This window comes from Strix aluco, chromosome 3, assembly GCF_031877795.1.
Source record: "Strix aluco isolate bStrAlu1 chromosome 3, bStrAlu1.hap1, whole genome shotgun sequence".
Taxonomy (NCBI): domain Eukaryota; kingdom Metazoa; phylum Chordata; class Aves; order Strigiformes; family Strigidae; genus Strix; species Strix aluco.
In genome coordinates, this window is record NC_133933.1 from 28,904,421 (window position 1) to 29,192,778 (window position 288,358).

Sequence of the window (288,358 nt, forward strand, 5' to 3'; positions counted from 1 at the left end):
CGGGGCGCTTGATGTGTGTAATTGCTGAATTTAGAGCCTTTCCTCGCTTCCCTTTGCCGTGGCTCCTCCTTTCAAAAAGGAAACCTTTGGAAGAAAATGCCTTTAACCTGGAGAGTGAATGCAACCTAGGTGGTTCAGCAGAGTGCAATTTAATTCAAGAAACCGGTATTGATGGAAATAGAATTGTTAAAAAATAATTAAAAAAAACCCCAACAAAAAACCCCAACAAAAAACCTCACAACCTCCAGAGAGGAGAAAGTGAACTAAACTAATCCTATTAAACGTGGTAGCATGTTTCTGTGCAGCTCGCTGAGAGATTAAGCACAGGAAAAGGGATAAGTGCTGCTTCAGTTTCACTAAACTAATGTGACAACTTGTCATTGGAAATCTTTACAGCTTGTTAGCAGATGACTAGCTGATTCAGATATGTTTTCTACCATTTCCTTTGTGTCTGGGGGTGGTGTTTTTTCTTTCCTGTTCCTTTCTTATCCATACTGCTTTATTTTGCTTTTTAATCCTTCATGTCTCCTTCAAGTCAAAACATTTAACTTGCTTTAATCAATATTTTGTTTTGAAGATGTCCCTTGACCTTTTGTTTGTGCAAATTAACCTTCAAGGGCACCTCATTCATTCATTAACCTCAGTGGGATGCCGTATCCCCTGTACATGGTATTTTAGGATGCATAAAACATTTATGAATGTGTAGACATATTGCAGTGAATGACTGTGATACTGCTGCGGTTACTGCTACTATAATATATTCATTTTCCTTCCGTCTCTCTCTTTCCCTCTCTCTCTTTTATCTTTTCTTTCTTTCTTTCTTTCTTTCTTTCTTTCTTTCTTTCTTTCTTTCTTTCTTTCTTTCTTTCTTTCTTTCTTTCTTTCTTTCTTTCTTTCTTTCTTTCTTTCTCCCTTTCTTCCTTTCTTCCTTTCTTCCTTCCTTTCTCCCTTCCCCCCTTTATTTTCTTTGATTTCTTTCTTCCTTGTTTTTCTTACTTCTCTTTCTTTCTTTTCTCTCTCTCTCTTTTTATCTACTTCACATGTTGTTTGTATGCAGAAGGCAAGCAAAATAGCCAAGCTGGGAGAACTTCTAGCATTAGTAATTTCATTTCAAAAGCAGGTGTCTCAATGCTTTAGAAACATATGCTGAGTCTTAATCTCCTCTCCTCTCCTCTCCTCTCCTCTCCTCTCCTCTCCTCTCCTCTCCTCTCCTCTCCTCTCCTCTCCTCTCCTCTCCTCTCCTCTCCTCTCCTCTCCTCTCCTCTCCTCTCCTCTCCTCTCCTCTCCTCTCCTCTCCTCTCCTCTCCTCTCCTCTCCTCTCCTCTCCTCTCCTCTCCTCTCCTCTCCTCTCCTCTCCTCTCCTCTCCTCTCCTCTCCTCTCCTCTCCTCTCTCCTTCTCCTCTCCTCTCCTCTCTCCTTCTCCTCTCCTCTCTCCTTCTCCTCTCTCCTTCTCCTCTCTCCTTCTCCTCTCTCCTTCTCCTCTCCCTCTCCCTCTCCCTCTCCCTCTCCCTCTCCCTCTCCTCTCTCTTTCCCTTGGCCCTCCCCCACCAGCAAAGGCATGATCGTTGAGTAAATGGAAAAAAACATTTTACAACATTAAAGGAAGACTGTTTAGAAAAGGAAGGCCCTGCTGAGGTGTAGAGGAAGCCTGTTTATTAACACTGGACACCTCTTATCTCAGGCAGCTCCAGATGGATGTCCCCTTGGTAATTCCCACTCTGTGCCAAGTGGGGTTAAGCAGGGTAACCACCTTGACGTGGGCTGGTGATCACCAGGGGATCATCGGCTCCTTCAGAGAGAAATTTTAGCAGAAACTTGGGGTGGGGGAGGGAGAGCCATCAGGCTTCAGCATAAAAAGCTTGCACGTGGCCAGATTTACCTTTGTGGCTGTAAATTGCTTGCTGCCTGGGACAGAGCCAGGTTTTGATTGAGAGATAAAGTAGTTCAAATCTGTCAATAATTAACTGTCACTCAATTAAGGCTTTCTTAACAAATTAGCACTTGGTAGCACCTAGGGTGCAGGTTTTTCATGGGAAAAGGCTGATAGAGTGACGTTGGCTATTAAGTTTGCCCACTGAGTATCAGCTAATGTCCTGCTCAGTTTAAACACCACTGTGTAAATCTGGTGAATTGGTTCCCAAACCCTATTTCTGCCAGATTGCTTTTAAGATTAACCATTTGTGCCTTCCCAAGCTAAACAATGCAGGACAGGGTTTGCTAAATAAGAGAGCTATCCCTTATTGATTAGGGTTTCCTGGCTGTCAGCTTTGAAGGAGCACCCTGATGTAAATGAGGCTGTAGCTCCGAATTTACAGAAATCGGGTGGAGCCCCCCTAAAACCCCACAGGTCCATGGGAACGGGTGGAGCAGTTACGTATGTGTGTGTCTCCAGCGTAAGCTGCTGTGATGTGTTTCTGCCTCACACAGGGCCTCACTCTTCTCCAGCCTGCCCCTTCCACTGGGTTGGTGGGAAGGTTAAAAGGGAAAACATTTCCACCCGCTTTATCCCACGAGGAAATTTTCAGGTAAGTAGCTGCCACCAGCCTGTGACCTCTTGTCACTTCCAACCTTACATGGCCCTGAGTACCTGGCTTCACCAGGGCTCCTCAGGTCAAATGCATTTCCAGAAACATTGCAAAGCTCCATGCTTATGCCTCTTTCCCAGATTCCTGGAAGAATCCTTCTGTGGCGATGGAGGTAGCGTTGGTGTTCTGGTAGCAGACATTTTGCCAGTTCCCTTTCACCCCTCTTCAAACTAGCAATGCCATGGGTATGTTGTCCCACTCTTCCTCTTAATTCTCCATTCAGAAATTGTAAGTGAGTGTCGACTGTCAGCCAGATCCAGCAGAGCCATCCCAGTTTACATCCATTGGTGTCCTGGGCCCGTATTTGTGCATGCTGCTGGATCAACGCTGCTGGGATGGGAATTCCCTTGGTACATTAATTCACAGCAAACCACCGACTCTGGAAGCGGTGATCATTTGTCATATCAACCCTGCTGAGGAGGAATCCGTCTCTCGCGCATCAGAAAACCCTTTGCTCTCTGTTGGCATCGAATTCCCCCAGTGTCACATGCAGTTGCACCTCCAGGAGGTGTAATCGCCAAGTCTGTTTAGAAGTCAAATGTGAAACTCTGGCAAATGCAGGTTCTGATTCACACTGTATTACAGGAAAGGCTGCGAGGTGGAAGCTGATTTTACCTTCAGCTATGATCCATTCCTCTGATACAGGTTTATGCTCAGTATGGGTTTGGTTAAATCAGTCACTGCTTACCTCGCTGAATAGTTTTCCATCTCTTTTGACCAAAGCATGCCTTACCTGCAGTGTGGGCCAAAGCGATGCTGGACAAGAGTTTAAAAACAAAATTTGGGAAGCTTTCCAGGTTGTTCTTTTTGAATGAAGACCTTGGGGATGCACTCTGTTGTCTTGTACAAAAACTAATCCCGATGGAGCTTTCTTTCTATTAATCATATCGGAAGAGCTGCCAGAGAGGGACAGCTCTTAGCCAACACCACCCTACCGTGGTTCAAAGATCTGAACTGTTTCAGCAACCTGCATGTGGAGGGGTTAAAAGCACAATAAGAAATACTTTGTGTTGCCCTGTCCTAGTACTTGCATTAAAAGTTTTAAGAAGTTTAAAATCATAAAGCAGGAGAAAAGGAAGTGCATTTGATAGTGTAAAACTGCACCCTACCCTGCTGAATAATCAAAGCTGGTATTGAACAGGAAATGTTTAACGTTACAGACTTATGTTCTTTTGGTTGGTTGGTGTTTTTAAGAAAGAGGAAGATATTTCTGTAGAGGGATTATAACCTGGGGAAAACAATTTTGATTGGGTTTCTTTGTGCACTGAATTAATTTATTTTTACATCATATAGCAACAGTTTTAAGAGCCCATCTTTTCTAATGAAAAGTCATTCCCATTATCTGAAGAATGCATGTGATCTGTCACCTTTAAGGACTTAAGGCATCTAATAGCATTTCAAAACACTTGCAAGTGCTATACTATTAATTTTAACAGGACACAGGTGCCCGGAAGATTTTGTAAGGTCCTGAATAAGCCAATGGATTTAGGAGCCTAAAGCAGAGCACAGTTTGACTTTAGGTGTCTATATACAAAACTGCCATCATGATCATCCATCTCAGGAGACATGCTCCTGAGGTACTACAGTGCTGTTTCTGTGCTTGCCAGAAGCACAGGCGTATGTAGGAATCATTCAGGAGCCAGCACAGAGGCTTTGCCCAAGCCTAGGGGCTCCAGCAAAACTGCACCCAGCGCTGCTTTCTTTGCAAGATGTCCTCACGGTGGTGTCAGTTCCCGTCTTTCATAGGATAGCCTACAAGTTAGGGTGTCTCTCCTAGAGATGGGAAATCTGCATTTCAGGCTTTCCTCATCCCAAAGCCATGCAAATTCGTGGCTCTCTTCTCTCTAAAAAGTGTGCTGGCCACCAGGCTGTGGGATGGGATCATTCTTACCTCTCCTTTGGGGGTTTTGTCCTGTTGCAAAGGGACCCAAACTACCACAGTGTCAAAAGGAGAAGAAAAGGAGTGAGCTTGACTTTGTGAAAGGTGCTTAAAACAAGAAACTGGGAGGGGGCAGTGCTCTGCTTCCAGGACTGTATACTTTACCTATCTATAATGGCTCTGTAATGCAAAATACATCACTTGCCTGGGGAGGAGGGCCAGGGACTCCCTTAGCCCAGGTGATGGTGCATGCCTCTGGGGCGTGCTCTGCGTGCTGACCCTCTTCCCGGCCTCGGCAATCTGTAAGCCTTGCTGGAGTGGATGGAAGATGTCGCAGCAATTAACATGAAGGCACTAACATCTCTTATGGATTTTAGCCTTGAGTAGCTGAATCATTAGGTATCTACATAATGTAAAAAATTCATCCCGGAGTGCCCTAAACTCCCACTGAAGTTACTGGGCTCACACTCAGCAGCACGAGGGCCAAAATAATATAGGTGCCTTTTTCTGGAAAGGAAACACATCCCTGACATGAAGGTCAAATGGCATTTATAACAGCATCAATAATTTCAGAGCATCGTGCTATTGAATTCTAGGAATGATTAGACCTGTTTGGCAATACTGTTTAGTTGCTTTTACAATAGAAATATGCTTTCTACCTCCTGAGAGATTCATAAGGAAAAAAATCCAATCTATATCAATGAGTAAGATATTTTCCTTACCAGAGATATTGATTTAAATATTGACTTCACTGTTGGAGGGTTATTTCACTCCATGCTGCAGATACTCATTGACAAGTGACATGTGTTTTATGTACTAATAAAAATGTGATTTCTGGACCAGTAATCTTATTTGGATGATTCTGACTTTTTGCATTTGGTTTGGTCTGAAGCAGTTGTCCTTTCTAAAATTGAGCATTTTCTTCTGAGTGTCAATGCACTTTGCTCCATGTGAATTACTTGAAACTAAGATCAAAACAAACAAATGTTAAAAAACCCCCGCACGCAGCCCCTTTGTCCTATTAGTTCGTTCTCCTTTCAATCTTTCAGCAATGGGTTTAGGCTCTGTAAGACAGAAGTTCTTTATTTAGCAACAGAAAAGGTGCCGCCGCAGAACCTGTTACAGCTTGTCAGAAAACCAGCCTGAGTGTGTTCTGGGACAAGGACTGTCTTTTTATTGCTGGGTTATACAACAGCTCTCACGTTGGCTTGCTGACCCCGATCAGGCCTGGCGATAGTAATAACGACAACAATAGCTTATGCCACTGAGCAGCAACCCAATGCTCAGGAGGGCTGCGATAGCTCCCATCACAGGCCAGACATGCCAGCTCCCCCTTGTACAAAGTGCCAGCCCAGGAGAAAAAAAAAAAAAAGAGTAAAAATCCCAACTCCTTGTAGCCCCCAACTTATAGACATGACGATTTATTTCACTGGAGCATTGTATCCATGAAGCAGGGGATATTGCTGAACAGTTTCACTGATGCCAAAATTCTCATTACTGGGTAGCCAGTGCTCCCTGTGGAGCCTGGATGCACACGTGTGTGTAGAATTGCACGCTCCGAATGAAACGGCTGCGGAGGGCAGCCAGGTGTGCTGCTGCCACACAGCTCAGTGGCACTGAGGTCCTGTGGGACTGGAAGCACGAGGTGGCGGATCACGACCTGAATGCTTCTGGTCCTCCCCCCTTTCTCTTACACACCATCGAGATGAGATGAAAACGTGAGGCAATGGTGACATTCACACATCAGCTCTTTGGCCTCTTCAGGAATCACCCCAGCTCCCTGCAAGTGGGATAACAATAAAATAGAGTCGTTTTCAGAGGAGAATTGCATGCGAAAGATTGCTTCTGGTTTGAAATTCCTGAGGTCAGCTGAGCCCATAACTTCTAGGCACTAGCACTATCCCTTTCGCAGCAGAGGACGGCTGGTGCCTGCATGCAGGAAGACAGGCTTTGCCTGGGAAAAGTCTCCCTGCAAATCTTTCCCTTGGGAACACTGAATTTCAGACCATGCCTATGGATCCAACGCCTTTGCTCAGCTCTTGACTCGTCAGGACAGAAAGAGGTTCAGAGACATATCCTCCTGGAGGTTATCCGCAGCCAAGAAGGGACGAAGCTGGCAGAAAGGCAAATCTCAGACCCTGTTAGTAGAGCGCATCTCTGCCCAACCTCTGCTAACGGGGTTCTGTGATGCTGTGACTAGAAGCTGTTTATTTTGGAAGAAACGGGGACAAAGAGGGCTTTGGGTCACTTGCAGATTTGTTTTTTCCTGCAGTAAATTTACAACAAACTGGAACTAAGGCACAAATTCACCTTATATTTTACTAGAGGTTACTTAGCTTAGTTATATCCCTTTCCGTCTACTTGCACACAGGGAATTTGCCTTTTTCTTTGACCACAATGTTTTAACCGAAATTTTGGGGTAAACAAACGTGCCAAGTCTTTATTAACCCCAGCAGTGTAATTTCTCATTACAAGACTGTGATTCAGAGGAAACAGCGCTGCTAAAACAGCTACTGAGTCCCAGCAAAAATGACAGTTTTCCTCAATCAGTTCCTTTTGTGACCTTGATCTGAACCTTAATCTGTTTTAGCAAAATTCTTTTTATTAGCCATTCATACTTAATCATACTGCTAATTTTCCTGTTTTTAAACTATCAATTTAAGGCTGCTTTTTCATGTAACTAATCAAGGCTGATGTATGTTATTTTGGCTATGATTTCTAATAATTATTCTTAAGAGTTTTTTAAGTCCACATTTTCCGTAGATAACTGTCAAAATTGTAGATAGGGCAGAATGGCTTGTTTCTGTGATATTGCGCATACAAGTCTGCTTTCTTATCTTTACTGAAAATAACCATTACGAGCATTGTATAGGGAATCTGAGCCTCATCTTCTTTTCTTTCCTTACATCAGCAGTTGCTTTTCATTAGTATTATTATTGCAGACAAGCATCATTGGAGGGAAGAAGGGTTTTCAGGATCAGGCTCCATTTGAGATATGTAGAATCAAAAAATAAACATATACTTGCAGCTGTCTCACAAAGATTGTAAACTGTTCTAGCTAGTGACTAACGATTTTTCTTTGCCTATGATATTAAAGAGCAGATTGTGTTACTATACTTATCTCTACCTTTACAAACAAATACACCAGGAAAATATGTTGAGCAGAAGAAACCACGCTTGTCAAATGCTTAGCTACACTGACTACAGGTTTTTGTACCTTTTGGCAAAAGCTTCAAAACATACTGTGGCTTGGTTTAGCTCTGAATTCTTTACGGTGTAAAGGGAGCCTTTCTGTGTCTGTAGTATGCACTCGGCTCTCCACCGACGGCAGCAGTTCGCTGCTGTTATTTGTCATTCATACCGCTGCTGCACAGAGATCGCAACCCCTTGTCCTGGGCTTTGTACCCACCAGAGACGCTTCTTCCCCCACCAAACTGATTAACATCACTGCAGGGCTATGATCTTAAAAGCCTGGCACTTCTGATTAGGTTTTTGTTGAAGTTTCTGGAGTTGACTAAGTACCGGGGGCTTTGTGCGTGTGCAGCGGAGTAGTTGCAGGGGGTAGGGAGCATCCCCCCAGTTAGAGGTGCCATTGGAGCAGCGCTTGCACACAAGCATTTTGCAGCCTAAACCTCTCGTTCTGTGCTCAATGTGACTTTGTCAAGTGACACCCTAACATTTTGTTAGGGAGCAAAGCAGATTTCTTAATTGCAGTTGAACTAAATCTGACAGATATGATTTTCTGCCCTGAAGAGGGACGAAAGTCAGAAACTTGGGTATTTTGTGGTTTGGTCTTTTTTTGTGGAAGATGCTCAGATGTCTTGGTAATGGGTTCCTGTGCCAGATGGAAGGCAATGGCTGGAAGAGTAGATGAACAAAGACTCTTCACAATCTTTTTCCCTAATTAAATCCTTTTTTCTGTAGAAGTGCAATGTTTTCCCCACCAGATTGAAAGGATTGCCATGTGTGATTGTTCAAAAAGCTACAGGTTAATTGTGTTATATGTATCTGTAGAAAAATTAATACTATATGCAAAAATGGATGAAAGTGCTCAAATAGCCTGTTAATTAACTCATCCCTATAGTTAGCAGGATTGACATTAGAGGAAAGAATAATGCCTTTTCAATCTGAAACCTTCCCTCCCTCCCCATCTATTTTATCTCTTCTTGTCACTTCCTATTAGCTGATCATGACATCCTATCTTATTCCTGAAGGGTGGGCCAGAAGATTACTTTGGAGCTCATGTAAGTGACACTCCAAGGATTGGCCGGCAGCAGGTTCAGTGGCCCCGGCCCCCCGGAGCTGCGGGATGTCATCCCCATGACATGCCTGGAAACCCCAGCTCATCCCTCAACTGTCTGGTTACAGCAGCATCTCCGTCATGTTGCACTTCAAGTCTGTCACTGGCATGGGTTCAAGCTCCTCACCCGGGAACCCTTCTCTTTTTTGCTGAGGACCATAGTTTTATTTTTAACGCAGAGTCCTTCACATCAGTGGCGGTGAGGGTTTCTTTTGCAAGATGGGATTCTGCCACGGGAGGGAATGGCTGGGGATCATACACCAAATGTACATGCATGTGCAAAGAGAGGAGCTGTGCATGAAAGTCATCTAAACAGCATTTGAAGTGTATTTATTTTTCAGTGATTTTGAAAGTTCTTGGACCGGTAGCTCTGAACACCAGCTCTGGTCTCTGCACTGTCTCTTTGGCATCACTCTGTGGGAAGCAGTTTTTGGGAGAGCTTGGCCTGCCTGGAGACATGGGGCTGTCCCGGCAGCTTTGCCCCACACCAGCCACCCGGTCCCCGGAGTCCAGGATGCTCCCAGTGGGGGAACACAGCCAGAGTGCTCCCATCAGCTGTAGCCAGACATTATGGCTCGTGCTGGAGGGACTTGCTGCCGGCACCGTAATAGCAGGCTAGCTAGATTTTTGCTGTGGTATTACAAATTCCCCTAGGGAAGCCCACAACTATGACCATTTACATGGTAACATTGTCAGGCATGAGTCATTTTCTTCCCTCTCTGTGTCTCTGTCTCTGTTTCTCCTCTCACACACACGCACTCACAAATGCAAGCACAAATCAACAGACTGGTAAATAAAACTTAAATGATGCTTTAGTGCATTTTCAGCCCTCTTTTTCTGGCTGAGTGTATAGTTTGATGTACTTTTTTTTTTTTTTTTTTGCTATAAAATGTAGCACGAAATGTATGGGCCATGTGAATGTTAATCCTGGAATGATGACTTTTACATCTTCTGCTTCGTGTTGTGTTTTTTTACTGGGTTTCCTTTAAGAGTGCTTTAATGAAAAAATTAATCAAAAAACGTAATTCTTAAAACCAAATCTTTTGTCAATATAATAAAACAGGAAACTTGCAAAGTGAGTGACAGAGTCACTGTTTAAGAAGTTTTTTCACCTGACACTCCTTCATTAATACGCCAGCTCTGCTAAGCTTATTGCTGCCCTTTTCCTACACATCTGAATAAATGCAATGTGTATAGTCTCACTGTATTGTACTGGCTACATTATCATAATTCACATAAATAAGTACTTGCAGGTTTGGTGTCCTTGGCTCTGAATTCCTCCATGAACCAACTTAAGGGTGTACTCTGAAATGTTCACTTTGGTGCTTTAAAAAAAAAAAAAAAAGAGCATCTGCTAAAACAAAGTTAGGAAAATCACTGCAAAGTTGTGGAGTGCCTGTATTAAGGTTGCTTTTGCAAGACAAATGTGACAGATTTGTGAATGCATCCTGATCATCCTGAGCAACATTGAACAGGAGATCGCTGCTGAACCACACACTGTCTTAAGCGGATTTGATTTCCCCCCTCTCCTCCGCTTTTGTCCCTCTTTCTCCAGCACAATGCTTGAGACAGGGTTTGTAAAACCAGTGCTGTGCTGTCACTGAACAGGCAGGGTGAAAGGGCAGTACTGTAAAACATAGGGGGGCTCAGCTCAGGTGGTCCTGGGCAGTGTCAAAATGGAGGATGCAGGTAGAGAAAAAAGCAAGTAAATTTGTATATCACAGTAGGTGTTTGGATGAAAATTTTGGATGCAGTGACCAGATCTGTGTGGCCAAATATGTGCCGAAGACACCGCCGGGGATATGTGACTGTGAGTTTGGCAGCAAGGCCTCGGTTTTGCATTTTGTTAGGTGTACATTTGTGGAGTGAGCAGAGGTTGAATAATTTATGGTGGTGACCACTTAGATACCATATGTCATGGGTTTTTTAGAGCAGTATGGTTTTTTAATACACAAAAGGGAACAGACACTGGAGCTGAACTTTCTTAATTTTATTCAAGAAAAGAATGCTTAAAAATGCTTGGAGTAAAGGGAGCCCTTTCTATACACTTTGAATCTGCACTAAACTTGACTAGTCAGCATCACTCTGTTTTTGCAATGAAAAATAAATCCAGAGTGGTTACACAGCATCACACACAAGAAGAAACGACAGGATTTTTACACTGGTCTCAATATGAGAACACACTTTAGTGGAGTTGTAAAGTTTAGTGAAAACGTATTTCAGTCCATTGTTTAAAAATGCATATTTAAATAAATAAATAACCACTCAATTCCCATCCAACAGTGTATAAATGGTAGTCTTGATGTCACAGGCAAATTTTTGTAGGTGGTTAGCACCGCTGTTTCTGGGACATTACATTGGGAATATTCTATTGTGCATTTTATTTTGCCATGAGAAAAATGAAATACTCGTGTACTAGGAGTTCACATGTCCCTTTAAGTCTTAAAATATGTTAATTTTACATGCCAAAGTCTTAAGAAGTGTTTGACTGCCCATGGCTTTTGTGTGCATCTCCAGATGGCAGATGCCATTTTGTGTTTCACATTAATTGAGTAAATTTCCTTGCTCTTTGTACATATTGCAGAGGAAGCCATTCTCTGCTTTCAATAGGACAGAGCAGCTCTTTGGCATCAAACCCTTCTGGTCTGGTGGTGCTAAAACTGTTTTAAGGTGGAATTCTGAGAACAAGCTGTTGGCAGTACAGATTTCCTCTATTGTAGATGAAAGTCAGACGTTTAAACAGTTATCTTAGAAATATCTTGAGGGTTTTTCCTGGTGAATTGTGAAACAAACCAGCTAGGATAACCTCAGGGACTGAAGATATAATAAGATATATGTTTTTTCAATATTCATTTAGCTAAAGGGAAAAAAAATATCTTTCCTCTTGGAAGGCACAGTTTTTCATTCTTTTTTTGCCAGTTCTGTTTTTTCCCTTCTCACTTTCTAGATAATTTTTTAAAAAAAAGTCTAAAGGCCTTTAAAATACTTCATTTTGTCCAAACATTAGTGTAGTTGCAGAATTTTTTTGAGCACAACCAGTGAAAGAGGGTGTGATGGGGCCACCGCAAGAAACACCTGAGGTGCCATACGTTACTGGCCGGTGCTGGAAAGCGGTGATGGTCGCCCCACTGCTGGCACCAGGCATCTTCGCATGTCTCCTCCAGCACAAAGCCCCTGGGGTCCCTGCCATGCCGATCCCAGTTGAGCACCACTCGCCTGAGCCACCCACTGGCTTACCCCAAGGTACCTCATACTAGGCCACTTTAAGTTTGAAAGCTGTGGTGCTCAGAATAAAAAGGCATAACAGTTGTATAGCTAAGCATGCCCTAAGTCCAGATGAATGTCTATATGGAGGTTATAGTATTTATAAAAGTTAGGTGTTTGTGAGAAGGAGAATTTGTGCCCAGCAGTGCTTTAGAAGTGGCTTAACATGTTTTTACACCAAGATAAAATGAGTTCAGCAATGAGATTTTAAATCATCCTTTTACATTTTTTCTGTATATTTACTCTTCCAAACTCCTTGTAGAAGGGAGGCAAAACAAATATCCTGTCTGTTTGAAAAAGAATATAGAAGACAGAAGTTAATGCTCATCAAAGAAACCAAGATTATATGTCATGTCATTAATCAGATTTTTATTATGGTGAGTGGTGTCCAGATATAGTTGAAGTGGGCAGTGTACATAATAACATAATTATGGGTGTTACAGTGACGTAACAGCAGCAGGAGCTCGGCTCCTGACTCCTTTGTTTTCCATTCACACCCACCATGATCTACTGCTATATTTAGTTGTTTTTCACAGTGCTACCTAATACTGTCATCCCAAGTGGTTTTTTTTAAGTTAAAAAATAAAGATAAGACCGTATTGATTTTCCATGGAAGCCCGACACTGGAATCTTTTCTTACAGATGATAATTCAAACTGAGGGGAGGGTGGGGTCTTTTTGTTTTGTTTTTTGTAGATTATTGTCATCTTTTGTGTGTGAAATGCAATTGCAGTCAGCGGCAGCTGGTGGGAACGGTCCCAGTTCCACTGCCTTCTGCAGGCTGGGACTATCTGTATCGGCTGAGGAGCTGCTCCAGACAATTTAAGGCAAACTCGTGGAGCGTGAAAGAACTGAGATTATTATATAACTAAGTGGTGTTTGGGGATTTAAATAAAGGAAGTTTTGACTGCTGAATTGCTGTACTTTAGCAGTTCTCAGTCTATCATTTTTGGCACAGCATGTCTGCATGAGCTTGCAGTTCCAGAGACACCTGAAAAACACCCTTATGCTTCTCAGGTAGCGCTGGCATGGTGTAGGGCAGCAAAACTCAGACCCTGGGAGGCATTTGCAGCAGGCACCGTTGCATTCTGCTTACACCCCTTCGTAACCTAACTTCCCATGCCCACAAGTTAGGCATTGTGATTCTCCCAAAAGAAAAGATCTCATTTTCAAAATACAGCTTTTGAGGTGAGATGTACCTGCTGTGGTGAACTAATTATTGGTATGTGGGGCTGTGTGACACCTGTGGGCATTTTGATTTGTCCCACAACAAGAAAAAAAGAGTTTTAATGCCTCATGGAGCACTGGTTTTTCCATCTATGTCCTTGTTATCACACAACTGGCTCCTGAATTAAAGCAAAGGCTTTGTCAAACACCACCAAATCAAGTACGCCGCGAGTGAAGCTTGCCATGCAAACATCAGAAATGTCTTCTGTGTTTAGCAGTATAGGAAAGTGTGATGCTGTTATAAAGAAAAAAATGCTCTCAGGAGTCCCAGACTAGATGAAGCCACAAGTCCAAGAGCCCTGGAAGGATGTTGCTTGCCAGCTTTACAATAGGTTTATTCAGCAGGAGTCAGCAGGGTTGCCTATCTGTGTTCCTATAGTCAAAGCTCATTCATTCTGTGCAACATAGGTCAGCTCTGGTGCAACTATTGATATCTGTAGAGCACTTGCCCTACTGCTGTGATTTTAAAAAAAAATCGGCGCTGTACTTACAAAGCATTACTGGACTCCTCTATGTTGTATTTATTGCAACATCACAGCTCCCTCTTTCTTTAGTTGAGTACACATACTATGTCTTACCCAAAGCGGCGTGAACATGTGAGCAAAAGTGGAGAGGGGTCTGTATAGAAGAGCTTTCAAAAATTTTACCCTCTTCTCAAGATCTTTTAAACAGTATTTTAGCACCAGACAAACAGACCTCCTCTTTTCTCTCTCAGCCTCATTCTTTGCATAAATTCACTGGCACTGCACTGAGGATCCAGGTCATTCAGTATATATTTTGATTTTAAGTGACTCCAAAATAAATAAAACACTGTCTGTCCTTGTCTGCTCCTGGGCCTCTTTGATCACCTCAGCTTTATGTAGGAAAGTGGTTGCAGTATATCACCAAGTCACTGTGTACTTGGGTCTGTTTTGGAACTGCCCACAACAGTCCATTGCAGTTTTTGAGAAAGAGATGAATGATACCATGGGGAGCTGCTGGGACTGAGGCTGCCAAGGTGAAAGACAAGAGGATCACCTGTAGCCAGTCACATAGGAGACAACTAATACATCGAATAACAGTAGCACAGACAACTGATCTTTGTCTACTGCCAAGATGAGCACTTCTGCTAATGAGATCAAGGCAGTCTTCCACATCTAATAAGGCTTATGTTCAGCTTGATGAAGGTGAAGACAGAAATTCCTAAAAAGCCTGATTCTAATAGCCATGTTCAAGCAGAACTCTCTTTTGCCTCAATGGGCAGTGCAAAAGGCTTAGAGCATAAGACAGGAGTTTAGGATCTTGGACAGAAGAATTCTCTTCATCACTTTGCATGGCATACAACAGACCACTGCCTCAGTTCCCCTGACTTCATAGTGTTGCTTTCTTTCCCCAAAAAGAGTTGACTGACTGAATTCAGAGACATGAATGAGGTTCTCATATGCCACAATGCTTAAAACCAGAGCAATGCCTATAAATATGTAAATGAGAGTTTTGCTTTATTCTGGGGAGGGCTGGAACTTTCCTCAGGAGACTTTCTCTGACTTCAAGACTGGTTTCAGTAAGTATCCTTGGCAATGGGTAGTGCATGAATAAATGAATTGGAAGATGTACATGCAGCTCCTGCCACTCCCCAAACACCTTTCCCATCACTGAATGCAACACAGATTTTAATCATGGAGCAACAGATGATTGATGGATGATTAATAGCTAATTTGAGAGATTCATTTAACTTCATTTTACTTTTACACCGTATGTAGAATTAGTTAAGGCTTGTACAGGAAAGGAAGTGATGAGCCATTGTTCCCATTAAATTATAATGACAGCCTTCCTCATCACTGTATATTTATTATGTAAGAAAAGGAAATGTCTAGTAAAAATCTGTATAGGTTAATAACACCTTCATAATATAGTCCCTCTTTTCTATTGACTTGAATAGCCCTCCTACTGACTTTTACTCGATTATTAGAGTTAATTACATCAATTGCAATATAATTGATTCTTAAATACTATGTAGGAACCTCATACAATTATGGAAAAACAAAAGTCATCTAGACATCTCCGATCAGAAAAGATTTGGAATTCCTGCACATTTAATTCCTGATAATCACCAGTCAGTTTGGACATTAAGATTGCAGGGTTTCTTGTTTTCTTTCTGTTAGGTTTTGACAGAATTGATAGTTTTACAACATTTAACTCAGTGTGCATGGAAATATAAGATTAAAGAGACGAATGTAATTTGCTAAAATTGTTACTTCATCTCCTGAAAGTGAAATGTATTACCTGCCTGTCTGTATTAAAATACAACTTGTGCTCACACATGCATGCTCAAGAGGGAAAAAAACCCCACCAGAAATATGTATTTATCATTCAAGGTTGAAGTCCTTTATCCACAGGTGCGAGCGTTCCTACAGATCTTGCTTGCTAAAGTCACCAAGGGCCTTCAATGTAATGACATGAAGCAGAGCTGAACACTGATCTCCAGAGGGTAGAAGATCTATGCATTATTTCACTGAGTAACTTTGACATAAAAACGCTTTCTAAAGGATGGTCCTGTATTCCAGATAAAGATTACAGACCATTCAAAAGAAGGTGCTTTAAGATAAACCCTCTGAGGCATGATACAACATTATTAAGCAGCAGTTCAACTTTAAAGCCAGTCAGACGTAGCATTTTTTGTGAGTCTGTTCTTGGTCAGAGTCCCCTGTGGTACCATGTAGGAGATGTTAGTCTTTTTTTTTTTTTTTTTTAACCAGCTTTGTTATGGTTCTCCAGTGGCCTTCTAGGAGCCATGTGGCGTTTTGTGAGAGTGAGTTTGCTTTGTGTTTGTGGCTAGATTGTGCAGCTAAAGTCTTCACAAGGTAAATTCAACACTCTTTATGTTGCACCATTAAATGTCCTCAAGTCAATTCAGTTGGTGTGGGGATATCACTTCAGAGTTCCAGCTGAGCAATATGTGCAAGTTATTATTATGTGAAATAATAACTTCTGTTACAGTTATTATTTTTAGCATTATTATTAATATTTTTGCTTTACAGCTTAATGCACACACTTAACCACACTGCAGCAGCTGGCTATCAAAGGCTTCCCTGAGGAAAAATTAAGCACTTAGAGCAATAAATTATGAAAAGACTACTTCTAAGGGCACCATCCACCTTGTTCTCACACCCGCTTTAAGTGTTAAATAAATCATAACATCCTGTTCATCGTGCCGTCAGTAGGGGTTAAATAAGTCACTGTAAATGAGCTCCAAATCATAGGACGTAGCTGGCTTCCAAGTTTTTTGTTTGCAAGGAGAAACAGCTCTGGGCCTTTTGATAGTTCGGGTCTTTAAGGAAAGCCTTTTTTCCATTCCAACTACTTCCTGTTAATGTGGAAATGAGAGGAAATGAACATTAAGCAGAAGGATGGGCCCATCCTTTTCCAGTCGTGTGCCTAATTTGTCAGGTGCAATATTGGCACCTGGAGGCTTGTTTTGGCTCCTATTACATCCTTGTTGGGGAAATATCAGAATACTTGTAACTAACGGCATATGACTTCAAAGCGCTTTTGTTATAGGGAGAAAGAAAAAAGGCTGCCTTCATCAGAAAATGCAGAATCGAATGGCCCAATTTTTTTGCTAGGTGTAAGGGTTATAAACAGCAATATGTTCAAAAAAGAAGAGAAAAGGTATGTGACATTTCATTCTAAACCTAACTGTGACCATTAAGCATGTAAGGAGGTACACCCCCTAAAATTGCCTCTTGGAAATATACATGCCTTGAATGTGTTCTTCATACTTCTGAATCTTCATGTAAAATACTGCAGTGCATGTATGTGCATTTCGGTAGGAGGCATAAGTGTTTTGTGGTAAAACTATTTATGGCCTTTGAGTTACAGAGATGGCAAAGCTGTTGTAAGGGGCTCTGGATCTTAGATCAAAATCTGCAAACTGAAGGTGCCAGAGCCTGCCTGGTGTCTTTACTTCATGCTAAACACCGCAGTTCTACCTTCTCCTGTGGGACCTTTCTTGGATTAAGGAACTCTCCAAGATGAGTAAGAGTGCCCATGCTTGGCCAGTATATTAGTGATACATCTCTCTGGCTGAATCTGTAGAAAAAAAAACTATTTAAGGCTCTGGTAATGGAAAGAATGAGACTGAAGTAGAACTTATTCTCCAGTAGTGTTCTGAACTGTGAAGTGACTAGGGTTGATTTGGATTTTTAGAACTGATTAACGTTTTGGACCAAAGTAACCATTCATGTGCCACTTTTTTTTCAGTCATGAATTACAATTAATTAGCATTTGGGGGTGGGAGGAGGGGAGTCAGTGTAGGTAATTATTATTTCACTCAGGTAAACAATGGTGAATCAAGTCATGAGTGATATATACAGATCTGTAACTGTTCTGAGAGCAAATCCATTCAGATCAGTGAAATGAGATAATAGACTTGGGAAATCCAGCTGCTGTGCAGATGTTGGGTGGAATTTTCCAGGGAAAAGCAGTTATCCCATTTTTTGTGCCTGATTCTGCATCCCTTGCTCAGGAGGAGGTCTGTCTTGCTGGAGGGCAAGTTACCACAGAGAAAGCAAACCCCATGCTGAGGAAACATCAGTGGGTTTGGGATTCACCGACCCCTTTCTCCCAGGTTGGTTCAATCTGTACCTGGGTTGGATGGAATTCTTGAGGTCAAGCACCCACAGTCACCTCTTCTTTGTGAGCAGGCAATATACCATACCTTGTTTCAGCCATCCTGGACTTGAAAGTGGTCTCAGTTTGACTGCAGATGTCTCTGTGTTTTGGAATGACTCTTTCTTCACCTGAGCATTGGTAGGTGATCAGTCTTTACTTGAAGGGCACTGTCTTTTGCAGCCATCAAAGACTTCTTTTTTACAGCCCTCTGACTTATACGGGACATTAGACCAGTAGAGGAGACTGATGGCAGTTCTATCTTGGTGCTCATGGCACTTCAGCACCATTTTTTGTCTGAGCCAGTGATTGTTGACCTTCATCTTCTTGAGAGTGTGCTGACTGATCTGTCCAAATCCCACCAAGATGAGGTTTCTTTGTCATAGAATTATAGAATAATTTGGGTTGGAAGGGACCTTTAAAGGTCATCTAGTCCAACCCCCCCTGCAAGGAGCAGGGCCATCTTCAACTAGATCAGGTTGCTCAAAGTCCTGTACAACTTGACCTTGACTGTTTCCAGGGATGGGGCATCTACAACCTCTCTGGGCAATCTACTCCAGTGCTTCACCACCCTCATTGTAAAAAATTTCTTCCTTATATCTAGCCTGAATCTACCCTCTTTTAGTTTAAAACCATTACCCCTTGTCCTATCACTGTAGGCCCTACTAAAATGTCTGTCCCCATCTTTCTTATAAGCCCCCCTTAAGTACTGAAAGGCTCCAACAAGATCTTCCTGGAGCCTTCTCTTCTGCAGGCTGAACAACCCCAACTCTCTCAGCCTGTCCTCATAGGAGAGGTGTTCCACCCCTCTGATCATTTTGTCTGGGAAAAGAAATCTTCTGTGGATATGAATACAACAGCAGTAGCACATGTAGAGTGACAGCTTCAATGCAAGGGCTCTACAGCAAAGACAGTTTGGTTTAAACTGTTCAGCAGCCATTTAAACTCAGCCAAAGGATTTTTCACTGAAGTGGCTGAGGATTGTTCATGTGATGTGCCCTGCTGACTCAGAGGTGAGGGTGGGGGATCTTGAGCTACAGGAGAGGTACAAAAGTGGTTGGAGGCAAGAAAGCAGAGGAGCTTAATAATCCTTTACTCCTACCCTAAGAGACATTTCTGCTGAATGTAGCCTAATTTATGGTAAACTACAAAACTACAAAAAGCCAGAAAAGCTCTGAAATAAGTGCAATGATTGTCCTATATATGTTTATTTATATATATGCAACTACTTGAAAGGAAGTTGTAGTGGTCTCTTTTCCCAAGTAGTAAGTGATAGTACAAGGGGAAATGGCCTCAAGTTGCACCAGGGGAGGTTTAGATTGCATATTAGGAAAAATTTCTTCACTGAAAGGGTTCTCAAGCATTGGAACAGGCTGGACAGGGAAGTGGTTGGGTCACCATTCCTGGAGGTATTTAAAAGATGTGTAGACATGGTGCTTAGGGACATGATTTAGTGGTGGACTTGGCAGTGCTAGGTCAATGGTTGGACTCAATGATCTTAAAATCTTCTATGATTTTCCTCTAGTAATGTCCCCTATTCTCTATTATCCCAGAGACACCAGGAAGAATGAATGCTGCAAGGGACCTGAGTGACCCCTCTGCCTCCACAGATGACCATTATACTCATACTTCCCAAACCAGTTTGAGATATGTACGTTGCCAGCAGACCGTGGCGCTGCATGATTTAAGTAATTGACTTTTTTGCTTTGTAATTTTTGAGCTTAATTATGTCACTCTCTGAAAACGCAGATGCCATGGATTTTGATGAATAGGTAACTCATACTCCTTGTGGATGGGTGAAAGTGTCTTGCAGGGAGAATACAGACTTGCTCTGGTGACATGTTCCACTTTGCACTTATCTCTGAAAGAGACACAACTTCTCCCTTTGATATGTCTCCTGGGATATCCTTTCCCGTTGGGTCAATTATCACATTTCTCTGCAGCTCCAAGGAATACAAATAAATAAATCAAATAAACAGGCTTTGGGGCCAATCCTTGACAGCTACAGCAATTGTCAACTACTTAGATTTCTCATGTCCGTGAGTTCAGCTGGGATCAGTGTGCTCCTGACATGCCATTTGCACAGCCCAGGAACAGTAGCATTCAGCACTTCCTTTTCCTTTGTTTTAGAGAATTACAGAACAGGTCATGTGCTGGTGCAAATATAGCCCATTGCTCTCCACACTGGTATCTTTTGTACCGTATGTATAGCTTTGATAAGCAGCACATGTGCCTGCTTCCCGGCTATACGGTGTTTCCACTCTGATCTCAGGAGTGTAGCTAAATCAATATATCCTTTGTGATGTGCAGATGGAAATAATCTCCAGAAAGATGCATTTCTGAGCTTTGCCCAGTATGTATTTATTTGAGAGGTACAGCTGGTTTGTGGAAAGGTACAATCCAAGACCATATGGGAGCACATTGCTAACCCTGCTCAAGCAGCTTTACGCTGCTCTCGTGCCCCCCCTTCATGACCATCAGTAGGACCTCTGGGAGGCTTCTTTGATGTGAAGGGAATTGCCAGGCAGGGTGTTGCTTGGCCCCTGTGGGGCAGAAAGAGGAGCAGCCTGCCTTTATAGCCCCATGTGCTCTGCCACTGGCTGCCAAACCCTCCACTACACCTCAGGACCTTGCTAGCTGCCCCAGTATCACATTGACACAAGGTGCTCTTCAGTCCTGCTCCCTGAACTGGGCTAGGTGCAGACAGGCCACTTCCATCCTAGAATAGCCTAGGTAAGATTTGCTGACGTACTTCTGTCTACTACTGCTAGTTAATGGACCTAAATCCAGATTTCAGATCTGTAACCAGGTGCAAGACTAAATGTTCTTATATTCCATAAGTGCTTGGGGTGACACTTGGGTTCAGGTTCAGTATCCAAAGGTCTCTGACAGACTCTAAGCTTCCCACCCTATGATGGAAGAGAATTACATTTCTGATAGTTTTGCCCAGTTCAAACCCCTCTGGATGCTAAATGGGTAACATACATCTAGTAAATTCACATCGGCAATGTAAACCCAGTTTTGTTTCCTAAAGGCTTGCACTATAAAAAATGACATGATGATTTGAATCAGAATACGTGAGGATCTGGCAAATCAGTCACACCTGTAAAAACACAGGTTCAATATCAATACCTGCATCGTTAATGACATGCTACTAATAAAATATTGTACAGGTGAGATTCAACTAACAAACGAAGAGAGACAGGCATTTTTTGGTAGGATTCATGTCAGCTGTTAGGAGGTGAATGGTGCCCCATTTTCTCTCCATGACGCATCACACAGCAAAACCAGAGCAGGGAGTGTTGTACTTGGAGTACGTTATGGCAGCTGTAGGGGAGAAGTTGTGTGGTTACAGGTGCCTTGACCTGTCAGCTCCCTCCACAGGGAGGAGAGTGCTGGACTGACAAATTGCACAGTGATGTGGACACCATGGCCGTTTGCTGAGAAAACTCATGTCTGTTTGCACAAGTTTATTAATAGATGTTTTAAAATGTAGTTCCCTGGTGCAAGTCAGGCTGTGAACACCTGAGTTTTGGTTCCTCCCAGAGCAATTTCACAAGGAACTTGTGCTTTCTTTCCTGGAGTGGACATTTTGCATAGGGAACACCCATTTAATTTTGCAACCCAAACCCCTCATTCCTATACATACTCAGATGTTTAAGTGGATAGTTCTCTGTGAATAAAAACTGGTGATTTTAGCTCACAAGTTGAGCTTCCAGTTACATACTGGAAGAAACCCTGGAAAGCTCACTTCTACCTGCTGAATTCAGCAAATACTCCTGGAATAGTCTTTCTCTGTCTCGTGCTGCTCTGATCACCATCTTCATGTTATTAAGGGCTAATTTTAAAGCAAATCACATATACTTTCTAAGTACAAGAGCCCATTGCCATGTGCTGGAGTCAGCTGGGAGCTGCTCCTCCTCCTCCTTGACGGTGAGGTGAGGTGAGATGAGGTAGCGAAACCCAACGCCATCATTGCCTTCCCCAGGGAGGGCAGCACAGACAGCCAGGAGCCTTGGGGAACCATTTTGTTTCACGATGGGGGCCTTTGAGGCCATGCTGTCTCCCCTCCAACGTGCTTGGATTGTTGTGTGTGTATCTACAACAACTTTCACTGTAGGATCCCTCAGATATTCCCTGCAGACCTTATGAGGAGTGTCTTCTGCTGTGTAAGGAGTCCCTCGGCCCCCTGAGAGGAGGAGCACACATGGCAGCAAGGTCCCTGCCCCTCTTGCAACGCCACGTGCCCCCGGGCAGGACGGTTCCCGCTGCACAGGCAGGCACGCTGTGGTGTGGCACTGTTATGTGGGCTTTCCTAAGGTCAGGCATCAGTCAGCAGCAGGGCTCTGGCATCCCTTCACAGCTCTGCTGTTTGTAATATTTATTATCAGTGCTGCGATAATGCTCAAAAATGGCTGCTTCTTTCTGAATAAAAGGAAAGTCACTGCTCGTATCTCAAGGATAAAAGCCTGTCTGGCTGGAAATCAGTGCAGGGTGCTGAAATGGGCAGAGCAGCTGAGCCAAGCACGGCACTCTGTGTCCCTAGAGAGCAGCACTTTGATTCCCTGGAGCAGAGGCTGCTGCTTTGGCACTGAGTGAGATGGACCTCCCCTTCCCCTTGCCATTGCAAGCAGTGGCAGAAAACCTGACCTGCTCTCCAGCATGGGACTGCCTAGGCTAGCCAATGCTGTAGAGCCTGGTCCTGGCTGACCATGATGATAAGCAGCCATATGGCTTGTTTTCACGCCCTTACTATTGATTTGTTAGCTCCGCCTCCTCTACCAGTCCAGCACCCCAACTCGTCTTCCTTCACCTGCATTTATTTGGTCTTCCTGAAACTTGTGATCCCATTCTCTGCATATTACCCGTGATACAGCAGCAGGAGGTTTCAGGAGGTTTTCAGGAGGTTTTAGGATGAGAACAGTAGAGTGATGTTGTTGCAGGACAGTCTGGGAGGAAAGGTCCTGAGAGAACTCGGGTTTCTGACCCAAGAGGAGAGGGAAACACAGCAAATCCTATCTGTTTTCATGGTCATATTTTGTTCTGTTGCCAACGTGTGAATTTTGCAAAATGTGGGGCCTGCCCTCTGAAAGGTTCAGTGTCCTTCAAGATACCATTTCAGTGAGCTCACTCCCCCAGACCTTGTCCTCACTGGAACTGTGTGTCTGTGCATGCACACTCCCCCAGCACAAATCAGAAATCCTTCCTTTTAACAAATTCACAGAGCCTCACAAAAACCTATGGGAATATCTGGTTTTGCATGCAAATATTTACCAAGTTAAAATGGATACTTTTCCACAGCTTCTAGTCCTAGGCTTCTTCTGCGGAGAAACTGCCAACTGTACATGCATGCTGGTTTGGCACCGGGACAGCACATTCCCTAGAGAGTAGAACGGAACCACAAACTCCTTTCGCTTGTGAACCCCTTTCCACGGAGCAGGTGAAAGCACACTGAACTTACCCTTGCCTCCTAGCTTGGCTGTTTTCTAAATGTCATTTGAAAGTCTCGCCCCCTCCTCCCTCCTCCCCCTGTCCCCAGTTTTATCCCTCTTTCAGGAGGCAGCCATCAGCAACAAAACCACAATGCGGGGCTTGGCTGGCTGCGTGCATTCAGCAGCTGCTCTGTTCCAAGTTCTGGGCAAGCCACAGCTATCCAGATTCCCACTTGTCCTATGTCTTCTGCCTCAGTTGCAGTACAGCATCTTGAGCTAGAAGGACCACTAATTGACCAGCTTGGACGGGTTGCCAGCACTGCAGTACAGTCAGCCTGCTGTCCCCAGTTGTCTGTGCCTTTCCCCCCTTCGCTACACTTCCAGCCCTTCCTGATCCAAAGCTTGTGACATCTTCCAAGTCCTCCTTGCATTCAAGACTCTAATTCGGCATGTGGTGTGCTGTGCTTTTCCAGCAGGCTGCTTTTTGTCATTATCTCTCCAACCAAGTGAATGTTCAGGATGGGTATGTTCTTTCTTCAATTATTGCAGAGAACTAAAATGTAAGCAATAAATGCTAAAGCCAGATTTTTCTAATACAAAACATCAAGCAAAATCTTCGTGTTCTCATATAATTATTCCGAAAGAGTTACAAGCCTGGAAATAAAAATACAATTCTCTGTCTTAAAACATGAAGCAGTGTTTTCTTACAGGATAAGATAAGAATGTGATTTAAGTTTGCTTTAGCCCATTTCTTCACTCTGTTGTGCTGACATGATTGTTCAAAGAAATTGTGCTTTTGGAAGGAAAAGGTTAAAGTTTGCTACTGATATTCATCAGGAGATGGATATTTAATCTTTAATCTCTTGTTCTAGGCCCCTACTTCGGATCAACTCATTATCCCGAATAAACGATGTGTCATTCCCATTATTTATGTTTCACTGCAGCCAAAGTATCTGGACCTCGTTTTGGTAAGCACCATTCATTTCGACCCATTCAGTATTAATCTCCCTTCTAACATCTTTCCTGTCCTATGTGCTGTCCCCTATTTGCTTTTATGTTTTCCGCAGAGTGTTTATAAAAGGATAATCTTTTACAAAGCAGACAGAATTTTTGTGTATAAACTGCTCTGTTTGAATGCCTCATTGATATACCATCTAAACTGAAGTGTTCAGCAAGATTAGTGCATCCACTGAGCCACTGAACTGGGTAAAAATATGGGAACTGCTCCTTTCTTTATAGCGAGAGAGGGTAGCTAATGATGCCATCTTCTTTTAAATAGGATACTTTTAGCAGATGGACTCTGAGAATATGAATACATTCCACAAATAAAAAATAATCAACAAAGGAGGTGGCTTATTGTGTCAAATAAAAGGAGAAAAAGGCACAAAATGTATAGATTATGTAAAGACCCCGAGCCAGCTTCCATTTTAGTGAAACCGGTGTAAATGTAGAATAATTCAGTCAAAATGATGTGGATTAGTGGTTTTTTACATCATTGTCGCTCACATCAGGATCTGGTCTCTTTGTATTGTAATTGCCGATGACTTCAGCTAGGATAGGGACTTGCAATGCCTTGAAATGCAAATTATACATTTTTCTCTTTCTCATGCTGATATAAATTTCCAGTGAGAATGTTTTGAGCATGATCCCCTCCTTTTTGTGCAAAATAAATAAATAAAGACTGCCTGGCACACATAACATAACCTTATTTCGGCTGTCTCCTTTGCAATGTGTATCTGGTGACATCGGGTGCCACTGACACACCCTCTGAGATGCTGACACTTTATGTTAGAAGAACACAGTATGCAAGTGAATCTGTGCCCATATTCCCACATTTAGATGGGAAAAATCCCAAACAGACATGTGGTAGTATCATTTGAATGGCATAGATTCTTAAATACATTTGTCACTTTGTACACTTGCCAGCTCTTCTTTGAAGATATAAACCACCAAAACACTCCAAATTTTATCCATTATGACTCCGTCAACATGTAGCACTGTTTAGTATGTTATTTTAGTTAAATTGCACTATTGTTGTCCATCTATTATGACATAAACTAGGATTGGTGCCCTTGCATTAAATGAAATGAAAACTGTAAGAAAGAGTTGGGAAAAAGAAAACATTGAGAAAGTCGTGCCATTCATTTAGCAGTGAAGGAATGTGAGGAGGAATATTAGAGAGACAGGAAGCACAGAAGGTGTCAGGCACCTCTAGTTCCAGCTTTGAAAGGAATCACTCAGGTGTTTACGAGGGGCTGCATACTGGTCATAGTTCAATACCACCTTTGGGGACTGTTCACAGAGAGGAATGAGACCCCTCTGGATGGCTTCCCTTGTCGTTTTTAATTCACCTCCCCCATTGATATGACCCAGACCTGACTTCTAGGAAGCAAACACTGGACATGGCTATTTCTGGAGTCTGTCAACACTATTGTAAGGTTAGTGAGAGCAGTCGGTGGGTCAGGGACAGATGTAACCCAGTTTACACGCAGCTTACTGGGTTTTCATTGCTCTTTGGAGATAGTCCATGTAATTTAGCACACAGAAGCAGTCTCAAGGAAATAATTGCCTGTTCAGTCCTAAGAAGACATAATAAGAAAATGAGTCTGTCACTTTCTGGTTGCCATTAGCTGAGGTTAAAATCTTTCTATTATAGCTACTATGCATTACCCTGTGCATAGTGGGTGAGTGGTCTTAACACAGGAGAAAAAAAATCACCACCATATTTGGCACAAATTGGCCTACTTACCAGAGGGGATCAACATTGCAATGGTCTGGAGAGAGCTACTCTTTCAGTGTTAGGACTGGTGTTCTCCATCTGACCATCTGTCTTTAGCTGTCAGATCTTTTGCAGAAATGAGTGTGGTTCCCACTGTATTGCTGGGGGCCAGGTATCCAACGGTGTAAAACAAAAGAGATTTACTGACAGACCCCTGACAATTGCTGGTGTTTTTCACCTGTGAAGATATGATTTATATAGTAAATAAATAGAGTGTTTTTTCTTCCAAAGTTGATCAGACATGACCTTCCTGGCCTAAAAGTTTTAGTGAAAGAGCAGTGCTTGTAAATGTAATTTATTGCCTAGTGGTTTTGTGTGATGAACCACCAGGTTCCTGGAAATCCCACAGGAAAGAACATTTCTGTAGGCATCAAAACCATTGCACAAGTGATACAGAGGTGACTTGTGCCAAGGCAGGGTGTCCATGCTTCTGGAATGTGTCAGACTTGCTGTACATGTGCAAGACAACTGCACGGTGCGTTGCATTAGCTCAGATCCAGGATGTGGCAGCCCTGTCACTTCTGGAGTCATCATGTTGGCAGGTCTCATTCAGACAGATTTTTCCCAAGCACCAAACTCAAGTCAGTGAAAAACCTAATGGAACAATCTTTGGAAAATATTCGTAAACAATTCTAGGTGAAGCAGCGTGGGGACAGATTTCTGGATGATTTATTTGCACCTAACTAACCTACTCTTCTCACTTACTCCCTGCAGGGGAATTTCTCTCTGTCTGACTACATGGTGGGACTGGGATGAGCCCACCAGGTGTTTGGCAGACAAATTGGTGGTGCTAGGTCTGTAGACAAGAGAGACAAAGGGAGGATGAGTGAGAGAGAATGAGAAACGGACTGAGGGAGGTTCAGCTGGATCCCAATAGACCTACTTTCATAACGGCAGGTAAAGCAAAGAGTCAAGGAAGTCATAATAAAAACCCTAGGCTGTCATGCACAAAGTGTCCATGCGGATTAACATACATAGGAAAATCAGAATGGGCTGGTAATAAGTGTGCAAGTATAAAACCAAATAAAGATACACCGAAGAGAAAGATGATATGATATGATATGATATGATATGGTACAATATGATATGATACGATACGATACAATGTGCCTTTTTTGTTGCAGACATTGTACACGCCTCCAAGGCATGGAGGTGATCCTTGTTGGAATAGTCTTTGCCATAGGGAAAGGATCACATCCAGCAAAAAGATTCTCAGGTGGTGTACCTGTATCCTCCCTGTATCTCTCTCACTGCTTTTAAACATCTCCATGCAGTAAGGCAGGAGAGTGAACAACCAATGTGGATAGGCTAAGCCCATTCTTTCCACAGAGTCCCTGTCATGACTACATAAGGAGGTTGGATGTCCATGTGGAGGCTGCATGCCACCTTCCTTTTCTGTAATGTATGATTGTGGATAGCAGGAGACAGACCTTGCTGTCACTAATGGAGATTACTGAAAGTGCTCATTGCTCCTAATCTGGGAATACACTCACATAAACGCTAAGCAGTGCCTTGTGCCTTGATTTGATCCTGACCTGGTCTGGCATTCCTGGTGCTACTGCTGTGTGTTGCATTAACGCTTGGGATGAGGCAGTTCCCACATCACTCTTTCACTCACCTAGTCCTAAACATGCAAAGGTGTAGGCAATACATAGGGGAACGGAAAGGAAGAGAGCATGCTGGAGTGACAGTGGGTCATTAAGGAACTAGGCTACCCCATCTCCTCTGAGGCATGAAATCTGTCAGAAGATAGTGTATTTTTAGGAACTGACTGTAGACACTGAAGCAGTATATTTTGTTGGCATAAGGGCATGGAGATCTAGGCACTAACACGATTAATACCATGTCTCAACAAAAGGGATTTCCCACATTTATATTGCTCAGAAATAGCTTTCCATAAATTTAATGTGAGCACTTGGCAAACGAAGCAGCCATCAAATACCAATAAAAATATGTTTGTGATACCTGTAATATACACCTAAAGAACCAGAGAACATTAATATTCCAGAAGGACTCTTCAGTTACCCATAAAAATCAGATGTTACAGAGACTCTGTCAAGGTTGAGAGGTTCAAACCTTAACCCAACATAAAACTTGCATTGTAAAATGTCTTTCTTATTGTGAAAAATCAGGATTTCACACTAGCAGCATGGTTGAAGTGAGTGCTGACTGACCAAGTGGCTTGAGCATGCCTGAGATACATTTGCTCTGTTGAGCACATGTGGGAATCCTTTCCCTGTGGATTGGTCTGGGTTTTTGGCAGTGAGGGGCCAAGTCCCTCTGGCTCCCAGCACCAGGGGCAGCCTGAGAGGCAGAGGATGTCCTGAGGGGAGAGGGCTGCAGCCTTTCTTTGTATGCATAAGGCTGTGCAAGGTATTGTCATGCACCCAGGGAAATCTCTTTAAATAGTGTTCCTCAATGGACACCATTTATAGCTCCCTGGACAGGGTGGCTCCATTTGAGGGTCCAGGGGCTAACGAGTGCAACTCCTTTTAAGGATTGCCAGAGTGGAGAGGCTGCACTAGCTTCTACATCAGGATTGCACTTTTCTCTTATCCCCTTTTCTATTCTCCCCCCCAACTCCATCCTTTATAACTGAAAAAAAATGAAGCTCTTCCAGGGGTCCCACCTGGGATAACCAGCCCTGACCACTTTACTTTAAGAGAATAATTGGAAATGTTTCCTATAGATGCTGTCTGAGCACACAGAAATGCCAGAGTGATAGACACAGCTTAAATCCCTAGACTGCCAGACAGATAAAGACGGTCTGTCCCAAAATCTGCCTATCCCTTGTATCGCCGTGTCAAAATGAAGCAGAAACCTTTCACACATCATCACTTCTGTTAGCTTAAGTCCAGATCCTTGCACCCTTACTCATGGTTAGTAATGCCTTACTGCACAAGGAGTGCTACTGACTTCTCCAGGGCAGCTCCTATTTAAACCTGCAACTGGAATCTAAGTATCAAATCTGCAACAATTCCTTAGCTGTGTTTAAGGCAGCTCTACATTGTATTTTTAATTAATTCTGGAACCAAATTCAGTAAAAGAAAATTGTACTTTTTACCTAGCTATCTCTTCCTATGGCTATTAGTACTTTAAGGGCTCAGATAAATAAATATGAATGTGCTAATAGCTCTTTTTATTGCTCTCGCCAAAGAATCCTGTTAGGGCTGGAAGGCAGGTTTTAAATCCAGAACAGACAGTTGTAATTGTGCTGCCTTATGTACATAGCCCAGGCCACTCATTTTGCACCCACCATTTCACTTCATGGTATCATTTTACTTATGGGGACATTTCTGCACATTTGAATACATCCCTACACAAAGTGTTTTGCCAAGTGAGGTTTTTTGGACCTCATTTGGAAAGCCCCCAAAGATCTGGCTTTCGGGTGTCTTCTGAGTTCAGAAAAAATTTCTGATGAAAGCTAAATCAGTTAACACCAAATTGGGTTGATAGGGGGATCCTTGTCTTCTCAGCTAACAGTATGAAACCAGATAAAGGGGTTGATTTGACAGCTGAATAGATTTCCAAAGAGGGGTCATTTTCTCCCATGACCAAATAATATGATAGAGATATGCAAGGGTATGTGTGTGCCTTTCAACAGCAGGCAGAGTCCAAGAGCTTACTTATCTCTAAACAGCTTCTCTGGTGTCTAAAATAAAGAATGCAGAGTTTCTGAACAATCAGGGAGCAGATACTTTCTCTGTTTTGCTTTGAGTGACCAACCACACCAGGAGAACTTGGGGTCTTGTTCTTGGTAGTGCTGTGTGTTTTCATTAGGAAGTGAAACACTGCAGCTTTCAGAAAATCTTCAGCACCATGAAAGATTGAGCCTTTACAGTTTAACAGTGTAATCTTCATAGTGCCTTCACACAGTATTCCACTGATCACCTCACATTGTTTTTATTCCACAGTTCTTGAAATATCTTGATGCACTGTTGCTCTTCTGGAGTTGCCATTGTCTTTACAGAAGTCTATGGGGGAAAGAATTTGGACAGTAAATCTCTTAGGGACAAATTTTGGCTTCTTTGCACCAGCTGATGTGGAGAAAAGTCTCTGGTTCTTCAAGACTATTAATTTGTTTTCAAAGGACCTGATGACTGTACTATTTATTTACTATTTCAGTTTTCATTGCAATGCCGTCAATCTCTCACTCTTTTTTTTTTCTTTGTCAGCCGTAAACATGGAAGAAGAATTTTTGAACTGTATTTCTGCCATGGTGTTCTCCTTTTTCTTCTGTTTTTGCTTCCCCTCCTTCCCCATGTCCTTTTTTAGAAGTTTTAGCATGTTGCACATTACCTAACCAAGAATGATGGCTTGAGGTCTGGATGTGGAGGCTGTTTACCTACCAAGGCTGAATTTCTTGGATACCTCAATCTTTTTTAAGGAATTAAGTACACTGTCATTTACCAAGGGAGAGGGAGGTGGAAGGCAGTTGATTAGTAATGGGATACAGTCATTTAGCTCTAAATTGGAAGTGGTAACAACTGATAGCTATTTGTATCTGAAGGTTGTTGCTGAGTTGTGTGAAACAGGCTTGTGGTTTCCATCCAGTTTCTTGTGAAAAGCACCACTGCATTCAGTATCACTTCTTTCATTTCCCTCACACAATTTCAATAAAAAGACAGATGGGCATTTCTCTGATCCAGCTTTTGGGAGTTAGTGAGAGTTCTGCTATCAATTTCAGTGACTTTGGATCATGCCCGAGTAGACAAGGAGCCTGCACTTCCCAAGAGCCAGGGAGGAACCTCTAGAGTCAGGGATAATGTGTGCCACAAAACATTGCACTGCTTCTATCTGTATTCTGGGTGACAATCTCAGTGGCTTTTAATTTGGCTCTGGTGTTCATTTTTAAAAATGTTAATAGTTGCTGAAAATTCATTTCCTAGTGGGTTACTCACAGTTAACAAAGTTCTGAATAGCTGGAGAGCCAAACATAACAAAATAGTCCTTTCTTACAGAGGCACATTTTGCTACCAATTGACAGCAAAACCATTACAGAATTCCATGGACTTAAAACAGGAAAGTAGAATAAGAAACACAACCTTCTGATTTGTGAGTGCAACTGTATCTACTTTAAAATGACGTCACTTCTGATGCTTTACTTTTAAACTGAAGGCAGTGTTTTAACACAGCTTGCATAATCTTTCCATGTGTTTTTATGCTGTGCAGTTACAGGACTCTGCTGTGATGGCTAGCTCTAGCCGAAATTGTTGACCTACAGACTTTTTAAAGTACATCATTTCTTCTACTAGCATGAATCAGGAGCTTTTCTGCACACTATAAAGTTTTCTACATCCCTATGCCTTTTGCAGAAATTAACTACTTAACACAGATTACCACCACTGACAGTGTGCAAGTTATTAAAGTAAACAACTAATACAAGTCTGACATAATTGGCATTATTGTGCTCAACATATTACCAAATAAAATACAAAAGAGCTGAAACAATCTGGAATGACTGAAGTAGGTATATGACACCCAGAATGAAGTAGGTGACAAGTGGGAGCAGGTTCTCTCTCTCTCAGTGGGTGGCTACGTAATTTCCAACAAGCTTGTACCATGCTTATATTGCTGTTTTCTGTGGTGCAGATGAGACTGGTGTGACATTGTCCAGCACCTAGGAGAGGAATTGGGGCCTTATCCCTGCAGGAGGAGCCCTGTTCCACAATGAATTTTACTTTCATTGTGACATTTTGAAGGTACTACATGGTAATGACACATTGCTCCAGTAATTTTTGTACAATGTCTCTATGAGCTCTCCCCATCTGTCATGACAGCATTAGTCTTGGCATCTCTGATGAAAGAATCCAAATTAAAAGGGAGAACAAAAAGTCAATTTCTAATGGGTTCCAAATACCCATATCTTACAAGCGTGAATTAAATATTGCTCTCATCTTGCAGCCTTCCAGCCATATTACACGGATAAAAACCTCAAAACTATTTAAAATTAAAAATCCTGTTAAAAGCTGAAATATATATAAAGTAAAATAATATTCAGCTGTTTAAACTAACCTGTTGATAGGCTGTCAGCTGTCATTTGATTTGCACTTCATTTGAATTAATAACAAGTAAACCATAAGCATCATGATTTACAGTAATATAAAAGCTATTACAAAGGACCTTCATCATAAGCTTCTTTGCCATAAAGCTATTGTATCTTACTTTCAATCACTAAACACTGTTAAAAACATTTTCTAATACAATACCGCCTGATGCAATACACAAATTCCTTTGCTTCAAAGACTAGCTATAGGGACATGACTTTGAGTCTTTAGAGATGAATTGGAAGTTTCTTCTTGCATGAAAACCACACTTTGCTGGGTAAAAAACTGGCTGGCTGGCTGGGCCCAAAGAGTTGTGGTGAACGGAGTTAAATCCAGTTGGCGGCCGGTCACGAGTGGTGTCCCCCAGGGCTCGGTTTTGGGGCCACTCCTGTTTAACATCTTTATTGATGATCTAGACGAGGGGATCGAGTGCACCCTCAGTAAGTTTGCAGATGACACCAAGTTGGATGGGAGTGTTGATCTGCTCGAGGGTAGGGAGGCTCTGCAGAGAGACCTGGACAGGCTGGAGTGATGGGCTAAGGCCAACTGTATGAGCTTCAATAAGGCCAAATGCTGAGTGCTGCACTTGGGCCACAACAACCCCCAGCAGCGCTACAGGCTTGGGGAGGAGTGGCTGGAGAGCTGCCAGTCAGAGAGGGACCTGGGGGTGTTGATTGACAGCTGGCTGAACATGAGCTAGCAGTGTGCCCAGGTGGCCAAGAAGGCCAATGGTGTCCTGGCTTGTATCAGAAATAGCGTGGCCAGCAGGGACAGGGAAGTGATCTTACCCCTGGTCTCGGCACTGGTGAGGCCGCACCTCCATTACTGTGTTCAGTTTTGGGCTCCTCACTACAAAAAGGACATTGAATTACTCGAGCGTGTCCAGAGAAGGGCAACGAAGCTGGTGCAGGGTCTGGAGCACATGTCGTACGAGGAACGGCTGAGGGAACTGGGGCTGTTTAGTCTGGAGAAGAGGAGGCTGAGAGGAGACCTCATCGCCCTCTACAGCTACCTGAAAGGAGGTTGCAGAGAGCTGGGGATGAGTCTCTTTAACCAAGTAACAAGCGATAGGACAAGAGGGAATGGCCTCAAGTTGTGCCAGGGAAGGTTTAGACTGATTATTAGGAAACATTTTTTTTACAGAACAGGTTGTTAGGCATTGGAATGGGCTGCCCAGGGAGGTGGTGGATTCCCCATCCCTGGAGGTGTTTAAGAGTAGGGTCAACTTAGCGCTGAGGGATATGGTGTAGTTGGGAACTGTTAATGTTGGGTTGATGGTTGGACTGGATGATCTTCAAGGTCTTTTCCAATCTAGACAATTCTGTGATTCTTGATTCTGTGAATAGTGTAAAAAGAAAAGTATTTTCATACTGGTGTTCTTCATCTTTTCTTGAGACTACACACACAGACACACACAGAGCTCAGCTTTACCCACAGTTGTTAAACACATTTATGCCTCCTCCTTTATTTTAAATAACCCTTGGACAAACAACATCTAGTTACTCAAATACACCAATTTGTTCCTATTAAAAGTGTCATGGGCTTTATATTGACCTTAGTCTCATATCACCTCTTAAAGATTGTTCCTCCTTCTCTCAGATGTGCTGCTTTTTGGAGTTAATAATGCCATGAAGAACAAGCTGGAGTTGCTAGATACCTAAAGTTACTTCCTTTTGATTTCCTCACCCATGGTACATGAACAGTCTCTCTGTCTGTTGTCTATCCTGTCTGGTTGTGGCAGTGTCATGGTTGCTTATAGACATGTGATCCGCCTGTCTGGCCCTTGCAGCACTCCTCAGGTGCCCACAGACAGGGGTGCAAGGAGACAACTGGGGAGTGCCCAGGCACCACAAGATCCCCAAGGCACACCTAAAGCACTGGGTACTCCTGTGTGCCCACACCAGGGCTGCTAAAATGTGTCCCAGTTGTCCACCTAGCACTGTCTGCAGTGCCACACCCTCACATCGCAGCTCAGCACTTCTGTGCCCTCTCCCCACAGCATCCCCAGAGTGCAGGTAACCACCCAAGCCACCACCTCTTCTGCTCCCGGTGAGGATGAGGTCTGTCCTTCCCCAGCAATTTTCTCCTTGAACTGATCTGGGACAGAACAGGTCCTCTAATGTCACCTGAGAACCAGAAGTAGGGTGCTGTGTGGTCCTTTTCACAGGTTGGCTAATCCCTGGCAATCAAGGGCAGTAAAAGTTCCCAAGAGGGCAATGGGACATACCTCAGAGATAATAACTACAGGCAGAGAAGGCAAGGGCAGGACTGGGTGCATTCCTGGGCTTAGACATAACTCTGAACTCCCAGAGGGATGTTTGTCTCTGGAGCATGACACAACTTTCAGCTTGCTGTTCACATGTGACAGTGGGACCCTGCATACAAACAATGCCTGCCACAAGTCTGCTCCACAGGTTAGAAGACAGTACACCTCATCATCTTGCTCAGGAAGGAATGACAGTCTTATCCCATGCTTCCTCCATGGCATCTGTAAAGACTGAAGACAGTGATGAAAGGGGGTAGAAGGGCAAGCAAATGGAGTGGTATGCCACCACTGTCCTGACTGCAGTGTGTCTCCCATCAGGAGGCAGAGAACCAGCGATGCCAGAGCTCCCATCAAGGGAGGCAAGAAGCAAGGGCAGCCAGCAGCCAGCAGAGGAAGCACTCTGAGCACCCAGCCCATAATGCCCTGGGAGAAGACACCCCCATTTCTAAGCCCTGAGAGATCGCCCCACAGGCTGCCCAGCTGAGGAGCTACCTGGGGCCTGGTATGTACAGACTATATGCACAGGCATGGGCCCATGGAGACAACTTACACAGCCTAAACATTGGCTGTCAGCAGCCATAGCCAGAGGTACAGGCTGGATCTGAGGCTGGAGTGGTTAAGGATGGAGGGCAGAGGTGCCTGGCAGAGGAGGACATCTGCATGACTTAAGATCATGGGATTACTTTTTCCCTTATGTTCTTTTGAAAACTGGGTAATGTACACTTTTAACAAAAGCGGATGTTCCAGAACCTGGGAATGAGGCTAAGAAAATCACTAGCCCTCACTTTTGTTTACTGTATTTCTACAGACGTTCCTCCAAGGACACTCTTTGCTTTTCAGCTGCCTTCAAGGCCAGGCTGCAACCTGGCCTGTGTTCTTTGTTTTTAATCTTTCTTTTGGGTTTTCTAGGTCATGGCTCACACAGGGCCTTTGGGTGTCTTTAAGTTAAATGGACTCAGCTTGACTTCAGACAGCAATGGAAAAGAGGGATGTCTTCTCCCCACTCTGTAACAAAGCTGTGTTCAATGTGTGCTGGTCCCACTAAGAAGGCCTGGCCACATATAAATAAATTCTCTTGTTTTTCACCTCCCAATGGGGCAAGAAATGCCTGGTGAGTTGCTTACTGTTAGCAAGGTGAGATCAATGACATTTGTTTATACCTGGGACCACATGATTCACATTTGAGAACAGTTAAGTATGAGCTTAACTAGTTTGGACTAGATGTCCTCCTGAGGTCTCTCCCAACTTGAATCATCCTATGATCCTATCTATGTTCAATGGTATCATGGATCAATACAAGTTTGGCACAATCAAACTGAAGAAAACAGTTAAATCCTTTGGGATGCAGTGAAAGTGTGGCTGCTCCAGGACTAGCACAATATCCTGCTTCAGGGTCATGTTGGTGGTCTTTTGCCCTCCAAAATTAGCAGTGATTAGTTGATCAGTCACTACTGGAGGGCAATGTGATTTCTCTGAGAGGAATTTGTGCCCACAGCCACTGAGACATAAAGGACCTAGTTTTGGCCTCTAGGAATTTAGCTGTTTGCTTAGTGTACCAGGTAGTGACTGAACTGCTGTATCATAGCATACTTCAGAATTATTTTTTGTAGAACTAAGTGGAATTATGGTGTGACAGTACCTAAAAATAGAGTGTTGGGCTGACACTGAGGACGACCTCACTGTCTTGACTGTGAAGCCTTGGTTTGGCTCTCCCCAAAGCCTTCTGCTTCTTTTCTTGTCCGTCCTCACAAGTCAGAGCATGTCACGTCACAAAACTGATATAGCTGGGTATGCTACTTCAGGGTTTCAGCAGATCCTGTATTTGGAGTAGTTTGAAAAGTGTCTAGTAGCTTTGTCACATGATTTCTCTGTAGTGCGAGATCAGCCGGCAAAGAGCCGTGAGCTCACATGTTTAGATGGCTTAGTTTGTGCACACAGATAACGTGAATATCTGCTTGGCAGTGTTTTACAGCAACTGAACATTCCTGACGCTGCCTCTTTTCATCCTTCTGCTCCCCCTTCCTTAACAGCAGAATCAGCAGCTGTAACAACACATGGAGGACACTTGGCAGCTGCAAGACACAGATGCTGAGCTCCGTAATAAACTTCTCCTGTAGAAGAATCTGAGTGCTTTTGCTGGCTGCTTAAAAGTCCTTAATGCTGTCTGACTCACTTGCTCAACAAGCAGTTACAGTGTGCTGATGGCTGTTGGTAATCACTCTTGGGGTTATAAGGACCAATCTAATTGACCTGCTTAGTCCTTTAGGATGCTGCCATAGCCTAGTGTTAATAATTTGTAAGTGAATTGCATGCTTTCATGGTAGATATTTAAGAATAAGGTATTGTGCAATGTTTTAGTGGGCCATTGTTTTTATATCTAGAGATAGGCAATGGGCCTGGTTTTGATCACAAGTCACAACAGTACAAACCAGAAATAACTTCACTGTTGTTAAAGGGGTATAAGCTGTTATAAAACAAATGTGAGTGAGGTCAGGGGTGAAGGAAAGCTTTAAACGAAGTCTGCATTGCCTGGTAAGGAAATGGCATATCTTTAATATCTCAGAAACTGGTGTTTGTTGGAATTGGCCTGTGATAAGGATGTGAATAAGGACTCATAGCAGCAGGCTAGTGTTAGGATGGTAGGAACTCATTTCAGAAAAGCCTTGCAGAAGTGTGTTTTAAGGAGGCATTTGAATTTGCAGAGAACGGCCAACTTGGAAGGTTGTCCTGGAGTCTAAAGAGCACTGGGAAAGAAACCAGAAACAGACGCTTGTGGAGATAAAGGCAGGAACTGGGCAGCAAGTCTGGTACATGGCCAAGACAGAAAGGAGGGATGCTAGAAAGAGATGGTTGGAGATGCAAGCAAGAGGACAGCTTTAAACATAAGGACCCATAGCTTAATCTTGATGTATAACATGAGGGGGAGTGCTGAAGGAAAATGCGTGAAGAGTGGCATGGTCAGTGATGGGGGAATGATGTTTTTGAGCAAAAGTTCCTTCCATCTCTAAGGAAAACTGACATCATAATAGCAAAGATATAGCACCAGTGGGAGTGGGAAGTGAAGCACAGGTGCAAGGAAGGGTGTAGGTGACGTGGACAGAATAGACCTCGTATTCAGTGAAAGAGGACTAAAGGGGGCCAACCTCAAGCATGTGGACACAGGAAGTGCTGCAAGGACAGAATGGTGGGGCAAGGTCTCACACTTTTTCTGGGAAAACAGTGTGACTGGGGGGCTCTCCGAAGTACCTGTACACTGAGATGTGCAGCACAGCAAGCAAACAGGAGGAACTGAAGGTGTGTGTGCAGTTACAGGACTGCAGCCTCATTGGGGTGCCAGAGACGTGTCAGGATAGCTCATATGACTGGATTACTGCCTTGGAAGGATACAGGCCCTGTAGGAAGGACAGACTGTCATGGCAAGGAAGGGGAATTGCCCTTCATGTGAGAGAGCAGTGGGGGTGCATTGAGCTCTACCTGGGTTATGAACCAACTGAGAGCTTCTGGGACAGGATTAGCAGGCAATCCGATATGGGCAACATTGTGATGGGTGTCTGCTACAGACTGCATAATCAAGAAGTAGATGAGGCCTCCTTCAGACAACTGTAAGAAACTTGACATTTGCAGGCTCTGGTCCTCATGGGAGACTTAACCGCCCTGATATCTGATGGAGGGGCAACACAACAGGGTACAAACAATCCAGGAGGTTTCTGAAGTGCATTGATGACAACTTCCTGACACAGGTGATTGAGGAGCTGGTGAGAGGAGGCACTCTACTGGACCTCAGACTTAAAAACAAGGAAGAATTGGTCAGGTAGGTGAAGGTCTGAGCAGCCTTGGCTAGATGTTAGAATTCAGGATCCTGAGGGAAGGGACCAACAGCAAAAAGCAGGGTTAAAACCCTGGGCTTCAGAAAAGCGTAATCTGGCCTGTTCAGGGACCTGCTTTGAAAAATCCTGTGGGATACAGTTCTGGAGAGAAGAGGGGTCCAGGAGAGTTAATTGATATTCAAGGCTCACCTGTTCAAAAATGGTCTATCCTGACATGCAGAAAATCAAATGGTGGTGCAATGTCTGCAAGGATGAACTCCTGGCAAAACTCAGATGTGAGAAGAAAGCATAAAAGAGGTGGAAGCAGGGAGTGGTGACCTATGAGGAATATAGAGATGCTGTCCAAGAATGGAGGATTGGGGTTAGGAAAGCCAAAGCCCATCCAGAGTTGCATTTGGTGAGGGATGTGAAGAGTAAAAAGAAAGGCCCCAGTTCTGGGGTCTCCAGTACGGGGGAGATATAAACATATTAGAACAAGTCCAATGAACAGCCAAGAAGATGATTAAGGGACTGGAGTATCTATCATATAGAGGACACACCGAGAGAGCTGGGACTGTTTAGCCCAGAGAGGGCTGGAGGCGATCGTATCAATGTGTATAAATACCTCATGGAGGGGAATAGAGAAGGTGGAGACAGATGCTTCTCAGTGGTGCCCAGTGACAGAAGAAGCAGCAATGGGCACACAATGAAATGCAAGAAATTCCATTCAAACATAAGAAAAAAACTTGTTTGCTGTGAGGGTTGTGAAACACTGGCACAGGTTGAACAGCAAGGTTTCAGAGTGTCTGTGGACAGTTCTGTGGCCATATTCAAAATCCAACTGGACATGGTTCTGGGCCACCTACCCTAGCTGACCACGCTTTGAGCAGGAAGTTGGACCAGGTCATCTCAAGAGGTCCCTTCCCATCGCAATTCTGCGATGCTGTGAATGTGCTGTATACTAAAATGCAGCTCAGGCTAGTGGTAGCTGATGGGAAATAGTTCCCAAAGGGCATATCTCCATAGTACATGAGGTGCAGTTCCCTGGCAGGGGAGAGGTCTAAGAGTGGACAAGGGCACCAGCACAGAATAAGCAGATGCTTCATCTCAGCCAGTGCTAGTGTCACCTTGGCAAGAAGCTACCACCTAATCTATGCCTGAGGAGAAGACTCGTGTTTCCACTTCAGTTAGTCCTGTCTCCTTCATAAGACTGACATTCACATAAACATTTTTTAACTGGAAAAGGACAGTCCTATTTCTAGTTTGCACAGGAGATCTTTTCCTGTGACCTTTTTGCTGTGACCTTTTTGCGTCCTTGCATTCTAGCATTTAAAGACAAACAGCTGTCCGAAGCTTCAGTTGGAGGAGGAAAAGGAAGACACCATCAAGCATGAATGTTAGTAAGTCACTTTTCCTCTCATTGTCCGGTATATCTAGGATGATTTTTAGCCTTAGAAACAATTGTCTCTCTGATCCCTTTACACTTGATCTTATTAACTAACATTGGACATCAGCATTTACAAATTTCTTCTTAAAGTATGAGTCTTGTTTCTCTTGATACACATGAGAAACTGATCTGCTTCTTTGGTGGCTGCTGGGTAAGCATTTTGGAAAATAGATATCAACACTGAATTTTATTTATGTAACAATTGTTATCCTGTAATTTTATGACATTCAAGTATTCTAGATCTAAATATACTACATCTAAAATTAAGATATTACAAAAAAGTCTAGTATTCCTCCAAATAAACCACAGATTAGAAACAAGAAAAGACTAACCTTCAAATAATGGGACTTAAATACCTGTTTCAGCAGTGCTTTCATGTGGCTTTGCTTGCTTGAAAACATGTGAAGTATTTATTTTTAATTCATATTATCTCATTATTGCAGGTTTCCTTTACAACATGGCTCATTTCAAGCATTAAAAAAAGCCTAGTGATTTTTATCTGAGTTTTAGATTTTCCAGCAGTGATCGGTCACACGTATAGTGCCAGTTAGAACTGATGTAGCAAACTGTTTTTGTTTTTTCTTTCATCACATTGGTAGCCCAGCAGGCAAAAGGTATTGTGACAATTGTCTCCGAGATGCAAAGATAAATGTGAAAAGGAGCCAAGGACTATTGTAACTGAATTATTGTGTTAGGAATCTGAAGGTGACCACTGGGAACTTCTTACTCCCACTTACATAAGGAGTGACAGCTTCCCAACACAAGGACTCCCAATATTTTACTAAGTAGGCTCTGATTTGGCAAATACAGTCTGAAACACATTTTTCTCCGTGTGAGTAGCACCACTGAGGTATCAATGCTATCCAACAGCATTAAGATGCTCCCAGGAACAGAATCAAAGGCTACAGGGGAGGGAATTTTGGAAGTCCAGAGGATTTGTTTATCAAAATCAGGTGCTGTGTATATCCTACCTTTAATTGTTACTGTAATGCATGTTTAGAGCACTTCTCTGATATCCCTGCTCAAGGCCAGTCCTGTGGACCATGCCTAAGCTGATGGGCCCAGGCCATGGCAGGATGCAGGGTCACAGTCCCTCCTTGTTCAGTCCTGCTGGGCACTCAGACTCCCTCTCCTTTTCTGCAGAGACCTGGGTGCAGCCTGGGAGGGTACTGAGACCTGAAGGAATATTCTGGGTCCTTCAGCTTAGATGCAGTCTTAGGATCTCCTCTATGAGTTAAGTGTCTAGTTTGCATTGCATGAATAAAAGTGGTGAGTTGTCCATGTGCAGGGAAAATTAACCCTCTGTGGACGGAAGGTATAATGACCTTTAGGGTCTCATCTTTATTGCCTGTGATCACACAGAGAAGTAAATAAATTAAAATGAAGGGTTAGCAACTTTTCAGCCAGGAGGATAATAACAGGAGGATGATAGAAATTGAACATGAGGCAGCACTAGTAAAGGAAAACTACAAAGGAAGTCATGAGAGAAGCCAGTGGTATATGCAAAGAGACAGGACTGATGAAGGGGTGTTAGTGGATGAGATACAATAATGAAGGGAAGCTGCGTGATCCCTTGTAGCTCCTGGGTCACTAGCAGCTGCACCTGCAGCACCCCTAGGCTGTCTGTGCGCTGGCCAAGGCAGCAGCTGATAGTGTCTGCTGCTGTGCAAATGTGGGCTGCCCTTCTCCTGTTTATCACTGCATGAATCAAACATCTGGACTCCAGAGACACCTTATTAGTGCTAAACAACCTTGCTTCAATCATACTACAAGATGCACACAAGATGACATCTTCTGCACAGTCCTGCCCTGTGAAGAGTTTATAGGAAGTATAGCACTGGGGAAGGGGACAGAGAGCACAGAAACTCAATTATTCTCTTATTTCCACAGTTGGTCCATAATAGCACATAAAGGGGGTGGAGGTTGATATAGCTTAATGCCAGGGATAATTTGAATGATTCTGCATTTTGAAGGTTCTCAGTCCCATTTACTCCACAAACACTATGTCTACATAGACAAAAATAAATCAGGGCATGATTTTCAGTCCTAGAGTTTGGAAATCAACACTTGGCTACATGGCCAGAGCTACTTGGTTGTGCGTTTGCAGCTTCTGCTGGTTTAAAACTCCCTTTTTTTCCCTGACATTAGAAAACGGATCAGCAAAAACACCAGCAGTAAGGCTTTTGCAAAGAGCAGGGGTGCGAAGTGCACTGGCTGGGCCAAATTCCACACCAGATAATTCCATTGAGGCGATGGTTTCAATTGGGCATTGTTATCTTCACTTCCTGTCTCAAACTGCAGTGCTGTGCTACTGAGCAGCTGCTGATTTCCTCCTCCCCAGGCCTGGCTGCATGTCATGGTGGGGCCGCAGTGTCTCTTCCCTGCTCTTTGCTTCACTCACAGAAGTTGTATGGAGAGGAAGCAAGTGATGGAAAGTGCTTTGAATTCCTCTGTCGAAATTTACGTCTTCTAGTGTGATTATTTTTTGCTATTATGGAGCAAAGTCATATTTTTAAAACTTTCCTGTTGTTTCTGCAGATCTGTCATCCATTTCCATGGATACATGAGCGGTAATAAGGCAGCCAGAAGCTGTCAATTCCAACCACTCACTGGCTGCCCAGTGAGCAGTGAAAAGCTGCTGAAGTCATTAGTATTTTACACTTGAAAATAACACAATAGTTTGAACTTTTCTGGTACTCTTCATTCAGGAATCCCCAGGTCTGGTAAATGAGCCACTACCATAAAATAATTAATTAGGCCTCTTAAGAGCTTTGTGAGTGTGTTAGGACATGGAGGCTGGAAGAGCTGAAGTGACCTGTTGAAGACCACCCCATGAGCTAGTGGTATGGGCAGGAAGGCATTTAATTCACCCATTCTGACTCCCTGAGCTCATCCCTGAATGTATTAGGGGTAGACCACCTGCAAATCAGGTGATGGAAGTATACCCATCCTCATCTGCTTAATGACAAAGCATCTCTCTCTTTTATTTTCCTCGGATAATCCAAGACATCTTTGATTTGGTGAGTTTTTGCTGCAGCAAGATCCATCAGATAATAGAAAAGGGCTGCATTCCTGCAGGATATGGCATATGCTGGCTGTTCATTGAATGGGTTTCCCTGTCCATCATGTGGAATTCCTCAGTCAGGTTCTTCCTAGTTCTTCTCTAAGAATAAGGCTTCTGCCACTATGACAGGGGGATTATTCCACAAAGATGAGAGATCGTGTGTCATTATTATCTCTGAACATTGAGTTATTTTTCTGGACACTTCCAACATAAAATATCTCTTAGTTGTGTTTCAGAGAACAAAGCTAAAGAGAACAATAGAGGAAGGGCTTTTTTTTTTTTTATATAATGTCATTACATCATGCTCCAGTTTTTCACATTCTATTTTTCAGTATTGTCACACTATTTTTCAGCTTTTAACTTCTGCTCTATGAGGTGACACACATTAAGTGATGATTCTTTCATTCTTGTACCCTTACATAATCTACCAAAATAAACAGATCTTTGCATGTCAAACAACTGTTCAGAGTAATTAAGGTAGGTGGAACTGGGCCCATCATGATTTACCTTCCGTGAATCCTTATTTTCTTTTCCTAAAAGACCCCCCAGGTGAATGCCTGTATATATGGAAAAATTTAAAGAGTTTTGATAATATGCACTGCTCAAGTAATCCTTAACTCAGCTAACTTGCCATCATACTTCTCAATTTACCAGCAATACATCTGGAGTTCTTCACGCTGTCTCATAATTGTTATTAACCAAAAGTCAATCTCTGCACACACTGCAGGGATTATGCAACTAATTTTTACACACAGCCCACCTAGGTTCAGTGGTTTTGTTTGTGTGAATAAAGATTACAGAGCCGGGCCTAGAAAAATATGATGGCATCACCCAAGTATCCCAAATCCCTCTACATTGTCTCCTTTGAGTCATTCACATGCAGAGTAAATAAAATTGGTCCCAACACAGATGATAATGATACCCTACAGTTAACCTCTCTCTGTTCTCAGAGGAAGGTCTTTATTACGACCCTTCGTTTTCTGTCACTTAACCCATTTCTAATCCTTAACAAAGACTTCATCCCTAGCCCTGTGATTATTTATTTCCCTTAATAGTCTTTTATGAGGGACCATCTCAAAAGCATTCTCAAAATTCAAATAAATTAATATCTTGCAGACCACCTTTATCTACTCGTTTATTAACTTGTTCCAAAAACAAAATATTGTGCTTTTCAACATTATTAAATGGCTTGGAGAAGACACAAGAAAAAAAAAATCAGATGTATTTTGACAACTGCTATAGTGGTTTAGCAGAGCTGTGCTTGGATTAACACTCTTCTCCTGTCTGTACTTAAGAACTCTATTTCATTTCCTGGCATCTCTCTCTTCAGGTCAACCACTAGTTCAAGGTAGAAGTGATAAGTCTGCAGCATCTCAAGTGTGTTGGTGCTAGCTCTTGGGGAGTCGAGAGGAAGGAAATAACAGTCCATAAAGTTGCGATTGCTTGGAAAAGAAGAGATGTTTGTTGAAAGTATGAGCAAGGCCAGCTGCAAAAAGTTCAGGAGTGAGCAGAAGTAGTCCTGCATTGGATGCTCATTCACTTTAGCTATTAGTTGACAGCATTTCATATTAGAGATTGAGTAGAGGAAAGCTATTTTTCTCAGGCCTGTTAGGGGCTATCTCACATCATCTACTTTTTAGTTTGTGGAGGGTTCACTTTAAAGATGGAAAGAACAGTATGATCCAGGATGGTGTGGCGGAGAAGATTTTGGCAAAAGTAGTGGCACTGAAGAAGTAAAATAAATGTGCCATGCTCTATTCCTCCCCCAATTTTAAAATATCAGCATTTTGCAAGCAATGGGCCATATGCTCCCAGGGCTTGCAAGCCAAAAAGTATAGCAACTTACTACAAAACCTCTCTCCAAATTCTACACACAAGCCAAAACCTCCTACTTGGTATGCTGCCGTCATGCCAACTTGCAGAACAGAGATTGGGCCTGAGCAAGGAGATCTGCAAAAGAATGGCAGGTTACGCACATGCACACATAAAGGGAGATACAGGCTGTGGCTGGAGTCAAGACATTTGTCCTGAAAACCCAGTTTGAGGAGAGTAAGCAACATAAATTGCCACTGATAGCAAGCACAAGTTTCCAGGCCAGAATGCCCCTTCCCCACAGAGGGAAGGCAGCAAAGTCTCCTTGGGTTGTTCCTGCAGGGCTTTCTATTCAGAGAAGTGGGAGTCTGGACCTGCAACACTGGCCCCATCCAGTCCACACTCGGGGAGAAGTATGGCTCTTCAACATGGACACCACGGCAGGGTGGCTGCAGTGGCTCTAGTCCTGTCCTGTTGGATGGGAACCACCCTGCACACTTATGGTGTTCAGAAATAATTAACTAATTCTGAAACCAGGTTTCTGAAGAATACCAATGCTGCCCAGAGATATATAGGTGCTCTTCACCTGTACCTTACAGGATTGTCTGTCTGTCTGAAGCAGTGAAGGAGAGGTCTTTGTTCAAGAATTTTCTGAGTGATAAAGCAAAGCAAGAGTTAGTCCCATTAGCGTCAATTTGTTTTCCACAGAAATGTACATTTTACTGTGGCAAGACTAATAATCAGGTCATGTGCAAGTACTGGGGAATACCACCCACAGATGATGGACTTGTGGGTGTTGTCTGAGACCTCACAGGGCTGTCCATTTCCATGTTCCCTGACCTCTTGGTGCAAGGCTCTCCTGTATTTTCCATATTCTTCTATTTCTCCATGACAGAGCATCTGGAGAGTACTTTAGATTTCTCCAGAGATAATATCTGCAATATTTTAGCCATTGGCTAGCTCAGAGCTCTTCCCTTCTCTGGCTGGTACACTACATGCTCTCTGGCAGAGGTCTAAAGCAGTACAGATGCTCAACCTCTCTGAACATTTTTGTGGGCTCAATATGATAAAAAAGAGGTAAAGAATGCCTATTTGAGGACCTGTACTCGCCACTATAGGCAGAGTGAATTGGGGTAATAAAATCACATGATAGGATGTATGGAGTAGAGCATATGCTCTATCACCACCAGGAGCAAGCCAACTGCTGCTGGGAGGATGGGGCTGCGAATGGCCTCCGGACCAAACACTTACTCGATTTGCACGCCTGCACGGCTGCTGGTGGATACAGCTGCTCCTTCCCCCGGTTGCCTCACACAGCCATGGGGATGCTCATGCCCAGGCACAGAGGGGAAGAGCAGCTCCTTGGGGACCTGAGAGCGGGTAAGAGAAAAGGACCTGGTCTGGGAAAAACATGTTGTCTGGCCCCACAGCTGCACTAAAACACTGTAGGTAAAGCTGAGATACAGCAGACTGGTGCTTGAATGAGAAGTTTCTGAGAAATAGCTTATGCCAGGTACTTCAGGGTGCAGTTTTCTGCTTTCTGTAGGTGGAATTTTCTACCTCTGGTATTGTCAATTTGAGGTTGGTGGAAGAATTCCCAAAGGCAGTTGTTGGGACAAGTGATAAAGTCCATTTCCTTTAGTAGGAGTTACGTTTAAGCTTCTACTGAATACTGTATTGCACCCTGAACGTGTCATTTTCAACAGGGCAGTCACTTCTTCCCCCCCAAGGGAGCAACCACTGCTGAGCTGTCCTGGGAAGACAGCAAATGTCAGTTACTGTGATTTTATGGGGTTGAGATATAATTATGCTCTTGTTATCAAATCTTAGAGTGAAAGACAAGATGTACTATTTTAAGCATGCAATTTTGGCAATAATAATAATAATTTTCTCCAGAATGCCTTTTTTTTTTAATGTTGATATGAAAAAAACTTTTAAGAGCAATGAGAATATGTATGGAATTTTCTCATCCTAAAATTTATGTTCATCTATTTTCTGCAACAAGTAATCAAAAGTCTTGTCCAAGAGTACATGAAACAGGATTGCTCTTTTTTATTTCTTGGGAGATGGCCATCATTACATTGGGCCAGAGGTATGAGTCAGGGCTGCTGTTTCCTATCCTGAAGTGAGGAATCTCTCTCAGGAAGTCCTGTGTTGTGCTGGAGATCAGAGCAGGTGATAATGGTCTCATCTGGCTTTGAAATTTATGAGAGGGAGATAGGACATGTAATGGGGTCATTATTTTGTTTTAGTCCGGCCTTCACATTGCAGCATTTGGAGATGTAAAAGCCGTGTGGTAACCAGATGGAAGGAGCAGGGAACAGGGAATAGGGAAGAGCAGTAGAATGGCTTCCCCATTACTAGTAAGAAGATCCTATTCAGGATTCAGGTTCTCAGCAAAAAATGCTGAGAAAATATGTAAGTGATTTTATTCATATAGATGACTTTAGAAAGAAGTATAGGTTATGAGAATGTAGGCCCTAGACTGAAGGGTCAGAGAATATGGGCTAAAAATATGAGAAAACATGAGTGACTGCATGCCCTAAAACTTGAATCAACTCTATCTGAGGTATAAACATCAGCAGAGGGCTCTGAATTCTCAAATGAAAATGGAAAACCACTCAAGGAACATGAACTTAAAAATAAGATAATTAGGGTTGAGAAGAAGGAAATAGATGCCATTTATGTGAGATTTAGAAATGCTCCAAATTGTAAGAGTTAAAAAAAATTCCTCCTCCAATTTTCCTGTAATCTTCCACATGTTTCATTCAGAACTCCAGGACTCAAAATTGCCAGTTCATTCAGGTTCAATTTTTTTACTTATTAGCCAAGGTTTTCTTTTCTTGTTCTCTTTAATTCCATACCTAAAGATCTGTTTGGTAACTCTTGGTTTCTAGTGGTTTCTATTTGGAGCTGGGGAAAATAATTTCTTCCATCACTTCTTAAACTTCTAATCTACCTTCTTTTGTGGCCATAAGAGGAAAACATATTTTTAATTTATTAGAAAACTGTATTTGCTTCAAAATAATATGTTTATTTAATTGTGGTCCTAAAATTAATTTTAAGACAACATTAAATAGTTGAAACATTTCAAGGTAATCTGTACTAAACTTTGTTTTATTTTATGAGGAAATACTGAACACTCTTGAATTGCTTAATCTAGTAAAACTAAAATGGAAAGGGGATATGACGAGTTTTCATAAAGACATTTAGGAGGTAAACTTCAAAGACAAAAAGAATTAGTTAAAGAATAATACTGGCATGAGATCAAGTGGATTCAAGCTGATTATTAATACATTCAGACTGGAAATTTAGAGAGAGATTTCCATCCATCCATCCAAGAAGTGATATTCTAGTAATGGGAACAGAGAAATTCTCTGTTCTAGGCTGCAGTTGGGTACACTAATGAAAACGATTGTATCACAGAATTCTTAGGGACAGAAAATGAGGCTTGTGATGTGGATCAGTTGGTATCTGATGTTTAGGTGTCAGCAACTGAGTTTGAAAAGAGACTTGGTTGTTTATTTGCACCATTGCTTTATTCTATTAATCACATGCTTCAGGACTTTTGTTTGCAGTCTGCGGAGGTCAGTAAGGGTCATTTTAACTTTTCGTTTATGCATTGTTAGACTTCTAGGTTGATCTATTTTTCACCTTTGAACCATGGAAGAGCAGGAGGTAGGCTGGGGCCCCAAATCTCACTCATAAACTCAAGTTTAAAGTGATCACCATATCTGGGGTAAGGAAGGAATTACCCTGTTGATCAGAATGTCAGGAACTACTGCAGAAGACAGGATTGTCTTCATCTGTCTTAATTTCTTAGGATTTGCAGGAGATTTCACCTAACGGTTTCCTTCTATTACAAGGATTTGGGCTATTGACAATACATTGGGTCTTGCCTTTTTGCTTCCTGGGGCTCATTAAGTTTGCAGCTGCTTTATGATGAAGTGTAAAGTTTGTTACAGACTGCTGGGGAGCATCCTGGGGCCAGTGGTATGTGGGGACATGTCAGGCAGGATGTCTGTGGACTCTCCAGTCTAATCATCTGTGAAACTCTGTGCTTGCTGGCCTAGCTGACCCTTTCTGGCCTTATTTTCTACATCCCTTATTCTTTTTTTTTCAAATAAAAAGTGTTTCCAGTTTTAACTCAATCTGAAATGATTTGTCTTTCATGATGCGTCAAACTAGTCAATGACTAAAACATCATTGAAAAACCAACTTAGTCACACAGGACCTTGTCCCTCATGCCCTTGTTTCCCTCATGGCCTCAAGTTAGATGTAGGAGCCTGTGGGCACTCTCTCTGGAGTCAGAAGCCAGAAAACAGGCTGGAAAACAGGCTGAAGTCCTACCTCTGTTCTGCCTCACATTACCCTGGGCAGCTCAGTAGACCAGGTATCTTTTGTCTGCTATAGATCAGAAACAAACTGGACCAGGGAGGAAGGGAAGCAGCTGTATTTCAGGGGAGCACTTCTGAGGGTGATGTAGGGTAAGGCATTGCTGGCTTGGGGCTGAGGTGGAAATCATTCTCCGTCCTAAAGCAATGCTCAGGGGAGACCTCTGCCCACCTAAGGAACGGGGACAGTGCTTTGGGAAGGGGACAAAGTGGGGATTTAGGAAATGGGCAGGCAGGAGGGGGCCCAGCTTTTCTTCTTCTGACATGTCTCTCACTTGTGGAGCCACTTGCCGCACCAGGTGGCTCTGACACAAGAAAGCATGACAGAGCTGCTGGAAAAGTCTTGCTGATGAATTATTTTGAAGCTACCATTGTGCAGCAGCTTAGCAATTAATCAAGGAGAAAGATGAATCGAAACTACAATGGTCTGTGAGATCCCACTACTCTGCTTTGTAACTTGCACATGCTAAAGACATAAACCAGTTATGATGGCTTCTTCCTTCCTTTCCAGCCTAAAGATAGTAAAAAAATTCCCCCCTTGCCTGAAACAGACAAGTAAGCTGCAGTGATTCCTGTGGTGCACTGTTTTAATACGTGCTGTTTAATTATACTTTTATGACTGGGAACAGGTAACAGTGTTCATGCTAAAAATATTTAGACATATGGATTCCCCTTGTTTTCATCTACCAGACTCATAAAGTAGTGAAGCTACATGATAATGCCATATGTATAATAAAAGCACATTTTTCGAAGACTACATAAATGCACACTACTAAAATACAGATATTTTGCTAAGGAAATTAAAAATGAAAGATAGGTTTAAAACATTGTTAAAGACTATAATGGGAATGGCAAGTGGCATAATGGGAATAATGCCATGGGATTATCCTTGGGCAATAGGGAATAACCAGAATGAGATAGTATTAAGGACAATAAGTCCAATCCTGCAGAGCACGAGCAATCCTGAGAAGTGCTGAGCCTGCTCAGCTCATGGTGAAGTCAGTGGGAGCTGAGGGCATTGAACACCTCTGCAGGATGAAGCCCGAGTCAGAGACTTCCAACTTAAGGCTGTCATTTTTAGCCTGGATTTTTATGAGATGCCAATTTGATTTTTATGAGATGCCAATTTGGATGTCTTAGTGGGACCCTGGCACATTGCGAACCACTCAGAACAGCAGCCAAATTTTTCCAAGTGGGCCTGATCCACCTGCCACTTATATTGAAGGACAGATCCCCATTGCCCTCTGTGGGGTTTGTTTCTGGCCCTATTATCAGGAGGTGCCCTAAGTGTATTGAAAATTGGCTGAGGGAGGTATGGAAGCAGCGCATCTCAAAAATCCTGTGCTGCTGGCACTCTGGTTAGGTGGAGCCAGCTTAACTACATTTTCAATTGTGAGATGGCCAAGTTGTGCAAGTGCTTCTGCCCATTTCATTCCTTAGCACAATAAACCCCTATTTTACATGCCTCAGATAGCCAAGGTTACAGAGCTGTAAGGACAGTGAGAGTCACGTATCTTGATTTCAAGCAGTTTCCTTGGATGGAAAAATAACATTTTTGATTCCCTGAGTGGAAAAAAACTGGAAAAGCTATCTCCCCCTTTCCCAGAGTTCAAGCAGGATTGTTTTAATAACCTTATTAGCAAGGTTTATGTGAAATACTAGTGACTATGGCCTCGATCTGGCAGTTTTAACATGACCATGGAGTGAAGGGCTGTGTGAAGTGTTTGCAGGACTAGGCGCTATGACCCTAGTCTTGCTGAAATCAGCAGGAGAGTTACCAAGCGGTGTTGAGTTTGGGGTTGCAGGATCAACCCCACTGCCAAACCCAGTGTGATCTTCCACAGGGCAGGGCTGAAACAAGCCTAAAGTTTTTGCCTGGTGGAAGTGAATTCAGGTGTCTGATGTGCTCCTCCCCTCTGGCAGTGCCGTGAAAGCTGCTTTCAGAGTAGGGGGCTTCATTCTGGCCTCTGCAGACAGTCTCAGGTTGCCTCCTGGGGCTATTTGTTTCCTTCCTCACCACGCAGGGATGCAATGAGTCCGTTGAACCAGCAGGGCTCTTACCTTCTTAATTTTCTTAGGTGGGAAGTTGAGAAATTCAGCCCCTTTGGTGGCCTGGCCCAAAAAACCTCATTGTATTTATCTGTGTTTCCATGACTGCTTGGAGCTCTATTTTAGCTGCTACAGCAAAATCATGTGTGCAGTCATTTGATTTAGTTCAGATTGGGCCAAAAATCTCCAAGTGCATGGGAGCAGCTCCTGCAACACATCATCTATGCCTACACTGGGTGAGAAAATAGTCATCTCCTCCTGCTGCCACCCTTCTCTGGCCCCAGAGCAGGCAAGGAGGTCAAACCCATGGGTGTTCCTTGGGAAAGCTGGAGGTGGAGATGTCCCCACAGTGGGTGGCCATGTGACTTGAGGAGGCCCCAGCCGCCTGGCCAGCTTGACTTGCAGCACAGCTTAGCTTGTCTGTGCTACATCTCCAACCCAAATCATGTCATACCTGCCTGGACATTGGCCTCGGAGCTCTCCATCACTGTGGGATTGAGGCCAACCTCAGGAGAGGACTTTCAGGAGAAAGTCACCCATGATGATGTGTTTGTTTCACTGAGGCTGGGCTAGACCTCAGGATGCGCTTCCCTGGCTGTGAGGTGGGGAGAGCAGCAGCTCTTCCAGGAGGAGCTTCTTCTATATTCAGGTACACCTTCAATATGGACAGTTCCCACAGCTGCTCCTAAAATGCTGCTGCCTTGTCCCTTTAGAAAGCACCTGAAGGTACCTCTCAATTCTTCAGTGCCCTTTCAGCACTCTGAAACCACTCATAAATACCCTTGTTAAAACATGCACTTCAGCATAATCACAATGAGCCTAACTGCTAAGTCCAGCCTTACAGGGAGGATGGCACTTACCTCCTTAAATGTATAATATAGAACATCCACATTCATATTTTTAGTAGCATATAGCAGTGGTCCAGCCTTTAGTGTACTGTATGTACTTTTAATAATCTCCATAAAAGCCTGATTTTCAATCCCTAGGCTCAAGCTGACAGTGTAAATAAAATCACCCAAATCCACAGGGTAAGAGAAATGAAAATGACAAGGATTAAAATTTTGTCAAACCTCTTTCTTTTTAAAATTCTGCTTCCCTTCCAATTGGATCACGACCCTCTGTGTGCACAGCTTAAGACCAGACGGTATGCTTTCACTTTTATTCCGCTCTGCAGCAGGCTTACAGTATTTAGTGAAAGTCTGTAAAGAATGTGTGCTGTGTAGAGAGTTAATACCATAATCCCCTATCGTTAGGGTCAAATGCTGAATAGAGCAGAAGAATTAGAAAATATGTTACATACAATGGCAGAAAAAATGCATCAGCATGCTGTTCTGTTAACACACGCATTCATTACCAACAAGTAAATGACAATGAGGTAATAGAGTATATTAAGAGATGTGTACTTCAAGTCTAGTGCGCGTGTTGTTATGAGAACCTAAGACTGAGTGAGAATCTAACTCTGTGGATGCACACACATTGCAGGGTTCTTCATTGCATATAATTGCATCTTTCTAGGAAGTACTTTGATGCAAAAATCAGCTTTTAAAATTATTTGGCGGAGATGAACTTTGAATACTCCTTTTTTAATTTCCTGCGGAGTGCGATAACTATACTTCGCTATCCAAGCATGACAATACATCTGTCCCTAGAGGATTCCCGAGCATGAATAGTGGTAATTTTAGCTAAGGAAGTATTCAGAAAACAATGCTAGTGCTTGCCTTTTCAAGAGATCCTTAGGGGGCTAGCTACTTACATCATATAGAATTGGCATGGGTGTTTCATTCCCTTGGGTTTTCAGGAAAAAGCAAGCCCGTATGTGCTGGAGGAGTGACAATTTGCTAGAAAGAGGAGAGAGAAAATGCATCTTGTATGTAGTGTTGCCTGACACCAACTGCAGAATATAAGAATCACACGATCCAAAATTCTTATCATTATGAGTTAACATTTGTGCCTTCCTGTGAGGAAAACATTGAGCTTCACAGGAAGGGGGGTGACCCTATGGAATAGGAAGAGATATAGAAGTTATTTGGCTGCCTGTACCGACACTAAGTAGTGTCTGATTCCCTAATTATTCCTGCTGATTTAGCCTGGTTATTAAGGGAGAGAGACAGTGCTGAGCTGGAGACAGGATGAAGGTACTTAAAAAACATCTTGCAATAGCTGGTTAATGACAAACTGTGGAAAGCACGGCAGCAACATGTAACCTCAAGACCTTGTCCAGTGCAAGCATGTTATCTTATCTCATGACTGATCAGTTGTAAATAGTTCCAGGCGGCACTTTACCAAACTGGCCATGTATGGTCTTATGTAGACACATGTGCTGGCTGTGCACTGTTCACCTGCACAAAGTTTACAATTTTCCTACAGTAGGAGTTGGGAGTGGTCAGGAAATTACTTTTCTCTGAAGAAAAAAAAAACCCCAAACCTTTAATTTCTCAAAAGTTTTGTTCATTTTTTAAATAAATTCAGAATATTCTTGGTTAAAAATCCACATTTCCCACAAAAGCTCTGTTTTTGTTAAAAAAAGAGTCTTCCTCAAAAGTTGCTTGACTGGTAATTGAAGTTAAAGAGATTTCAATTTTTAAATCTTTTAGGTTCCTGAAGGGAGAAAAAAATTAGTTATGGGCCTGTTGTTTCTCATAACTTGTGCTTCAAAATAAATTTCTTTTCATTTTGAAAGTTTTCTAAAATTCTCTTTGATAATTTTTGAGTTTTGTGAATGAGGCTTTAAGCAGCTGAGCACCTCTGACAGACAGCAAGTGGCAGGCAACATTAGCAGGGTCAAGACCAAAGGCGTTAATGTCCTGCACCTGAGTTGTCCTGTGCTGTAGTGGTTTCATCATAAGAGGTGAATTGCTGAAGTCTTCCTTTCCTTTAAATCCTCATGAAAATTTATTTTACCTACTTTGCAACATTCTGACAGTTCTTCCTTCAAAGCCACATTACTGCAAAAACAAATTTAGAAAAAATAATTAAAAAATAGTCTCACTGCTGAAATATAAAAATTCTCCCCCATCTAGGTGCATGGTTTTCATATGCATCCATTAGTGTCAAAGACATTTTTTATCTGGGCAAAATTCAGCTTTGTGGTTTAGTCTTCATAATCTCAGGCATACTTTTCTTTCTACCCTTAGGCAGTAAATGTAGAGTGATATAGGTAAATTCTGGGTATTCAGTTTATTTAACAACACTTCCTACAGTATGGCGGACAGCTAAAGCCAGGCAGTGCCAGACTGCTGCCCAAGTAAATCCTGGTGAGGAGATTCATAAAGGCTGAGCTACATCTATCTGGCTGCAACTCACGGTAGTAGGAGTGCTGCATATTTTCTAAGGGAAGAACATCTCACCTGGAAACTGCAGACTTCATGAGTGGATATTATTTAAATCAACAGATTATACATATTGGTCTTGACTCAGTTTAATATCTAACTGAGTTAGTAGGCTGAAATAATTAGAAATTGTGACTAGAAAGGGAAATGGAGTGTGACAGATTAAATCAAAGAAACAGAAACTGTTGTTTCTTTGGTGACAGGAGAATACGCAGCAGTAGAAGATAAAGTGTTTGATGTGGAACTCCTTTTCTAAGACAAAATAAAAAATACGCAAGGTAATTCAGGTGAGTGAAGGATTATTCAGGCGAGTCTTTGTCATTCAACAGGTGGTTCAACTCAAGAAATAAGCCAACAGACCCAGAGCAAGAATCTGATAATAATCACTGCCATGGCTGATTTTAGAGCTAAAAAACCCCAAATGAAGACCTTCGCGAAGTGGCTGATGGCACTGCCAGCCTGGGGCATGAGGAGAGAAGGGCAGGCAGGGCCAACACAGCAGCAAGCAGGAGCCATGGCCCCATCCCTAGTCCCCAGTCTTTGCTTTCCGTACAGCTCTCTTGGTCAGGGTCAGACAACTAAACGCTGTACTGGTGCGTTGCTCGCATTTTGCGCAAGGACAATTAACACCCATTCACCAGAAATGCCTGGATTGAAGTTGATTGTCTTAGAGATGGTTATTTTCTAAGATCTAATTTTGGGTTCAGCTGAGTGGAATCGAGCCGGAGGTCTGACTGCCGAGTGCTCAAGTCTGCACACAGCAGATGCAGACATTTTTCAGACAAATTAGGAAAGAGACCTCTGTGACGCACACAAACTGCTCTGTAATGATTATGGATATTGTTTGAATGTTTCAGTGCTCGTGATATGACTATACAGGGTTAAATCAACAGTACTGTTGGGAAAACAAGCAGAAAAGGAAAAAAGAATCATATAATTTCCTTAAATGAGCAACTTGTGTACACTCTCCTCACCATCAGTTTGCATGTTCTTATGTGGCTCCACACAACTCCTTCCTGTGGTTCAAAGGGCATTCACTGAAGTGAATCACCCAGGAGATGTTCTCCTCTTGCAGAGACATCCAGTTTCCTTTGCACTCTGTGACACACAAGTACCCAGGAACAAAGTATTTCCCCACAGCTTCCTCACATAATCAGTGCATGCCCTGCATCCCTCTTTGGGATGAAAATTATTTGAGAAGAAGGGAAATGAAACCTTTCTGCCAATACCCACACCCTGTCCAGGTCAATGGCAGCTGCCTGTCTTTGGGTGCTTTTGGAAAGGATCTAAGGTTGTCTGGTACAGTTTGAAAGAAGTGATGCCTACCTTATTTCTTAATATTGGTCTCTAAGCATAGAAAACCAAAAGTGGGTGGTTCTGGGTTAACCTTGAAGGAATTTGCTCTTCTGAAAAAGTGAGGTGACAGTATGTTTTGCAGAAGTTTTTATGAAGTGACTTCTCACAGTATTTACATAGCCTGTACCAGCACAACATCTGACTATCTTCCAAATACCTAAATATGCCAGTGTCTTTCATTTTTCTTTCTTTTTTTTTTAGCTTGTAGGGAAAGTAGCTTGATTAGCATGTTTTTGTTTGCTTGTGTTTGTGCTTAGATGTGGTTGTACCTGGCAACTGTGTGTGAAGAAATTAATGAGGCAAAGTTAAGTCAGAGAGATGAGGTTTGCAATTAACACTGAATGTGGTGAGATCTATAGTTATTCTTATCTCTTGTGAAAATGAATTAACTTGCCATAGGAGAGTTGTGTCTCCTGCCTTCATGGGTTTTTCTACATTAGTTGGCATTTCTTGGTTTTGATAGCACATACCAGCTGCAGGATGTAATGTGATGCAAAATCCATCCATGAACAGAGAGTCAGGAAGACTGGATGATCGGCTACACATGCCACTGCTCCTTTTTCAAAAAAATGCTGCAGATGCGCCATTAGCAGAGAGGAAAAGCTTCATTTATTTGAACAGAAGGATTCTGACTGATCTAGAAAATGCCCAGCAAAAGGTAAAACACAGCATGCCATACTCCATCCTCCTTTGCTCATTCACAAGTAGCGACCGTTCACAAATCAAGCCCTAAAATTATATTTCAGAGAAAATAAAAACTTATGCCTACCTTTGAAAAGTAACTTAAAGCTTGTTTTCATCACATGTGCAGTCGCAGGCAGAACTCATCATTGTCACCACATAGCTCTTGTGAACATAGTACACACATGTTTTCATTTCCATGGTTTTCATTGTAGCGTCCCTGATGAATGCTAGTTTATTGACTTGGAAGCCACGGTCTGAGTGCTTTGTTAAACCTGTCTTCTTCTAAGCTTTTTCTCTGTCTTCTTTTTTTGATTTGGTGTTCGAAAATGCTGTGTAAAGCTATCCTTCATGCTCAAAGGAAACCACCATAGTGCAAGACAAAGTATTTTTTAGAAAGTGCTGAATTCACAAAAAAATTGTTCCCAGAACTGAAGGAACTCACAGCAGCTCTTGATGATATTCAGTGAATAGTCAATTAAAACATGTATTTGCTGGAATTTAGGAGAAGTCAAGAACACTTTCAACTTTCCAATAAATTTCTGGCCTCTCTTTTCAAAGCAAAAGTGTTATTAAAGAATGTAAAACAAAACACCAATATCAGAAAGCAGAAGTCTGATGCAGAGAAACACTTTATGCCAAAATAAGTATTTTAAAAGTTTTTTTTCTTACCCGTTTGTGTATCAGACCAAGAAAGTGCATTAAAAATGCGTCTTTTTAACAATGCTACAGAATCTCTGCAGTTTTGGGACCACAGAATTGCCAGGCTATCATTAATGGAGTACTGGTTCTCGTGCCAATCTCAAGGTAATTTTCAGAATGAGTTGTTTCACAGTTTTTGGCTGATTCAAGTTTCTCCACAGTGCCCTTAGGTTCATACAGATCCCTGATTTTTGTCTGTAGAAATAGAAATACAGGTCACAGACACTCACAGACAATAGAAGAAAGAACACATAAATAACTGGAGCCCTGATCCTGCATAGCATTTAACTGTCTTGATGCTCTAGGTACTTCTTTCGCAATGAAGATTATGGGGTATAAATGCAGTTCTATAATTTAACCCATCTGTATGGAAATGAATTCTGACTCTGCATTTTGGGGCAGAAGTCCCATTGGGACACCTGAGAGTAAAGTTTGCTGCAAAGATGTTTGCGCATTTTGTGTACAAAGTTTTGCTTCTTGCGTTAGATCCAGTGTGGGTCAAAGTTGCTTTACATCACCTTGACTGGTTCCAAAGGAAACCTTCAAATAAACCAGGATCATTGCAACATTATCTGTTGAAATACATCCAGGTAAGTCAGCATGGCTTAACTTGGGCAAATGAAATCAAGTAAACTTACATCCATCTTGCACAATTCAGCTTGGGTTTGCTTCCTACCTGCTGCACAGGATGCTCACAAAGCACCAGAATATTCTTCAGGTAATACATGCAGCATAGATAGGGACTGTCATTATATCTTAACAGTTTAGGAGATGAAGGGGAGAAATGTTAATGCTTTGCATTTATTTACTTTTACAGCATGCCATAAAGATTAAAAATACATTGTACACAAGTGCAGTATTTAATGTAGCACTTTAATTACATTCAAGTGTGTTACTAAATAGTCTTGAGAAAACCTTAATGACCAGCTGTTCTACCCTCTTCCCATATGTCAGAAATGGTTTCAGAAATCACATTCTGGGACAGTAAGGTTGTATAATTAGACAGTGTATAGTTAACACTTCTAGATTTTCCTCTTAAACTGCGGGCCCTTTTCACTAACATATTGTGGTTTTGTGCCAGTTTGGCACAACACAATTATACAATGTGCCAAACTGCAACTGAGATGTACAAACTCTCAGAGACATGTTATGATTGCACCATTATCTTTTTATATCTTTTTCATCATTAGGAATGGATGCTTTTTATGTTATGTAAGATTCAGCTTTTTATGGCCAACAAATAAACTTAGTAAATAGGACTATAAATTTTTAATACTTCTTCCATAATGCCATTTGTCTAATCAGAATTAGATGGTTACTGTAACCCCACATCAGTTTTCACCAAAAAAGGCATCATTCCAAGAACAGCAGCTATGGACAAAAATTTCAAAGGAGGTACCTTTTGGCCCAGTTCAGGAATGCACTTAAGCACATGCTTAGCGTTAAGCACATGAGTGCTTATATAGAGGCATGTGCTGAAGCTGGATCAGAAAATTATTTATGCCAAACAAATAAAATAAACACTTTCTGGAAGTAAGCAAGTATACAGGCAGCTCAGTCTTTTGAACAATTATCATCCCTCTTCCCGTTAACATCTGAAAATGACAGTGTTTTTCTGGGACGTTTATTATTTTGCAAGACAAAACACATCCACAGTTTGCAAGGTGTGTGGGGGGGGGGAGTTTGTGCGAACACATTAAGCGCAAGCCGCCAGCCGAGCCATCAGCACAGGGCGCACAGACGATCCATCCTGGCCGAGCAGAGGGGGGGCTGCGGGAGGCAGCAGCTTCACCATCCTGACAAGAGAGGTTTACGGCAGGTTTTTTTATTTTTTTTTTCCTGAGCTTCAATTTCCAACGACTTATTTAGATGTAAGCAATGACAGCTGTAATCATGTTTTAAATCTTGCTTTGTATCCTTAGTTATAATGTTGTTCAATTAATATTCAGAATAATGGAAGTGATGTGCCCCTTTGAAAAAGACTTGAATGCAGGCCAAAGCTTTGGGAAACTGATTCTCAAGAGGATTAATCAGCATTTAAAACTTGCATTAATAAAAATCTGATCTTCTACTGTGTGGCATGCATAATACTTTTCATTTTTAAGCATTTTATTTTAATAGTGTGGTATCCTTTGTCCTGATTTTTAAAGGGATTTTAAAATCTAACTCCTTCAAATCAATCCTGCTTTGACCTCTGTGCATTCTTTTACTGAATATAAAAACATTAAAGAAATCCTTAGTTCACAAATACCTCTATTACTAAGGATGAGCAAAGTACACTGCACAAGCATGCTTGTAATAGAAATGATATATAACTTCCACAGGAATTTATCTTAGGCAAGGGCTCACCTTTGCATGTAAATTATTGATGCAATAAAACCACAAATTTACACATAATTATTTAAAAGTTTGAAGGTAAATTACACCCTGAGAACACACAAAGAGCCCTGGTAGGCTTCATAAAAAGTGCTCTCCGTTTTTGACATGACTTTTTTTCTCTGTTATAAGGAATATTATTGTACCCTATGCCAACAAGATTGAATCTATATCTGAAAGACAGACTTAATCTATGTTTTGTGTGTTCTGCTGATCTTATTAGTGGGTTAGAGAAACAAGAGGATTTTGTATAAAGTTTCGCATATAAATTCAATTCTAGTAAACCAGCTAATTTACATGCTAAACAGCCAGCAGTTGGTAAGATAGTTTTGTTTCATGTCAACTGCAGAGTCTAAATGTATTCTATAAATGCTAGAAAACATTATTTCTTATGAAGAGGCATTATAATAGCAAATAGCTCACTCAGATCTTCTGCAAAACAGAGAAATCTAGTTGAGAAATTCTTGAATCCTTACTCATGTTATTGAAAGGCAACAGTTTGCGCTCTGAGTACGGACCATCTGCTTTTACTTTGTTTCATACCTAACGTGATGCTTCAGTTCATCATAAAGCAATCAGTTTTCTAAATGGTGCCAGAGGTTCTTAAAAGTTATATTTATAAACTTGCTGTCTTCAAGAAATAGAAGGTAAAAGTGTTTTGTTTAAAAAGGGTAACTATAAAGTGTATTGTATCCAATGGAACGTCAAAATTTGTAGTCTCTTAGGCACTGGACAGGACTTTGAAACACTGCAAAGAAAATTGAATCCTAAAAAAATATGCCTTCTTTACCTACAGTGGACAGTGCACCAGCATGAGAAGCAAAGTGTGAGAGGGAAAGGGCGTTACACAGATGTGCATGTGTTTGAACTAGGTGCTGATTTAGTTTTTTTGGAGTAAAAAGAGGAAGGCTCCAATTTAAGATGCTCTCTGCCTGAGTTCCCAAGATCTAGGTCTGGCCCAGTGATACACAATGATCATGCATAGAGATAATAGGAGCAAGTCCCCACTGTTCCTGTACTGTAAAAGAGGGACAAGCAGGAGTTACTTTGGTACCACCTTGTTATCCCATCAAGCTCTACCTGTCTGTTTCTGGTTTCCGAGGATAACTCTGACGCTACTGCTCACAGACCAAAGTATTTCCCCATGACTGAAATCCTGGCCATAAAAAGTCTGTGACAAAACACACGGTCAAGGTTTCCAACTGTGCTAGGACATTCTCTTGAGTTGATGGACAGCTAGATTCAAATCCAAAAGGCGATGGATAAAATTTATATGAGCCTTCTACCTATTGGATAAATACCCAGACACTGGGTGTCATCTCTAGACCCCCCCTCCCTCACCATACCCAAAGAACATTGCTCCTGCCTGTCTTTGGTCATCTCTGAAGAAGGGTAGAGAAGTCCCTTCAAAATTCGGTCTGCAGTGTTCAGATTTACAAACATAGGCCCATAGCTAGCATATAAGGCTGTGTCTAATTTGGAAATAAGCCCATCCTCTCACACAGAAGTGACATATCACGACTTGGGTCCACACCTAATTTTGTATACCTAAATTGTGTGTAGCCTGCCTCCAGGAACAGTGCCTGGGAGTGAAGCTCTTTCCCTCTTCTCTGCCTGAGCAACACTTGAAAGTGAGCTAGTGGCATGTCCTAACTGTGAGACACTGCCAGTCCCTGGCCAGGCCAACAACTGAGGGATGAGGGACAGCTTTTGGGTCTCTTGACAACTGCCTTGTACAGGGATGAGAAGGGAACATCCAAAATGATGGTGAGCAACTATTACAGCTCAGCCTGAGATTTTGAAGTGCAAAGAGGGCAGAACACCAGTCACCCCATGTATGGTTTTATTGCAGAAATTTTTACATGTACTAAACTCATCTAACCTCTACTACAGAAAAGCAGAGCTATGGTTAAACGAGAGTGAGTATGTCTGATGCATCACTGCAGGGAGCCTGGGTCCTGTTGTTCTGTGTTGCTTTTGGTATCTTCTACACTTTTTTTGTTCTCTCTTTCTAGGCTCTTAATTGCCATGAGGAACCAACCTCCTTCATGTACTCAAGGCTGTTGTCACTCCCACCATGGCTCCAGTCCTTCCTCCTTGCTCCTTGGGCTCCAGATGCCCCTCACCCTGATCTTCTCCCCGTTTCCCTTGCTGTTTCCATGCTGCCTTGCTCTGGGTTGTGCCAGTACTGGATTAGACTGAATACAAGTCCCACATTCTTTATTACAGAGTCAGCATTTCTTCCTCGTTCCTTGCCTGGCTGCCGCCCAGCAGGTTATTTTTGGACCTACACTAGCTGGCCCAGAGCACAGCCATGCCAGGGAGGGTACTAACAGCTAAACACTGCCGAGGATTGTTTGCCAGTGCCTGAGCTCGAAATGAAGTGCTGTTTTATTTGGGACATAGACACAGGATAAACGTCCCTGAGGAGAAGGGCAGTAGAGGGTAAGGTTTGTAAGTGTTCAGCATGGAAGGGTTAGCTGGGGGAAGGAGAGGCATGGCTGGGCAGCAGCCCCTTGTAGTGCCTTCCCTGTAACCAGCAGCACTGGAAACCCATAGGCTCGGGGTGGGAGACACAGTGCTGTGAGAGGGATTAAGCTGTCTGCATGTTCTCCTCCCTTCCCTCCTAGACATAGACTGGCCCTCACCACTGTTTTCCCAAGCCAGGATGGGAACTCTGCTCCTGGGACATGTGGTTGCCACACCTCCCCCTGGATCAAGGCAAGAAGCAGCAAAACTGCAGCAGCGCTTCAGGATTGTCCTGTGGGCCTTGGTGGGCTGGGACTGGGAGACATTGGTCTAGCAGGTAGGTCATGAATCAGGCATTTCTCCTCACCCCATGCCTCCCCCTCCCAAGACAACGAGCGTTGCAAGCCCATGGTGTAGAGTTCAAGCTGTAGGTCAGGCAGAGTGTGTATGGGGACAGGTGTTGGGTGGTAAGAGGGTGTAAAAGAAGGGGGCAGGAGGAGGGGAAGGAGAAGGGATGGCAGAAGCAGGACTGGAAATAACATCTATGAAATAGTTGGGAAAGACAGATTTGGTTGAACTTTCTGGATAAGAGTTAATCCTCCATGTGTTCTATGAGTTGGTGCATAATACTGATGTATAGGTGTAAAGTGGGACTCCATGAGGAGGTACAGACCCTGCAGCATCTTAGTTAGGTGTCCTTCCTATGATATATTCATTTTATTTAGAACCAGAAGCAATTTTACCTTCTCTGGTGCACCTGCTCTCATTGTAAAATGTTGTGTCGTACTTCAGTGGTCCTTATGCCTTTAGAGTCAGATGACCACCAATGATGCGTACCTACTTTTCTGGGAGCCAGCTTGGAATAGCTTATAGAGGTCTGAATTTCTGCTCTGGAGAACATCCCTTTGAAAATATCTTGTGCTGGGCAACTTTCAACACATGCCATGAGGAGCACATGATACCATTGCACCTTCCCAGTCCCACTGTAGTGGCTGCAGGTCTTGGAGGAAGCCTGAGTGCCCTTAGAGCAGTCAGTGAGCAGATGCAGTGGGGTTGTTGTGGTACCTGAGCTGCCTTATTTGAAGCCAGGGTAAATCTGCAGGGGCCAGCTTCCCTCACAACTTGCAGCTGGGTGTGACCTGAGGACATAGCAGCAGCTACAGGGCCAATATCCTGCCTCTAGCAGATGGCAACCATGGATGCCTGGAGAACAGTGTTAAATCCTGTGGCAGAGTCATGACATGTTGCTAGCTTATTTCTTAACCTTTCACTTTCTATTGCAGTGTTTTTGTGAAAAAAATGTTATTGTTATACTTGAATTTATCATGCTGTTGGAGAGCACTGGGTGTGAGTCAGCCTTGAGGCAGTAAGATGGACAAGATGAGCTCTTGAAGTACCTTTCCAGACCTATTTCTACAAGTCTATGAGCAGAACAAAATGAACTCAAGATGTTTTCCCAGAAGAGAGCAAATAAAGGAACCATTTCTTTGAATTCTACACAGATTGAATATGAATAAAATGAATCCCACATCTGGTCCATTCTTCTTTTTCATTTCTTTAAAGAACAGATACAATAATGCCATACACACACACAAAAACCAAGCAGGGAAGATCACATCAAGGGTACCTCAGGTTTTACTTTCTGTCTCTTTTTGAAATGGCAAAAAATTAAAACAAAAAAATCTGCATGCCCCACATGCTTAAATAAAAACAACAGCTCTAGCTAAACCATGGCAGTCCCTGTGCTGAGTGTTACAAAATCAAAATCCGAGAGGGGAAAGGAGTTGGCAGTGGCTAGAAAGGGCTGTCCTCACAGGGAGGAGGGCTCAGAAAGCTTTTTGGCTCACAAGAATTTGTGATATGAAGGTAAGCAGCTGGACTCCCTCCACAATGTGTGAAGGAAGTTTGACGCCTGGTGACTCCAAAAAGCCAGAGTGCTGAGCAGAGACCTGCTTGTCCAAGCCAGTGACAACCACTGGAGAGACACATTTGCCCATCACCCCATCTCTGAAAGCTGCTCAGATGCCCAGCTCAGGCCAGGGAGCAGATACAGTGTATGGCAGCCCCTCCAAGTTGTGAACAATGAACACTGTCATGTGCCAGATATTTAGGATGAGCCCTATCGTGCAGTTTGTTTGCTCAACTGAGTTGTATGCCTTTTTTGAATCTTGCAAGGCTCCAGACAAACCATATACATTGGTCTTATAAATATTTATTAATTTCCCCTTTGTTAGCTAATTGTTTTGCAACACAGATGACTTTCTTCATTAAACAGGTTGCTAAAATGCTGTTCCACAATACATTTATTGTTAATTCTCTACTTAGTTAAGAATGTATGTTTTTTGGACAGTGAAACAACTATGCATAGTGCCTGACAGGTTAGCTTTTAAAATTAACTTTGTGTTTGGGTTTGAATGGTCAGCAGCAAGGAAGATACTCCTTAAATGCATTCTTAAAAAAATCAGTAAATAAGTATAGCTCAAAATTCATGTAGAATCAGAATTATGCAATTTTCTTGCACATTACCTTCTGCCTACTGTATCTGCTAATAACATTTCTGAATCAGATTTGTTGTACTAAGTTTATCTCTCCCCCAGACAGCAAATTTTTGATATGCTGTAGCTAATTTTTAAGATGCATTTTGACATAAGCTGTGTAAAAATCGTGTCTCTTATTTTGTGCATAAATTTATTTTGTTCATTTTTTTCCTTTTGGTAGCCTCCTTTTGCCATTTGCAATTCTTGCTACTATGTACGTGCTTTAGAAAGAACGCATCCACATTTGAGTGGCTAATCAAGAGGAACTAACCAAAATCATCACTTTCTAGTACTTGAAAATATTCTAATTTTTTAATGGAGAATATGCATTCTTAAATTAAATATACATAATAAGTAATAAGTAGTAATAAGAATAAAGTGGGCTCTGTAAGAATGAATGTTATGTTTTAAGCAAAATACATTTGATTTGCTGGGTTCAAAGCTGCTTTGAATCAGTAAGAATCAGTGCAAAAAAATGGGGTGAGTAGGATAGAAAGCCTCATAATGCTCAAAAATTGTCCATAATTGTATGAATTTTAAATATAAAAGTTGGCAGTGGCAAAAGCTAAAAGCCATTAGGAGAGAACCTATTGTGCAACATCAGTAATCGTAACTCATAATCTTAGGGGGAAAAAACCTAACTAGAGTTTTCTAAAATTTTCATAACTGTACTTGAGTCTTGTCTTGATGTTTACTACAATGATGGCATTGTTTGAAATGACATAGCCTAATGCATATATGAATCCTGTTTGAAAAGAGCTACTAATTAACATGAATAGTCTTCTTCTCTGAAGGTCATTTATTACAAAGTTCATTTTTCAGCCGAGCATTGCTAAAGTAGTCACCCCCGCTAACAGCCATTAGATTAAGAGACTTAGGTCTGTTCTCTTCCTGACACTGGGTCAGGATTTTCAAAGAAAGAGGCTCTTCGATGCCAAGAAGCCCTTAAAAATAATATTTGAACAGAAAAAGAATGGATGTAATTACATTGTAAATATTTCTGTGGTTATTGAATTAATGAAGATAATTCTATTCATTTTATCTTAAAAAAAACCTCACACCAAGTTTTCCTTATCTGATGTTCCAGTGCAGCTCTTCCCCATGGGACCTTTGATTTCTTGTCATAACGATTCATTAAAACTGAGAGACACTGAATATTTAACATCTGATGTGTGAGCATGTTCACCTATTGCCAAATATTAGGCACATGAAGCCCCAGGTGCCTCTGCCTCCCCTTTGGAAGCCCCAGAAAGGCTTTCTGTGTCTGCATGCATGCCAGCCACTGCTGCTTCTCCAGAGATAAGAGATCTCCTAATCCAAAGGGCACTGATTTACCACTGCCAGACTTACAAATTTGCAAACTGCCACTTCACCAAGACTTCAGTGATGCCACCTGAGCCATGAATATCTAATTCTGAAATAATGTGTGTCCAGGACCCTCATTAATACCATTGCCATGATGTTCACTTGGATATAGATTTAGAAACTGCAATGAAAGAAAGTTACTGCTTGGGCTAAGGGACATCCCCTCTGGTGAGTTTCCTGGTCATGTCTGTGGACATGTGGTGATAAAGGAGTTAAGGATCCTTGCTGTGGTTGCAAAAACTTGTTCACCCATGTCAGCTAGTTACAAACAAGTATGGGGTCTTTTGGACTGGGGTAAGATGTTAAATACATTGCTCTCCTGAATCTTGGTGCCGTGCCCATGCTAGCTTGGTGCACCACTGAGGTTTTGGCAAGCCTTTGCTCTATTTTCTTATGATGCTTACCTCCCATTTGAGCAGGCCAAGAGTGGGATCTTTGGTAGTCAATTGGAACCAAAGTCATTGCCATACTGATCCCTGGTTTAGGGCTATGCTTGTCAGTAAAGAGGAGGTTCTGCAACCCAGTGGGGTTGTGGGGATGGGGAAGGAACGGGAGCTCTTAAGAAGAGCCAAGAAACACATGGAACTTCTTTGAGATAACAATTTTGGGTGACAAAGCTCCTCACCGACAGCTGGCTTGCAGGAAAGCCAGCTGAGGTCATAAGAGCAGCAGGAAAATCCCACAGACCAAAAGGCACTCATAAAAATCTTATGCTTGGCCCACAGGATTTGTGTCCCCTTCTCCTCTGGCCATGCCACTCCCTCTGGAGCCAGGCTTCCTTGGGCTCCCAGTGGCTACGGTGGGGCTGTGGATATCAAAGCTGCAAACATGAGAAAACCCTTCCAAGTCAGAAGGACAACAGTGCTGGGAGAGCAGCAAGGTACCCCTCTGCCCCTTCCACTCCTCCTTGTCCCCACCACCCCCGGAGCAGAAAGGTTGTAGATATGATGGAGGGGAGTGGGACACTTGTGATGTGGCTCGACCGCTTCTCTCTGCCAGCTTCCACAGGGTTTTTGCTCCTCTCCACTTGTGTTAGCAGAGGGGAGCATATGGGCCTTGGAGATTTAATGTTTCATGGCTTACTTGGCTGTCAAAATGTTTTACGTTATTATTTGTTGCAACATTCACGGTGATCATCTTTAAGGAAAAAAAAAACCTGTGCGGCAGGTCCCTAGATGCCCTTGCTGGGAGCAGATGTCGGAGCAAGAGCATTGTTAAGCCTCTCTTGGATTTTTCATTTCCCACCCTTTGTACAGCCAACAAGGTGAGACATGGCGCACACACACAGCCTCTGTCACTGCCCAGCAGAACCCACTGGGTTAGTTTAGGAAGGTTGAAACAGGGAAACTTGCAGATTTATAGGGTGCTGAGACAGATTTGTAATCTGTATTGATGGCATCATCCCTGACCATGTGACAACCAAAGCAGATAAGCCTATGACTGAACTGAAAAGATTTCTTAAAGCTGGTAATCGATATTGAGCATCTCAGTCTGTTGAGCTATCAGGTTTTGAGATCTCCACATGTGCAGATTGGGGGTGGAGGAGATCTCTGGGTTTGTAAAGCAGGGAGGTGCTGAGCTACTGCTAAGCCACAGCCTGGTATGGTCCTGTAGGTTACTGGTACCTGCTGCTGCAGGAGAGATTTCAGCTGAGGAGGGGCTCTAGAAAAGCCATGGAAATACTTTGTTTATTAGGGAGAAAAATCCAGAAGCAAAGGGCTAATGAGTAAGGAATTACTTACAAGTACTTGTGTTTCAAAAGCAGTCTCAAACTTGATGGACTTCCTAAAAGAGATATCCCCCTTCCAGGGGTTTCTTCCAGAGCTCTTGTTGGAGGGAACCTGTTTTAAAATTAATAAAATGGTCTAACTCTTTGTAAAGACATAATGACTTTCCAGGAAGCAACTGGTCAAGCCACCATTGTCCATAGTGCATGATTAAAAAAAAGTCTATCCTCAGTTAGATGGCCTGGGACAGAGCTCCCCCCAAAAGTCACTGCCTGCCTTTGCTGCTGCCTTTCAGACAGGGAAGGGAGCTGGTGCTGGTTGAGAGAAGTTGTGTATGGGTAGTACCTTCTCAGAAATAACATTCCCATGAAAGGAAAAGAAGTTGTCTCCAGATAATCAAGCCTTGTGCTTTGTTTCCATGAGATGACTGGATATTATGAAGCCTGGACTGGTTAGACTGGCACATAAAGATGAAGGGAGAAGCTGAGCCTTTCTATTTCTCTGTATTTATGGGGCAAGACAGCTGGGGTTCAAACACACTCCGTATTATGAAGCACCTATTAATATCATCTCCTGATGGAGAACAGGGTATTTTTTTCTTCTTAAATGTTTAATTAGCAGGCATTGTGTTATGTCTTTACTTCAATAAATTCTAGTTGTGAAAGATTTTGGGTGCACATGTGAATGAACGCTTGTCTTGAAAGACAGAGCAAAAAGAAATTCATAATCATGTTTCCCTTGTTGTATTTACTGTTTTGCTTCTAAAGGGAATATTACTCCACTAAGAGATTCATAATTAGGAGGATGCCAGATGGGTTATCAATGTGGTTTTAAATTTTTATACGTAGAGTGCTTGTTTTTGCAATGGATGCTTTGGTTCCATGTACAATAGTTAAATATAAATGTCTTCTATGAGGGGACTGCTAACTGTTCCATGATTCTGAATTTGCTGTTTATTTAATCCTTCTTTCCCTACCCTTTTATTTTTTTTCAGATGCTCTGGTGGAGTAGATTAACTGAATGGACCTACCAGGTGGAATAAAGCCTGAAAACAGAACTGAGACCTGTATCTCCACCTGAAAAAGCCAACAGCTTTAGTCAGTAAAAAGAAGTGAAGAAAAGTCAGGACTTCAGACACCTTTCCAAAATGCCAGGGAAAGGTCTTGCTGTTGGGCCGGTGTGTGCTTTGTGCCATCACCACAGAGAGGTGCAGCAGCATGGTACCAGTGGGAAGGACAAGACCTGAGGCTGGTGCATCTCAGGTGGGGGGAGTGATGTGCTCACAAGGTAATTTCTGAAGGGAGGAGGACAAGTTAAAGGTGACCAGAAACTTATGGTGTGACAAGGTCATGCACCAAACCCAACAAAAAAGGGACATGTCACCTTAACTCTCTTTTCTTCTGAGTCCCCTCTCTATCATGAGCTTTAGAGCTGCAATAAAGGGAGCCATACACAGTATAATGATAACCCAGATGACAGTGTCAAATCTGCATTCATTCCATGTGTAAGTGTTACTGAAGTAGAAGACACTGTTATTAAACACCAGGGAAGGGTGATCAGAGCGGACAAAAAAAATGGGCAACAGCAATGGAAACAGAATGAGGCTTAACCAAAGTCTATTAACGTTAACAAACCAGTTTATGAAAAAATCTTGATCAGGTTAGGGCAAACCCAAGCCACAACCTTAGATTTATCTTAAAAAACATGTAGGGTTCAGCTAATCATATCTGATGCGATTTTCAATTAAAAACCTCACTGCCACAGCATGTCTTGGTCTAAGGAGTCACAGCCCTGCAAACTCCAAAGCTGGAGCATGGACCTGTTCTCTGGGGCAGAGGCCAGACTGAAGGCAGATTGATGAGAACAGATACAAAAAACTTTACGAAGGACTTTAAATTCAACAGCAGCTCATAAAAGGGAAAAGAAAGAACTCTCTCATGTATTTAAAAACACGTTGGTTTTACATGTTGCAATCATGTTGTACTGGTGTAAATGCAAATATAAATGCAGGAAAATATTGGGTTATCAACAGAAAATCCCAGTGCTTAATGATAGGGACAATTAGGGGAGTGTCACGTGAGATTGTTAGGTCATCCTCATTAGAGAAGTTTAAGATTACTTTTGATGAAATGCAAGACAGAGTTATGTGGAGGAAGCTTTTGCATGGTATAGAGATTGAACCAAGAGGGGCATCCATGGTTTTGTGCAGACAAAGACAAAACTTCATGAGAGAGATTAATTGGGGCTTTATTTAACTGAAATTCAAGACCTGCAGATGCTGGCTCTGTGACTTGCCACCAAGAGTCTGGCCTCATGTTTTCAAGTTTGCTCTAATGCTCTCTGTCTCCTCTTGGGAGAGATCTTATTGATGTGATAGAAATTTCCTTCTTTTCTTCACAGAGAGCATCTCCACTTTTGAAGAAGTTTGTAGTACTGGAGCTCTTCAGCTCTGTACATCTGCAGATTACAAAGCACACATCTTACAGTTTAACCTGGTATGTGAGTGACAAAATTTCACTCTATAGTGTTAATTCATCCATCCCTCTGCTTCTCTTTGGCTTTCCTCCCACAGAGCCTCGGGGGGGGTGGGGGTGGGGGTGTCCCTCCTTCCTAGCGACAGGGAGAACAAGGGCAGGAGATGCTCAGGGAGAAGGCTGATATGACCTCAATTTCTGCAGCAGCAGAGCCAGAAGGGTTTCTGCGGTGGGGTTTAGGTACCCTTGGTTTGCACAGCAGTGATAAATTTCACTAAATGCAAGGGGGAACATGATGGTAATTAGGAGAAATGAAAAGATGTACCAATTCAAATTGAAAAAGGTAACTGGCCAGTGAAGGAATGGCTGTGTGTCTGGTTGGAAGGTCATGTATGTCAGGCATGCTCTGCGGTTTATGAGCTGCACTGGTCTGTAGTCTTTTCAGTAAAGTCACACTCTCCCACTGGGTCTGGCAGGAGCAGCAGGGGTAGGAGTTTTTCAAACTTTCACTAAGGAAATTTTATGGGACGTTGCGGTGAATGTTCTCCTGCCTTGTCAGACCATAACAGCAGGTGTGCAACTTCGCTGGGCTTAGGGGCCATTTTCCAAAAAATACTATGTTGAACCTCTCACATCTTCTGGATGTGGATAAGAGGGAGAAACTGGGGAGATTTAAACCCCCAAAACTACTTGATTCTACAGCTACAGCTCCCTGTGCTTCTGTTTCTAACTGTAATGGTGTCAGTAACCTTCTACTGACATGGGTGGATGTAAAAGTTTTTCTGAGATTCCAGAACTGTAAGACTCTTACCTGTATCTTTGTTTTCCTCCTTGTGCTAATAACAGCAGCTATATTCCTAATAAAAATATTCAGAGTACCATGTTACGTCTGTTTCTTAAATTGTGATCATTATGTGACTAATCATAATAATAATATGATATTAGGGGGAAAAATGTTGGAAGATATTCCCTAGAGGGAAATGAATTTCTTTTTATCATCTACAGTAGTTTATTTCACATATTCATGACCCTCCTGGTATTCTTTTTTTTTTTATGATGAGCCATAAAAATGACAAAATACATTAGCAAAGTTCTCCGTTTATGCTAAAATGACCATATTCAAAAATAATAACAGAGACTTGTATCAGCAATGCAAAAGATGCATGAAGTAATTGGTGCTTAATTTGTACACAAACTGTCAAGGCAGTTTTCCTCACGGCCTGCATCTTCTGAATTCATTAGTCTCTAATTAAGGCCAGTTGGGACCAGCAGTTAGAAGGTTAAAGAGGTTCTGACAGCCCTAATCATTGCTCAGGAAGCTGAAAATGTATGCAAAGTCTCGGCAGATGGGGTGAGATCTGCTTCTGCCAAGTGATAACTGTTATTCCTTTGCACCTCCAAAGCTGTCATCCTAATAGGCACATTTTAAATTTATTAATGCTCTAGTTACAATGCATGCACAGTCTCTAATGGTATGTCATTCAGAGTATATAAACTGAGCAATTAACACATATTACCTGGTAATGGTAAAATTATTTGTTGCCTGTTTGATTTTTTTTTTTTTTCAGTTTCCTAATCCAGCAAGAATAGTCATAAGAAAAGATTTTCCTTTGTTAAAGAAGGGGAATTCTGAACTGCTTGTTTGTTGGCCATTAATTCTTTGTTTCTACAGACAAAAAGCTCACAAGCCATAACTAACTTTTCTTTGATTTCCTGTGCCTCAAAGATTTGGGTAACAGGGATTATATGTTTTTCAAACTTGAAATTTAAAAATGTGTGCTTTGAATACTTCAAATACAATTTTAAAAGGAGATGTATTTCTTCTAAATTTATTTTTTTCAGTTCTTTTTAAAAATAATGTGTGAATTGCTCAGCAAATTTTTGTCCTACTGCCCTTCCCCATTGCTTTAGTGAGATGCCCATATTTTGTTCCCCTCCATGGTGGTATCTCTCTCCTTAATCCTATTTGGCTTAAAGCTGCCTAATCAAGAGAAAGCCATGTTTTTAGGTCTCTCTGTCCATCTGAAGGCTTCAGCCACAGGAGGCCTTTAATTGCATGTAGCACTGGTGCAATGGCAGGTTGCAAGAGGGGATCTTAAAGCAGAGCCTCCCATGCAGGGAGCGGAGCAGCCACCCGAGCCCAGGAATTGCAAACAGTGCTAATAATGTGCTAAGATGTTAATGTAAGCAACAGAACAATTATGTACCCGGTGACTTGTAGACAGACCAGGAACCTATTCCTCTGTTAGAATTAATTGATTTCGCTCTGTGTAATGAGCACAGCACAAATAGCGAGAGAGAAGGTAGTGGAATTGAATTGTGGGCCTGGCTGTACCCTCACCAGCCTGAGTCATGAGTGACTCCGAAAATATCAAAGGATTTCAAATGGTACGATATTGACATGAGACACAGTCACAGACCAACTTTTTGCTGCCGAGATTTCTCCAGGCGGCATTTCAAACCTTAGTGCCTGATGGCAAGTCATTGGAGATGAGACCCAGAGCGCTCCTGCCAGCCAGCAACACCAATCTTGTGTTTTCTTGACACATCAGCAGTTCTGCTGAAGTCAGAGGACAGTTTTCCCAAGTGAGAGCTGTGTGGCCAGGCCCTGTGTTAGCCAACAGGACTACCCTGATGGCTACAAAGAGTGCCAGTGCTGTTTGCATGGGGAGCTGCTGCCAAGGTGGTCCCTGCTGTACCTGGGGTAAAATGGCACTGCTATACTTCCTTGCTCTACAAAAGTACTTTCTTCAGTAGGTCTCACTGCAGATAAGGATCATTAGTACCGTTTTACATCAGGGGAAGCTCAGGAACAGAATGGAAAATTACTTGTGCCAGGAGTGAAAAAAACCTGGAAAACCTAGAAACCCCCACCTATAGAACATATAAGAGGGGAAGGGAATCAAAGCTGATAAAGTATATAGAACAACTTTGACCTAAATGGTTTTCAGAGAATGGGTAGAAACCTTGATCACCTTGACCTGCATCACTGTTGTATAGGAGAGTGTTACTCTAATGATCTTCACTTTCTGATGTGGATGTACAGCAGAGCTCTAATCCTGACACCTTTCAAGTTTGAGCAGCACATAACCAGCGTGGAGTATGCTTAAGCCCAAACTATAGATAGCCCCCTGAGTTACGGTAGCTTTATGCTAGGACAGTTCATTTCCACTGAGATCTGTCTTACCTGAATGATCTACTTTGCTCTTAGACCATTGATAAGTGGTGCAGTACCTCCTAGGTTGAGTTTCAGGTTATACAATGAACCCTCTCCAGGGCTCTAGGCAGAGAAAGACATTTTTCTTCAAAACAAAACACACATTGAGGCAGAACCAGCTCTCAGGATACTCTCCTCTGCACCCACACTTTGATGCGTATTCCTGCAATGGGGCTCCCCTGTCTCCCCACAAATCCCCATGAGGGAGGGAGGATTGTCCAGAACCAGGACATGATGCTGGAGGGTCCTTAGTTGCACCCAGACACTGCTCACTAGGTTGTCGAAGACACTTTTAATTTTGGAGGCAAGAGCTGAATTTTCTACACTGCTTCTAACCCCATAAATGAGGGCATTAAATTACAGTGGTATAATGTGGTGGGGCTCTGGTTTAAGACCGTTTGAGCAGCCAGAAGGCACACCATGTCAATGTGGAGCTAGAAAGCCACTCAGCTGTAGAGACACAGCTTCCCATTCCTTCAAGTACCTCTCTCCCAACCAGTCTGGAGCAGAGAAACCAGCGAATATCATGTGCTGCAGATGGATCAGCAATGTATCGCATACAGCTAGCTGAGTCTGGCATGGTCTGATTCCTCTTGTGTTTGCTGGCTACTTACCCAGCCAACAGCCAGACATTTGTGGGGTAAATCATTTCCAGTTGTTTCACAGAAGAAAACTGTCCAGCAGTATAAATAATAATTCCTCTCCGACAAGGGTTTCAGTGTTTGACTGTGGCTCTGGTGCTCTGCTGCTTCCTTTCAGCCCCGCACCCAGCACATCTTCTCCTGGAGAAGGATGTGAAGTCCCTGCTACAGACCAGTTGTGAACAGAAGAAAGAGGTGCCAACTATTTGCTCTTAATTTTTGTGTCTATCCATACACAGGGCACAAGTGGACAATGTTACAAAAGACAATAGAAATTCTCAGGCAAAAATAATGGAGGCAAAATTGCTTGTGAAATTGCGAGTGACAAAGTTGTTTAGTTTGTACCATTTATGATTTGTAAAACCTGAGGGACTGGACACAGACCGGTGCTTTGTCAGGAGAGAATTTAGCCCACATGAAAATTGCTAGATGTTGCTGTGGCTTTTGCTGGCTGTTTTATGCTAAGGGGGCTCTGGGGATAGGGAAAGCTTAGCAGCGAGAAGCTTGCTTTTGCTTAAATTCTGCAATTCATTGCTTTTCCCTTTACCTTCTCCTCCAGGCTGTCCAAGGTGATGCCCCCTTCTCACTGCCTGCCCGGAGTCACACAATGGCCACCTCCTGCCAGCCAGCACAGGGATTTCTCTGCTACTTTCCAGTCTCCCAGTGCTGGTGTAGGAGGGCGGCAGAAGGAAAAGGGCCATGCATACAATGACCCCATACTGCGCTGAGCCCCGGGTGCCATCTCTGGCCCATTGGCATCTGGTGTAGCATCAAGAAGTCAGGGTAAGCAGAATGACATATGGGGAGCGGTTGCGTAGCTTGGTGGTGTCACTGCTTTGCCCTGAGTCGCGGCATACTGTCCTGGGTGTACCTGCCTGCAGACCTCCCGGGCAGAGGGAGGGTCCGTTGTTTGTTGAGGAGCAGCCAACACTCAAGACACAACGGGAAATGGTCTCTGCAGTTGGAAAGAGGTGCTGGCTTCCCCCATAGCCCACGTTTGGAGCGGGAAGTCTTCATCCAGACAAACTGGTGGCACTGTAGTGTCCTGCTTGTCTTCTTGTTCAGCAAAGTGTCTGGTATACAAGGGGCCTTGCCAAATATTTATTCTGTATCACGTCTTGCTCAGAGCCAAAATTTGGGACCTGTCATGCCTATTCAGTTCATATCACTGGGCTGCTGTGTTTGGGAGGCATTCCCTTCATGGGTGTGTTACCCGTCAAACATCACCTGGGCCCAAATGAGTCCTGTTGGGCCAGACTGTGCTAAATGATGGCATGCTGAGGACAAAGGCAATGGCAATGGCAAATTGATCGTTGTGCTTGTGTGTGGTGTTTGTTGCAAGGTGTAAGGTGAAACACATCTGTGTCAAATGGGCTTGAAGATACCACAAAATGGAGGGCTGGAGCTAAGCTCCTTTTCAGTAGGAATTTACTCAGAGCAAGCTAGGAGTACAAGCATGAACCATCATGGATTGCTTTCTGAGTAGCTGCCTCTCTATCGAATCTCCTGACATCTGGTACTTTCCTCCAGGATGGGTAACTTCTCCATCTCAAGGCCAGCCAGATTTTTCTGCAAACTTGTGCTAACTGTCTACAGAAGGAAGAGCTGGAGGAACTGATGACATTATAAATATTGTTGTGCAGGGCTGGAGTCTCTTCTGGTCCAGCAAGAAGCTGATGGTCCCCGTGGTGTGCCAAGCCTTGCGGTTACTCATTGACGGCAGCCACAGCTCGGGATGTTCAGTAGGACACAAGAACAATCTGCAGGCTGAAAACACAAGCCGTGCAATATTTCTGTTCAACAGATGATCACAGCCTATGCAGTTAGGCTTAAGAAATATTGTAGTTGGGTTTAAGAAATGTAGCTGTGTTTAAGAATTCTAAACTCATTGCCATTTTGTAGCTATTCTGTGTGTATCAGAAAAAACACAACAGATTAAAAAACATTTGAGAGGATGTTTGTCCTCCTACTGTGGTTTTCTCTGTCAAAACCTTAGAAAGTGTCTACCTTAATAAGTATGATGCCACATAGTTTATATTTCCTTACCTGTGTAACTGTTTTCTTGCATTAAATAGTCTCTCTTAGTGCTTGCCCAGTGATTTTCTTGCAGTGGCGGAAAAGCTTTCTAATGCTGGATTATCACTCTTATTTCTCTATTTCTACTGAGAAAATGGAGGTTCAGAGCAGCTAAGTGAATAACCCAAAGGACTAGCAGCAGCAGAACAGCCAGCACCAACAGCCCTGGCTTCACACCATGGTGAACCTCATATGGCCTTGGGTGCAGCTCTTCCAGGGTCACACCAGAGTAAGTGGGATCCAGCCAAAACCCTCCCTGCCATCCCCTACCCCAAAAGAAACTTCTGCAAAGGTTTTATGGGCAGATTCATGCCCTTGGGTATATCACTGGCATAGGGCTCAGCATACAGCCAGGGGGAAGTATTACATTTAATATTTTATGATTGGGAGGCCATTTGTGCCACAAACATGCCAGAAATCACCCTGCAAAATGTTGCTGTACAGCTGGTGGGACAAGACGTGACAGTCCTTACAACAGGACCAACTAATATATATAACAATCATCTCTTTCTGAATCATTTGGTGATGTTGGAAAGCTTGTTTTGGAATGCAGGTTAGCACCACTGAGCTCCAGAGAATGCACCATGTAGCTCTGGGGCAAGTGAGACTGGGTAAGATGTATCAGGTGGTGTAAGGCTCACTTTCTGAACTGTCTTGGTGTGCTCTTACAGGCTCCCACACTGCCCACTTCCCTGCAGTACTGGTATCTCAGGACTTACTCTTGTGGCAAAATGCTCCATTGCCCATGGGACTGCTGATGTGGATCAGTTTTAAGGAACCTTTTATGGAGTCTGTGCTCAAATCCTGAAGATTTGTGTTGAGACCCTGGGATAAACAGTGGATGAATGCCCTAGCAGTGGTAGCTGTCTGTATCGCTTTCTGTGAGCTGTAAAATGCATTTCTGCTTATGCAGTAAAACCATCAAATACAGACACCTTCCCTTTAGTACATAAAAAAAGACTCTGTACTGCATTGGTCCTTGTAATAGCTGATCTGCCAAGATCTCAAAGCTCAAGCCCAACCTTAAACCAGTATTTTTTAAAAGTCAAAGCTACAGCCTGCTCATATCACCAGGATTTGGTCAATGCATTGGGTATTTCCTGCTTGCAAAAAGGCTGGTTTGTAGATGATCTCGTGAGCTGGGGTTTCACAGTGCTACAGTGCTATTACCATGGCTGGGGATATCCCTGCACCGATGCTCCCTGTGCTGCCCTGTACCGTGTCTTCTGTCCTACTCTGACAAAGCAGGCAGCCAAAGCTTGCCTCCAGATTTTGAAGCCCACTGTGACGGCTTCTCTATCAACCACTCTCACGCCTCAGCATGAAAAAACAAAAGCCCTCAGCATCTCCAGTTTCCAGGGACTGCTGGAGGTCTTCCATCTCATTCACGCCAGGCTCTAGATCTGCTGCTAGCCAGCCTGGGTAAAAGGAAGCCAAACTCTTTTTTTCTAGTGCCACTTTTTTTTCCAGTCAGCCCAGCTTGATGAAACCAGCAGAGATCTGGCCCCATAAGCTTAAAAAGTGCTTTCAAAGTTTTGGTGTAAAAGAAACCTCTTGTGATAAATAATGTAAATAATAAAGTAAAAAATGGATGCATTTATAAAAGCACAGACAGTAGTGAGTAGTTCTGCTGGAGCTCTCCTGGACACTAAACGTTTCTCCTTGGATAAATGTACAGTGATTTTAAGCAGATTGTATCTACAGTGCTACAGCCTCTGACATATAGTTATTATAGTTGATGCTGCATGCAGTCAAAGCAAGATGTGACTTGTCTACTATACCATGCAAAGGTGAACAGCTCCATAAGAAAAGAATCAAGCAGCATAATCCATTAGAGTCCATTTACAAACTAACAGATATTTTACAGACATTCAACAGACGTTCAATCAAATCATAATCTCAGAAACCTGCCAACAATAAAACCCATAAATTAAAATCAAGTTATATAAGCATGACTTGATGAACCTGATGTAATCTGATGGCATGAGATGCATATCCTACATTAAGTAACAAATTCCCCTTCTTTTCTCTTATCCGTTAATAGTGGGGCAGAAAATGAGTAGCAAATGTTTTGTAGCCAGCAAACCTGAACCTGAACACAGTGACATTATTTTATAGGGGATTATTTGTCATTAATTTCTCCTTAGCATATCACCTTTTTATTAACAAATTGATGGCTGGATAGACTTCCCATTAAAGACAAGACAACTGTTCCTTTTAAAGGGCAATATACGATGCGTGGTGTGTGCTTAGACCCAAACGAAATTACCTTTGCTTCTGGATGCATCTCCATAGTAGAGGGCTGTGTCCTGTAGCCATTCTCACAATTCAGATTTTTCTTCTCTGCTGGAACTCCAAACTCCGGCTGGGATTTCCCAAGGGAGAACTGACACGCTGCAAAGAGCATCATGGATTACCTCATGTCTGCCTGCAAGAAAGAGAGTATCTTTGCAGGAATCAGGTGTCTTGCCTTCATGATCAGGAATTATGCTTTAATAGCATTGTCGGTGATGACACAAAAGGTGAAGTACACTGGAGATAACACAGAGGAGGTATTTCTTAACATGTTTAGGAGAGAAATTCCCATCTTTGAGGAACACGGAGGTACACAGGAGCCTGGGGGCAACTGTCAGTGAACAAGCTGCCTAGAACAGTATGTAAAGGGCAATTTTGGAAGTGCATGCTTATTACCTTGATTATATGGCTCATACATTTGCAGTGCCCCGTGCAGAAGAGGTCTGAAGGCTGCTATCCCAGCTCTTTGCATGAAATACCAAATGTCCCCTGATCCTGGAACAAATGCTCCATTTCACACCCTCTGCTGTCCCATCCACTCCATGCTTCAGCCTGGAATTTGTGGAAATAGCTTTTCAAATGCAACCAGGTAGCTGAGTAGACCTAATGGAGCTTAATTGCCACATGTTTATTACATTTGCAGAGTGGAGAGCACTGCAGTCTGAATGTTTAAATTAATCCTGCATTACTAGGCCAGCTACCATGACATTTCTGTGTTCCAGTATAATGCAAACATAACAATTAATTTGATTTCTTCATATCAGAAGAGAGAATCAGAGTATGGAGGTCCTAGTCCTGACCTGGACCTCTTCAAACAGAGACGAGGTTTTCTCTAAACTGTGGCACCTGAAAGCATTCGAAAGTTGCAGGGCTCAGGCAGGCACTTGGTCCCAGCCCCTGCATGGGGACAGCTGGGCAGGACCTCGGCAAATGCAGCCTGCAACTTCCTCTGACCTTCCCCTACCTAAGCTCTGGCTAACAACGCTTTATAGCTTGAGGCCTACAGCTTTTGCAGGAGGCTGAAAAAGTGGGTGCTGAAATCCCATTGAAAGTAGATGCTGCATCCCTTTAGGTCTTAAATCCATCTGAAATGTCTGTTGTTGTGATGATGAAGCTGTTGAAACATGTCCTGCGCTAGGGTGACATGGTTCTTCCTGACTCTTAAAGATTACTCCTAAAAATATAACTCTTAAGGATATTTTTAGAGTAACTCTCTGCTACGAAAAAGACAAGCTCGCAAGAAGACTAAGAAGAAACAGTTTGAAAAGTAGATGACAAGCACAATACAATTTTATCTTTTTTTAAAATTAAGATGCCTAGTTTTAACTAAGGGCAAGAGAGTTTCCTTCCTTCATGTGCAATTTTATTTGTCTTAAATGGAAAAAGATTTGTGACCTACATGGGCTCTGTTCTGTTCGAGTGATGAAAGGGCAGCCTTATTTATAGACTTATAAAATTATCTAAGTAAAGAAGTCCTGGGCAGCCCAGGAGGTTTTTTCATTGTCAGCATGGTTATTTTCATTGGCCTAGTTTTAACTCAGCATATAGGAAAGGTGATGGGTACCGGGCAGACAGAGTCCTTGCCCAGCACTGTGGGAGCACCGTGGGAGAAGTGGGGAGCTCCTGTGGCTGGGGCTGGGCTGGGGACCCCACAGCAGGACAGAGCATCCCTGCTTTACAGAGATAAATGAGCTAAAAGCTTTCCAAGTGTTGTCTAAGTGTGAAAAGAAAGAACAACTTTCTCTAGACATGTTGTGCTGAGGTGCTGCTTCTCTTCTGAATGAGCAGACTCTTCAAAGGGATTGGCTTTTTCATCTCAATGCCGTAGCAAAACAATAGTCAATTCTTGGTACTGAATATCTTCAATTACCACAATACCTTGCAGGATATGACACTAGAAAGGTTATGCATAGAGAGGATAATTTTGGTTCATAGCCTCTAAATGTTCCCAGCCGCAATAGTGTGGTGAAAGAAGATGTCTTCCAAGAAGTTCACGTTACTGGCTCTAGTAAAATAAAATAGCTATATTGTTTCAGCCAGCAATTTCTTCCCATTGTCTTCGTTTTAAAAACCATGCATACTCAAAGGCAAAGGGATGTGTTTCACTACAATTTGAGAACTGCACTGTAACCAAATATTATCTTCATTTTGCTCCTTGTTTCATGTTACTTTTTGGTCCTTGAGTTCTCCAAAGTTCATCACTGTCTGTGACATTACTGTGACTTGCTAACTTTCTCATTATTTCCCCAATCAATAGGAGAACAATATATGGTGTTATTCTGTATTTCAGTTACCTGTCACTCAGTGTTTTATCTCCATTGATACTCCAGGTACTGCTCACAGAAACCAAAGTAGGCTGTCTTGTCTTCCGCTAATCTTGAATGCCTTTTGTTCAAGAGGTGTTTTGTATTCATCAGTCAACTAAGGACTCATCCTGAAGAAGCCCTCAGTCAGCACATAGATCTCAGTGAAAAGGGGATATGCAGCTCGTGAAATATTCATAGCAAAAGGTACCTCAATCATTTTCACCTTTTGACCCTTTGAGGCTGAAAGGATTATCAGCGGTAAGTGGCAAATCTTATGGATGCGAAATTTTCATAGATGAAATACCTTGCCATTCCTCTTATCCACTTTTGGTATTAAGCCTATTCAGAAGATACATTTATCTACCCACTCTATCTGCCACTACAGTTGTGTCAAACTCAAAACAGTTTTAATAAAAGTCCAAAGTTGAAATGATAGTGATCAAAACCTGGGAATAGCCAAGACTTTTTTAAGAAAAGGAAAAATGCCATGGATGTTCACTGCTTCCTGCACTTCACTGGGAGCAACGAGTAGCCCTTTTAGAATAGCTGTAATAAATACAGTGTAGTACTATTCATAACCAAAACTGTAATTTGGGGAATCAAGTGACAAGACAACTCCATTTGTGAAGTTAAAATCTAGCACAATAGGTGAGATTTTTCTGATAGTCTGCTGAAGAAGAAAGACTAATGCTGATGGTAGGCAATTAGCTCATTCAGGGATCTCCACACCTAAGAGCAGGCTGCAAAATCTGCAACAATAGCTTGAGGAATGATTGCAAGCAGAAACAGTCTTCTAAAATTGGATATCGTTTCTCCAAAGTTAAAAAATTAAATTTTACTTACCTAAATAAAAACACCTCTGCTTTGGCACTGATCCAGTCAGTCTTACCCACAGGCTGGATCCTGTAAGTAACAGGATTCATCCTTTCGAAACAGTAGATTAGCAGCATCACAGATGTGGCACAAGGCACATGAGCATCAAAAATGGTGTGCACCTGGGCAGAAACAGGAGTGGGTTGGGGCAATCCTGAATTCATACCCCGATGTGCATGGGTGAAAGGTGTCCTGGAGTGGCAATCCTGTGAGAAGCATCAGATAAGTGCCCTTGTCAGCAGGGCTGCCAGGGTGCACAGCATGTCCCATGCAACCCAAAGTGTTGGGTGATTGATGTCATTACCAAAAAGGCTGTCACCAGGCTACATGCCAGCGGTGCTGGTGATGCCCTCCACCAGCAACGTATTAGCAAGTGGCTTTATAATCAACTCATGGTAGAAGCAGCTCTTCCAGTGATATTTAGCCCATGAAGGCTTTAGTCAGATGAACATCCATTGCTTAACAAGTCAACGTCCAAGTGAATACAAACAGCCTGAAACATGAAATGCATTTATGATCCTCAAGAATAAGACAGTATTGCGTCCTCGGGCCAGGGAAAGGACAGGCAAAGTTATAAATGAGTGCAGTGATGACCTGTAGCATAGTCACCTAGCCACTCTGTGCTCAGTTTCCTGAACTGTAAATCTGAGTCAACATCGACACCTTTTAAAAAATACTAATCAACCCCCTTTACTGTAGGGGAATTTGGCTTTCTGCGTTCTGCAGCTCTATTTTGCTTCCTGCTAATGAATCCACATATGAAGTATATATCACCAGTTAACAAAGGTTCCTATTACATCAAGTTTTACACAGAAAAGCCCTTTGATTTCAATAATGCATCTATAGGTTCTTGCTGTAACTTGGAAATAAAATGACTTTGGAGTTGCCTGTAGTGTTCCCTTTGCTCTTGAATGTCCTCTGCCTTCTCTCCTTTCCTCCTAGAAGATTTTTTGGTTATTCATTCCTGTGAGAAGAAATTATTGAAACAATAGGGGAAAGCAAAGAAAATCAGTATACATAACAGGCCAAAATCCTTGTGCCCTCTCTCCTAAATATTTTATGTACTTCAGGAAACCAGTAGTAGGATTTGGTCCAATGTGCTGCTCAGGGTGCATGAAGAAGCATGTTTGGTGAAAATAGATGGTAAAATGTTTTTCTCTTTGATTTCTGTTATCTGTGTTCCTCTTTTAATAGGCATATTGGATAGCAGATTGACAGAAGAATACTCTTGATTGGAGGTATCCTGGATGACAAAAGTATGCTCCTGCTCAGTGATAAATCATATGGTTGTAGAAACTCTAAAGATTTCTACTTCTCCTGGAGTCATCTCTTGTGATTGGTAAAGTTATTCTCTCTCCCTATGGAAAAGGTTTTTAAAATGAATTAGCAGGTTTCCAGAGGTATTTCAGCACTGTTGCTATAGGGGAGAAATAAATGTGTTTCTCAAAAAACTTCCTAGCAGGTTCGATGTTTAACTTGCATTGAGATCTCAGTGTTACCAGAAATCTGTCAGTGGCTGAAGTTGGGATCCTAAATCCTTACCTGGGTACCTGAGGGAGGAACCAGGGTCTGGGAGGTGCTAAAAGTCGGGCAACATTCCTAGACCCTACTGGGACTGGCTGAGTGACTTACACTGGAAATCAGAGCATGTGTTTGGGAATTAAACGATTTTGGGCATGTTTAGCTGGACACTGCTAACTCTCTGAGATCTGGATCATGCAGTAGAGTACATCACTCCAGGACATCCATCTCAGATGTGCTGTCTCTATGAGGTCTCTGGTGTACTATAAGGGACTGGCACACAGACAGGGTGAGAGCGTAGGCTGCACTGCTGAAGCAAAGAGCTGCGGTGTGCTCATATCCAGGAACTGTAGAAGTCTCATTTTCTGTGCCTGCTGAATTCTTTGCAGGTAGTGTCAGAAAACATGGGATAATTGATTACAACCTGTGAGGGCTGTTTCCATAACATCATGCAGAAGCCCGATACTCCCAAAGGATATTTCCCCAAAATGTGTCCAAGGTCTAGGATCCATGTAAAATGTCAAACACTTTCTGGAAAACAAGATTTTGCAATAGCAAATCCACCTGCATTTCCTTCTCTGACCCCTCAAAATATTCAATGAGTAATTATGAAGTCTATAAAAATGTGGACAGGGAGCCATATCCTGCCATTAACTTCAAAAGAAAATTAACAAACGAGTGTGCTCAGAGGGGAACCCCAGGGCTCAGGGAGGGGCAGGGCAATACAGAGCCTTTCACCTCAAGGTCACAGGTCTAAATCCAGTTGAGTTGGTAGAAGGTGGCAGTCTATCTCGTGGCCAACACCACATGAGTCGTTAACCTCAGCCCAACTTCAGATGATCCCTTGGCTGGAAAACAACTGGCACTATTTTCTATCTCTGCAGGTAGTGTCAAAGAGGCAGCCGAAGACGCAATTTCTGATGAGGCTTTTTAGCACTAGTGTGCTCTGCAACCGCTGTGACCCAGATACAGATTATGCCTATACCCAGAGGTTAACTCAGGACTGGAGACTGATGTCTTCAGCGAGGGAAGTCTTGAGCATGCAGAAGAGGATGGACCATCTCATGCCTGGGGGTCCTAAACTGCCTCAGCACTGAGCAGCACTGAGTAAATCATCTGTACTTCAGCCTGGACCCACTCCCCTTCATGTGGATGTCTGCCTCTTCTCTTCCAAACACTAAGTAATGACCACTGCTTTCTTCCAAGCCAGTGGCCAGAATCTGCTCCTGCCTGCTTTGGTGATGGGACAGTCAGTGCTAGAACTCACCTGTGCCGCAGTCAGGTTTGTCAGTTGCCAAATTTGCAAGAGATGGTGCTATCCCCCGAGTTGTACCCTTTGACATCACCCCTATGTCTGCAAGGTGATCCATCGGGATGGTATATTGGGAGTAAGGGTTATGGCCCACACTGTATCTGCTTTGTGAATAAGTAAGTGTACAGACCTACATCCTACTAACACTTGGAAATATGAGCAGCATTGAGGTGTATGTCTGATCCTGTTGTTTTAACTGACTGAAGTTACACATTTGTTATGTGTCTGTAATTCTGGCTCTTTATTATATACAGCTGGGATCTTGTCTGATGAAGCTCACGCAAAATAATCATAATTTAAACATTGAAAACAGAAGTAGGAATCAACACAAACAGAGAAAACCAGTGATTAGAGCTGCTCATAGTAGGCACAGAGGGAAGGTGTGAGGGATGGTACCTGCAGATCACTTTTGCCCCCTGAATCAAGGAGCATCCTTAGAAACACAGCACAAACTTCACCATTTTCAGCCTTAAGCTGAACAGATACCAGCGTGTGCAAAGAGATTTTCTTTATAACTTTAATTAACCTACCGAACATGAAAAGAAAAACAAAAGCAACACCTTCCTGTCACACATCCCTCACTATTAAAGAGCAGCATTAACTAGTAATGAATCACTGATACGCCGAGTACCCCTCTGCAAATGGGTTGAGTGTGTTCATTTTGCATGCTGAACCAATTGAGTCATGAGGAAGCAGCAGCAAGATTTTAATTCCATATAGTACATCCCCACCTCTGAATTTATTTACCAAGAATAACATTTATTTAATGTAATTTAGTTCTAAATATTTAAAAGCTCACTTTGTTTAATATGTTTTCAAGTACAAGATGTTAAGTAATTATGTATGATGTGGTGGTCTTTTATTAGGTAGTTAATGACCATCTGGGAATTCAAGCCCCAAGGCAATGCCAAGGGCTTCTGAGTATTAGCTGGCCATTAACATAGTGGTAATGGACTAGCACACTCTACATGATTACGACTATTAACTAAGCATAAAAAATAACATTCAAATTAAAATAGGAAATTCAGGTTTAAGGCTTCTCTAGCATCCTTAATTTAATCAGATCATAGTGACCCATATGGCTGAGTCTTGTGTTGAACTGGATCAAACGGTGAAGAGATTCAAGCTAGCATCTCTGGCCATAACAGAGTTGCGTAGCCAGGTCCCCACTGCTCCCAGGTGCCAACATTCCCTTCTCACAGCCCAGGAGCCTGCTTATGTGAGGAATCCTGCTGCCATCCCTGTCCCCTTGCATCACCTGGATGTCAGTGAAACAGGAGCATGGCAGAATGCTGCCCTTCCCCAGCATCATGAACTGAGCCAAGAGGGATACCCTGACCTCCTACATGCCCCTGGGCCTTGGGGACTCTTTGCTGGACCAGGTGGCAACTCAAAGACTGGTATTATCCCAAAGCATTGACAAAACAGGCTCAAGGTTAGGACTGTATTTCCCTCCTACTGCATACTTTGCAGTCATTGAATTTTTCTGGTGTTTTCTCTTTTAATTAGGTGATGAAAGACAAAGATATTTATTGTAAACAAATCTAAGATAAAAAGGCCTAGTGCATTTTAATACGCTCAGGCAGTGTTGCAGCTCGTAAACAATACTTTGGAGAGGAGGTAAGAACAGATACTGATTTTGTTTCACTGCTGCCTCGATATTGTAGTGCTGTTCTCATAGGCAGGTATCAACATTGCTTTCACAGAAGTTAGAGATAGAAAAGATCTATTAGATTATACTATTCTCTTGACATGATAATGTGCTCTGTATAGACTTGTATTGAGTTTGTTTTGCCATCGTTTGTCATAAAGTCTCCACAGGCTTGAATTGCCATCAGAATGACATCTTAATATGGTCTCTGCTCCACAGAGTTGCCATGACATTATCATGAGATCATTACACTATGCTAAGTCTCATGCAAGAGAGAAAAACATGATGTTATAGAAAACTGCTGTTGGGATTTGAAAATTTCATTTCTATTTCTTTCATTGCACTACAGGTCTTTGGTCAGGAAAAATAGGTGTTTGAACACTGGCTTCAGTGGAAACCTAATGGATGTCTAGACACAGCCTATGACAATCTCTGCAAACTGTGTTTATTGTTATCACTCCTTTTTTTAAAAAAAGTGCATTTTGCTCTGGTACAGGGATCTGACTAAAGTTGGGTGTAAACAGGCTGAAGTAAAACATTAAAAAGAAAAAAAGAATCAGTGTCAAACAAATGTTCTTCATAGAGAAGAAACAGCAGTACATAAAGGTTTAGCTAAAGACTTTCCATCTTTTTTTTTTTTAAGAAAAATATTTAGAAATTTATTACCCATTTATTTGCATAGCACAGTTCATTCCCAAAGGACCCAGAGGAATCTGAGCTCTTAACAAGCCATATACTTTTGAGGGAACAGTTTCTCCACTGCTGAATGCAACCGTCTCTGGGCTGAAATTCAACTGTTTAATAGGACATAGCAATGCTACATGAGACCAAGAGGCAAAGAAAAAAAAATATGCCCAAGGTGTGTGCAGTTAATGCAAAATATTTGTGCTGCTGTTCCACTGGAATATGCATGATTTCAAGTCCAGGAAAAAATAAAAGGTTAAAAAAGTTACAACCAAAGAAACAACAGGACAGTGCCAAGGGAAAGGTCAGCAGACAAATGAAAAACACATCAAATGGCTCACCCACTGATGTGCTCTAATAGCAAAATGACCCCCATCAAAATGTTCGTGATGAGTGCAGTATCAGAAACCCTCCAAAGAATGCATGAAAATGTTGGCTTCCTAAATTAATCAAGTTTTATAGTTTGCTTGGAAATTTTGGTCAGGACTTCTAAATACTAATATACCACTTCAGCTAATATAATTTCCCCTTGAAAGCACACCTTCTTTTCCAGTAATAGGAAGTGTGTTTATTGCTACCACCACCCCAATTTTATGGCACCCTACATGCTCACATGTATTGCCCAATACTAGGAATGGTCTTGGCTTAAATTTTATGTCCATTTTCCTTAATCATTTCACTCCACTGTGCAAAGGGGAAAAAAGAAAATAAGGGTTTAATGTGAAATCTGAAGGCAAAGGGACCATGCTTTCAAACAGTGTGTACTATGCTCATCCAGAGCAATTATTATTGCTCATTACATTTCCATGCAGAAATCATTGCATTTTATATCACAATATGCATTTTTTTATAAGTAAGCTTTAAGCAAATTAGAATACTTAATATGTTTTTTGAACTTTTGCCAGGTGTGCGCTCCCAAGCCGGTTCCTTCTATTTACATTGTAGCATTTATCCATTTCCAAATATGAGAAGATTTATCTCTCAGATTCTGTGCAAATTCAGTACACAGATAATTTGTAAAAAGCTTTCTTTTTCAAAATGTTCTGTGGTTTTTCTAATCTCATCTCTTTTCTAATTTCCTAATCACATAACCTTGAAGTCTAAAGACAGCCTGTGATAATCTGTGTAAACTCTCTTTATTGTTATCACAGACATTTATAAAAAAAAAAAAAACAACACACACACACGCGCACACATTCAAAGCTGCCTTTTAAGTAATACTTTAGTCACAGTTCAATCAGATCCACATTACTGCTACTCATCAGATAGAAAGTGTTCACGAGCAGGAGGGGGATATTGACTTTAAAAATTCACTGGCGAGGCGTACAGAGCCTGCAGGAATGTCAAAACTCCAACCTGCATTTTGATGTTTTTGCCTCAGGTTAGTCTTGACTGACATGCTTGGAGCACTCTTGTTTGTGCTCCGGCATCCATTAACTGTCCTTGACTCAATGTTATACAGGCCTTTACGGTCAGCTCGGTGCCTAATGGTTACAGCAGATTAGATGCCACGAGGTGTAAGAAAAGCATACGCCTCACTTTAAGGGATCACATTGGTCGGTCCCTGCTTCATTAGGGGGTATTGTTTGATCCTAAATTAATGAGAGCCTGTTAATTATTATTCTGATAACTCTGCTTCACGTGGGAGCATGCCAGGCAAGTGGTGGTGTAAAGAAACGGAGTTTTGCAAAAGAAAACAAAATGTCAAGGTTGAGATGTCTTTGAGTGGGCTTGGTTTACATGTAAGGCGTTTTGCTCAAGTGTGGATGTGGCTAGATGTGGAGAAAAGAAAGTCTTAGCTGTGCTTTTGTTCAGTGTTAAATGACTGCCTTGCAAAAACAGCTCAGAGAAGGCTTATCAGTCCAGCATATAGATGGATGTATACATCTGTAATCCCATGCGATGTACATTGCTGACTTTCCTTCTCGTTTCCACAAAGTTTTGGAAAATTGATCCAATACCCACTTGCACTTGGGTTCAAGGAAAGTGTCCCTTTCAAAATAGGGTAAAATGGGTGCTAAAGCAGTGTTAACATTAACAATCATTTTAATCATTCTGATGTCACTCACATTAATATATATATAGAGAGAACTCTACAGTAAGTGCTGACAGGTACAAATGTGCCCATAGAAATGTTTTCCTTTAACATCAAGCTCAGATAAGCTTCTGAGGTGCCTATATTCATTTAATGGGAAGTACTGAGATTAGACAGATGTCTCAATTTAAAAAGGGAGAAAAAAATCTCATGTAGATGTGACACTTGTTCACCTGTGTTTTTCTGCCAGTCTATATAATGCTATCAGAACATAACCAGAGTTTTGATTTATACACCTCATTTGACGTTGACTGGCAGCTTTACAGAGAACACATGCAAAGGGATGGTAATTTAGAAATATGGAGAGCTTATTAGGCCAAATGGAAAGAAAAAAAAGATCATTTCGTTTTACTTCTTTTGAAATTAAGTGGGGGCCAAACCACCAAAACCGAACATCACTGTGCTGAGGCACTGGGAGCATGAACCTGGACGGGGCCCAGGATGTGCAGATGGCCCCCGTCTCTGCAAAAGGCCAGGCGAGGAATACGAAATGCCCTAAATTCTAGCATTGGAGGGGCTTGACATTTTAATCTGACTTAATAGTTGAGGACAATCTAGGTTATTAAATTGATCTCTTCTACTTATCTGAGATATTTCACCAGAGAGAGAGACGTGATCCTCGCTGTTCTGTGGCTTGGTGCTTCTTAGCTATAGTTCACAGGAGGCAATATAGAAAGTGGCCCTTCAGCTCTCCAGGTTGCCCACAACCATGAAGTTGGCTGCATCTTTCATTTTGAAAACCTTTGCCTGGGCTCAGCAAACTCTTCAAAGTTGAAAAGCTCTAGGAAAAAAGGGTTCTAGATAGGAGCAGCATTTTTTCTGGTAGCATCAAAGTTGAGTCAAGCTAGATAGTGTTACTGGCCAACAGCTTGTGGCTTTTGAAATGGCGAAATGTTTGGAATTAGAGTATGACACATATACTAAAACCCAAGATGAATTAAGGAAAAGAAAGAACTATATGTCCCCACATAACTTGTAAGGATTTTAGTCATGAAATGTCAGGAGGTCACATAACTGACTCTTTTTTTCACTAGACCATAAATTTAATTATCGTGAAATAATGTTTTTCTTTCAGCAAAAAAAGTTAAGAAGAAATCGGAATCCTGTAAGCAGAAAGGTGGTGGAAAATATCTGTATTTTTCTCACTTTTTTGTGTCTTGCACTGCTGAAGCTACTTGAAATGTCTTCTGTCTTCTGTTTATTTTCCTTTGGAGTAAATTTTACTGTTAGTGAATAGTTCTCAGCTGACAGATCTTGAGATCAGAAGTCTTCTTCCCAGCTGCAGAATGAAGCCACAACAAGAAGTGACTTCATCTGCAACCTCCCCACAATGTTAAGCCTCTCCGCCTCAACCCTGATCTGTGTGGGGTTTCCAGGCTTTGGCATCAGTTGCCAAGATGTCTGACTGTCAGTTAACAAGGTAGCATCCTGGTTGGTGTTAATTTGCCTTGAAATTTAAAACCCTGCATCTATGAGCATGCTGGGTTGTGTGGGTCACTCAGTTGTGTGTTCAGTGCCAGATGGAAAGCATCTGGTATCTCCAAACTTGTGCCATTTTTCATAAAACTCCCAAGTGAACCTAGAGTGGTATGGACCTTAGATGGCTGGTCGTTTTCTACCTTATCTGCTCCAAGTCTTGTGCTGGGGTTCAAAGTAAAAACAGTTAAAATGGACAAAGCAGTCACTTCTTAGCTTGATAATGAGCTCAACATGTTTAGGACATTGTTGAAAAAGATAATTCAGTAGCACCAAAGTCAGGCAGCTCCCTGGTCACACCATCTCACGAGGTAGTATGGGGCATGCACTACACCTTCTGCCAGGCACATGTATCGCAGTAGGAGCTGCAGGAGGAGAAGCAAGTTCTGCTTTGGCCACTTTTCTACAAATCTCTTCTTGCTTCTACTTTCAGGCACCACCACAAGAGCACTGGTACAGCAGAAGCTGCATTAGGGTGCATCAGATCTGCTGGGCCACACCAAGAGTTTCCTTTCACAAGCTTTGGGACTAGAGGAAAGTGAGCATGACTATGAGCCATTACCATCTGTCTGTGCTTCTCAGAGCAAGTCCTTCAGCCTCAGTGCTACAGGTGGGCTGGCGCTTGTGTGTGTGTGATTTCAATTGCATGTGAATGTGAAAAAAAGAAGGTTAGTCCTGGTCTATCCTGAACACAAATCAAAATGTGCTTTACAAGCCGTGCCTACTTGAAAAATGGTCTCAGTGACTTCTAGAGGAGCTCCATTTTCTGGTGACGTATCGTCTTCTTAAGGCTACAACAGAAGGCAAAATTTGAGGCTTCTGGAAACTTCCTTTGGGTGCAGTTTTTTCTAAACGCATAAAATGATCTACGTGGAGGAGAGCAAGAGGTGTGTCATAAGGTCAGTCTTGCTTCGTGTGCCTTGCCGATTCAGTGTGTGTTTGCTGGGAGCGAGAGCAGTAAGCTTTTGGCCCTCAGTCATTACACAGAAGCAAGCACTTGTTGCAATTGCAAGGAGACTTTGAGCCTCTCATCTCTGCTAGAGGGTGACACACAATAAGTGAACACAGAACCGCCAAACCTTGATGTATGTATGTATAAATTTCTGAATTACATGTGCTTTACCTCATTACAGCAGAGAGAGCCAAATCCTGCACTCTGTTGTCTCATGGCAATCTCTACAGAAATCATGTGCCTGCTGGAAGTGTCTGTGTCCTGGGGATTGCCTCCGTGGAATATACATGCTGTAAATGGAATTTTTTAGTTCTGCGTCTGGCCTCCCGGGAGCAGCTTTCATTGTTGTGATGGAGGGAAGACCGGGGCAACGTGTGCAGCTCCCACCTGGCCGAGGGGAAGGCGTGCAGGCTGGGCGCTGTTTTGTACTCGCTGGTTCTTGACATTTGATACGCTGCGGTCGGGTGACAGGAATCAGGATCTCCAGAGCTTTATGCATGTTTGTCACAGTCCTATTTGTTTTGCTATGAAGTTTCCTGCAGTTTTCAGCTCCATCGGAGCTGCTGCGATTGCCAGATAAGTGTGTTTGGCTGTGGGTGCGGCTGAGCCAGAGGAGGGTGCCATTTCGGAGGTTTTGCTTTGGGATATTTTTAGCTGGAGGAATAAGCACGTGCATGAGGGAGTTTTCCTGATGAAACACAGGATTTCAGCACACCATGGAGTTCACCTCAGTGTGAGATTAGCCGTGCATAGCGGATATGAATAAAAACAAATGATACCTTTAAGTTGGCCAGCATTAACGCTGACTGGGAGCCCAAAGCAGCTCCCACTAATGAGGCACCCACCCACTAGTCTCCAATGTTGTTACTCATGTGCAGTGCCCAGAAATGACAAAGTTCTGTTTGACTGTTATTTAACTCTGTCCTTTAACATGCATCTCATACAGCTTGTTATACATGGTGCGATGCAGTTCAAATACCCCAAAGTGCAGTGCTAGGGAAGAAACCAGGGGGCTGATCCAAAACAAAGACTACATGGACCTAAACCAGTACTATGGCAAGATTTTAGACATGCAGAGGCACCTTGCATCAAGAACCTCTGCACTCAGCAACCATGTAGCCTCAGAAGCACCTGAAGATACCAGCCTTCCTGCTGCTTCACCTGGGGGTTGCCCTAGGGGTGCCAACCCACCCTTGTGTGTACAGACCTGCCCTGATCTCGACAGTGAGGCACCCAACACACATCCAGCAGCTACGGGCATCCAGAAAGGAGGAAGAAATGCCACCTTGCTTCCCCAGGGTCACCTCAGGGGGAGGTGAACATATACTGGGCAGGCTTACCCACCTTTTCTGTAGTAAGCTACAGTTCCCTCTCTGGTCTGCTGGTATTTACCCATCGGATCTATCTGTTGAAAGAGTGCCCTCTCACCATAATGAAGGAGTAACCAACACTCTGCGTGGTTTCAAGCTGGGGTCACCATGCTTGAAATAGTGCATGGTGTCACCCACAGAGCCAGAAAAAAGAGCAGAGATAACAAGTATGACATGTTGGATGAGGGTTTGTGTGTGTGTGTGTGCAGGGCTAGTCTTTTGGATTTTTCCTATTGTCTTAACTCATGAATCTAAAGGCATAAACAGTGTTAGAAAATCCAGAAGAGCTCTCTTCTTCTCTGCAGTCTTGGTCATTTGGAAGGAGAGCCATGTAGTCCTATACCTGCTCGTCACTAGTCGCATGAATCTTGTTTTCCACTCTTCATGTTGGCACACTTTCCATAGTGGGGATGCTGGCAAGTCATGATTATACTATAACCTGGTTCCCATGACCTTTTCCTAGAATGAGGAGGTGAACTGACTTTGGCAAAGCCCTGAATCTTACATTTCTTGGTCAGATGTTTGTCATAAAACTGTGAAGGTACCTACTTCTAGGGTGGGACCCAAGGGCTTGAAATGAGGAGGGGTATTAAACTGCAGAGATGGCACTAGAGTTCAGGCAAACATGTGCTTCATATTTTTATTAACAGTGAGCATTTTCCTGGAGCACTGACCTCTCAATGCACTGCCGTGAGCTTGGGTTTTGAAATTTCTGACTTGTTGGTGTCTAAACCCTTCATTTGGTCTGGTCCAGTCATATCTGCAGCAGCCTGGAAACTGAGTGAGGGAGCAATCAGTGTAGGTGCTTCACTAAGATGGTGATATATGCAGAAGGAAAAGTATCCACAACATAACTGTCCATGAGCAGTTGTAAAAAGTAGCACATCAGCATTTTTACTGCTATTATAACACGTAGCTGTTTATAACTTAACCCTGCAAACCCTTACTGGTGTCAGAAGAACTTTAAAAGGTGCTACTTATGTCCTCCATCTACTGAAAATTGAACAGTCTTAAATCACCCATGCAGCCCAATTAAAGCTAGATATAACTCCATTTTTCAAAGGATGGCTTAAGTTAATCCTCATACATACAGATGAAAGCTGAACTTCCGTAAGCAAATTTTGACAAAGGGAAAGGGCAATTGCTGCGTGAAATATAGACACAGGAAAGATCACAGATGATAAAAGTAGTGCAGTTTAGCATATTAACACACATAAATTTTTACAGCTATATTTACACAAGATAAATTAACTGTCCAAAGATAACTGTTTAAAAAAAAAGGTCTTAACTTTAGGGATATTCCTGTGTAGTTACTTTTTGAAGCCATTTGTACTCTGGGCTTCTACAACATCACTTGGGAATAAGTTGTAAAATTTAATAGAGCAATGCATGTAAAAGTAATTCCTTTTGATTCTGCTGCCTCCTCATTTCATCAGGTTATCTTAGTTCTTATGTTCTGGGAAATAATAAATAACCATAATTATCCCCTAGTCACTTTCTCCACACTTTTAAGGATTTTTCTAAACCTACCCATTTTCCAAGACAAAGAGTATTCATTATTTTCTCTCTTCTCGGGTTGTCTTTTCTCACACTTTTCTGTTCCTACACTTGTGCAATTGAATATTTTTTATTTTGAAGGAGGAGGAGGAGTGAGCAGAGCTTCTCTCAGCTCAGGATGTGTCCCATTGTTGTTGCTGGTGTTCATCTCACTTGTTTTCTCAATGATTACTTACATTCTTCTTTTTTCCTGTGCCTATCCCTGCAGACTGAATTGAGGTTTTCAGAGAATTACTCTACAGAATCTATAATGACACCAAGATCTTCATGGATGGCAAGAGTGTATTTAGTTATTTTTTCCCTCTCTTCTTTACAAATATCAACACTGAATTTCACCTGCTGTTCTGTCACCCCATCATTTAGTTTGTGAGTTTCTTTGGCAGTTTTCAGAGTCAGCTTTTGCTGTAGCTCTCCAGTATAATTTTCTGCCAGAAAGCATTGCTGTTTCAGAGTTCACACCTTTTCTCGATGATTAATGGATGTACAGAACAGCAGAGTCCTCTTAAAACCATATTGGTAACCTCGACTCCATCATTAAAATTATGATTGCTACTTATTTCTAACCTTTGTTTCAGATCTATTAGTCATGTATTAAACCAAAACAGGAGTTTCTTAGGTTTCTCTAAGAGTTTATGGTGAGACATGTTATGAACAGGGTTTTGAAAACCCACTACGTAATAATGATCAAGTCATCCAAATCCTTGTTTGTGATCTCCTTTAAAAACTCTGACAGGTTTGTGTGCATGACTTCCTTCTAAAGAATTTATAACTCTTTCTGTATATATATTTGAACCTAGTTATTAATCTCATTCCTTATTATATTTACTACCAATATGATCAGGATTATAGGATATTCACTCTAGTAATTTCTTTCAAAAATACCTTATATGATACATCAGTTTGAAACAGATCGACAGCCTCATTCTCTCTGAAGAAACAAGCTTCTTCACTGCTCATCCTAAAAACAAGTACAGAGCAGACCATGTAAAAAGCTGATTCATAGAGATCTCTCTCTGTTACTTTTTTCTCATTCTATTTGCCTGGGAGTGGTTGCATGTTGACTAAAGTACTTGCAAATTTGCATAAGAGTTGCTGGACATGACTGAATCCTTGCAATGCTTGTTTGTTGGTTTGGATATTTCTTGGTTTTTAATCTAGAAATAAAGGTAGGCTATTGGGACATTTACATCCCCTTTCACTTACATGTCTCTTTTCACATGCAGAGGTGCTCCTTCTGAAGGTATTCCTCCAACATCAGTAGTTTTCATCTTGAATCACAGATTTGATCTAATTCTCCATTTCCCTATTTTGGCTTGTTCTGCCAGCACTGGAGAACTCCTGGTAGAAACTATGTGACTGTTTTAATGCTGCACATCTTTCTCATTCTGGGAATTTATACTAGGCAATTTGTAGAGACTATGAAGGTATACATCAGATGTGGGGATTACATCTTCAAGTAAATCAGATGCTCTGACTTCACTGCACACTGAGTTTTCTTAGCCTGCTAGATATTTATCCTGGATTCTGTTGTCCATGATTCTAAGAAAATACTGATCTCAGTTTTTTCATTTCCAAAATCTGTCAAGGAAACGATAAAGCCAAAATTCATATATATATATATATATATATGCTGCTATAATTATATTTATTATTATTAATATATGCTGCTATAATTATATTTATGATTATACATACATGCTGCTATACATAAAAATTATATATGCTGCTGTATATACATGCTGCTATAATTATAAATATATTGAAAATAAATATGAGTAAATATACTGACCGTATAGTGGCTAAATTACACAAATTATAGAAATACATAATTTTTATATAATATAATATTTGTATCATATAAATATTTGTATATGTATGTACATATATAATATGGCCATCAGCTCTTCTGCATTCATCCTAAACCTTGCAGGGACATTGATCCAATTGCACCAACGCTTTCCCATGTATGTTCTTTCTCTCAGAATTTCTTGTTTTTCATGGGTAAAATAAAAACCACCTCTAAGCTGTTCTCCACCCTGCACAGGCACATTGCTTCTGTTCCTGTGTGGCATAGGCACTTTTAATAGGCTCAAGCTCAGATTTCCAGTTGACTCAATATGGTAAACATATTCTGGGTTTCCTCATCAAAAGAATATACCGGGGAAAGATCCTTACTTTTTCTTGTGATATCTTTCATTTGTAATTGGGTAACACATTCATTCATACGACAGTAAACTGGAATAGAGCCTATATTCTAATATGTTCCAAGTCTGGAACAAATAAATATACAACATCTCCCACACACACACTTCTGCTAGTTAGCATGTGGTAATTAACACTTGTTAAAATGACTAAAAATTTCAAACATGGAGATGCTCTGCAAGAAAACCTCGATGTGATTATACAGTGAGCTTTTCCATCAGAAGATAATAGGTATTTTTAGCAACCTCTGCCTCACTTTTGTATTAATTTTGTCACATCCCAATGAAAAAAAAGTCAACTTTGGATTCTGGCAGTCCTGGTTTTCCATCAGACAGAACATCAACATTTTCACATTACAGAGGATTCTTCCTTAGTTGCTTTCATCTCCATTTTAGCAAGAGATGCTGAAACTAAATCACCTCAGATTGCTGTGATGAAAAGGGTCTGGAAAGGGGTCGATGGGCAGCAGCAGGGAGACCGGCTGCTGAGATGCTGAGGGAAAACATTTTGGAGTAACCATTTCCCTGTTGCCTTGCATTGCACATAGCTAGTGAGAGGGAAAACACTTCACTGGGGACAGAAGAGAGGATCCCTTTGGTGATTTTCACTCTTTTTGCACATGTGGAAATAACTACCAAAAGGCACAGAAGCAGAAGTGCAGGTTCAAATCTATGTACAATAAAAGTCACTGCTGGTAATGGGGTGTCCATCAAATAATTTATGAGTTTAGAAGACACTGGGAGAAATTTCTCCTTCCCGGTAAGTTCATCGTGTATACCATTATAAAACAACCAACAAAAGGAGTAAGGACGATATTCTTATAGAGGATGGTGAGGTGGAAAGTGAGAAAGTGCAGTAGGTCTATGGCCAGAAACTTGTTTGTATTTTTTTGATTGCATTTAAATGAATGTGGAAAACTGCGATAGGCAAACTGGCCTGATGAGGCACAGAGGCATTTCAGGTTCTGTACTGGCAGCCAAAGGGCAGCACAGCACTACTGGGAAAGACATCAGGGAAACACAGAAATGTGCTGTAACAGTGAGAGTTAAACAGGTTTTTGACCAGTGAGTCTGTCCTAGTAAGGCAGCTTTCAGGGCTCTGTCTCGGCCTGAATGAGAGCTGCTGTGCTGGGACAGCAGTGAAGTAAGACTGGTAATTATCACTGGCACTTTTACAAGTGAGGAGCTTACAGTGCTCATGTGATACCAAGTGCTGGTTGTGCACTGAGCAGTTTTTCTGGAAACCTTGGCTTTGTTTTCCCTTAGTCCCGAGAACAAAAAAGAAATGTTGCAAGGAAAGTGCAGAATGAATCCAAAAAGAACAATGGAATTGTGCTTGATTTGTTTAATTCTGAAATCAAGGTCACTTAGAAGTACTACAGCTTTTATTTGTTTTATTGGGGGTTTTTTTAAGGATTTTTTTCTTTTTGGCAACATCTTTCTTTTCATTTGATGGTCCTGTCATCCCAGAACTGTATATGTTACTGATCCTGCCTGTATTCAAAGCTGTTATTAAGTGGAGTCTTTTAGATTTTAGAGAAATGATAATGGTTCCAAAGATGACAGAAAGTGGCAGCTGGTGACAAAAAACCCCCTTGATAAGACGACAACAGTAAATCAAACTACTGCCACTTTTTCGTTTCATGTTTGTTAATACCACCTCGCCTTTTGAAGTTTAAAGCAAGGTTCAAAAGAGCCAGGTGCTGAATCATAATATTAAAGCAAGTAAGGAGCTCCATGAAAGAGAGGAGATCTGAGAGGGGAAAGCAACAAACACGGCTTTCAACTGCCTTTTGTCGGCCTTTCTGCAGATGTCACCAGTTGTTATCCCCAGCAGAGGCTTCAAGCTTGTAGCAGTGCCTCTGGCTGATTCCAACTCAACGTTTCAAGTGTCAATCAAAAAGGAAGGACGCAGCTTAGGTCCTGGTCATTGTCCTGTGAAAAGAGCCAAGCATTTAACATTGATTTAGCTCCCTCAATATACAAAGATAGAGCCAGCTTTGTGCAGCAAAAGGGCCTTTGGCAAGGTTGCTTGTAGAGCAATTCCATCGCATCCGATGCTCCTTGGTTTAGCTGTCACACTGCAGTGTCTGGAGTCCTATGAAAAGTTATTCAGGAATGAGTGAGCAAATTAAAAAGAAATAACATGCTCTCCTAAATAGCAATGCAAGCTATAGAAAGTGCTCTTAACATCATTTAGCCCTGAAAAGCATTTTTAATAAAAGTATTTTGTGCTTTTAAATGCCTTTTAACAAGGAGAATAAGATGTTTCAGGACAAGAGGGGGCCCTTGTGAAACCCATCTCTATTGGACTGGATAAGCAATTGTACCCACAAAGTGTCTTTGGTCAAGTGCTTGCTTATTTTGTTTTCAAGCCACTTACATTCACCGCCATCCAGATACTGCATTATCCTTCCATACGGGTATAAAAAATGCCCCCAAACCCAACAACAATGAAAAGGCCCTACCTAAATGCCACAGATGCCCCCCACTCCGGCTCTCCCATTCTTTCTCATGTCAAAATCCCTCCTGCCTCTCTCATCATTTTCTTAAAAACACCTTGGCAATTATTTCCTTCTCAGCCATTGCACTCCCCAGCAACTCTCACAGGCACTGCTGATGAGCCACACCAGTCACTTGGCATGATATGACAAGTCGGTCAGTGGCCACACTTGGACTGTTTTGGCAGGGCTCTGGTGGGCAGCACTTTCTCAAGAATGTGGTAGAAACCACATCTTTGTCCTTAAAAAGCAAAGTGAAACTGGGTGAAACACAAAGAAAGTGTGCCTATTGTTTTAAACAAAGTCAACACAAGGTAGATTTATCCTTTGTACCTGGAAATAATGTTAAATTCATGAGAGAATACAAAAAAACAAACAAACAAAAAAAGCATGGTTCTTCGTTATGGGGTTTCCAGCATCTTTTCATTCAAGTTTAGTGCACCAGTGGACTGACTGAGCTACAGACTGAGCTGGTATCACAGAGACAATAGTTTTGGACCAACAAAATTCATGTGCATGCATCCAACTTCAATCAGATGAGGAAAGCAGTTTAAAGATGGGGGAAATATTCCCCTTTTGCAGGATCAGATTGCTACCGTTTTCTGTTTCGCACAATATTTTTTTCCAATATTTTCATCCTCCTCTGTGCAGAAATACAGGTTAAAAAATCATGGAAAATGTCACAAGAAATAGAACATTTCCATGACAGCAATTGTTCTTCAGAAGCTTGTTTCCCTTCTTAAAGGCTTGTCTTCTGGTAATACCTTCCTAAGCCAAAACCACACTGACTGATGGTACTTGTCAGCTCCAGGGAAACAGCGCAGCCCCTAAAACTACCTGTGCGCAATGGTGGTTTTTCTGAATGTGGGATGGGGTTACTCCTGATGAGCCGTGAAGAAGCCACATTCCTGCAGGCTGCTCAGGCACTCGCGTGGCTCATGTTATCTGCAATTCAGTAATATTCAAGTAGAGGATCTTGCAGGAGTTGGGTGTATTTTTAAATACATGTATCATTACAGACACACTTATTTCTGCATTCCTCTAAAGGCATTTCTAACGGTCTCTGTAGCTGGCACTTCAGTAGGAAGTTTAAGAAAACATGAGTTAAGGGACTGATGCACTTCTCTATACTTTCATTGGGATTTCATTTGATCTAGCCCATGTCCTTTTCTTTTTTTCACTCACTTTCTGTCACTTGCTCACAGAAAATGTGTGCTAGCTTTACACCAGTTTAACAGTGAGGGCAATGCACATTTGTAACAGGCACTTGTTCCTACAAGCTGCTCCTTTCCCACAGCCAGAAAATGGGTCCCTCCCTCTCTGTGCTTCCTCAAAGGAGCAAGGGAATGGGAGATGTTTGCTTTTCCCCACTTCCTGCATGCCAGCGTGCCATGCTTCTCCCAGTGCAGAGAGTATGCAGAATGCTGTATGCAGAGCTGCTGCATCCCCTACTCTTGCGCTGATGGAGCTTCTGCTTTGCCCCCCAGCCATGCCCACCTGCCCGGCAGCGTGTGCTGCCCCACGTGTCTGCCTGGCACAATTTGTCCTTCTGAGCGTCAGGGAAAGCAGGAGACAGACAGTGACTTCTTGTGTGGCTATGCCAGTGGTCCCAGCATATTCCACAGGCAGCACAACACATGCTTTGGATTAGGGATCAATAAGATATCAGTGAACACAAATCAGCAATAAATGAGAAAGCTCAAATTTTGGTTGCATTTTTTAAAAATGCAACAACATGTTGAATTTTTCTGTGCTGCTAATTAACAGTGACATCAATAGGAATAATTTCAAAACAGCATTTCATTTGGGGTCTTCAGAACTCGTTTGGAAAAAAGTTCCAGGAGAAGGAAATTACATTGAAGTAGAAATTGAAGCATGCGCACATGCATGTGTGTATGTGTGTGTATGAGGGAGAGCAAAACAAAGGTGAAAAGCTGGGGATGCTTTATCCCAAATCAAGCATTATCAAGAAAAGTTAGGAAACAGAGGGCTTCAGCGACCCTAAAAGAAAAGACTTAAGGTCAAATTTGTTTTCTGGCTTACTGATATAAGAAATGCACACAATTAAGGTATGGAGACATTTTACCGTTTCATCACAGTAAGATAATGAGGAGAAAAAGAAAAAAAAAAAAAGTAAATGTCACCTTGATCTAAATTTTGGTCATGGTCGCCAAAATGTGTGGTGGCGCAGCTCAGGAAACAGGGCGCAGTTACCATTTATGATCTTGGTGGCCTAATCCATCCAGCATATTTTTCATCCTGGCAGTCCCTGGCTTCCAGTGTGTGCTTCTCGCTGTGCTCTTTCAGTAGCACAACTCTCCTCCTTGTTTTGCTGGGCCAAATTCAGGCTTAGTTTAAGCAAATGTACCTTCCTTGAGGGTGCCAGAGAGGCCAGGCTTGCACAAGGACAAGATTTGATGAACCATCGCTGGTGAATGGCTAATGAAGGCCTGGTGATACACTTTTTAACACACCTTTGTTTAACCATTCTTGTTCCTTGGGCAACTGAAAAAAATCTCTCTAACAGCTTTACTGCCTTGTTTGCTATTCCCCCATGTGATGAAGCTTTTATTTGACTCCCCACCCACAACAGCTCATTTGTCTTAAGCTTCCTCAACCTGTTCACTCCCAGCCCTCCTGCTCTTGATATAGGCATGTTTTTAAAGCTCACATATGGGAGCCACTCATTCTCCTTGGAGGTCAAAACAAAACAAGTGACAGGATTAATTTTCTATGAGCAAGTAGACATAAGTACATTGCAAACCAGTTTCAAAACTTTTTGAACAGCAGTGCCACATAACATATCCTAGGAGGTCGTGAGATAATGCATTTGCATCCTTCAGTATTATGAGAGTAATGTTTGTTGTTGCCATTGTGTCCGTTGGAAATAATGGCTTCTGGTCACCACAGGTTAGTAGATGCAAACTGCAAACTATATCGCAGCAACTTCACTAATGCAGAAACCATTGTACATCCAGACATCCCTGCCTTATCCATAAAGAGTAATTGCCTAAGTGTTTCATTGGAAAAAAAATGGCACAGTCCTGGAAGTGTCAGGGATGTAGCATTTACGAATCGATTCATAATTTCATTTATATAAGGATGTCATCTTTTTGCTATAATCACAAAATATCATCTTGCTTAAGTGTTAAGGTCTATAGCACAGAGAAATCAAGTTTAGTTTGTTTTTATTTTAGATAGTGAAACTCTGTATTTGCACTGTTTCTTCATTAACAAAACCTCAGTGTACGTAGTCCATAGCAAGCATTTTCATTCACCTTTCTCACACAAATACCCTCTTTGATCTAGTTATTTTCATACAACTTAAATGATGGCAGACTGTAAAATCTAAATTACAGGCATTGTCCTCTTCTTCATTTGCTAGGCAAGTGTTTTGCAATGATGTCTCCAGTCAACGTTTTCCAGAGCTGGTGTGACCACAGGAAATATCAGTACATTATTTTACAACTATTTTCAGTACCTCTAATGACAATTATGGCTCAATTTTGGATGTTACTTTCAGAGCTACCAGGAGTCCTCAATCCCAGCTTGAACCATCTTTGTAATTAAAAATATAAATGTTCCAAAATGAATAGCCAAATCTGGAGAGACCCTCTCCTGCTGGACTCTTCTGACAGCTATACCCACTTAATTTGACTCAGTGGCAGGGCCATTTCTCAAAGCAAGGAGCCTCCAGCTTCAGATACCTGCTCTAATTCAGTACCAGGACTGTCTGGTCTCAGTGCTTGTTGTCCATTTACCATGCCAAAAAAACCCAAGACAATCTTTCCAGGACCCTCCCTGTTTAACTGTTACACAATAAAAGCAAAGGAAATAACAAAGCAGAGGCATATGTTCACTAGGGGGGGTAGATGCCAGCCACTGAAGGGTGGGTGCCTGTCTAACACCCACCTAACTGGGGATGAGATATCATGAGAAAGGCACAGAAAAGCTGGTTGGAGGGGACCTCAGGAAGTCACTAATCCAGCCCAGGCACTGCGAGTGGGACCATGCCCAGTACTGTATCTGGTCTAGAGATCTCTTACAGTGTTCAAGCAGGTTATTTTGCATTGAGTAATTAACTATACACTGGACCAGAGAAAGGTGGGAAATCCCAGGATAAACCAGGCTGGTCTGAAGGGTACACATGTTCCATCTCTTCACAAGTGCAAAGAGGATTAACGCAGTTACTACAGTCCTGATGCTCTAATGATATGTATGAGGCAAGATTTTGCAGAGAGGGAAGTAATGTATTAAGCCAACAGACCTACCAGCAAGCTATCAGGCTCGCAAACTCCTGTTCAGGTTCAACACCAGCCCTGAAGAAGGGATCATATCTGTCTTTCTCCAGCGTGTTTTCTTTTTCCCAAGTGAAACTATTCAGTGAATGAGATTGCCTTTGCAGATAGTTCTGGCTGCTCTGAAACAGCATTTTCATTTGATTCTTTATACTGATCACCTCTATCAGACATATCCCATATGGCCATCATCAGCAAGCCACTGGTTCCATGGTAGGCATCAGACATTTAAGTTTTTCATATGCTTGTCCCACAGTCCCACTAGCTTTTGTAATCTTTAAAATGGTGTCCATTGTCATCATCCTTCTGTCTACCAACATGCTGCCACCTGTACGTTACCCCTCCATTCGTCCCTGATTCCTTGTTTTTATTTCATTACTCATGCAAGTATTACTTAGTGTAAGTGCAATAAACTTGTTTAGGCAAACTCCTCAGAGGGCTAATACGGTTCTGTTCAATCTTTCTGTATGACAGCATTAAACCTCAGTCATCCTTCTCCCTGGGCATTCGCTGGGTTTGTAGTGTGCTGTCTTACATTCCCACTGTCTAGAACCACCAACGCTGAACTGGTGCTCTCCTGCCGCTAGTTGTCAGGTTGTAATTTCAATACTTTAGGGATTCTTCGCATTTGCCTTCTGGACTTCGTACCTTTAAGGTTCAGGGTTGGATTTTTTTAAATTTCTCTAGAATCACAAGTATAAAAAACCTTGTTTTAGTTGTTTTCTAAATAAATGAGTGAATAAAAGTTGCACTTTCAGGGTAGTCATAGAAATGTAAAGGGAAAGCTTTAGGAAAAGCACTATAGAAAGATGCCCACTAAAATTTAAAGTGTGCCTAAGGCTGAAACTGAGATAACATACCTCTCTCATAGAAAAGTACATGCATATATAATTTTAGTACTACATATATGAAGAAAGCCATGTACACATGTGATCGCAAATCATATGTTAACACTGCTTTTTAAAAATATTGATCAAGAAAAATGAAGCTGGTAATTAATGTGTCATTAAAATGTGTCAAAATATTTTCTTTTTAATGTAACACTAATAATTAAACTAGCATTAAATGTATCATAAATATAATTATTGTATGCTTTAATCAGTTTGATTTTAGCTTCTTTTTTTTTTCATTTTACTTCCTGATAGTCAAAGTTTTCTCTGCACATGAAAGATGCTGCAAGATGGCACAGGCTAAAGTATGCCAAGATGTGTGTGACTGTGTGATATTCACATCTGCAGGAACAGCAAACTAGCTCAATCGCTGGCATTATCAGTTCAGTTCAGCTGAGGATCTGGCCCCTACTGTGTTTATTATTAGATGGAATGGACGAGAATATATTCATTTTCTGCTGAACTTTTTGATGGCCTTGCTCTTTCTTCCTTTCTTTCCATTTCTCGTACCCCATCCAAAATTTGTGCTGCAGAAATTCAATGTCCCTGTTGCTTTTTTTCACTTGAATCTCAATTGCAAAGCCAACTAGATTTCGTCATGGCTTATATGCTCTTCCACTTGCTATCTGTAATCACAGTCATTGTGAAACTCAAAGCTAAGTCAAGAATTGTTGCCTTTTTATGGCTCCCTCTTTTATATATGTTGTGTTGGAGAGCGGTCGTTACCGCTTTTTTGTCATTATTTCTGGGCTTCACTCCATTAGCTAGTGAACAGGCCTTCTCTCATTGCTTTCCTTCAGTAAATACTGTAACATTCAGCTTCCTTTCAGGCTTGTGCTTTTAAAGAAAATCTTTGTACAATTAAAGATATGAAATTGCTAAATACAAGGCTGCATTCATTGTTCTCCCTTTTTAAAGGTTTAATCACACTTAATGGCTCTCTTGAAAACTTGAATTTTCCATGTTGATCGTTTTACCCCACTGAAAGAGTTTGCTAATATACTTTTCAAGTGTTTTCTCCTTAAATGAGCTATTCAAGAAGTTTTGTACAGAATAAGATTGAGGAAGGATATATCCAGAAACAATTATGAAAAGGGTCCAGGGCTATCTGTTTATCCACTGGCAGAGATTCATGAGCTCAGCAGCAGCCAGAAATAGAAAAGAGAAAATATAGTCCTGTCCAGCTTTGGAGGACACATCTTGAAATGTCTTGTGTTCCTCCTTTTGGACCAGTCTCAAAGCAACTGTTGCTCCATCTTGAACCCTCCCAAGATGCAGCCCCTGATTGCCACATGAGCATTGACCATGGTGAGAACGAGGCTGAGTACATAGTCCAAAGAGGTGGTAACTTTGGTCCTGCATATCTCATTCCAGCCACAACCACCACCACGTTCTCTGAGAGCACCTCTCTGAAGAGCTGGTAGGTGCAGTGCTGCCCGCTCAAGGCTGAAGTGATGTTTTTATAAAGAGGGGAAGCACACATCTTTGCAAAATCCTTGGTAATCAACTTTCAGCCTGTGACTGACCAGCTAAAAGTATACAGCCACCCCGAGACACAGACTGGACACCCATGCACTGTTTGAGGTTTTGCTGTGGCTGTTTATCAATCACATCTAGGTATGAAGCCACGAGCCCTGTGAAACCTCTGGAAACTTCCAAACACAGCATCCCATTTACTCTGTAGCACAAATTCGTTTGGTTTTCCTGGTGTTTCTGTCTTGATAGTCAAAGCCATTCAGGGTATTGGACTTTGCTTCCTGAGATATCACATCTCCTTCCACCAACATGACCTCCCATGACATTTGACAGGAACAATCTGGACTGTGAACCAACAGGGGAAGTTTGTTAGCTTATGCAATGAAATTCTCACAGCTCCTGGAACTAGACTCCATTATTCGCATTTATCCTTTCTGATAGTCATTGATCTCAATACATTCAGAAATAAATGTGTACCTCTTTTGTGGCATGCCTGTTTTCCTCAAAAAGTTTAAAACTTATGCACAAAACCTTAAACAGAGCAAGCGCAAACCTTGCGGTACATCTTACAAACTACAGGAGAGGTAGGGAGACAGAGAACAAAATAATCTCTACTATTTTATGTCTAAATACTTGGCAGCCACTCAGCTACTTTGGTAATGGGGACCATATAAGTAGGTAGGTGCAGGTTTAGTGAGATGAAGATTATAAATTAAATGTAGTAGGAGTAATATTTCATCTGCCTGTCTCAGGGCTGATACCATAACATAAATCCTGAGATACTTTAGATTAGATAGATGCGATATGCCAATCTCCACTTAAATATTTTGGGTCTGCTCCCAATAAAGTTAATGGAAGTAGGATCAGCTCTTTATTGCTCCCATGCTATCAGTGAGTCTTCACTTCCCATCAAGCAATTTATGTTTTGTATTACATTGGTACAAAAGCCTCATTCTGCTTGTCTCAAAGTCAGCGGGTTTTGTTTTATCAGTGGAAGACTTGTTAGGGTATTAGTGCTTTAAATTGAAGCTCCCAGACTCAGTTCACATGGCTCAGAGCCACTCGTCCTCATTGCAAGCGCTCTGCCCTTACTGTAGCCTGTGCAAGAGCACTTAGTTCTCAAGTGCTCTTCGGCTGGGGAGACTGAGGGACACAGGCAACTTTACATCATCTTCCTACTCTCCTCCGCCACAGTCCCAGGCTTGTCTGGAGCCCTTTCAGGCCCTGCTTGCACAAGGATTATCAACAGCATCTTTGGGGCAGCTCTGTGTTGGGCCAGGTTGAAACCATCAGGGCATGCAGCATGGAGCAGCTGCACTCACTGGGGCAGCAGGAGATGCACCAAGGACACCCCACCACCACCAGTGTGTACTAGACTATTACAGTCATTGTATACAGTCATTTTAGATGAAGTTGTTTTGCTTGGACTCAGACCAGTTGGATTTGCTCAGGGTGAGAATGGGATTGCCTAGCAGAGGGCCCAAGGGGATGCAGGCAGAGTATCCAGGGAGCTTCCCAGCCAGGACAGACTGAAGGCAGGAGTGGGTGCTCTGATCACCTGCTGCTAATGGCTTCAGTTTATCTAATAGCCCTCTCGGTGTTGATAGAGTAGGATTTTCAGCCCGGGTATTTGAATTATCACCTACCGTGAATTCAGAGACCTGCCAGTCACGTGAACCTGAATAACAAATGCTGCACACCCCTATATCACTTCTGGATTTGTTACATAAAACCAAATAGCTAGGGAGCAGAGACAGGATCAGGTGGTGTACCTAACCGGTTATTATGGGACATGGTTTCTGCATTTATGATGAACTGCTCCTGGAAGATTCTTATTCAAAGTAACAGCAAACAACAAACACAAACCAGCATTTTAACTGTAAACTGTGTGAATGGGAAAAGGGAAACCCAGGTATTAGAGGTTACATGCCATGTTCTGCTACATTTGCACATCACCTGAAGTGGTCCTGTCTGGTCACCAGAGCTGCCCACAGAAGTCCCAGCACATCCTGAAGCATATGTCCCACTTCCACTCAAGCCAAGCATGTGCTTCAGGAAGACGGTGATTTTAAGCACTTTGCTGAAGCCAGCTGCTGGATTTGCTAAGGAGAGGTAAGATATCACTCAAGGTAAGTGGCAAAACCCAGGTCTGTGACCTTTTCCCTCACAGATGGTTAGTAGGCACAATACACTATCAGGTTTCTTACGACTGCTCTAACACTCACTTCCCAGCTCATCTTGGAGTGGGCATTGTCAAACAGTGCTTTGTCTTGTGTTCTGGTTCTGGTTTTCTTGTAGGCACTGCACTGGAAAATAGTCCTTTATTGCCTCGAAACCATCAGGAACGTCACACAAGGACGTCTTTAAAAGCCATGTGATGTTCACTCAGTTTGTTTTCTTAAATACAGTGTCTCCACAGTTACTGATTAATTTAATGTAGTGCAAGGAGAACTATTGATTTCCCATGTCTGCTTCTGACCCTTTAAGATATAAAAATGCAAATACATTGCTTAAAGAGAGTATTTATTTATTCCTTGTACCTGCTAACATGTGACTTCAACACAAAAAGCAGCTTTTGCTGGTTTTGTTTTGATAAACTCTAGCATGTTTGGTTTTTCACTGAAACAATATGCTAACATACTCATTTCTAAGCTATTCCTCATCAAACCCCCCCTTTTCTGCTATACGCTCCATGGCTCTCCAGCACTGCCAGAGCGCACACAGAGTGGTGGACCTGCAACTTTGCTGGCAATGTTTATTTTCAAAAGACAAATATTGTGCCAGCGTTAACTTCAATTAGGAGACTTATTTGACAATCTGACTACTCCATCTGATGCCTCAAGGGCAAATTTCAGCACTTTATGAAAGATGTTGGCCAAAGACTGATCTATATGAATAAAATATAGGGGAGAGAAGTTTTAATGAACATTTGAAAACAAAACTATCAAGAATTAATTGCAAATATTTACATGCAAATAAAGGGTTTGTTTTATATCTGCGAAGGCTAGCGCATTCAGAAAGAAAGCTGCCACTCCATCCTTTAACTCACTCTGCTGTGCCCCTGTATTACAAGCCTCTCAGGCAGTGTATAATCAATATCATAGGAGGTACAATGTGTAGCCACCGTGGGGGGCTGATCCTGCAGCCCTACAGCAAGGCATTCTGCCTGCCGGGTAGCGCGCAGGGGGACCTCACCTCACTGCATCTCCATGGCTTCGCTCTGGGTTTGACCATTTTTATTCACATTTAATCATCTGATAAACTTACTTTGTATTGCATTTTGATTGCTTAATGGTGCTTTACATGCAAAACATTTCCAAAGCATGTAAAAGGCTCCTGTGTTGTTCTGTGAAAAACTGCTCCCCTTGGAGAGAAACTCACTTGCTGCAAAGAGCCTGCACAAGGCCTCGCACCACTCAGGAGCACAAGTCTGACCCTCTTACAGCTCTTGTTCAGATAAAGCTCCAGATGACTTCAGTGGGAGGTTTGCCTGAGCGAAGACTGTGCTATCCGCTCCTCACTGTTTTTACAAGGTCGCTGGGAAAAAGGTAGTGTCAGATCACAAGGAAATATTTTCAAAATTGTTTCTACAGTCCTATTCAGGTGCTGACAACCTGGCTTCTCGGGCACAGGTCTCCCAACTCCTCTGAAAACCAGAGGCTGGTATTTGACCCAACCAAGGTGTCCTAGCTAGGGGAAAACCACAAAAGTGGAAGTGTTTTCAAGTCAAATCTGTAGTCCTGTGGCTGGAAGGAAGGGTGATGTGTTCATCATGGCCTTGGAGATGGCACATGGGATGCTGGTCGTGACTGCCTGCCCCTTCTCATCTCCCACCCCTTTGAAAGGTGTGCTCAGGTCATGCATTGAGGTCTCCCAACATTACTGGGACTGGGGCCTCTCTCTCCCAAAATCCATAGGCCTGGACAACACAGGCAGGAGCGCCGGATCGTTTACTACCCAGAGAATCGCCCCCAACAGCACACAGATAAAACAGAGACAAAGGTGACTTTGTAGCACTACTCTGGGTGAAATTTCTTTTATTTTTTTCACTCTCTCTCTCAGTGTCTGATGTGCTGCTGCTGAAAAGGTTTCTATTTTGATGAGGCCACAAAAGCTTGAATACTTTTCTGAACCAGTTTGGTAGTAATTGCAAGCTGGGAATTATTCTCACTAGAGTTCAGACCTGTGTAAATTATTCAAAAGAGACATAACCTTGCTATGTAAGTCTTAATTAACATCTCTAGTACTTTATTGTAAAGATACGATCCCCTATAGCTCCTTTAAGGTCACGTAAATACCCTGGGCCTGATCCTTAGATGGTGGGACCCTGCACGTTGGTTCACAGGCAGTTTCTATTTGCATTTGACTCCATTCACCTGCCCTTATTTCACAGCCAAGCACACGAGCGTTTTTTTCTATAGACTTTAATTCAAAGGTCTCTCAAACTACAGCAGCTGGGAATGTTCTGTTGGAATGACTTTCTGGAGGAAAAATATGCTTTTTATAAAAACGGGATTTCTTTTATGGGGAAATTTCAATTTTGCCAGATATTTCTGATCTTCTATTAGGAAAAATCAAACTGATGGCTCTATGGCTGCTTGGCTGGAAGGCCCCTGTCGATTTTGTTGTCGTCTGCAGGGAGAGAGCAAAATTGACAATAGTCTTCCAGGCAGGCAGCTGGGGAGATGCAGCAGGTCTGGAAGAGGGAGGAGGGGAGGTTGAGTGCCCTGGCGCTCTGCCGGCCCTGCAGCCCAGCTGCCTCCCCAGCAGCCAGGCTAGGGGGAAGTCGAGGAGGAGGAGGAGGAGGAGGAGGAGGAGGAGGAGGAGGAGGAGGAGGAGAGGCAGGCGCAGGGCGGCCAGCCTGCAGCAGCCTGCTGATGAGGCTCCTGCCGCTCTCCCTTTTCAGCAGGCAACTGACAAGCCCCAAGAAATTCCAGTTTGCTTCCCCTGAAAGAGATTTTTTTTTTTCTGGAGAGCATTTCCCAAGAAAAAAAATTAAGTTTGAAAACAAAATTAAAAACCTAACAATTTGAGGGGAGAAGGGAGAGGTATAATTTCAAAATTACCATTTTTTCATGGGAAGGAATTTCTGTGATTTGGCCAGCTCTACCTTACACCTGGTATTATACTGGTAGGAAAAGAAACCCTGTTCTTTTCCATAATCCATACATTGTTAAAAAGTACAGTGCAGGAAATAAATGCACCTGTGTGGAGAAGGCCAGCAAAAGAACAACATTAGTCACACTTAAGATGGATTTGGAGAGGTACACAACAAGGGTAAATACCCCGTTTTGTGCCTCAAAGTGGCCAGTGAGAGCAGTGATCCCATGTCGAGCAGCAGCACTGCCTTTACGGACAAAGTCATACACCAAAGTCCCCACCAACTCCGTGCCTTTGCCCACAGTTAAGCAATAACCAGAGAAACAAATTTCAGCAAATCTTATAAAACCAAAAAGTAAGCGCAACTGGATTGACAAGCTTCAGTCTGATGCAATTTGAAATGGCTGACTAATAAACCCTAAAATTCAAGGATTTTTATTGAATTGGTCATAGACCTTTAAGTACAAGACAGTGTCTTGCTATAACATAGATCATAAACTGAGCTCATTGCAGGCTGTTTTGCAGGCGGTGAAGGCTCTTCCATTGTGTGTTTGTGTGTATTTCACAACCTTTCTGAATGAGTCCAAGTTATCCTCTGTTTAATTCACACTGATGAACAGCAGTAGAAGCTGTAGCTATAATGATGGGAGGAAAACATATATTCACTCTAAAAATTGTTTAGTCCCAGTAATGAGTTCTGTAGGGTATCCTTTGAGATTTCACACACAAACACACGCAAAAGCACTCTCATAGTTGCAGGACTCATGATTCTTATGATCCTAAACAGATTTTTGTGAAAGAGAAGACCAAAAGTCATGAAACCTTTGAATAATTACATTCAGTAAATCAGATAGATAAAATATTTCAACAAGCACTTTGAAAGAAAAAAAAAAAGTTCAATTATATTCCTCTACATTCCAATAATCCACCCCTGATTATCCTATAGATACTGTGCAGCACATGATACCAGTATTGATGAAACACCAAAAGGTAATGGTATCAGCACAGAGCAACATCACCAGAGCAGAAGAGCAAATATGACTTTAATTGTAGGCTGTCTATTATTTTATAGCATAGACTTTTCAGGCAATTTATTAATACTAACAAAGATGAGTGATTTGGAGGCTGAATATTTTTTATTTCTTAGGAGTTATTTTATTTGATAATGACATTAAATATTAGAAACTATAACAGCTGGTGTGTTTATCCTTACTTGAGTGTATTAACCTCTTTAGCCCTTTTTTCCAGAAGAAGGATTCAGCATTACAGATTTGACTGTCAGCTGCAGTGCCTGGCGGCCCGTTGGATTGGCACCCTGACAGAATCGAAAGTCCAGTGCTGCAAGTAAACATGGATGACATTGCAGATAGATAGAACTGGCTGACTTGAGGCACCTGCAGCTGTTTGCACCAGAATAAAAGCAAAGGTTGTGGTCACTGGAGTGGAAAAACACTGAATTTACCTCTAGTTATTTTGCCTGGGAATTTTTCCCCCCCCTCTTTTTTTTTTTTTTTTTCCTGGTTGTACATTTTGGAACCTTTCCACTAAAAGCACATTAGGCTGAAATACCTAAGTGAAAAAATCCACCAGACACCAGAAGGTTTTATAGCCTATTTTCCCACTGCCTTTTTTCTTAAATTCATTGAACAGTCTCCCCACTAGTTTCTGCCTGGTAACAACTAGTGTTTTACTGGTGCGAATACTGGGTTGCAGCGAAGGGTTGCAAACACTGAATAGCCAGAAACAGTTCTCAGCAGCTGATTTTTCAAATGTTGAATAGACAGAAACACTTCTTAGTAGCTGATTTAGTTTTTTTTAAACACAGCATTCACAAGGACTGCCACAAGTGACAGAACAACAGCGACCCAAACCATTTTGTTCTGTTAAAAAGCTCTTGATCTCTTAAGCACTCCTGCTTCCCGGGACAGGTCCCCAAAGTCCTTGGAAATGAGAAAGACAGCACAGGAACTTAGTACTGCTGTCGCTAGTACGCTGTGATCGATCAGCACGGCAAACTCATAGTCAGAATATTCATTTCTGTAGCACGGAGGATCTCAGCGTGCTTTACAAACAGCATTTAATTGCCGTAATCCTCAGAAAAGGTATTATATCTAGTTCACCAGTAGATAAACTGACGCACGAAGAGCTTAGGGGACTTGCCCAAGGTCACACTCTGAGTCAGTGGTGAACCGATGACAAAGGCACGACTCCGGGCGGCCGGCGCTAACAGCGGGGCGATGCCGTGCCTGCCTTGCCCGGCCCCGGCAGCATTAGCCTCCCTCTCTGGAGCGGAGATCAGCAGCTGGACCAACAAACGAGCAGGAGAGGGGAGGGTAGATAGGTATGACAGAAATGAGGTGTTTGATGGCTGGGTTTTTCCCCTATGCCACCTGCATCCCTTTATAACATCAGAGCATTTACATTTTTAAAGAAAGTGTATTCTTTTTCATCATGGGCCACTGGTGAGCCTAACGCTATCTTTTGTGTGGCACCCCCGCTAACAGAGGTGGCGGAGTATCAATCACAGCTTTCCCTGGGGTCATACCTTACTATGCTGGCTCTTGATCAGAAAGAAGCAGATGGTTATTTACAAACAAAATAATCAAGACCTCAAGAAGGTTGGGGTTTTTTTTCCCCAAATCCTCCTACAGATGAGGCCAAAATAAGGTAAAGTTGCTTGTGTCCCCTTCTGTCAGCTTTCAAGGACACTGCCTGTCCTACCAGCACCTTTAAATGCGTTATCAGTTAAATTTGCCAAAGAAATGTGTGGCACCTGACAGAGTAGAGTTGCCTTAGATTTATCAGTGGCTTTCATGAGAATCTGGCACTTAAACCACAATGTGAATTACTGTTAGATTATTGTGCAGGAATATTGTTATCTGCCGTACACTACATGTTTGCAATCAGTTCTTTACAAGCAACGCACAGACTGCCTTTGAATCTTTTTCAGTAGCCATGGTCACCCTCCTTCTTTATTTAGTGTTAAGTGTTATTCATTTAGCAGTAAAAAATGAACAAAAGAGAAGAAAGCAGGTGCTCTAAGTTTACTCTACAGCCAGCTGTCAGGAAGACACACTTTATTTATTTATTTATTTATTTATTTATTTTTTGCAGCACATAAAGGGGATTTATTGGAAGTGTTTGGGGAAAAAATATGAAGCATACGTTCAATCAGTCTTTTCTGTAATCAATAAGGTTACTGAAGCAGAAAAAACTGTAATGAGTTGTCACAGAATTTGAATTCCCATTTGCTTCCTTTTATATGTATTCAGGCAGAAAATCATCATGGAAAACTAAAGTTGGGAAGCAAGGCCTGGCTATGACTCTTGGGTTGGGTTTGTGTTGAATTTACCAGGTAGCATTTGATCAACCGCTTGCTGAGTGTCAGGGGCAGGCACAAGCCTCTAGTATGAGCAGGATAAGTTACAGTCACAAATTTCCTTGCATTTCAGGTGGATAAACCTCCCTGGTGAAGTACGGCTTCAGAAGATGCTCAGGTACAACAGTGTGGCTTTCTGGATTGACTGCAAATTTCTTCCCCTCTCAGTATTCAGTGTTTTCAGCCAAGGGTCTAAGTGTCCCCAGCTCAAATATAAAGAAAACCGGAGCCCAGCACATAGACTAAAGATATAATTCCAAAGGTATCTGGAGGAGATCTGACTATAAAACCCAAGGACCTTCAGGCTCTCCCCTCCTTCCCATCATGTTGTGAGAGATTTTTAAAAGCATTGCCAAAGCATGTGAAAAAGGGAGGTGGAGGGTGTTGGGCCACCTATCCTAATGCCGGGATTTCTGCTTTGTGGAGTGGTAAGGCCCACAGCTTTGTCAGATTTCTGCTGGTTTCTACTTACACCTGAGCATCAGGAGCTTCATAGCAATGGTTGTGTGGCCCGTAGATTCCTGTGCTGCAGGTGGGGATGGGAACATCCTAGCAGCAGTCGTGTGAATAGTGAAATACCTGATCCGTGATCCTGAGACCTAAATCTCAAAAATTAATTGAAGGACGTAGATCACGATTTCTAGCAACAAAATCCTGTCCTCATTTACATCAAGGGACATCACTGAGAACCCATGGATTTAAGGCATACACTAGCTAAAATTGTTTTGGTCTCTCAAATCACTTTCTTTAGGAATCATCCAACGTGATATCACTTGTTCAGTTTGTTCTCAGTTTATCTTGCCTGTTTATTTTTCATGTGCTCTTTCTTATTTATGTGCCTGAATGTCCCTGTTGATTCCCAGAATACTCATTTTTCCCTCAGTGTTCATCTTTTTAAATGTTTTCCAAATGTTCATCCAAAGGCTATGAGTTTTGATTTTAAAACGCCATGGTACTTCATGGGTTTGTAGCTCATGTATTTCCTAGTCTGACATTCTGCTAGCTCTTTGGCTCCATGATTCTCCAGTCCCACTGAGAAACTGCAGAACAACTATTATTGATAAGAATATATTTATATTATAGAGAGGGGAAGTTCTGATCTTAGCTTACACTGCATCTTGGGAAAGATAGGCAGAAACCTGGCCCACATAAAAGAATAAGAAATTAAGGTATCTGAATTACAATTTCTACCAGTCAACATGGTGGTTTTTAAAATACATGCTCCTGATAATTTTCAGTTTAAAACTAAATACATTTCACTTGTGTGTACATGCATATTTAAAGAGAAAACTCAAAAAATTCCATGGTAATTTTCATGAAGCATAAAATCCAGTTGGTCACCCAAAACAATGTAAATGGAAACTTTGTGTCCAGCTCTTGACATTGTTCAGCCTCTCTTTGAATGCTTCTGAAGCATATGTCCATCATCACGTCATCCTTTGACAACAGAGATTCAGACTTTAGATGATCAAATCAAAGCCAAACTGAAGGAAAGTTTTTCTCTGAATGGTTCTAAACCTTCTCTGTTTCTCTTCTTGGTCTTTTTCTTCTTTTCTGCCGCCTTCTTTTTTTTTTTCCTTTTTTTTAATCCAGACAGTCATAGAATTGAGACGGGGAAAATTCAGCACATTGCCAAAATCACATAAATTTTAATGGCTTTCCTGTTCACTTAACCCCACATCAACAGTGTGACCTTGTTAGCCTGAACCATGAACCACCAGGGTGTGGAGGCCAAGAGCAGGGTGGATCTGGCCTTGCTCCAGTGCCTATCGCACAAAGGAAACTGTGGGACATTTTGTGGGATATTTTTGAAAACCCTGTGTGTCTTTTTCGAGACATTCGTGCCCTAATTATATAGAAGCTGGCAATAGATTTGGTAACCAATCAGCACCCACTTCCAACAAGACTAACACACAATTAGCACTTGGGCAGTGAGTGTTACTCGAGCTGTCTACTCTATGTTTCTTCAGCATACCCTAAATTTTTATATGGCCTTTGTTTCCAGGATATTTACACATTCAAAGTCCTTGGCATGTTTGTCTTGCAAGGTAGGGAATTCTAATTATTGTTAGCAGGAAAAAAATTTAGGAATGGTGAAAGACTTAAGGAAAAAAAATTTAAAGGTGTTCTAGCATTGCAAGACACAGAGGCATGTATCGTTAGTCCAGAAAGGACAAAAGCAATGATCTTCTCTGACCTCTTGTACAATGCAGGCCACTTAACTTCCCCAAATCAGTGCATTTTAAGTAGAGCAAATCTTTTAGAAAAACATTCCATCTTGATTTTAAAATTTCCACTGGTGTAGAAAGTGCCACAACCCTTGGTAATTTGCTCCAAAGGTTAATTACACTCCCTGAGAAAAATGTGCACCTGATTTTTAATCTGAATTTGTCCCTATAAAACTTCCAACCTTCAGAGCCTGTTATTTAACAGACTGAAGAGCCTTCATTTTAAAAATTACATTCCCCATGGAGGCAATTAGTGTGGGATTATCTCATTTAACTTTAACCACGCAAAAATGAAGCATCTTGTCTCACCCAGTGTTCAGAGATCCTTCTGTAATCAACTGAGAGAAACAGGCACTACCAGAAGGCAATTCATTGCAGCTATCTCTGTATGGGATTAGTTGCCCACTGGAAATATCTAACTCTGCACTGCCTGAATAAGAGTGACAAAGCAGTGTCCCTAGACCATATTCTTATGTTTTAGACGGGGAAATTTGGGCAAAACAAATCCCACCATTTTGGACTGTGATTAGCTCACCTCATTAGTCCTCTGTTTTCTGGGGGAAACACTGAATTCATTGAGCTCTTCATGATAAATCACCTCTTCCAGTTCCTCGCATGCTCTTGGGGGTCTTCTCCCAGTGATCTTCAGCTTTTCAACATCCCTCTCGAGCTGGGATTCAGAATGGGACCCCATACTCCCAAAGGGGTGGTATTGTTGCCAATATTAGTAGTAATATAAACTTACCGTGCTCAGACCTGGCATTCCCTGCTGCACATTCAATGATGACTGCCTTTAGGCACCACAGGGCACTGGAAGTTCTGTTTTGCTGATCATCCACCTTTAATGAGCTCTAAGTCTTTTTAAAAGTCATCCGTACTACAAGAAAGGTCCTGTAGGGCTGACTTTTGGTGTTTCTAGCCAGAAAACATTAGAGTTTGGCCAAAACATCTAGCTTGTTCCTTATCAACAACACATTCACTTTATCATTGTCTACTCTCCTAGTGTCCGTGTGGTCTGTAAGTATACTCTATAGCAACTGCGTTTTTTTTCTTTGAGGACATGGTTAGAAATGTTAAACAGCTTTGGATCCAGAACCATTCTCTGCAGGACTCCAATGGAGACACACCTGCTCAATGAATTTCCCTATTTGCAATTACATATTGAGATGCACCAATTAGCTATTTTTTTAATCCATTTGATGTTTGCTGCAATGATTTTGTAGCATTCTCCTTTCTTAATCAAAATGTCAGGCGGTACCAAGTCAACTGCCTTACAGAATTTAAGTACATTACATCAGTGCTATTACCTTTCTCAACCAAGCTTGTAATCTCATAAAAATAATATCAAGCCAGTTTGACAAGATCTATTTTCCATAAACCCATGTTGAAAGGCATTAATTATATTACCTTCCTTTAATTCCTTATTAATCAAGTCTCATATCAGCTGTTCCAGTATTTTGCCTAGGATCAATGTCAGGTTGACAGGCCTATAATTACTTAAGTCATCCTGTTTAACCTTTTTAAATGTTGGCTCTATACAAGCTTTCTTCTAGCCTTCTGGAACCTCCCCAGGGCACCAAGATTTGTTGAAAATCATCATTAATGGTTCAGAGAGCTCCTTTGCTAGATCTTTTAAAATCCTTGGTTAGCTTCTGTAGCCTCTGTTTTGACCATACTTCATTATTGTTGCAAAAAGGTCTGGAAACTCCACTAGACACTTACTGCATCTTCCAGTACCCAAATACCTATGCAAGTCTGGCTGACAGTGAACTGCTTAAAGAGAGGAAAACAGAGAAATAAGAACTCATTTTTCCCACTCTCTGCCCCCGGTAATTTTAAATATTGTTTATTCACATGAGAGCATATAAATTCACATGAACACTTGCCACATAGCCCTGCCTTGAATAAAGCCATCATATGGCCCCACCTCAATCTCACAGATAGTGGCAATCACTTCCAAGGGGTGTCACAAATTTCTTTGGAGAAGCGTGCCTTGTACTGTAGCGCAAGCCTGGTCTTACACTCTGTGGCATCTAAACCTCTGATATTCTGGCCCTTCTGCCCTTTGAAGGCATGGAGGTTTCCCTCTATATGCATCATGGCACAGCTGAGCCTAATTCAGGCTGCAGATGTACCCCAGCAATCTGACTAGTTCAATTAAGTTTGTAAATGCACGATTTTGATAATTTCTACATGAAAGAAAAGAGACTGGCTTATGTATATATAAAGTACTGTCTGAGAGAACAGCAAATATCAGGAAATCAGAAAATTTTCACATGGCTGTTGTAGTTTAACCCCAACCGGCAACTGAGCACCACACAGCAACTCACTCACTCCCCCCCGGTGGGATGGGGGAGTGAATCGGAAGGGTAAAAGTGAGAAAACTGGTGAGTTGAGATAAAGACAGTTTAATAGGTAAAGCCAAAACTGTGCGCACAAGCAAAGCAGAACAAGGAATTCATTCACCACTTCCCATGGGCAGGCAGGGGTTCAGCCATCTCCAGGAAAGCAGAGCTCCATCACACGTAACAGTTACTTGGGAAGACAAACACAGTAACTCTGTACGTACCCCACTTCATTCTCTTCACCCCTCTTTATATGCTGAGCACGACATCATACGGAGTGGGATATCCCTTTGGTCAGTTGGGGTCAGCTGGCTCAGCTCTGTCCCCTCCCAGCTTCTTGTGCTCCCCCAGTCTACCCACTGGTGGGGTGCTGTGAGAAGTAGACAAGGGCTTCACTCTGTGTCAGCACAGCTCAGCAATAACTAAAACATCCCTGAATGACCAACGCTGTTTCCAGCACAAATCCACAACATAGCCCCCACACTAGGTACTGTGAAGAAAACTAACTCTATCCCAGGAAAAACCAGCACAATGGGCCATTACTTTTACTACTGAAATATTCCAAATATTCAGTTGTAGGATGTTTCCAAAACATGGCAGCTTACAAATGGGACACTCTAACATTATCAGTAGTGGCAACTGCATTATTCTGATAAAAGAATTGGTGCTTTGGTGTGATTCATATAAAAATACCAAAGCAGAAGTGCATCCTATTTTAATTTTTAAATGTCCTTGCTTAAGTTCAGTTTTTCTACTAATAATTTGTTTTGTGGGTACTCAGGCAGACCGTCTTCTGACAGACTGAAGGGCAGGTATTTATGTGTTCCTGTTTCCTATGAACTAGCAGCCTCTGTGTGGCAGGCAGAAAGGGTGTTTTCAAATCTAAGTGTGCATGCCTAATTTAACTTTGCCAGTAATTTAGCTAAGTTGTGCAGTGAGATTTTTTGTGAACAAGTAATAAAATGCATGGACAATTTTCCACACAAACATTTTCTGAGTTGCTTGCATACTATCTGAATTCTCTACATGTTCATTCTAACAGATGAAACCCCCAAAGTTTTTTTCTGTTGGGTTTGGTATTTTGGTCAGGTATCCTTGAGATTAGTTAATGCATTAACTATTTTCTAAATTGCCCTGTACCAATAGAGCTTGTAGTCAAGAAGCATGAAGGTAGGGTTGTTTGAAAAGCTGACTGAAATAAGCAGAGCCAGTTCAGATGTGTGTGCATATACACAAACATAGACATAGCTAGATATAGATAGATACAGATATATATCTCTATCTATAAATATATATATGTGTATGTGTGTGTAGAACATGTCATTTGCTAGTATTATTATTTGGATAAAGAAAATCACCCCAAATTTAGAAGGGTAGAACTACCATAAAAATTAACAAAGCTTTAAATTGACGAATATTTTAAAATAAAATCTTACCAGGTGGAACATTTTTTGAATTGTAAAGGTGTATTAACTGAAAGAAAATGACACTATAAGTATTGTACTGTTAAATTAAAAAAAAAAGAGGCATCCTTTCAGCTAGTGGTTGCCTCACTGAAAAAGATGCAGCAGAAAGAATCATCATCAAGAGTGGAAACAAAAGTGATTTGATGCACCAGCCTTCTTCCTTCTGTACTGCAGGTTAGTTCGCATGAAGCTGAGCAGAAGTGAGTGGATTAATGAATAATCTACATGGGATAAGTCTGAGACTCCTAAATGAACGAATGCAGTACAATTAAAACTGGAAGTGCAAATGTTTTACATATATATTTAACTTATGGAACAGTCACTGTTGGAGGATGTTATTGAGGAAAATAACCAAGGAGATGGCTAAAAAGGCAGTAATGAGAGTAATAATGACATGAGCTGAATTACCACCAGCAGTTATAAAAACCTACACAGATACCTAAATATTATAAATTAGGGAACTTTTCCTTCGTATCCATATTTGGCAGTTTACCTTTTTTCCCAGAGCTGTTTGTACCATCATTGGAGGCAAAATAACTAACCAGACAAACTCCAGACTCATCAAAATTATTTCCTATGAGATAAATTTCCACTGTTTACCCAGTACAACATTGCTAAAAGTATACAGTTACTTCACACATACCCATTAGCCAAGCCAAAGCTATGCAGTAATAATGCTCCCCTTACTGAAAGAGCATTGTTAATACTGTTGGAGCAATCAGCTCCAGGCAGCAGCTCTACCTGGGAAGCCGTTGGTACCCTGAGCTAAACCAGACAGCAGTTCAGTGTTGGCACTTTCTTGTTTATAAACTGCATCAGTCACAAATAAAAGTTGCCTTTTCGAAAGCTTTGTTTTGGCAGTTCACACATGTGGAATAACAGTCTCAAATCATAAATGTCATACCTTTGTCGCCAGGATTTGAAGAAATCTGCAGGGTTCCTGTTGGATGCAAATCCCAGTAGTTGCACCTCCTGTGATTCACATCAAAAAAACTTGAAAAAGGTTTTGATTTTGGCAGCTGCTGTCAAGGCAAAACTTTCTTTCAACTCTCGCCATCCCAGTTTGGGAAAGGCTCTGCTTCTTCTGCACAGAGGTCTTGACTTCCATCTTCCTGCACCCTGTCTTTGAAACCTAACAGGTAAAGTGAAAGTTAGTGATGAGTGTTTTTTCCAAGGCGAGCAGGTCCCTTTATTGATTTTCAGTAACTGTTAGTACCTTATGACATACTGACAAAGTTTGCCTTTTCCCACAAACATCTCAGAATAATGAGATGTGTCAAACTAAACTGCATTTGCCTTTTGTCAAGCATAATCTTTGCATTTTTTTTTTCTGTTTAGTGTGTTTTAGGGCTCATGGGAAGAGTCATGTTGGCAGCCCAGGTGAGTGAATTTTTCCTCAGCTCCACAAACCCACTACATTCAGATTGCTGCCAAAAGGAACTTCTTCATGTGGTCCCATACCTGTCCTCGGCACGGTAGGGAGAGCAAGGACTGACAGATCACCACTGCAGACCAAATCATGTGTGTCCTTCTCAACAGGAGAATTATCAGTGTAGGTCTAGGACAGAGTCTGAGCAGCAAACTCCCACAAGAAGCTGTACAGGGCATCCTCCCACAGAGGCTGAGTGCTGTCACCCAGCAGGGCACCATGCATCCCCCCCAGGATGCAGGCAAACCGAGCTGGGTGAACCATAGTAGCCTTGATGTGACTCTCAAGGAAACTAGTGCTGGGGAAATTTAGTAAGACACATGAGTCCCCACAAAACACCCCTCACCCCCAAAATCCCCGACTCTCTGCAGGTTGTGTATTCCTACTCCCAAAGGAAACAAAATGTTAAAGGAAACAAGTTGTCTTCAAGTTTCCTCCTCCGCTATTTTCCTACTGTCCTTCAGACTGGCACTGCTCAACCTCCACATTCAAGAATTACGTGTTTCCTCTAGAGCACATTTAAGGAGCACAGACATGATCATTTAAGTGCACACTTTACTTATCTATCCTTAAGAACACAAAATAGACCCAGAAAAAAAAAAAAGACGGTGTCTGTATGCTCATTAAAACGCTTTCAGCCCAGGGCAAGGATTTGATCAAAAGGATTCCTGCCAATGGAAGGGCATGCTGGAGCCATTGTAAGAAGTTGTGTGTGAGCGTCTGCTTTCCTTTCCTTTTCTTTCTTGTGCCCTGTCCCTTCCACCGCCACCTCCAATCTCTTTTCTTCCAGCTGGGGAAACAGAAGAGATTTTACTTCCTTGATGACAATTGTGTCCTTTGAGCAGCCAAAGCAAAAGGCACTTTGAGTTCAAATGAGACTGTGACTTAAACCAATATTAGCCAAGACCAACACATGTTTATTGTAATATAAGTAACCTTCATTCTGATCAGCAGGTTTTCCTCACCCCACTGCAGTTTTACTCATCGCCTCTTTCATTCTTCCAAAATGAATAAATGAAATGGCTGCACATTTTTATTCACAGCAGTGGGTTTCAGAACTTCAAATCAGAGAGGCGTTTTGATTTTAGAAATAAACTCCAGAGGAAACAGTTTCAACCAGAACTTTCATATATTTTTTTTACCAGTTTAAGGTAACATCAAAACTCACCTTTCCAAAAAAATGAAACCTCACAGCATTCTTTTAATCCAAATTAAATAAAGTGTCATCCCTGTGTCCTCTTCCTTCATATTTAGAGGGAAAGAAAACTATCCTGCCCATACTTTAATGGTTTTGTCTGCAAATCCTAAATGCTCCACTGCTGCAAATTTCAAATGATCTTATACAGCCAAAGTCTCTTTGGTGTCAGCAGCCGCCCAGGTAGCAACACAACCACGAGAACACTGCTGATCAGAACAATGAATGCCTGATCTACAGATGTCATATCAAGGTAGAAATCTTGATGAGCATTGTAGTGACATTACAAAGTGGATTACACATGCTGTATCTGGGTCAGAGAAGGAGTTATTTCAGTAAGGTCAACAAAGTACTTCTGACCAAACTTCTTTTTCTACATTTTGAGATATATGCTTTTGTTTGTTACTTCATGTTGCATCTAATAACAATATTCTCTCTATGCTCCTGTATCAGCTTGCAAGCAAAGTTAAAAGGAAGGCAAAATGCCCCCATGCCTGGGGTTATGCAATTTCAGAGACGGGTTCCAGCTCCCTGCTCTACTTTCCTTCATGACCAGGGGCCCAGCTGCTGTCACCCAGGCTCTCATTTAAGTGTTTAACATTACTTCAGAGAAGTTTTTGAGCTACATGCTCAAAGTGTCTGGCCTTCAATCTCTCCCGGCCTTCATTTTCCACCCAGTGAGGGGATACAATTAGGACTTTCTTGCTTTCCAGGTGTGTTGGGTGTCAAGGAAACAAATATACCGAGGTTATAGGGTCCTCAGATACTCCAGTGCAGTGGTAGTGCAAGTACCAAAACACTTAATTTTGGATGTGTGTGTCTCTATATGGCAAAGATGTCACTGTACAGCACAAAACATGCCTCACCTTCAACTATCTTTCCCAGAAATGGAAACAGACCAAAGGCTAAGGTACCTTATCTACATGGCAGACAGGAGATGAAGTTGCCCTATCCAGGGAATGCGGCATTTCAAAGCTGTTGGCTTTGTTTGTACTGTGGGTGGGAGGTAGGGATACTTGTAAGATTTTTTTGGCTGTACCAACTTCTTTTCTTGTCTTAATTTTGAAATTTTTTTTTTTTTCACAAAATTTAATTCAAACTAAATGTAGTTCTTGACAGCTGATACCTTGTGTTTCCAAATGCAATATGCTCCCTGGGACACTGACAGCTGTAAATGAAATCAGAAAGGCTGCCCATCCCTGCCAGCTGTGCTGGGGGTCCCAATGCCAGCAGCTCTGCAGCACCCACCACGCACCTCAAGCCTCCTGACTCCCCAGCCCTCCTGCGAAGGACAGCCTGGATCTTGTGCCTAGCCACTGGCACAGCTTGGGTGAGATGAGTTGTGCGTGCTAAAAATATTGCAGTGAGGTTGCCAGAGAGCAATACCCTTGGATTGGAAAGAAGCTCTACAAGGCATGCTTGAGTCCCCTTAGCCCTTACCCAAACCACAAGTTAGGGATGTGATTTAGGAATGCACTAGGAATCACACCAGATAATCCAGTGGCTCTTCTTCCACCATTAAGGGCTTTGAAACTTATTCCCAATTTCAAATCCTGGGAGAAAGATAGTTTCATGCTCAAGTATTACTTACAGTGAGCTCAAGTATATTTACTTTCATACAGGTCTTCTGCACTACAATAGCTAGCCTAAAACAACAAAGGCAGTTCTTAAACTGAAGCATTGATGTCAGCTCTGAATACCTTAAAAGTAAAGGGTGATATATGTCTATATATATAAAGTTTGATAAAAAGTGTTTCACTTTTCCAACCTAATTATCAACCTAATCCAATTGTGGTGGGTTTTGGGGTTTTTTTTTGAAAGGAAAAGAAAAAAACAGAGGGCTACTTCTACCTATTTGAAGCATTGGGAATCCTAACACCACAAATCTGCACATTTCTCTGAGAGTCAAAAGTGGAAACCAGATCTGTAGCTGAAAGCTGTAATTATCAAGACTAACCTTTCCTGACTGAGAAATGCAGAATTAAAAAAATAAATCATCAAGTTAAGAAAAACTGTTTAAGAGCTTAAATAATTGAAAGCAAGCAAAATTGTTTCCTTTTCCAGTTGCTATTCTACATATCAAAACCTGTGAAATCCTATGGTGGTAGAAAGAAGCCTACACTATATTTATTTCTCTGTGATGACAGTATACTTTATTCCAGAGCAGTGGTACATGTATCAGATACATCCGATTCATGAGGGTATGATACAACACCTAAGGAGCACAACTAAATTATTCTGTTGAATTCTATAAGCATTACTTCAAGCTAACACCCTTCTGGTGCTGCATTACTTTCTTTAATAGATAATTTTGAGCTCACATCTGTGTTTTAAAACATTACTGGTGGTACTAAAAGAATTAGTTTATTTGCTTTTATTACAGTGCATCATTCATATTCTATCAATATGCCATAATCCAAGGTTTAAGTTTGATGTTGAATAATCAACCCATTTAAGGAAGGAAACTAAAACCACCCCCCTATGTTTTAATAAAGCTTTACCACATATATAAATAATGGGCACAATTTGTTTCCATTAGGAAGATAAGCTTTCTTCAAAGCAGTTCACTGTTTAAGGCTTTACATTTTGCCAGCACTTGCACAAGGTTGCAACAAACCTTGACTTATTTACAGAGAGATGTTGAGTGGAGATAAAACCACTTAATAATCCACCAGTTCTTGCTAAATACATTTTCCTTCCATGCCCTCTCTGAAAGCACTCTTCTTTGGCATATTCTTAAATTACTTGGATATCCTTTTATTTTCCTGAAAGATCTTTGAACTATAGGTTTTACAGAACAGTTCAATTAACGGGGTTTATGGCTTTTCTAAACAAAATAAACCTGAAAGTGTTTAGGGTTAAAAGCAAACAAAAAAAGCCCTTAGGCATTTATTTGAAAATAATTATACAGTAACAATGGAAAAGGGAACAACAATAGCATAAACAACCCAAAAGTTTCTTTTGCTTTGGTTTGGTGCCTCATTCAAGAAAAGTGTCTTCACTCAAGACCAGGTGGCCTCTGCGACGGAAACTGTCAATTGCCAATTTTTTGAACTTTGTCAGATTTGTAACAACAACAACAGCACACCACTGCCCCAAAAGCCCCCAATGTTGAAGAGAAAATATTCCCGTCAACAGAAACATCTGACCTCTGCTTGTTCGAGTGCATTCCAGCTTCTCTCCATGTTTGTTCACAAGGACTCCGCTTGAGTGGACACCCGCTCGCAGCAAGGGCTGGCTTACTACAACTAATATGTTTCTGTAGGGACCCTGATGTACTTATGAGAATTTCTCCTTCCTTTGTGTTCAGATGTTCCTTGAATGGGATAAGGTTGGTTGGTTGGTTGTTTTTTTTAAAAAAAAAAACCCAAAGTCCAGTGTTCATTTAATCTTAGCATTGCATTTGGTGCAGTTCTCAGGCAGTCCTGCAGTATCTCTCTCTGCTCTCCTTAGAAATGTGCAAACACAAATTGTCTTTTGAGCCCTGTCACAGGTCCTTGGAAGTCAAAGGAAAGTCTCCATGCGCCTCTGTTGAGCTCTTGTTCCAGCTCCTGCTACCCCCTTCACAGTCCCAGTTGCACATCATTGTCTCAGCTATGCTTTTACTATTTCAATCATGTCAGACTTTCATCATAAATATATATGTTACTCTGCACCTGGATGCTGCCCCTGTCCTGAGGACCACACTGCTGTGCTGGAAGCAAGCAAGGAGTCTCCCTCCATCTCCCTCATTTCTTTGTCTCTTCTCCCTGTAGTATTAGTGGTGGTAACCTCCTACACAGATACCTGGGAGGTAAAGTGGCAAGATTGGCTACTCCAGCTCTACAGAGGGACTGGAAGTTAAGAAGGGAGGAAGAGTTTTGACTTAGCATAATTTCAGGACTCCCAGCTTGAATAAGGTGTGTATTCCCCTTGTGTGGCTGGTGATGACTGCAGCAGGTGAGGCACAGCTCTGAATCCAAAGGATTTTGTACCTCTTTATTAACCCTGCAGGAAAGGTGGTGAGCACCTGGAGCATTAGTCATCACAGATCTTACACTAGATTCCTTTCCCCAGTTACTACCTTGGTCATCTCCCCAGGGAAACGTGTCTCTCTCCCCATGTGAAGTGAAGCTGACCAAGACGAACACTTTTTTTCTCCTACAAGCTGCTAGCAGTGAAAGGAAAGCAATCAGCAGGGTCTGTTTGCAGACACGGTTTGAGAAAATCCCCCTCTCCCCCTCCCGCAGGCTCTGCACACACAAGTGCTGCACAGGAAACAACAAACACAACGTTAGTCATTTCCTCCACTCTGCCAGCTGCTGAGGGTTTGCATAAGAAGAACCCTTGGACTTCAGATTATTTCTTAAAACACCTCTTGCCCCAAATCTTTCAGCAAACAGATGCTGGACTGGTGCCTGCAAGGCCAGTTGAGTGCTGTTTCCTGGCGTAACCTGCTGCCTTCCCCACCATCACCAGTCCCACACACTCACATCTCTCATCCCACCAGCATACAACACACCTACCATCTCACAGGGACTGTATTTTTGAAGGCTTCTGCCTATACTGCAGTTGTGCAGATCCAGGGCAGAAGCTCAGACTTAGCTGCTTCTTTTGCAATTAATACTTAGGTGATGGGGCATCTAAAAATTTCAGTTATGGATCAGGTCCCACGTGACACTGTAGGGCTAAGTGACAAAGGAGACAGCCTTTGCTCCCAGAAAACAGACAGTCAACAAGTCAGTCAGGAAATAATTCATGCATGAAAAAGGAAAACGGGTAAGTTGAGCCAATAACAAAGAACAGATTTAGCAAAAAAAATCAAAGCCCCATCCTCATAAATAAGACTATAATTTTGATGTCACCCTTGCTCCCGAATTAGAAGGTGAAAGCACTGTGACCGTTACACTTTCACTGCTTTCAAGCACTTTGTCTTGTCTCTCATTTGTTCTGGCCTGAACCTGTTTCCTCAAGCCTTCCTTCACCCTCCTCAGAGAAACATACACCTGGAGAGGCCTGGCACTGCTTTTCCCTGATCCGAGTAATTCCTCTGCTTTAGTACACAATAGCTGTTATTCCCTGAGATCATCATGTTTGAAGCTTGCTGCCTCCTTTGCCTCTTCACACCCGGGTGGAACATCTCCCCCAGACAGGTGGGAGGCTGACAGCCATGTCCTGCTTCTGTGCCTGCACACAAGCCTCTCCCCAGTGTTTCCCTGTAGCATTTCCTCAATGTGGAGTGGGAAGAGCCAAGACGGAGACGCCAGGAGGTAGGATGGGGTGGGTGATCTCCTGGTCCTGTTGACTGGCCCTTGCTGGGAATATCAGTCCAGAGTCATGGGACTGTAGGAGAGCACTAGAGAGTTTTAAATAAAACAAGACCAATCCCAAGTTTCTATAGCTGATGCAGTCACTCTGCTCCCTCTGTACACACTACTCCACCAGAGACCTTTATCTGCTTTGCTCTGTTGGTCCACAGAAGCTTTCTTCTTTTATCTTTTTATTTTGTTTTCACTTCCTGGCAAGTTTATTACTGGGGTTGTGGATGACTCTTAGGCATCATGTTCATCTAGTTTAGCCTACAAATGTGTGTGTCCTCCCTGTCACCACTTCATCCCTATTTGACCACCTTTCCCATTTCTTGCTTTCACCAACACAGTTTGTGTAGTGAACTGCCAAATCTGCATTACTTACTTTCACAGGAAAGTCGTGTCTTGCTTCAGTCCTAATTATAAATCAGATACTTTTTGGAAAATGTATTCTGACATGGGGTAGGCTGGTGGGATTTTTCCCATTTTCTTTACTATTTCTTTTTCTTCCTTCTCCTCCCCAGCATCACAATCCCAGGAAAATGTTTTCTGCCTCTGTCGGTTCCCCATCCTCTTATGTGAGCACACTGAGGCAGTGAATCCATTAAAGTTTCTGGCTATGTCTACTTATGCTGTCAATAAATCATGTTCACCACATCTCCTTCACTGACCCCGTTCCTTACATACCTGAATACTTATCATTTTTGTTAACCTCCTCTGCAATCTTACTACACTTTTTACCTGTTCTTGCCTCGTCATTGCTTTACTGTCTCATTCTGCAGTCATGCTCAGAACCTCTTTTTAATATCTTGTATGCAGCACTTCTCACATATTTGTTACATATTTGTTCATTGATCATTGTTCTTGGAGGAAAAGTGATCATCTTCACTTGCTTCCCTTTTTGGAGCTATATCACAGATCTCTCCATCGTTGCTTCCTTCTAAAATACTCTATCAAAGTTAATACCAAAATATAATTTTCATCCGAACTCAAGCTGACCATGGTCTTATAGTCCTCAACCCTCAGAAGATTAGCTTGACAGGATCAAAAGAAATTAAAATAAAGAATGAATATGGGTTTCCACACTGAAAACTGTCTGCCAGGCTCCTATATGCTGTGGGTATTGCCTCAGGACAATTTTCTAGGTCTAATACAATGAACTCTATTTCTAAGGTCTACAGTCTAACTTTTTTTTTTTTTTTTTTTACTTTGGGGTTTGGTTTCTGCCTTATATCTCCTCATTCATTGCTGTTCCTTCTCTACCTCCCATCTCTTCATGTAAGTGGAAAGAGTAGGTAGAATTTGGTACACAAGTAGAGAAAGAGACGTGGAAATACACAGGTTGAGTGACCCCCTGATATTCAGATGTAGGATTCTGTTGGTGTACTAGAACTAGAGTGCCTAATACATCAGAAGAAATGCTATTTTCACAGTATTCACACCAAATTTGCAGATGCTAATCTTTGTAACCACCCATGCTGCTGAAGGCTAATGAGAACTAAACGGGTATTCCAAATCATGAGGGAGTATCCTAAATATAACTCCTCTGACAACATTATACAATGATGTGTCTTTCAGTATCCACAGAAAAGGGCAGCTGCTCAAGCTAATAGTGCTTGTGTGTGAACAAACTTTCCATACCGTATTTTCTAATTCTCTTACTCTGATATTTCTTGTGAATTTGGGAAACAGTCTTTGACTTGGTTGCAAGTACAGCTGCATTAGGAACCACTAATGTTAGAAGGGTTTTCTCTGTGTAGACCAAGATACACCATCAGCTACTGATACAATTTCAAGAATTATTTCACACTCTTGGCAATACTTGATGAGAAAATAATGGATAATCTTATATTTTATGTTCATATATATGTATGTTTTAGGACACCCTCTCTTTTACTAGATCTTCCTTCACATTGATCAATGAGCAACAGAAGGGGACAAATTTGCACGCAAATGGTTTCCTATTAGAATTCACCAGGAACCATTCAATTGAATGATCTAGTCAGAGCAATGCTTTTCATCAACACTGACACTCTTTATTGGTAGGTACTGAAACAGAGTGGAAGGGAATAGCCCAGACAGCCAGAAGCCCAGTGTATATGGCAGTAATGAAGAAGGTAGGAGACACCAGTCTGAGTTCCTGCTGTGTCTAATATAATCAGGGACTTGGCATCCTACAACCTAAACAGTAACCCTGATACTGCAGGCTGAGTGTAAGCTTCCTCTGGCCCCTTATAGATGCCTTCAATACAGGCTTCTACATCTGAGCTCATCATCCATACTGCCTTATGGCTGCTAGTGAGAAGCAGGAATTTTTAGCACACATTATTTAAGCTCTAAGTATGACTTGCTCTCCGCCAGCTATAAGTGGGCCAAAGGGAGTGAATCAGATGGAGAGGTCTACCCTGCGCACCCTGCAGCTGAAGAAGAACCCCACTGACCACTCAATCAACTCTACGAAATGAAACAGTTTGAGAAGGAAAGATAGATAAGCTCATTCCACCACTTATAGGTATGGTCACCTGTCTGGGCCAGCGGCTGCCTTTTCCAGGTGCTTGCTGCTGCAGTACTGCATCATCATCTGCCCTTCTCTGTTGCATGCAGGCCATTTTCACACTGTGAATTTTTTGGGCAATGCCACGTCCTGGTCTGGTCTCTTGCTTGCTTTTCTTGCTCTAATCTGAGGTCAGTGATATATTTCACACCTGTCAGCTCATCCTCTAGAAAGTCCACACCAGGTCATGTGCCTATATTGTAGTTACCATTGAATTTTTCATGTTGTGGTTATATATACTAATTTCCACACTCCCCTAGAAGGCTTCACAGGTTAGTCTGGGCTGGGAACATCAAGTACTGCCAAATAATTTCCTATAACTGAAAAAAAGTTTAATAGTTTCCATGCTAGGGGTTTGTCATATCACCTGTGAGATTTAGTGGTTTGTATAACTTATCATCAAGTAAGGTATTTTTTCCTAATCTACTGCTGCTAAAAGAGAAGGAACAGCTCATCTCTTTCCTAATTCTGTAATTTCCTAGCTCAATTAAATCCTCTTTTATTCTCACCTTTTGGGACAAGAAGTAGTTTTCTTCTGTGTTTCTACTTTTGCCACAGGGACACATTTCTTCAGACTACTCATGCCAGAAGAAATAGAAGGCTATGTTTTAGAAGCTCTGAAGCATCAATTGATATACCTGAGAGGGACAGGGTGTAAAGGTATTATTATAGCTGCCAGGGACAGCCAGAGACAGCCACATAATTTAGAGCAGTGTCAGGGCTGCTCTAAAATATGCAGGTGTTCATGACCCCCACTGAACTTTCCATTAGCCAAGGATCATTGCAGCTATTAGCCTCTGCCGCTGTATTCCCTCTCTAGGCTGAACTAGGATGAATTTCAATTACTGCTCCTTCCCTTCCCTTCCCTTCCCTTCCCTTCCCTTCCCTTCCCTTCCCTTCCCTTCCCTTCCCTTCCCTTCCCTTCCCTTCCCTTCCCTTCCCTTCCCTTCCCTTCCCTTCCCTTCCCTTCCCTTCCCTTCCCTTCCCTTCCCTTCCCTTCCCTTCCCTTCCCTTCCCTTCCCTTCCCTTCCCTCTTTATGGCTTCTTTCAAGAAATATCCCCCATCACATTTCCAACACATTATAATATTCCAGCCAAATTTCATTAGGACAACTTTCACTTGCTTAACTCCTTTCTTCTTGTGTCTGAAGTGTTTGTATGCCTCCTCTTGAGCATTTTCTTTCTAATGATAGATGGTGTCACTGGATCTTAACTACTCCCCAACTTCAACTTAATTGATCAGACTTGGCATGTTTCCTAGAATTAGGACCTGAATAGCCTCAGACTATGCAACCTAGGCTGTTCAGCTAGCCTGTGAGATGGCAATCTTGCATTACTTCTTGAAACCCTTCCTCCGCTTCACTTCTGCATCGTGGCTGTCCCAATCAATAGCTGAGTAATTAAAATCCCTCATGATCAATGTTCTAGTTGTTTTACAGACTTCTCTTATCTGCAAAAACATTTCCCAACCTACTTTCTTTGCCTGCCCTGGGGGTCTGTAGCAACATCCAGGAATAACATGACTGCATTCATTGTCCTTCCTCAGCTTCTGCCCAAACAGCCTCTGCTCCGACAGGCAAAACATTTGTAGTGTTTCCTGCTCTGGACACGGATATATACTGCTGTCTCTGCTGTGACTGAAGAACATGGCCTGACCCCTTTAATAAACTTTGCATCTCCCTACACCATTTTCAGTCCCTTCTAGCTCACACGTTCCCAGAATATCACACTTAGACTTGGAAATGCATGTTTTCAATTGGTGACCTTATTAATATGCTCACAGCATTTGTATAGAAGATATTTTCTCCTCCCACCTCTGCTTTACATTCTCATTATCTCCTACAACGACAATCAACAGATACATTACTGAGTGATCCATGCATTCCCTCCTTTAAATTCTTCTCCTCCCACACCACTAATCTAAAAAAATGGCTAGATCATTTCCTTATTAGTGGACAATCTGTTTGCTCCCATAGGGTTGGGAATAATATAGGCCATCTCTCCTTTGCCATTTTGCTTTCTCAGTTTTGCTGTTTATAATTCCCCCAAACTCTTACATCTCCCCCCCACACCCCCCCCGCCCGCCCTGCCATCTATTCATTTATCTGTGGTAAAATGAACCACTTACATACTGGAAAACACCATTATGCTGCTTTCTTCTTCCACTGGCTAGCGAAGGGGTGTAAGGCTTACATTTTACAATACCTGCATGCCTTTATTGCATAATTTATAAAAATCACCATTCATTATGCTAGAGTCTTTTTAAAGCTATTTTGTCTGCCATAACCCACTGACTAAAAATCCCCTGTCCCTTCTTCTGGAAGCATTTGACTCGTGTGCGCTTGTGCGAGGAGTTGGTGTTTTAAACAGCAGCAACTATCTGCAACATCAACTCTGCCATCAACATTTCTCTGATCTAATTTTGCTACAGATTTCCCCATGCTCATTTCATCATTTTGTGAGATCCTGTCTTCTGAATCGTTAAAACTCTGGAAAATGTACTGGGCGCTGGCACAAGCCCCCCTCTCTTTATTACACTTCTTCCCTCCTTTACTACCTCTTCTCAGTTACCCAGCCGCTGCCCTTTATATCCTCCTGCTTCTGCTGGAACAGGGCTGCTTCTCCTGCACAAGGCTGTGCTTCCAATGCACTCATCCTGCAACTTGCTCACAGCTGGTTCTCCTCCTCCTCTGTCACTCCTTCGGAGTATGAAACCAGCCATCTGTCATCAGTGAACCTCTCATATTCATTGATCTTCCCCAGCACATCAACCCGTCTTTCTAATTCCACTTTCCAGTTTCTTAGTGCCACAGTTAACTGGCAGTGCACATACATTCATGTGCACGCACACACACACACACACACACAGAGTACTGATCTTGTCTTTTCCAGTCCTCATATTCAAAACAGACATCAGCTGAAAAAAGATCTTTTTAGCTTATGATTTCTGAAGCCAGGGCAAGTAGAGGATGATTGCAATCCAGTTACAGACAAATTGCACATTATTTCATGAAATAATGAAGAAACAAGAACCCAAAAATACCATGAGACATCCCTGGTTATTGAGGAATTGCAGTTATGAGGAGTGGTGCAGAGCCAAACACCTAGAGAAGGTACTGCAATGAATTACAGAGCCTCTTTTCTCTCCTAGCATGCAGTGGAGTGCAGAGTGGTGTATAAAAACAGAGCTGTGCACTCTCCTTTCCCTCTCTGACCGATATGGATCCATTCCCTTTTGACACCTTCCCCAACTCTTTATCTAGCTCCACCTGTGGTCCATTTTCTTACTCTTTGATTGTGAGCTTTTGTCCTATGTTTTTATAGAACATAACACAGTGGGACCTGCCTCACAGCTAGTGCTAGTAGCCACAATGGTGCAAGAAAAAACAACAACAATAATAACAATACTAATATCTAGTCACTGTGAGGTTAATCCTCCCACAACATAATTAAAACCAGGAGGAGCTACTACTGTTTTCTGGTTTATGGGGTTTTTTTGGTTTGGAGCTCTCCTAATAGCTAATGCTTAGATCCAAACTGTCCTTGTTCCACTAACTCAGCCCCAGACTGCTCAACAGGGAAATCAGGCTGGCTGAAAGTTGCATACAGGCGTTCTGGTTTCTTGGATCTATTTCTCATAAAGGGTGTGATAAAGTCCTGTGTTTTATGTGTACAGCTCTGCTGAAATCAATCAGACACTAGGATGAGACTGACTTCTGTTCCTGGACAGCATGAAGGCATTTATGTTTTTAAAACAAAAATCTATGAAAATGTGATCCGTCTTCTTTCACCTGCCACTAAATCACACTGCAGAGTCTAGTGTTTTCCCTACAACTGATGACATCAGATTAATAAAACCTACAGAGGTAATGCAGCTCACATCAAACCTCATGAGCCTGTTTGTAATCATTGCAAAGTTCTTCCATGTCAGCCTGTCTGCTGCATATGAACATTATATCCCTCTGTGAAAAATCCCTGTGACATTTTGGTAGAAGATATTTACTGCACATGAGCAGTGGATTATTGTTTTTTAAACCTTGGATATCTTGTCTGATTTTATTTATATTTTTCTCAAAATGCCAAAACTGATTAAAACATATGATCAGTTAATCTTTATCAAATTCCATCATTATGGTAAGAGGCCTTTACAGTATTGTAATGGGAAACAAGGGGCATATTGTAATAACCAAAGCCTATGTTTTGCACATCTATGTTTCATCTTACTTTCTCTTGAACCTTGGCCTTGACCGGTACTTGTGACCTTGCTAATTCACCTACTGAAATTAGGAGAAAAAAGGAAGAAGTTTCTTTGACATAATCCATCTTATTTACAAAGTATACACAGAAACTGTTTCTCTGAAATAAGTTGTGAGAAAAAGCAACTTCCCCATTCAAGAATTCAAGCCTGCCTCTCAGCAAGGGCTTTGGCCAAAGGTCTTTCTCTTGACTTCCTTCCTCAGGCTACCTCACCCTGCTTCTCCTAACTTCGACTGCATTCCCACCACCTGCTCAGCACCCAGGTCCTTACATTTGCAATGAGAAAATGCTTTGCCCTGGTGGATTCAAGCTGATTGGCTTCCTCCGAAGCCTAATTCCTTAGGTGAAATCTTTCATTGTCTTCATCTATCTTTCTTCATAAGGAAACCATTTCTTCTATGTAACACCAGTGATATGTGGCTAGCAAGCCCATTTGCTTTAATGAGGTCAGTAACTGCCTGCATATGAAAGACAACTTGATTGCAGCCATTAGCACATTCCAGCATGACAAACACATATTTTAAGTGAATGTTTTAATAAAAGGTGCTGGATTAACATTTCTGTAAAGTGAGGTTCTCGACCTACAAAGTTGCTCCTACCCATGCATTTTGTGCATTTCACTCTTGTCACCCTACCCATGCATTCGGCAGCCCCTGTGGCCAATTTAAGGCATCCTGACTTGGGCTGCTTGTCTTTGCACCTGTACAACTCTCTCTGCTGGAGGACTCACAATTGCATCTTGAAGTGGGTCAGGGAACTGATCTGGATGAAAAGTAACAGGAAAAATAAAAGATTGTTTTCAAGAAAATCACTAGACCCTTATAAGAACCGTGGGCTATGGCTGGGGACTTCATGCTGCCATAAGACTGCACTCTTGGATAAGGTCTTAATGGAAGCTTTAACTACTCAGTCAAATCCTGCCTCAGCCCACCCCAGGTGTTACACCTTCTTACTGCATGGGCCAGCAGGTGGTGGATGCCACTAAAGGCATTGACACATGTCCAGTAAGAACCTAACTGAGATTTTGCAATTATTTCTTAGAGAAGTCTGATAGTTGGCTTTGGTTTAGACTGAAATTGAACAATTGACAATTTCCTCCTCCTCATCTGATTTCTTATAATAAAAACTTGTTTGTTTTCAAATTTCTGTTCTCACATTGAAGCCCAAGAGTTTCTGACTTTTACTACAAATTTTCTACCTGAGAAAAGTCTGATTTAATTTCAGCTCCTTCAGTAGGTCTAAGGAATCAGTTTCTGAGCAGTCATACAATTTGACTGACAAAGATTGCTCCATGCCTGCAGATGGTGATATTCAACAGTAAGGGAACTCTTGCAACAAAATACAAACGGGACAACCAAAAAAAAAAAAAAAGAAAAAGAAGAGAAGAACAAAAACTCAGTCATGACCAAGATTATTAGAGATATTTTAAGCAACGATAACACACAGTCACCATGTGTGTCACTCAGAGAAACATTACCCATGTCCATACCTAATCTTTCCAGCTTGGATGTGTTTGAACTGCTTCAGTCAAAATAAACAAGAGTCCCAAAATAGTAATGTCAAGTTAGAGGAAACTTTCCTCAGCTCGTCTTAGGCCTATACTGGATTTTCTGCTGGGATGAACAGCAGGTGCTCAATTAATTTGCCTAATGTAGGCAGTTCATGACATGGGAGATGCTGCAAGGTATTGCACCTGGTGACCACTGTTGCTCCAGAAGGGTGTGGGTCTCTCACAGGTCCATTGTCATGCCAGCTGGCCCCAAGGAAATAGCTCAGATAAACATGAGTGTCTCAAAGGGCAGAATAAGACTGGGTTTAAGAACTGAATTTCTTCCCTGTATTTAAATGCCTGTTGAAGCACAATGCAGTTGTGGGGGAGGGAACACTTTCACCTTTGTCTCCAGGCTCGGATATGTACTGTGGCGATGGGCACACAAGGAAAACCATAGGGAGATGTGCTGTAACAAGTTGTGCCAGGGACTCTCACAACTCACCAGCCAAGCAAAAATGAACAACAAGAGATTTGGAAACTGATTCTTTTCTATAGCTGCAATTCACTCACTTCCTCAAAGGCTGAGCATGCCAGAAATCAAGCCAGCTCTAGTACCCTGAATACTTGTTTGGCTCAGGCCCAGCCATCACAGAGTGAAGCAGGGCCTTCTGCTAACTGGGGACAAGTCCATCACTGTACTGCCCTCATGTTAGCAGAGAACAACCTCACTTCTTAGCGTGTCTCTCCTGGGATTGTCCTCATTTTCTGTCACATTAGAGCAAGGATCTCATAGAATCACAGAATCATCTAGGTTGGAAGAGACCTTGAAGATCATCTAGTCCAACCATTAACCTAACACTGACCGTTCCCAACTACACCATATCCCTCAGCGCTATGTCAACCTGACTCTTAAACACCTCCGGGGATGGGGACTCCACCACTGCCCTGGGCAGCCCATTCCAATGCCTAACAACCCATTCTGTAAAGAAATGCTTCCTAATATCCAGTCTAAACCTTCCCTGGCGCAACTTGAGGCCATTACCTCTTGTCCTATCGCTTGTTACTTGGTTAAAGAGACTCAGCCCCAGCTCTCTGCAACCTCCTTTCAGGTAGCTGTAGAGGGCGATGAGGTCTCCCCTCAGCCTCCTCTTCTCCAGACTAAACAACCCCAGTTCCCTCAGCTGCTCCTCGTACGACATGTGCTCCAGACCCTGCACCAGCTTCGTTGCCATTCTTTGGACACGCTCGAGTAATTCAATGTCCTTTTTGTAGTGAGGGGCCCAAAACTGAACACAGGAATCGAGGTGCGGCCTCACCAGTGCCGAGTACAGGGGTAAGATCACTTCCCTGTCCCTGCTGGCCACGCTATTTCTGATACAAGCCAGGATACCATTGGCCTTCTTGGCCACCTGGGCACACTGCTGGCTCATGTTCAGCTGGCTGTCTATCAACACCCCCACGTCCCTCTCTGACTGGCAGCTCTCCAGCCACTCCTCCCCAAGCCTGTAGCGCTGCTGGGGGTTGTTGTGGCCCAAGTGCAGCAACCAGCATTTGGCCTTATTGAAACTCCTACAGTTGGCCTTAGCCCATTGCTCCAGCCTGTCCGGGTCTCAATGTCTTCGAACATGGCACTGATGTCTTAAGGACACTGCAAGATGCTGTGGTCTCCCAGCCTACTGTTTCCACCCTTAAGAAACAAGGTGTGGAGTCTTATAGCTCCTGGAAATCCAGTGCATCAACTCACACATCTGTGCAGACTTAAGTGGCATGCTCTTTACCAAGAATTAATTGCAGTTCCTCAGTTCTTCCTCCATCTTGCCATACACTTATGCTTCCCTGCACACAGAAAAGCTTACCTTTCATCATTCTAAGTTGCTACTCTACCTCACTTTCCCTTCAAAGCTGGAGACACAGCTGATCTTCTTGTAATTCGATGAAACAATCTCACTGCAGTGACATTCACCCAGCAGTGCACCTATAACTGATGAACACTGCTAGGACTGACTGCTCAGGGAAAAGACAGAAATATGTGGGATGTGGGTGGTGGAAGGGAGGTAGCCGAAGCTGGGAAGAGCTGATGGGCGGAATAGGCTGCTGAACAATTTAATTGCTTTTTCTGTTTTGCTGTGGTGGAATATGCAGTGTAGCAACTTTAGCTCAGCTACTGACTTTTTTTTTTTCTGTGTAACAACATATATAATTAAACATAGGTAGTTGCACACTTAGTTCTGCATTATTTAAATACTCCGTTATAGAATATTGTGTCATACTTCATTTCCACACATAAAGAATAAACCATATAACTCATGTGGGTGCCAGAGATCTCAAACGACTAGTCTCTGTAACCCTGGAGGGAATGCTAAATTGAGCTTAAAACTTCCATTCCAGCATCATGCATCCACTTTGCCTGTTAACCTCTTTTTCCCTCAATCAGAGGTTTTTGGTTTTGCTCCAGGCAATACCTCCTCAGGAAAGAGAAAGTGTACAATGAGATTCCTGTCCTGCTTTTAAAAGCTATCCAGAAAGAGTGTGGGAGGACACAGACTGGATAACAACGAATTAGAAAAAAGGGAGAAAACCACTTCAGTACTGAAGATTGCAGTGGCTTAAGGATTTGTTCCACTCCAATACCTAGATTCATGAGGGAGGTAAACACCTGAGTAGTCAGTTTGGTTTATGAAAGGTGGGACCTCATATCCTCCATCTGCTTGCAGTGACTACTTGAACCTATATATTCTAGTTTGCAGAAATTTGTGCTAACCAGTGGTCCATAAAGCAGGCTAGGAACTGGGAATCCTCTATTAAAGCTGTTCCATTATGTGTGGAAGGGTTTGGTATTAACTTGGCCAGAGGAAGAAAGGAGCATGACTCTGAAATTCCCTGGTCACATCAGAGTCCTAGCCAGCATTTTGGGTTAGATAAAGCAGAGATGGGACTTAGAGAATATCTTCTGGTATTTAAGTTCAACACAATACATATGGATAGGAGCTGACGTGTCCACTCAGAATTGTATGAGTACTCACGTAGAGCAAATGAAGTCAGTAACACATACCTCATTCTTATATTCTTACTTTGCTTAAAAGACTTCTGAGAACTTGAGATGTTAAAATGTGACTTCTAAAAGTGTCAGTCTGAAGTTCCTGGGTGAAGAAAATACCTTGCAACTTCAGCCCTTGGTCAGCTGCTTTTTGAGACAGCTAGCATTGCAGGTTGTACTTTGAAGGCAATCATTACAGGGATGGAAAGACTCATTGGTTAATAAGGTGAAACCAGGCTTGGAGGCACCATGTTACTCCAGGGAATGATACACAGTAGCAACACAAACTCAAGTAATAGGGCAGAAAAATACTGTCAGATTGAGGAAATGTTTGCAAGAATTTGGTATTGGCTAAACAGTTCATAAAATCCCTCATAGTCTCATTATTGTTTCCCATTTCTTGTCTCAGTCCTGTCTCAGCCAAGAACAAGTGGCTGCAAAGCAATTTCCCAGAACCAAGAATGCTGAAATACTTCTCAGTTCTAGAAGTTCATTTCTATTTTACTTTGGATTAGATCTGAAGTGGTTGCTTTTATGAGAGTGAATTAATGTGAACAGAGGATGAAATGAAATTGTCGTAGAAATAACTACAGCTGTCTTAGACTCTGGAGAAAACAGTGCAGTAGGAACAGAAATAAAGTTGTAACAGAAGGTATGAGAAAACAGCCAAAAAGTCTCCAGTGTTGGTTTGGATGACAGAGATTGCACAGAGCTCTTCCCACAGAAAACCATACGTGCCAATCTCTTTAGCACTCCCGACTTACAGCTAACATGGGTCATGAGCAGACAATTCATTTTTGGACAAATCATGATAGATTTCCAAAGCTATGTGTAGGAGGAACAGGACTGAGCAAGGCTTGTGTGTTAATCATCATTCTGACAAAAGGCATCTATTTGATCTTTAATACTTGGTCACAGGTTCCATGTGACACAGTGGACGTTACAGAGAGATGATGAGTGTGAATCTTATTTCATTATCCATGTGCTCATGTGTATGGAGAGACAGTTCATACAGCCATCTGGTCTCACTGAGCAGTCATGCAACAGTTTTTCAGATCTTTGTCTTCTGGTTGGCCTTCTTTCACTCTAATTTTCTGTTTTGTTTGAACTAAGAAAGACAAATGACTAGAAAGCAATGCTTGCTTTTGTGTCAGCTCACAGTATCACAGGAGTGTATTTATATCAGTATCAGCTATAGATCAATTTGCAAGTATGAAATGGGACAGAACAGCCTTAGAGCATCCACAAAAGGGCTGAAGAGAGTCACTTTTGCTTTTCCTCCCTTTTCACCTGCACTATATCTTGGCGTATATGCTTAAAGAGGAATCAAAACTTGTAATAAACCCAGGGTGTATACAAGCTCTTCAAAGTTGTGGAGTGATATGAATCAACCTGTACTTTGGCTCTATTAATCCTCTCCATCTTCCACCTCATAATAGTAAGTAGATAATGTCTCTTATCACACCTCTTGCTGTTGTTTTGCAGCTAAAACCCACTCTGGTCCACTGTTCACGCATACAAAGGAGCTGGTACAAATAGTAGGCCTGATCCTGCACACAAAAATGTATGTTTGAGGTCATTCTTACCAGATGTTAAAACCAATTAGTGCTTTCACATTTTTGGGGCTTTTTTGCTGGCTGCTGAACTTGATCTACTAAAGTCGGTTAAAACAAAGCAGGTTAGCATGCTGAAGTCCTCTTTCAGCCCAACAGGGAAAACCTTCGAGGGCAAGTGTTTCGTGTTTCCTACTCTGCATCTCAAAATCCTACAGCTTCTCAGACTTCCAACCAGTCTTAACTTCATCTTGAATCAAAAAAAGGTTACCAAGAAACCTGAGCTGAACACACAGATTTGTCCGAAAAAATTGGCTAGACGTGGACCCTACGGGGTATCCAGGAGCAGCCTATATTCTTCTCACTCCATGTACTTTCTGTGCTGTATAGACAACTCGCTAACGACCTGTATGCCAATTGCTTTAAGGAGAGGAAAGGACAGGCTCAGGGATGAAAAGAGACAACCAGAGAGTTATAATTCAGACTTTCATAGAGCTTTTAGTCTCAGATGCTCCTGAAATTCATTTGTAAAACCATGTGAACTTTCTCACTGAAGGTATATCAGCAGTGATACCATTGTGGAGGAAAGAAAAGATCTCAAGCTTTGAAAATAAGACCGTAAGTGCTTTGCTGAATAGTGTTCAAGTGGGTTTGAAACTAGGCAAAATGAGTTTGTCTGTCCCTACTTAAAACCACAGATTAGATAAGTATGAAAATATTTTCTCAGCTAAGCTATCAGCACTTGGCTTCTCTTTTAATTATAGTCAAATAATGTAACAAAGGGCAATTTCCATAACACTTATTCTAACCATTTTTTACATTTTACATCACAAAATTATTCTGAACTTTTATCAGGGCATGTACAACATTTACCACCTTGCACTTTACTTTGATGCTGATTCCTCTGAAAGAGCAGCAAAAGAGATACCTGTTAGTTGCCTAGCATCTTGTCTTCAGAGGGTTGTTCAGAAAGACACCGTAATTCTTGAACACCGTACTCTTAAAAACAGCTGCCTAGGTCTTTGCTGATAAGCCATCTCACAATGTGGACTAAAATCACTTGATTTCTGAGAGTGTGTTGACTCTATTGTCTCAATTTCCACTTCTCAGCCTGTCACTTCTTCAGTCATACACATACTGCTCACTCTGGATTATTCATAGCGAGTAGATAGCTGATCCTGAGAATCACACCAGTCTTCTTCACTAGGAGACTATTATGAAAAATGATGAAAACCAACCACTTGTTGTGCCAGCCCTGGTTCTGTCCCATCTTCTCCCAAGACTTGAAGCAGGAGCTCCTTCTGAATCTGAAGAATGATGGTTCATGTTTCACAGATGGAGCCTTATTCCAGTCAGCAGAGACCTTTAACTTAACAGAGAATGCTTAGTGAAAACATTAGTGGCATCACTTTGGGGGGACAACATTGAATCTAAAAGAATTATATCCTTGAAACAAAGAGTGTGGGGTCTTTTACGTTATTATTTAGTGAAATGTAATAGAAAACCTGAGCATGAAAGATTTATAAACTCTGCTTTGAAGACCCCTATAAAACTGCTACTTAGTTTCTTTAAAATGAATATGCAGTCCATGATTTCAAAGCTTACTGTATCGGGTCCTCAAGGTCTTTTAAAACAATTCATTTTCACTTCAGACATGAAAGGGAAAAATGAACGTAAGAAGTCTCAAAGACAGCTCAAATCTTTGCATTTCAGGTTATGGCTTTGGTTTGCTCTCTTTTATTGATCATTTATGTACTAATTCTAAAATGTATTGCTCATATTTAATGTCATACACTAGAAAAGCAGTTCATCTAGGATGCATTTAAGGCAATAAAGTATATTTTTTAAACTCATCTCATAAATTTGGGAGAGTTCCTATAGTTTAAAAAAAAAGAGAAAACATCTAAAACACATTGCTCAATATTAGAAATAATGCTATTTAGTAGATATCTTCTCAAGAAACTTCTGATCTCAAACATTATTTTTATTGTTGTTAAAGTTGAACCCAATATAATTGTCTCCTTGATTACAGTAAGAACAGTGTCCCTCACACAGCCTGAGCCAGTGGCAATAGACTTGTTAAAAACAAAACGTTTTATGTCAGGTCTGTTAAAAGGAATGAAAGAAACATTTAAATTTGAGACAAAATATCCCATTGCTGCATTTTCAAAGGAAAATCATTCATTTGCAAGACAAATCATCATTTTTCCACAGCAGATAGGGATTTTCTTTCTGAAAGGATATTCAACTCCTAAAATGTTATGCCCTATCTGAGGCCCCAAACTCCTCTGTTCACAGCACAACATCAGAGAAGCAGTAGTTCTTTGTTTAATGGAAATAAAATCCCCATCAAACTAGGGCTGTTCACCTTCCCTTCTCAGAGCTTTCTTAGGAGCTTTAAGATATTTTTCTGCTGATGATTTTGTTAATTTCCATCTGGGAGGCATCGATTTATTTGTCCGTTTTCTGAAAGGAACTGGAGTGAACATGGTTGTTTATTTTTCTACTTAGATAGTGCCTTACCATGCCAAGACAACTCTGAGCACCAGCCTCATCAATTAATATCAGCACCACTCTGAGAATGGTGTTTGCTAAGAAACTGTTGCTACAGAACAAGCAAAATGAGGACAAAACATTGGGCCAAATGCTAGAAGAGGCAGAGGGGAGCCAGGATGTGTGGATCCTGGCCCAGGGAGCACAGACGGGGGAGTGCTGTCTCCCTGGCATGCTCCCCTCCTCTGCAGACACCCCCACCCCCCCAGGCTTTGGGCTCTACACCTGGGTAGGAGGGGTTGTGCTGGGATGCCATTCACACACCATATGGAGCCTTCCTCCATGTGCAAGCCAGCAAAGCTGAACGCTGATTCAGCTGGGGCTGTGAAACTGCAACTCAAAAGGGATCCGCTGCACTTTGGGGCATTCCTTCATCTAACCAGGGGTGAGCAAGCCTTGGAAGAGACCCTCAGAAATAGCTCCATGCACCAGCCACCCTCCTCAGTTAATAAAAGTGAGAAGAAACTGCAAGTTCACCTTCCTGGGTTACACACCAGACATACTGGAAGCCTTAATAGCTGACAGCATTTGGACAGAAAGTGAGCGCTTTCTGTGACGTTTGCCACTGTGTTTTCCTTCATCTGGATGGAAGAGGAAAGGTTGCTCAATGGACTGTTTTCTCTCTGTATTAATACACACATATACATGCCTGCATGACTCCACCTATGTTTCACCTGTGTATTTCTTTCCCTTTTACTGTGGTGCCATATTCTTGCAGCAGTCCCACCAGAAGTGCTATGTTGCTGACACTTAGCAATTGCTTTGCTTGATCTCCACAAGTAACAATGCAAGGTATCTTTTTTATGCCATCTGCAGCAGTGAACAGCAAAGAGAAAACTATATGCTTTGACCACTGAGACATAAATGCCTTTTTGGGCCATAATTGTGAGTGTGTGTGTGGTGACAATCAACTGCTCATGGAGGAGTTTACAGACTAACTAGCAAGGCAAAAAAATAAACATGAACAGAGAGAGGAGGAGGGGAAAGAGAGGCTAAAAAGCAGGAGAAAATTATTTGTTTAAGATCCCACAGAAAGGTACTGAAAGAGCCATTCTCATTTCTTACCTTCCAATTCAGTGCTCTCTGTATTGTGGCACACAGGCTTGGCTGCTTTGCTACTAGAACACACCACTCATTGTACACTTCAAAGTTGACATTAGTATTTTTTCTGCTACTTTACACGATCTCATAAAAAGGAATCTCTCTGCCTGAATGTAAAAACTATTATCAGGCATGCAGTTGACCAAACTCTGCCCAGATGTTGCAGCGTGGTTGCAAACTATATGTCAGCTGTTCTTTTTGCTGCTCACCATGCAGCCAGCCTGTTCATCTGGCCATATGGAAGATCCATGGGAAAAAAAGAAAAGCTATTTGTGCATTGGTATTGAAAGTCGGAATAATACAGCCTTTAAGATTTAATGGGTACTCAAGCTGGCTTACAAATAACCTGCTTTGTCTGCATTATTTTGTCTGCGTCTTTCCTTATGAAGAACAAAGAATAGAAAAGAAAGATCAAAGATTGCAAATGCAGCTTTGTTTTGAAAGCCAAAATGCCTTAGTCCCTTCAAACAAGAGGGAAAGCTTCTATGTACAGAATTCAGGCTCACCACTGCACCTTGGCCTGCTGCAGCAGATGAAGGCTCCCTGAGAAGTATTTCAACTCCCCACACCTCCTCGTGTCCTCTCCTTCCCCACAGACACGGAGTCCAGCAAAGCCTGAGGTTCAATCCTCCTCCTGCCCAAGGTTATCCTGCCAGCCCACCTGGAAAGCCTTCTGCACGACAGAAATAGCTGCGGTTCCTGAGGGAAGGGGAGCACACAAATTATGAGAAATGGATATTTCCTGTTAAACAGGATAAGGACAACATTTGTAATGTGATTCCCAGCCACGGCTGAAGCCAAGAGTAGATCTGAGGTGGCAACTCGAGCTTTTTATCACACCGCATTTGCGCAGTACAACGTAGCTTGCATCTCATATGCTGGAGGCTGATGTCTTGCAGGTGGGAGAGCCTCGAGGGCTTATGTGAAGTGGAGCTGCAGCTATGTCAGTACTGGGAGAGGGGTGGGGAAGAAGCTTTCAGGAGCTTGGACAGCCCAAATTTAAGTAGCCATATTAGGTACCTACAGACTCTGCACTCCCAGAAGCAACTCAGAGTGCCTCAGTTGGCCTGGTGACAGTACTCACATGCTTACAGCACCACTTGGAAACCTCTTTTTATCCCTGTTGACTGTTCAGGCAGTCTAGGCTCATAATTTCAGCACTAAATTCACAGTCTAAAGCTAAACTGTGCAAAACCATTTTCTTCCTTATGGAAAATTACTCACCATATCAAAATTCTGTGCTTCTAACACTGGCGACCTGCAGGTACTAAACTCTCTTGGATACAGCCTTCAACAGTGCATGGCTGGGGTCAGGGGTCCTGCAAGAACATCTTCGCACGTATGAGCACCTGTCTGGATGCAGTTATCTGCTTTGCATGTGGAAGAGTGAGCCTGTGCATGGCTACATGGGCGCAACTTCAGACATTTGATAATTTGGCCCTGGCTGCACTGTCAGCTGCTGTCACTTTCTGTTTAGCGCAGCGTTCATAAGGCAGCAGCTAATGGGGCGGGAGCATGGGGAGGAATTCTGGCAAAGACAAGTCGCTGGGATATTTATTTGGCCGTCCTTATGTAAAAGAGTGCAAAAATGGAGCAGTAAAATATTGTAAAACTTAATCTGATACTTCCACTAATTCAAAGTGGCAGTTTTTAAATAGGGTTGCTTCTGTTTGTCACTTTCAATCATAGAATGCTGATAGTGGTACTTAGAAGGACTTAATAGTCTTAAGAAAACAAACTGTCCCCCTCCCCCCAGACCAGAACAAACAGAGCCATATTGTCATGCCTTGAGATACATCAAGTGTGCCGTGCAGGGGGGGTCGATGTGTGCTTCCTCCTAGGCCGAGGCAAGCGAAAGTGACAACTTGTCAACTCTCTCATCCTGTTCACTTTGCATCCCACTCCGTTTCTTATGCTCTCTTGCCTTTCCCTGTCTGCTCTCCCCCTGTTTCCACTCTCAGTCTTCAAAAGAAAAGGGCGCTCCAGCAAAGCTGTCAGCAGCCTTTAACTGCATTTTATTTCTGCACACCCTTTTCCTGAATTAAAAATAACTCCTTTCCCCCACTAGTTTTCATGTATCCATGCGACTTGTACCTTAATTGAAGCAAGGCACAGGCATGATGTAGGCTTACTCAGGGAGGGGAGGTATTTTTGCAGGTAGGGAAAGGCAGAGTAGGAGGCGTAGTGCCTCATCCCCTCCACAAAGGCCAGGCTGGAAACAAGCAGCAAACCTGCCATGAAGTGGGAGGTTCCTGTGCCACGTCCTCTTCCCCAGCAGCAGAATGAGTCCGTGCCATTTGCAGTCATTATTTGCAAAGCCAAGAAAGCTGTGCAAAACCCCCCAGGTGAGGGCCAGGGCCAGGGCCTTGGCTTTGTGCACAACCCTGGTCTTGCTAAAGGGTCAGTGATGTGCTACCTGCTCAGGTTTACAGTACGTGGGGACTGTTGGGCAGCAGCAGCTGTAATACCAAAAGTGTACTTCATTTTCCACTTCTTATTCATTACACACCCTGCTCCCCTCACTCTGGCCGCAGCAAATTGCAAATCCAGTGCAAGCGGCAAGAAGCGATAAATGAAAGAGCGAATAAAGTTTGTTTTCTTTATGCTGGATGGGCTTCCCAGATTGTAGTGAGGGAGGTGAGGCTCTGATCTGCCTGGAAGGACGTGCACAGGTAAAACCCAGTATCCTCTGTTAGCTCCCTCCACAACTTGTTTCAGAATCACTGCCTGAATGACTTTACCCAGCAAAGGCAACAGAGTCAAACACCAGCAGGAAACTTGCAGGCAGCAAGCAGAGGGGCACAGGGAGGGGGGGTCCCTCAAACACCACCGAGGAGCTCTCTCACTATGGAGAGCATGTTGGTAGGGTTGGAGAGGAACTACGCAGCCAGGAAATGAGGAGTTCACCTGAGAGAGGACATAGGGGTCATTCCAAATCTCTTTCACATCAAATCTTTTTGCCTAATAAATAAACAAGCAACAAAAAAAAAAGCTGTACAATTTAACAAAATTTTCATTTGAATCAGAAGAGAGAGAGGCAGATTTATATTCCAGAGTGAAACTAGGTCTAATAGCTAAGATAAGAAAGCGAGTGTGTGTGCGTGCGTGTGTGCAAATCCAGGAGGGGGAGTCAGATAAGAAAGAACGATTAAGTTCTTCCATGAAAGTAGTTAAGCTGTCATCTTAAGCTCACTCTGTTAGAATTATTGCTGTTTATTCATAAGACTACTAAGGAACAGATGTTCACCTGGCCAAGCAAACCTTCTGAAAGGAAGATATCCATATGTGGCAGTGATCAGAGTGTGCTCTGATTCTTAGAAAAAAAGTTTTGTTTCCTGGTATTGGAAGAAGCTTAGTAAAAGAGTGGGAGGGAGAAAATAAAAGGTAGATGGAGGAGCTGGAGAGGAAAAACAAAGGGAGAGAGTGCAAAGACACAAATAAGAGCCAAGGTGAAATTATAAAAGCTAGAAGGAACTCAGGGACATTTCTTGAACATCTGTAAAAGCATTTGTGAGGACAATAGCTACACAAGAGACAGGATAATTAAAAGAGCACAAGCAGGAAAAAGAGGGATGAATTTCTTTTCATAGTTTCTTTCTTCATGTTGTTTCAAGTTAGCAGGCAAAATGTGCAAGCAGTGTCAGTTCTTCTCTACTTCCTAATGCGTTTTCTTTGCTTAGCCTTTTGTCTTATTTATCTAATGGATTTAGAGCATTGGCATCCTTTTGTGTTGAAGTTTCCTGAATCAGCCTGTCTGCTACAGCCAGGGACAGGCACATCCTCCAAACACAGGCTGGAGTATAAACCAAAGAAAACACAGGAGACAAGAAAGACATAGACTCATGGGTACCTTAGAGGTAACAGGAATTTCATTCTTTTTCATTTCGAGGGGACTACTCACAGCAGCTTGGGGCTGTTTGGGGCATGAGCGATCAGTACAAGTAGAAGAGCAAAAACTCAGAGAAATGAGGAAGGTGATGTAGGGCAGAAGAAATATTATGGGCACCTGCACTAACTGAGGTCCTGCTCCCTCTGAACTCACCACCTGGCAGCTCCAGAGGTGCACGGCTGAGGAGAGCCTGAGAGAAGGTTCACTGTTCGGCACTTCTCCTCGTGCTGCAGGGACGCAGGACATAAGTCTTTGCCCCACCAGCAACAAGTGTTCAGGGCCTGAATAATACTGTGGGGAAGATGCAGTGACCGTGTTCACACTTAGAATATTTTTAAATGAAAAAAGTTTATTATATTATGGCATTACATAATCATCCCTGGAAGAAACTGCTTCTTCAATTACTACGTTGCAAGAATCCTATCAAAAGGCAGTAAGCCAAACTGTAAGTTAATTTCGAGTGTTTTTTCACCCAGCCTGCTCCTCTTGTGTTCAGAGCAATGGGCGACGAAACTATAGCCTAAACCATGTCAAGCTGTTCTGTATACTGTGCAGTCAGTCGGATATTCCTTCTGCTGGAAAGATCACTAATTATTCGGTCGGCATTTGCCTGAATAAGGCCTCAAGATTTGGTCCAAAGACAGCAAATGTTCCTTCTTGATTATTTTTGCAAATTAAATGAGAAGAATTTAGAAAGAGAGCATATGAAGCTTATTTGTAAGACAGATGTTAAACAGACTAGCAGCTTCCCAGTATCCCTCTAATACTTATCCTCAGTACCAAAATATATTCGCTTAGCCTTTATAATGATACAGGAGTACTTAGGACTTTATTGATAGTATCCTGAATGGCTTTACAGGTCAAGAAGCATGGAATTATTTATGTTGCTAATAATATTTTACATCAACTTCAGGTCATTTTGGAGTGGACAGAATTTTTCAATTAATTAATTTGTTCACTGAGAAACACAGTTTTGAGTCAACCAAAAGTATTCATTAATATAAAGAGTCTCAAATGGGGAAGAAAAAAAGGAACATTTTGGAAAAGTTTGTTTGGTTTTTTTACTTTTCTTTTTGATGCAATGTTTTGGAACTCAATGCTTTTCTTTTAAAAAGGGACCTTTTTTTTTTTTTAAATGTCTCATTTTGAAATTCAAAAAAAGTTTTAACATAATTTTTAAGAAGAACATCTCTTATATCAGCTGACCTAAAATAGTACTTTCTATCTTTTGGGGGTTCTTGGGCTAATAACTGAAAAAAACCAGGTTTTCCTATAGCTCTGAGCCAGTCGAGACTTTGAGCTGCCTTGGGGCAGGACTGTAACTTCCTTATGGTGAGTTCAGGGTGCTCCACCCCAGCAGCAATGGGACAGATGTGTGCCAGGTCCCTTCCCCCACCATCCAAACCTCCTTCACCTGCTTGCAGCAGACTCTGAAGTGTACGAGATACAACAACCGTTAGCACACAAGTTAATGAACATACATTGTCTTTCTTCCCAGCCCAGCCAGCAGCAACAGCCATAACAGATTTCAAGATATGGCATATCAGAATCGTAAAGCAACTATTTGTTAGCCCTGGAGTGAAGTCAAAATATTACTCAGCAATGCTAGGAATAGCAACTGGTATCTGAACAATATTAGGACACTAAAATAGATTTATTAGCTTTTGCTTAATAAAGTGCATCTAGCCTTCTGAAAAACAGCAATGTAAATAATGAGACATTCTGTATAAGTTTTTGATCATTGTGTGCCTTCCATAGAAGCTTTTGTTCTGTTTGCAGATCCAAAGATGATTTTCCTAATTGTCAGCTCTGCCCTTTCATCCTAAGACTTAAAAATCTAGCTGAAATCTCTCTCCTATTAAGAGCCTCAGCAGTGGTATGGTTTCGGCTGCTCAGACCTCCCTGGGATCTGCATTGACTCGGAGGACCGAGAGGCTCTGTTTGGTCTTCCACAGCTGCGCTGGATGTTGAAACACCAACAGAGATTTAGTCACACAAGACCTAAGTCATTACATGTAGTCTGCTTTCACTATGATGAGTACAAGGGCATTGTTTTTACATGGCTGCTTTGAAACATTTTAAACTAAAGCACCTTTTTACAGCAGCAGGAGGAATACATGCCGGGCCTTTGGTTGCTGTAAAGGAGCACAGTTTTACTAACCTCAACAAGGTCCCAACCGCTTACATAAGCTGAAAAGCCAGCTCAGCATCCAAGGGAATGGGCACCTCGAAGGAACATAGGAGATCTTTTTTAGGTTCAAATTTCCAAACACTGTGTGTGCAATCTTAATTGAAGTGAGTCATTCTTCCGACATGCACAGGGCTCCAACATGCTCCAAGACCCATAATGAACTTGTCCAGGCTCAGAACATTTGACACTGAATCTGTCACAGATCAGATTACTACATTGTCGTACTTCTGAATACATGGAGACATTATCTTAGCATTCTTACGTGCCCGTCTTGAAGACGATAGCCAGGGCTGTCAGCATGCGGAGGTGATGGATGATGTTTTGCTAAGGGGATGGCACTCCCTGAGGAAGAATTCCAGAGACCCAGAGATATGGACAACATATATACATGTTGCTTGCAATAAATAGCCAGCAAACCCAGAAGATTCAGTTTATTTATTTTCATATTAGTTCAAATAACTTGATTTTTAATTCTGGCTAGTAATCATGCAAGAATAGTATCTTCCATGTGTAGCATTATTGTAATATAAAAATAAATATTGAAATACTGAATGCTTTCCATCACATAACCACTACTGTATTCTCTAAAGACTGGACTGAAGCATCTGTTAAGCCAATTTAAAAAGTGAGAAACCCAAACAAAATAAAGATGAAAATTTTATGGTGAGGGTTTATTTAGACACACAAACATGGATGAACTTTTGCATATCTCTGCGTCAATACCTTTACCATGACCATTCAAACCACTGCCTTGCATTTGTCAGTGGCGCAGCTGATACTCTGGTTTTCTCCAGCATGGAGAACCAGGTCTTATCACTTCCTGCCTGTTTTGAGTCCTCTCCAACTTTGTTCCTTCCAGCAGCAATGTTTCTCGGACCATTCTTGATAACACCAGGGAAGGGAAATGGTCTGGAGGAAGAAGAGGCTATCATCGCATTTGAATTTCCCAAGAAATTTCTTCATGCAACATTTTTAAAGGCTTGTGAACAATCCCTGTAACATCCTGGTTCTTTCTTCCTTACTGATTAGCATGTCGATGCTGGTCATTTCCTCTGTCACCGCCACCATTGCTGCCTCCTTATGCTACCTAATCCCTCTTTCCTATCATCCCCACTTAGCTTTGAAATTAGATGACTTTTGCACATTTCTTTATCAAAGTGAAGAAAACCAAACCTAACACTGATTCTTGTTTCATTTCACTCTTTACGCTCTCCCCTTTGACCTGAATCCTGTCCATTCGCAAATGCTTTCTTTGATATCTACACCAGCTCTTTATCCACTGATGTGCCTCATATCCAAACCTGCTTACTGACCGAAGAAGCAATCTTTTGTGTGATATCAGATCAAAAAGGTTTCTTGAGGATCAGATGAGTTGCATCTATGCATTTCCCTCAGCCATTCTTTCATGACTTTCCTTAAAAATTCCAGTAGATGGTCTCCAGTAGATGATCTCTTCTGTTCACTTACAGAGAGTATCTGCTGTAATATCATAAGTCTCAGTCTTTTTCCTTCCTTCAGATTCCGATTTATGATTTTATTCTCTTCCAACTACTGAAATCAATCAAACCCATAGACATGCAATTTTCTGGGTCTTCCCTAGATATACTTTTGAACTACTAGCTGAATTTCCTGTAGCCTGTGATACAGGTACTGTGGAATATGCCAAAGCATCTTTCCCTTCTTGCACAACTGTGTTTCCGAAGCAAAACTTACATGTTATCTTGCTGACTGCCATGCTTGTGAAGATAACCTTGAACACATTAATGGACCATAAACCAATATTTATCTGACACTGCAGAGAGCTTGAAACTATAGCTTTGAGAGGTGTGGACAGCCCCATTCCCCTCAATAGTGTGTTAATGCTGAAACAAAAATTGACAATTTAAATTCCAACATTATTAATGATTCCACTGATGATCATTTTAGCAGAAGCATCCAGCCAATGCATTTACTCCACAATCCCAAACTGCCTCCTATGCCTTCCCAGGTGCCAAAAGCTCCAACTGTCCCCTACCCAACTGCCAAAGACTCCAGCTTCCCCATGGCAACTCCTACAATGCAATTCTGCATTTTCATTACACCACTGAACCAAGGAGGGAGTGAACGTGAGGAAAATGGCATCAATTAAATTGATTTCATTATCAAAATAAATAATACCAATTGTTTTATTCATTTAGGTACTTAATTGAGTAAACTTTTATATAAATTTAATTTAAACAAATCTGCTATTGAACTGCAGGCTGCTTCACCAGAAGGCTGCAGGACTAAGGACTCTGCCAGATCATTGAAGTCCAGTTTGTTACAGAGTCCATAATCCCCCAGAACAGAAATACTGCTTTAAGAAGCTAAACTGTGACATTATATGATGCTTCTTTTTTTTTTTATATGAACACTTTTGATGCAGTCCACAGCAAACTGACACACATTACACGCCCAGAACCTCCACAGAAGTCCAGAGTCCTCCTGATTCACAGCAGCTAGAAATCTGTAGCCTATCAACTATCTCCTTAGCCATGCACTCTCCTACAAACAGTGTCTTAAATGTGCCTGCCTGGGGTTATCCCACCTTTCTTGATGTTTTCTACTGAAACCAGACTGTGTCCCATCTGAACAAGTTGTTTTGCAAGCCTTCAGATATTCTAATTTCTTAATAACCTGTTCTAGCATGATCCTGATTTCCTTCAGTGTTTCTTTCTCCTCTCTAGGGAAATTTATGCTTGTTCCTGACACCTGTGTCTGCTCCCACTACCTTCTTTTCAGAGCATGAGAGCAAGAAATGTATTGAATATTTTAAGCAATACCTGGCTTTCCTTTCAATAATTTTTCTCTGCCATGTCTTAAAGGCCCTTCTGTCTCTTTCACAGACCACTTTTTCCTTGTGTACTTGAAAAAAGTAATTATTTTTCACCTTTTCCTGTGCAATGTTTTCTTCATTTTCTACCTTTGATTTTCTTACCATTTTTAATACTTTCTGCATTTTACTTTTTAATCTTTCTGGTCTTCCCCTGTACTTGATGTTTAATACTTCATATATGCTTCTTTCTCACCCTTGATTACTTGGGGGGGGGGGGCTTGTTCATCATAGTGTGAATGTATTTCTTTCAAGCCTGCATATTGGATGGCCCTTGGGAATATATTCATTTCAGTTCTGCACATTTTCAGTTTCTCATCAATGTTCTTGTCCTCTCCATTACTTTTTGGTCAGCTTCTCCCACAGCCTTCTGAAACTCATACTGAAATTCTGGAAAACCGGTTGCAAGCCCAAAAGGAAAACTTATGATGATCAACACTATTGTGACCAAGTTATCCTGGATGTGACAGGCTCTCAGCCAATTTCATGTCTTTCCGAGGCTTAGGATCAACAGAGATCAAACTGGAAGCAGAAGCATCTTGTGGGCTGAGGGCTTCTTCTGCCAGAGGAGGATCACCAAACTGGAACATATGTCTGCTCTGCCCTTTCTGACACTGCTGTCCTCCCTTCACGTGTGAGGAGGTGGGCAAGTGGACGATAGACAACTACATCAAGGTAGTAGTCTATCAAAAAGACAGACAGCTCAGTGCCTTATTTGCACCACCGAAGTGGAGCAAAAGCAAGTTTGCTGGGCCAAGGCTGTGTCCTGCTACCTGTCCTGAAGTACTTTAGATTACTCAGTCTCAGAGCTGAAAAGGGAAGTCATTTAAAGAACATTTTAAAATGTCTTTGAGTCTGCATCATTTTTACCGGTGATGTACAGACATCCAGGGCAGAAAATAAAAAAGCATATGATTATGAATTTATGCTTTTATCTCCAGTCACTCCCATTGGAAGCAGATGTTTTGGCTACGTGAGCTGGGAACTGCTGAACAAGGCAGCAGATGTGGACTTTAACACACAGCAGTTCACCTACGGTGTCTCTGTAGGTCGTGCTCCTCTAATCTCCCCCAGCCTCCATGTAGAAAATCCAGCAGTCAGAGGTGACATGAAGATTCACAGTCTTCCTACAAGGGCCTGTAATGAACAAGTGGCACCCACTGCCTGCAGCCCCTTCATGTGTGATAGATGGGCTAGCTATGATGAAAGTTATTTCATCTTTATAAAGTATTTTCCAATATAATAGATATAATTTATTTTTTAGATATCAGTTTTCTTTTAATAAACACTGCTCATGCGTACAAACCAGAGCCCGGGCTGTCACAACCCTTCTGAGACTGAAGACATCTTTCACCACCACCACCCCACAACCAGGTCCTGTCTGGAGACCAGCTGGCCTCAGGAGAGTGTGAGCTGCTCACCTACTACACTCCACAGCAAGGAAATGTTCAGGAACAAGGCATAAGGGGGCACAGCTTCTGCCACATGCTCCAGTCAACACCTGGAATAGTGATGTGGCACATAGGAGTAAGTTTTCCAGTGGAAAGGGTTGAAATATCTTGCTTTCTTACCCAAAGCAGGGGACAGATGAGAAAGTCATAGTCTGTTCTATGCTTGCGTTACTGAGTCAGAACAAACACTGAGAGCCCACTCTCATTAACACCCATTCACACAATCCTTCATAAATGAACTTATTATGAGAATGTTACATGTTATAGTTGGACACAGAGTACAAGGAGTATCAATATCCTGACTCTTGTAAACACGTATCACAGTTAAGGCCCTCCTCCTGTACAGATAATACAGACCTTCTGATTTACTGTGAGTTCAGTGAAATGAGTCAGAACAAATAAAGTTCATCACATACATACATCTTTGCAAGATCAGTAGAGTTTTTTACCACACAAAGTTTTCTTCTGTTATTTCTTATGGAAGATGTCTCAGTACCAACCGAATTTTCAGCTTTTGAATAATGCTTATGTCCTTCCTTCTTCCTATCTTTCTTTTTCTGTGTCCCAGAAAATTCTATGTAAAATAGGAAAATTGGAGAAACCAAATTATTTTTTATTATTTTTATTGATGTGGTTTCTAGTAGCCCTTTCCTGGGAACTCCAGACACAGATTAAGGCCATTTGTACATAAATGCAAGAAGGACCATAGTCCCTGCCCTGAAGGCCTCACTCTTAATTAAGCTGGGTGTGGGGACAGACAACAGCGATGAGTAGGTTTGAGTAATGAAACAGATATAACATAAACAGGAGTCTGGCATAAAAGCAGAATCTTATTATCAGCCTAAGAACTGTACTGAAAAAATAATCTTCAACTGAGATTGCATCTTGCTGCATCCTGGAACCAAGGTAAGAGCCAAGTGGACGGTGGTTGTTGAGAAAGATGCGATGTGGGTCATGTTTGACTTGAATGTGGCTAGAAAAGCCCTGCTCACGGTCGCATCTACACACCCTCTCACAACAGAAGCATAAGATGACAGTGTAAGTTACTCCAGTCCTTATGGCATGCAGAAAATCACCATTTTTCCTAGCTATTCTTTTTTGTCTCTTACAAAGTTCAGATTGAGCCCTAAGGGCACTAACAAAGGAAAAAGTACTTCACAGCATTTTCCCCTCGCTATTGCTTTGGGGTATGTGTAAGATGAGATCAAGCCAGTGCTACACGAGGAGCATTCCTAATTCACTGTGCGGTCTGCAGGCAGACTTGCATTTGACGATTTATTGCATTTTGAACAGAAGCACTGTGAAGTGAATGCAGGAGGCACTCTCATCACATCAGCTGGGCATTTGCCATATAGTCTTCTTGTAGGCTGGGAGAAAAAAGGGAAGATTTAGTTGTCTGCCTTTGGCTGCCTCCACCCCGAATACTGTGAGAAGCCTGGTGCTTTCTTGCAGAAAGCAACTTTTGCTACTGCTGGCTGCCCTCCTCTTTCTGATCTGCCTCAGAGGCAGGGGAGGTGACAATGCAAAGGCATAGGCATGCCCCTACTGACATCACTGCTTCTGGTCCTTATAGACATGGCTCCTAAGACTGCATCGTGGTAGAAGGTCACCTTTAAAAGGTCAACATAAGTAATACTACCATGTGCTGAAGTGATGAGTAATTGCTTGGACTGTGCTAAGCAACTTAAGTCTCAAACCTTAAATCTGTAGGACAGTGTTCATATTTTGGAGTTGCAGATGAAGGCAGACATCTCTCTCCCATGATGAAAGAGTATTTAATGCATATCACTTGACCAGATACCTCTCAAATCAGAAAGCTGGTAACACAGTCTAGTCACAGTCACTGCTCAGGAGAATCTGCAAGCAAAGGGAATCCCTGTCTTGCTCTGATCTGGTTTATCCACATGGCACTCCTCTAAGGTAGGCCTTTTATCACTGTTTTCAGAAGAGAGGAACAGACACGTACAGAAGTTTCCAAAGTCAAAGTGTGAGGTAGTCTGAATCGGATCACGAAAACAGTATCACTTTCTCCATGTTCTCTTGTCAATATCTGTGGTTTTACAATCAGTTTTCTTTACACCTTTTTTCCCTCCCCCCCACTCCGCAACAAATTGTTCTCTATTTACAGAAGACCTGCCTAACTCATGGATTCACAGATTTTAAGGCCAGAAGAAACTACTGTGAGCCACTAATCTGTGTTTTAGGAAATCAGAGCACTTCAGTCAGCAGTTCCTGCAGCAAGTCCATGGCTTTGGTCAGCTTTTAAAATGACAACCACCATTTATTTGGGTGTGTTCTGATCATCTCTTTTGATTAAAAATTTGTATCAAATTTCTATTTCATATCTATTAAATATCTAAGTGGCCATTAAAAAGAAACTGTGACTCTGATTGGCCCAAACTGGTGTTAAATTCATAAAGTAAACTGAAGAAATTGTGATGAAGATTTGATTTCCCATCTCTCAATGTTTACATGTAAGTTGTCTCTTTAATTTTATCATCAGATTTAGAAATCTAGAAGTATTTTAGACAGTTACATACAATACTAACTAGTGCTCCACTTTTATTAAAAAATTTTAGGAGCAGACAGATGATAGACAACTCAGAAATTAAATTGGATATTGACATACAATGAAATTTCTATATTGAATTTCCTCAGAGAATCAGTTTCTGACCTGCTATTTGGAACTCAATAGCTTTAGAGATGTCTGCCTCTAAAATCCTGCATGATTATTGTACCTGTCTTGTTATTAAACAAGTCATTAAATCCATAGTGTTTTATAAACCACAAAAATTGCATTGTTTCAACATCTACTTCTCTGATCCTGAAAAGGGTCCTGGTGTTCATTGCGTATTGGGAAGCTACATTACTGTTGCACCAGGCAAACATAAAGTGAGTATAAGCAGACAAGGCTCAGAATTATTTTCATAGTGCTGTATCTGTCAAAAAAAAAAAAGAGTATAATCTTATTTCAGAAATGATGTAAAATTATAGCATTACAGATTGTGACATAATATGCAAAGACCTTCCACCCTGCAACAGCTAAATGAAAGTTAGTCCTCAATAAGCAGGGCTGGTTATTGCCCCACAATATTTAGCATGCTGGTGATTCCTTCCCTAGGTCAGGTATATCTACACAGTGCTGTTCAGACAAAATCTAATCAGTTTTGCTGAATAAGGGTAACCTTCTGAACTGAAGCCAACACATAGTTTAATTGTCACATTTAAAGCTATCACTGAAGTGTCCATGTCCTGTGACTATCTTGCAGCTAGCTGCCTGTGAGAAATAGTTGTCCATTGTTTGGAAAGCAAGCTAAAAGATATAGGGAAAGCTCATCAAAGAGTCAAAGCATGTTGCATCTGCAGTTAAAACATTTTAAAGGATCATAGTTATTAGAAATTCAAGTTTTTCAAGTATTAAAAATAAATCTTTAATTCCCCTACAGATTCCTAGTATCCAGAGTATTTTATAGAAACATCTGGATAAAGGAATAAAGGCAAATCCATTGTGTTTCTAGACATTCCTAGAGCACTGATGTTCTTGAGATTATGCTATTGGATTACTGGTATAAAAATAATAAATATTTTCAGTACTTAAAGCTGTAATGCTTTATGTTGGATTTGGATTTTGGTCTCATTTTAGTAAAAGGTGGATGGAGATTCAGAGTCTCTTCCTTAGCCAGAAGGATGTAGAGAGTTTATTGCTTAGTGACCTATATTTTTCTCCTCTATAATATTTGAAAAGTTATTTAGCAACTTCCCTGCCCTTCAGTCAACCTTTCAAAATAGCTGTCAAGACAAAAAATGGTTAAGCCTCTGTTCCTCATTCCCATGACATATGAAAGTGAGGGTTTGTTAATCTGTGCTAAGAATGCTGTAAAATATCCTGATCTGCAAAAGATGCATTAATTTGTGTTTATTGGTTTAAATGGAGGGCAATAACGCATCAAAAAAAAAGCTGGGTCTCACATGGAACGGGTGAGAGAGGCACTGAAGTGAGATCTTTGGATATGTTTTCACAAGGTTTTGCAATATTACAAATATATTTTCTACAGGTCACTAATCTAACCGGGAACTTAATGATATAACTGGCTCAGGCTCCTGTTTGTTAACAGAAAATGTATACAACTCTTGCCAGAGGTCCAAGGATTAAACAGTTATAAACTTCCGACTGTGCCCAGAATGTTGCTCCACCATAAATATATGGTACAGTTACACACCCAGCCTGAGCCTTTCCCTGCCTGAGAGGAAAGCACAAGGTGCGGCGGCACAGAGCGGGCTTTCAAAGCCCCACTTGTGCGAGGTCTTCACCCTTCCCGTTTACCATTTCTCTAGGGAGTAGCAGTGTGTTGTGGAAAGTACTGGTAACCAAAGACAGCAATGCAACAGCCTAAGCCCGATGGCTCCAGCCCAGTTCTTTCACTTTATCCCCTTTACTGTTCCCTCTCCTGTTGTTGCCTTTTTTTTTTTTTTTTTTTTTAACATGCAAGTTGCCATGAAAAATTTGTTAATGAAATATTTGCTTAGAAGTCTGCTCTGGGCTAGGCTGATAACCTATCTGTGTTTGAGTTTGGCTTCCCATATTCTAAATACTCATCTTCTCTCTGTTTAGCTTATTGATTGGTTTGGCAGGAAAAGCAGCCTTGTCATCAGTGACCAAGGTCAAACCAAACAAAAAGGGACAGGAGGGAGGGGGAAAAAAAAAGGAAAGAAGAAGTTGGATGGATGAGCTCAGCGAGACAGCAGTGGAATATCTGACCTCCCACAACTTTCCTTCAGGAGATGGGTCCTGGTCTGCCCAGGGGCCTGTCAGCTTTTGCAAGGTCACAAGAAATCGCTGGCATCATCACAGCCAGCATTTGTACACCGCAGGAGAGCCTAGAGCTGAGAGTCAGGCAGAATCGACAGAGGGAAAAGGTGGACATCAAGGCTGGGTCCAAATGCCCACAGGAAAATGTCCTGAGAGCCTTGGTGCAGAGCAAATGGGGCGCTCAGTCCAATATCTCAAACATCTAAAATTAAAAGCTTAAAGCTCATGTCTACATATGCAAGCAAGAGTCACCTGTTCCCAGAGGTGCCTGAAGCACTGTTTCAGAGAGCACAGCAGCTGCACAAAAACCCAGGAGTTGTTGGTGGCTTTTTTCCTTGAACATGGCTTGGTATAGGCTTCCAGATCTAATTTTTCAAACACAGTTTACAGATTTTGGCCTCAGTTTTTCAGTTCCACTTCTAACATCTGGAATCAGAAATCTGTGTTGAAAACGTGTCAGGAAGTTTACAAAGGGCTAACCCAGACACCTAGAGATATAAGCATGTGCTCTGAGCAAGGCAGTGGGTATCTTCTTATCATGCCAAGTTCAGCTTTATTTGGGGGGAAGCTTTATTTTACTTGAAAGTTGCCGTTCACAAAATGCATATAATGCCCTTATTGCTAGACAGGGCATTCTACCTAAAATTGCACATGTAGCAATGGAAGGTGTCCAGGACTGTATAAAACTCATTGAAAAAACCTAATGTAAGGTTATTCTACAGTACCTGGCCATTTCAAACCACCCTGAAAAATATTCTTATGCTTATGTAATTCAGTGTGAACGGTAGTATGCAATTTCACAGAAGATATGTGAAACTAAACCAGAGAAGGTTATATCATGGCTAAGCAAACTGAGATTGACTGTACTGTACCTTATTGTAAAGAAAATGTACATTTTGGGTGATACATACAGCACAGCTGAGATTTTCTGAAAGAAAGCTGCAATAGAATAGACCTGCTAAATAAAATACCTGGCAATATTGTTATCTGGTACAATACATTCATGTTAGTGGCTTTACAAATGAATAAAAGGGTGCCAGAGGCTAATAATTATGTGACATGAACTAACTGTTAAATCCTGCAGTCTTTACTCAATATTTATATAGTTCTGACTTGCGGGGAGTTTAGCTTGATAAATGCCAGAGTAAAAGAAGTAAAAGAGAACTAAATCTATTCCCAGGTTTCTCTTTAATCTTGTAACTTTCCTTCCCACTAAGGAACTAATTCAGTGATCGGTGTGTTATTCACAGTACATTGGAAACATTATTTTAGGAGAAATATTTCATAGTTTATAGCACATGACTGTAGCAGTTGAGAAATTCAGCTTCACTGGCCCAGCTGGACTGATGAGAGAGAGAAGTCCAACTTCCTACCTGCCAGTGTGGTCTCACTAACAAACTAAGAATAAAAAGGGTCCTCACCACAACAAAGAAAACAGATGCAGAAAGATGTTGCTTGTCTATAGAAGGTGGTGCCAATTTATCAAGGAAATAATTCTTCTTTCCACATCCCAACCCACAGTTCATGAAAAGGATCACATTTTTCAAGGAATGCAGAAAGCAGAAGAGTCTTTTTGCACCCAAAGTACTGGAAACAAGGTTAGCTGACAACTGTCTGATTTGCATAAGCAAAGGCCAAAGGCTGTACAAGTACATAGCCCTCTATTTTTAGCAAGAGCAAGTTCCTTTGGTGAACTGACACTGAAACACATTGCGGAGGATGATTTTAAGGATGGGGTGCAAGCAACATCTCTGAAAATCAGGCCCTGTCAAGATGCATCATTGGAAGCTCTCACAATCACTTGTTCTTTATCCTCTGAGGTAGAAGGACCTGACTGCCCCAAAGGGTTGCAGGAGGAACCTCATGAGACAATTTCAAAGGCCTCTCTAATAATCTGGGCCTATGTGTATGGTGCTGATTTCTACTGCAGAAGATTTACTCAGGATTACCCAAAGAAGATGGAAAACTGGGTAACAAGATCAGAAGAAATGTGATGTCCCTAAATAAACCAAGGCTCTGGTGTCTGACATGTGGATTTAGCTGCCCTTCGCCAAGAGTGCTTTAATTTGTATCACTGTAATCGGGTTAAGAATTATTGTAGCCAAAGTAATTAGCAGAAAGCTACCAACCAGCTTCTTGACACAGAAAGCAAACGGGTTTCTCCTCCAAGTGTCTGCCCCCCTGAGGGCTGGGAGGTAAAGAGCAGAAGGAGGGAATTAGGGGTGACCTTGCATTAATGAACAGGAACATGCTCCTGGATCAATGGGCAAACCTGGCATAGCTCAGAGAGGAAGCATCAACTGTGTCATCGAAGTATCTCTGATATCCATGGGGGTTTTGCAATGGATGCTTATGCAAAAGAGGTAAACATAAATGAGGCTGATGCAACAGAAAAAAAGAGCTACAGGAAGAGAGAAAGAAGGTGTGAGGATGCAAACGAAAAATAAACAGAGATTGCTATGGGATGGTTTATTTAAAGAGCCCCTACATTTGCGTTATTGGATTAAGCATTTTGACCAAAGTTTGTAGAATTTATTTTGGCCAAAAATGACTAATATGAATATTGGCCTCATGCCTGAATAAAGGAATGTAGTTTCTCTCTCTAATCAGGTTGCAACAGATAAAGGCTAAATAGAAATGAGTAATTCACCGTGACTCAATATTACATGGGCTGTATTTTAAGAGCTGAATTTCAAGTGCATTTCTGCTCTTTATTTCAGCTGTGCTATCTTTTGCTCACCCTCGCTACACTGTGTGTCAGCCTGGCTTGGCAAACTGGGAATCATTTTCTTCTATAAGCCTGATGTACTTTTTAGGAGAGGCTGTCTTCCTGGAAGCAAAATCAATTCAAGTATTCAGGAGGCCTCTAGTGGCTTATAGTTTCAGAGGAAGTTTCCTCTGAAGCCTAGCCTGTGAAGCTGGGAAAATATATAGAAGGTCAGGAAACAAAAGGGACTCCCCACTTGTTGATTAATGTCATTGACAGTAAATAGCAAAACTTGGTTTCTGACTTCAGTATCTAGGAATCTGGCCTTCAAGGACTGAGATACATTTACACAAAATGCTCAGAACGTGCAGAAGAGAACAATAGGGTCTCAGGCTTGTTGGTGTTTTACATGTTTCTAAGCATATACTGGGAAAGAATTACAACATGATGAGCTGTATATCTGAAACAGCTGTCAAAGGAGAGCCTACGCCAGTTTCATTTTGATCCACAAATGTAGATGCTTTCTATTACTGAAACTAGAATACGCAATAGGTTTCCAATGTGGTGCATGGGTACGTAATTCCCCATTTGCAACCCCTTACCCAGTTCTCACACCAGGCTGAGCAGATAGGGCCGATCCTGACTGGGGTAATTGGCATCAGTCAAGCTATCTCTGTTTCCAACAACTGAGGCTCTGGCCCATAGCCTACTATACACAAATACCTAATATTACATATTAGGTGAGAACCTGGATCACCTGTGTGCTATTTTCACATGCAGGGTTATTAAAAAGTAAGAGAAGAAAAATCGTAAAAGGAGGTGAGAGAACTGAAGCCCCGCTGTTCCTCTGAGGAGTTTTGGCCTAGACAGTCAATTCTTTCTTCATCACATATGTATTTCCCTTGGCCTATTTTTATATGTCATAGGATAGTCAAAGAAATGTCCTTAATTCCCGGCACTTTGATTCACCTCCACAAACTAAGCCTTGTTGTAGGTGACTTAGCAACCATGTGATCCACCTATTATTAGAACAGAGTTAGCCCTCCAACCCCCCAAACTCCTGCCTCCCCTTGTCCTTATATATATCTGTCTCCTAGCAGAAAAGTGGCACATGACCTCCTATCCTCAAGAATACTTGGCACAAGTCCCTGCTTCTCAGCCGAACCTATTGTTCTAGGAGAGAATGACACAGGCGTGCAAGAGTCTTGCTGACACTTTTGACTTTAAACATGAAATGCCATTAATCAATCAGCTGCATCTGTTTGGAAAAATTAAGTGACTGGAATCAAGGCAAACACAATAAATAATCCTTAGGCAAACAGGAAAGAAAATAAGGGAAGACATGTTTCTGATTTCTTGTTACTTCAGATTCATTTGATTTGTCTTTCACATCCTCCTCACAAATATTAGGCTTAGCGAGTGTACAGTATTAAGATACCGAACTCAAAAGGCTTATGCAAAGTACTGCCACCAAATTAAAGGTGCTAAGCTTTCAAGATATAAGTGTCTGCAATGGAATTTACGCATGACATGGCAGCAGAGGGGGTCTGAATTCACAGATGTGAACCGGACCAGACTATCAAAAGATTGTGCCCAGGCGTCACTTGAAAGGTTGATATCTCTTGCTATCCAGCAAAGTTGCAGATGTGATTTATGGTCTCAAGAACATGTTCATTCCTGCTACAAATGCTTCAGAGACTTAATACTACATGGAATCATTCTTGACAGGTGCTGATATCCATCAAAATCAGCATTCAGTGGAGTTTCAGACAACCCATAGTTTCTTGCAAGATGGGTACCCACACAAACAGCACCTCAGAATTTCAGTGCCTGCTGCTGTCACCTCTGTTTACAGGGATAAACGGACAAGTACTAAGCTGCACGAAAGCCCCCTTGCAGTGCCTTAATGGGAGACTATCTGTGGTCTGGGGGAGAAACAAGGAACAGCTGTGGACAAGGCATCAGGCTCAAGCTGATCCTTGACTTCCACACGGTCTCCGAATTGAGTCTAGTGCCCCATTCCTCTCAGCTCTCATCTGCACAGCCTTAAGTCCAGCTTTATTTGCCCCTAAAACTGGTTCAACACACAGGAAAAGAAAGGGTATGAAACATTGCTCCCTACTAATCAAGCAGTGTTTAACACTTCCCCAAACCACCAGGCTCAATACCAGAAAGACCTGAAAGCCTGGTTTAAAGAAGCCACAGAGAAGCCTCATCCCCCTCCTCAGCTCTGAGGCTGGAGAGTGCTACCGCCCCTGGACTGTGCAGTTTTGGAAACACAAAGCCTAACAGTTTATAGTGTGGGCACGTGCAGAAACTGAACTGAATCCACCCACCTATTTCACACAGGCCATTAAAGAAGAGACATTTCAAACTAGGCTGATGACACCCTCGAATTTCCATCTCACTACCAATTCCTGCTACAAGTATCTGCCTGAATGGTGTAAAGTAATGACATAAGTGATATAAACTGGTCAGAATGCTACAGGAGCAGGGGGTGGGAAGAGACACTTGCGGGAGCAAAGCATTGTAAGGCTCATCTCGATTGTTAGAACAAGAGGTATGTATCTGGCTTGACCAGAACTATTTGATTCAATTCAATCTGAAATCAGAATTTCTTTCACTTCAGGGGCTGCTTAATCCTTTTAAAAACATGATTTCAAAATGAAAATGTCACTTTGAACTCAACACTTGCTTTGTACTGGTGGAAATACATAGGGGCAAAACACTTCAACTTTATAGAAAAACAAACAGAAATCTACTGTGAGGAGGCAACTAATCTGCAGATATTTTTGGTCCCTTACACAATCTGCATTTCAGAGTGAATTTCCTGTTTGCTCAACAGCAGAGCTTGTCAAACTCTACGTGTTCCTGGAAAGCAGCATGTACCTATGGCTCAGCCATGGACGGAGATTCAGCTGACATAAGTTGAACTCTCAGCTCCGCTAGTGTCCTTACAGAATGCACTTTATCTGTGATGCTCTCTTTCCTCTTCCACCATCATATTTAGGGCAGACACACTATTGCTCTCATGTGTTTCTGCCATACAAGCCACCACAATATTCGTGTTACTGATAATACCTAGATAAATAAGGGTTTATAGGAAGAGCTAATATCTTTTATTAGACTAGCTGATATAACCAACAAAAGTGAACAAGTTGTGGGGTTAAGGGTCCTTCACTTATGCTAGAGTGTAAGCGAACACTAGAGAATATGGTAGAGCACTCCAGTTCCAACAGCACCGCTGCTGTTGGATAGATAAATAGATAGAAACCTCACTACACAAAATGAAGTGCACATTTGAGATGTCCCTGATCACTTCCTCCAGAAACAACAGAAAAAGGAATAGAATGACATACAGATTTTTGAAGGAAATAAAAGGTTAAGAAAATAAGTCTGAAGAGTCTTCCTTATCCCCCAAACCTTTTATATATGTAAAATGAGTCTGCAATAACAGCTCTCCATAATGCCAAATACCCAAACTGCTGTCAGTCATTCCACTAGTAGTTGCCTGGGGCAACTGCTTTCACAATTATCAGTGGATTCACAAACTTGCTGCAGTCATGAATGATGCAACTGATTTTTTTTTTTTTCCAGTGGTCAGGTTGCAAGTGAGGGCAAGAATATTTAGATTTTCTAATGAGCAACATTAAATATATGAGAAGTCCTCTTTATATCAAGCACATCTATCAGGCCAAACCCTGTCAATTTGATAGATATATGGCAAAATACCTGGATCACAGAAATGAAAACCAGATTTGTCACCATGGTGTTCCAACCAAAGTAGCAACTCCAGTGAAACTGGGATGAAGCTGGCACACAAGACAGCACAAGTTAAAAGCCCTGATGGCACTTCAGCAGATTCCTTTGACTTTGATGATAACCTAGTGTTAAATAAGCTCTTTTCTGTAGGAATAAGAAGATTGGTTTATAATTTCTGGTCTTTAAAAGAGCCCATTCAAGCATAAGCCCTCTCATATCATGGGTAATAAAACATACTCAGGGTCAACAAGTTCACTATAGGAAACAGCTAAGAGTTTTCATCCAGAAAAGCCAGATCCTGAATCCCAGCAGAGGGTGACATTCCTATGCGCTCATCACTGCTTCACCACAAGTTCTTCACAAACTTCATTGCTGCCACAGAGCTCTTCTAAATACAGGAAAACTGAGGTTATGCTAAGTTTAATTTAAGGAAAGAAAATTCCCCAATGGATATTAAATCACTTCAACTAGTGCAGTAATCATGGCCCTTTAAGGTTTACAGGGTGTTTGAGGTTTTTTTCCTTAATTTGCTGTAGTTTTAAAATCAGAGTTTATCAAGCCAGTTATTTCTAAATGTCCCATGTCAGGCTCATGGGAGCTTTGAATGAAAACACTGAGACTCGATAGTGAAAAAAAACAGTAAAAGCTTTTGCAATATTTGTATTCTGACATGTCTGCATAAAACTAAAGGTCCAACTAATGACACAGTGCAGCCCCTTACAGATGACAGGAGCAGCCACTAATTCCATTGTAATTAAAACCCTTGGCACACCAAGTTAAGGGACCTTTTTAAGAGGTAGAAGATTTTTTCAGAGGCCTAACATACTAAAACATGAGGACCAAGATAGACTGGTGGCAACTCTTCTACTGAAGAACAGACAAAATCCTCAGTCACCTCATGGAAAAGACATCTAAACTTGTTGTCATTTTCAAAGCCATCCTTCTGGAAACAGCTAGCTTGTGATGCACATAGTGATAATTAAACTTTTAAAAATTGGTATCAAGTTCCTTTAAGACTGGCCACAGTGTGCTGCTTTACAGCTACAGTTATGTCAGAAAATAAAAGAGCCTTTTAGAATCATATAGGGACCAGGGTTCATTCTCATTTACAGCAGTTTTGTCTAGAGACGTTCCCATCATTTCCTCTGCAGTCACTCCAAAGTTACAGGAGATTAATGTGAAGTTAAAAAAAGACAACGGTAGGAACACTGATGTGTAGAAACTTCTACCCAAGTTTTGATGAGAGGGCTCTGTTTCCAGGAGCCTCACAGCCCAGACTGCCAAGGCTGTTTGTTGCCTTCTGGAAGAGCTGCAGTCAGACCCAGATCTGGTGGAGAATATGAAATATCAACTGGTATGCCAACACTACCTAATAGTGGCTTTCCATGAATTGGACCAATTGGAGATTCTCTAACAAAGATTTCCACCTTATCTGGGTTGTGTTTGAGCCATCTTTATTTCTACCTTGAGCTTAGTTATACCCAGAAATGTAGTTAATCACACCTATTTCACATAGATTTGATCTCTCCCATTTGGTTTCTCTATCAAATGTTTTTGAATTTTCATCCTAACCAGACACAATGGCCTCTTGTAGACCCAAGAGTCTAACAGTGTACATTGAGGTACATAAGTGCAGATTTTATGACACACAATGAGGCATTTGATGAAAATACTTATACATTCCCAGATGAAAGTCAGTTTATGCCTTTATTATTCATTGTATAATTTAAAACTGTGTTAAAGATGGATTTAGGAGGCTGTAAGCCACGGTCAAGCCAGTAGTGATATTTATCATCCTTTCTCCGACCCAAATCAAGGCCCTGCTGCCTGGCACAGACTGACAGGGAGGACATGTAGAGACATCTGGGCTGCCACAACTCAGCAAAGCAGAGAACTTGGACCTTCTATGAGGGGAAACAATGACTCAAATATTTTTGCAGTCTAGAGACATTTCAGACGTATTAACCCCACAGGAATGAAAATGATTACCTGTGCTGCATAGGGATATAGCTGGGAGTTGTAAAATGAAACTAAGACGACCAACAGTGAGAGGAAACTTTCCAACTACCATGAGCCAAACTGACCAAGTTATCTCAGTTCTCAGTCATCAGCTGAGATAGCATTACAGACTATTTAAGCGTTTTTATTCCAACCCAGTTGTGGAATAAACCATGTTAACATGTGGTATTGAGAAGGTCTCTTCTTATTTACATCAACTGTAATTTATGCTTACATGATGTATTTTGCTGTTGGGGCAGGTTAATGTGTTTTTCCTCATAATTACAGTGGGCTACTTCATTAAGCTTCAGTAACCCAACTGTCTTTGCTTGCAAGTTCACACTCTGAAGCTGAGCAAAAGACATGTAAGGAGAGCACTGGAAGGTTGGCTGCTTGAGACTTTTAAAACTAAATTAGAAAGAGCATCACAAAATGCAAGGTAAGGAGCATTGTACTGGCAAAGAGATGGCCTGCATGATCTAACAGGTCTTTTCCATCACTAACATCCTGTGTCCAGGAACAGCCCATTTAATTCCAGGCCAGTCATTTATTATGACAGAGAAGCAAAGTAGAAGGACATATATTCTACTGAGGAAAACAGTATTTTATTATGCCAACTGAACTCAGAGGACAGGCAGTGAAAACATTTTTTCATTTTGTACCATTAGCTCAGCCAGGCCTCTGCAATGTAACATTCTGTCACTTTCTGTGGATTAGCTCATTTACAAAAACGTGCTGTTTTACTGAAATTAGCACAGAGAGAATATTGTACTTCTCGAGCTGCTGCAGCATAACTATTTGTCAGTAGATTTATGTAATGGATTGTTTTCCTGCAATCCAGGATAAGGAAAATACTTAAACAATAACTACCATGGGGAGTGTGGACAAGGCAATAATTACTTTCCATGGTGTTAATAAACCTCAAGGCTACTGGCCAAAGTATATTTGCACTGAAGGAGATGTCTATGGAGATTACATAGGAAATTTTAAGATAGACAAGGGTCAGGAAACCCATCTAGGTCTGCTTCCTCTGTTGCATTAACAGCCACCCCCTGTCCACCCATAACTCTTCCCAGCAAGGTTTTTTTAATCAAGCACTGTCTAGCGTTCACTACTTCCTTCTTTGGTGTCTTCTGCTGAATGACTTGTTTAGTACACCAACTAGGAGCAGCCATAATTTGTTTGTTATCCTTTTGTTTCCTGCTCAACTTTTAGTTAGTAACCATTTAGCTGGAAAATGGGAACTTCCACTCCACAGGAAATGCCTCATTTCTGTAAAAATAAGATTAAGAATGATTGAAACACCTCAAACCTGAGTGATCCATGGGATCCATTGAGTTCTGTAGCTCAACTCAATCATCATTTCCAGAGTACTGTGCTCCCAGTTCTCTGCCAGCCTTAGCAGGCCATGGGAACCCCACATCCCTAAGACTCAAGTTGGGATTTTTCAGGCTTCCAAGGCTCCTGTCACAGCACCAAAGAGAAAAGCTTTGCCTAAAATTAGAGATCTCCGAGCTTTGGAGAAGCAGGTAGCTTCAGACTCAAGCCTTTCCAATGACTGTAAGATTCAATAGCACCTCATGCTGGTGTTGGCATAAGTAACAGACTACATAAGTTTCCATTTGCAATGGGACTTCTCCAGATACACAACTTGTCATAGCAAACAATCAGACACCTCAGACCTGATACAGATCCCTCTCTTCTCGTGGAGGTCCATCCAAGGGGATGTACACACTTTGACAACTATTATGCAGGACATTTCTGTGGAAACCCATCTTCACACCCACATTCTGTTTCTTTTGTAGCAGAACAAACCAGGAATAAATTTACTGATAGTGACACTACTGCATGTCTGGAATGAGATAAAAGTCAGGTCCTCTATACTAGCCTCTGAAAGTTATGCCATGCAGTTTACTGATAGATACAGATTTGTCTCCACTGTTAAATTCAAAGTACCTCAGACCGTTTTGTGGCACCAAGGCCAACTGACATGAAACAGATTCCACCTATGCCATTAAACTCTCCTTGTCTTGAGAACAGGGTGACTGCATTCAAAACACCTACTGTGAAGAGTCTCTGGGCTGCGCTAACCCCCAGTCATGCCAGGGAAATTTTTGGATAGTGGTAGGTGTCAAAAGACAAAGCTTCTTCTAACAATTTAAACATGTAGACAAGCAGGTTCCAGTGCCTGGTCCTATGACATAGCACCACCTGATTCATTGGGATAGACTGGCCTATCTGCAATCTAACCAGGCCTCACATATGTTAGTATTAAGCAGTGAAAAACTACCAGTTGCTCTGTTTGCTGACACCACCAGTGAGCAGGGCTTTAAAAGGAAATTGTTAGAGTGTTCTCAACATGCTGGGACTGGTTATGCCTATAGAGGTCTTCAACTACATGTGCTTCTAATTTAAAAGCTGTGTCAAATAAATAAGTGGTAACCAAAATTGAGAATGGATATCATGAGCTACATTCAACTGAGGGAACTGACTTAAGACCTTCTCTCACTACAGAAATGACAAATCACACAACTATTGGTGGGACAGAGGACATCGTCCTTGTTCACATGAGTGAGCATGCACTAGCTCACACATATCAACCCCACAGGAGTGAACAGGTATAATCATAGGAAGAAACACTCACCAAAACAAGGACTACATGATCTGGTGGTACAGACTCAACCTACCTGCAATGAAGAACGTGAAAATATCCCTGTTACCTTATTAACTCCAGACTGGCTTCCTCTTTCATCTGAACTGCCCCAGGTAAAAAGAGGAACCATCTGTAACTCTCAACTCTGGTGCATTCTGTGTTGTGCTGCTAGAGTGAGTACCTTCATACCAGCTGATGACTGAGCAGAACAAAGCACAGCTGTATGCTATTCCCAGGATACTCCCTGTCTTCTGCCTTATGCAGGGAATGCAAAGAACACCTGGTTCAGGAGGCAGATCCAGTAATTCTCATCCTTAGAAATTCTCCACTTTCAGATAAATTCTTCAGCAGAAATTGTCAGACAATAACTGAGAAAGGCCTTAGGAGAAAAAATAATTTGGCCTCATAATTCTAGACTGAGAAAAAGTCCCTGGAAACCATAGGGAGGTTTTATAAGGGCTTTAGGAACAGCAAAATGACACATAAACATACTCAGAGAATTGCATCAAACTCACTTTTCCATTCATTCAGAACTACTGACTTGCACCAGCTAAGAACCAAGCCCCAGGCTTTTTCAAGAAAAGATCTTTTCTATGAATACCCAGGAACCTCTGTAGAAGATAAATAGCAAAATGCAACATTTTAAAGGTAATTTGACTAAAGCTTGGAGTTATATTTCTTACTTTTCTATCACGAGAAAGTTCCCTATACACATCCATATAGTCATAATTATTTCTCAATGAGTAAAAAAATCTTGTCATGAAGCTCTGATTACCAGTACCATGGGAAGTCATCATTGCATTAAACATATTCCCCACAACAGTTCAGTATTTCCCTTATTTCAGGACTGCAGGAAAACAAGACATATATAAATTGAGTAACTTAAAGCTAGCTGTGACTTCAGAAACATATTATAGTCTTTTTACCTCCATTTGGCAAAATAAAGTTCAGTTTCTAGACAAATTGGTTCCCAGTGAGGCCACAGGATGCTGCACAGAAGCAACTCAAATGGGTTAGTAGTGGCCCAAAAGGAGAGACTGGTTTTGCTTTCAGTTTCTTCAGTTCAGCTGGCACAATGGTAAGACATTATTTTTCTCAATTAATATCCCATCCTGACACTGTTTGCCAGTCTCTGAAGGTCACAAGGCAGTCCTGTGTCAGCCTGACACCTTCCCCCCTTTCCCATATTTCTTTTTCCTCCCTGGGGAAATTTATGTCTGCCTGTGGCATCTGTCCCCTGTCCTCCTTTTGTGAGTATCAAGCCACAGCATACATTACATTTAGAAATGTTTTCTGACAATAAATTACCTTTGCAATGTCTTAGAGGCCTTATGCTCTCCTTCACTGACCTCATGGCCCTTACACTCTGGAAACATTTCTCATTATCTGTCTTAACCTCCTATACAATCTTCCTTTCATTCTCAGCCTTTGCTTTCCTTATCACTCATTTGCACTCTTAATTTCATTCTGTAATCTGTGCAGTCTTCTTTCCCTTATGTGTTATACCTTATGCTTGGTTACTCTTTACACATCCTTGTCCACCTGTACCAATCATTTGAATTGCACACAGTCTTCTGTTCCCCGTGGCATGTGCAGCCCAGGCAAGCTGCCTCATCTCATACACTTCCCTTATTGCCTTTCCCCTCCATTTCAGGCTTCAATGGCTGAAATTTAAGTACCATCCCCAGCGGCTGCATCTTCCCCAAAACCTTAGCAACCCCCATCTCTTAAACCTCCCTTGCTTGGGCCCTGAAGCCAGTGTGGAGCGATGTGAAGCAACTGTCCAACATGAGAAACCAAACTGGGAACCTGGGAGTGCACTCATGTCAGTGCTAACCCGCACTGGTCATTCACTCAAATACCCCAGGCTTCAAACCCACCCATCAGCCTAGCACTGGAAGCAAAATGCTTTTCTTTTCTGAGTTTTGACACAGGAATGTTTTTCCTTCTGGTGTTTCCCACTTGCCACGATAAATTGTAACACTGCCATGGAAGTGAGTTACACAAATGTTAATCCACTCTGAAACTCAGAGGAAGTTCAGGCTCAGCTCAAGTAGTGGACAAAGCCTCCAACTGGTTCTCATTTTCACCCTTCCCAAGGAGAGGTGGACTAAACAAAAATGTTGAAGTTGATTCAGAGAAAATACAGGACAAAGAACTTAAATCTCAATAATAATAATGTTAGGGTCTTCCTATGGTACCATTTTAAATTAGTGGGATAATACCATTCCTATTGATTACAAGCAAAACTAATCCAGTTCACCCATAAAATTAAATAATGAACTTCCCTTTCTCAACTTATATTTTGCTAGAGCTGTTTTCCAACAGAAAAATCTCTTTATTGACTGAAGAGCAAAGCAACCTGCAATTTGCTGTGAAGAAAGTTAGCTTCTGTTTGAACCAACATCCTTTCAGTAAACACCGTGAAGCAGAAATTCCATATTGCTCACATTTCTAAAACCTTACAAAAAAGTGACCTTCCACTGATTACACCAACAGCAACAAGCTGCTTGGTCTCCTATCATGCTTAGACTGCTTCATTGCCTGAGCTCACTTTAAACATTGTCTGTTCACAGTTGTCTCAGAAAATGTGAATTTGAACAGAGTTGTGGAATTGGTTAGCTGGCAGGTAGCTAATGTATAACGTATGCACACATTCAGTTCAGATCAAAAAATTATTTTGCTAGTGATGTTATTTTCAATACTTGATCAGCCAAAGACATACCCTTCCTCTTCACCCCCTCATCAAAATGTGACAAATTTAGTCCTGTTAAATACTAGAGACAGTGATCTCTTCTGACTACAGCTGGTGATCAGATTATGCCCTGAAGCATAATGACTGATAACGCTTCTCACTTTCATCCCAATTTACTGGTCTTTCTGCAGTGCACCTACCCCATTCTTCTGAGAAACTATTGCAACAGGCAAAACCAAAAATAATTTCCAATTGTACTCTGAGAGCTAATCTGAATATATTTTTATATTGATAATTACTGAATAATGATTTATGTTGTAAAAACGAGAGAGATTTTTCAGAAGAAATGCTGGGGAAAAAGATCAATTTCCCCAATTACCTTTCTTAAGTGTAAAGTACTGAGGTTTTAACATACATGAATTGATATGTCATCAAAATCAACAGAAGACACCTTTGGACATTAAAAACCAACTATTTTCCACTGTTAAAAGAACTTAACTTTGAACTGATTTGCCCTTTAAGAAGCAGGGAAAAAATTGTAAAAACAGATAAATACTTTCAGGGAAAAATGGAAAGAAGTTTCAGTTTTAAACTGGATTAGGAAAGAAGGAACAATCGGACAGTGAATAATACTGTTGAGGTGTGAAAGCGTTTTAAAGGTAGGAACACAGGAATTATCACAGTGTTTCAGACCCAGAAGCTAAGAGGTAGAGAAGTACCCTGTCTGCCACACTGGATTAGATCTGAAGCTCATCTGCTTCCAGTGGCTTGAAGGAATGAATCTCTAACAGCGGATCAACGTTCAGCAGATCTCAGGTCAGACACAGCATATTTCATCTTAAATCTTTGCCTTTAGCTATTATATAATTTTAGGAAATTCATTAGCCAAATAAGAACCTATTCTAATCTTTAATCTCACTGAATTAATGCTCTCAACAACATCCTGTTGCAATGATCACTACATTTATATGCTTTTTTCCTACATGTTTTCCTGCTGTCTCCTTCCTAAGGAAGACAAATTGAACCCTTTCATTCATTCTCATTAAACAGTTCTTTCCATTCTTTCATATAATCTCTGTTGCCTTATCTGAAGAGTAAACAGCACTGAGGAACATCTCTTGCTGAGGAGCATCTCCTTCTGACCGTATGTAGAACTTTTTAAAAACAATGTTTCCCTTTCTTAGCTCAAAAAATACTCAGGTGGGTGCATATACTTTGCAAGAAAAAGCTATTTAGGAGCAGAGGAGACTATGTGGCTAAAGAGTTGTTGTCTTTGGCTTTTCTCATGAATGTGACCTCAGAAGTCCTAGGTGGCCCAAGAGCAGTTACTGACTGGTGGGAAGTGTCCTGTCACAACCTAGGGATAGCCCCAGGTTCAGGTGAGCAAAAAGGGGATTCACACAGCCATGGGAAGTGATACTGGGCCATTTAATTGAGAGCTAGTTCTTCCCGTATACTTTTATTTGCCTTTACGTGCAGCATTTTTCACTGCCACCACGCTGCCCAGTCTCATCTGATCCAGCCAAAGCAACCCACTGCATGCAGTTTTGAATACTCAGCAGACTGTATCACACGATGATGTTTTTTCCTTGAAACTCTTGAAAGTAACAAACAGTGTTGATTTGTGGACCTGTTTCCTGAGGACATCCAATAGATACCCACTTTTCACACTGAAAATGAGCTCTCTATTCCCTTTTACTTAGCCAGCACAGTGTCAGTGTCAGGACACACTGTGATTAGCTCTCACCTCTGAAGTTGACTGCTTACACTTCCCCGTCCATTCGCTCCCTGGCATGCCTGATGGCTCTCCCAGCCACACTGTACACTGACATCACCCCTGGTCAATAGTAGGGCGTTAATTTTTGTCTTTTTCTGTGTCTGGCCATTCTCAGCCAGCTGAGCTCCAGATCATTAATCTGTTCCACACCTGCTTCTCAACAGCCCTCAGTTAATAAAACTCTTGCTTCTGACCCAGTTCAGTGGGGTGACCTAACAATGTAAAGATATTTGCTACCAAGGCCAGTCCCCTGAGTCTGCATTTGACTGATCTTTTAGTAAAGCTTTTGATTTATGTAATAACCTTTTTTCTTATCCTTCTGATCATGGGAACGTTAGGAAATCCCCCACTGCCAATTTACTCTCTCATTGCCTCTGGTTCTAAGGCATAAGAGTTTTACTTCAGCCACAGCCTTCTAGACCATCCTTCACTAGTTGTCACAAACTACCCATCCCTGCTCTCCCTGCCATCCCACCCATTGAATTTTCCTTCTTATTTACTAAACCTTTGCTTTCAGTATAATAAGCAAACACTCAGATCAAACTGCTCTACACTAAAGATCACAGACAAGGAATTAAATATTGTATGTTCTTCATTCATCTTTAATATCATTACAAGTCTGTTAAAGGATTTGTGTCCATTGAACAAAAAAGCTAGAGGCATTACTGCAGCTGAATTCAGATTGCTAAATGTTTAACAAGGATGCTGACATTACAAAAGCTGGAGTCTCTGATCTCTCCTCTTGAAAGCTATTCAGGTTGGTTGCAGGGGAAAACTATGTCATGGGCACCTGGGCACCTGCATTTTATTCTGTCTCAGTAACCCCCTCTCAGAGGAAGTGAAGCCATAAGGTCCTGTCCCAGTAACAATGAAGAGAAACTAATGAAGAGCTGGTTTATAGCCTTTTCCCAATCCTGATGTCCTGTCTGTGTCTGGAGGGCAAGTATAAAACATGTTTTTCAGTGCTACAGAAGGAAGTACAAGTAATTAGTCCTCACCAGGCAATTCACACACGAGGTTAATCAGGCCCCTCGCTGGTTTTAAAGCAGGGAGGACAAACAACTAGCAGGCTGAGCGCTCAGTGAGACGAGGAGGTCAGCACAAGCATAGGGGGAGGCAAATGGGAGCCCATGTGCATCAGCAGAAAAGGGATCTGGGTGAACGTTTTTAGGGAGCCTACCCTGGCCCTTTCTCCTATCCTGGCTTGATCAGCTCTGCACTTTGTGAACAATTGCCAGAGGAGCCTGTTTAACCCACCAGTTGCAGGCAGTGCAAAATGGCTTGCTGTTCTGCAGAGGTGTTCCCTCAAGGATCCAGAGAAGACAACACACAAACCTTGCTCCATCTCCAGACCTGGCAGCCTGCTGCCCTCCTCTCACCCAAGACTCTCACTCCTCAGGTCAGCTTGCTCAGCTCAGAACACACCAGGTAACATGTCAGGGACAGACCACACGAGGAACTGTTATTTCTGTGTTCAGAAATATCAAAAGTACCGGTGTTTGACTTGGAATAGGCAAGGTTCCCTCTCAAGTTAGGAGGTTTTCCTCACCTTATTACCCCATGAAGGCTCAATACAGAGTTTTCCTTCTGAAGCACAGCTTTTATTCGTTCAACATGCACACACAAAACAAAGCTAGCTCCATAATGTCTTATCCAAATCAAGGATTTTGTAGTTATCAGCAGAGGCTCTCAGTGTTCTAACCTTTGCTCCAGAGCTCCACATATGGCACAGCACACATGGCTGCACCATGGGGCGTGTCCACCTTCCATTCATTGCTGAGTTTGGCCACTGTTAAAAGAAACTAGACTAGGACCCCACTGGGCTCATTAAACTTCACTAAATATCATAAGATGCCAAAATTTCTCTGCTCTTGAGAACACACCATTCTCTGAAATTAAGCGTCTTGACTAACAGAAACGTACTCCTGAGCTGGGAACACCTACAGTGTCTATTATTGGCTTTAAACTTTAGCTTCCATTTCCAGGTTTTCCCGACTGCAGAGCATTCTCCCTCCATCACCAACTTTAGCTTTCTTTATTAAGCAAGTATACTAGCAGTATCATAAAGATCCTGATATATTACCTGAGGTGAGGAGAATTCATCCAGTGGTTACCTTCAAAAGCCACGGAACTAGGACTTTGCTTTAGAAACACCCAGCTCTTGCAATACAAGGAGTAGTGAGTTGTTGTTCATGGGTTTGCTCGGATGGAGTAGCTCCCTGACTTTATGAATATAGGGTTCACTGTTTGTCCCCCCAAAAAAAGCAGCAAGAGAGTAGTGCCTCTGCAGAAGGACCGTGCACAGTATTTTTGGAGCCAGTAAAGGATTTTTGCTTGGTTTCTACAGGACATTCACAATGCTCTTCTCTAAACAAGCGTGACTCAACTTCACTTTGTATCAGGCCTTGACAACTGACTGATTTTTACAGTAGTACAGTGTTCAGTCTGCACTTATTTTACAAACTTGTCAAGATTTCCTTATCACTGATGTTTTTCCCTCAGCAGTTATGTTTTCACACTGACTTCTGTCACCCTCACTTTGAACATCCAGGTGTAAAATCTATGTACATATTCTGTAATTGCACACACATAATCCTTTCAAATTTCTCAGCAGCAAATACAGTCCAGATGATTCCAAGGCCAGTGTACACAGTCCTGCTAAGAGGCAGAGGAAGGAAACCTAACCTCAAAAGATTCTGAGTTCTGCTAAATGCAGGCTGAGATTGTTCCTCTCCCTCTTTCAGGCATTGTTTGTATAATATCAGGCTTTTCCTCCCGATTCCTTTATTCATCCTGAATAGTATTTTACTCCTCAACCAGGCCTGTTGATTTCAGTGGTACTCCAGACAGAGAAAAGGATTTGTTGGTAGGGATCAGATTGCGAGGTTAGGACCATGGATTGTAAAATCTTCCTTGCCTGGCACAGCATTGAAAAGTACTATGAACACTTACCATACTCTGAGATGGATCCCCAGCATAACAGTATCCATAGTGGCAGAGACATTCATAGTGCTTTTCAACAGTATGCCAGGCAAGTAAGATTTTCAATCTATGGCCCTCACCCTGCAATCCAGTCCCCACAGATAAACACTCATTCCTATACAAAGTATCACTGAAGTCAATCCAAACAGATGCAGAATATTTCCTGAATGACACAGATAGAAAGACTGTGAGTTTGAGGTACAAAGGGGTTAAAACTTGACAAAGCCAGTTCTGCCCTACAAGAGTGGTTCTGGTTTCTAAAGCTAGAGGACTTTAAAAGCAAGTGAGATAGATGGTCATAAGGGTTTTGAAAGTGACAAGAAAGAGAAATTGGAAGGTTAAATAGTTGGTCTCCTCCAGAAATTATTTGCATTATTCCCCACAATTCTCAAACAATGACACATCTGTGCTTTTTACTTCACTCCTTATACTGGACTTCACACATACACCCCAGATCTGATCCTTTACTTGCTGTACCGCACCACGATGCTGATTATTGAAGCCATCCTTTAAGCTCTGGTCCAGTGAAGAGCTTGTGCCCATGTTATTTTAAGCATGTGAGTCTGTACCATTGCGATTATTAAGTCTGTCTGAGTGTCTACAGTTACACACATGCTTAAGTGCTTTACTGGATGATGTTCTTTGTTTCTGGAAGCTAGAGGAGATGCAGGCCTGGAAACACCATCCAGCACAAGCCCACCTCTCATTTGTCTCACTTTTATAACTTTGAAACTCTTCCTTCACTTTGGTAATAATGTAAAGTATCAACTAAAAATTGCAAAGCATGCATTTCATTTGAGTTTTATTGCCTTAACAGACAGCATTAGATTACAAAAGAGGACATTTTTCTTCTCAGTTTTAGCTTATTCTTATGATTTATGATTAGATACAGCAAGAGTTCATAAACTTCCCTGACCTGCTGACAGTTTTTACAGGCTCCTTGATTTATTTCCATCTCAAACTTAACAGCTTTCATGTGACTGATATTCCTAGAGTCCTGGCATGGCTGCAGCACAGCCTGTGAGAGCTCCTCTAATCTCCATGTTACTAATTTAAATGAAGTCTTGGTCTGTTGTTTAAAAAAGACATTCGTCATCTCACGGAGGTTTACAGATCCTCTTGTAATGTAATGTCAGACACTTCTGAGATATGAGTTTTATAAAGCCTCCCGGTATTGAGTGTTGTAAGACACACCAAGGTCACTTCAATACGCCAAAGAAAAAAAACATTTGCAAAACAAGAGTAGAGGAATTCCTAAGAAACTGCATTGTACCGAGGACATTTAGAAATGATTTATACCATCTGTGAGTACATTTCAAAGATAAATCTGGTATTGGGGAGAAAAGGGGGGGGGAGGATAAATTTGAATCCAGAAAAATCCACAGACATCCAGCCAACAGCTATGAGTTCCTGATAAAAAACAACTCACAGAGCAATATTCTCACAGTCATAGAGGTTGCAGCATCAACAGTTTCCCAGTGTGCTCCGAAGCTACTGTGCTAACTAAGGCTGCTCTTTCAGCAAAGATGCAGCTGGCATTCTGTTTTCATTGTACACTTTCCAAACAACAACAACAAAAAGATACATTTTGTAATAACAAAGACCAAACTAGTAAGAGAGAGAAAAGGGAAAGAGAGCGAGAGGGAGATAAGAAAAGTGGGTGTCTCTCTAAGCTCATATACCACCCAGCTGAAGACAGAAAGATATAATTATTTTTGTCTCCAGAACATTTAGAAACTGGCAAAAGGTAAGTGACGTGAAGGTGCACGAAGGTGGAAGGAACCTAACTGGAAAACATCAGGTAGGTTTTCTTTCATGCTGATGGGTACAGCAGAGAGAGAACAACACCTGTAAATATTCGTGGAGCTTTGGAGGTTCTCCAGTGAATATGCTTAGGTGTTTGAGGTCAGCTGTGATCAAGCCTTAGTCTGACAGAAAATTGCTTTTGTAATATTTGTAGATCAGATAAGAAATGACAAGCAACACTAGGTTATGACACACTGGAGATATAAAAACAGGTTGCCTAGATCATATGATTGATTGAACCCTTTTATTTTTGCTGAAGAAATTTAGCTAGTGTTGCTGGCAACACACACAGAGCACTAAATAAATGTTACATACAGTAGCTTGTCAGAATTTATAAAAGAGCAATCGACATTTGCTTTACTGTCAAAACATCAGCCTACGAGTTTCCTCTCTTTGGAAGGAGAATCTGGGAAATAAAAGGATGCTATACAGCGTAATACCTTCAAATCACAAATGCCATAGTTAAGTCTCAACCAGAAATTATATCTGCTCTCATGCAATGAGCTCTGCAGTCCTCAAACAAATCAACGTGTTTGCGAGTCTCACTGCAGCAAGCCACCAGCAGCAGTTGCTGTATAGCACAGAATATAGAGACAAATGTAGATTTATCACAGAGCTTCCTATTCTACAGTCCAAACACAAATACTTTCACTGCAGATAGATGTGGAAAGGCTGTACAGTGCCTGCAACTATATTGCAGCAAAGTGGATTATTAAGAACACAGTAAGACTTTATGCCTAATTTCAGAGTTTGCACACATATAGGAATTAAAGTTCAAAGATCTCATTCACAATTACACTGAAGAACTAAGATTTCTTTCCACTGTCCAAGCAACATGAAAGAGTCATGTTGCACATGAAATTAAAACTCCCAGCAGTTTATCTTTCTAGGATTACATGGTGTTTTCAATGTAAAAATCACATCTTCTGTTGAACAAAGGTTCATTTTACAGACCAGATCCATTGGATCAGAACAAAGCCTGCAGTAAATCAGCTTTGTGGAGCTATGCTGATTTTCCCTCGCTGGTCTATATCTCAAGAACCACCTTTCAGTCATTTGTGTAGGAGGTAAAGTTTGTTAGTAATATTACCCTGGGAAATGGGTATTATTCTACAGGGAGTAAAAAAGAAAAAAAGCCCAGCATCCCATAAGCTATCTCTTTTCACTCTGATAAGGACACAAAACATGTCTGCAAGGACAGATCAATTGTCAGCAAAACTGTTTCCCTGATGAATTGCTCATTCTTAATTAACATGTTGCTAAAGAAGTATCTTTGTATCTATGTGTATCCGTGCCCTTTCTTACAAGGACTTCTAAACCCATTGAAGATGTATCTGCACAGACATTCCTTTCCTCAATTCTTCCTATCGGCTAGACAGGGCACAATAGGCCTGGGCAACAGGTCAAGGAAAACCACTTTTAAGACCTGATCCTTGTTTCATTCCTGACTTTATCTCACATTAGTCTGCTTCTGCCTGTTTTGAAACGAGTAATATCTGCATTTTTGGTTATGTAGAGTAAATGATGTCTCTGGCTGGAGAGACATCCATGGCCTCCTATAGAAAGATAGGAGGTCATAAAATCAGTAGCATTGTCCACTACCTTTGTGTTAACCCTCTTTTCTATGTTTTTCATTTCTTCTTAGAGAAAAAGGAGACTTGACAATAATCTAGTACGTTAGTGAGAAGACATGTTAAAGTCTCTCTTTTAACTGTAAAAATATCAACAATCACAATCCCTGAGTTTTAGTAGAAGCTTTTCTTCCTGCTTTTTCCACTAATTACAAGGTAAAAAAGGGTATTTTTCCAGGTCAGACAGTGTTACAGCAACTCAAGACTAGACAAATTCTTCCAAACACTCAGAGTCGTATTATGAACAGCTTCCACATTTCAGTAAGGCAAAATATATCTATCTCTGGGGCAGTGCATAACATTATTCAGCTTCTTCCTTTACTGGATGGAGTGTGCACTTGTCAATCTGTGTGCAGCCCCTTCTATCATGGTTAAGAATTGGTATCCATCTCCCAGATTTCACATCCTTCTAATGGGAAAGGTCAACAGATTGGTGGTAAGAAGCAAAGCATGAAATAGAGGTGAGAACATAACAAAAGAGGGAGAAGAGAGAAAAGAAATAATTTCAATACCATACACTAAATGCCCAAATGTTAATAAAAAAAATCCTCAATGGTTACTTGACAGTGTCTCACAGAAGGAAAGCTTGAGAAAAAAAAAGATCTCTCCATTGTGCGGGGTTTTTCTTTGTAACTCAATTGTATCCTTTATATCAGCCTTTCATCTTCCCAACAGCCAACTCAGGGAATATTTACAATAAAAATAGAAGTTGGATTTGTTACAATTTGTTGAGACTGCAGATTTCCAATTAAAGGTGGTGGTATTCCTTCTGTCTGTATAGTTTTTACTTGGCTACCAAATGTAATCTAACTGACCCTTTAGAATACCCTTTAAAAAAATCACAAACACTGGTCTCCTTGAGAACTCACGAAGGATGAAAGAGGAGAGTTTCTGCTTTGTTGTCTAAGGTTTACTCAGTAAAAGGTAGAGAATGTGAGACTTTACTAGTTGTATACTGATTGTGCAGCTTTATTTCCTAGAACAAAGACACTGTTCCTTCAAAGAACACTAGTAGTAGCACAGGAAAGTCATTTTAATATTTGACATCCATAATATTTAACACTGTGGCTGGATTTTGTTCAAGTGAAAGGAATTTATCCATGACAATTAAATAATTCATTGCATAGTTCAAAAGACCCTGATAAGAGTTACACCACAAGCCATACTGCTTTTCCTGCTTTAATTACGAATTTGTAGTTAAAGCACATGACAGGGTTTCAGGGCTGGGTTCCACTTCCCGCCCTGTGATGGGTTACTGGAGCCAATTTCCTTCATCTCAACCTTCCTGGGCCACATCCTTTGCTGGTGTAAATCAGCAGAGGTCCACCAACTGGAAAGGCATTCTGCAGATTTACACCAGCTGTGAATTTGAGTTCTTGACCAGAAAAAAATGGGAATGGAAATGGATCTTCTGTGTCAGAAGAGTTACTTCTTGATGTTGGTTAAGGCATTTAAGAAGTTTCATTCTTTTTAACAAATGAGACCAATATCTAACTTCAAAGGTAGGCACACAAAGAACTTGCAGTTGAGTATTTTAGAGCCTTTAGAATGACTAAATTGTGTACTACGTTTAACTGACGAACAACATACAGAAACACATTCCAGGAACAGGAGACCCAAATACACTGTAGAATTTTCCTTCCCATTTCTTCTTTATATTTGATTGAATATTTTCACTCTTTTGGACCAACAGAAATAAAAATGCCTAGATCAGCTCTGAAAACAATATCCTGCTGCTTTTGCTATGGATTCTCCTATACATCAAGTGTTTTAACTAACGTAGGGAAAATGGCTATTTCTTACTGGTGGGGCTACAATATGAGTAACTTAACTTCAAAGATGCCGGGTCAGATTGGATAGCAAACATCAAAAGCTTTTGACTCGTGCTGAGTAAACTTTGTATTCTGACACACAAGTTCTTATCTGTTCTGTTCCAGACTTGAGAGAGAGAGGGGCTAAATCCAACCAAATCACATTGTTTTTCCTTACAGCTGCCAACTTGGAAAAATATCAGGGCACAAAGGAACCATTAAAAACAAAACAAAAAAAGACATGTTTTTGTTAGTTCCTAAGCAACACAATATTGCCAAGATGGTGGCTCCTACGAAAATTAGAAAATATTAGTTACACATCACACTGTTATTTATTTATACTGCTCTGTGAAGCATTATTTTTTTTCCTTCTTGCAAACTGACAGATATTATGGAAAATCTGTTCTTTTGAGCAGGGTGTTTACACCACAACTGTTATGTATGTTTTGTCAGCAGCTTAGTCCATTTGTTAATTCCCATTTCTATTTTAACATTTATTTTGCTAGTTACTGGGTTGAAAAAAAAATGGAGGGGGGGAGAGAGAAAGAGAAAGAGAGAAAGTAAGTGAGAAAGAGAGAAAGAAAGAGAGCAAGAGAGAGAGAGAGAGAGAAAGAAAGAAAAAAAGGAATTTAAAACTTTACATCCACAAAAATGAATTATTTTGTTGAGATTGTCAAAGTCATTTAAGAAAAATGAAAATCCTATCGCATTAGTATTAATTATACAAATTTAAGAACAACTTTTTAAAACCTCAGCCTGCTTGTTCATAGCACTCCAGGGTAGCGTGGAACACAGGAAACAAGTGTGCTTCACTCCACCTTCATTATTCAGCTAAAATGCATTTACCACATGGATCCTCCTACTCATGGCAAAGCCTTAATTACACCGAAGATACTCCATGCTGGTGAAGGATTGAAATTACAGTAAGGTGAAAAGGAAGTTTAATAGCTCCTGGAAAATGCAATTGCAACATCTGCCTTGGAATCAAATGGCCTGCCCTTACATTTTGTAGAGTTTTACTCAGGAATTCAGCTTCTGAACCTAGAAAGTCTGTCTGCTTACCTTAGAAGGTAGAAGTCACGTCATGCATCATTTCAGCATTCTGATGGAAAGCTTTAAAACACAGCTGCGAATGAATGGATAGTAGAGTACCATTTCTGATCACCACACAGTACTTTGTTTCCACAAATACTCCACATTAGTTGTACCATGTGCAGTCTTTCCATGATAGCTGAAAGGTAACCTATCCGAGAAAGAAGAAAAAGAGAAAAGGGAAGTTTCTTGTATTAAAAGATTTTCATTTTCTGATCCACAGTTCACAGACCTTCTGAGACACTGCAGTCTACTGTACCAAACTCCCACCTTTGAAACAGGCTGAGGAGTAACTGCTCCAAGGATAAATTCCAACACAAACACAGGAATCTGAGCACATGCGAATACAAACACATCTGAATATGTTTCAGCTGCATTTGTTATAATGAGTTGGGTAAATGTGGAAAGAGGCCTTTAAGGAGCAAAAAGCATCATTAGTGCACCCCAACAATGTATAACACAAGACCATAGCTTTTTCAAGGAGGCCGCTGCAGCCTACAGAGTCAGACCCCTTCCAAGACATGTTTCCAGGACTTGCCAGAAATCCTTCAGCAGCATTCATGGTGCAAGGTGAAAAGTGGTTACTGTGTGGAGCTCAGGCAGCACTGCATAGCAGTGACTGAGGATGCAAACTGGAAAGGAACAGTGCTACCACTAAAGTCACCACAGGGACTGTGGCCTTTTGGACTGACCACAGCTGCTGTACAAAGAGAGAAGGGCCATATTTTGACCTTCCTTCTCATTCATCAGCAGGGGAGAAATTCTGACCCCATCACAGTATGAACAGCATCCCTTGGAATGGTCTTGTCTTCCAAAGTTATAAGGCTCCTTCAACAGAAATACTTAAAAACCTGGTTTTCAAAGTGCGTATGGCTGAGGAAGGACATAAGAGCAAACAGCTCATTCATAATCAGGGTTTGACATGAGGAGATGTGTTGCTATATTTTTCAACTTGCTGTAAATTCACATCCAACACACTCCTGTCTCATGCTTTATATCCTGCAACAGGCACACTTGGGATGATTGAATTAATTGAATGAAACAATATTAAGAATTTTAGATTTCCTTCAGATTTAGGGTAGTCCTAAATCCCAGTGACAGACTGGAAGTTTAACGAACAGTGTGAGTAGACCCACCATAAGGCTCTTCCACAACTAGGATATGGTTTCATGTCGACTTTCAAAAGCTACCCATAAAATTATTACAAAACTCTGTTTTCAACATTTACTGGCTTATTTCACAGAGGTCTTATTTTGGCTTCAATACTACTCAGGTATTTAGGAAGACCTGAATTTCATTCATTGACCTAATTGAGGTTTTCTTTGTGATTTTTGGAAGCTGTTGTTTCTAGCCCTCTGTCCCCCATCCATGTAGCAGGGGTACTAATCTTCTGCTTTTCTCACTGGGGTATCATGAAAATTAATGCAGGTAAGATCAGGAGATGCAATAATAATAGTACTAGAATAAAGAAATTTTCAAGTACAGCTACCCAGTTAGGGACCAATTTTAATCTCACTTCTGTATAACCATATACTTTAGATGACAAGAGTAAATCTATTCTTTTTTGCATAGTGTTTGTGTTCCTTTACTTGCCTTGGATGTGGAAAAGTGTGATTGTACAAACCCAGTTAAGAAAAAACTTTCAAAACAGGAGAAAATATATTTCTTTTGGAAATAAAAAATAAGTGAAAATATAAAAAAGTAACCCATGAAAACAGCCAAGATTCAATCGAATTTTAAATATTTTCTTCAGCTATATAGTTTTTGTAATTTAGTGGAGAATCACTTGAAACCATTCAAAGATACAACCTTACATCTTATTCTGCTGTAAGATTAACTTTTGTGGAGAAGACAGGCAAGATGCTAAATGCTGCATATAAGGAATGCTCAGAGTAATCCAGGCAAGATGAAGATGTTAACACAAGAAGTGTTAACACCACTTGAGTAATCAAGAAGGACACTAAATCTGCCTTCCTTGGTCATAGTTATAAATGTGCCCTATTGACACAAACCCAGTTCTCTGAACTAAACAAAACCATTTCCAAGCGAGGCTGGAGATTCAGCTCTCCCCTCTGCTGTGTGACTGCACAGAGAATCTGTAATGGGGAACAGTGCTGGGCTCTCTTAAGCCTTCATGTCAAGATATGGATATCCATAGAGACAAGAGAAATTGTCTCAGGAATTGTTCTGAGATTCCTCAATGCAGCCTTTGATTGCCCTCACACACCCTGCTAACCACTCTGAATTTTATCGCTGACATCAATTTTAGACTATGCAGATATTCCAAAGTGGAATATACAGCTCCTACAGACATACTGTTGAAGTATGAGAAATACTTGCTTTAAGACAAAATTTGGAGGGCTATAAGACAACAAGTGTTAACCACATCTTGAATTTTCTTCCCACATCGACTCTTTAACTAGTAAATTTGAACACATTTTGAGTCCTCACTGCTCCTGTGGCAAAAAGAATTCACATCGAGTTGAATGATGAATTTGCAAATACCCAAAATGACCTGGAATGAACAAACAATAATTTTTCCTGCAGAGTTTGCACAGATACCTGCTTTATGGAGCTCTTAGGACTACGGTAAAAATCATCAAGAGAGAATAAATATTTAGCTTGGGCTGCAAGGGAAGAGTATGTTAACACACCTCTGCATTTCTGGATTTTTGCTGGAACTTGGAGCAGAAGCGTCAAGAAACCACAAAGAAAACTGATATTACACTATGCTCAGATTAACTACAAGTAAAACATGCTGTGAATCATTCATACATATCTGTTTTATTGAACAGAGAAATTCAAGACAATATAAATCTACATTTTTCAGCCTATCCTAAGCAAAGGTCTCCAAGCACCTTAACTTATGTGACAGATCTAATCTCAGTGTTTGCTATGAGGCTTGCTGTGACACAGCCATGAGCCCCATATTGCAGGTGAGGAACTACCATTCAAGATCAGCCACACCAAGCAACGTAGCAAAGGGATTCATGGCAGAGACATGATTTAACCCAAGTTCCCCGATCCCCAGTCTGTCCCTGAAACTTGGAAGTTTATCTGAACAGAATCAGTGGGGGTTTTTTCCTATTCTTCCCACTGTATATCTCAGTTTGGGACAAAATAAAACAATAAGCAATCAGGAATATGATAACTCATATTTCTTAACTTCAAGGGGACAGGCACATGCTATTTGGGTTGGGCACTTTCAGGTGTTCCCTGCACTCTGAATTGCCTCCCTGAAGCCTTGCCCCATGCATTTTTGCAGTATCTGTGGAGAAGCATTGCCTACCACTGCAAAGGTGGTTCCTACTAAAACAACAAATACCAAAGTTCTTCTAACTTGGCTATCTGACAAAAGTCCATTTTGTTATCCCAGATCCCAAAAGCTAGTGGCACCTGAAGGCAGAGCCAAAAGGCTCTGCTGATTAGGCCAGGTTTCACCCCCACAAAGCTTGAACTTGCACTTCTTACTTTGTTCTTTACCTAATGAGGGTTTTCCTCAGGTAGGGCTCTGCTTTTTTTTTTTTTTTAGTTGAAAAGCAGCCTATAGGAAAAGGTATGCAGGGATATCACTTTTCACACTGTTTTTGCCATGGTATTTCTTACTGCCCTCTTCTGTAAGGGCTTTGGGAAAGAACTATCCCCTAAACCAGCTCTGACCTTCAATCATTATATACTGCTCTCCCACTTGAAGGTCTGACAGCACACTACAAACATGGCCTCAGTCCGTGCAATGCACTCCTGAGCCAGGTGAGGTTCCCATATTTTTAGAAGCAACAGGCTCCCTGATTGCCCGAGACTCCTCAGATGAGCAGGGCCATCAGTGGGTGAGTTCACACCCAACTAGAGTTCAGGGTGTCTTTGGAAAGGACACCTGCCTCAAATCTAGTTTTACATGATTTTTTCATCTGCGCTGACCACATCCCAAGAACAACTGGGTGAGCAGGTGCTGCTTGGTGAACGGGGGTGTGTGAAAGAGGATGCACACATGCACTGATGTGTGGAAATGTGGCATCTCTTGTGAACCCTCGGTACTGTTTCATTATCTGAATTCTTTTAATTAACAAACATCTGCCAACTCCTGCACTCTGTCAGAATATACCACTGATGTTCCCTTTGTAGTGCCTTTCATAACATATGTAAACAGACGAAAGAAAAATCTTGCTGTTATCATCTTTCGATTTTATGAGTAGCTGGGGCTGTTTAAACTATAGATTAACTTTTACAGGCCCATCTCTCTCTCCAACTACCACCACCATCACCCCCCCGCACTGTTTGAATAGCCAACTTTCCTGTGTAGGTGTGGCAGATAAAGATCATTTTAGTAGATGTTTAAGAGGAAGGGAGTCTTGTTGCACTGAAACTAAAATCATAACACTCATTTAATGTCCCCATATGTGCTATGTCACCTCTCCTCCCAGCATTCTTGGATGAGTCTATACTTTTGGGGCAAAGATCCCAGTAAAGTGATAGGTGTCCTATGTGTTACTGCAATTGCAATGTTGGGGGCGGGGTCTTTCAGCAAACTCAAGAAAATTAGTCCTTTTTTTGCTTTTTCCATGTCAATACATTTTCCAAAGCTACACTTCTTATGTCATACAACTCCAATTCTCTGACAAAGCAGAGACCAGATTGTGAATATATTGTCTAGCTCAAATGTGAATTACATGCCCAGGATATGTTTCTACCACACCCAATGGTCATATACCTGGAAATGGTGAAGGGTGGCTGCAACAGCGATTCTTCCATCTGAGTGGTGTTGTGTGAGCATTACACATACAGGTCTGCAAGCTGGATCACACAGCCAAGCATATCACAGATTAGGTGCAAACTACGTGTGCTGCTTCTACAGCCTCAAGCTCACAGAATGTTTTATGAAGATATATTACTACCCCACCCCAGCTGAGTAAGATGCTTTTGTTTCCATCCTGCCTGAAAATTGGTTGTGGTTGAAAAAAGTGGAAAGAAATACTATACTTTTCCTGACCTCCACTCCCTGACCACCTGTATTTCTCTTGCATTATAACATATTTGAATAGTCTTCCTTTTATTGTCCAAAGAAATAAGTGCAAAGACACATAGTAGCTATTCTGTTTATGAGATCTCCTGTAGTTGTCTTCTCTCACACTTCTGTGCACAACAAGCAGAGCATGTACTTCTAGGCTTTCACTTTAGGTGATGCAAACCAGCAACAAGAAATAAGAGAACATTATACACAGTTTGAAGCATTAAAGTGACTCAAAGTCCTAGTCCCCTGCTTCTTTTCCCACATAGTCTTTCCCCTTTAAATACCTCTCCTTTCTCTTGGAACATTATTCCACCTTAATCTGCAACCTTTGCTTTCTGGTTCTGAACAGCTCCTACCTCCACAATCCCTTTGTGCAACCAACTCTTCCCCTCAGCACTGAAAGGAGCCTTAAAATCTGCCAGTCCCATCTCTGCTTGCTAACCTTTTTTTTTTTCTTTTTCCCATTATGCTGCTCTTTCAGCTCCAGTCAGTCTTGCCATTTCCATGATCAGTTCCCAAGAGGACCTCAAATGAGGTCCCAGGTGAGACATATACTATTCTTTTCCTGGTCACATCATAATAAGTTTCATGTACTCTCCTGGGCTTTGAAAGTTCAAAGCATTTTCTATTACTCATTAAAAGTAAAGTCAGCGGCTGATGTGGCTGAGCTAGGTTTGGATAAAGAACCTAGGTGTGCTGGAGACAGACAGAAGGAAGTGCTTGAACAAACATTTCTTAGTTCAGGAAAAGATACAGCCAGTCCCACTGAAAATAGAGAGGCAAATTTCATTTTCCCCACAAATTTCCTGCAATCTAATTTTTTTAAAAATTCAAGATATTTACAGTGTCTGTTCTGTGCTCAGATTAACAAAGTTAAACTATCAACATAAGCACTTGTGAAGAAAAGTCAGTCCATGGATACTACAGAGAGATGGCTTTTCTACATCAACCTTTTCTAAAGTGCTTGCAGCCACACAGAACATCTGAAGTGTTTGAACTTGTGCAATTAGAACAAGTTGTCAGGGACACAAAAAGCTTTTCAGAAGAGCACAGAAGCTGCCCGTATGTTATCTACCAGTGTCATATACCTTCAGTCTAAGAATCATCAGAGCCTAGGCAGCAGGGTATGAAATAAAAATCTTCTACACCAACCATATTTCAGCAAGCTGCGATTTTTTTCTCTAATAAACCCTCTTCCCTGCAGCTTTTCCTTCTGTCTCTAAGTTCTTCTTTTTTTTTGCTCTCTGCCCTCTGTACTTTTTCTATTTTTCCCCCATTTCTTTGTCTTGTCCCTCCTCTCCCCTTGTTTCTTTTCCCCTTTCTTTATCTGCTCCTCACCAGTATACATTAGTCTTCCTCAGCCCCAGTGCTTTGATCCCTTTTTTCTTTCTTGCTTCTTCCTATTCTTCTCTCTCTCGTTTCCTCTTTTACCTGAATTGGATTGTTGCAGGTCTCTGTGCCGAGTCAAGGAGCCCTCACTTCCAACTTCATATCAGTACACAAACATTGTTCCCATCTCAGAAACCACACATTCTTCCAAAATTTATAATTAGATTTTTTAAGGAAAAGTGCAAGGCAAAAAGTTCTCCTCCTGAATAAATATTCTCAAAGATTCAGCGCTTGAATCTAGAGCTTTGGTCTCTTGCCCTGTGAAAACTGTGTCTAGTTGTGAGAGTCAGATGAATTTTCCCAGATTTTGGCAATGGTTGGCAGCTGGCAAAGCCTCATTGACAGCAGACTTCCGGTTCTGGATTTCATAGACTGGCTTTGTTCTGAATCTGAACAAAATATCCAAATTTTGAAATGCTACATAAAAATTTCACTTTGACTCACGACATTTAGATTAGAGTATATAACAAGGAAAATAAAAACAAAATTTATTTCAAAATAGAATTGGAAATGCATCCTTCTAAAATAGTGAAATAGGATGTTTTTCCTAGATTTTCATCTGGACAAAATTTTCATTAATTCCAGGGCATTTTTCAAGGTGCTCTCAGAAAAGGGTGGAAGAAACTGTGAATTGTTGGAGATCTTTGAGAAATGGTGTTGAGATTTTAAATGCCTCACATATATACGGTCCCTGGGTACACACTGTTGTTCTGCAGTACATCATGACAAACAGGATCAGGTCTCATTAGCCTTGGTGTTCCATAGACATAACTGAGCTAGCTTTAAATTAGCTAATGTGACCTCTATTAGCACCACAGTTATGGTAAAATTATGAACTTCATGAACCTAAGGAAATAGACAATTTGCCCCAAACAAGCCCTCTTGTGTCTTGGCTTCACAGTTTAAAGATGATACTGGTTTGGCTGCAACAACTGGAGTTACTGGGTTGATTTCTCCAGGGCCCGAGCTGCTGGGGAGGATTAGTTGTGTCCTGTGCTCTCACTGTCCCTAGCCAGCCTGAACAACATAGACAGGATTTCAGCTGGCATTTGCAGTCAGCAGGAGCTGTGCATAAGCAAGTGCCATATTTCATGCTGTTCTGAGTGAATATCCCTGCACAACCAGAGCTGCACTGCCTCTTACATGACAGGAGTCCTGGACATGAAGGGTAGTGCCAGCAGCAGGAACCCTCCTGTGTGCAGCTTGGGGCTGTGACCTGGAACAGTGTGGTAAACTCAGTACTGGTTCTTGTTAAGGGACAGCTGAAAGGACCAAGCTGCCACATAGTCATTTGAGGGAAACATCCAATTTTGGCCCATTTGAATCTAGAAGGTCCATCAAGCAAGCACAACTATGGCACGGCCTTTTCCACAGCCAGGGACATGTGTTCTCACACACCCCTGTCTAAGCAGCAAACAAATTTACATATCAACCACTTACCACAATGGACAGAATGGTTAGGGCATTTGCACGTGCTTCTGAAGTGGAGCTTGAGGCTCCGACTTCTGCAGAAGTCTGTCATCAGTTGACCTGTCTGTAGGGGGTCACATGGGCAGAAAGTTAGGAACAGACTGATGTGAATCCTGGTCTAGACAATCAAAATCATGTACAAATACATGTATGTGTACAGCAGAACTGTTCGTTATATCCACTCAATGAAAGCAGGGCCGCTTAGACTCCCAAAACCGCTTCTAAGTGACTTCTCACTGTTACAGAATTCTTCCTTCCTTCTCCCACAACCCACCTCTAAATGGCTCTGATAATTTTCTGAGTCTTGAAATGTACTCTGAAGGTCCATTACATTGAATTTTTATAGACCAAGGAAAAGAAGCAGTAGAGATACTTCAACAGACATCTCTGAAAAAAATCCACTGAAGAATGGCTGGGAAAAAAATACAGATAGGAGTGGAAAAAGATGGAAGCGGATAGAGTCAGGACAGAGACAATCAGGAGAGTGGATGTGGAGGGACTACAGAAAGATCTGGTTTACAGGAGAAGCTGTGGAAATGTGGTCTTTACTAACTGAGCAAATGTGTCAAATGGGCTGGCTACAAATCCGGGCCAGGCCTTAGACTGTGGCCAACTCATTCCTACAAACCTTCTCACGTACCCCCAAGACAAAACTCTGCTGCTGAGTCAAGAGCAGTTCATAGACTTTCACTGGTAGATACTAAGCATGGGACACATTCACTCAAGCTGGATGTTTTGCAGAGACTGCAAGGTAGGGGTGCCTTCCCTTAATCTAGTCCACATCACTGGCAGAAGGAAAAAAAAGCTCAGAAAACACTACAGACACAAGAAGCTTGCTAACTGTTTTAAATACATCACTCTCACAATATCTTACAAAGGAGGGTATTTCTCATTTTACAGATTATGAAACAGAGGCACTGAGGGACCAAGTGTCTTAACTAAAGATGAGCGAGCAAAAATGGGGAGTGAAGTGGCCCTCCTGATTTCCAGCTCACTGCCTCAGCAGCCAGAGGGACCAAGCTTGAATACAGATATTGTAAATGCTGCTGAGGGATGAGATGACACCATTTGAAAAGGTTTTTCCCTAATTTGCATAATAATAAATACATGTATAAGTGGAATTAACTAGCAGGTATTTTTTTCGTCTGTTTGTTTTAATTATTTCAAACTGTAGTGTTTGTAAATGTGATCGACACTAAACCTTTATTTAGCCTGTGCTTTGAATAAATGTAGCGACATTAAAATTAGTCACCATAACCTATAAATCGCAGGATGGGTTTAGTTATGAATGTTACAAGTGCTATATTAAGCTTCCAAACAGAATGAATTTCTTGCTCTAGGAGACCTTGAGAAGTTGTGTATTTCTAATGCAGAATGAGATACACAACTTGGAACAGTTTTTCGCAATAGCTTTAATTTCTGAGAAATGGATTTTCTTATTGCAGCCAGTTTAAGGACATGCTGGAAGACAGAAGACTGTTAAGTTAAATTCCCACTATTGTGTGTGTGAACTGTGCCACAGTAAGGGAGATTTTCAGCAGTACAACTGAAAATTTGGCATCTCATTCCTTTCAACTGTCACTGGGAGTTTGACGCCTTTTTTTTGTTGTTGTTTTTGAACAGCCAAAAAAAGCCTATAGGTAATTATGTATTTTTATGGAAAGGATAGAGTTTGATTTCTAAATACCTGCTAACTCATACAGTATCCAAAATCCATAGGATATCAATTATTCCAGAAGGAATTCAGTTTATTACTTTTTTCTTCCATGATTCTATTTCTGATTGAGACCAAAAATCAAGATGATGTTCTCTTAAGATTATCGTTTTCTATATTGATCTTGCCTTTGTTATCTCAATGGCTTATTTGTTAGACAGAAAAGATATGGCTAGGCATATATCATTGTAGAATACAGGAAGATTCACTGAGATTGATGCATAAGCAAAGGACAAGCGCATTAACAAATCTAACTGTCCAAAATACAGAGCTCATGTTAACCAAGAAGCACATTACTGTGATTCCATCAGAATGTTCTTTTATTTATTTAACTTTCCCATTTTCATTTTTTATTTGGGTAAGATAATTGCCTGTGATAAGCTCTCTATGTGTAGGTTGGAAGCATGCAGAAAGCCAGCCTTTAGACTGGAATATTTACGCTAAGCCTAAGCATTAATGATGTGTAATGGCCAGACCATATTTGCATATTGAAATGATCTCAATTAAAATCCTTTATCAGATGACTTCAAAGAGAGAACCTCTCAAACTGCAATATATTTTTCCATGAAACACAGCCTATTAGGGATATAATGTGTTTATCTGCATTTCTAAAGACAATAATTTTAGTGCTGATTCCATAAGTAATAAAAGATACATTTCTTTCCTTAGGCTCCATACCACAAAATTCTTTTATCTTTCTTTATAATGCACTTACTAAGCCCTGAACTTCTTTGAAGGACAAAAACATAAAATAGTCCGCAGAACTTGAACTAAATAATGCCTTGCCCTTCGATATTGTTTCTCATCCTGAGAATCTAAGTACATTACAAAGATTTACAATGTCTAAAAGAGATAAGAGACTTATAGGGCTCTCTTCACCCACGACTGGAAGACAATCATCTCTGAGTAGGCACACAAAAACTTTTTATGGCATTGAGGAACAGAATGCAAGTGCAGAGTCTTTGCAAGAAACAATAAAGTAACCTACATAAAGAGGGTAAACTGCTAAAAAAAAAAAAAAAAGGAAAAAGATAACTTACCAATTTATTTTTTCCATTTCTTGATGGAAAGACACACGCACATTTTCAGAAAATGCATTAAAATCTTATGTTTTAAAATACTCTATGTACTTTGGGGGAACAACATGCCATCTAACATATTAGAGTCACAATTAACACATATTAACCATTGGAAGACTGGGTTCTGATATCATAGATTATTTTCTGTCTCGTAGCTGGGAGCTGTCATTGAAAACCTGTGTGGCAAGTGTTTTCTTGATAATCGTTTTTTTATTGTTTTCTAAAGCCACATGAGTCATTATCAGCTAGGTCCTGGGCAAGAACTGCAGACTCATAAAATTAACCATGAGTTCCAAAGGTACAAAAATTTCAGCACAAAGATTTTTCATCCAGAATTTCTCAAGGGAACTAGTGCCACCTGCAACTCAGACATCCAGCAAGAGGGAAGGAATGATACAGTACAGTGACCTACCACTCACTGCAAATAAAAAATAGCCAGAGAAGAGACTCTATTTCCTCAAATCTAATATAACATTTTCTCACGCTGTAAGGATTGACAATCCTGGAGTCACCTATTAGGGATAAACTCCCTCAAATTATCTCACATATATCACAAGATGCAGTGTACACAGGGAAGCAGCTGCCACATATCAGTTCTTCTGAGGTAATTACCAGTGTATATTCTCACGGTAACTGTGAGGACGCTTCCTCATCTTTCAATTCATAGTAAACTACATCGTATTTATGACAGGGTAAGAGTAAAGAGAGCCTGGTTACCACACAGCTACTGATTTACAATAGCTTGCTCCCTTGTGTATGTACTCTTGCTCCTCAGCAATACACAGAAAGTTGAATTAGCTCACCTTGAACTTAAAACATTTTCATTATTTGAAATCATTTGTTATCCCTTATGCCAAGGGTCTTTCACTAAACAGGGAAATGAAAGCTATTAAAACAAATCATTTGTTGTTGCAAGAAAGTGCAGGAAGTACAGGCAAGGGTTTGTTTTTATTTAAGTTATGAGAGAGAAGGATTTGTGAGAATTAAAGAAAAAAAAAGAAAAATGTTAGTTTTAAAATATGGACAAACTCTTAGATGATGCCCTATAGTGTGGTTACAGCACTATAGTCTTCAGCTAGTGTTTTGACTATGAAATTTGAAGTCATGGAGTCCAACAGAAAATCAAAGAAAACAATATAATTGAATTAAACGAAAAATACTGGATGAGATTTATTGTAATTTCCCTCTTGAACCAAATGTGAGGTTTTATGGGATCAGCCTAGATTTATCCATACAAAAGGGTAAATGTGATTGACTTTGAAGAGTCTATAGTCTGAAATGTATTTACCCAAATAATTTCTTTTAATACTAAATAGCATTAATATACTATATACTCTATGATATATTTAGTACTGTTGTTGACTAGTATTAGTGGGTAGCATTAGTAAGCAGCATTTAGTACTACTAGTTCCTAGGATTAGTATTAGTACTAGGTGCTAATGGTGCAGAGTAATAGTAATAGTACTAAGTAGTTGTGCTAATAGTAGTAATATTTATCTGTTACACAGCCAAACACAATCAAGACAATCAAGAGTAGCCTGCAAAGCATTCATCATCAGGATCCTGCTGCTGAAACAGAGACACCAGTGTCAGTGAATTTGGGGGGATAACTACAAAGTGGTCCATATTTTCAAACACACATTCATAGCATTTCCAGTGTGCTCTTTAGAACTACTTATTCTTATATAGATAACCAGCATTCCATTATTAGTATCAGGCTAGCAAAAAATCTCCATCAGCTGAGGTAGAACACCAAGTTATCATCCATATTTCAGCAGGTGCAACATTCCCCTTGCGAAATAAGAGCCATAAGAAGGGCTACTGGAGGAAGAAATTCAAAGGCATTTGCAGCAGAATAACAACATCCCATTTAGCTTAATGTTTCTCGTTTTATTTGGAAGCTCAAAGCACGTTACCATCATTCATGCTTTGCTGTAATTGGACAGAGTGATTAGAACACCTTTTTATATTAAATGCACATTTTCCTTTCAATAATATCCATGCTAAATGAGAAGAATACTACTCAGCCAGTCAGCTGGGTTTGGAGCAATGATCTATTTTATCCCTCATTTTAAAAGCTTTTTCTAATCTGTGGTTTTGTACAGAAACTGTACATGAAGACTGTCAATACACACTGGCTTAGAAAGGAGAAGAAACAGAAGAGCAACTCTTCAGAAATGTAGAGGATCCTGTAAGGAGAAGAATCGATTACTGCCAAACAAGCTTTCTGAAAGTTTATCACTCAAAACAAGAGGTCACAAAGACTGACACTGACAAGAAAACAACTGCAAAAAGCACTATGAGGAATTCAGACAGAATATCCTTCTGCAAAGGACTGTCATTGCACAGAATAAAATGGTCCTTGCTGAAGTCAGTAATAGATGTAAACTGTGAACACCAGTTCAAGAGGGAGCTGAACGTGTTTGGAGTAGGGAGTGAATGTAGCCATGCAGTCATGAGAAAGATAATTGTGCATAAGATGGTGAGCTACCATACCTGGTGATTTGTATTTTCTGTTGCCAGAGGCAAGGTTTTGATGGACCGTGTGCTTTTCTCTGGGCTATTATTACTTGTATGTCTCTAAAAAGTGCCCTCTGCTATCACAGCAGCCACAGTAATAAAATGTAAGTTAATAATATTATTTATCCTGTAACCATCACTCATGTTTACTGTTCAGTCATTTCTTTTTCCTTTCCCACTATACCTCCCTCCTATTTGCATTTGAAGGTTAAAATCTCAACAAAAGCTATTCAGTGTACAGGTCTTTTTCAGCTCACACTGCTCTGTTGCCACATGCACAATACATATACACATACATAGACACACGTGTACTCAGATACTGTCTTGAGATCTTTCTCTTCTTATCTCCCCTATCTACCCAAAACTGTGTTTGAAATTTCTGTGCAAGATAGGACCATGAGTCTCTCCATGTTTTGCCTCTAAAGGGGCATGTTTTTCAGATTCCTACTCAACCAACAGTTGCCAAAACAATGAAACTCAATGGACAAAGCCATGACCTCCCTCAGGTGCTTAAGCCACCTTTGGCCCAGTTGCATCTAAACTGGGATGTTCCTAGTATCTCCAAATGGAGTCGCAGTGATTTGGAAAAGGAGTTTAACTGAGACACAAGCTGAAGTCCATCGCAGCCTGAGAAACTGGCCCATCACAACTCTCACATGTGCCTAACATTTTCTCCATCCTCCAGGGACAGGAAAGAAAGTCTGAACACAAACAAGAGAAAAGCCACCAAAGAGTCTTGGTATACGAACAGTATGATGGTGCTGAATCACACCACTGTCAATACAGTGAGCATATGTGTAATACCTATTTGTCAAAAAAATAGAAGATGCAGAGAAAGTCAGGAACATTTTCAATTATATAAACTATGTAAAACAGGGGACTGACTCCAAACAGAACCCAGAAAAGTTGATTACCAGGTTTTGTATTTATATAGAAAACAAACCCTCTTCTTAAACGGTCTGTTTGCCTTTACATTACTAGTCTTTAGTTCCAAACAAAATAATCCTTACTGAGCCAGAGACAGTCCTCTACACGCAGCTGATGCAGTCAGACAGACAAAGGATAGAAGGGGAGCACAGAGGTGAAGCCAGATGTCCATGTGCACTCAAACTCAGCACCAAGGCACAGCAACCTTTGTCCCAGCTAGAATAAGGCCTTTTCCATTTCACATCATTCAGGAAACAAACCCCACAGCTCTATTTCAGTCAACATGGATATAGCAGTAGTTATCTAAAGAGAAGGCAACTGTGTCCCATCTGATTTTTTGCCAGGTCTAGAACCACCCTGTGTATCTGAGGCACTTGTTGAGGGCTACAGTCACCCTGGGCTCCCTCTTGCCAATGCCTCCACGGGAACAGAGATGAGAACCTCTACTACATAAAATCTGAATTGCTCCCTGAGATGACTATTGCCCTTCACTGACTAAGGAGGAAAACTGGGTATCTGCCCCCTTAATGGATGCAGTTAAGTACTTTCTCTTAGAGAGGATGCACCTGGGCCTATCTATACCTATATTTGACTAGACATACACAAAATGGGTTAAGGTGCTTTGCTTGTGATAGCACAGGATAGGCTAGGAAAAAAGCTGTAAATGCATTGTCACACACTGATAGTACCAATTCTCTCCATTTCTACTGCAGTCTCCTTCCAAATATCATAAAGCACTTCACAGAACCAGAAGCCTTGCCTATCTAGCAGAAATACATCATGTAGGAACCACTTTGGTCCACTTAGTGCATTTGTAAGACATCTTCTAACCATGAACACATGTGTGAAACCACTTCACTCATTTCCCTTAACACCTCAGCCTCAGTTTGCATTGAGGGTTCACACCCCTGTACTAACTCCTTTTAAAATCCCACTTTAAACACACTTTTGTCCTCAAGAGTTTACGCTCTCCCTAGACAAGGAAAGATAATTATTCCTTGTGTTCTGCAGAAGGGGAACTGATGCCCAGAAAGTATTTATTGTACTGTTCATACTCAATACTAAGATTTAGAGTTGTTTCATAGAACTATCAAGATCCCATAACCTAAATGGAGACTGAACAAGACAATTTAGACGCATTGGCTTTTTATAGGGGCATGGCTATTGGAAAGCATAATGGCAACTAAAACTGACCAGGAGCTACATAGAGCCCACCACTGAATTTTATCAATGATGGCCAGGCAGCAGGTCAATGACATTGGGGCTGTTCCTTGTGTATGCCAAGGGTAAGAAGGTGCTGGCCTACACTGTTAGGACTTCTTAAGTTATATACAGCACCACGCAACTGAGTTAGTTGTTTTAACTCATTCCTGAATTGGCTAAGAATAAAAGTAGCTATCAAATACAAAAAAAAAAAAACCTTCTGCAGTCTAACTAAGGTCACATTGGTAGTCTCTGTTCATCAGGAAAAGAAACCACATTCCCTGTGTCTCAATTTAGTGCTCCTTCCATAAGTGTATTTGCCAAAATATCCATACATTTGTAAATGTGTATAGACTGTACATAACAGTACAACCTCTGGGCTCCACACATATACCAAGGATTTTGGAAGCGTTACCTGAAGATCCCTTTTGTAATGTCACCAACAATAGACCCACAACAAAACTGTGGTGGTTCAAAGCATAATTTTAAGTGACCAGCATAGCTGCAATACATTCTCCAATCTCAGTGCTGCAGAAAAGAGAGTTTCTACACTGAAATCCAGGCCTAAGATTGTGCCTCTGAAAAATATCCTAGTATTTCTAATGCTGTAGATGGGAAGACTGAGGGGCAATGTCATGGGGCATCTAGGGACCTGAATCTGACAACCTTTACAGGAGTGAAAGAGAAAGTCTGTAGCCAAACATCAAGGAATGATAACAGCATCAAGTCCAAGTCTCTCAGGGCTGGAACCATACTGATATTGAAGCTACTACTTCCACTAGAGGTTTGGATCGTGGCACCAAAGACTGCCTCTTCCCTATCTAGAACATCTATTCTAAGTGTACATGGAGTCCCTCACAAACACAATAGATAATTTTGTCCTACAGACACATTTGTAACACATTAAATTGGAGCAACGCTGATTAACAGCTGGACTACAAAGATACCTGCATCTTCACCCAACTGAATGGACCAGGATTTTTTCAGAATAGGCAAGTGAAGCCTCTTCCCCATTCAATAAATAATACATTAAACACACACATCCTTTCCCAACACAGAGAACCTATTTACCTTTCAGTGCTGGTTTACTAGCACTTACACAAACAGACAAGATGGTGGGGCAGGGGGCAGAGAAGGACCTAGCACACAGGTTTGCTTTTCTGAAATGGTATTACGAGAAGATCAGCTGGGATAGGAAAAACAGGAAATCAAATACTGAGGAAATAAATGAACTGTAAAAACACCTATTGTTGTAACAGTATTTCAAATTGAAGAGTTCCCTGTGTTTTTTAAGGAAGGTTTTCTGTAGCAGTGGGAACTATATTCGCCCTTAAGTATGCTGTACAGAAAGAAACTTCCTATAAGAGAGCCCAGTGGTTTTCCCCATGAGAAGATAAGGGCTCTTCACTTCTACATTATCAAAAGAAAAATAGTTGTTGTCAATCCTTTAATCCTCCTGTAATTAGTTGAAATGCAGGAATTCATCTTCAGTAATGTCTTGTTCTTCTTCAGGCAAATTTATTTCCCTCTTCCACTCTTCCTCATAAAACAAGATTCACTTAATTCGTTCAACAGATAGGGCTGAAACCAAACCCCAATTCCAAAGACATTCAGCAACTAAGAAATTTCCAGACAGTGACAACTTTAAAGGCTGATTCTGAAAGACATTAAGCAGTCTTACAGCAGCCACAGAACACAAGGTCCTTTTAAAAAAAAAAAAAATCCCCTTTCCCTTCATCTGTGCTTATTAGAGCTCTAGAGACTTAAATGAAAGTATTACTGCACCTGCAGCTTGTCAGAGAAACACACCCTTCTTCACACTGCTATCAAAACCAGGCCAACAACAAAAAAGACGTAAAATTTCGTCTTGAAAACAATGAGGCTACAGGTGTGAGGGAGGTCATAATCCAAAGACAGTGCAGTTCACAAGTGAAAATGGGGACAGAACTCAGCCTGAGTTCTTTATGGTGAGAGGGCTGGCTTTAAATTCCTAGGCAGAATTTTGCAAAGCTGAGGTCTAATAAAACCCCAAACTCAGTGTCTTTTTATTCATAAACTAAGTAAATTTGCTACTGAAAGCATAAAGATACAAACATAGAGGCTTGCAGTGCCATTTTAAGAGTCCAATTTTCAGTAGAATGGTTCATGAAGAAGTATATTAAAGAACCTTTTTTTTTCTTGTGTTAGGATATCATTAATGCTTCTTTGTTTTATTATCATGGAGGGATATTCCCAGTATGTATGCCAGACTAGGATACCATACACTTCCACATCATCTTTATCTGAAAATGATTTTTTTGCTGAATGTGAGTCCTACAGATAGGAGAGGGTAGAACCACAATACAGTGCTCTTTAAACACTGCATGCTTTTTTTTTCCTAAATATGCCATTACTTCTAAGTGTTATGGTCTTCTTTTTAAAGTCATTTACACTAGAAAGCTAAGAGTACTTTACAGCACCCTGCAAATTTCCATAAATAACAATTGGCCATGAGAGTTTCTTTTCACCTATTCCATAGAGGGAGACTTCCAGAGAAGAGCCAGAAAAGGTGGAGATCACTTTAAAATGCTTCTCTCTGTCATTTCCAATACCCCGCCTAATTCAGCTAGGCCAAAATCTCACTTGAAGTGAGCTGAAGTAGAAGCTTTTTGTGTGTGTATGGAACCATATCCAGCTGGGAGAGCAGTTAAATGCTTGCCCATCCCCTTAACTCTGGGCATGTAAATTCAAGACGAAGAGAGCTGTTTTGACGTTCTTGGCTGGAAATCACTCTCCACACCTATACTTTAATGCATCTACTGTACGTGGTAGTTTGGCTGCTTTCTCTCACTACCATCTGTTCTGATGGCACGGTGCCTGCTCACAAGTTGAATGATATATAGGTGCCAGGCAACAATGCGTTTTGATGGGCAGACTGCACAACACTGCAATTGTCATCTCTTGTGCATGAAGGCCACACTCTGTGCCAGCAATGAAACATTGGCACTTTGTATCTCCATACACTTGTTCACACCTGTTGACACTTACGTGCCAAAATGGAATACTTGAACAAGGGAGTTTGCAGGCTTGCTTAACTCCCCACTAGGAATTAGCGTTACCTGGAAGTATACCCAGCCTTGGCTCAGTCATCATCCTGTGCCTCAAGCAGGCATTGGATCACAGTCTGGAATAATTCTGTGGGTCTTCACCTTAATATTCTCCTAGATCTGTATGTCTGAAAGGAAAAAGCAACAATCTGCTCATTTAGATGAAAACTGACTGGACTAGGCAGGTCTCTTCTCTTTCACGGTCCCATTCAGCCATTTATTGTATTTTTCTCATGTCCTAGCTAAGGACTCAATTTTAACATTTATTTCACAAGGTCTTCCACAAGCCCACCCCGGCTTGCCGCAGGTCCATGCCAGCATCACCTCTCCTTTCCACATTTCCATAGTCAGGTGGATCACCACCCCAAACCTCACCTATAGACTCCATTTTTTTCAGGGTTCAGATCAGTCCCTCTTCACTGATAAGATATAACCACATGCACCCATCACTCAGCTCCATCAGTAAAGCTTATACTTCTAGCTTCTAAAGTAGCAATGATTTACACTGACAGAAAAGAATGTCAAGAAATGAAGCTGATGTAAAACATCACAGATGAGTTTAATGTGTTTTAAAAAGCAGTATGTCTGAGGGAAGGAAGAGTTTCCAATCCCTGCATTGGGTGTACACAGAAACTCAGTAATTTAGGGACGAAAAGAACTTCCACACACTAACTAGAGCTAAAACACGCAGTTTCTTGGAGAGTGTGGAAAGACCTAGGAATGTGAAGGGAATGGACCAGGGCATTCTGCTCTAGGGGGGAAAAAAAAAACAAAACCAAAAAAATTTAAACCTTAATCTTAATCCTTGCCTTTAGCAGAACAGATAACTAAAATCAGAATTTTTTTATATCCTTCTAGCTAAGAAAACAGCTTTGCTGAGAAGATGGGGCTGGTAATGGGGCTTTGCTGATAATAGCAGGCAAAAGGAGCTGAGAAAAGAACAGGGGAGGATCCGTCAGTAGCACACAGACCCACACGTCTGTGGGTTCAAAGTTTCTTTAGCAAAGACCAGAAGGAATCACAAAATCAGTAAAATGCTTCCTTTGGAGAACAGGAAAGAAGAGGTGGAAATCACTTCAAAATGCTTTTCTCTCTTTCTACCGTGGTATGCCTAATTCAACTTGTTCAAAATCTTATTGCAAATGGTATTTCAAGTACAAGTTTTTGTTTAAGTGAAAATGAATCCAGCTGGGAATGTAGTTAACGGTTGTGCACCACCTCAGCTTGGCATGTCAGTAAAAGGTGGAGAGAGTGGACAGCATGGAGAGAGCCTTTCCAACAGATATGTTGCCACATCTGTGTAACAACTGGATTCAGAACCCAGAGCTGCAGTATTTTCAGTGGGGACTTTTGTTAGACATTGCTTTGGGTGTGGGCATGGGTTTTGTCCCAGATGTATGTGCCCAAGACTATCTCTACATTTTGATTAGACTACTGGTATAAGATTATAACTTCTGACTATTACAAGCCTGGCTTGTAAATACAGCTGGAGAGTCTGAAAGGCTGGAGAGGCCATCTCCAGCCTCCTCCATCGTGGTTATATGCACTTGGTCAGAGGGAGGAGATCTGCTAAAGACATCAGCCTCTGCTCTGCAGGAACAGAGCCAGTAGCTTCTGATTTCCCTGAGCAAGGCTTAGGTTACTTGTGGGCTAACCACCCAAGTCTTGTATACTTTACATGCATACTTAGTAGGAAATAAGAGAGATGCAATCATGTCAGTTACTGCATATTTGCTGCCAGCCGTTACCAGGTAGCTGCTATTTCATTTCTATGAAATATCATAACTATGTAAATAACTCAAGTAATAATTGTAAATGGATGACTGTAGTAAGGGAGGTGGGGGCAGGAGCCATAACTGCGCAGCTGCTATGGCTGTGAAAATTCAACCTTAAGCAGCCTAAACATTCATTTTACAGTGTACACCACTGATTACTTAATTACATCTAAAATATAAGTCAGACTCACTAAAAACCCCAGGGAGTAAATTACAAACAGCTATGAAGCAATGTGCATGCATACACCCTACTTTGACTTTAAAAAATTATTGTTTTCCAGTGGGTATGAAGGATTTTTCTATTTCTGTTCTGCAAAACATCATTATGTTACAAACAGGTAAATATTTCTAAGTAATATTAGATGTGCGTGGGAGCATCCATCTTCAGCCTTTCACTGTGGACTCTCACTAAAGGTTCTTATCTTTATGTATATTTGAACAAGAAGATCTACATATGCTTGATCTCGGTATGAACCTCTGTATGACCTGATTTTGTTGCCATGGCCACCAATTAGACCAGCCTTGTTGACTGCAGAACAACAGTCAAAGCATCTCTATTAAGTTCTGAAAAAGAATGTCATATTTTATCAGCACACTACAACAGCTTATCCTTGTGGTAGTGTTTGTTTCTTCCATTAGCTCTATATTTAAGCATTTAGCTTAAAAGGCAGGAAAAGGGGGGGAGCAATGGCTATATCACTAGCCAGAAGGTTCACTTTTTTTTACTTTTTTAATATCTGCTTTTATTTTCCAGGTTTTCTCCTCTAGGAATACAGAAGACAAAGACTGTGGTAGCATCTTTGTTTCACAAGAACATTGAGATTAGCACAAAATCTTTCCTTCAGTTGTTCCTTTTGAGGATTCTATCAGCATTTTCCCAAATGCATTTTTTTAAAACATTCTCCCTTTCAATTCGTGACAAACCAGTAGAGAGTTGCCTCAAAAACTCACTTGGCAAACACTGCTTGTTAAACTACATTTGCCCAGCAGTAAGTGCATGTGTAAAGATACTGAATACTGTCACATGTACAGGAAAGACAGTTCAATGCCATCAATATCATAGTTTGTTAATGCCTACCCGAAAAGAAAAAAAAAAAAAAGCAACCAACTTGTAATGTACTCAGTTTACATCAAAACAAATAGAGATTGGAGGATAGGAGAGTTCCACGACTAAATCTTTCATTTCTCAGGCTTGCTCTTTAGAAAATAATTTTCTTAGCATTGTTTTCATAAAAGCTTTCAAATGCCCTAAAATAATGCAGAGAAATTGGCTTTTATTTTGAACAGGATTTCTCAATATGTACTGCATCTCTTGGCATATCTATTATATTAACTCAAGCCTTAATGATACAATGGTTAAAAACAGAGTACAGATGTGTATAAATGAAAAATGTAATAGATTTCCCTCTTAATGTAATAGAATTGGCACGAGGTATTGGAAACAGGAGTGAAAGTAGTCACTCAAGCATTGTGTTTGCATGTTATTTAAATACAAGTGGTTGAGGTATAAGTACCTCTAAGTACACCTGAAAGAGATGGTGCCTTGTAATCATTGTTTCAGCAATTGACAGTTGTTTACACAACAGCAGCACATTCTCTACTGATTTGAATAATAAACATGTTTAAACACCAGCTGGATAATAGAAGGATAATTGAAACATAGTTTAAAGCTCTGATTTACAGGCATTGTGGCAACACTTATTTGTGGTACAATGCTATACTTCTGTGCAGCCTCTTGAAAAAATTAAATAGGCATTGTTTCAAACAACTTTGGGATATATTTAACTCGATTAATCCATCATGCATTTGTGTGCCTACACAGACAGACAGACAGACAGACAGAACAAAGAACACACCATCAAAACTTCAAAAAGGCTTATGCTGGTGATGGCGTGCTACTTGTGCCGCTTAGTTTATTTATACGCTGGCTGGGCCCTCACCTTAAGCATATACTTCCCAAGTGTGAACTGTAGTGCTTACAAAGTTTATAAAGCCCATGGACCGCAAGAACGCAGAGGGCTGCACAGTAAAATTGCCAAGTATAAAACAGGTAGAGAGAGAAGCAGTTCTTCTTCAGTCATCACATGTGACAGACTGTGAGCAACAAAGGGACCATAAAAATACCGTGAGATTTGAGGTGCTGCCCACATCTCCTCCTTTCTGGTCTACACCAGAATTTGAACTCCTCACAGCTGACTGTTTGGGCCTGTTTTCTAAAATGAAAATTCAAAGAGAAGCTGAGGCAGTCCTGTTAAAAATGTGCCTCTTAAAAACTTCTCTTCAAATTCTTAATGCAAAATCTACCAGCTGAGAAGCCTAAATATGCAGCTATAGACCACATACTTTTATAATTCCCAAGCGTCAGATAATCTGAGGCAGTCTAGCTTTCATTTTTCATCCTGTTTCTGATCTCTTAACCCAGTTTTGAACGACAGTTAATTCACTGACAAGTATGGAGGTGTGGACAGTTTCCACACATGCACTTACGTCCAGTTCTCTGACTCTGATATTTTATTCAAATGCTGTGGGGACTGCTTGATCCCAGCCTGTACTAAACCCACTCAAGAAGATTACAGCTACCAAGACTGGCTTCTTTTACATATCAAGCCCTGTCAGCTCCTGCTGACTGATCCTTAAGTTAAAGTCTTTCAAGAATCACATCAGCTCAGACCCTAACTGAGAAAAGCCCCAAAAGAGAGACCTTAGAGTAGCCCCTGTTTTCAGGTCCTTCACTCTTTACAATGTGTGAATCAGGTATCAGGTACAGACAGGAACATGGAGAGATTCAAGTCACTGCCTGCATGAATTGGTTATGTTTTGGATATATAAATCTGATAGGCAAAACAACTTGTGTCAACTTTAAGGAAAGATGTCTGATGCTACCATTGGAAATTTGTTTTCATTGTAAGTATAACAACATTACAAAATTAAACAAATCAGCATGAGATTTTCCATGTCTAAAATTACTTCTTTTTATTATTATTATTTCTGCCCTGGTGGTTTGTTTTTTTTTTTTAACGTTCTTAAGACAGTGGCTCTGTAGACCCACTATTTAAAAAATGGCCCCTTCTTTTTCTTACCACTTCTCCATTGCTTTTACCTAGTTATTGACTAAAAAAACAGGGCATGGAGCGGACAGCAGGCTTGTGTGTTCATGTCGACCTGTGTTGCTAAACAGATGCTGCTGGCTTTCATTCCAGATGGAGCTTGTTCAGGGCATGTGACTTCATTCCTAGATAACCCAACTTGTACCTCTTATTAATTTGCAGAAAGCTCAGAAAACAGGTCTTTCAGGGCAAGAAGACCATATCCTTATGTATATCAGTTTCACAGTATTAAAATTTTGAAGAGATGGGAAACAAAGCATGAAAAACAAAGATATTCCATAGTAAATCCTGAAACTTAAAGCAGTGGGAAATCTTTTCTCTAATGATATTGATATGTCTGTAGTTGAACTTTTGTTGCTATAGAAGGTAAAACTATACAGGACTGCCAAATAAACCATAAATACTATTAAACCTGACAAAAATTCAATAAATGCTCTGTCCCAGGTATACAAACCTACTCACTTGCTCACTTTGGGGTCTCTCATGTGTGTAGTATGCCTGTAGATGTGATCAGACCTTCCCTGGAAATAGTCTGTTAGCTACACCAAAGTATGCACAAACACACACACACACACACACACACACGCTCCAGCAAACTTGACATGGATCAGTCTGAAAAAGAGTAGGATCCAGATGTAAAACACAGAAGAGAACAGGACGCATCTATACATACTTTTCAGTTAATAAAAATGCAGTCTACAGCTGCAGCTGGGAATTGTATTACATTAATTAAGAGACACTAATCTCTTTATGATACAGAGCAGAGTTCTGTACAGTGTTGCTAAATACTATGTATGCCATACATTTTTATTTCTGGAAAAAAGAATAATCACAATGAGCAAGTCCTATCACCAGATGACGGATGGATGCTCTGAGATAGTCTTGGAAGAGACATAAAAGAAGAAATGCACCACATACAGTGATATAGGAAGAGGCACAAAAGCAGAGTGTGGATCAGACTTAGGGAGGCCTTTATCTAAGGAACTAACAAACAGAAGCTGCACTTGATAACAACGTACAGCTGGATAAGATGCATGGAAAAAATCACCATGAGCTTCCACAAGATATGATGGGCAGACAATGGTGTGTTGTAGCTGTGGGATAGTGTTAAGCAGTTTCACTAAGCCGCGTGTGTTATGGTTCCTGGGCCAGATTCTGGCCCCTTTGTGCTAGGTCTCAGGAGTGCCCTACAAAAGCCGGGGGATTTTCCTCCAAAAAAGGAGCATTGCCAGGTGGCCAAGTGCCAGGATGACTCACTCTGCACTACCCATTCCTTACAGGAAGACAGAAGTTCCTGAATAGGAAAGGATGAGGCAGGAGTGCACATAAATCCAGCTGCCCTGGACCCCAGAGAACAGGTCTTGCCTCACTAGCCCTGTTTGGGATTTTGCTTTTTGAGTGCCTAGCAAAAACCGGGCCAGCCCCTTCCATTCCTCTCACCGGCAGAACTTCTCTATGTTCCTAGGCCTAGGGGCAAAGGGAAAAATAAGGCCCAGGGCCATGAAGGTAGCTATACCGATTAATTCTAACAGGCATAGAGAAAGGGGCCTATTTCAGTGGTTTTCTGAAACACTAAAGAAACAGAATAATAAAATTCACCTTCATGTGATGAACAGCAGAAGTTCAGTGAAAAGCTATGTTTGCAGTAGTGAAAAGTCTAACCCTAGAAAACATACTCTGACTTTGGGCCATGGACCTATACTATCTGCTCATGATAGAAGGCATTCACAGATGCCCTGTTTGCTTGCTTCACCACTCTAAGTGTGCAAAACTAGTTGCTTCACCTCCCCTAGCTGTTTCAAAGCAAAGGAAAATAAATTCTTCTTCATCTAATCCACCATTAAACTGGGGGACTCCTGCAGGGGTGCAAAACCATAAAAAGTGCAAAAAGGGATTAGATGAATTCCAGGATGCTAATGTCAGGATTAGTGGGGGGGGCGGGCTGTAAACTACATAGTTTGAATGCAGTCGTCAGCTCTGGAAATTGTTGCCAGAAGCTCAGTAACAGGGGATGGTAACTGTGTGTAGATACACATACATGTGTCTGTAGAAAAATTGTCAAGGTGAAGGCCTCCCCAACCTACATGCCCTGGACAGCATACACTTTACTGGCATTACTGGCTCTTAGTGTGAGTCAAAACACTGGGCTAAAGGGATCTTCAGCCCAACTCAGTATAGCACTTGATGTTTTAATACCAGCCTAGCGGTGTTTGTTAATCTTAGATCCTCAGATGTTTACTAATTTAGATGGAATCATCACACTGAATGAGTAGGAAACGAGAACCTTACTACCATTTGATCTTCTCCAACAAATTCATGACATTATTTTAAATATATTTTGCCAGACAAACACTTTGAGTCAAAACATCTTGTTTTTAAGAGTGTCTGAAGAGATATTAGCAATAGAGGGAAAATGACATTTCTTTATCAGCTATAATACATATAATGTGACATTCAAACACAACAAGTGCTACTCAATAGCTTGTAAGTCACAGAAGGTGAATGAAAACACTTATCTCTTCTGTAAAAAAAAAAAAAAAAAAAAGGAGGTGGAGAATCCTCAACAGAAAGATCCTCTTTGACTTAAAATATAGGGTAAGCGGCATTACAAATTTATAAGCACAAAGCCCATCTATTAAGATTCTGAACAAATAGTAAGTCTAGCTAAGAAGAACTGTTCCCGTTAATGTATGGTTAGTTATGTCAAGGACAGTAAATGAAGCTGCTTTTCATATACTAGATTGATCTATCTAAATCGGGGCAAGCTGTGCCACCAAAAATGCATTTTCATCATGTGTTACAGAAGACCAAATGTTAACAAATACAGAAGAACAATTAATAAACAGTAACTTCCCACTCCACCAGTAGCTGTTTATGCGATATTCGGCTCAAATGAATGCTCTAGTAAACAAACTGTACATGTAAAGCTACAGACCTCCAGAGAAGCCAAAGAAAGATCTGCAGTTTTTAAGAAATGCTTGGGTTGAAAAACTATTCCTACACAACTGTTTTAAAGCAACTGCAGCTACTCTGTGAGACCGTGCTCCTATTATCTGCAAATGAAAGCCAGGCAAATTCAACTGAGGAATAGGTGCATAATTTAACATGAGTGTAAATAACTGGATGAAATGGTGGATTCATCTTTTAGATCCTTCAAATAAAAACAAGATGCCTTTCTGGCTGATATGTTCTAACCAAACACCAATTTGTATGGCTCCATAAAGAAGTGACTGGATGAATTAAGTGGTTTCCTCTGATATTACAATGCACTATTTTAGGTCAGCATTCAATAAAGTGTTCAGGAATTCACTCACAGAACTATGGCTATATTTGCACTACAGAGGATGTCCCCAAAGGATATCTATCTTTTTTTTTAGTTGGCCACCTGGGCATCTCTGCTTAAAGCTGTTTGGGATTTAGGAAAGACAAAATCCAGCATGTAAGTCCCTGGAGAAGTTAGGTATATTCCAAACACTCATTACTCACTCACACTGGTGATGGTGCCTACTTTTTGCCAAATAGTCTGGTGCTTACAGCATTTATCTAAGTATGAAGTCAAAATATTGGGCCTCACTTTAGCCTGAGGCTTTTGAACTCCAAATCCCATGAGACTGCACAGACCATGAAGCTATAGAAGACTTTGTAATTGCTGCGTAACCAGGGATGGAAAAAACACGGGGCCAGAAATATCTGATACTCATCTAGTGGTTAAGCTACTCAGCTAGGAGAGGAAAGGCTTAGGGCTCTCATCCTTTCCTTCTGAAAAGATTCTGGATTCAAGTCAATAATTAGCTACCATAAATCAGAGTATCACACCCACGGGAGTGACCTTGCCTCTGCATCAAAATGTCTGATTACATGTATCTTCAGTTCTCAGCTGACTGGCAATCTCATTCCAGCAAGAGAGATGATTTTTTTTTCTCTGAAAATCTCACAATTTTCTGCTTCGTACATATTCCTGAGATGTTAAGAAAATGTAACCTCAAACCCTACCTGGCGTAAGTAGGCTAGAACCCATCCTCCCTCTTCATGTGCAAGAAGTCATCAGACTTCTGTAAGAAAACAACACTTCCTCTCATCCTCTCTAAAAGAACAGTTTTCTCTACCTGCAAAAGGACTCTGAATTCCTCATTCACAGAGGTACCTGCCTGTCATTCTGAATTTGATACCATAGTTCATAGTTCCAGACCAATCACTTTATCTGCAATTCCTAACAGCTGGTGAGGGTGTCTCAGAAGTTAGCTTTCAGGTGATTCCCTGTCTAGAATCCTAGCTCTCTCTCCTATACTGCTTTTGGACCCTAGATACTGAACTCAGCTCTGCCATCACTCCTGGGACTGACCACTTTACTCTTTGAGGCTGCACAGAGATGTCTGAGGATCTCCACACCTTTCTTGAATTAGAGCTGTAGCTCTTTAGTGAAGACTCCAGACGATTGCTTTATGGCAGAAATGCACCCCAAATTAACCAACCGTATGCGAAAAACCTCAGGAACATCCTGCTACCTGATTTGACCTGTTCATCATCAGTTTGACTCTTACTGATAAGAATTCTCCATAGCCTCAAATAATACACAAGACTTTCCCACAGCTGGATAAAATATGCCCTTGCAAACAAACTGTCATGCTATGGTACCAGCTGCCTGAAAACAAAATGTAGGCTAGGTCAGGAGTAATATATTCTTAGTAAATATACCCAGAAAGTCCATAAAACAGTACAGACTCTTAAGCATACATTTAAGTGCTCTGCTGGGTTACAGCTTTAATTACATATTTCATAACTACAAAAGGGTTCATTTAAAATACAGCTCAGAACAGAAATGTTAAGCGTGTGTTTTCTTTGCCCAAAGCAAAATGCACACAGACTCTGTGGAAGGCTGTTTAAATGAATAGCTCAGAAAAAGATGTATACAACATCTACTGTAACGAGCCTATCCGAAGGTTAAATACAACAGAAAACAGACTTAAAATAGATTGATTAACATTCACATTGAGACCCATAGCAGTGTTAACTGCCACGGCTCCAATGAAATTCCATAGTCCTGTTCTAGTTTGCATCAGACAATGATCTTGTCCGTAACACAAGATATTTCCCTGTGTACTTCAGACAAATGCAGTGTGTTTAAATGAAGATGTCTAAAAGGAATATTAGGAAAAGATAAATTAGCTTTGCATTCTGGCAGTCTCTGGGATAATGTTTCTGATGATCTGTTGAGAAAATAAAAGTAGAATGTTACTATTCCCAGCAATCATTTATCTACTGAAACAGAATTTACTTTCCAGGAGCTGGTTCTCAGGATTCCTAATGTGGTTTCCTCTTGTCTATACCACCAGGGGAAATTTGGGTTGAAAAAATCAACTGGAGAATTAATATAATCTCTGTTGTTTTCACAAGCATCACAAGCAGCAAGTGCAGCTGTGCCTACTGAAGGCCATGAAGCACTGAGTGTAAACTGTTGCAGCTTGCAGGCCTGCCTGGGCTGCACCTATGGCACCGTGAATGCTAGACCGTGGCTTTGTGTCATCAAAGTCCAGGACTAAGGTTTCATCTGAGTAAACTGAATAGTGAACTTGTTCACTTGACAGATTTGCAGACTTCCAAGTGATCTTTATTAGTGTTTGTGTACCTTCATGTAGACATTTCTAATCAAGCTGCACAAAGGGAGTATCAATTTCAGGGGTGAAGTGAAGGTAAACTGAAAGCATGAGTGAACTGACAGAACAAATATGTCCATAAAGTAATACAAGAATGTCGATATTCATTTTGCATTAATGTAAAATAAAAATAAATATATTTTATACTGCTAAAAGTTATTAACAGGAAATGCAACTTTTGAAATGTTGACGTTCTGCATGTGCAGTTTCCATATTTCTCCTTATTTTATTGCTTTTGCTGCTAAATACCCACACTTTTTTTCCATTGAGAAAACACATCTTAGACATCACTGATTGTATTGTACTTATTAGCAAAAAAGATAAAAGTTGTTGTGAAGAATGGACAAGAGAAAAAACAGAAACCTGAACTGAATATTCGTGTTTTGGTAAACACCAAGAACTTTTCCATAAAATGAAACTTTCAGGTGAATAATTCCTTTGAAGCAAAATATTTCCTACATGGAAAATGTCTTGTTAGTGGCAAAAAAATCTGGTTTACCTAAGAGGTACTTATATGGTTGTGATCAATATGCTATCCAAAAATGTAATAAGCAATCTCCATTGCCATCTCCATGCCACCTGCCCTGACATGCAGGATTGTGTTATCTTTCTTATCTTGCAGAGAAAAAACTGAGACACAGGAAGAGCAATGCTAAGATTTTCAAAAATTCCTGGTGATTTGTACCATCTTGGAGTTTGAATGCTCAGTGCAAGACACCTAAATATTATTAATCCAAATTTCCATAACAAGTCTGAATCCAGATCTCCTGAATTTGAATCCAGTGCCCTCACCAAACACATCAGCATGGATGCTTCCCAGAACGGATCACTGAAGCTGCAGTACTGGCTGGGGTTTAGAGCACCCTCAAAACTCCTCTGAATCGCATCATGGTGTTGGCAAAGTTCCCAGTTATACCAGGGAGAGCACAAAGTGGAGTACACATGGAGCTGCACCTTCACCCCATCTGTGAGGAAGATCTCACATTTTCTTGCAAAACAAGGTCTAAATGAGTTTTCCCTTACAAAAATGCATTTGTTAAAGATAACATATCAAAGTGATTTTGGAATCACCATACTGTGCTGTTTCATTCTTCAGATGTTGTTTTCAGATATTCTTACAATCACTGCATTCTGTCAGTGTTATGAATATGGCCAATTTGAGTGTCATGTACCATTTTTAGAAGTCTTGCAAAGACTTAATAAATTTTGTAAATATTTAGAAAGAGAATTAATGTAATATATGTAAAGATCTGCACATATTTGATAATCTTGAACCAATTTAATAAATCCTGTCCAGTTTTAATAAACATTGGATTAGGGTTAAACTTATTACAAACAATAAATTAATAATGAAAATATTTAATGTGGAGTGTATATACAGTACTTTTAAAATTTTAATTGTTTTTCAAAGATCAGGAAAATAACTGCAAGCCATGTTACAGTTTTAAAAACTTTGTTCTCCAGGAAAATATATGCACAACCCATACTGTTAACAACACGACTGCTTCTAACACACTACAAAACCATGATTTTGCTTACCTTTACAGAAACAAACCCTTGTTAGAATTGCAACTGTATTACAAGAACCTAAAATCAATATGATCATAATTTGGATGACGATAGGATAATCCAGGGGAAAAAAAACACTTACTGAATGTGTGAATGTATGAATTAACAGAATAAAGTGCAACTCAAAGCATGTTCTTAAATCTACCTCTGTTTACATGTATAGCCACTTCTCAAGGGCAACACACCTGACATTATTAATTTGTAGTGAGGCACAGCACATGCATAACCTTGTGCAGGGCCATCCCAAGCTTCTCCACGATGTTCACCCTGGGGTACCTGAGTTTTTCAACCAAATGAGGAACTGCTGTTGTTGGAAATATTGGACCATTACATTTCTCACAGAAATGTACCAGTTTCAACAAAACTTTAATTGTGGAAGGTTTTCCACACCCCCAGTGTAACGATTAGTTGATTTAAGAGAGCCACAACACCACCACAGTACCTTCCATTTTAAAAATTAACTGAATGAAATGTGGTAGAGTGGTGATTTGAGAGTTTTAACAGGGATTTTTTTTAAATCAGATTTGTATCATCTTGATACAAAAGTTCTTGGATTATTATTTTTTTTTTAATCACAGGATGTTTAAAAAATATCTAAGTGTCCTGGTACATCTGAGCTCAGTTATGGGCCTGTATTTCTGGGAGGTCATTAAGAAATAAAAATAAGGGAGGATCTGGGTGAAACCCAAAGGGATGATTTAGGCAATAGAGAGTATAAGATGATAACTGAAAAGAGAAGTAAAATACAAGGTAAGGATCCAGAGAGGATGCAGGAAAATAGGTAATCAATAAAAAAAAACAAATACAGATCCAAAGGATTTGAATGTTAGGATACCCTGGGGGCTGAAAAGACCAAAAGGAGAGTCTTGAGGGATAACTGCCAGTATGGAAAGACAAGGTAGAACACCAAGCAGGACACCGAAAGTATCCTACTGACACCTTAAGAGGACTCTTATTCACCCCTTTTTTCCTAAATAATGTATTTACTACAGCATGTGAAATACTATCCCTGCTCTAATGAGACACATGCCTGCTGCAGAGAGGACAGGAACGATGAGGTTCATGTCAGACCAGGACAGCCGCAGGGCAAAGTCCATGCTAGTCTTGCAATTTGATTTCCATTTTACACTTCCACAGATAATTTCTGTGTGTTTGGAAACCAAAAGCTTTTTCTGTAAATATATCCTATTCTAAAACGCTATCAGGCTAAATGGCTTATCCTATGAGCAGTGACTTGATTCCTTAAGATATTCAGGAGGGAACCAGCAAACTCAGTCACTGCTTCAGCTGCTTTTCACAGTGGAAGCTGTCCTAAAGGTAGAGTGAGCAAGCTGACAGCTCATTGAAACTGAGAATTAACTGACTATTATTCAATAATTATAGGAACCAAACTGAGGAAATCACAGTGATTCTGTAAGCAGAAAAACAGGATACATTCTTCTCTGGGCTCTTCTAGTAACTAAACAATTAAATGATATCATGCATATAAAAGTTGGGTGGAACTAAATATTCACCTTAATTAGGCAGAAAGATGGAGCAATATTGTTTCTGCCTATCTAATTTTCCATTGGGTAATGTTCTTCTTTTTTATGGTAGAACTAAATATCTGAAATAATTCATTATGAATCTTGGTTTATGAAAGCTAAGAATTATTCTGAGAAATATACAGCAGAGTGAAGAAATGTCTATTAGAGAAATGAAGAGGAAGAGTATTACTAACTTGAAATTGCTGTAAATGAGTCCTTTATTGCCTGAGATACAAAAGCCTACCAACCATAGCATCTCAGTGTAGACAGAGCTAACAAAGTTTGCAGAAATCTTCCATTCCCTTTCTCCAACAATGATTTCTTTGGTTCTTCACAGGCTTTCTTAGTCTCTGTAACTGGTATTCTAACAGAGTTCTTTCAGGCACTTAAGCCTGCAATAAAATTATGTTGATTTTAACAATCCCTCAGCAGACCTTTAGAATGGATTCTGTTATTATAGTCCACAGTGCAATAGCCCTTGTTCACCTTCAGGTATGAAGCAGCAAGAACTGCATTTTAACAAAACTTCTAATCTGAACACTGGCACCACTGTAGGGAGGGTCTTTACATCAGTATAGCAAAGTTTGCCCTCCATACTGGTATAGATCAGTGCCTAATAAAATCTCTCCAGAGTAAACACTGACAATGAGAGGAAGTCCTGAACAGGTTGTTATAATCCGTCAGCTACAACTCTCCGCAGGACAGGCATCCATTCCCCACAGTTTCCTTTAAACACTTTGGCCCTTCCCATACAAATTAACTGGAACGATACAGCAACATTTTGCTTGGCAGGAACAGGGTTAACTCTGTTATACACCTTGATCACCAGCAGGTATCAAACTTTGTCAGGAAAGGAGATATCCTCCAAACAGGAAGAGACACAGCACTGCTGAGAATCCCCCATCAAAAACAATAAAACATGAAGGTATGGCTCAGTTTTTAGCTCTGGCATCCAATAACGAGTCAGAACCCCGAGGACATTGTCTTACTCAGAGATGTGAAATGCAAATGAACAGTAACATTGACAACTCAAGACCAAGCAGAAAACAAAGGACTTGAAAGCTACCTGGAAAGGTCTCGCATGAACACACAGCTTTTTGCCTTTTTTTTTTTTTTTTTGGTAGGGCAGAAACATATTCATTTATGTGAAGAAGTTAGATGGGTAATTTTACTGATCGCTGGAGTCCCTGAGAATGTTTTAGCAGAAAGAAAACCTTGAGATGGTAGCATACAGAAATCATTTAACAGTGAAAGTCACCAGGAGCTCAAAAAAACAGGTTCAACATAAAAAGTTGTGGTGTGTGAAATAGAAGGGACGAATTCACGTTCCCAAAATTCAGTCACAGGACTTTCCAAAATATTTTCCTTCTTGAAGATTTATTCTTTAGGGTGAGAAAATCTACGTTAAATCTTCCTGTCTACCTCTAATTCCCTGCCCTAAATTCACTAAGAAAGCCACAGTAACACTGGTTTTACCTGTCTAATTCTCCTTTGGGTCATGTGTTTGTACTCTTTTATAGTATAACTAAATATCTGAAAAAAGTCAGTACGAAACTTGGTTTATGAAGGCCAAGAATTATTCTCAGTAAGCAGAGAAATATTAGCAAAAAGTCATGTAGATCGAGAGAGAAGTATTTTGGTGATACCTGTTTTCGTTCACTCAGCAAGACCTTCAGAGATGCCACACAGATGCTTCATGAGAGGGATATGTGAGCATGTTGGCTGCCCATGTCAGCCCCACCATGTCATTGGCAAGGCCAAGCCAGGAGAAGGGACAGCCGCCATGCCAAGCCTTCAGCCCCAAGATGTGATCCAGCCTGCCAGGACCAGTGACGACTCCCCTCTCTGACCTGGGTGTGCAGCTCAGGCACAGAGCAGTTTTTCATCAGGGTACACGCCAGCTCTCCCTGTCCCCACCATGGGAGGAAACCCGGGCGCAGAGGGAGCCACAGCACCCTTGGCACCCACCCCACAGTGGTCCATCACAGAGCAACCTACCCACTGTCTAGGCAGAGACCAAGAAGAAAGCAAGAGGATGAACAGCAGTCCCACGCTCAGCACAACACCTGCCCTACTTGAAACCTGTGAGAAGGGTTTGCAACAGATCTAAAAACAGGCAGTTCTGGGTTGAAGATTTGTTACACAATGAAAAGCTGGGTCATGTTTACAAACCTCTCAGTGAAAGTGGGGCCAAATTTCAGTAATCAAATGTCAAGGCTGAATTTAACCTTCTCAAGATAGGGTAGAGAGCAACTTGTGGCTTCAGAAAGAAACAGGTCAAAACTCATCATGAGACAATACTGCCTGATCTAAGGTGGAGGACATGCAAAAATTAATGCATTTCACATGATTCCACTCCAGATATGACTTTCTTCCCAGCACCTTGGGGAAAAAGATATTTTATTAGAAACTGAGGCCAGGGTCATTCAAATTTGGCCTGTGTTATCTGAAATGTGAAGAATATAAAAACTTACAGGAAAACTCAGGAGACCTAAGACTAATAAAAAATACAGTCAAAGTTTTTGTGAACCCAAAGACAGGAGTGTATGAGGAACAATAGCTTCAAAGCCAGGGGAAGGGTAATTGTTTGCCGTTAAACCAGTAGAAAATCTAGTGGAAGCAGTGGCTGGGGGAAAGATGTCAAAGAGCAGTGAACTAATAAACACGTGGAAAAGAAATACTGAGAGCCCTTCCTGGACTGCAAGCACTCTCCTCTTTTTTCCCCAGCAGCTGGTACATTTCCTGCTTTCTTGTTCTTGCGTGCGTGTGCAGTCACATCTCTCAGGGTTTTTTTTTCTTAGCTAGACCGCTCAGAGGTAAATTGGGAGGTTCAAACAAAATGTCTCTTTGTTGAATGCTGGAGGAACAAAAGAAAACAGAAAGTGGTTTTATGGCACAGCAGACAATTCAGCAAGGTAAAGCACCTGGTTTTGGCACGTCTAATAGCTGTGCATATGTCCTAGTGCAAACATACTTCTTTATTCCAAGAAGAGATTTCTTGAAGTTTTTGTCTCTCTTTCTCCCTCCTTCCTATCCAAAGAGACAAAATTCCTTTGTTGACACACAGGTCCTAGTCTGAAAGCCAGAGACCCTCAGATGCCCGCTCATATGCCTCGAACTGGCTGTTTTCCACTAACACCCTTCTTCCCACAATCTGAGGGCTGAGTTTTGAGCTGCCGAAACTCTCACAGCTCAAGCACTGTTTGACTACTTTGCACCTGAAGCCTACCACTTGCTGCTATTTGCCCTGTATCCAAAGAACGTTAGCTGGCCAGACAAATCAGGTATGTGAAAAACTTCGGGCTGAATGCCTCATTCCAAAACCAATTACCACAAGTTTCTGACTGATGTCACAGGATGAATGGCTCTCTCCTGGCTGAACAGATGATGGAGGGAGCTGAGACACTTCGCTGAAGTGCCCTGAACCTCTTTGTGAGGGCCAGATACTTATCTGCCTTGTATTGCAAGGGCAAAGTCCAGCTCTGAACAGGGCAGTCTGAATCTAGCTCATTCAGCCCAGAAAGTCTCCAAAAACTATGTGTGTTCCTAGTTCTCTCTTCTGATCTGATACTCAGAAAAACATTGCACTACACAAACAATACATCTGAGCAATTCCCTGTGCCCTGCCCACAGAAACTGCCTAAAAGTCCCTTGAGAGCTGCATGGGGAAAAGCATACAACCGTTTAGCAGATACATCACTACACACAAATTTATTTCATTCCTTTCCCAATAAGGCCTTTTGAATTTGTTAAAAAGTATTTGCAGAGAAAATTAAAGGAGCCCCTGGCATCAGGAGTCCTTGGAGAGCGAGCTATGCACTGGCTAAAGGCTCTGCTGATCACAGTTGGAAGGACACCCTGACTTTATCAGGAGGATCAAGGAGAAGAAGAGATGGAATATGGGAAAGGTTGGAGGAAGATAAAAAGGAGGAATTTATCCATCAAGGTCAGCTAATTGGAGGGAAGTTTCTGCATTGGGGTGGCTGGAAGCAGTATTAATCCAAGCCAAAATTTTACCCTTTGGAACCTTGTGTGTTCCTCCTGCAAGGCTTTTACAGTGCCATAGAAAAGAAGGGTCTATTTTGGTACTGAATCATTCTGGGGCAGGTTTTTCTCTCCATATGTTTGCATAAATCTACAGAGGGCAATGGAGTTACACCACTGCATGTTGGTGTGAGATCAGAGGCAAGCTCAGTATCTCTCACCTTGTCTGACAGACTCTTTGACCCATTTCACTCTTTTTCACTCTGTCAGCGTTCCAAGGTCAAAGACCGTGCCCAAATCTAAAGCAGATCATAACTCAGATGCTGTATTTTAAAGATATAGGCTCCTTTTTTTTAATAATGCATTATTTAAAATACACTTTCCTTTGTGTTAGTCTTACTACTGTGTTCAGATGATCTTGACTTGGGCTAGGGGGCACACATGTTTCCGGGAGGAGGGATCCCATTTCCTTCACACCAGTTTCTGTGGCATCATCATCATCATCATGTGCTTATTTCTGCCCTTGATCACATCCTCTGAAAAGCTGGCAGATGTGAAACCTGAGCCACCCATGGGCCTCCACACATCCCATAGCAGTAGGTATCCAAAATGGTTCAGATCATCTCTAATTTCTCTGTGGATCATATGTCTCCTTCAGAAAAAGGGTGGGGAGCAGATGTGCAAAACAGAGAGACAGAGAGACTATGATAATCATATTTCTCTTTCACAGAAGGGAGGGGCGAATGTGTGTATTGAGGTGGGGAAGGAGAAAGAGCGATTATATGTAGAAGAATGGCAGAAATTTAAAACACAGGTCAGATTGGATACATTAACTGTGTGCAAAAGTTTCCTAGTGAGAATATATCCTTTTGGATGATTTAACAAATGTAAGCTGGATCAAGTCTCCATTATGCAAGAAATATGTTAGGTTTCTTCTCTAGCTATGCACAAATGGCTGGGAAAAGCTGGATATAGTCCCATCCTATAAACTGGAATCAGAAATAAATTGAAAGATTTATAAATTGGAGGTGCAATTCTTCAGCTACATTGGTTTAAAGATGGTGAAATGAATGACTAAAGCATTCACTCACAGTGTTTTATGAAGCAGATCTAATGTGCAGGTTTTGTGACCTGCAGTGACTTTAACTTCTCAGTAAATCAAAAAGCTTAACAAATATTAAGATGGCAAAGATTACCTGTGTGTGCCAGATTTTATCTTTTATCCGTTATCATTTAGGAAATGAAAAGCTTGAGTCGGAAATCAGACAGCCAGTCACGTGACTCAGGCGGTCTGGCAGCCCCGCAAGACAAGAACCTGCAGGAGACACAGAAACTACACATTCGCTGATTAGTTTTTAGTCCTTAAGAAATGGCTCTTTTTGTTGTTATTATTATTAGCAACCAATGAGCTTTAGAATCAGAGCAATTCCTTTCTAAATTCCACTGTGATGAAAATTCATTATCACAAGCTAGAGGAAGCAGCTGGGTGTATAGCACAGCTCATGGCCAAGCTTAGGGGCAGCTCCATACACATGTGAGCTTCAGAGGTGTTGAGATTTGGGATACAGCACACCAGCACCCATTTGACAACACAGAGGCCAAAGAATTCTCCTTTGTCAGACTTGGCCCAGAGCTGCAGGAAACTGGCTGCCAGATGGGATCTTGGCGAAACCACAGGTTAGAGATCCACAGCGCATGGGGAGACCCACCACGGTTCAAGTAGAGCATGCCCTTGATTTGGTAAAACTGTCTTGCAGTTCCTTTCTGAGAGCATGGGAGGTAGCTGCCCTGGCAGACGTGCTGGCTTTTCATGTCTACAGTCCTCCAAATATGCCACAGACCTTCAGGGTGAAACAAATATTTATATTCTACCCCAGCTCCTAACATTTTGCAAACTAAGGGCTGAAGGAGTCAATGTGAGATTAATCTCTAATGCCTAAGTAGAGCTGGACTTCTTCAAAACATTTCTGAAACATTTGCTGATTTATTAAATTAACACCAGGTCTACTTGTGGGATACTGAGGAGAAGTGGATAAGGTCTGTTTTAAGGCCACAGAATAATGTAGAGACCAAATCACAACAAGATTTTGAGCCTTTCTAAGGTCCAGTCACAAACCCAAACAAAAAACTCCATCAGCTCTATTAGCTTGCCACACACACGTGCAATTTTTCTTCCTTTTCCACAGAGAAATGAAGACAATCCCAAAGGTTAGACAACCTCTGTAACAAAATCAGACCTGTAACAACCACATCAGCTATGGGTGACACTGCAGGCTCTAGGTTTTGCACAAGTTGTTTTTGCTCCAAGAAGGTCTTCCCCTCCTCCTATCCCTACAGCCCCTTGTCCCAACTACCAAAAGCATTTATAGCCATCCCTTCCTCTTCCATCTCACAGCTGTAAATGAATACACGCTGAACATACATTGAAGTGCAAGGAGAAAGAGAATGGAAAGAGAAATGGAGGTTCCATTTTTTCCTCAGAATGTATGATCGCAATTTAAAAATGGCATCAGTTTTCTTCAATTCTGAAGTGACACTATAGCTGTTTAATAGCAGGGAGATGTTGATTTAAAGCACAGAAAATAACAACCCATTTCTCCTTTCAGCTGATACAAAAAAAAAGAGTATGAAAGATAAGAAAAGCACTCATTGTTGAAAAATAGAACTGGGTTTACACACTGTTATTTCCTATGTAACTGTCCCTCTGTCACAGCCTGAAAAGGACCATTGGTCAGAAGCTGACAAAGTCAAAAGCACCATTGCCATCACTTCTCCTTGATGCACACTGGTCAGAAAAAAGAAATAACACCAAGCAACACTGCAGCTCAAGTAAGTCAGCTTCATTCCAACAGCGTAAGCAGTTCGTCATCAATAAATATTTGGCCCAAAATGTAATGCAAAAATAATACTACATCCAAAATAAATTACCAAGAAGTTTGCAGGTAAATCAAGAGAGAAGCTTATATATTAACTAATAAAGGCCAGCAATTAACAACAACAAAACTGTTCAAGTGTGAAGAAGTTCAGACTTCAACGAAAGAAACTGTGGGACCATATGTGTTAAGTAAATAGTTTTGCTATAGGTCTCAAGATGTATTAGTCCTCCATTCCACCAGATCCATGCTAAAACCACAGTGGAAAATCAGCATCAGTGACTAATATTTGTCCTGAAAGTCAGGCCACCTCCTGTGGAAAAGATGAAAATGCAAGTCTCCAAGGCTGTGCAGACAGACATCTGTATTATAAAATCCTGTCATATGGTATTATATAATAGATATATTTGATATAATTAATTATTAATTATGTATTTATGGAATCCTTGCATCTGCCTTCTGTTTTTAAACTTCTGGATTTAACATTAAAGGAAGTTGTGAGCTAATGTCCGTATATTGCAGTGTGAACAGAACAAACTGTCAACAACCAGCAAAGGGCTAAAAGGTATCTGTACAATCTGCTCTGAGCAAGGGGTGCTGTGTATCTCTTTTCTGCCAAAAGCAGATTGCGACTCAGCAAGTCAGTTTTCTACCCTGCTCTCCCTGACTTTGGGAAGTTATTTCACTGCTTCTCATGGTGTGCGGTCACCCCTGCCACACGCCCAGCCTGACACCTCTGGCCAATGGAAGGTGTATGGGAATAAGGGCAGCTTGCTTTCTATGTCCTACCTGCTTCTGCCTCACTCCTGCCTTGATTGCTCTGGGGTAAACCCTTGCTCTTCACACCAGAAACATGGCATCTGCATCAAACTGAGTCTGACCAAAGGAATTAACTGGCACCTGTCTTACTCCACTTACCAGCCGTGGACTCAAAAGGAAAGGTACTGATAAGTAAAGGTTAAAAAAAAAAGACCAAAAGAAAAACCAAACTCAACCCACAAACCCTGCAGTGTGCATTCTCACCACTACTGCTTGCCCACCTGACTCCAAGACCTGAAATTACAGGTAAAGACAGACTTGTAAAATCCTCTGTTTCACCAGGGGGTGGGACAGTATTCCTTAAAGAAGCACAGCTGTTTGCATTAGTACACATACCTGAGCCCTTATTCTCACAATCTTTGTTTAAAGTTATCTAAGAAAGGACATCACCATATTGCTCTCTGCTCCCACTCATTACCAGAATTGGTTTTAAACAGTGTTTGCTCACTTGCTACTGACCTTGTAGAAGCTTGTGAATGAAGCATTACTGATCAGAATCAGAAGCTGTGACATGAAAGCAGCAAACCCGCAGAAACAGAGGAAAAGAAGAAATTATGTTAACAGATACAAGTAGGAAGCTTCCATCTTCTGTGTGGACAAGTCTGAGTAAAGAGCATGGCATGTCCATGAAGACTTTTATGCAAACTACATGCAGTGGCACTGCGTTCTTCCTAGCTGCAGGGTGAGTCACTTTAATTATGAAAGTTCTGCTATTAAATGGGCTTTAATAACTAAATGCATTGCTATTTCTTCAGCTCTTATTACGATTTAATTTACCTATTCATTTTTCTGTTCTTTGAGTTCTTAATAAAATGAATAGCTGGCATCTCCTAGGCCTGCTCCCTTTTGTATTCTTGCCAATAGAATAACATCACAGCATTTTGCAGTAAGGCTGTTTGAGCCGTTAGAGATAGAAAATGTCAAGTACCTTTTATATGCAACTCTAATATTTGTTTTACTCTCCATTGTTTCTAATATCCCCTGAGAACCTTGAAAGTAACATTATTTCCTTAACAAGTTTGGCCTTTCTTCCTTCTACTTAGCAAATCGTTTTCTTGGGGCCTTATTACTTGCTATTATAGAATGCAAGCAACTGCCACAGAATATTGCTGCTCATATACATCTGGGCTAATGAAAGAATCTATAAATAAATAAGCATATATCTTGCTTTCTTCCTAATTTCTTCACTCTGCAAAGCATCACAATGGAGAACATTTCCCCAGATCCTGAGTTGTTTACATCTCACTTAAACTTCTATTACACTTGGGAAATCCCTTAATACTTTGATCCTCCATCTATAGAAATGGGCCTGGGACGATAATCCTGTCCCACCTTGTTGTTATTTAAAATAAGAGGAGCAATAGCATTTGTTGGAAAGTCTTATGGAAACCTCTTTAAATTTTGAGAAAGGCGGGTCGCAGCAAATAAACTCATGCATGGGAGCCCAACATGCAAGATGGAAATCAGGGCATACTACAGAGACATAATTCAAGCTGATCAAGTGGATCAAGTTAAGTGGACTCCTAGCTTTCATTTTCTAGGTTGCAAAGCTCAGTGCTTTTGCTTCATTTTCTTCAGCGTTTTTTTGTTGTTGCTGTTTTGCTTTTCTTTCCAGAACATAAAGATTTTCACTTGGAAATATCTTTGTAGTTACCAAATGTCTTCTAGTTGTTCAGTGCCAGGGATTACATTCCTTAGAGTGGAACAAGACACATTAAAGTCCTTAATCAAAGTCCCTTACTACGTGGCGTGTGGGGTTTAAAATCTTTCCATGGGGCTGCATGGTCTTAAACTCCAGGCATTAGGCGTGTGGGATACCAGAGAGCTGCGTATCACAGGGACCTGATTTCCAACATACCAGACTTTCCCTTCCCTGTAAACCTATTTGAAAAGCATTTAGAGGCCTTGAATCCCCTGGGTTCCCTCTTATCTATTCCTCTTTTTGCCTTCTAGCCTGCCAGTGAGCAACTTTTTCCAGGCTTTCTCCTTTGCAATATAAGTGGTAAAATAGGCAAAGGTAGTTAACATCAGCAGTTACTTGTGACAGCACATCTGCATTTCTGGACAATATCCTTTTAGCACACAGTCATTTTTAGGACTTGCATATATTTAAGAACCACAGAGACTGGAAGCTTCCAGCTCTTTCTTCTTTCAAGGTTGTGGCAGGGGGAGGGGAGGATGGAGGCTGAGCTGAAGTGTTTATGGGAGGCAACACATGTAATTGAATCCCACTAACATGCACACAAACTGTCCAGGACGCTACTTGCACAGGCAGAGGGACAACAAAGAACAGAACACCCTGTTCACATTTCACAGACCTTTACTGGTTTGCTTTGAATGCTGCTTTCTAAAGAAAGGACATGGGATAAGTAACTCATCCCACAGGCCAAAGGAGTCACAATGGCTACTTAATTATGAAACTCTTCTAGGCACTTATATATTAATTCACGGTCTAATGTGGTGTCAAGCTGAGGCGAATAAAGGTTAACATATTCTATTAGTCCCAATTGTCATAAGAATTTCATAGAATTGTTTAGATTGGGAAAGACCTTTAAGATCATCAAGTCCAACCATTAACCCAGCACTGCCAAGTCCACCACTAAACCATGTCCCTAAGCACCACATCTACATGTCTTTTAAATACCTCCAGGGATGGTGACTCAACCACTTCCCTGGGCAGCCTGTTCCAATTGCTTGACAACCCTTTGGGTGAAGAAATTTTTCCTAATAACCAATCTAAACCTCCCCTGGCGCAACTTGAGGCCATTTCTTCTTGTCCTATTGCTTGTTACTTGGGAGAAGAGACCTACAGCCACCTCACTACAACCTCCCTTCAGGTAGCTGTAGAAAGCGGTAAGGTCTCCCCTCAGCCTCCTTTTCTCCAGACTAAACAACCCCAGTTCCTTCAGCTGCTTCTCATAAGGCTTCACCAGCTTCGTTGCCCTTCTTTAGACACACTCCGGCACCTCAATGTCCTTCTTGTAGTGAGGGGCTCAAAACTGAACACAGTGTCCAAGGTGCAAGCTTGCTAGTGCTGAGTACAGAGGGACAATCACTTCCCTAGTCCTGCTGGCCATATCAAACACTATGCTTTATTAAATGCTGAATCTAATAATTATGTTCACCATAATAGAAATTATTCATATGAACATGATCTGAATATTTGTGATTTATTAATTTAGGCATAAATTTAATTAGCAATTTATTTCAACCGAGTTTCACCCTGAACAATAAGTTGTGTTGTAAGCCGTGTACTGGAAGCAATATCCAAAATGAAACATGGAACTCTGAGGCAGGATGCTTGTCGGTATCCACAATTCCTATCCCTGCCTCCTGCTGTGTAAGAACAGCATTCCTGTCCAGCAGAGAATTCCATTTTTCCCTCAAAAAAAAAAAGATGGAAAAACCTGTCTCCCACCGAATTCCAATAGTTAAAGATCTCTTCTAGAAAATATTACCAAGTAAAAGTTAAGTGGGCTCTCCCAGGGCAGAGAGCAGCATGGAACAGCTCAGACTCCATGAATGGGAAGTGCTGTAAGAAGCCCGTGTTGAGGAGCTGCAGCAAAACACATCACAAGATGACAAGATGGGAGAAACTGCTAACTCTTAGCCACAAAACACCAGCACCAAACTCATCCTCCTGAGGTTCCCCTTCACAGAGTCCCTGCTGTTGCCAGTGGCACTTCCTGGTCTCCACAGTCATGCCCATGCTTCCCTACAGAGTGGTACTTGATCCAGAAGCACCCTGCACAGCACCACCCTTTGCTATTACAGCAGGACCACTCAAATTCTTTGTGACTCTGTTTTCCCCCTCTATACAACAGGGATAAAACTGCAGTCTTGGCAGAGATCTGAGAACCTTAATTCACTAATGTCTATAAACCCCTCTGAGGTTCTTATTCGGAAGGCACTGTAAAAACGCTAAGTATTATCACTGATTCAAACTGACCTTCCCCTTGAAATATCACCATTTGAGCTATAATTCCAAATCCTGACTCCAACCAAGTGCTACGCTGTGGGATTAACCACATTAATGCCTAAAGCTGTTGCTCTTTTTTTTTCCCCCAGTGTTCACAAGCTAATGCTTGTAGGGGTCTAGTCTTGGACAATTTCTTAATGATAGAGAGTTTCAGATGAAAATTACTGTTACGTTTTCCTGACTTCTAACAGATTTTAGCCTCACTGCACATACAATGTTGGAATGTTATTTAATTATAAATATAACATTTTCTGGATAGTCCTTCCTGATTTGAGTGTATCTATCTGTTGTCTGCACACAAACTGTAAATCATTGTATTAAGAGTGATTACACACCCACTGACACAGAAAATTCATGATCGGGTTGTGAGACATAAGAGGTTTACCAGATTGAATGTGGCATGGCCACATATTCTACAGAGTTTATTATTATTTCTAATCAACCCTCCTCCCCTAAACCAAGATCCCCTAACTATAGGACTCTTGCTATACTTAAGAAGGACATTTCAAATGGATGTATTTTTAAAATACACTTGCATAGCACTTGCACAGGAATGTTGTGATCACATTTTCAGACACAAGGTTATAGATAGGTAGTTGTGTTTTCATTGTTAGGACAAATCTGGCTTCACTTGTACAGGGCTAGGATCTGGTCTGAGTGTACGTTGACTGTTTTACACCAGCAAAATACCCCAAATCACAGGATGCAAAGCAAAGTTGGCGTCAAACCTACTTTTTCAATGTGGTGATCTGCCATAGGACTCTGCCCAGGCAGTGTCCTACCAGGGTCATTCAGGTTGTCTCCAGTGAGGGTCCTTGAGCTCATGCAATTTAATAGCACTCCTCACCCCTGCAGTGCCAGGCTGCTGTGATTTCATTAGGTGCTCAGAAATTAGCACAGGGGGGTCATTATTATTGTTATTAAATGAATAAATAGTCTTGAATCTTGTTAACCCATGTATCTTGATAAAAGAGCAGACTAGACATCTGTGGTAAAGGACATGATGCTGATTTTAGCAATGGCAAATGAGGCTGAGGCAGAAGGAGCTCCCCATCCTCGCAGGAGCCAGGATGCCATGACAGCAATGTACTTGTTAAAATCAGGCATATTGGTGCCATTACCTTAATTCTAGTATAGAGAAGGTCACTCCTGGGGAGGGGACTGGCCCAGCCAACCACACTCCCTCCTTGAGATGGGCAGCCATGTGGAAGGCAAGTCTACATCCTGGTGAATTTGTGGTGTGAGATGCTGTTCTGGCCACCAGTCTGTTTGGCTGCTGTGAGTGATCAATGATTAACTGTTCCTAAGGGTCCTCGGGGATCTCTGCAATGCACAGCAGCACTGCTGTTTGCAGCTCAGTGCAAAGCCATCCTACCTGAGATGCAATTCAACATTTAGGGAAAAAAAGGCAAATTGGCCTCAGTACCACAAGCAGTAAAATAATCTCTACAGTGCACTGCATTGTGCTTCGGGGCATGGCGTCTGGGTGCTCCAGAAATATCTCATGAAGCAGAATTTTCTCTCATGAGAAATAGCTGTAAGAGGCGTGGTTTTTCACTCACCTATTAAGCTCACTGGTATTACAGTGCCCAGAAACTTGGCTTTTCAAGGAATATCCAAAGGACGAAGACATCTACATGTTTTTCCCCAGAATCCCAGGCTACAGAATTCTGACAAAGGGACAGACAGAGGATGAGCAAGATTAACAGGCCAAGTAGGTCAGGACCAGTGTGATTCTCAGACCAGTACAACACAGCACATTGAGAAAGCTTCCAAGAAGCGTAAACAGGAATGGATGTTTGAGACAATTAATGCCCTAATTGGATGCCCATTCTCACCGCTTCCCTCAATTAAGGAGAATCATGGATAATTCTGCCAAGATATTGATGGACAATGTAAGCATTGGCTTGAAAATTTTTGCAATTTAATGAACCAAACCCTACCCAGTGGTGAATTACAAGTGATCCAAAAATAAATCCAGCAGAAAACAGTCTAGGGATGGTTAAGTCAAAAAGTTACAAAATGATTAATTACTGAATCTTAATAACTTCTCATCAGAGATAGTACAATGCAGAGCTTATGATTTCACATGTTGACTTCATCAAGTTTTCCCAAACCTTGGAAGACTGGTTATGTTCCAGAAGACAGAATAAGCAGCTGCATTATCCCTTTAAATTAAGAAAAAGGAGAGCCAACATTTACTCAAATTGAAGAGGAGTAATTCCACTGACAGTCTCACAAAATGGCTTACAACAGAAATACTGAGCCAACTGTAAACCACATCTCAGCCCTGAAGTGAGAGGTAACTAATACAGCTTCTGGACAGATCTATCTACAGTGACTAGTACATACACTTCATGAAACGATAGCTGAAGGTCTACTGGAAGAACAGTGCAAGATTAACATGGAAATAACACATTGTAGATATTTTAGTCTCTTCATCAATCAACTTGGTGTCCTGCTATGCCATTATAATGTAAGTGAGAACTTAGTGGCCACCTGTTTTGGCTTTGAGGCCAGATTTACTGATTGCCCAAGATGTTATTCTTAAGCTGGTTCTTTCACAGATGCAGTGGAACAACTGCAGAAAGTTCTGGGATGGTCCTGTGCTTTTAGAGGCACCCAAGAACACCATCCCTGCATGGAGAAGGCTCCAGAAACTCCTCTACGTTTCATGTGACCTTTGAGAGACATCATTACAAAATCAGCAAAGGCCTTGGCATTGCCTATAAATTCCATCTTCCTCTAGCAGCAGGAAGTCTACAAGGACAGCGTAAGCACAATACCAGGGTCTGATACAATTAATTACTTTAATGCCAAGACAAAACTCAGGAACAAAGTAGATATAGGCTATATCTAGTGGAAGAACTTCTATGTAGTGTAGTTAACTATGCCATCTGTATGATTCACTGGCTGTCAGCAGAAACAGGAGTGCATTGAGAGATGCTCTTCCAATGACATTACTCAGAATTATGCATTATAAAACCAAATTAAAAGGGAAAAAAATGCGTAAAGTACAAATGTTCCTGTTGAGAAGAACTCAAACATGTGGATAAGAGGAAGGAGAAATTAGAGAGCTTCCAGAATCAAAAGTGACAGCAAACTCTTACTCAAAAATCTGCTGCTCTGATTTCACTGCAGACCAGGCAGTATTTGGCTGTTCCCAATGCAGAGTGGTTTTATGCTAGTTGAGAGCAGTCAAACCCCTTGCTTCATAAAAGAGATGGGAAGATTGGCTCAGAAGCATCATTTAAACTTGCCCTCAAATGTTTGCAGATAGACCTTGAAAAAAAGGACGTATAAACACATGACCTTGTATAATAGTGCTATTCGTCTGGCTTTTCTGCATAAAAACACAGGCTCACACAGATTTAACAGTATTATATTACATTTTTACAAAGGTTCTTTTCAGTCTATCACAACGTTTCACTTCTGAACCTTGGTGCACAGTGCATCACCATGAGGTCAAAATGGCAAGAAGCAGAACAGAGGGTTTGAGTTTTCCAACAGTCAATAGTAACACTCCGACACCTGGTACTCTCACTCGCACTGTTGCTTTGACTGATGTGCACATAGGAACATTAAAAAAATACTGGAAATTCATGACTGCCCTGACTCCTGGGAAACCTGACAAATCGGCAATGATAGGATTGCAGACTGCTGACAGCAACAAAGGGAGATGTCTTTTACCGAGTACACCAGGGTGATTAGACTCATACAGTTAGAAGAACTGACCAGAAATGTGGAAAGAGGACACAATCACTGACTTAGGGAGTGCTTGCTTAAAGAAGAACATCCAGAGAGCGCTAATTAATGAGCAAACTAAAGGGGAGCAGGCAGGAGAGAGTCTTCAAGGTGGGGCATTGGTTCAGTGCACCAGCAGGCCTGGCTGGCAGCACAGCAGTCAGAACGAATTGGAAAAGACAAAGCTGGAGGACTCCCCAGGAACCACAGCTCAGGCAGCTGGTACAAGGTCTAGGTCCATCTTTGCCCTGGGTGATGGAAAGAAGGAGATACTGCACCGAGAGCGCCAGTGCTGCAGCAGGGACAGACTGCATAATCTGTAAACAAAGAGGAGGACAAAACAAGATGAGCTGCCTCACAAAAGATGCCACAAGGTATCCAAAAAAAGAAAAATATTGGGCTTGTACCTTTGCTGACATTTGCTTTGGTGCAAGCATAGTCTTTTGAAATGAAGAGCTATATTACTAATGTTTGAACTTTATTAATATGGAAGACTTGAAATGTATATTATTGCATAGTATAGCTACACACTTAGGACAGACCTGAACATCATCAAGCATTTTAAATCATTAAAAAAATGTGGCTATCAGGCTGTATGGTTTAAAAAACTTGAAAATGCTCAGAAACTAAACTACTTCTGGCAGTCATTTCACTCTTATTTTCCTCTGCTTGCTAGCATACTGAGGTGTTCATGAATTGGGAGGAGTGAAGTGTTGCAGATTTGACTAATACTTCATGCAAAATATTTCATCCTGTACACAGTGCATTCAACTAGCCTACTAACTTTCCATACCCTGTTGCTCATAGTGCGTAAGAGTCTCCCAAAGTAGATGTCATTACCGTCCCAGATTGGATGATCCCCAACCCCACAAGACCAAATTCCATCAAGTTCTTAAGCCAGTGTCTAAACTAAGTACGGGAATAGCCCCTTGAGCCAAAGACTCATTTATTAGACAAATTACTAATAGGTTACAAAATGTGCATAAAGGCTCTAGAAAGCCTTTAAGATGGCTATGCAATGATATCTGAAGAAAATGTTAATGCAAAATGTACATCAAAATACTTCCATTTATTAATATAAAATATTTGCAAGTGACTGTGTAAGTATTTGCACACAGAGTCACTGTCATGATTGTTAAAAAAAAAAAAAAAGCTCTGGTAAATGTTTCCAGAAAATAGAAATTATTGCAGATAACAAAGGATATATTCACATTCAAATGAATACTCTCTGTTCTTCCCTTGCCTAGCTCTGATACTGACTGTCCTTATCATATGATCACAGAAATGTTCTTGCTACCCACCATTGCTTTAAATTGCTAGGTTTGGGGGGTTTTTTGTTGGTTTTGTTTCGGTTTTTTTAAGTCTCTTACAAATTTTACAAGGCTGCATCCACTTAACAGGGCTCCATTTTCACACGTGCCTCTCTTCTATAAAAGCTGCTCACTTATTTTAAATATAGCTACAAGCCAAGAGAAAATGATTACAAAGAGCACTATCATTAGTTTAGTACCATCAGGACAATGTTTATATGAGTTTATACTACAGAGGAGCTCCTATTTGAATAACACATGCACATTGTCCTCAGACAGGGAAAAAAAAAAAGTCCAACCAACCATGTAAGCCAAGTCACGAAATTTAATTAGGAAGATAAGAGTTGGGGTTGGTTGTTTTTTTTTTTAGGTTACGGAAAAAGATAATTTTAGGCAGAGAATTAGCATCTTCTAATAATCTTAGACAAAAATGATTTTATTTTGCTTTGGTTTGTAAATTAGCTCATGATTAAAGTATCTCTCTAGTTGAGCTTCATTGTCTTTTTGTGCCTATTTTCTGAATGCAACCCTGACCTGAATACTCTTGTAGCTCAAGTACAAGATTTGAAAGCATGAGAGGAACAATTATTATAAAGTGAAGTACTTTCAGTTTTACTGCAAAATCAATGAACTTTCAAGTGATTTTTATCATATTTTGCAGCTGTTCTGTTTGCTTTGAATGATGTTTATCACATCAAAAACTGTAATACTTTTAAAGGATGCTTTCTCTAGAAACTTCCTCCACCTTTAATTTCTTGCACCACCCAGTGCTGTAAATGCTGCTTCCCAAGGATATTTTTATCTTGTGATTTTCCCATGGCTCAGAAATTATCTCTCTCAACACTTAGGCCAATGACTTTGCTCAGTCCCTGCCCTGTTCTCTCTCATGGTTCCTTAAATGAGGAAGAGTTCCAAGTTCCCAACTTAATTCACAGTTTTGCAGCAATTCAGTTATATGTCACCATTCAAGGCTACCTCTCTGACACTTTTACTATCTCAAGGAACAGCCCCATGTGATCTAGGTGTGCAGGAGCTCAGACCATCTGTCAGGAGCCATACAGTGAAAAGCAGAGAGATGGCACTCCTCCCATGGGACCTGATCCATAAGGTCATCCGTGGACATTAGAGGTAAATATTCCGCTGACTTCAGTGGTATATGGTTAGAACTACAGCTTGTCTTACTCTCAGCTATATCTGTTTCCAAATCCATCCTCTGTCTCAGGCAAAGCCATCTCCTTCCCCAAATGGGATTGCAAAAGTTCAGACCTTTATGAAGAGACCTGCTTGGTTACCTTTCCCTACCTTGACCGTTTCAGCTAAAGCTGTATGCTCCAGGCAATATTTACCATCTAGCTGGTGCTCCTTTCTAACTGCTATAGATTCTGCTGGATATTAACAACCTAATCCTACAAAACTTCCTCCCTGGGCAGAGCTCCATTAGCAGTCCCTTGGACTCCAACATGACTGATGTAGTTATTCATAGAATCATAGAATTGTTTGGGTTGGAAGGGACCTTAAAGATCATCTAGTTCCAACTCCCCTGACATGGGCAGGGACACCCTCCACTAGACCAGGCTGCTCAAAGCCCCGTCCAACCTGGCCTTGAACACTTCCAGGTAGGGGGCAGCCACAACCTCTCTGGGCAACCTGTTCCAGTGTCTCACCACCCTCATAGCAAAGAATTATTACTGTGGTGCTCCACTGTATCAACCACTACACACACACTTACTAAACTGATGGCCTCTTACCTCAGATAATTTACAATCCAGGTTACAACCAGATGCAACAGGGGCAAAGCAAACATGAGAGGAGGGGATAGACAAGAGAGAATGAGTGACAATAAAAGGCAACCAAACAAAATAAACCCAAAATATATATCAATTGGCATAGTCTAGTAGACATTGCAGCAGAAGAGAGTTTATTCATGGTCCTATACCCAGCAGCATTGTATAATAAAATTATATTTCATACATTTACCAGTACATAAAATTAATGCAGCTGTGTAATTCCTATTATACATCCTTATGTAATTCATATCATTCCTATCTCCCTTCTGTTTAAATCAATAGAAATTTAATTTTACTTAAATGCTTACTGATCACCAGTAAAACCTTTGCTTTCTTTTTCTTTAACCTGAGTTATTTATTTTATCAGAGCTAATACAAAGGTGTACTCATGCTGTTTCACGGTTCAAGTAACTGGCAGTCACACCTACTTTTAAATCACATTCACTGACCTCCTAGACAACATCCTTGGATGCTTCTAACTGAAGCACAGATTACAGAAGTTTTACAATGCACCATTCCACTGCTCAATTTAGGACAGGAGTAAACGAGCCTTAGTGTTGCTACTCTGTGGTACCTGGCCAGGTAGGTACCTCCGCTATAGCGAATAAGATAAAAACTCATCAGCTAAAACTAAAGTGCAGGCGATGACCACAGCCCATCTAATACATGGTAAACTGCTCATAAATCTGAGCCCAGAGAGAAGAACAGAGAGAGACTTTACATACAAAAAATATGAAATCCTCTGTAAGTTACATAAATACTTAAAAGATGAAGCTCAGAGGAAATACTACTTTGAGGATGTGTATTGGCAGTTATACCACTACAGGGACATTCTTTAATGGATCAGAGCCTGGAACACTTGAACCATCTACTGTTTTTCTTCTGACCAAGCAGGATGATAACTATTTGCTTAAACCCCTCCCCTGGGGTTGCCTAATTGGCCTTTATTTAAATTTACCTGGTTATAGCCTTGCAACCACAGTTTCCAGCCTTTGTCTTGTTTCATGTAGCATTTCATTCTTTCACTGCTTTTTTCCTCCTTTTCCAAAACTACTGTTAAATAAATTCAACAATTGACAAACCTAAACAAGAATACAAGGCATCCAAGTGCGATTATATCTACAGTACAAGTGATTTCAAGTGAGAAACAAAGATGTTGGAACCCTTGGAATACAGATCTCACCCTTCCAAACACACAAAAAAGTCACACTTACAGCTGTTCCAAATTATACTGTTACATAGGTATTCCTACTAACATACCCATCTTGATGCAAATAGAAAAAAATATGTGGATTTTGGTGAAAATTTCAACAACAAAAAAAGCTCACAATAAAAATTTAATTTGGAATACATTTAGGAATTGCTTCATTTCACAATTGTATGTTCAGTTATTTCTATGTTACCTTAATCTATTGGTATTTTCTCTAACGTCAATATTTATAGTGCATTACACATACAAATAAAGAATTATACTTGGTGGGTTTTGTACTTCACTGTAAAAATATTGAGACAGTTGCTACTTAAACCTCCAGGAATAGAATCTTCTTCTCTCCAGTTTGGGTGCCTTAAACTGGCACTAAAACAGGTCAGGTCTTTAATAATTCTTTCAAAAAAAGTTATTTCAGATTAGTTTAAACAAGGTGTATGTCATAAAACAAAATAAAAAATTTAAAGATATAACAAAAAAGGAAATTTTTGCTTCTGACAGTAATTCTAAAAGAAAAAATATATTGTGCAAATCAAACTTGATAAACTTCATAGATTTTTAACAGTACACAAGCACCAGTGTTATCACTTTTTTTTATCTCTTCCATACTGTCTGAATCCCTGTTATCTCCCATTTTGAATCCAAAAACCATGATTAAACTGCAGCATATCTTACAGCACAACATGCAATATTTTCCAGTGACAGAGAAACCACATCAGCTCTTAAATTGTTCCAACAGTTAATTATCCTCCCTGATAAAAATCTGCCATATATCTAGTCTGAATTAGTCAAGCCTCACCTTCCAGCCCTGGACTCTTTTATAACTTTTTGCTCATGTTACTGCTTGTATCTTTGACACTGTAGATGTTTTTATCACTGTTTAACCTTCTCTTTGATGAACAAAATGTATTAAGATCGTTGACTGCTATATTCCAAACCAGGTTTCCATTCAGGTAATTTTTTTTGTCAGTCTTTCCTGAACTCTAACCTTTTTAACTTCCTTGTGAATTGTGGCCTCTTGGAGCAGACACAGTAGCAGCTGCTCCCCCTTAAAGCCCTTCTCTCTCTCCAAGTTCAGGCATTTGTTCTTCTGGACACATTCAGCTATTTGCCCACCTGTAATCCAGAATTTCTTTGCTGGGGCTTCAGCAGATTCCCAGTATCATGTAATGTGATTTTGGCTGCTAGAAGAGCCAGGTAAAAAGAAACAGAATGAAAGTTGGAAAGAAAGACAAGTCTGTGCACTTGGTTTGTTTCCACTGCTGTCCTAAACTCGGCTGTGCACAGGTGCAGCTTATAAGCGGCTTTCTGCAGCTTTGAGGCTTATTTCATTTGTATCGCTAATGTTACAGTAGAAGGAGCCACAGCAGACCTGTAAGCACCAAAATCTGAGCATATGCAGCACCTCCTTAGGTAGGCCCCCATCTCAATTGTTCCCCGTAACCTATTTTAGATAAAGAGTATTAAAACACACGATCAAAATCTGCAGGAAAATGTTCGATATAGATAGTGTACAGCTCCTGTAACAAGAGCACCAAGTTTGGGAAAACCTGCTATCTGGCACAAATTCTAGACCAGAGTGCTTATTTGAGCTAGTTGTAGCACAAAAGCTTTAAAGAACATTAAGGAAGAAAATGACAATGAAAACAGTTCCCTCTGCAACATTACCTGCTCTCAGCTAAGCTAATACCGTCTGTGGTTTTGCAAAGCATTAGTGAAAAAATAAAAATAAAAAAATCCAACAGCAAGTAAAGAGCCCTCAGGCCAGAAATTCACACTAAAACAGCATTAGTAGTGACTATAAGTCTCCCTACAGAAGCTTTCAGAAAACAGGAAAGTAGTCAAGATGCTTACAATTTTTAATGGATTATTTGTCTTTTCTAAGAAATAACTTGCAGGGTGAGAGCAATCCCTGCAAAAGCTGGTGTCATAGGTCTTGCTGACTGACTGTTCTGTGTGCTGTCCCCCCAGAGTCCCTTGTTAGCTTGTGTGTAAATGCAGAACTGAACCAAAGACTTCATGCAGTGCCAGGGGATGCTGCAACACATTCTTCTGGAGGAGTTTTAAAAATCTACATTCCTTCCAAACATTTGTGTGTATTAAAGAATCAGTGAGTCTTTTTAACATAAATGTCCTTGTGTAGATCAATGCTGTCATTCACAAACTTTCAGGTATCTTGAATGAGGTTCCCTGAAATCATCGTACTGCCTTAAAAAGCTTCTACACGATAGATTTGATGCTGAAGTAATGTATTTGATGAAATTTCTATTTGGATGATAAATTCTCAGGTCCTATATGGCATCTATTAAAAAAGCATAACTCGTAGGCCTGAACTGTTCTGGGTCACACGGACTGCATATAAAGGAGTGGGGTCTCCCTTACTCTGTGTAGAAGATGGTGGTGGGCTATGGTGGTGCGTGTTTGAAACATTAGGGAAGGCAGACTCTAGGTAAGTAATAAATTACTGTATGTATTGCCTTAGGAGCAGGTTAGAAATTTCCCTTGTTCACTGGCATTTACAACCCCCCCAAAGGACAACACTTCTGAAAGCACAAAGTTTAACAGAGTAATAAAAACACATCTTAAAAGCCCAAACCCCTGCGTTTCAGTGCTTTAAAAAGGCGGCAGCTTGACAGACCTGGAGACTGACAGCAGCAGTGTCAGCTTTCCTCACACTTCTCTGCCAAAGCACCTCAACCTTGACCTGAGGAGAAAACCACGAAGGGTTTGAGTGGGATTTCATGCCCATTCACTCTGGCATCTCTGCTGAGATTGCCAACAAGGGGGCCAATTAGTGCCTGCTTCGGAGGTTCATTTTTTTCACTGTGTGGAAATGACACCTGTCCACTGAAACTGGGCAGAGACCCACCAATTCCCTGGGTGCCAGCGACTGCGCAGCCACTGCACGGGTTACCACTCCTGGTTACTCCCCTTGCACCAGGCATGCAGAAACTCCGAGTTGTTGTCCAAGTGGGACCAAATGCATTTTCCTTTCCCAAAAAGTAGTCCTTTCTGATTTAAAATAGCAGTCTTGCGTTAAAGATTGAATTTTAAAAGTGATTCTTACTATTCAAGGTTCTGGTGCCTCACTGAAGATCGAAAGGCCAGTTTGGCTGTGCAACCAAGTAAAATCCATCAAGAAATTGCACCAGGGCAGAAGGAGATGAAAAGAGAGGGCTTCAGCCCTTTTTATTAAACAGAAAGAAAATGCCACTTCCCTGCTGGACTCCTTCCCTTCTCACAAGACCTAACTGGCAAATTTCTTGGGTGATTATTTGCCGTTCAGTACAACAGCAGCTGCCCTATCTGTTCATAGAAGAGAAAGTGTTACAGCAAGGCTGTCCCCTCACCAGGAGATGGACAGGCTTGAGCAAGTTGGTTCAAAACATGGAATTGTATCATAAAGAGATCAATTGGTCTGGTGGCCAAGAAGGGATTAGCTGCCACTGTAATATGGGTAGACACAGGTCTCTTCAACTTAGACACTATAAAAGACATCACACTTTAATTACTGACCTAGCAGTGCAGTTTGAATAAGAGCCCATTTGCAGTGTAAACTGTTGAAATACTACTTAATGGAATGGGAAACTTCATTATGGATTAAAATAATTTTATAAATATTATCTTTCATAAATTCCATTTCATTCAGCTTCATTTTGTCAGAAAAAATTGTGAAAGTCATTCTCTTTGAAATCAGACATCACCCTCCAGTTCATCTGTCACCAAGTCAGGCTTGCTTACCTCTCCAAGGGATGTCATCTGACTAGTTTTCTATCACTCTTTGTCATTCCAGGTGCTCTTCTTGACAATTTTTTTAGATCCCTGTCCAGAGTCTCCTCCAGGAATCTAGAAGGACCATGAAGATTGCATCAAGGACTTGATTAAACAACAGATAACATGCATACCCAGCACACTAACCTCATTTGCAAGCTCTCACAGTAAATGATTGACAGCTGATGCCCTAAGCAAAACTGCTGTTTATAAAGTCCTTTTCAGTCCAGCTACATTAATCTCTCCACACAGCAGAAGTCAGTACACTGCTATCAAAACCAAGTCTGTGACTGATAGTATTGAACTCTTCATTACCCCAAGTGTTGCTGCAAGTAATACCATGAGTTTGGACATCACCGTTCAATAAAAACTTATTATTATAAATATTCAGCTTATGTCATGACAAGAACAAACAGCTTTGCAGCCAAGGTGAAAAGGGTGAATTGCAGATAGGTCTAGGTTATGATAAAGACAGTGCCCTATTGTTATGAAGTGACCTTGTAGCCTGGCACCAAACACGAATTTGGTAGAATACACTGGATCCTGTCTATTCAAACAAAACTGATTGGTTGTTAGCAGTTTTTAGAAAAACTAAACCAAGGAAGGAAGAAGTGCTATCAAGTGATCCAGAGCAGGGTTCTTCTGTTGTTTAAGTCTGATATTTCTAATACTTTCAGCAACGTTCAAATCTTTGCAAATATTTTTTTTTTAATAGTTTCTTGAATTAGATAAGACACCTGATAAATTTTGTCTGGCATTACAGTTCATGTGACTTATAAGAACAGAGACTTGTCCTGGCCTCCTCTCCTAAATTCACTTTCTCTCCGCTCCAGAGGTGGCTGCATGTGGTACTGGCTGTTCAGAGCTGGCTACACACCAGAATCTCTCAGCAAGAGAGCTGCTAATCTCTCCCTGGGAACAGCACCCAGATTGCTCTGCCTAAAGTCACAACACACCCTTCTGGTTCCTTTGTCCACTCTGTATTTCAGTCTAATTAACGAACAGTTTCTAATGATAATAAAAGAAAGAAATTACTTCCCAGAACTATGAATACATTGATTCACATGTGCTGGGCAGTTGCCCTGCCAGCTTTGTTGCAAGAGGAAAAAGGAATAATGAAAAAGACTTTCATTTGACAGAGTTCCTTATTGCATTGTGTGCTGTCTGAGTCAAATTAATCAAGAACATCACTGGATCTGCTGATGGGTTGTTTCCTGGGGCCGATAAGGGTGCTTGATCATGTAAGCTATGGCAGTGGTCTGTATTTACAAAATGTCCCCAAATCCTGCAGAACCTCTCAGAACACAGCAGAGACAAGGGACTCCAGGAATACACACACCATACCCCCATACCTTTTCAGATTATGTCCTTCACGTTTATTACCTCTGAAGGATTTTCACCTGTCCCAGGCATATCTAGAGTCCCTCTTACCTCAGCATCTGAAAAATCTCACAACTACATGAAACACGTACCATCCCCCAAAAGTACAAGTGTTATTATGATGCACCAAGAGTTAAGTGGGGACCCCAAGACACCACCAAAACACTGTGGTCAAACAGGGAACTGAACCATACCACCAATGGTGTAACTTTGCAGAGCTGTAAGGAATAGGTCATACATAGCCAAAATACTGATGGCCGACAGGGAGCAGAACTAATAGGGAACTCAGAGCCAGAAGGGAGGACGATGAATCACTGGCTTGCCTTGCTAAGGAACATTACAAAGGCCAGCCCATACCTCATTCATTAATAAAAGGAGAGCAAAATTAATTTCCTGGAGGCAGGAAAGCAGGAGAAAGAAATCACTTATTTTTTTAGGGAATGGTAAACTCTTGCATAGGAGTGTAATGAATATCCAGACAGAGTGGAACAATTCAGTCCTACTCCAGCAAGGAAGTCCCACTGATAGCAGACATATGTCAGAGAAAAAAATTTAGATGTGAAACTGAAATCTTAATTTCTTAGAGAATTTTTCTAAAAAGTTAAGCATCTTCCTGCTTAAAAGGGAAGAAAAAAATGTGTGCTGAGGGTCTTTCAGTAATTTTTCTAAAGATTAAAACCGTAGAATATTTTCCTTTCTACCTCATCAACAATTCCCCCCTTACAGACCTGCAAAAAATATCGTTCCCCCCAACTGACTCTCCCTAACAAAGTTATTGATCTCACATAAGACATTCAGAACAAGATGAGCACCACCCCTCAGCTGCAGAAATTTGGTGTGGTACCTCTAATGGAAATTGGCACTAATATACTTAGTGTGGCAGATGAAGGATGGACATACCTTTTGGTGAGTTATGAGACAGGCATGGGTCTGAAGAATGAGACTTGTAACATTTAACCTGGTGTAACTCATCAGCTCGAGCTCAGTCAGAATCCAGAATCAGCAGTCATTTAAAACTAATTTTTTTTCTTTTTACTTAGCCTGCCAAACATACAACTCCCGAGTGAGTACAGAGGCTGGTCTAGCAAGACAACTTTTCCATGATATATCCTCTAAGCCAGAGGGTAACCAAAGAGGGAGAGGAGCATTCCCATCAGGTTCTCAGTATAAGCTGAGAGCTGTTTTCCCTAACCTGATTTAGTGCAGCTTTTGAAGTCTTCAGTAACTACTAGGTCACTATATGTGATTTGACCACCTCATGTTTATCCTGTTCAGAACCTTCTGGTCTGACAGACAACATGGCATGTCCATTCCTGAGATGTCAGCTCCCCACTCATGTACAAAGTTCACCTCCCTGTCAGCACAAGGCATGTAAGGTAGAGTATCTGTTCAGCCATAACACAGGTCATGCATGCAGTTCAAGACACCTGAGACAGTTCCCATCATCAGCTTTCCCACTAAATCAATGCCAGTTAATGTGCATGTATGCCTGAAAAGGGGAGTCATATTCAGCAGCAACATCTGGAGAGTCTCAGAAGAAACTTTTTGTTGGTCCAGCACCATCGTTTTGTCACCTATTATGTCATTCTCAACTCAGTCTTCGATCTTTCCAAACAACAGGTCCATGCATGGCCAGCGTAGATCCCTGTTTCACTGGTAGGGGCTTAACACAGCCATGTGGCAACAAACAGAACATCTGGAATTGCACTTGCCAACACCTTCAGCTGGGATGATGCAATGATTCCTGCCCGAGGACACCTGCCTGTCCCTCGACCCAAGATTACCCAGTCTATGACTGAGAATAATAACCTCAGAACAGAGAAGGATCAGCTTTTGAACTACTGCAATTTGCAGGCCAATATATGAAAGAAAACTAGAGCCAATGTCAGTTTACTGTAATATGCTGGGCTATAAATGGTAACAGTTCAAGAGCTTCTGGGCTATCCCTGCTCTGGAGCCAGTAATCGCAGGAGAAGGAAGCATAGGAGAGGGCAGGTGTTTGGGAGCAACAACACTTCAACCATACCAGTTTAATCTGAAGCCATAAGTGAGTCAACACCTCCGTTAAAGTGATGTGTGTCACCAAAGATTGCTCAGCCTTTCTCCCAAAGAGGTCAATAGAGAGAAAGTAAAGATAAAACACAGAGAACAGGCATTTGAAATAACAGTCTCACAGTCCCTATTCATACAAGCCATACCCTGAAGAGCAGAATGCCACCTGAGCGAGGACAGCGTGCATAAGTAAGAGAGCCAAAGTTATTTAAGGCCCTGTATGCATTCTGATAAACAAGTAAACACTTACGCAGTTGACAGAGCTACATGACTACGCAGCATTGCCAAGCCTTGCCTCAGTTTTGCGGTCAATAAAACAGGGACACTATTTCACAGAGATGAAGCTGGGAATCCCTTGATGATATTTGGGGAAGGTTTTAGGAGTCTAAAATGCTAGGTGCCTTTCATCTGCAAAATTTTATTTAATATGAGACATCTAGCAAGCAGCAAAAAAACACAGGACCTCACAAAATTACCAGAGCTGTTTCTGCGCAGAAGCAATGCAGGCAACTGCCTGTGGCAACAGACTGCCAGGGTCAGCAAAACAGGCAAACAAGGGTAGCATAGACTTGGCTACATCAGTTCTCCAGAAAGCCAGACCAGCTGTTTCTGTCTCCAAGAGAAATATCTCAGTGCCCAGGGCATTTGCTACTGCTGAAGAGAGGAAGAGGGTTCCCCCCGCAGGAAGAGGCACCACTCCTACCAAATGCACTGTGAAGGGCCCCATCACTGGAATCAACCCTGCACAGCCGTTTCTGCTGCCTCTCTCCCTCTGGGGACAGGGGTGGCCTGTCCTGGCTGCTCACACTATGGGCATTCAAATTCAGTGAAATTCATGAAAGTAAATACTGTGATTCACATGACAAGGACTACTACCTTGAGTAACCCTTACAGGATCGGGTTCACAGATCATCCATGATGGCCTAAAGAGCATTTCTGTGGTATCAGAAAGAAGCTTGAGAAAGATTTGCAGTTTAGGGCCTCTATCCAGCAATCCATGCTGGCAGACCTGTAAAGGGGTTTGGACATAGTACAGTGAGCGATAACAGTAAACAATGGGAGAGAAGAGAGTGAGGGTCATAACTGCAAGACCATCTGGTTGTTTCCATTTGCTGTGTACACATCTTGCTAGTCCTGCCGCTAGAAAGACAGAGAGAGTTGCTGGAGTACCGAGTTGCTAATGAATAGTTGTGTTTCTGTCTTATATACTATTATTGGTATCAATAGGCAGCATTCAGATACTGGTTTCTGAGGAAGGCCAAAGCATGAACATTTCTGACTGGAAATATATCAATATGCAAAATAATTTGGTACATGTGACAATTTTGTTACAAGAATTTTTAAGCATTATTTCATGGGTGAGTGTTTTTCCTTATCCTCTAAGATTTTCTTTAAGAGTTCTTAATTTCCTTGCTGGGATCATTAGCACTTGGATGGTCAAGCCCATAACTGTCATTCTAGGTACCAGGACAAAAGAATAAATTACAATAAAATGAGAAATCCTATATGCTTTTTGGTAAGACACATGAAAGAAACTCGATTATTTGCAATTAGTCAATATGGATCAACATTGGATTCATCTTTAATGAATCTCCACTAAGCTTCCAAATCAATGAAAAGAAAACAGGTTAGGCAGATGCATCTTGCTCTGTGCTCTACCTGCAACCAGATGTGGGCTTTACTAAACCACATGTGGGAGTGAAAACAGAGCCAAGGGCCCTTCTCAGAGAATCACCTGCCACTTGACCATATGGTTTCAACCTTGGAGTCAGGTAGCAAGGGCATTCTAGCCTTTTGCAGTCTGCAAGTTGACCGAGTGGGAGACATGCTCAGAGATACTGTGAACTATCCAGTAGGGGCAGAACCAGAGCTGGAAGTAGAGAATGGCACCTCTCTCTGCTGAAGAGAAAATCTTAGATTTGAGCATCTCCCCACTTCAATTAGTGTAGTTTGGCAAAGGTCAAGAGTGTAAAACTGCAGGAAACAAAAGATTCAAGCCTGAGGTTTCTTTGAACATCTTCCATCTGAATTTTGACAAGGCTGTTGCCAGTTTAGGTACCCAGAAAACTTTTTCTAATCCATAAAAAGAAGTGAGGGGAAACTGAGCTGCTCAGGAGATAAATCCCACTTTCCATACCACTATTTTAGCAGACAAGAGGATGTAAAGCAGACTGACAACGGACTCAAGGGGCTTTCTTTCCTGCCGCTCGTTTTTCATCACCAATCCTGAACAGACCCCAAAACTCAGACTAATTAAAGACAAATAATTAAGCACATTCAGACTGGGAAGGTTGGCAGACTCCCACTGTATTGTGAGACCACCTTGGCACTTAAATGGTTAGGGACTATATCCCACAACATCATGCTCATCTCATTGTGGTAGAGAGCTCTTGAGAATGTTATTAGCTGGGTGTTCGCCTTGCCGTTTTTCCACATGAGGCAGATGGGTAATTACGAAGCTAATAGTCTGATTGAGAGAAATCAGATGCAGTGGTTTGCCCAATTAGATGATACATTAGCTTCCTTCTTTGTAAGCAGCTAATGTGTGAAGCAAAGTGGTATTTTTGAGGGTCAGAATCCTTAAACAAGTGCCGAGTTGCAGATTATTGTGTCTCTCTTTTTTTTTCTAATGGAGGAAAAGTGCTAAGTCTTCATTACTAAAAGCATAGAAAATGCAAATCAGGCTCTGAAACAAAAGAGTGAAGGGACAGGCGAGAATATTTGGTGTCCAATGTGTCAACCTACAACATCAATTACATTGAAATGCAATGCATGGGAGCCTAATCAAGGATAGTATAATTGTAATAATTGCATGCTTTTGTTGGAGAGCTGCTGCCATTGTTATTGTCAACCATTTGTTTTTCTCTATTGTTTAAGGGGAGACTATTTAAAATATATATATGTGTGTGCATATATAACTGTGTGTAAATGACTGAAGAAGAGCATAGGTAGAAGGTTGTGCTACTGCACACAGAATGTATTAAGTCTTTCTTATTCCTGTTCTTCCAATGGTGAAAAACCAAGCGCCTGAACTCTGTGAAGGTAGGTAACAACCAAAACTGAGAAATGGACACTGACTTACAATCTGTGCCAAACAATGAGAGTTACTTTTCCTTTTGCTGACACATCCCCTGGTCCAGGGAGGTGAGTTACTCCTAGTGACTGGCAAATCATGAAGTGAGCCAGTAGTAAATCATCCAAACAATCCCCCAGACACCTCCAGTCTGCCGCCTTACTTCAGAATAAAAAGGGAAGAGATCAAAATAAACAGTCTCTGTCTTGTTCTGTCTTGTTATATTTCCTCCATGGCTGCAATCTGTTTCTGTCATTTAAAAGGATTTTTAAGAATCTACAATCTTGACGAAGGCATTCAAGATAAATGAACACAAAGGAGAGTACTGCATGGAAAAAAAAATTACAGCATTAATTTACTCAAGATCCTATGAAGAGAGAAAGAGGGAGTAAGAGCCTCCTGTAAATAAACCAGTGATATTTTCTGCATCCTGAAGTTGGGCTGGAAATTCTTCTTACAGCAAAGTGCTCAACATTCAGAACAAATGAGAGGTTTATTTTCTCGCATCACTTGGGCTTGCCAATAGGTTGAAATGGAGGCACAATAGAAACGGGCTAAAACATTTAACATAGCTGTTAAATCTCATTCTCCACAGCTAAAAAAGAACAATGCTGTACCATCCTTACTGAGAATACTCTCCTGCCATAGGAGGCTTTTCATGTATCTCTAACAATCCTGTACATACTCCAAAACTCACACTAATTAAAAGCAAATAATCAAATACATTCAATTTGAAAAGTTGGCAAACTCGCTTGTATTATTGTGTTAGCACCTTGGCACCAAAATGATCACATCGTGCTAATCTCATTGTGCAGGAGAGCTCTTGAGCATGTTATTCAGTAGGTCTGCTCCCTGCCCCCTACCTCCCAGACCCATCCCATCCTCCTCCACTGCCAGCACTCTCTTTCTTTAACTAGATAAAGAAATGAAAATGTAAGCAAAGATAAGCAAACCCAGGACAGTATTTTCATCATATTTCACTCAGAGGCAACCAGTATTTGTGCTATCTTTTACAGAGATTTCCTTTCATCCTGGTCTCAGTTCATCTCCACAGATACAGCTGGTAAACCTGAGAGATGCTTTAAAATGAACTGAGCAGACTGCATTTGTTTCTCACTAGCTCTCATATAACTTTATTATATTATTGCACAGAATATTTGGCTACCACAGCAATGCGAAGAGTATAAATGCAATAAATAAAAAGACTACAAGAGTTAGCAGTTTATGACTGACCAGATGAAGAAACCCAGAAGGAAACATCTTGGGATTTCTTTTCTTTGGAAGTTTTATTTTACAGGTAAAATTTCTTTCCATTTACTGTGAGATAAAATCAAAGCTGTCTTTGTTAACAGCAACATAATACAAATTTTAAAATGTTTTTTCACACAGTGTGCAGAAGAAGGCTTCATTTTCTTGACAGGCTTCATTCATACAGAGGAAAACGTCTCCGTAGTGACACTTGTAAAAACATGCCTGCCCTCTTGGTAAGAGGCCACCACTTTCTGAAGGACATGATATATGTAAATTTAGAATGGATATTATAGAAAAGCCACTAGTTTTATGGCTGAAAAAAGTTACACAGGACAGCTTATACATATGACATTATTGAAGCATTATGTCTCTCTGGGGACTATGTTTTAAGGTTGTGAAGTCTTTCATATACAGGTCTCTGTATCCATCTGAAGCTAACAACTGACACCATATAGATGCCCATTTGAATGTTATGAAGATGTATCAGTTTAATTTTCTGCAACTGTCTGGGAGGAGTTTTCCCCAAACAGTCCAACAAATCAAGACTAAACAAACTTTAATGAATAAAGGTGTATTCACTCCAGTGTTTCTAGTCACTGTACTTTTTACAACTGCAATGTCCACCACAGTAGCTATGACCAAGGGCTGGATATGACCATGAGCCAGGATTGGTATGACCATTCAGCGCTAGATTTTCTGCCTTGATGGAAAGATAGGCTAGAATTGACATATTTCTCCCAACGTTGTCCTGTTCTGAGCAAAGGGGAGCATCAACCTTTTCCATAAAGTTTTTGACTGGGGTCCTGCATCTGTGCTTGGATACGTATTTAGTTATTAAACATATGATCCTTATGGGTCCCTTCCAACTTGAGATATTCTTTGATTCAATGATATGGCCTGCCATCCTCCATCCAGCACTTGCTGTGCAGGTGTATATTTTTGCCTGGATTCCAGAACTTCTGAGAAAACACCGCCTCTAAAGGGCAATACATTAAAGGTCTGTGTCAGAAGAAATACGTATTTTCTTAATTTAACATTTATTGGATAAAAGCACATTAAAATTGGGCATTCTGCAAAATTGCAATGTTGAAGACAACAGGATTTCATGGGAAAAAAAAAGATGAAAGGAGGTCAGTGGAGGACCTTCCTAACAGCACTGGAAGGGTACCACTCAGCTTTTAGCACAGACACCCACAGGAGAAGATGGCACACTAATATAGTCTTTTACTGGGGAGGGTGCTACATTAGAGAGTCCAATTAATTTGTGACCTTCAAGACAGTTAGTTCCTAATTACCCATTTGCACTTCATGACTGAATAATGAAGGAAGCCCATGTGGCTGAGCCTCTTACGAAACAAAACCAAGACTCTTGGAGAGTCGGCCCCACTGAATAGTCCCTGAACTTCATAGAGGTGACTGTTCTGTGTGCTTCACCACCTTATATGCTCCATCCCTGCTAGCAGGAGCTGAGGACTGCCCAAAAGGCTGTAGACAGAACTACTTCTAGTGGGCCCATAGAGGTAAAGCCAGACTCATTTTAGGCTGAGGCAGCACAGGGTGCCAAATTGTCCCAGGGCAGCATGGTGAAGAAACACAGCTTCCATATACCTTGCTCCTCTAACTAGAGGTTTTAGGTAACTACAAGCCTGACTTCTTAAAACACATGTTAATCTTTCTGTTGACTTCAGGAGGTTTAAATCAGGCACCATATATGGACAGGGCAAAAGACATATATTGGTGTTATTTACATTAACTACTATTATCTATTCATAGTACAACATTTTGTTCATAAAGTTTGCAGTTAAATCTTGCTAAAAGGACAACTGTGATTCTCAGCAAATTAGTTATTTGACTAAGCAAGTTTTACTTCAAGTTGTTCCTAAATTTCTGTCTGTCATGAAGTTGATCAGCCAACACAAGAAGTATCAACGGCACTGCCCAAGCTTAGAAAGCCCTCAGTGTCCACAGGGAGGGCTCCCATTGATACTACCAGAGAAATTCTTGTAGACATCAGGATAGCATATGGCCTCTGAAATCAATATTGGTTTGCAGCTTGACATATGGATGGATAGATACCACAGAGAGATTGAAATAAATATGACAAACTAAGTCATACAAAGAAAAACATGTATACACAATCACACTTGAACAGATGCTTTGGCTGAAATAGGTGATTTAGAGGAACACATTGTAGATCTGAGAAATGGAAAAATTAATCTAAAACTTACAGTAGCATAATGAACTTTTGCAAGCAAAACTGAAGGACGATTCAGAAAAACTCCTCAGGGACGATGCTAAGAGAAGATACTGGTGAAGAAGTTGTTGATGAACCTGCTGTAAATTTAACAGCAAATCTAACAGAATACTTCCCTCCCCCAGCTTCTGTATCAATTGGAAGAGAGAGGTTTCAAAAAAACAGCCCCATAGCATGAAGGAAGAAGGTGGAATTCTCCTAGGCATTAAAACAGGCTGATGCAAACACTTCAGTCTTGTTTGTGGTTTAATGCATTACCCCAGAGATCTGGATGTGAAATCTGGACTTAAGGAAGAAAATCCTCATTTAGCAAAGAAAACACTGCAATAGCTATGTGTGAAAGTTCTTCCAGCACTGTTTTCTGCTTGCCATATGTCCAACTTCACCCACATTAATAGCAACTACTGAGCAAAGCCTCAGCATTTTGAAAGAGACAGACAGACAGAAGTGCACAAGTGTCGTCAGCAAGCATGGCCTAGGGAACACCCAGTTGCTTATTTACAGTGATACTTTATCTTTGTCTGATGGTAATAAAATAAAAACATCAGGAAGTATCAATCCCAGAAAATTTGGAATAACTTACATTCTTCAGTGGTTTTGTAGCCACATTCTTAGTTTCAAACCATTTGAACTATTTCATTGTCTAGTGTTGCAGATCTAGTGACTATTAGGAGAAGTCCTAAGGTCTTTGCATAGACTTGTAAGGTTCAGAAGCTAGCAGAAATGTCCCGTTTCTGTTACATACATACACAGACACACCCCCATAGGGAAGAGAATTCCCCCTAGCCTCTCATCTCTCAAAAAACACCCCTCACCTGTGCTTAGCCCTGAAATGTAAGGGAAGAAGAGTGTGCTGCTGGCCTTCAGGGGAAATAGATATGCACCATTCACTCAGACTCAGAATGTCATGAATTTACCCCAGTGGGAAAGAATTTTTTACCTTCCTTGTTTCTGGGGATTCAGAGGACTGTTTGCTGCCTGCTGAGCCAGAAAACAGGTTACTGCATATCTCTAAAATCGAAGTGTGATACCATTTACTTGAAACAGGCTGCCTCACTTTTCCCCACAGACCTCAGTAGCACAGCACTTTGACGCCAGCCCTGAGCACAGCCCTGCATTAACACTGGAAGGAGTGTCATCAGCACCCGCAGGGGCAAGGAGTTTCCCTGCTACAGATAGAAGTCCCTAAACCTGCTGGCATCACCTGCTCAGCAACATCTGAGACTAGCCAGGCTCCTATGTCCTGTTTATCTTACACACATTCTTTTAGCTGAAAGACTCCTTAACCAGGGCTTCCAAAGACTGAACTTTCACATTGCAACAAGTCCTGAAAGAGTTCTGAAATAAAAGACCTCACATATGATCTATTGTTTTATATTGCTCTCTCTTTACTCTTTGCTAATTATTGAAGCTGCTAATACCTGAGTATGTGCTTTTTTCCCTTCAGACTCACTCTCCCTCATTTAGATCTCTCAGTGAAAGCCTGAGTCCTGCCCATGTAACAGTATAGCCTGGTGGCAAAGACACACCTTGAACATCACAGCCAGAGAGCACTGGAAGTTCAGACACATCAGTAGGAAGAGGGGGCCTGCATCAGTTAATAAACAACTTTATACTGTTTATAAATGAACGCTGTACTCATAAATGGACTCAGACCAAAGAAAACCAAAATCTGATTTATCCAGAGGGTAGGTACTTCAGGAACAAAGCAATCAGTCTGAAATTGCCCTGCAGAAACACACCTCAGTCCTGAGCTGCAGGAACCAACTTTAATGCCTTCATATCACTGAGATTTTTCTAAAAATTTCCCATTGCTGTTACTGCTGATGAGTTCTAGTGTAGACAAGACATTCATCAGTGCCAACATTTTTATGATTATGTCTTCTAGTCTTTCTGTTCTCCAGGTTGGATGACATTGCTTTGCTTATTCATCACTTTTACTTCTGGGAGCTGTGCTTGGACCTGTTTAGTAACAGCAGGAAATTTTAATGTAGAAAAAGGCTGCTCTGCTGCAGTATCTGCTTAGCCCTTGGCCTCTCTGGTGAAAGCATCATCAAAGATGGCACTAAAGTAATGTGCAGATTAAAAATTGAACAGAGACCACCCATTCATTCACCTGCCTCAATGAATAACCTTCATACAGCATAACAAATCTCAGGTTCACAAGAAGGCTAAACCAGCTATGGTTCCATAATCCATTCCTAACTATCCAGGTCCTGAGAAAAGTAAATAGAAATTCTTTGCATAGGTGTGAATATTCCCTTTAAGAATTAAGCAGAAATAGTAAATTTGTATGTGAAAATCAACAAAAACTATCACTGCTGTCATTCAAATCCAGATTGTAGTTATATTTTATATAGTACTTGGAGAATTTTTCAGTTTTAAGCCAGGCAAATAAAAAAAAAAATTACCAAGGTAAAGAACAGCTATGTTCAGTGAGCAGTGAAGCCTGGTAAATATTCAGTTTTTAATGGCATCCACTTCTATTTTGTTCACTGAATTATTGGGCTGACCTTAAATTAGAGATCTGGATGGAGCTGAATTGAATATTGTGAAGATGAGTGTAATTACCTTGCTTCCCTTTATTTTAATTCATTTTTATTTTTTTAAATTTTTCTTCTGTGTGACAAACTGAATGTCAGAGTGCTTGTGGATTTATACTCACAGTAACAGAGAGCAGTACTGACAGGCCAGATAGTGGCACAAGGAAAGATATATCTGCATTGCGGTCAGGGGTGTGACTGCAGCACCTTCCTGCCTTCCTCTTAGTGAAAGAGCTGTAGTTGTATATACTGTCCAGGCTTCAACATATAACAAATCAGACTGCCAGGGTTCTGGCACATGCAAACGAGGCCCCTGCCTTCCCAACACTTTCATCCAAACCAGCTACACCTAAGGCTAACTCGAGTGTATCTGCCCACCTCAACCCACAGCATAGGCATGGCCTTGGGCTGCTTTTGGTCCACGGTCCCTTGGCTGGCCCTGCACAGGTAACCCTTGCAAGCAAACAAGCATGCTCCGTTGTCCACTGTTCCATAGAGCCAACCTGGCCTACACCAGTTATAAAGTTGAAGCCACCTATACTCAGCATCACAGAAGTCATACCGCAGGCCACTTTTATTCTACTACCAGTATGGTAGGCTTGCCTTATGACTGACTAATGGATCTGGAGATCTGGACAAATAAATCTATATCAGACTTCAGTGTTCTTATCACCCTGTCCTTGAGTCCCAGTTTCACCACTTACAGTCAATATCTCTTTGTACATTTTAATTTACCTCAAAAACTTTCTAAGGTATTTTTCAGTTATCTATTTAAACCTTCAAATATTTCCTGAGCTCCTCTTACAATTAGTGCTGTCTGGCCTCTACATATTTGGCTGCTGACATCTTATCTCACAATTACTTCTCTTCAGTCCACCTCATTTTGTGGAAATATGACTCAATATTCTTTGTTAAGTCATCAAGTAACAACAGCCTTCTCTAGTTATTCAGGGAAGCTCAGAGTCACCAGTATGTATACAGATGCCTAGCAGAAGTAGATGTAGAAATGGAGACACTCCAACTGGTTAATGAAAATCTATACAGCAGGCAAAAAGGAAGAAGGCCGACAGGAGCTCTTGATAGCCCTAAGAAAATGTGCAATGGCCCTAGCTCTGTTTGATGGTAAATGTCACATCTCATGTCAGAGCCTGCCTGGATAAATTACCCCTGAAGACCATATTGCCTCAGAAGTTAAGTATTAGCAGCTGCATGCATATCATTAACCCCTCACCTGCCACACAACTCTGTACTTGCCCAGGGCCAAATACTTTAAAGAAGGGTTGACTGACTTCAGAGCATGGGGGCAAGAAAGCTACAGGACATACAATATACAGTAAAGAGCATCCATGTATGTGTGCCCTTTTGTAGGACATTTGTGATGATGGCACTGAGTATTTCAGCAGTTTCAGCTGATTTGAAGGATAATACTCCTATTCAGCTTCTCAGATGAATAACAGACTTTATTCCATGTTCTCCCAAATATTTTGTAATTATGTTTAATTATGTTTCTTTATCATAATACTAAAGGTATGGAAAGATTTGTCCACATTGTCTTAATTGTTTCTTGTCTGTGTATGTTTTTTTATTAAGTAAACTTGAGAAGCGTATCTTGACCCATTATGATTGAGTAAGTGTACAGAGACAGTGTCAGTAGGAAGGCCCAATTACAATACAGAGAGCAAATCTGCAAAACAGTTGTACTGTCCACAAAGAGTCATTTGGAAAACAAAGGACTTCATCATCCTAACCCTCAGCATGAACCCAGATTTAGTCCACAGACAGCAAATTCAGTAGTGAAAGCAGCCTCGAGAAGAGCATTGGGCTCATAATACCTAATGTAAAAATGTAGAAATATCCATATCAATTCCAACCTGAGAAAATGGTCTCATAATTTAATGCCAGGATAATAGACTGTGTCCAAGATTTTCTATTTCAGCCTTCCCACAATGCCTGAGACTTCAGAACCATATTTCTAAAAACACAATATCCTCTCTTTTGCCTGCTATTCTACAGAAACTTTTTTAAAGTTGGCTAACTAAGGTCCATGACCATGAACTTTGATCCACAAATGAATTCACCATAAATATGAAACAGTATGGGAGGGATTTACACTGTCTAACTTAAAAATCTGACTTCAGGTGCCCACACTAAGACCCTATACAATCAAGAGAGAGAGGTGAAACAGGCTTTTCCTGAAGATCATTCAAAGGTGTGAACTCCAATGTTCCACAATTACCTCTAATTTTTTAAAAGCTTTGGTTCCATTTTCCCTTTTGCCATTTTTAAACTGCATTTAAAAATAAAAAAATTTAAAAAAAAAATCTCAAGAAGAGAAATAAAGAAAATAACAAACTATGAAAAATGTACCTTTTAAATTGAAATTAAAATTTCAATTCTAATGAAGTCAAAGGAAAATAACCATTAATACTGATTAGTAATTAATTAAAAGTATTTTCCTATGAGAAATGTTGGTCTTCAATAAATATGCAAATACATATATATATGGCTGAAACTTTTTATTACAGCTTCAAGTAACACAGAAGACCCTCAAGGAATTGATTGAAATATAGTTAAGTCCTAACTATCACATGAAACAGTCAGAACAACTGATCTCATACCCCAATACATAGAAGCATCAATAAAAAGCGGTGAAATAAGACAGAATTTTCAGCCATGTTAAACAGAAGAATAATGGAAAATCATGAATCCTGTAGTCATGGTATGTTAAAAAAGGCAGAAAGGAAAAGTTCATTATAACTATGCAAGAAAGCAAAAGTCAGATCTGACAACCAGTGACATTGGTACCTGATTTCTGAAGACATACAGAAGTCACTCCTTCCACAATCCTACTGAGTTGTCTAGACCTGAAAGTAATGGCCCCAATACATGCTCTCCAATATGTAACACCTAATAGCTGTCAGCCCATATGGGTAAGACTTGGATTCATACTTCAGAGTTCATGTTTTCGGAATAGCATTCTTGGGCTCCCTGATTCACACATGTGCTTTCCTCTCATATTATCTGATACAAAGTCCATGTCATCTCTCTCAAGTTAACTGACCTATCATGGAACTACTTTGGTGTAGTGTGATAGCATCATTCGATAAGGATGAGTTCAATGTGTTAATTTGTTTTATCTCTTCCTAATACTCTGTTTAAATAAAACCACAGCCTGATCTGAACAAGGGGATATAAGTCACTAGAGACAGAATAAATTCTACTGTCAGAGAAGAAAGAGAAAATAAGCAGACCTTTACTGACCTTGGAATACCCAAGACAACAGTGAGCTTCAGGACATCGCTGCAGACAGGAGGTGGAGGAATTGTCTGCATAAACTCTAAGTGTACTGTTGGGCCCCACTGTTAGAGTCTCACACGAATCACCAAAACATACTCTATCATTACCCAAGATAGAAATAAACCTGCTAGCATAATGTCTAGAGAACATACTGTGCAAGACAATGCAGACAGCACAGACTGAGCTATGGAGGGAAGGGAGAGAGCAAAGAAGAAAAGAAAGAAATGGGAAAGTAGTGCTTTAGCTAAGTCAATCTTTTTTTGAAAACCCTTTATATGCACCACCCACAGAAACTTTATTAACAAAACCAGAGAGCTGTATTCAGATACAGTGCAGATATTGCCTCTCTCCAGGGCTACAATGTCACATATCTGCTGAAGCACGGGTTGGTCCAGGTGAGCCAGGTGGGAGGGTTAGTGGTGTACTCCCACACAAGCTACACAAACTGCTTCTCTATGCATAGAAACCAGGGCAGCGAGGAAGATGCAATGCCCCAAGGTCTGACCGCAGGATAGAGTCAGGATGTAGTCAAAGCTTCACATCATGAGGGAAGTAGCCCCAGGCCCAGTAAGAGGAAGCTTGGCTACCACACTGTATCCCACAATACAATATTATACATTATTCCTCAATTAGCAGCTCCCTCCTCTACTTCAGTGTGGTCAGCTTTGGAAGAATACGTCAGTGTCAACACGCTTGTTGCACTTGTAACTCATCCAGGTATGACATGCCTAGCGGAGTCTGACTGAAAGATTGTGACCCACATTTTCAACATTCTTCCACTTCTTAGGTTGGCACAGAGAGAGGCATAAAGGTGCTGTCTTACTCTATTCTGTTTCAAAGGAATAGCTGGGACCCGGAAAGTATTCTTGGGCTGCCCTAATTAAATCTCTGTTGCTTGGATCTTGCAGAGGGTTCATGGAAGAGAAGAATCCAAGCAGACCTAACTGATGCAGCAGTAAATGCTCAGAACTTTTGGGAGAATGTCAGAAGCAAATACAATTCAAAGAACATACGTGAAAATTATGCATAAAACCTTGTCATTTTGCACCATTATTTCCCTCAAAATCTACTACAAGCTTTCGAAACATGATTACTCCATTTAACATAATAAAACTGCTCCATACTCAAAGCTGTTATTATTAATGGATCTAAACATGCTCAGCTATGTCAGATCTCTAAGCACTCAGTGGAGAAATACCCATTCCCAGCAAGCCCCACAAACAGGAATATAGTGTCAGATCTAATTCCTCCAACTCAAAAAAGCAATTGCACAGTTTACCATCTTTTCTAATTCCCATTTAGAAATTAATGGAGAGGCTTTTAATAGATTTTTTTTGGCTTTTTCTAGAGCAAAACAGGAAATGACTAATAAACTGGGATTTATTAACAAAACATACAGGAAAACGTTAGAAAAGCTGTATTTTTATGTTCTTCATCCTCCTTGAATGGCAGACCTGGGTATGAGCAGCAGAACAACTTCCTCCCAGATGAACAGCGTTCACCGAAACAGAAAGAAAATTATTATCTGCTGCTTGCCCACAAGATGACCTGCAAGTTTGCAGTCTTGTTCAGATACTCAAACTCAAGGATCTACCTCACGCAGCTGAACCAAAACGTATGCTCCATAATACCAGATCCTATTTGAACACAAGGTGTAGGTTTTACAACAAAACTTCATTGACAACATTTGTACAGAGCTGAAGATGCAATCTGGGCTGAAAAGTCTTCTTTCTGAATCCAAGATGCAGCAGTTCTCTCCAAGGAAGTGTGCTGTTCATCTGAGCCTTTCCTGCCTAGACAGTACATCTGGCCCATCAGTAGCTTCAACTAAAGATTTCTGGGAGCAGTTTTCTGTAGATATGGGCTTAAATTGCAAAATTTGGATTCTCAGTCAGCAGGTCAGATTTGTAAGCAAATGTAAGCACCAAATTGCAATGAAGTTTGTTCTGTAAGTCCCTATGTAAATGCAGTCACAAATGCTTCAGTGTATCTCTCACTATCCCCACAATTCTTCTCTGTATTGCTAGTGAACTCAGAAAATGAGATGATTCTTCAAGGGATTTCTGGTTTATTTCTACAGTACCGAGGCATCAGTTTGTCTTACTAGCTTCAGGATTTCCCTCTGACTATCAGTAAGGCTTTATTACCAAGCAGCAATCTTTAAAAAACAGCTATTAATAGCTGTTCTGCCAACAGATTTTAATTGCAATGGCTAAAAGATGGTCAACTGCTAAGCAAATTAGCCAACCTGGAATGTATTTCTAATACTCCAGTACATGTACCCATTCAGGTCTCTATCATGCAGCTGAAGCCTGGATTGCAACCATCCAAGCTGGCTATCCTGTGGCCCCTGGAACATCCCAGGAGTTCCTCCACAAGACCAGACTGACACTTTGCAGTATGAAATTTAGGCATTTGCAAAGCTGGCTACAACCTTTGCTTCCTTTTCTGCTACTCCAAGCCACACTGAACATACAGGAAGACAAGTTGAAGATTTGTAAGTGAAACTCGAATTTGTCAGTGAGACAGCTTTCTGTCACAGCTGCATATTAAGGGACATTTTTTTACTTCTTAAAATACAGCATGATAAACTGAAACACCTGTAAAGAACCTGCTACGGTCTAGTAGATTCACACAGTGACCTGAATTATTTTCAGCATTAATCTGTGTTATCACAGTGGAATTATTGGGGTGAGAGTGAGTTCACACTTCTGGTTGCCTTTGTTTCCAATGGCCATTGATATCAAAAGCCATCCTGCATCTGCTGTGAAAATAAATAGTGTCATCATTGCATTAGGCATTTTTAAGGTGTCTAAATAGATATTTTCCCTAATAGACAGAATCAAAGCCTAAATTCCAGACAGTCTATTTCACTGATTTGGTCAAATAGCAAGTTCTGTGTGTCTGAAACCTTATCTATTATTTTCCATTATATCTGCTCATCTAATGAAGGTAAGACTTCTCCCTACAAATATCTCAGTCCTCTCTAATATTCTTAGACTATCACAGATATAACTCTATACTAACATACTCCTCCTATTTCAAATAAAACCTACATAAATAATAGAAAATAAGCTACTCTGTGCAAATAGACCACATTCTGAGCTTGTTTACTGATTGGTATAAATTGAATTGCAGAAAAGTTATGTTAGAGTAAAAGAGGAGAATTTAGTGTTCTCAACCAAGCTTCAGCCAGCAAAGCCAGTAAATGTTGAAAATCCTATAAACAGGAAGGATAGGTGAAAGCGTTAGCTTTAACTTTCTGATGTTAATTGGGAGATGTCCTTCATATTTAGTGATGGCAACTCACACCATTAAAGTGATGGGAAGAGGTGCAGTTTATCAGATACCTTGTCAGAATCCATTTCTTTAGAGGTTAGAAAGCTGAGATTGACAAGCAAAGTGTGGTATGTAAAAGCCAGGTATTTCCATTAAAGAGTTTGCACCACCATAGATTTTTGAGTTTGTACCACCATAGATTTTTGAATTTGGGAGTCATTTTTCTTCTAAATATTCATCTGGCTTTAAATTTAGCCAGACATATTCTGAGTCTCTGATTTCCTAATCTGCATCCAGCCATAGGAACTACAGTAAAACCTGGCTCTAACTAGAGGTATTTAAGAAATCATTGAATCTCTACCTCTGCTTAAAAAAATTTACTATATCTTAAGATGTCTGTTTCTACAGTGAGGGGACAGGGTTGTACAAGGCTGAACTCCCAGATTCTCTCAATCACCTATCTCCTTGTACATCAGATTATTTCTGCCAAGCTGGTTAGAATTTTTTCCAAGCAAACCCTAACTATCAGGGAGGTCTAGCACACTGCTCCTTAAACATCAGCTTTGTTTTCAAACATACAATGGTTTGGCATGACTCCAGTCACCACCAGGTGATTTTTGGCCCTTGCCCTTTTTATTATCTGGTATCTCTTAGGGAACCCCAGATGAAACCAATAGAAAAGGAGAGAAAAAGAAAAAGCAGGAAAAAAGAAAGAGCTTCTCCTTTGCTTTCCGGGTAACATGACATCTTGCCCTCTTGCATTATATATTTTTGTCCAGCTGATGCTTTGTCCTAGTGGAATCATGGTTCTAGTATTAGCTCCAAATGGTAAGCAGGCATTTTCATTAAAAACAATTACTATTTCCAAACAGGAGCTGGTTCCTCAGTTCCAGCCATTCTTGCTGTAAAACGTTCAGCTGAGAGGAGCAGATTGTTCCTGCTGAAAATGAATGGAATCTGGCAGGAAAACCTCATGTTTTTCCAATCCTAGTTTTTTACAAAGAAAACACTGGGATCTTGTTGAAAAATTACAATTGTTTTGGTGGGCACATTATTTTTCTCAGTTGAACTGTTTCCAGCTACAGGAGACAAGTTTTGTGCATACATATGTGTGTGTGCATGAATATATATGCATATATCTACACATGAGTTTTTTAATATAATTGCTATGTAGAAAATTATTAATAAGTCAAGGAAGAGTAAACACATTTTTGTTATTAAAAAGCATTTATGCAAATTGATTTTTTTAAACAGCTTCCACATTATGAACCTTCAAAAGAAAGTCAATGAGTAAAATACTATATCATAATAACAACTAGCCTCACTTTTAATACTAGGAGAAGAAAGAGGCCAAGGTGACTGAACTGTTTATCCCTTGGTTGTTCTCACTAACTTAAAAACATTGTCAGACTGAATTATTCTGATAAAAATATCAAAGGAGAGAAAACAGAAGACACTATTACATTCATGAAAGGAATAAGCTGCAGAGGTCCCCATATTGATCACCCATATGAATGCTGCTGTTTGGTAATAAGTGATTTTGTTTACCTCAGACAGAAATAGATAATAGGTCAGGCTGACCTTTTGTCCATATGGGGGTGGAAACACCTCCTTCTACTAGCTGCTTTTTCCCTTCCATATGAAGCGTTCATCCCAGATAGTGAGATGGGATGCTGCTGTGTCTTGTGCCTGCTGCACCTTGAGGGTTTAAGGGCACTCCCCAGGGAAAGGGGGACCTCTGTCAGGTCCTGACCCTCTGCACTAACAAATGGGCAGAATCCAGATACTTCAGCTCTGGTATCTCCATTCATAACCTTCAAGACAGTTCAACTCCTTTGACCTGCACTTGAGAATCAAACCCAGAATTGGGCAGGAAAGGGACAGCAATAAAATTTTCTCTACCAAAAGTGTGCACCAACCTAATATGGTAGCATAAACCAGCCCAAAAGCTGATCACCTCAAGGATGTGCTGCCCAGCTCTCTGATGCACTTCAATCACAGCTGCACAAATGTAACAAGTAATACAAAACCCCCTTGAACTTCCTGAGGCTGAGAAGTCAAGTCGCCAGTGAAGCCAACTGTAAGTCACTGATTTTCACTAGCCTTTTGGGTCACTTTTTGACCCAACACCAATAGTGACAAAGGAAATTACAACAGAAAGGATGAGAGTAGTACAACAACTGTTCATTTTAAGAGTGATCACCTGATAGAAAAAGGAAAAATGAGAAACATTTCCTTTTTCTGTTATTGCTCAGCTAATAGAATTTCTTGTCTCCCTTTCAGTTGTTCTTGCCCAGAATTTCATCATCATAATAAAAAAATTAGGTAAGTTTACAGCCAAAAAGGACCTCAAGAGATCTGCTTGCCCAGCTCCTTGAAGCCAGGAAGGATCAACCACACCTAGACCTTCTCTGATACATAGCTGTTCAACTTGGACTTAAAAACCTTCACAGAAGAGACCAAAACATCTCTTGTGAGTTTGCCATTTCAATTGTTTGTCCTGGAAATTAGCCTGCAGATCTACCCACTCAGCACAAAAGCTACAACAAAATGTAGTGTAGCATCACTTCTGCCCTCTCTGCCTTCTTCTGGCCTCAGCACACTGCTCCATCTAAGCCCTAAGACCTCCCTAGGTGCACAGGGGTCAGTTGCTTCACACTGTAAGGCTGTGGTGCTCTTACCACTGTCCCAGCCCTAAGATCCCAGCTGTCTTGCATTGCACAAGGGCCACAGTTTCATTGCTCTAATAGGATACAGGACTTCACAGTCAGAATTTGACTGGCACAAAATACGACGAACAAGTTCACTCTTCTCATTTCTTAACGTAATTTAAAATCAGACACTAAATAAGGTGTCAGCAGGCTTCGCACAAGGATCTAGCTGTTAAGTCTTTATTGTTGTGTTTGCTTTGAAGTCAAAAGGAAAAAAATTCTTGTTTGCCAACTTATAATTCAAAAAATGCCAGAAGAACCTTCTTACAAACAAACAAGATGCAAAAGAAACGCTGGCACCAAAGTGGCGCAGTCTATGAATTATAGTTATGGAATCATTTTGAAAGTAAATTGTATGATACATAAATGTTCATAAAACTCTTTCTGTAAATAAGATTAGATTTCTTCCACAGACAGGGAGACACAGATCAGAGGAACCAAATTCTGTTTATGGTCAGTCATCAAGGACCGTTCACTTTGTACATAGGTATGCAGCACACGACAAAGAGGACGTTCTAGTGTTGAAGGGCTATATAATAAAAATGAGGGGAAACCTTCTCTTTTCTTAAAACACAGCTAAGCCCAAAGTCCTGCAACTCATACTGCATAACAAAACTACTTCTGTCACTTCCAAATCAAGAAGTCTGCCTTTGTCAGCCATTTGCACATGTAAGAGATCCAGAGTGTGTATTGCGCAAATGAGTCAGTCATTTTCTTGCAAAATAAATTAAAGTTCTGATCCCTGCTGAAGGAGTCCTTTTGTGTTGTTCTAGCAGCAACTTCTTTATATTTGTTTTGGTTTTGTTTGACTTATATCATTCTCCAATGATTTAGTCCAGCAGCATCCATTTTAGAGAAAACCAAAATATGCTAGGGGCACAAAAATGGCAGACACCAGATACCAACCCATCAGTTCAGTAACATGCATCAGACATTCCCCAGCACCTGAACCCTTACCTGAACCCAGCTATGCCCACTAGGCTCTTGCAGTTACATGTGGAAAGCACCTCATTGTAAGTGTTTTTTCTGTGTTCATTGCTCACATATTTCTGGGAGCACATAGAAGGCCTGGGGGCGTGTCTTAATTGTAAATGTGGAAAACCATATCGAAGGTTGCTATTTGAAATATTGTTTTGGAGCACTACCAAAACCAAGCAGACAACAAAAGCTACATAAAGGTTGAAAGAGCCTGATGTGGCTGTTGCAACACAGCTGTTGCGAGGTACCTCCCACCCTCTGAAGGTGCATCAAGCCGGCAGCACAAGAGCATATCGCTGGCTGACAACCCATCCCACCAGCAGACCTCACAGCAACAACCTGAGAGCCTCAGCCTGTGACAGCAGCTCTGTGGGAACACCAGGACCAGCAGAGAAGGAACACAAGGAAAAGCTTTTCCAACATGAATATAAGACCCAGAAATCAAAGTTCTTCACTTAGCCTTCAGAAAAAGATTTGGTTCAGGCAAGCTGTCAAACCTGGTAGAGCCCTCTATCCTTGTAAGGTTCTTCCTGAGAGTAATGAGACCACTGTACCTCCATGTGCACACAGCTCTGGTGGGTAGTGTCCTTCAGCCACATCTAGCACATGAAGGAGCCACAAGACGGTGGCGCTCTTCTAATGACCTAAACTATGGGTACATGTCCTTTTCCTGACCCAGAGTTTAACACTCACAGCCAACTCTTGCACCTCTTGGTTTTCGCTTTATCTTTATCCGCAGGCTACACAGCATGTGTGAGCTCTCCCTAATTCACTCCAAGTCAAATATTCCAGCTGAAACTACAATTTCCAGTTGTATAAACTAACCTGGCTTCTTTTCCCTTTTTAAAGAGTCAGGAAGCAGTAACCTCCAAGAAGGAGGGCAGTATTTCTTCTGTTGGCACATCTAGATTCAGAGGACAATAAACCCTCTTTGGCCATAAAGGGAAATGCATGGAGCTCTTCCATCCCCTGAGTGGAAGAGTGAGTTGTTTTCCTGCAAGATATCTCCAATCCTAAACTTGAATGGAAATCAGACATCACCAATCCTGACCCCGTTGAAGTCAAAGGCAGTTTTGTCATTGACTTTAATGAAACTAGGATTCACCCTAGGGTAAGGGACATTGTGTTTTTCAGCAGCCACCCATGTGGAAATTTTGCTTAGATGACTGACTGCCTGGAAGGTAGCAGTGCTAAGCCACAAAATACCAGAAATGTCTGTGTTAACCCATGTACTGCAGCATTTGAAACTGCAGATATTGGAGTACACTCTTGTCCTCTAGAAAGAGCATGTTCCTATACCCTTGGCTTCTTTACTCCACCTGAAGCTGGTTATGCACCTGATGTACCTAACCTGTTGTTCAGCTGTGCTACTGGGTCTGACTGTTTATCAGGAAACATCAGAGAAGTTTTATGTTCTCACATTGTAAATAATGTGACAGACCTTGAAAATATAATATGTCTTTTTATAGCTACTGTATGCATTGTAAATGAAAACAACTCCTGAAAATAGAGTTGAAAATAGGCTATTATATTCATGCTTCATGCTCACTCAAATTCTGATAAAAAAATGCACTTATAACGTATGTTCAGAGCGTAGGGAAATGGATAAAAATATAGGAAGAAGGAATCTAAAAAAGAATTCAAAAGCATGCCTAGAAAATTTCTAAACTAATTTCAGGAATTCATCAGGTACTTAGGCTCCAGGCTGAATACTCTTCTGAGCTCAAAAAAGCCAACATACATATGCAAGGATATTTCAAAAATGCATCTCTGAACTGTGAGTCTGAACCAAAGTTGTTGTTATTACAGAAATGCAACCAAATTCCTTGGCAAGACTGCTTGCTTGTGCATTGGCTTTTCGGTATAAGTAGTCCCACACTTGGTAACAGGTGCATATAAGTTTGTACATATGCAGATTTGGTTTGGTATTAAAACTGCCATGAAAATGCATACTGTGTAAAGTAAAAAAACACATTGCAGTACAATAAAGTATGTGCGTAGCTGAGCTAGTTTTGCCTAATTAGAGAGGGCCTTCCAAAAATAAAAAATAATACTCAGAGATGGAAGCAAAGCATCAGAAAATGCAGAAGGGTTGTAAAAAAGGAGGAAAGACAGAGAGAGATCCAAATTTCAGGCTTTGCATATTGGGCTTCTTTCTAGTTCAGAAGCATCCACAAAAGCTTCCACGAGGTGGGTTGCTTCTTTCAATTTTTCTTCAGTCTAGAAATTAAAGCAGGTATCTATCCACAGGAGAAAGGGTGCCTCACAAAATTTCCACCATTTCCTGCTTCTCCTGTCTGAAATTGGTTCCTTCAAAACACTTCTGTGCTTCCACTTTTGGGCCAAGCCACAACAAGGCAGTTCAGCCATCTAAAAAATTAAATCTAGTGTAGCGGCTAGAGGTGAGCGGCACGTTCCGCATAAGATGTAGTGGACACTAAATTTTATGGTTCTGAAGTGAACCAAAAAGGAGTTTGGGGATAGAAATGAGTCAATCTCCTTTACTGCATCTGACTGCAGGCACTGATATGAAGGACAGAATTTATGGCTGTGATTGCCCCTGTGCAGTTTGTGCAAAAAAGAAGAGAAACTTTCTGCAGCTATGCACAAGCCAGTCATGGTCTTGCCCAGTGGAGCTATCATTGACACCAACTATACCAGCACCTTGTGCTCCTCCAGCATCATCCATCAATGGGTCTCAGAGAATGTTAGAGTTCCCAGAGAATGAAGGGATGGAGAATGACTCAATGCCTTTTCAAATGGCAAAATGTTATATTCATTTTACGGAAGTGAGGCTGGGGCTAAAGGAACCTGAGTGACTGGCCCACACAACAGGGCCAGAAGAAACCTCAAATTTCCTGAACACCATTCCTAAAGCACAGAAAGGACCATTTGGCTCCTTCACTTTCCTCACCCTCACAAAGAATTTTTCCATCACTACACAAATAAGGGAAGATACTCTTGTACATCCCTATCCCCACTTACAAACTGCCTCTCTTTGAGGTATGTTTTATTTCCATCCTGCCTCTTTAGCTGTCAAAGAGCTTTCTACCTTAGTACTAGTGCCTTACAGAGCAACTGCGAAAAACTGCAGTACAGCAGAGCAGAGGTTATATGGCCAAGACAACTGCTATTTTCATCAATTCTTCAGCAAACCAGCTGATCGTAAAAGCTATTCTTGACTAGCCTGCCTTTGTAACACCAGTCACAGGAGAACACAGCACATATTATTGGCTGTGGCCCTCACTAAAAATACACTGCATTCTTGCACAACAACAAAAACTCCCACTAGGGCCAATGGACAGCAGACTAAAAACAGTAACCAAAGGCTTTAAATTGCACAAATTACAAAGGTAGAAGAACTGAAAGCAGCATGCCACTAAAAGCCATCTGCCATCTTGGCCCGCCCATGTGTCCCTTCTCCCCAGCAGTGTTTTATATTAGTAATGATGTCTCTGTATTATGTATGACAGAGTCTCTGCTGCTTTGAGCAAGCAATAATATAGAGGCTCCTTCAGTCTGGTGCTTTGCATATACACACTAGCTGGGGGAGCAGAAGATCTGCCTTCCAGTCTCTCTCTCTGGATATAGTTCAGTTGGAAGGCAATATTCACATGCATATATTCTCCAAATCACATGTACATGCTGTATTATCAGGACTCCCATGCACATTAATAATACACAAAAATACAGAGAAATAAGCATGGATTCAGCCATGATGTGGATTAGATGAGATAAGAGTGGACAACATAGAAATACAGGAAGAAAATCAGCAAATGGCTAGTCTGATTATGGGCCCGTTTCCAGGATATAAAACATGTTTTGGTTTTTTATTAATTACTTTTATTGGTAGGTTAACATCTTTACCTGTCACTGAAGTTGTCAGTTATAAGGGTCTCTGATGTGAAGTCTCAGAAGAGTTTTAAAGGAAGAGAAGGATGAAGCCAACTGTTGGGATAGCCTGGAAAAAGCTGCAGAGATGGATGTGGAGACAAGGCTGGGGCACAGCTGTTCTGTATGGAGAAATACCTGAGATAACTCTCAGCGATCAAGCACAGGTACACGAAACAGTTTTCCCAGGTTAACACACCCTGTGAAGAGGGAAAAAAAAAATAATATAATTTGTTAGCCCAGGAAAGGCAACATACTGATCTGTAAAAACTGCAAAAACTGCTTTCAGTATCTGAGCTAAGAGGCTAACTCAAGGATCTTCATGCAGCCCTGCAAATACCACCCAAGCCAACAGCCTGTACTGAGGAAAGACAATGACCAGGGACCAGATAAAAGACAGAGGAATAGGTGAGAACAACACATGTGAATAGACAGACAGTATTATGAATCGAAGAAAAGAGCTTATCAGGAGGTGGTTCAAGTGAAATGAATACTTTTGCAACTAACCTAGGAAACCACTGGAGGGAATTGAAGTGGGCTATTGGAAAGTTGGTGGAAAAGTTTATCTGCCAATTATACAAGCTCATTTATTCAGACCATTTTGCAAAATACTCTGCATAACCCACTTTCAGCTGATACACATTGAAAGTATGCAAATACAAAACGGTTTAGCTAAGGTTCAGGGGGTGTTCTCACAATTTACAGTGCTGCAGCACTCCGTTACCACATGACTACAGACATTCGTTAGTTGACCTCCAATTATCTGCTCATAGGGATCTCCCTCTGCTCAGTTACTTCTTCAGCTTTCCCAGAGGCACTTGCAAAGCCCCTGACAGGCATCTGAGTAACGGGGAGGTTGTGTAAGGGACATCCCATTATCACAGTTCAGCCCTCCTCAGGAGACAGGTTGAAGGCACAGGGTATAAGAGGAGATACCCAGGGTGGGAGGATTAAAGAGGTGCATAACACACAGAAGAGGTGAAAAGATATAAAAGCAAAGGAAGGAGAAGACAAGGAAATCATGCAGAGAGAAAGATGGAGGGGGAGGAACTAGCAGAGAAGAAGGAAAACAGAAAACCAAAGCCTGACAGATAAGTCAGATGTAACTGTGGATAACCAGAACATTAGGGAAGGACAAAATCTTCAAATAACAGGAGGAAGAGACGGCCCCATGAAATAGATGAGCCCATGAAGAACAGGAGAGTAGAATGAGCTATCCAGGTTCAGAAAGACAACAGCAAAGATTATGTAGTAAAAGTATTTTTCTTTCTCCCTGTTAGAGCATTTATCACTGTTAGAGCAGACAGATGATAGCACACAAGAATTGTTCCACAGCTGAGTTGGGCATCCCAAGCCAGTGCAATCTGTATTTCAGCACAGGATGTTACATATTAGCAGGCGTTCTGATTTTCAGAGGTCCTAAGCACCCAATCATAAGTCTCACAGCTATCAAAGACAGCTGCTTTCCCCTGAAAAGCTGTCCTGCAACACTGCATCTGAAAGTTATTTTAGTGGACTTTTATTCATGATTTGGATGCATCAGGCCTCAGCTCGGAGGACTGCTGGACAAGAACAGCTATTTGGCTAGCACACAGTATGGGAATAAGGAAAGGTGAATCTGTTCTGGAGGTGACATGTTTCAGGTATTCTCCCAGGCAAGCTGCTCAACTATGTGGTGCCTCATACATGTGAGACAAGAACATCTAATTTCATAATTCCCAGGAATATTGGCCTGGCTGTATAAAGTGCAATGAGATCTTCAGAAGAAAGGACTAATTTTAAGTCCAGAGAGTTGACATTTACTTGTTTTTCCCAATCTGCTGTTCCTTAGAACTCCAAATCTAAAGGGATGGGATGGTGCAGGCAACTGGCGATATCATTGTCATAATAGCGACATCATGGCACAGACAGCCCCAGCTCATAAGGCGGTAGGAAGCACACGAGTTGGTATATAAAAAAGTACTGGCAGCACAATGCAGTCTGCGGATGCCAGATTCATTGCTCACTGAAAGCTGCATTTTCAAATCCAGCATTTGCCTCATGTCTGAGTTTAAGCGGATAGTTAGAGGGAAAAAAAATACTAAAAAAGAATTCTAAGCCCAAGACTTTACGTTGCTCTTGATTCTTGCAGCACAAGGAGGAAGGCAGGGTTTCTGCACCGAAATACCATTGAAGAGTTTGAACTGAGCTTTCTCTTGGCATTCTGGCTGCTCCTGCCTTTGTAAAAACTATCAGGCAAGGGTTTGTTTCTTTGTGAGAGATTTAATGAAGCTGCAGACATCCATTTTAGCCAAAGTGATTTCATCTGTTTTTCCTCCAAGGCTGCCCAGCTGAAGAGTTATCACCAGAATTTTTCTCATCACAATTGTTAATGTCACTGGTTGGTACCAACCTACTATTCACTTCTTCCAGCCTTTTCCCAGACTTGCAGTCATCAAAGAGTTCAGATGTTGATCAGAAAAAACAGTATAACTGAAAACTAATAGAGAAAATAAAAACTCAAGCTACTCTTCAGGCATCTGAACACATTGTGCTTCGCACTGAAGGTATTTAAGAGAGAACCTACAGGCTACTTCCCAATTTCTGGGGATGCTGAGATTCACACTCATGCTTTGGCCTCATTTTTAGCCAGGATAGTACTACTATCACATGCAGCCCGTGCGAATCTCATGAAGTTCAACCAAGTGCAAGTTCCTGCACATGGGTCAGGTCAATCCCAAGCACAAATACCAGCTGAGCAATGAGTGGTTTGAGAGCAGCCCTGCGGAGAAGAACTTGGGGGTATTGGTGGATGAAAAACCAAATATGACTTAACAATGTGCACTCGCAGCCCAGAAAGCCAACCATATCCTGGGCTGCATCAAGAGAATTACGGCCAGCGGGTCGAAGGAGCTGATTCTGCCCCTCTACTCTGCCCTTGTGAGACCCTACCTGGAGTACTGCATCCAGCTCTGGGGCCCCCAACATGAGGAGGACATGGACCTGTTAGAGTGGGTCCAGAGGAGGGCCACAAAGATGATCAGGGGTCTGGAGCACCTCTCCTACGAAGACTGACTGAGAGAGTTGGAGTTGTTCATCCTGGAGAAGAGAAGGCTCTGGGGAGACCTTATAGCGGCCTTCCAGTAATTAAAGGGAGCCTACAGGAAAGATGGGGAGGGACTTTTTATCAGGCCGTGTAGGGATAGGCCAAGGGGTAACAGTTTTGAACTGAAAGAGGGTAGATTTAGATTAGGTATAATGAAGAAATTCTTTATGGTGAGGCTGGTGAGACACTAGAACAGGTTGCCCAGAGAAGCTGTGGCTGCCCCCTCCCTGGAAGCGTTCAAGGCCAGGTTGGACGGGGCTTTGAGCAACCTGGCCTAGTGGAGGTGTCCCTGCCCATGGCAGAGGAGTTGGAGCTAGATGATCTTTAAGACCCTTTCCAACCCAAACCTTTCTATGATTCATTCTATGATAACTACAGGACAGAAGAAGAATTGCCTAAGGATCTGATTACAAGACAGAGAGCCAGGAAACCATGAATATCAACTTTATCACCACAATTTTCCCTTCTAAGTCACTTAATTTCAATGCCTCCTCATTCCTCTGTCTGTATGAAGACAGAAAAACTTTTCTACTCTTAAATAAGTCTCAGAGTTACTGGCAGAGAAATCCTTAGGCCAAAGTGCAAATTTGTTTCTTGAGCACTTGTCAGGAGCTCAATATGTAAAGTACTGAAATTAGAAAGAGGAATTTCAGGCAAAAGGAGACCTGTTATCAGGCTCTGAAGATGTTTCATGGAAGCCTGAACAAGTTAAAACTTGATCTTGTAGGTAGGGAAGTCCTTCTCTTACCAGCTTGAGATTTATGTTCTTACATGTACCACTGGACCAAAGCTGGAAGCATTTCCTTGCTGTCATTTAGGTGTGCAAAAAAAGTTTCATGGAAAATTGTTCACTCAACAGTCAAAACATGGTTTTGGCATTGAGAAACATAAGAAAAAGTCCTAAAAAACAAATATTTTACTTCTATACATGGGCCTTTATTTCTAACCAGAAAAACTAAAGGAGGTTCAATATTGGGCAGTACACTCTTATTCTTTAACTCTCATGGGGTATTACAAAGAGTTAATGCATGGGCTGTGATATTACAAACTGTGCAAGATTAATTTGAGGTTGAAAATTTGCAGAATAAAACAAAACCAAATAATAATTGAAAAAAAAAAAAAAGCTTGTCAACCACCGTCTGCTTTTATCTAGTTAAAGACTCACCCAAGAGATGTGAACTTTACCTGATATACTCAGTGCAGAATGCCTGAACCAGTAATAAAAATAAGTAAAAAGTAGGGCAAATCTATAGAAATTAATAATAACATAAGATTATTTGTCAAGATTTATCACTTTTTTAAGGATATGTTACAAAGTGACTTTGCTTGATGTAAGGTACAGTTTTAAGCAGATATTTGAACAATGTAAAAACATGGATCATCAATCTACTAGCATCAGAGACATCATGATTTACTTAAATCAGTTGCACTGCCAAAAGATGTGTCTTCAAAATTCAGAATGATTAGGTGCTGTCCATACGCAAGAAGAGCAGCCAGATGCATTTTCATTAAGATCCCTAAATGAAGCAGGAAGATCAAGACGATGATGCTGGAAATTGTGTACAGCTGATTTAAATCCTAGTAGCATTTGCTTAGGAGTGAAAATAACTGTAGAAGCCAATTTGAAAATAATGGAGAGTTTGTGTCAAAAATTTACTTTTCATCGTGTAAAGTTAAATTTGCAAAGATGCAGTCTAAGTGTGAAATACTAGTGGGGTGTAAAAATACCCCTTGCACATTTGGAGAGGGATCCATCTTACATCAGTTCAATGTAAACAAATATGAAAACCATAACAGTGCAGATCTCTTATTAAATGAGCTGTATTCCAAACCACAGTTAGTTAATAATTCTGTAAAGACAGACTAGAGAAGCAACAGAATTAAATTCCAAAACAAGATATGCTCATCACTTATTGGAGAAATGTTTGCTGAAAACAAAAGACTGGTTTTTCCAGTAGTGTTGGAAAAAGACAGGGGCATTAAAATAAAAAGCAATATTCAACGTGATGAAAAACATAAGCAAAAAGCAAGAGATTATGTTCTAGCCAGAGATGAAGTGTTTAGGTAACAGACAAAATAGCACTTTGTGATACATGTAATTGCTCCTGAAAACACAAGCACAATGCGAGGTAATGAAATCCCCCCAGAAATATGGAAAGGCTAACGGGAGACGTTGCTGAGCATAATAAAGTATATGCAGTAATCACTGCTCTTAAAGCATTGATGTCCAGAAAGAGTCCAAAACATTCCCAATTTATTGAGTATAACACCTCTTGTTTTCTAGAGGACTCCCAGTAGCTACTACCTCAGACAAACTCATGTACAGTGATTAAAGAAAATGAAAAATTATTAAACTGAAAATTAAAGGTGAGTTGAAGGGTCTTTAGAATAAATCAATAAATGAATAGTAACCAGTCACTGGGATTAGAAAGTACGTATTCAAGAGCTCTAAACCAAAGACATTACTGAGTTACTGATGGAGGCCTATAACCAAGTCCTCAATTCTGCCTCAGTGTCTTGAGAAAGAAAAGATGAAAAATTTGAAAATATTGAGGTTTTTCCTAAGGGCTCCATAAAAGACTGAGGGAATGATGGATCAGTAAACCTGACCTCTGCAGCAGATAAATTGCTAGAAACCAAAATAAAGAATAAAATTAGTATACAGATATAAATATATATTGAGGGAGGATCTAACAGTTTCTGCAAAAAGAAGTCATGTCTCACAAATTTATTGAAGTATTCAATGAGCATATGACCTAGAACGCTACCTGGTCAATACAGTGTGAACATCTCTGCTTGTAATGAAGCTAAGCATTCCCAGAATAAGAGATCAGTAGCAGGAAACAAACTGTACAATTAGGTTTTCCAATGGAAAAAAGTTTCAAATACCTTGTTCACTATATTCGTAAACAACCTGGGAAGGCAGTACAAGTGAGGTGACAAAGTTTGCTGATGATATAGCATTGCTCAGAACAGTTAAAGCTGAAGCTAATTGTGAAGAGCTGCAGAAGGATGTCGTGAACTAAGATGAAACTCAGTGGTGGTGAATGCCAACTAATGCATGTGGGGAAAAATAGCACTAGCTATAGGTACACGATGTTCAAGCACTACTCAGGAGAGAAATCTTAGAGTCACTTTGAATAATTAGAAAAGGTCACCTCAGTGTTCAGCTGCTGTCAGAAATGCCCAGAGGGGCTTTTAGGAACTGCTAGGAAAGAAGATGAGAGAAAAACAGAATGGGGGAAAAAAAAAAAAAAATCATCTTGCTGGATAAATCCACAATGCACCTGCATCTTGAATACTTCTAGTCTCTATCTCAGAGCACAGAATGCATAAAAATGTTATAAAAAGGGGTGGAAAAGCTGACCATAGGCACAGAAGAGCTGTTTTGCAGCAAGGAACAAGACTGTAACTCATCAGACTGGAAAAAAGACAGTGAAAGAGGGATGTGATAGAGTTTACAAAAACATGAGTGGTATTAAGAAGGTGAATAGGGAATGATTGTGTTGATACACAGAGTCGGAGGCACTCAATAAAATTATTAGGCAGAAAAATTAAAATAAACAAAAGGAAATTCTTCATGCAACACAATTAAATTGTGATATTTGCTGTCACAGGATGTTGTGAAATGCAGAAGCATAAATGGGTTCAAAAAGGGATTAGAGAAGTTAATGGAGAAATAAGTCTATAGGGGACTATTAAATACAATGCAGCCAGCAGCTCAGAAAGTTTCTGAAGTCCTGATTGCTGAAGGGCTGGAGGGTAAATCTTTGGGGTGTCTCTTTGAGATTTCAGAAGGTGATGCTGTTATTGCTTTATATTATGGTTGCTTCTCGAAGGTCACAAGTAGATGCGGGGTATCTCTCATGCTAAGCATGTACTCACATAACAAAGAGACATTCTCTGCCCTCAAAAATATATGCTCTGCGTGCTAATTACTGGGACCAAAGCTCTAAAAGTCAGGATACTCAGCACCAACTTGCTGCTGAATCTGAGAAAACACAACTCCGGATTTACACACACCTTGCACGCTGAATTTCTCCATTCACACGGAGGGAGTTGCGATGACTGACCGCAAGCTCCAAATTACTTGAAAGGTTAAAATGAGCAGAGACTAAAAGAAAAGTGGCTTATACTTTGGTAACATTTTTTAAAAGCAGCTTTAAAATATAAATAAATCACTACTCATTGGACACTTCCCATGCCTACTAAGACAGTCTAACATCATCAGCCTGAACTCTAAACAGCAACTTTAGCTATAATATTCTAAATGATCTCCTGTATGGGCCAGAGACAGGTTCAACAATATTGCTATATTACACAAGTTAATCATTTTCAGTGTGGTTGCTTCTACTAGGAAATCAGAAATGGTGGGATTGGATAAAGGATAGCAAGATGACTCCCAAAAGTGTCAAGAAGATGCATTTAGCTTGGATTTATTTTAAGAAATAAGAGAAAAAATCAACCCATAAGAATGCTTCAGACCACAGTAAAATCTGAAGCAGCAAATTTGTAGTTCAACAGTGTGAATGAACAAACTGGCTCAGGTCAGGACTGATTGATGCTGAGTGACTCGTGGTTTAGTACATAGTGCACAAAGTGGACTAAACTGTGGTAATACCACAGTAAGGACACTATGAAGTGCTTTATATGCTACTTCTGTTATGCATAGGAAAACCATACAAAACCAAAAGCTCTCAGTTCAGAGAACAGGATCTGAGCTGAGCAGGTTCCAGCAGGGACACTTCCTTCCACCCTCAGCTAACACTGGACAGGCTTCATTAAGCATAGGGATTTTCTCTCAGTGATTACACCTGAGTGAAGGCAGTGCTGCTAAGGATAGGAGCAGGCACTCTTTTCCCAGGGAAATGTTGGAGCCAAGCTTGAATGTATCCCCAGGCTGTAGGACCACAGGTGCTTGCTGACACAAGGCTGCAGGCACGGTTTGACCCAAGGGGAATGGGGAAGCAGCCTGGTATTGGGACCTCTCTTGTTGGCAGCTTGCCATGGGAGGTAGGGCACCTGCAGAAGTTAAAGTTACCATGAGTGCCTGTTTCACTCATCATTCACAGGTACAGTTGCTGCACATCCAAAGGGATGCTCTGTTCCCTGCTCCCGGGGAGGATGTTCTGGTTTTGTAGCCAGGAGTAAGACCATCAGCGTGTTTCAAACAGACCACAGGTGATGCATGGAGAAATATGCAACTTAGGAACTGATCTGAAAGGAATCTAAACAGTGTAAACTGCCTAGCAACAGATGCAGAAGTAAAAGCAGGAGCCTCCTGCTTTATGTCACATCTTCTGTCACCTCCTACCCTCCTCTATTAATCATTTCCCATGCACATCATCCTCATAATTCCTTGCTCAGTATCGGATATAGCTTCTTCATTACTGACAGGTAAACACTCACCACCTTAGATTCCCCAGGGTGGATTCCAACCAGCAACCTGGAGAAAAAGGTTTCTAAGCCTGCTAAAAATGCCCTAAGCTACTTTGCCCTTCCTCTATTTAGTTTGTCTGCATTGCAAGGCTTTACTTGTTCTATTTCCAAACATGGAAATCATTAAAGGCAGCAAACAAATAAATCATGACTGAAGACAATGGAGAGATTAGAATCTTTCTTCAGTCTCAGGACCATTTACATTTTCAAGAGAAACTTGAGTTTGTGTGGATAAAAGCAATGTATTGAGAGAAACTGCATCTGAAACAGAGCATGAGCAATGAGCAGGAGAACTTCTAGTGCCATGATGCCTTTCATCCCGTCAGCACAGACTGTTTCATAAGAAAAAAAGAAAAATCAATTTCCCTTCCACTGATGTGTCATTGCTTCTGGGGTGGACCACATATGGGTCTCACAGTTGTCTGCAACAGCGCTAGAGAATGGTTTAGGTACAAATCATGAGGAGCATCGATTCTGCTCAGACTGCAATTACCCTTCATTGACTTGGCCCAAAATATACTTGACATCTGTCAAAAATGCTACAGGGTTATAATAACTACTGACAGCACCTTGAGTCTTACTGAAAGAAAAGTCCAAGGTGTCCTGTGAGAAGAGAAACCAAAGATGAGTTTCCTCCATGGGAGGAAGCTGTATCCTGCAGTCTGCATTACCTCCCACTCCATGATTCAGCCAGCACCCCTAGTAAACTGTAGCTGCACCACAGCTCCCTCTTTCACTCTTCTTCCTTATTTACCTCAAATCCAACATACCAGAGACCCCCTTTCCAACTCTCTCAAACATGGGTGAATGGGAAGTACCTGTACATCTTTCTTGTGTATAAACAGAGCATTTAAAAAATATTAATACCGGAACAATCAAGGAATATTCATAATATAGGTATGAAGCATGGGTATAGGTATTATCATGCATTTTTCAATAGCTTCATCTGGACAATCATTGCAAGCACCTGAAGGTTTTGGTTGGCAATTTCACACTTGTATATTAGTGTTTTGGAATCGTACAGCCAAATCACAGACACATCACAGCACAGAACAGGCTACAGAGTCCCAGCTGCAGCAGGAGAGCAACTAGAGATGGATGAGAGAATACTTCTTACTGAACACAGGGATGGAGTTCCCAAGAGAGCTGCCATAAATATTTCCACTGTAAGATTTTGACCCTTGTATCTTTGCACCCTTCAGGGTCAGCATCTCCACAAAATGCATTGAAAAAAAATGACATTTTGGCAAAGAAAACATAAGGAAGTCAGATTTAGTGTTAAGTTTCAAAACCGCATTTCATATCAGGATAGGTCTGCTCTCATTAGGGAAAAGGAACCCACTTTACAGAGGAAAAGCTCACAAGCCATGCCAGTGCATGTGGTAGAAAAAAAGAGGCCTATTTTCAAGTTCAAAACATCATACAAAAGCAAGGTCATGTTTCCAGCAGTTTTGTTGGGGTTGGGTTACATCCAGTTCCAACAATACTATACAAGGCATATCAGACATTAAAATGATACCTCACTTGATCTTACTCAATAGAAAAGGCAAACCACATAAAACAGGTGCTAGGCAGCAACGCGGCCTCCCCATAGTTATCTGGTTTACAAACAGCAAACTCTTTAGCCCTATTATTGTTTCTCTCATTTGCCACATTCTAGCTCCAAAAGGCACTCTAGTTCTCTAAATTGTTAGCAGCTTTTATAGCCAAAGATAAGTATCCATCACTTTTAATTTTCATCGTTGCATCTGTTTTGTCATTTAGCTGCAGCAGGTTGTATTACAATGATTAATGAGGAAATGGATACAAACATTTTTATTTCAAATAGCAGCTCTCGGACAAGATCTGGAAAACAGAACCAAGCCATATGATTGTAAAAAAATAAATAAATACATACACACACACATACACAAACCTAAACAAGTGGGCATTGTGCCACTATATGTGAACACCCTATAAATACAAATATTTCTAGCAAGAAAAAGATACATTTTTCACATTTGCCTGTGTGGTGGTTTGTTTGGGTTTTTTTGTTGGGAGGTGTGTGTTTTGTTTTACAATTAATTTGGCCCTTTTTATTTCACATAAATGTCCAGCTCAAGTGTGGCACATCAACAAATAGGTTCATTTATCTTTCAGGGAAAAGCCAAACACTGCATTTCTATTCAGAAAAGGCAGCATATATAAAATGTACTGCTAATAACAGAGGCCTTTAGAATGAAAAATAATAAATTTTATTGCTCTCCCTAGGACATTTGCTGTAAACATGGTTCATCTGTAATTATATTTGAAAAGAAGTATTATTTAGTATTATGGTTACCTACAAATCTAGAAGCCTAAAAAAATATTTTAGAGTTCCTGCTGGATGGGGAAAAGAGTGTGAGTGCTTTTTGCAGAAACCAAAAAAGTCTTTCAGATTAAACCCCCTTCAGAACAATCCTTCAATTCAGAAGAATTAATTTCTGTTATATTAATATTATAGTCACCTACTTGTAAGATTTTTCTAGGAAAACAAGAAAATTTATAAAAATATTGTCACATGAAACAACTATTAATCTAATGAAGAGAAGGTGAAAAACACAGATGAAGACTATAATATTAGACTGAGATAAATAATCTAGCTGGAGACCTATTGGATTCTACACTTTCATGTCAATGAAGCATTTGGCCTACCGATGTATTTTTGCCTACTCTGCCAGGCAGGGCTCAGGCTCTGCAGGAGAATACAGCCGTGGATCTCTGCAGGAAGAGAAGACCTTTTTTTTCCAAGTAAAATGTTCCCTAACTCTGCAAGGGAGGTTGGCAGTAGATCTCAAACTCTGGCCTGTCTTTTTAATACCCCTACAATAGCTCAGTTGGATTGAGACCAGCTGTTGGTGCATTACCATTTGTAAATGCTTAAAGCAACTACTCCTTGTTTTCTTGGCAACATGTACTGTGGAGGAAAAAAAAAAAAAAAGCAAGCACTTTCATTCAGACATTAAGAATTGCTGGATGCCAGCTTTGGCTTACACAAGCTATTGTTTGCACAGCTCTCTTCAACAAGTTTTCACCAAAAAAAAAAAAATCCTGTAGATTCTGATTTACACCATCTACTTGGCCTTCATTGGAAACAAGATTCTTTTTTTAATCCAACCATTTCATGTCACAGGTCTTTCTGGGTTTCAATTTCTGCAACACCCCCACAAAATCACCCAGATTGTCTTAGGAATGACAATTATAACTTCCTTACTCACTGTTTAAAAATAACAGTGATTTTTTTGCCTGCTAATATAAGCATAAGAAAGAGATCTGAGCTTTCATTACCATGTTCTAAAATCAGAGTTTCAGCATTGAAAGCTTGGGAAAAAAAGAAAACAAAATTGCATTAGGATTATACTTCAGCATTTGAGAAATACTGAGTCTCAAAATACCAGAAAGATCCTCGATTGGGTTGTCACACTAAAAAGAGCGTAGTCATAGTGGAGAACATACACCAACATTTTTTATTATTTTTATTCAGATGAAAACAGCTCCAGTGACCTTTCATTGCCTCATCCTTTCCAACCACCCCTACTAGAGCTTGGTGTACTGGAAGTGTCTAAGCATGAATGCTAGCATCTCGGTGGTTGCAGCTGCTAGTACAATAGGATTAATTTGCCATCTACCAACTCTAATGCCCTTCTGTTTCATCTTCTTTCCCCACCAGGGGCAGTGGTGACAGCATCTGTTCCACTGTTATTTTAGTGGCGCCTTTCGTGCTGTTATAGTTAAGGGTCTGTCAGCATTTCCATTACACACACACACACACACACACACACGCACGCATTTCCTGAGGGAAGGGACAGCCCAAATCAATCTCCGGGAAAAAAAAAGAAAAAAAAAAAAGAATTAAGGTATTGGAGCTGAAAATGGTGTGAGAGTCTTAGAAGAAAACATTTATATATTTGAATTTATGGTATTGTTTAAGAGAAGAAAATTGAGGTTCCAAGTAAGGTTCCAAGTAACCTATTTTGCATTTATTAATGGAAAATAATGGTGAAAGTTGATTCAGATTGTTCTATGACCTTGGAGAAAGAAATCATGCCGAAAAGAAAACAAAGGGGAAAAAACTAAAAAAGGTAATTGTTCCCTACCAAACACCTTTTTTTATTAGTTTCTAGGTAACTAATTTAGATGATAGGATACTACTTTAAAAGCATCCCAGACAAGATTTGATGAACAGGCCATTGACTGTGGGTGACCAACTATAAATACATAACAGGAGCCTCAGATCTTTAAGCTGAGAGTGATAATGAGGAGAGGAACATAGTTTCCTGCAGGCAGTCAAGCTTACCATGAGGTAAAGAACATCTCCACTACCAGAAGCGGTTTGGGAGCCTACAGGTGGGTGCTCCCAGCCCCACTGATATGTGTGGGATATAAAGAGTAATGCTCACTGCAGTCTGCAAGACACAGGTTCATCCCACTGGTGCCTTGTGGGAGCCATTGCCCACAAGGACATCTGACTCATGAGCATTACTTTCTATGCACAAAAGAGGATGGAAAAAAAGCATGTGCTGGAGCAACTAGAGAACAGGTCAGTTTATTTCAGCAATTTCAGCAAAACCCTCTGGAAGATGACAGGTATCAGGTTAACCAACACTGGGCTGCATCACAGACCCCACAGGTGTTTTGTCTCCTCAAGCTATGCCACCCTTTCCACGTGAAACTATTGTGCATGTGCAGGTTTCCACCTAGTCCAAGAGAACTTTGAACTAGCATAACTCATCTGAATTCTCAAAATAAAACCCCTCTTGCTCTTCACTGCTGCAGAGAGTTATGACTTCTGCAACGGAAGGAAGGAATTACATTTTTCCAGAAATGTCTTCTTACAAAGAGAAATACACAGACAATTTAGAGGGCCAGCACGGGCCTTTCCTAGCACCAGAGTACTCACCATAGGCTTGACACAATCTGTAATGCCAGATATGAGCCTTCTATGGGTGAATTAAAATTTGCCACCAGTCCTACCAGCACACTACCATTTACAGCACTTCCTGTAGATCTCTTCAACATTCTGAAATACTAGTGATGCATTTGTCTTCTTGAAAAATATAAAAATAAAGTATATTCAGAAATAATTGTGGATTTTCAAACTCACAGCATACTAGGAAAAAAAGAAACAGTTAAGCAATATGTTTGGAGGCAAGACTCCGAAGCCATGAGAATTTCTTTAGTCACATTGATTGCAAGCACTGTCCAGTCACTGTCATGGGAAATGGATTAATAACATGCTGTTTCTTTTTCAAGTTACATTATCAAATACCTAGGTGTCCTTTGTCACATCACTTAACTGCTCTGCATTTCAGCATCCTCATCTGTGAAACGGAATAGGTAATTAAACACTCATGAATGCTTTGGGACTCTTTGGTGGAAAGAATTATTATGGTGTCTTATTACTGTGAGACAACATGCAATTGTCTCAGGTCTCTGTAACAGCTGAGCCTAAACGGTATAGGAAAAAAAAATCTAAAAGCTCAACTGAGATCTTCTGCCCTATCCCCTGCAAGATGCAGCTACTACTTCAGTCCATTTTCCATGCTGAAGAAATCATTCTGAGGATGATCATGCTGCAAAAACATTATCATGTTACAGTACTTTCAAAACTAGTCTGGTTAGAAATGAGGAAGAGAAAGGAGAAAAGAACATATCTCCCAGAAATATTACATTCATGAACTGTAGGAATTATTTAAGACATGACTGAAAAGAGGAAATTCAAAAGAAGAGCACAAAATATAAAGCCTTCCCCTCACAAAAAAACCCACCCTAAAACCAGCAGAAACCCACCCCCCACAGTGCAGACAATTTCCCAAAAGCCCATGGCAATGAAAAACATTTTATATTGCCCCAAAACTTGCCAGCAGAGAGATCTAGGTGGCTACTGCCCACCTCACAGCACTGAAAAGCAAGTGCCCAGCGGGTATCATTCTCCATTATCTCTCAAACCTTTGCCACCAGCGTATAGATAGAAGCAACGGAAAAATGAAAAGTGTGTATATTGTAAGCGTTGGTTAAACAACCCCACAGTAATTCTTATTTGCTGGAGGTTTTAGAGAGCAGATGTAGGATTGGCAGGAGCTGAGAGCTGGCTATATTGTTCTAGCACATTTAGAGCCAACATGGAAAGAACACGGAAAGCTGCATTTTTTGTGTGTGTGCATGTGAATGTGTGTGTGTACGTGCGTGTGTGTGTGTTTGCCTTTTGCCATCGACTCATCTAAGGTTTCTTGGATTCACACTGACATATAACAAAAAAACCACTAGGTTGGTTCTCTTCCAAAAGAAATATGACTTATATCAGCTGCTGCATGAGAGTCTCTCAATTGCCACTACTAAGCTGCCTATTTTGCAGTAGCAAGTGGCCATGTGCTGTAACACACTGATTGCCTGCTTTGGTGGTATCGGTTGCTAGAATAAGGGCAAACAAATGGGGAACCAAATATAAAAAGCAGCCAGCAGCACTGAAGAAGCATTACAGCTGCCAGGCAATAACTTAGATAGTTACAGCTGCCATCACCTAGTTCACGCAAGCTTTTTAATATCTTTTGGCAGCGCTTGGTGTCACAGCACAAAAGGAAAGTTGGCACTTCCTAGCATACTTTGTTTGACATAACTGTAGGCAGAACCCAGCTGATACCTTCATCAATGTGTATGTGTTTGCTCTTAAGGTACGTTTTAGCAGATCAAACATTGTTTTTCTCTTTCTGTTGCACACACCACTGTTAAATCATAGGTTGGGAACCACACCAGATAAATGGGAAAGAGCTCAGTAAGCTGGAGCACACGGCCAGTCCCAGCAGCACCTCAGATAAGGAACACAAAAAAAAATCCTAAAAAAAGAAAAATATATTACGGCAGGAGGGGCTGTGGAGGGAGGTTAAAAAAAAATAAATATACTGCTTTGCCAAAATGTTCTCCTGCCTCGCCAGTAGCAGCAGCAGCCTCAGAGCCAGGCCAGATTCTCTTCTCCATTTACCGTACTTATAAAAAACCCACAAGCACAAACACATAGACCATCACATACACATAATTAAAGCATCGACATCCCTTACTGTGATTTACAATCCACACCACCAGAAGTACACAGGCGCTCCCAGGATTTCATCAATGTCTCATCTGGTGCTCTTGGCAAACCCAACCTCTTCCTTAGACACAGTGCATGCTGCACCTCGTTCTCTCAGAAATGGGGATGCAGAGCTCTTCCCCTTATGTGAACTGGGGAAGACAAGCACTAAATGTGTCAGCGCTGGGTGATTTGCTGCTGTGGGACCTCATTTTGCAGGAGATTAATAAAAGACTAGCCTGCAGCATTGACTCTTGAGACTGCTTTCTATCATCACGAGCCTTCTATGTGGCCCACGAATTTGGGTTACAGTATTGCACAAGGAACTGGACAGCCTCTGCATAATGATATTATTTTACAGCTCTTAAAAGCAAATATACAGAGAGACAAGACTCTGCTCCCAGGAGCTTGCGTTGGCTATGAACAAAACAAGCCCATAGACCTCTACCTGAAGTCAGCCCAGGGTTCTAATAATACCCTGAGTTAGTCTATTTGTAATTCATCCCATAAAACAAATGCACTTATCTCTTAGGCCTCTGGCACTTTAACAGGCATCAAAAAGCTACAGTATTGAGACAAACAGCTTTACAAGGTTTTCCAGGTGTAACACCACCAGGAAGAGTAGCAATTAAACTGACAGGAGGAAAAAAGGAGACAGCAAATATCATTATCTTCATTTTAAAAATAGGAAACTGAGGCACATGGAGGTTGCTCCAAGCCTGACCCAGACAATGGGGACAGGGCCAGGAGTTGAATGTCGATCATCCTGGGTTCACATTCAACACCTCACCCCACAGGCCAATTGCACCACTGAACCACAGGGTGAAGTGGGCTCCCCTCCAGGAAGCAGAAATAGCTTCCTGACCCAACCTTCCTGCAGCTCCATGGAAGCTGAGGGCTCGAGTTGAACATGGTTGGAAAGGGACACTAGGGAGGTGCTTGCATATTTTCCTGACACACAGTATCTATAATTGACATTCTTTAGGTAGGTCAGATATTGACAAATAAATGTAAAGGCATGTCAAGATTCACATGAATATGAATTATTTGAAGCTGATCTAGGAGCAAACTGTTTTTAATGGCAGCATAAAAAGGAACTGACCATGGCTAGGAATGGACAAAATGCATATGTTGCACCTAGATGAAAGGTGCCCCATGGGAAGGACAAGAAGTTTTTGCTTTGGGATCCCAGGTGACCGTTTGCGGTGTCAGAAAATGAAAGCTGATCCACAAAACATGCAAAGGTGCATGTGTACTCCCAGGATGGTCCAGGCTATGAATACATTTTGGAAGCTCCTAATACATTGTATAAAAAAACAATCATTCATGTACACCCACACAAAAGGACACTTCCAGATTTACAGCCACCCACCAAGGTAGAACAGGTGGCTGTAATGTAGTAAAAATGTATTGCAAGGAACTTGTCATGAATTTTAAAAACAAAGATGCCTACAGACATAATAAAATTGATGTGTCATTCAGTTGAAGCTAAAGCTTTCACCTATCTTAAAATGACAATGAAGAGGAATTCAAGGAAAGGGACTGTTTCCATCATCACTCACACAACGAAGTGTTTCACTCAGTTTGTGAAAGTAATGTCATTGATCTCAACAATCAGTGGCATGGCTTACACCTGCCACAGAGGTAGGAAATCGGGACCAAAGACACCCAACAAAATCACCCCCAGACAATTGCTATAGAAAAGAAATGCTTCAAGGTCCTGGCAAAGAAAACCAAGTCCTTTCCTTCCTCTACTACAGGATATGACATCTTCTTTTCCTTGATTATTTTAAACATTTCAGGAGAGCTAATTCCAACTGTTAGCCAAGAATTGCTTCCTCTTTCCTTCATTATGTTTTTAGTGGCAGCATACAAATTTGGAAATACTATAAATCCAAGTCGCTTTTCAATAGTATGGGCACAATAAACTGACAGACTTCTCTGCTAGCCCCAAAAATTAGAGGGAAATGGAAGAAAATCTAGATTTAACCTTTGCAGGCAAGATATATACATCTCTATTAAGATGTGGATCAACAAGTTAGCCAGCCTGACAGCAGTTTACCATATCTCTTAACTAGGGGCGGGGGGCGAGAAGCTCAGGTGCAGTGGGATAGAGAACAGAAAGAAACTGGGATAAAGAATGAAACAAGGATAAATAGTCAATTATGATAAACTGGTTTCCTTGGTAACTGTATTTATAACTGTAATGACGTTGCTATTCTTTTAGTAATGAACAGAAAGGTTTGATACAAAGTTATATAATTCAGGCATACAAACCAGCATCTGTTCCACTGGTAAAGCTGAATCCATGTCTTAATGGAAGATGACAAACCTCAAAAGATTTGTAGATGCTTTTAAACAGCTTCTAATGTTTGTAAACTTCCTCATAGGGACAGGTGAGCTCACAGTGCTGAAGTTCTACCCTCCACATCTGTGCTTGGAGTATGTAATTACCTCATAATTTTTGTGCCTGGAATAACACTCCAGCTCAGAGAGACAGTGGACATGGAGCAAAGGAGAGAAAAGGAAAAAATCAAATGAGAAAATCTTTGGGACAACATTTGAGTTGTTGAACACATAAATGCATGCAACATTTACCAAATGCAAGTGTACGGTTGCCATAATTGTACATTACATCCTGACTGTTTCAAAAAATTATTGTTGGTAAACAGCCTCTTCTTTTTGAAAATTCTCTTGAATTTCCACTCCTGACACCTGAAAATGAGGTCTGTTGATATCTCTCTCTGCCATTTTAACTGTTTTGGCAAGTCCATTGAAATCCAGGTATAAATTACACTCCGTCCTATAAAGGGTCCCTCCAAGGAGTCACTTAAAGAAGCAACTGGAGGTGGCACCTAAATTAAGGGTGCGTACACCCTGTCATCATGAATCTCTGATCCTGAGACTGTGTAGAAGATTTGGCTTCTTCCCTCCCCATGTTCCCAGATTTTCCCCCAGTGAATGCCAGGATTTGAGGTTGAGGGGGAATTGCCATCAGGATGCAGGCGGGCAACACCTCTGGGTCCCACAGTTTAGACACATCTGCTAGCACCAAGGCTGGCCCTCAGCAGTGATGATCCCCACGGGAGCCCAGGAGGGTGACAGAGCTGCTTTGGCATTGCTACTCCACACTTCTTCAGTCTGACATTGCCCAAGATCAGGCGCTTATCGCATATTCCTACTCTGCAACACCCTTAATCAGGTTCTTGGGCAGTTGGTGTTATTGCTGCCCTACATTCACATGAAAGAGGAATGGAAATGGAAACAGCAAAGCAAACCAAATCCTCCGGCAAAACATAGTCGATGCTCAGCTTTCATTTTGAAGGAAATAATCCTCCTGATGAACTACACTCTGAGACGGGGGTTGCCTGTGTGTCTGAATGTGTGAAATACAAGCCTTCCTTGCCTGACTGAGGCAGGCTTTTCAGTTAGATGCTCAGTACTGATTAATGGAAGTACTACAGCTATAGCACTATAATGCTCACAAATTTCACCCTCTGCTGTCTCTTTAGGCCATTGCCCCAAAGGCTTTCATGCTCCTAAAGCTGTCATTTAAAACATTTGTGAATCAGGATGTGTGGACAATGGAAGAAGCTGGTAGAGCCAGGGAGTGCAGATGTGAAATAATTTAATCAACAGCAATTTTTCCATTTACTTCAATGGGCTTTGGATCACCCGCCTCATGAGTGGAACATGTATTGAGGAGGAAGCAACCCGAGCCAGATAAAGAGCCAAGATACCAAAGTAACAGAGTTCCACCAAACAAGAGGGTCCACAGCAGCTGCAGCCTGAGATGTATGACGTAAACATGGACCTAGACTCAGCTAGCAGACTGGGAAAAGGATGTGAGAGAAAAACTGAAAATAAGCAAGGATTTAGCCATCAAAGGACAGTGCCACATGAGTTACTACTAAGAAAATTTTTGTGGGAGGAAACATGTTACATAAAGTACTAGTAATATTCAAAGAGCTTTGCAGAATTTATCTGAGGAGGAAATGAAGGCACAAAGAAACAAAGTGAAAACCTCAGAACACAGAATTTTTGGCCAAATCAGAAAAAAAAAGCCTGAAAGCTTTTATTCCCTATATGGCATAACTATCAGGCTATGATGCTCACTGTAATAGTTATATCACACTGTGGTGCTGAGATCATTGTGTGCTAGTTGACAATGCTTGCCCTAATTGGTGCCATTAAGTAATAAAATAATAATTGTACCTCAGATCATTGGCACTTCAGAAATGGCCATTTCCAAGCACAAGCAGTGGTGTGTCCCTGGTGCACAGTTCAGTGCTGAAATGGTTAACACCATATATTATATGTCAGTAATGAAAACTAGCACTCAAGCAAGGAAATTCAAAGCTAAGGCTGACACACCATCGTTAACGCAGCCCTTTGTGCTTAGCTACCACAGGAGTCTTGGAGCAGCACATGGTGTTGTACCCCACACAATATGTGCTACTACAATACTGCATTCACAACACAATGAACTGAGGTCAAGTGAGTGACCTTAAAAAGAGCTTTCTTTTAATTCTTTAAAGAAACACCCCATGATATGTAGGAGCCCATTAAACAAAGCTGCAAGAAGATACAGTAAACTTTAATTAGCAGTGAAGGCAATAACCTCACTTTATACTTCATAATTTCTCCCACCATGTTTTATTACATGGAACAGTCATTTTAGTACCTTTGTACCTAAGGCAGCATCCATGTGGTGTGGAAAGGGATGTGTTGTTGGATATTTATTGTAATGGGGCTTCATGTGGTTGGAGGTCAAAGTGTAGGACTTTCATTTGTACATCACTGCTCTACTATCTGCTCATGTCTCTGGGTAACCTGATGTTCAAACCTTTTGTAAGGCAATTGCTGAGGAGGTTGTTCTTATTGTTATGAGAACTTGGAGAACGGATGCTGGGCCCTGGCTTCGGCACAAGCCTACTGTGTGACATAGGGTACTCCGCCAAAATTTTTCTCACACTGATCTCAGATGCTTCCATTTTTAGGGGACTCAGGTGCAGCTCCTAGGGTCTGGTCTCAGAAAGCCTGGGAATCGGTAGCTCCTATTGGCTTCTCAGGACCACTTGGAACCAAGTTTGGAAAAATTACAAATTTGACTCCCAACGGATTATCTGCAATTTTGAAATATTGGTCTTTTACCTCTCTGCCCTTCAAAATATCCCACATCAAGTTGAAATGGTATTTACCTACCAGTTTGCAGACTGAAAGGGACACTGCTAAGTTTTCTTTGTCCTTTTTATGCTAGATAATTATCTGATAATGGAGCATAATACCTGAACGCCTTGGGAAGATAAGGACACTATCTGCATTTTACTGGTGGAAAACTCTAATACACAGAAGTTCTGGATCAGACCCACAGCAGGGCTTGGGCAACTATATCCAGCCTGCATGGAAAAGATATAATCCCCAGAACACCCAGGAGTCTTTTGGCACATCAATGGATTGCATTACTTTGTCCCCAGTTTCCACAATTTTGTTTCTGTGCATGCCTAGAAAATGCTGTCTTGAAGAGGCTCAGTCACTTGGTGGTGATGAAGTACTTATGCCCAGCAGGCATCCACACACCTCCATCTATCTCAGAACAGTCTGGTCTTATTTGGAACATGTCTACTGGAAGGGGCTCCATCCAAAACCATCATTGCTCTCCATTTCCTGTACAACACGGCTACAGGAGGAAGGCAGGCCTAGCAGTAATGGCAGTGTTTGATTTCTATTACCTGCTTCACAGTCTTTGTCATACAACCTTCCTTTCTCAAATGGGTGTGCTCACTACTGTGCTACAGAGTCAGGCTATTACATCCTTTTTCTGTCCCCATTAATACTGAGTTTTACAAGAATTGTTGTAAGAAGCAGCATGAAGAGTGTCTTCTCCCCTCATCCTGCCTAAGACTAGCTGATAGGTTGAGCTAGTAGGATCTAATCCTGCCAGAAAAGAGATACAGGATTAAGGTAGGAGAAAAGGAAAGTGAACTCAGATGTCTTGGATGAACGTTCTAAGCAGTAAAGTATCAGATAAAGTACTGCTGTCTCCTTGTTG

At 41.2% G+C, this 288,358-nt stretch overlaps 1 long non-coding RNA gene across 1 annotated transcript; it reads left to right on the forward strand.

The window, feature by feature from the left end:
- The first annotated feature begins 61,745 nt into the window (after nt 1-61,745).
- Nucleotides 61,746-63,447, forward strand: LOC141921718 (uncharacterized). Its single transcript, XR_012622749.1, has 3 exons — nt 61,746-61,886; nt 62,072-62,247; nt 63,194-63,447. It is a non-coding gene; the product is annotated as an uncharacterized LOC141921718 (long non-coding RNA).
- The last annotated feature ends 224,911 nt before the right edge of the window (nt 63,448-288,358 follow it).